The sequence below is a fragment of the Patiria miniata genome, unplaced genomic scaffold, assembly GCF_015706575.1.
Source record: "Patiria miniata isolate m_02_andy unplaced genomic scaffold, ASM1570657v1 HiC_scaffold_30, whole genome shotgun sequence".
Classification (NCBI taxonomy): Eukaryota; Metazoa; Echinodermata; class Asteroidea; order Valvatida; family Asterinidae; genus Patiria; species Patiria miniata.
Genome location: NW_024037070.1, coordinates 9108169 through 9361452, shown reverse-complemented (window position 1 = coordinate 9361452; position 253284 = coordinate 9108169). Strand labels below are relative to the sequence as shown.

Sequence of the window (253284 nt, the reverse complement as noted above, 5' to 3'; positions counted from 1 at the left end):
AAAAAAAAAATCAATATTTAAATAACATTAAATTCGCTAAACTAACGACCAAAGGCAAGTCAAGATGCATGGCGGCGTTAGACAACAAAACAGAATTATGAGATTATAAGGACTCAGATTTCGTTGGGATAAACTACAAGACGAGTACAGTTGGATTTTGATAAGGAACTCCACAGTGAGATAGTGTGAGAGAGAAAATTTGACGAATACTTCACCGTACCAGTATTTGATCACAAGCCGTGTGTAGGTGAGAGGAGGCAACGAAAATTGAATGAGCACGTTGCAAAGTGCATGAGCTCGTTGCAAAGTGGACGAGCTCCTGCAAAGTAGTGCATGACAACGTTGCAGAGTGCATTAGCATGTTGCAAAATGCATGAACACTTCATCAATGTTAATAATATAGGTAATTGGCGTTTATGTGGTCCCAAAAAGTGCTTCTCACTTTTCGTCAAGTCATGAGATGAGTCTTCCTTGGCCTATGTCTTACCCAAGAACATAAACCCCGTCACATCTGAGGGTGGAGAAAACCATGTCCCTCAGTGAGGGCGCAGCGAGGAATGAGTCTATAACAGTAACCGTAAGACCACGCTTCTGAGAAACCTTAAAAGGTTCACGAGACACATCCGTTCCTTGTCAAACTCTTATGTTAATTATGCTTGGGATATTTTTTTAGGTAAGGACCAGGCCGGACGCCCAACTGTAAGCTCGGCGAGTTCGGATTGTTCCTTCAATGCGGGCAGCGTTCACGTCAAGTTGCATGGGGTGCTAGGTAAATAAAGGCAGATGTTGTTCTTGATAAAACAAAAATGCGGTGGTTTTAAAGGACACAAAGGGCCCTTGTAAGGTTTGGTTGATGGAGAGGCTGAAATAATATTAAAATAAATTTAATTGCAATTTTCAATAATGGAATTCTAAACCAGAAAACAACGCTTTCTAAAGTTTATAAGAAACCAATTGATAACTCATACATCGAGAAATGACTGGGTTGAGTAGAGATTGAACCCTGACGAGACATACAACGATTTGCGTTTGGCTGCTGCTATATTCTGCAACAGAAAAGGTAACTGATCATTTAAAGCTCACTTTTATTATTGCCCACGATTTCAGCTGGTTGTACAATCTGTTTTCCGGAAGCATCAGCAACTCCATCAAAAGTTCGCTCAACAAACAGGTATGATGATGACAGGTTACAATTTACACTGTTTCCAAACGAAAGACTAAATCCCACTATAGCTCCAGCATCTAGAGGGGAATGGTGAGCAATGAAAATAGAATTACAGCTGAATGGTCAGATAGCGATGGCAGACTGCAGTGAGGCAGCAGCAGCAACAACACTTTGGCGTAACGTATATTCTTCTACGCAGGAAGTCTGACTAATTTACGAAGCATTTGTGGCGCAATTGTTTGGAATTGAAATGAATTCAACTTTTCAATTCATGTAGGCAGGGAGAAAACTTGCCGTGACGTCACGAAATCGCGTTCGCTTTCTCCTTTGCGCAGAATATGAACCCGCCTTTAATAAGCACACGTGCACTGACAAGAAGATCAACATTATTAACCTATATAGCTCAAAAAAATGATTGATTTTGACAGACATGTGCCATGATAATCAAGGAGGTCAATACGGATCTACAGAAGCAGTTTTCCAAACTGAAAAGTAAGTTCAACTCTCAAGATGATCGAGGATTTTCGTTCTCTTCTATATTTTCTTTTTTACAAATCCAAACGTTCCTTTAAAGTGAGCAAAAATCCATTCAGGCCAGGTTCCGGGAAAAGCCAAACAACTTTGTCTGGTTCAATCCATCCAGTTCATAGACTGAACAGGTAATTGCAGCCAGCATATCGCGAGTGTCTAATCTTTGGCGAGACGAGGTGCCCGAGTTATCCTTATGGTGGAACCAGAAGTTCCTTAAAACAACACCTCCTTAATTATACGTCCCTCATCGCAGTTATTGCTATCTTTACTGGACTCATGCTCAAAACAACTTTTTGGTGTCTTCACGTGCAACTTTGTTCTGTCCATTTGTGCACCTAGTTTATGGTAATGAAATTATAAGACAGAGTATAGTTGGACCAAATGAGCAAGTGACCTCAAATAAGCTTCCCTCTGAACAGGAGAGAATCAATTGTTCCTAAAGTAGTAACAAAACAGAGATTATAAACACTTCAAGCTGTGTTCTAGATGTGAATGATTCTCATCTGTTCTACCCCTTCTTCCAGCCCAAGCCCCCATCGACCAGTATGCCGTGATTGACTACTCCTTGGTGACAGCTCCCCAATTCTCTGGCCACGTCGACACAGCCCACAAGGTGAAGATAGAAGCTGCAGTTATCCGTTCCAACAAAACAATTGATCAAAATTAAGATGTCTACAAAGGTCTCGGTAAAGTCTGTTAAAAGCTGCGCCAAGTTTTGAATCATTTTCCCCGTAGACTATCTTCTTTTGCCTATTATTTCGGAACGTCACAGTGGCATTCAGCCATTTTTTACCCACTGCTTTGCCACTTGATTTGACTAATTATTATGACGCAATGATAATGATGTCATGAACATTTCTGCCAATAGGGAGAGGTGTTCCCGAGGGACACGCCCCATAAGGAGGCGCCGTACACAGTGCCCGTCATACGGCCGGATCCTGACGTTTCCCGGCACGTTTTTCTCTGGGTCACCGATTACCTGTTTCAGACGGCTGCCTACGTGTACTACGAGGCTGGCAAGTTCGAGTTCAACGTTACTCAGGATAAGGTACGCAGACTGTGAAGATGTTTTGTTGTTGTCATTTTGGTCGCCAAAATAGAATATATATTAAAGCCAGTTTACCTAGCATTTGAAACCAATTTCTTTTTATCAAAGGACGTTTATTCCTTTTTCATTTATAGTAAAATCACTTAATTAATTAGTCAAAATGTAACTTAATTGATTCATTTTTTCAATTAAAACAGAACCTTTTTTTAGAAGGGCATGTATCGCCTTTTGATTTAGAATCGAAATGATTGTGTTTTTAATTCTCGAATTGTTTGTATAGGCCTATGCGATGGACATTTTGTTTAAGCACTAGAACCATTTACAGAAACCATGCTCAATGAAAACGTCAACAAAACTCCAATCAATTCCATTCAATTCAAATTATTAGCACCGTTTCGCAGCTGAAGCTGAATTACAGGTGTTTACAATCAGAACATTGTAATGCCTAACTTTTGTTAATAAAAACAGTTATTCGTTTTGTTGCAAATTTTCATTCAACTGGATGAACCACATAGGCTAGTGTGCTATTTGTAAGTTCCCAAAGAGTGAAATTATGAAGAGACGACTTTCAGTGAAAATCACCCTAACTGTATACTTTGAAAAGTAGTTACTTGTCTTAGTGAGTGAAAACTCGATCCATTCAATAAACTTTTTGAATGAATTTCACTTAAATCATCTTTTCCTTATCGTTTCAATTATCTTACTCGGATGGAGTGAATTTGCATTTTTTTGGTTAAAAAGAGACTTTGGTTCAACTTCAGGATAAAAAAATACTGCGATCTATATATACCGTTTCTGACGTCTCGTCATCAAGTTTTAGACCGTATAATGTATGAAAAGATCCACATTGGATTTGTGTTTTATTTACAGATGCCTCCTGGTAAATACAGCCTGAATACTTCCTCGTTCCTTGTCGAGTCTCTTTTGCCTAATGTGAGTAAAATGTGTAAAAACCTGTCCAAATCTACCGCTTGGTTTTGCTGATCTAATCGATTCGGCACGGTAGAGGAATGTACACAATGCTGAATTTTCGCTGGACAAAAATGCTCTGGGTTGGGTACCGGACATCACCTTTCTTAACTTAAGTCAAAATGTACGCGTTATCATTTCTCCCCTTGTATCTTTAGGCATCAATTAAAATTGCATGTCGTGCTTATTGAGGTAGCTTTTAAAAGGACGGAGGGCACCAAAGTGGGTTTGTATGTCGATGTGGTTAAGTTTCGAGGAGGTGGTGAGATTCCGAGGAGGAAGGCCCACCCCCTTAGGCCCCGCCCCTTCGGCCCTACCCTAATAGGCTTGTAGCTAAAATGATCTCTATTAACAATGCTTCGGCCTATTCTAAACCTCATCGACAGTCAAATTTTCAGTTAAATAGTATATCCAGCTTTTGCCATCTCACGATTATCTCTGGCCATCAATCACACATGTGTTCTTCGATCCCTCGCAACTGCAGGTGTCCAAGAAGTATCCGAACCTGCTGATGCAAGTAAACGCCAATGCCACAGCGCCGCCAGTGATTAACATCGGCGAGGACAATGTCAACGTCTCCCTCAAGGCCGACTTGGATTTTTTCGTCACCCTGCCCAACAAAACTCTGGTGTATCTCTTCACCTTGAACTCGGTAGGTGATTGAAAATGGGCACCTATGAAAAGTAGCACCTTCGAGCAAAGAATATCTCCCCCTTCCCCCCCCCCCCCAGAAAAATACTACAATCAGGAACCGACTATAACCTAAGAGTAAGCCTTGCTGTGCCATTCCACGCAAAGAAACTGATAACCTTACGGTATTTATTGCTCACAGACCATCAGTTGTTCGACATTGCTGTCGAGTGATGGCATGAGTCTCAAATGGATGACCGACTCCTTGAGGTAAGTCTCGATATGTTGGTCTTAAAAAGCGGTCTATGCACCGTGATTGCTTTTGGCCTAGGACTTCAAGACTTAACCCCACCTGTAAGTTGCATGCCGGGATGTAGATAAGACACCATTTAGTTTGGTGAGATTTGTCACAATTATTCAAATAATATCGTGTGTGTTATTTTTTTTATGTTTAGTATCGTGGTTGCTTTGAAACGGTCCGCCATCGGAAAAATCCAGGTAGGAATTTTACGAAAATTAGAGAAACAACCGTTCATAAGATTATTAACCAACGACTCAGCTGAATGCATTTCAAGATCTTCTTCCACTTTTGAATATCGGTATGTTTTTCTTTGAAAATTTCTAGATGAAACCGATCAGTGAGGCTGTTCACGCCCTGACAAGTTTCTTCCTCATTCCATGGATCAACGGTAAGTGACTTCGATTCACGATTTGTATTTTCTGCTTTGTTATAAAAATGGAATTTTAATAGACTGTTAACATTTTAGTCATAACTCATTAAACCTACCAATGTGCTATTGAATATATCACGAAGTATATACCTCATGCAATGCAGGTGTATTAGAGAATGTTCTTTGGTTATTATATTTTAGTTACAATGAGTAAGGCACATAATGTTAACCAATGTCTATCGAAGCGATACAAAACCATTTCCTTCTGTGGAAATGTGTGAAGGCACTCCCATATCCTTTGGGGGGGGGGGGGGTAACATTTGCTGTTTTTCAATTTACGTTAGGGGCGCAGAAAACATGTCTCCTCTCCGGAGTTGAGGAGACACGCAAGATTCAGAAGCCATTCTTTTCTTTGTCCTTTCATTTGATCATGCCAAGGCCCTTTCGAATGCTACTTTAGAAAGTCAGAGTGATGTTTTCAGAAATTATCATGATTAGGTTTTTTGTTGCTCTTAAACAGAGGAAGGAAGGAAGGGTTTCCCATTGCCTACCAGCCCTAACATCAAGTTGGAAAAAACAGTCATCAAGCAAGGAAAGGTATGACCGCATTTTTTGTTTGTTTTGTTTGTTGGTATTTTGTTGGGGTATTATGGCCATTCCAAACGGTGTCATGTAAACACAGTCTTCAGACGATTATTTGGAGTCGGGTATATACAGTAAAGTTATTTTTTAATTGAGAAATTGTGGGGCATACATTTGCTTTTATTTTCACATTTTCTTTTCTCTTCCTCCTATTCCAGGGCTTCATCAAACTTGCTGCTGACATCAAATTCACCCCTTCAGCTTTGCTCTAAAGCTCGGAGACAGCAGAAAGGCACAAAGAAAATCCAATTGTTGCACATGAACGTACACTCGTCAGAGTCTAATAAAAATGCGGACCGTGTCATCCAAACTACAACCACTCAAAATTAATGGTTCATTTGGAATAGGAATATGGTGTGATAAGAAATTATGAAACAGTGTTTTTTTTTCTTGAACGTGTTTTTTTTTGTATACCAAAGCCTGTAAATAATTGCAGTATAACGTTTGAGAAACGTGCATGTAGATGAGAATTGTCGTTCTTGTATTGTGTTATCAAATTTAATGACTATTTTGTCGTAAAGTAACAACATTGGAGAAACAATGTATAGATGATTTGAACAACTGCACAATAATCGTTTTTGTAAGAAGAGTGGCTCAACTAAGTTGTGTACCAGTGCGCCTTTATAACGAAGAAAGCATAATACCACTAGAATTGAAAACTAAATTTGACAAGTGGATTTTTGTTTCAGTGGGGCATTTCGGTTTGGGAGCGGGGGGGGGGGGGAGGAGGGCAAATTTGTCGTAACTTTTTAAAAGACCTTGTTACATGAATTCACATTTTGTAATCATATTTTTTTTAAACTTGGAAATCGATTATTATTATTATTATTCAAGTATATATTTCGTAGTGTTTAATATGCTGTATTTTGCTGTCTGAGTTCTTCAGCATTTAGGCCTACGCTAAAAGTTGCAATTATACGCGCTTCAAAGTCTGAAATTCTGTTCATTTTGCGCGGCCTCTGTTGGCCAAACTATTTTGCAACGGCAATAAAAAATGCTGAAGAGAGTGTATGGGGAATTCAGCGATTAAAACGTAGAATTAAAAACATACCGAAACTCCATTTTTTACAATAAGAATTTAAACATAATTGGTGCAAAAGGGACATTAAAGATAAGCGTGCAAAACGGCAACTTAAGGTTACTGTTCAATCTGTTATTATTATGCCCCCTAATGGGAAGCTTCCCCTTTCGGTTTTTTTTTTAATGTCGTTTGTATAATTTCTTTATTTATTTGTTTACATATTTCGCCGAGGCGGAATTATAATTGGTTTTAGTATCATCCTTCGCAGCGGAGTTCGGTACCATATCAAACGTCCAATAATACGCATGCGTGTCACATCGTAATTCGTGAAACGACACGGATGCTGCTGATTGGTTGTTATCCGTCAGCTGATCTTAAGTATGATGAAGAACATGGCGGCACTCGGTATGAAATACACGAATCTTCCACGTGGGATGAACACAAAAACGGATGTGGTGAAAATAATGTCCAGACCGGTGTTCTGAAAGGTTAGTGAATGAATTTGAAACATGATTGTTCTTGGAATTGGCTTGCGGACCTCGCCCTTCCACGAGTCTTTTAAAAGACAGGAGCAGCAGTATGTCTATAGTGGAGTCCGGTCCCTATAACGATATACGCGGCGCACCTCGAAGTTTCCCCCAATTTTACCCATCCAGCATTGTCAAACCTCTTTGTCGAACAAATTTCAAATTCATTCAGTTAAATACTGGTACTATTACCTTAATAATGCCTGCTGTTGAACCCTTGTGAACAACATAGTTTCATGAAATTCGAAATTTAAAAACGTTGGCGTCCGGATATTACGCACAAAATCGGCCGAGTGTTCCTATAACGTGGCGCACTTGAACAAATCTCAGAAATTTCCAAGTGAACACGAAAAAAAAAATGTTTAAAGTTGACAAATTTTGATAAATCATTATTATATCCACTCGCATGCCCAACAATGTGTTTGTTATAAATATAGTATTTGTTTTTTAATATATTTTCTTATATAAGGGTTCAACTTCACTGAGCACTTCAAATAAAAATTCGAAAATCTCGCGAAAGTTAACTTCTGTCTTAACTTTGTAACATATAATTGTAGCCTACATGTAGTTAAACTCGAGCTTTATAAACGGTAATGTTGAAAACTAAATTTTTTCACTTACTGCGAAATATGAGGTAAATGTTTTGCTCAAGGCACTGAAGGCGAAAAATCAAAGTGCAATTAAAAGATCTAATCATTTGCAATCGTTTTAATCGGTTGGGATGAGCTACCATTCGGCACTCCAGACTCAAGAACCATTGAGTTTTAAGTAAATAGGTCTTGGAACTAGACAAGGCAATGTAAGAAGCTCCCGTATACAAGGAAAACTATTAGCGGCATATTAATTCAAAGAAAACCACCAAATGCTATGTTTGCAGAGGAGCGCTATAGATAGAGGCTGGCTGACGAGTTCACCTATAAACACCCACACTGACAAATATTTTTTTTAATGCATTTAATAATTTTCCAGCGTCATGCCTTTTTTCATAGCTTTTTGTAAATTTGTAAATTGTTTGGAAGTTAGGAACGTTATTCATATTCATGTTATATTCTGTCTTTATAGTCCGAGTACATTCACCGCAAATTAAATGAATCACGATTTATAAGATACATTTTGGAAGCACCATTAATATGGAATCAATACAAAAAGGCGCTAACTGATGGCAAATATTTCAAACGTTTTGTTTCACAATGATTGTTATACCTGAACATATATGTTTATAAAGTAGACTCAATTAAACATCTCTTACTAAATTTAGTATTTATGGATATAAATTATCTTAACAAAATTACAATATTTACTTTGGAGAAAATATTACAAGGAAATTCTTCATGTTAACACCAAAATCTCTCAAATTGCCAAAAATATACATACATTAAATCACTTAACTTAAAACACACGAAATCAAGCAAACTTTTAAGGAGAGTATACTTTTGAACCATGTCCCAGAATGAACCATGTCCCAAAATGGAATTTGTAAAAAGAAATTGGGGGGGGGGAGACTGTTTGAAATTATTCTTTGGGTTTATTTTAATTGTCATAAATAATACACAGATGACTATTGAATAGTTAGAGCTAATCGGTAAATTCTACCAAATGATGACACCAAAAAAAGACAAGATTAACTTCTTAATGATAAAACTTTCCAGACGTGTATTAAATGTGATCAGAATGAGCACTGTAAACTAAAAACTGCCACATTTCTAACAAACACGATTGTCTACTGACTAATGTCCTGCAAAATTGCAAAAATCCACTTGCCCCACCCTCCAACATACAAGCTGAGGTGTCATTAGTTGACCAAAACACCTCCTTATGTTTAAACATATCTCTGCACAATATGGGCGTGCCCTACTCACACAATCTGTTCTGTGACTGGTTTCAACAATAATATCATCACAAGGATGAATTTTACGAAGAATAAAAACAAGCTTCATGACATCATTGTAACTTTCGGAAGACGACATTTTACCTTTTCAGAAGACATATTTTCTACTACTGTTATTCTGAATGATTGGACGGCACTATAACTACTTTTATATTTAGCCATGCGATATACAGATTAAATGCGTAAATGTTGCGTGCTGCATGCACATATTGCAATTTCAGTATTTGATTCAGATTTTCAAATATCCAGAAATACACTTATTGACGTTTCAATTAAATTCACATCAAGCTGGATAGGTTTTGAAACTATTGTTTCAAATAATTTTCCAGTGCTGGTTGACTAGATTTAAATTAATGATTATATAATACAACCAAGAAATTGACTGGAGCGAGGTTTGAACCTGTGACCTCCCAAATGCCGTACCGGTACTCTACCAACTGAGCTATCAAGCCCGATGTTGGCGGTTGCCCAGTCTGTCAATGTCTTTGATTTGATTTAAATAGAAATTTCAGCATATGCTCATGAGCCAATGTTAGGCCATCACAGTTAACTCCCCAGCTAAAGCAGGTACCCATTTATACTCCTGGGTGGAGAGAGACAAGTGGGGTGAAGCGGCTTGCCCAAGGACACAACATATGACCAGCAGCTGGATTCGAACCCCTGACCCCTGAACCAACCACTAGGCCGCACTCCCACTTGAACTCAAACCTGACTTAATCCAGTATATCAAAGTGGACCTTGGGTTGGTGGACCTGCTGTAGAAACTCCTCCACGATTCGGCCGACCCTCAGCACCGTGCTTTCCTGCCACCAGGCGCCCATGACCTGCAGGGAGATGGGTAGGCCTAGGGCGCTGTAGCCTACTGGGACGGTCAGGGCCGGGGTACCAGCAAAGTTGGCTAGGAATGCGTGCCTGGAGTAGAAGAAGATTAGATTGAAATTTTGGGGGTAGGAGAAATGAATGATTGCACCTGCAGGGATACTGGCAAAGTTGACGAGGAATGAAGTTACTACTGTGAAGAGCCGTGGTTTGAGACTTAAAATCTCGATGAAGAGGATGACCTCAACGTGTGTGATTCGTAGACTTCAGGTCACTCCAGTAATTGAACTCTTCACATCATTTTTCATTTCTGTTGAGCAGCATATGAACCGCCCTCCCCCCCCAATTGTTCGTGTTGGCAAATTGTTGTCTGTGAGCTAAATTATGTGTCCATCTGCAGACATTCCATGAATTGGCATCATCCATGGACTGATAGTGTCAACTATCTTTTGCATTAAACGTTGCTTCCCCATGATTCAGACGGTGTCCAGCCCCACCCCCCTCCCCTTATTGATTTTGCAGCGGCTGGGAAAACCAGCAAAATCTTCCCTAACTTCCATCACGAAATGATCTGTCAGCAAATTTGTTGTCATCTTGTTCCCCCTATTAAAAACTGTGGCAAAACCCTACACACTTGAGCTCTCTCTTAAGTACCTCATGGTGTCGCTGGTCATCTTGGTGTCCGTGAAGCCTTGCTCGAGATATGCAGGGTTGATCTTGGGAGCCAAGATGGCACAACCTGAGAATACATGTAAGATCAGTCGAACAGTACATCATCAAATAGGAGATGACGTAACTTGTCCAAGATGAACATGAGCTCTTCATAATTTGTGCACCAACCAATTGAAAGCTTGAAAATCAAGGCATTTTTTAGTATTCACTGTCCAACAATTTTCCAAAAATAATGTGTTTTTCATACCTTACTACCCCAAAGCTAAGTCCAATCCCTTTTGTTTATTTTTTTTTTTTTATTAATTATTATTTTACTCATGTTCATTAACTGCCACAAAATAATGTTCATAACCCCCCGAAAAACGAACAAACACCCCAACACCCCAAAAACACCCGACAAAACAAAAACTTATGCCGATTTTGTTCTATATTTTACATTTTTCTTTACCTGGGTTCAAGATGACATCCACTTTTTGGAAGATATCCTTGAGGAATGAGATAGTCCTAGTCTTCTGCTGTTGGGCCTGGATGAAATCTGTAATCGTCATGCTTTCTATCATGGACAGAGAGTTGCATTCTCAAAGTACTGTCACAAGCAAGAAAGGGGAAAAACATTTGAAAGTTTAAGTGTCTATTTACAAATGAATTGTAATGATCTTACAAAGTCTCAGCAATTCACAGGTGGGGGGGGGGGGGCTTGTCTATCCGACTATATGACTGGTTTGCTGTTGTCATCAAACATTGTCTTTCTGTGATTTCAAACATGGCATCAGCAAAGAATTTCAAATAAAACGTGTTAAAATGTGCAGCCTTACCTTATGATGAGCTTTCCATGCCGACATCAATCGAAAACTGACAGCCACTCAAGGGAATTTATTCAGTTTGAAGTATCAAATAAAGAGTGCCCACTTCTTATTTGAAAGGTTTCAGGCCACTGACTTGTTGATTAAGCCAGTCTTTCTGGCTTTGCTTGACAAGGAATGCTGAGTGAAGTTTAGCAAGTCATCATACCCTAGTGGATGAACGATGATGGGGATGATAAAGTCAACGTCGTTTATGTTGAAGTTTTTCACTGAAATGTTGATAGTTGCTAGTGAAATATCAAGAAAAGTCTAAATGAAGAGTATTACAACCAATGTTTGGAAGAGTAAGCAGCAATATGTTTGGAAAAGTAAACAAATCCAATTGTTTTGCAACATCCTAGTCGTTACATCTAAATTACACTTCAATCCCACATCATGTCAGCTTTGATTGTCTTAAGAACGCCTTAAATATCCACAGGTTCAACAGAATGTCCGCGACACAGCAAATGCTTTGAGACAATCTCCATAGCCCTGCGACGGTACGACTGTTTGAAGAGACAGTAAATGAAGACATTGAGGGCACTGTTGCAGTAGATCAACCACACCATCAAGAATTCCAGCCAGCCGGGAGGAGCAACCCCTGCCAAGGATTCCACAGATCTACACAGCATCAATGGCGTAAAACATCCGGCTAGTGTAAGGGTGACAACCAGGAATGCCTTCAGGGCTCGATTGTCGTAAAAACTCTGGTTCGTGTTCTGACTGTTGCGGTCGATTCGCCGGGCGTGCTCTCGGCTGATTTTAATCAAGCGGTAATAAACACAGATCATAATGGACACAGGTAATATATCCAGGACTATAAGAAATATGAGACCTCCATATTTACTTGTCATTCTGAGAAAACAGACAGCTGAGGAATCCAAATACTCCGCAGGTATCTCAAATATGAACTGGATACTTATGGAGTTAAACAAAGACAACGCCAAGAACACGAGTACTAGTGCAATAATGCGGTGTCGGCTGCACCAGATTGGGTACTTGAATGGCCGGGTGACAGCGATATATCTCTCAATGTTTAAAAGGACCACCGAAACACTGACATGAAGAAAACTGCCATTATTCCGACTGGCACTAGTTGGCAGCAGAATCGGCCGAAGGGCCATCTATCCATAGCCGAAGCCACGACGCCGAAAGCTGTCGAGAAGCCAATGAAGAGGTCTGAAACTGCTAGAGTTATCATCAAGACCTTGGTACTCTCGGCCAAGTCGGTGACGTGGCGAGTAACAGCAATGGAAAGGAGATTGCCAGCTATGATCAGAACTCCAAGACAGATGATAAAAGTGGTGCGGAAAGCAATGAGAACAGGCGACAGTTCGGAGGGCTCTGTGGACGAACTGTTCATTCTGATGCCTCCAAACAGCACAAATAGAAATGAAAATCTTGTAGGTTCAATATCCGTGTGAAGACGAGGGACAAGTTGTAAACCTGCTTGACCCCTGATAATTTGTTCTTCCAATCAGTTGTAAGTTTCCGATAACTGTAGATTGGAAAAATGACTTCAACTTATTACACACTATAATCACTCGTACTCTCCAATGCAAGTTTAAAAATTAACAAACTTGTAGATGTAAAACCTAGTGTAACAAAAAGGTTGGGTGAGAACAATTTCGCCTATTTGTCTGCAACTGTTTATCTCATGGACTGCTTCCAATTGGAGTGAAAGTGTCCCACTTGGTGTCTACGCTCATCATATGATGCCAGGCAAGTTGCCCAATTCACACAGTTACAATATCACATCTATCTGAGTGATGCTGCATCAGCCACTGTCGCCGTCAGAAAATCAGTGTTCCCAAGTTGACTGATGATGGAGTCACTGAAAGAAGTTGAGTCTGGCTAATGGATTTAAAAGCCTCTAGTCTCAGCTCCAACATGACATGATATCAATCAAGCACTTCCTCCATTAAGTGACACAGCTTTATCCCTATTGTCGTCCTCTGCTTATCCTCTCAAGTACAATAGACTGACGGATGGCCATTTTTCCATTAGCGAAATGGCTTTGTATTCGTAAGTACCAGCAGTACCAGCTTATTTGTGAGGTCATTTCTCTGAAATTCTGTCGTACAAGGTTGACCCAATTAATAATAATAATAATAACTGTATTTATATAGCGCTTTTTGCCAGAGGATACAAAGCGCTGGGGGAGAATGCAACCAAAGCCAGGTAAATGAAGTATATGAACATTATGAGACCCATCAATTTCAGGCAGAGGTTTAAGCCACGTTCACTCCGTTTGTAACTATGTCCCTATCAAATGATAAAACGAGAGGAAATGATGACTTCTTCATGAGTAACTGATGATCAGAACGTTAATTTTTGTGACATTTGAATCATTTCACAGTGGTGTACAGAATTCCTTCTTTTAGCCAGAAACAATCCTGGGGTTTTATTTCTAACACACAATTTTAATTATCAGCGATCAGATATCTCCTTTCTTATAACAAAACCATGATCACATGACAAAAATATCCAATGATTGCCCGACCCCCCCCCCCCAAAAAAAACCCCATTAGACCGACCCTAAATATTTAGGTGCATAGGGTTGGCATTTCAATGTTTTTATTTATTTTATTTATTTTACTCACATTTCATGTATACGTTTTTGAAGTGGGCAATTCCACGGTTACTCACGTTACATTTTTGATGTACTTTCGAGTTTCCTTGGGCTGTAATTACCTTACTGAAAAGGTTTTACTAAAAACCATTATGTGGAGACACACCCCTCCTTATTCCATTTCTTTTCAATTCAAACATTACTGAACCTGTTTGATACACACTTAAGATAATTGGGGGATGAGAAACTGCGCTACAAATGCAAGGAAACGCTGTTATTGTCACAAGCAATGGTTACTTCAAACAAAAAGACTCTGTTATGTATATCAGGTCTTGCACTACAGCTTCACTTTACATAATACAGTGTCTTTTGTTTGAATGCCTAATAATTGACTTACGTGTTCTTCAAACTGGTTCCAGAAGGATTCCTGCAGGTTGCTTCTCATCTCAGATAAGATGGTCAGGATGTGGGCCACTCTGGCTTCCTCCAACTCCGGGATCTGTATGCTGACCACCTCAGCTCCCCGGGATTTCAAGAAATCGACAGCTGAGGGAGAAACATGCATACTGGGCTACTGAGACTTCAACAATTAGGAGGTCCCTGGGACTTGGACATATTTGGTCATTATGAAGGACCCTGGGATTTTGATTTTTGAACATGGTCATGCAACCCTGGGACATAAACAAGGCCCATTATGAGGACCTGCAACACTGGCAATTACTTTGTTATTTTGAGAATTCTGAGAATTTGACAAATATTACGAACCCTGGGACTTTGGTAGGTATCTTTGTTATTTTGAGAACCCTGGGAATGGACTGTTGTGGATTTAGCCATTATGCCCAGCCCACCTTTGCTATTTCTTGCATTCTTTGACCAAGCTACCATGGTCACCTGACTAAAAGTCCCAATCTGATTGGTCAATGCGAACTGTTTGTTTGAAAGGCAGGAGGAGTCAATATAGAGATATTGGGATTTGCAATGACATGGTGACGAGCACCCTCCTGATTTTGAGGAACTGGATTTGTTATTTTGAGAACCCTAGGAATTTGAGAAAAAGATTTTTATTTGTAATTATCAGGATCCTGGGACTTTAATAAATATGTTTGAGACCCTAGGAATTTGATAAACGTTTTTTTAATTAATTATTTAATTTATTTAATTATGACCCTGGGACTTTGATTAATATCTTTGTTTTGGGAATTTGACAAATAGTTATTTTTCAATTATGAGGACCCTGGGACTTTAATACCTCTGTTATTTTGAGAACCCTGGGAATTTTACTACTAATTAATTATGAAAAACATGGTACTTTGATAAATATCTCTTTTTTTATTTTGAGAACGTTGGAATTTGAAAATAGCACAGACGGTACTTCTTTAAAAAATGAATTGTTATTTCAAGAATCTTTGACAAATACTTAGTTAGTGTAAGCACCCAAGGGATGTTACAAACATCTTGCAAGCTTGGAAGTGTTGCAGCTTACATATGCTTTGGAATTTCATTATTAAATTTTCATTCTGTTAAAAATCCCTGAAACACTGACATCAGAAACAAAATCACACGCATACCTTTTTTACAGCATTTGACAATTTCTAGATCAGCGTGCTAAAAGGAAGAAAGAAACACAGAAGGCACAAGTCAAAAAATAAGATGAGAAATCTAAGGAATTATTCCAAGCAAAGATCAGCCTATAGGGATATCTTATCAGAAGACAAGACAATACATGGACCAAGACACTCAGAGAATGACTCCCAAGAAATGCCAGCAATAAGAATAGGAAATTCACAAAGACACACCTGGAAGAAATCCCAATAGATCCCCAAACGGAAGCCCTTGAGATCTGGCTCATCAAATCCTGTCAGTTCCACAGCCGGGGGGTCCATGGGGAAGTCGTCATGGGGTGACAGCCCGGACATTAGGGCTAGACAAAAAACAAACAACACATACATATTCCAAATTATATTGTGCCAAATACTGCATTACTTGAAAGACTCAAATGATAAAAAGTAGGAAAACACAACTTGAAATGATGAGCAAAGATTTCATTAGACACTGATTCAAAAGTACCTTTCGTTTGATTTTGAGAAACAATTTCCAAAATTTGATTAGTATTACACATTTTAATTTTTGATTAGTATTGGCAGGACAAAATTTTGACCCTAAAAAAAGCTATCATACCGAAGTGTGTGGTCCTCACAACTCCAGAACAGTAATGTGTGTTAGCCGTGATCGCGTTTCGGGGAATTGTTTTTTAATTGTTAATAGGGAAATGAGGATAGAATTGTGGGGACTTTCTGCTGTCCCCACATCATCTTTGGTCCCCATAATAAGTATCGCTCATAAGGTGTGTGGTTCCCAGAACTACGGAACAAGTATGTCTGCTCTAGTATTACATACATCCCGAAGACAGACACACAAAGAGAGAACGACAGCTTCTTTGTTGTCCTCGAATGTACATCTTTTGTTGAAAATGGTCCTCGTGAGTTATGTGTTTTTCTGTGTAAAGTCTTATATAAATCTACTCCAGCATGTTTTTCACATGGCAATACTGACCATACGTGATAGCGGCATCCCTGACACTGGTGCAGAGTGGTCCTTTGGCACCGACAGAACTGAAGGGAACCGGTGATCCGGACCACGAAACCCGGCCGAAAGTTGGCTTCAAGCCAACCACGCCGCACAGTGTAGCTGGTATGCGTACGGATCCACCACCGTCTGTACCAAGGGCCACTGGACACAGCCCTGTGTTAGCGTGTAGAAAGGGGAAGTAGGAGACAAAATAAAATAATTGTACTACAAAAATCATGAACCTCTTTAACAAAAGACTGCAAGTCATCAAAAGTCATCGCAAGTCAAGCACAAGTCATTGGCAAAGGAATGCCTTTGCCACAGCTTACTTGATTTTAACACAATTCATTTTACTTGAAGGGACACTGGATTGACGTGGGATTTGAAATAACTCAATTGTGATGATGAATCATAACGACTTGTGATGACTTGTGACGTCTTGTGATTATTTGAGATTGACTTGTGAAGAGAACAAACAAACAATTTTTTTTTTTATTTAAGAATGTATGTTTTTATTTACAACAGATTTGTAGTCATGTCACAAGCCAAACTTACCTGCAGCTACAGCAGCAGCAGAACCGCTTGAACTGCCGCCGGTGAAGTGGTTCACGTTGTATGGGTTACGCGGAGTGCCATGGTACCTGAAATGTCATGAATAATGTCCACCGAATTTATTCCAAATTAGCTTTGAAGATATTTACCTGTTAAGTTTTGCACTTTGCAGAATTGATAAAAATGATCTGCATTTCGCAATATGTTTTTAAGTATACTTCAGGAAAGAGAACAGGCCTTTTATAGAAAAACAAACACATCATGGAGGCAGTGACGTATACTTTGTTAAAATATTTCACAAGTTTCCAGATGTGTTTCTACGTGGGCCACTCTGTTTGCAGATTTACAAATTTGCTTTTAATTTTAATAGAAGATACCTTTATTTTATTTAAACATCATATTCATAGGGTTGGAATATTTGATTGTGTATTTTCTAAAGAAATTCTGGCCTTTGTTTTCTGTTCAAATTTCTCAAGATTCAAAAAGTTCAAAAAGTTGTTCCAAAACATGTGCATCAAATTGATCATGTTGCAACCATGTTGATTTTTTCCCATTCAAATCAATGTAACCAAAGCGAGGCTGAAAGGAAAAACAGTCTGGTTCCTTTTTGTACAAAAAAAAATTATCATTTGACTGTTTTTGGATACAGGGAACATGACTGTAATGGTGGCATGATATAGGTGTATCTCCTTACTTGCTGATGTTGATTCCAGTGGTTCCCATGCCATTCTCCTGCATGTTAGTAACACCCAAGATAATGGCTCCCTTAGCCCTGAGCCGACGGATAGGCTCCGAGTCCTTCTCACTGAGTGAGTGGCCAAGAAAAGTCGATCCAAATCGCAGATGGTGAGATGCCTAGGAACAGTGTGCACAACAAGTGATAAATTCTTCGTCAAAAAAGAGATTCATTACAAGACTCAAATGCTACTACTTCCCTGCACTTACCCACTTGGTGATTTTTATTTGGCCATTTTTGAATCTAACTCACTAAATATCTCCTTTTTTTGTAATAAAAAGTTTCCATCAAATAGATTTTGTGGAAAACTTGTCGCACTCTGGTCCCATAAATGCAGTTTGATGAGGTATATTTAAAAGACAATTATATAAACTTGACAATTCAAATAATCCTAAAAAGGATAAATACATTATTGTGTTTAAGTTTTGTAGATACAAAAACAGTGAGCATTATACCTGGCTGCGGACGACAAGTGACATCATGTGGATTGCCCTTGACATCACAGACACAAAGCAATCTTTTTTTTTTTTCGGAAGAAGCACAAAGAAACATTTTTCAGTGGAAAATCAACAATTTCTTAGTCTGTAAAACGTTAAGAACTTACCACCCTGATTTCATCTTTGACTCCTATAGGTATGCCATCAAAGACTGACAGTGGCCGCCCGTTGGCAAACCGCTGAGTAGATGCTGTAGCTGCCTATCAGAGAGGAACAAACAAACAAACAAACAAACAAACACAGTAAAAGCAAATCTGATTGGTTGACTGGTATTGGTCAGTTCACAAATCAGCCAATGGCCACATGCGTTGGTAACACCGTCATGTGGTGAATTTCCTCCAGCATACAAATAAAACCAGCTTATCATCACAAATTGGAGATTGATATTACAGTATCCTGTTGCAAGGGGAGAAATTAATAAAAAAAAAATCGAGCCAAAATATACAATTATGGGTTGACCTCCCCCCCATGGGCATTACTGAAATTTTTACTAACTTTCCTACCCTGATACATAGATAAATCAAAATTATAGAAAAAGTGAAGTAAAAAAAATACTTGTATGCATAAGCTGAAATTATAATCAGTCTTCAACCATTTACCAAAAAGTGTCCACATTTTCCCATAGTTTGTACTTTTTTGGGCTGAGAAGTTTTTGTGTCTACATGTAATTTCAGCCTCTGTGCCAAATCTCCGCCCCCAAAAAATACAAAAATCAAATCTTAGAAACCCTACACCCCCCCTCGAATGCCGAGATGAGAGGCTGGCTGAAGGAATGGTGTACTTATGACACAGAGATCCCATTTTCTACCTTTCGAATTTCTTCCGGGTTGCATTCCACAAACGCCCTTAGTTTCGGCTCCACTCTATCAGAACGTTCAATGGCAGCTATGGCCTTTTCTGCAACATCACTTGGAGTGAACTTACCTGACCTACAGAATAAAAAAAATGTAATTTATGCTACAAAAAATACAACTTTTGTTTGATTTGAAAATTAATCAAAATAATTTTAAATGATTCAAAACTTTATAACAGTTATATTTTTGTGTAACTGAACTGGGTACAAAAACACATTTTTGCCAAAGAAAATTTGTATTTTGGGCAATGATTTTGAAGGGTGGTAGCTGAAAATGTTTTAATCAGGAGGCAAATAGAAAAAAGGATTTTGCTTTCATTATATGCGTAACTTCGATCAAAATGTGCAATGAATAATAGATCAAAAGGAACGTTTAAGGAAAGATTACCACCACCTGAATATTTTTACTAAATTAATTTTTCACTACATTTTGTGAAAATACCAATATTTTTATTCAAGTCCCATAAATCCATATCCTCAAATATTAATGCTTTCAACTCTTTCCAGCTAAATAATCAAGTCTAAAAATTGGATAAATCACATCTTTTCTGACCTATTTTCACACAGAAGAGATTAAGAATGACGGATTTTCATACCTGTATCCTTCATAAAAATCCGAAATCCCTTTGAAGCGGAAGTCTGATTTCGGCCTCTTATCCCCTCTCTTCAGTAGGGCATCCAGGTCCAGAGGGCCAGACTCTTTGCCAGCTGTACGCCCTTGCCATCGAATGAGAGGGTAAAATGTAGGCGGATCCTCCATTAGAATATCACGGAAGATAAACACATTTGCCATCCTAAAATTAACCAAAAAATTATGGTGCTGCATAAATTTCATTTTTGTACATTTCATTTGAACACTGTAAACAGAAAATGCAAACCAACCATGATATTATATGATTTTACTTCCATTTTGGGCAGAATATGGTACTTATTGTTTGATTTTCTACCCGAGGTTCTATATTTACGGTCCACAGAGAGAAATTCTTGGCAACGGGAAGGGGGGGGGGGGGGGGGGGTGTTTGCTACGCCCTATTCTATAATAAAAAAAAAACAAAGACTAAATGAAACATACTGCGTACAATGTCAAAAACTTGTTTAAGACTCAACAGATGATATCTCTATCTCGCAAGATTGTAAATGTGCTTAAAAGACCCACCCTTTTCAAGTAGCATTTAAAGGGAATATACATCATTTGCTTTTGCTGTAATTTTCAGAAATGGATGGAATTGGGGGGTTGGAAATATAACGCAAATATAGTTACACTGACTTTTTGGAGGTTTTGGGTTCGAAAATGCTATAAAAACCAAGAAAAACGATCATTTTCCTGTAGTCTGGTTCCCTGACTCCATATAAGAAGAAACAGAGCAGTTTACATACATTGGGGAATTGTAAGGTCAGGGAACCAGTCTAGCTGGCTCGTACCCGTTCATAGGTTCGTAATCGATTGCAGACAAGTGCAATGGTCAATTGGGGCCAGTATTTGAAAAAAAGCCAGTTGTTTCCAACGCTGATCGGCCGATCAGCGTTGGAAATTGATACAAAAATACCACTTTTCTTGAAAATGACAGTATACCAGGTGCCATAATTTTACAGGATGCTTTAGACTGTCATTTACCAACATCCTATTAAGGTATTTCGCAAAAACTTGGTAGTTTTATTTTCCGATGTTAGCAAATGTTGTATATTCCCTTTAAATACATTTATTTCTCATGTTGTATTACTGTTTCTTCTTCATGTAATTTTAATTTTTTGTTCTAGTTAACTTTTTTTTCCTCCTTTAGCATCTCATTTAGGTGGATCTGACTGGCACATTATACATTTTCTATATTATTATTATATGAATATAAAATATGACACCATAAGGCAGGCCTTATGTATACTTAACCAGCTGCCAATTTATTTCATTTTTTTTGTGAATGCAATTTTCCAACTCACCGATTTATTTGATCTTTCAGGCCTGTAGCTCTTCCAACAGTCTAGACATAAACCAAACATATTCTGTTACCACACGTTAAATTGTGGAATTGTGAATTTAGTTTGATGAAGTACATGCATGAAGCTTTTTTGGCATTTGATTTTGAAATTCAATATAAAAATTCAATTTCTAGAATTCTATTGTATTATTTCAATGAAAAAAAGGAATTTATGAGCTTTTATGTTCCTTGTTTTATTTCTGTTATTGAACACTGTTGGCTGCAGTCAAATTTGGGAATTCCCTTCCATGCAACATACAAGACCACAAATACAGACCTCGAATAGAAACCATGAATACAAAAACAGTACCTGCATCATGCCATATCTTGCATTCAAAACTAAAACTCCATGACCTCAATGTTTATTTTCCTAGTATAGGCCCTACCTGTTTATATCCAGGAAGAAATGAAGTGCATCACACTGTGAACTTTAAGCTATTTGAATACAATGCACATGTATTTATACTTTTGTTTGCTGTTGGATGAACCATGATACTATAGACTCTTTGGAATGTATGCGGACTGCAGTGTAATGTCTGGTAAACTGTAACTGATTAGAACTCGCACTATATGTACTATAGAAAAAAAAACTTGAAATCATGACCTTCACAACAACATTTTTGTATTTTTGTCTGTGTAAAAATTATCTATTATATTTATATGTTTCTATGTAGTCAACTTTTTTACAGAGCTTGAGGAATCAGTAAATTACCGATGTTAATTGTTTTTGACCTTTAATTTGGCTGAATAAAAGTTTTATATCTTATCTAATCTAACAGATGTTAGATTTTGTTTGAGTAGTAAATGTCACATATTTGGTTGAATAAAAACAATACAGAGTCTATATTTCCATTCTCTGTGGCTGTTTCAAAATTTAGAAAAACATTCCAGGCAATAATTTAAGGCTCACACCCCCCCCCCCCCCCCCCCCCCCCGATGCCCCCAACCCCGAGACCAATTGCCATCATGACAACAAACCTTTCTAAACTTGAATATTTACCGAATCAACAAGGTTGAAGACAACTTTAGCAACATTTCCTGGTAAAGTTGGTGCTCCCTGTGAAGGAAACGAAAATTCACTTATTCAGGCTGAGCAGAACCAAACCATTGGAAAAAACTTTCTCTGAGTCTGGGAGGACTTTTTAAATAAAATGTCAATGCACACTACACAACAAATAGAGGTATATTTCCTCTTCTCTCACAAAATGACAGCACTACTACGCACAATGATTTGGAGGATGCTTGATCCTATTATTTACTTGCAATCAAGCAGTCTTTTGGCAGTTTTTTTTAATGTTTGCAAAATGGTGTCCATACTTTTGAACTGTGTATAGAGGAAACTAATTGGTCACCTTGCTCTGAATGTTATAAACCACAGGCTGGTCAGGCACGCCTGGTTCTCTCTTCCTGAAATTCCGCTTGCCTCCACTTCTCCTCCAACAAAACAGCCAGAATGCAATCCCTGCAAACCCTCCAGCAGCTAGCGTCAGCGCCCATGGTAAATGATCCATCTTGCGTTCCATATTGCCCCAAGCTGTGAGAAGGGCCTGCCTGTTGGGGGGGTGGGGGGGGGTGGAGGGGAAGTACAGAGTAAGAATGATGATGAGGTCCATAAAGGGAGAGCTTAAAAGTTGGAGCATTTGAAGCATTCAACTGGGAATGTTAATTCTTATGAATAATATGATTTTCAGTGAAATGTCATTTTTCAAAACTAAGCCTACAACCTTTTTGAATAACACACAAATCTGGAAGGATGACCCAATGTCCAAAAACTAACAATGTCCAAAAACTATAAATTATAATAAAATTAAAAACTGAGCAGAGATGACCAGATTTTCAGATGGGTCAGTCAGTCAGATGAGGGCAACCCAACAATTTTTTATTTTTGCTTTATACAGCTGTTCCTTCTGTGCATCAATTTATGGGCAACCGTGTGTTCCATATAAATCCACTTTGAATTTATTTAACTTTTAGTTACCAAATTGACGACTTTAAGAACTTCGGTACATCATAAAAAGACGCCGGCAGGGTTTCCAATTATTGAGGAAAATTTGGGGGTAAAATGACGATGACAACGGCAAAACACAACACAAAAATGAAGATGGTGATCACTGTGATGTACTGCAAGGTGCGCTGAATCGCGCGGCACCAACCGTAAACCATGTTTGAAAATCACAACTTCTACCATGTCTGTTAACCCCCACTGACAAACTGTTTAAAATTTAAAAAAAAAAGGGTCATATTCTTATGACTCATAAGAATTGATGAGAGAAGTCGACTTTATAGTTGGAAGGGTATTTTTGAATTTAAAAAAACCACCCGTGACTCTAATTTGATCGAAACTATAGCAATTTAGCATGCATGTATAGATCTGAGGTGAGGGGCCCGTAAAATTAATTCGTCTATGCAGGCGGCCTGTTTGGGCGTTGGCGTTGCTAATGGGGGGGGGGGGGGCTGGCAAGCTCGTTTTTATGGCCACGCGGTAGACTGTAGAGTAAACTCCGTGCTAATTACTCCAGAGCGTGGCCATAGAATAGGGCTAGCCCCGCCCCCCCCCGCCCCCCCCCCCCCGCCCCCATCGGATATTGAAAAAATACATGCATCAAATCAAAATTATATTTTTGGATTTTCCGCACAAAACGGGTCTTAGTCATGTTGGGTCGTCAACAAATTATACTCACGTCACAACTTTTGTCCGCGTGTTCTTGCAAAATGAGCGGGAGAAATTTCCCTTTTTTGTTTACGTTCCGCCCTCTATCCAGCGCGGGCGCTGCCGCTTGAGGGCGCAAGTGCAACGCAACATGCTTCATTCATTCATATCGGCGTATTTACAACTAGGCTAGATTTGTTAATGTTTGTTCATTTTGAAAAGAAAAAACTCGGTAAATTCGCTCACCAAAAATGATATGCGAACCTGAAGACGACGACTACAGTTCTGATGAGGACGAAGATTATTTACCATCAGGTAAAATTCAGGTGCAATAAATTAAAAGCAAACAACAAAGAAAGAACGCAGTGGCTATTGTTACGGCAGCCGTAACGCATTTCCCATTTTCTATCGTTACGGTAGACTGCAACCTGGCAACTTTTATAAAAAAAAACATGACAAGAAAATATAAAATTAGAAGGAAAAAAGTGAATTTGAACTTTATGAAATTCGGACTTTATTTCCCTTTTAAAAAAAATCCTCCAAAGCCTCAGGTTAGAAAAGGAAAAAAATTCGAGTGCAAAACTGAAATTCGAACCCGCAACCTCGCGGTGCAAAATCCTACCCTCTATCGGCTGAGCTGGCGCACTGCTCGACAAAACGTGGGGAAACAAATAATTATATACCTGCGTGCGTATCAAAAAAAATCGTAGAGGGCGCTAAACAACGAGTGCCGTAACGATAGCCACTTCGAAGAAAGAAAGAGTGAGCCTGTTTCATCTTTTTTTAAATGTAATGTTTTGATTGATGTCTTGATTCTTATGCAAATTTGATTATTATTAAATTTTTTACTGTAACACTTACAGTGTCAGTGTAAATTAATCACTTTATCAATCCGTCTTTGGCGCATGCATTGTTAGATGATGTACGAACATGACGAAATATATATAAATAAATAATAAAACTGCCCGATTAGGCAATTAGGCCCAAAAAAAATATATAGGATTAGGCCTATTCGGTCTCTGGTCAGACCAAAGTTCCGGAATTGACGCGGCCACGCAGCTTTTTTTTTTTTTTTTGCTTTTTTTTTTTTTCTTCAAGACAGACAAGGTGGGGTACTACTATTTTGTTTTTCGCAGTGGCTATTGATTGTTACGGCAGCCGTAACGTATTTCCCATTTTCTATCGTTACGGTAGACTGCAACTTTTATAAAAACATGACAAGAAAATATAAAATTAGAAGGAAAAGAGTGAATTTGAACGTTATGAAATTCGGACTTTATTTCCCTTTTAAAAAAAAATCCTCCAAAGCCTCGGGTTAGAAAAGGACAAAAATTCGAGTGCAAAACTGAGATTCGAACTCGCAACCTCGCGGTGCAAAATCCTACCCTCTATCGACTGAGCTGTCGCACTGCTCGCTAAAATGTGTGGAAACAAATAATTATATACCTGCGTGCGTATCAAAAAAGTATCGTAGAGGGCGCTAAACAACGACTGCCGTAACGATAGCCACTTCGTTTGTTTTTTTGGTGTCCTCGTGTACATTGGTGTCCTCCCTAATTTGCCTTGGGGCTTTCGATCATTTGCCTTGGTGCAATTTCCCATTGCTTGGTGCTCTTTGGTAAAAAAAAATGAGGAGGTGCGGAAATAGAGGGCGCTGTTGGAGCTACCGCGGAACATTTTGGAAAAAAAAAGATCGACGCGCATGATTAAAATCGACGCGCGCGCTGACCAGAGACCGACTTATTTTTTGTTTCGCCTTATGGTCGTGGTGGCAGGTAGACCCGTGAATGTGGCTATACATAGCTACGCTTCAATCAAAACACTCTATTGGGATCCACAGTTACTGTGATTGAGTCACCGTTCTAGCGGAATTTCGGCTACATTTGACAGAATATTTGCATACAAAAATGAGTTGTACAGAAAATCCAGCAGAGTATTTTTTTTGGGCAGAATTATGTAGATGATGGACAATGAAAAAGATTAGAGAAATATGGGCACATTTGGTTTGAGAAGCCTTCGTTTTTTGAAAGATCCCTGAAACAAACCCTTACACAATGGATCAGCAATATATACTGGGTGATTGGCAGACTTTCGAAGTGGATTTAGCAGAATTTTATATGGTATTACGGTCATCCTGCCATGTAAGACTGTTAGTCGGTTAGTCGGGTACCCACTGGTGGGTTTTCTACCGTTTTGCGCATGCGGAACTCGGGGTACCAGATTGTCATGCCTGTCTTTGATTTTCTGATCATTTTGAAAACATTCGTTGTGACAAAGTTGTGCCATATTTTACTTCGAATTTCTTGACAATGACAGATCCAACACTTGCATAAATTCACAGGAAGCCTAACAAGTAAGTGATTTACCTATTGGCAAAATTATATGTGGTTATATGTAGCGGATAAAAAGATATCATGATTTCGCTTGTATTTATGCGAGGAAGCGCGTGGCGTTGTATACAACGCCACGTTCATGGGTCTAGGTGGTGGGTTAGCTTTGTTAGGTTGGATCGACTCCGTTGTGTTCATATTTTTAACGCATGGAATTGGAAGAAGCTGAAATTTTGTTTACAAATTCCTTTTGTCCAGAATTATGCATACGCCTGGGTTAGAGAAGATAAAATGTTCTTGGGCGACGTGTTTACCAAAAATTATCGCAGACCCAGGCTTTTGTTGAAAACATCCTGCACAAACTTCTCGTGCATGTCGTGTGAAGACTTACATACTGTACATGCTGAAGCCCTGCATGTAATGGCAGAGAAAGTGTGTGTTGCAGTAGTAGAGGACTTATGCGCAAGTGCGTATCATACGCATAAGTTGTGCTGAGAATGTTTTTGACAAAAGCGTAAGGTAAATATATGAGGAAAAAAAGGGGTTATAAATGTTTTCGGTATGGTAGTTGAATTAATAACCTGGACGTCAGTCAAAATACGATGAAGACATCGTCTATGCAAGGAAGACATCGTCTAACCTGGGCTATGCACTAGACCTGCTCACGAGGTGCCTTCTAATTCTAGACTGAGTAATTTGGGCCGGCCTTCTGTACTTATCATCTTTTTAACATTTGGACATAGTCCCAATGTACAGGACAAACATGGTAAGTGTGTAGTTTACGACACCTCTTTTTTTACGCAGTGGCTATCGTTACGACAGCTGTAGTGCAATTTTCAAATACTATCGTTACGGCATTGTCATGATTGTAAAAATACATTGCAAAAGTATCAGATTTATAACTAACTGCCCATCCAACCAGAGCGCATCAGTAGCTTGATTGGTACAGACCTTAGCTCAATGAGCTGATCTATATCTCATGAAAAAATGGTTTTAGGAAATCGGCCCAACAATTTTTTGAGAAATCAGAGTATTTATCAATACCAGCATTGGATTTTCAGCTTGACAAAATGTACTTTTTAACAGTTTACATTTGCACACTAGATATGTGCCCATAAGTAACTGCATGCATGCATTAACGCTACGGAAAAATATTTCTCTTTGTCAGGAGAGGCAAGTGAAGGAGAATCTGAAGATGATGATGTAGAAGAGGAGGAAGGGTGTGAAGGTGGTGAGGTCAAGGTTCAACAGAAGTCAAAGGTCAAGAAGGGCAGAAGTAAGAGGAAACGAAGACAAACCCCAGAAATAAAGAGGTACAGAATTGTAGCTTCGAAATCGCTTATTTTCTTTGTTGACTTATCTCATCCCTTCCTATCTCTGCTAATCAATTATTTTCTCCACTTAGTGAATTTCTGTACTTAAAAGCCCCAGTCTTAAGATTAGTACATGTCTGCCCTCACAGGAGCAGAACAGGAGGCATCCAACTTCCGGAGAAGGAGGGCACAGAGGGACCCGCCCATGAGAAAGATGCGGAGGAGGCAGTTGGGACCTTGTTCAAGGAGGAGGAGTTGAGAGCGGCCGAGATGAGGAAAGAAGAGAAGCAGAAGCAGAAAGCTGATGATCTTTGGAGTAGCTTCATGAAGGATGTTGGCCAGAAACCCAAGGCCAAGATGCAGTCATCTGGCCGAGACAGCTCCAGCTCATCGGGGGCAGCATCAAAGCAGGTACTGAACCAGACTAAATTGAATATTCATGAAGATTTTATTTCAAAAGAGCGATACATGTATATCCATTAAAAAAATATGAGAACGTTGCACAGTAATGAAAAGTTATAGAATATACAACAGTATATTACCGGAGCTGTGTCTAAACTACATTTTTCACTTTATTGTTCTCTTAAATTGTGTGTAAAGGCACATACATGCAGGATCATTTGAATTTATCCCAAAAGTACTGGTTTGCTGGTTTGGCACGTTAGTTCGCACAACAAATTTTAATTTTGAATGTGCACAAAGCCATAGCAATGTCTCTCCTAGTGGTCCCCCAACTCTCCCTTCATTACCGTTGAGGGGGTACTTGTGGTCGGATTCCATACTGTGTTTAAATTTTACTGCCCTATTTTGCTCCATCCCCAATCGAGGTAGTTTCCCTATTGGGGTACAAGTCTGGATAGGTTTCAACCCCAAATGGGATACTTTTTAACTTTTTATTTGGAACTTTTTTTTCTTCCCCATAAAAAAAGATGACTTCAGGGACGAATGGCCGGGAAACAAAACCGGAGAAAAATGAGACGACCAGCTCAGCGGTCAAAAAGACGGTGACGGTCACCAAAGTCTTTGACTTTGCAGGCGAGGAGGTCAAGTGAGTGAAATTTGATTTCTTGATATTGCATTGGGGGGGGGGGGGGGGGGGGGGGGGGGGAAGTATAGGAAGTGCAGTCATGTGACTGTTTAAAGTTTCGAACTCATTTTGGATGACACAAATGTGCATTGCACATGCGCTAAGCTTTCCAAAACATTTTTTTTTGCCAATGAGTTTGAATCGGAAATTATTGCTTGGAAAATATACATGTATGCTCAGCAAATATCAGCAGACAACCAGTCACATGCAGTCATAATAATAGTAATAATAATCATATACAGTGTGTATCATAAAAATGCAAACAACATATAACTGAATGCCAGACGTACAGTGTGTAACCAACATAGATAATGTAGGTATGGTTTGAAAGATACGCCTTTCCACTGTAAAATGAGACATCAAACGTCCAAATCTGATAATTTTTAACAGAGTGATGAGTAATTTTCCAAGAGAGGTCAAATTGACCTCAATATAAACATTGTGTTTAGCGAGTAAACACAATTCTGAACACTTTCTTGCTGTATACCTTTAACAATCCTTACAAGTAATTAAAACCTGAAAAAAACTTTTAAAAAAGAGAAATTGCTACAAAATAATAATATTAATACAAACATAATTACATTAAAACCTGGGAACGAAACAAATTAAATAGCAAGATAAGCTCAATTTACACAAAACCATTACAGCAGTAAACTTAAGCCCATTTATAAATTATAAAAAAATAATTTTGGGCTGGCAAAAGGTCACATTTCTTTAATCTTTGATTAAGGAAGGTTTGTCGGGATGTTTCTGAAGGTTCGTTTTGACAAATCCAATAAGACATTTTTGAAGATGTTACTCACAAATTAGTGACATCTCAGTGATCTCACTGCTAAGCTAGCAGCTTCTTCAGGCCTACAAACTGACATCTTTGATCAACTCATCCCCACCATTCCCTCTATGACATGTCATCTTGGTTAGTTTTGTCACACACAAAAATGGACAAGGATGAAAAATACATGTCTTTGCATGAAAAGATTCCTCAATTTATAGTGTTTCTAGAATTGCTTACTTACTGACAAATGTTGTGATCTACCGGTAACATGTCCCAATTTCCGTCATCAGTTTGAAGCATTGCCATAAAATCTTGTGATTTTTTTTATCACTGATTCCATAAATTTTTTCCAAAAAAATTTATCAATTTATTGAGTTTTGTGGGTGATGGGTATTATAGGAACCTGTAAACTCCTTAGTGATGGGTGTGAGGGTGCATTGGGAGATTTAGACACATTTTTAGACATATCAATGTTTTGAAAGTTAAATAATCAAATAAATCTGATTTAAATAAAAAAAATCTGATTTAAATCAAATAAATCTGATTAATTTTTTTTTTTTTAAATCAAACAAATCGCCAACCCTGATCCACACACAGACAATTAGGCAATTAGGCTACCTTTGTCCCAATTCCGAAAATTTAAAACTTAGTCCCATGATCAGTTTGACCTCTCTTGAAAAATTACTCATAACTCTGTCAACAAGATTTGGACACTTGATGTCTCATTTTAAAGTGGAAAGTCGTATCTCTCAAACCATACCTACATTATCTACAGTATGTTGGTTACACATTCTACATCTGGCATTCCATTATATTTTGTTTGCATTTGTTTTTTATGCACACTGTAATTTGTTGCGCAAGTTGCACTGTTATATTACGCACAGTGAAACTTTCTTGAAATGTTGCGCAGCGTGAAATGTTGCGCAAGTTCAGAGTTATTCAATAAACTGTAGTGCAAACGGTTGTACCATTGAGTAAAGTTTCGTGAAATCAGCTGAAGACTTTTTGGCAATTTCAGTGTTGATCTGAATGCTTAAAAAGCCCAATTCAACATCTCAGAGAGTTCCAGATTGCTTTAGTCACTACTCCTAATTGGAAAAGCATTCCCAATCGGGCTTAGTAAGGGTCCAGTGACCAGTTACCGGGAGCTTCTGCGAAAAGAATTTGCTAAACCAAGGAAATGTCTGCTGTCCAAAAACTGGGCTTTTGTCTACCTCCCTAATTGGCTAAACAACATATTCATCTTAGAATGACTCTGAAATTTGGCTCTTGATGCACATCCTGCGTCACCGACGATCGCACGCTGATGAGCATCTGCACTTTTAGATCCATTATAAAATTTATTAAAATGATGCTAAGAAACTCTTCCTTGAAATACTTCATTCTTTGACAGAGTAACCACGGAAGTCTCTGCAGATTCCAAGGAGGCCAAGGAGCTCTTGCAGCCGAGTCCGCCCACTAAAGACGCAGCAGCAGTCGCTGGAGTGGCTCCCCAGTCCACCTCATCAACTGGGTAAGCCGAAGCCATGGGGTCAGGGGAAAGAGGCATTGCTAGCCCACACTCGATCAATAGACCATCATCATGTTGCGGCCATCTTGATTTTTTTCCAATGTAACCAAAGCGAGGCTTGAAGGAAAAACAGTCTGGTTCCTTATTGCACAAAAAACATTAACATTCAGTAATGTTATTGGATACAGGGAATGTGACTGAAATGGTGGCAGCATGATAAAGGTCTATACATTCTACCCTACTCAGTTGTTATGGTTTTTCCTTCCACCCATGAAGTCCTGTGTGTCCCTTGTCCAGTAACCTGGGGGGGGGGGGGGGGGGGGGGGGGTACGCACCCCTCTAAATTAGAAAAGGCCCACATTGTTAAACTATAATTTTTTATTTGTGGGCGTAAATTGACCAACCTTTTAGTTTCACAACTGTCTCCTAACAGTTTTTTTTTTCTGGCTGAAAAAGCCACTGCATGTACATTGTATCCAAAATTAATTAAATAATGAAAATATTGTTATCACCTTACAATTCAAACGTGACTGTGAGTATCTGTAGATGTTGACCAAAAATTAAATGTACTGGACACTGCTTTCTTAACTTCTGTTTATATAATCTAAAACGATATGTAAATGTTTTTTTAATGTAGTTTTGATGGGTTTTATTATTAATTTATACTTGATGAAAACAACTGAATGAAAAGAGTTTTACTACAAACAAATCGTACCAAACAAATCAAAACAAAAATTGTTTAATATTTTTCAGTTCCAAAAGGCCCGGTGGTGGGTTGAGCAGCGTGCTGGGTTTGATCAACAAGAAACCCAAGATTAGTGTTCTTGAGAAATCTCGCCTGGACTGGAACAACTTCACGACAAAACAGGGCATTACTGATGAATTGAAGCTACACAACAAAGGCAAAGAGGGGTGAGCATCAAGGGGTATAGGGAGGGGGTGAAGGGGTGAGGGTGGGTTTGCAAGGGGTGTAAGGTACACGTGTGTAAGGGTGAAGGGAGGGTGAGGATTGGGAGGGGGTTATGGGTGAAGGGGGTAACAGGTTTAGGGCAGTTGAGGGTAGCAAGGTGAATGAGGGGTGTAGTTTGGGAAGGGTGTGTTGGGAGGGCACGGGATGGAGTGTAAGGTATGAAGGGTTGGTAAGGGGTGTGATGTGGGCAAGGGGTGAAGGATATGTTTAGGGATTATATGGGTAGGCTAGGGTGTATGATGGGTAAGTGGCATGGGCCTGATAAAGGGTCTGTGGTGGTAAGAGTCGGAGGCTTGGTTACCTTTTATGGGGATGGTAAGGGTGTCAGGTTGGTAAGGATGCAAAAGGAGTATGGGATGTAGGGTGCATAAGGTGGGTAAAGGGTGTAAAGGAGAGTAAGACCTGTGTTTTGAGGTGGGTTAGTACTGCAGGATTGGTAACGTGTTGGTGAGTAATCGGTGATTTGTTAACATCTTGTGGTTTTCCCCCGGCAGTTATATTGAAAAACAGAAGTTTCTAGCGCAGGCAGACCAGCGACAGTACGAGAAAGAAAGAGATGTACGGATGGGTTTGGACAAAAGGTGACACCATACTACAGCACTGCAAGGCATCATGATTCCTATGGGGCAAGGATTCCAGTTGATCAGAGAGGACATATTTCCCCGAAATGCTCCTTTTTGGGGGTAGTGGGCACCACTACACCAACATTTCCTAGATTTGTGTATTACCTGCAGCCATTAACCGTTATCAAGGATAAAAAGGAAAATTGTGATGATAATTTGCTCTTTTTAAATATTTTTCCTTCCACGTAAAATCCTGTAACTTAAAATCCTGTAAACTGAAATTCACTCTGTATATCATTGAACTCTGTGATTATTTTAACAGTTAAAATGCATCATGAATGAAATATTTCTTCATAGGTGTCTTCATAGGTGTCGTGACAAGTGGGGATCCTGCCCCCCTCTGGAAAAGCAACCACAAAGGGGGGGGGGGGAGGAAGGGAAAAAAGAGGCGCAAAGTCATTGCTTTAAATTTAATGGGTTGGGCGGGGGTGGCAAATGTCCCTGCCCTCCCTCGAAAAATGATAAATCGAGAATGTACTTGATAAAGTACAGGGATTTGGGGGGGGGGGGGGGGGATGTGCTTTTCCCCCCTCTAGGAAAATCCTGGCGATGCCCATGTACTGTTTTCATAAAAACGATGAATATGCATGCTCCTATACAGGTCTAATTAACATGGCAGTAGTTTCAAAGGTAATGTACTTAATAAAATGATCTGTCAAGATATTGTAAAGGATGTAAACTAAACAGCTAGGTGCTGTGAGAACTTCATAGTGAATTGATGCAAGAAGAGTTTTTTTGGGGGACAGGGCTTTATATTCCTTCAAAAGTCGTTCAGAAAAGAAAATTGATTTTTTTTTTAAAGCACTTGTGTACCAACTTTGAACTTAGAATATTCATAGTGAATTTGTTATAAAGGGGTAGGATGTAAGAATCAAAATTGGGTTTTTGTCCTTCACTGACATATGAACACTGTATATTCAGTGTGTTACCTCCCGAGTGAAACTGGAAAAAAAGTCACTCGGGTATACTCGTATAACCTTCACAAAAAAAACGTTTGGTGTCATTATTTATGGTCTGAAATTTGAAAAGATCAGTGTAAGGAAGTTGGGCACAAACGTGAGTTATTGAACAAATTCCAGAATGTCCCAGTTGAACCAGTAAGGATTTCATTTCACAGCTATTTCAGTGTCGAGCAAGAACTTCACAACTATTAGTAATTAGATATACAATTATTGAATTCAACTACATGTATCAATGAACGTTATTGTCCAAACTAAAATGTTTTAGTTTCTGGATATGGGGGCGTCCTTCAAAGGGACGATGTTGCATTTGTTCCCGAGCTTATATTGGTTAATAGGGGGAGGATATAATACTACTTTTAACGGTTGTGAGGTGGTGATTAAATGAACACTATACATAGTATGTAATTCGTGCCGCTTTGTCTTTTTTCATGTTCATTTTCGGTCTTTATCTTCGAAAATATCTGCTGTGGCGCGCGCCTGCATGCTACGATTTTACTTTTCAAATACTGCTGCCAACTGCTTGCTGACTGAATTGACCTACAAATCAACGAAATGAGACGACCTAATGTTGCGATTCGAGCAGAATTTTTGTCAAAAGCAAACATATGAGTATTGTACTTGTACCCCTAACACATCGCATCCCCTTTTTGCAACGATTTGAAAGAAACGTATCCCCCCAACAAAAAAGGAAAAAAACTTCACGGCATAATATCCTCTCAAATTGGCCGAAAACACTTTACAGAATTGGTGTGTAGGGTTCAAATTTAAGAACCTTTTAATAATGTAATGACATAATTACTCGAGTTATGTAAGTTAATTAAGGTTTCACTTCGGTAAACTTTTCACCACGGTAAACTTTACAAAGTTGAAATTAAAGATGACAGACTCAGATGACAGAAGGGGTGAAGCTCGCCATAATGCGCAACAAAGGACAAACGTGCGATGTATACTTTTCAGCATCTAGAAGATGGAGAATATTAAAACCATCTTACGCCGTCAGCCAGTTAGCCTTGGATTCGAGAAAGTTATAGAGACGTTCGAAGGTAAGAAATAACCCAAAGCCTATAGATTTACTTTGTTGTGAATACGAAGTTGTGAAGCGAAGATGTCAAGTGTAGTGGTAGTCTACGCGAGCAGATTCGGCGATGATGCAAAACAAGACTGCGTCTTGACCTCTATATTCTGAGCTGACCGATCAGCGGGCGTCTTCTATCGGGTCTTCTGTCTGTAACGCGGCGTTGTATTACAAAAATAGTCAGCCAAAATTGACCAATAAACAGCTTAGTCCTCATTTCTGATCGAAATGACGTCACAATTTCCAAAGTCGACTCTGATTGGCTGGCACCCGGGGAGTCGCATTAAAAGTGCGTTGGCGGACAGATGTTGGTTTCGGAGAGGGTTATACGCAGACTAGTCCAAGCATGGTCCAAGGGATCCAGAACCAACTTTTCGGGGGGCCAAGAGGGCTTGAGTATATTTAAAGTAAGAGCATTTTATAATTAACACCATAGGACAAAGGGCGGTGGTAATTTTCATGGCAATGACAGTTGCCGACCCGTTACAAAGTTAATAGAGAAATCTGTTTTCGAAGTGCGCATCAATGATCTCTAGTTTTAAAATGCGCCCCAAAATAAGGGAAAGATTTTCTGACCAGTCTTGAAGTTAGGTATGTGAGTACGATAATAACGGTCACGAGAATTTGTCAACTTTAAATAAATTCTTAAATAGACATTCAGAGATATATATTTTGAAGTGCACAATGAATTATTTGCAAATGCACCCAAAAGTGAGAAAAAAAGATCTGACAAACTTGTATGGTTGGAAATAAGAATGGTTTATCAGAACATTTCAACTTTAAAAAGATCTTAAATGTTAACTTGGGATTTTCCGAGATTATTTTGTTGCTCCTGGCGCGTTAGGGAACAGTCGGCCGATTTTGTACCAAATTTTCGACGCTGCCGTTTTTTTTTTTACTTGTTCACAAGGTCCAACAGCAAGCATTATTAAGGTAAAAGTATCAGTATTTTACTGAATGAATTTGAAGTTTGTCAAGAAAGAAGTTTGGCAACACTACATGAGGAACGGTCGAGGGAAACTAACGTCAAAGCATTTGAGGCGCACTAGTGCAGTCTGCATCTGCTGCCTGACGATCGTCTCTGATCGATCTTGAGGGCGCTATAGCATGTCCCGAGGCCTGTCATCAACATGGCGAGCGTACTGCTGCAGTTTTCTTCCGGAAACAGCGTTTCTGACCCGAATGCTCGGTCAGTTTTAATTCTTGGTCAGTTACCACACCTCAAGTCAATTGATTTTGAACCTGTAAGGACCAAGTTGGAGCCCAGGGTGAATGCAGAGGTGGGTTTAAATAAGCGAGATTTTTCTGTGATGAAGTTTTCGGCAACCGGCCGGTAAACGCGTTGTATGTTGGTTGGGAGCGTAGGTGGGGTAGGCGGGGTTGGAAATGGGGCGGGGTGGAGGGGGGGGGGCAGAAAAATTGCAGCTTGGGAAGGGAGAACTCTTCCTGTACCTCTTTACCAGGGTAAAAGTGTAGAATGCTATCAAGTGTTCCTACGTTTCCTGCTTTTTCCTCGTTTTGGAAAGATTCCCATCTGCCCATATCTGGCCATAACCTGTGCACAAAGTGACGAACCCTATGGTCTGAAAATGTCCAAATATTAGGGGTATAGTAGTATTTTTTGATTGGTTTCTAGCTGCATTTTACAGCCATCATTTCTTATTTCAATTTAGTGACGATGAAGGCACAAAGGTCTGCTCATTGGTATCGCAAGAGCCCTGAACTCAAAGATGGCATTGGTGCAGATGATCTATTATAAAACAGGTGCCTAATGTTAAGCCAATCTTATTATCTATCTTTTTTCCCCCCTGACAGACATTCAAAGCTGCTGTTGAGAGCCTGCGTCCGTCACCGACTGATTCTGTACCTCTCTGGGTGAACAATGCCACGGTGGCTGCCCTGCCGCTCAAGGCTAGCCGACACAATGCCCCATCACGAGCCCATGCCGTCACCAAACTTGTCAAGAGCTACCTGCCTGGTCTGAGCAAGGAGTGCATAGTGGTGGGTCAACAGAAACGATTTAATAACCCCCCCCACCCCCCCCCCACCCCCCTGTTCCTGGACACTGACAACTCTATTTAATTGATTTAGAATGGCTATCCACTGGCAGTCTTTTAATGCATCTGGTCTACATAATGGGCGGGATTCAGCTCATATGCTGGCGTTATGGGGTGATCCTATACAATAGCACTGCCCGGCGCACAAGAGATAGTCCGTCAGCGAGTCAGTTAGTGAAATAGGCACAAACAGGACACTAGGCTGACCTCAAGCTGTGGGACTCATGTCCTCATTCTAACTAGTGTAGACTTTATACAAATCAATCAACACGTTTGCAAGTGATCAATTATTTATAGAAAAAATCTCGGAAAGCATCAGTGCATCAAACCGGTGAAGGGAAGTACATAATATTAAAACTTAGCATCACCTTGATGCAAATTCCATTGAAAATTTTGAAAGTTTACTAAAAAAAGAAAGAAATATACCTCAAGAACTGAAAACTATGTCTCATTGTAGAGAATTCATCATTGAGTTTTATTTTATGGTAGGCACTTAATAATCTAACATTAAACAAAAATATTAATAAATCCTTACTTACGTGTACGCTAGCTTATAAGTGTTGTACATTTTACATTGAACGTTCGCAGAAATTAACACATTTATTTCATTATTTTCCAATCCACATTCTGCAGGTTGTATGTGAGCGTAGCACTGTGTTTGCATCTGGGTGCGCCATTGCCAGGGCCTTCCCCATTTTCTCGCGCAAGGCCGGCTACAAGTCGGCCGGCCCTCGCGTGGTGACCGTCGAGTTCATCCTTGTCGGGGAGAACAGGGACAAGGGATTGACTGAGGAGGACATCAAGACCCTGGCAGTGACTGCCGATGCTGTCAGGCATGCAGCGCGCATCGTAGACACGCCATGCAATGAAATGAATACTGATCACTTCCTACGGGTGAGATACGGGAACAGCGTCAGTTGTTGTACATTCTGCTTACCCTGTAGACAAATCAAGGCACGTAATCACTGTACTACATGGAGGCCCCCTTCAATGGAGAAACTATTGTGCATGCTATTGTACAAAGCCCCATGATTATCTGGACAATAGCTAGCACAATGCTTTTGCCATTGAAGGGGGCCTCCATGATAGACTTGATAGCGTGTCAGGATTGGTCTATAGACAAGTGATTGCGCCAAAACATGATGAAAAACTCCTTTCACATTCTCATAAAATTTAGAAACAATTTGCGTGGAATAGTTCTTATATTCATTGGAAAATACTTTCCCATTATTCTTACAAATTACTTTTAAACATGTTCCTTGTAAATTAAAATACACAATTTTTTTAGGGCGATTCTCCCCTACCAATAAAATGTCCCTAACCCCACCCCTTTGCCTTTTGTTATCATGATGTCAAATAGTATTAAAAAGTTGTAACACAATAAATATTCCTCTTGAAGGGAAAACAAAAATTGGGGAGGAGAGGAGGTGTTGTGTTGATTGGGGTATCTTAAATGTTACATATAGGTTTATTAAACATTCCCTATTTGATAGATGCTTTCCCCCTCAAGGAGCAATGTCCAACTAGTTTTGAAATTGATGCATATCTTTTGTTTTTCCTTGAAGGAGGTGCAGAGGGTCGGGGGAGAGCTGGGGATCGAACCACTCATCATACGGGGCGAGGAGTTACAGAAACGAGGCTTTGGAGGTAAGATTCTGCATAAATGCGTGAAAGTTGCACTTGAATAAATTTGGGTCCTAAAATTTGCAGGGCTTTATTGTCAGATGCCACTTTTTTTGTTGACGGTAACGTTTTTGTCAATGACGGTTCATTGTTCCCATCCTTTTAGCAGGTTAAAGCCTTTGACAGGTAACATACTAAGGCCTACTGCAAAATACTATAGCTGCCCATAATGTTGACATAGCGCACAAACTGGAACTGCAAACAACTTTGAATGGCGCGGCACGCTGTTAAATGTAAAACTTGATCAGAAAGTTTTGAATATACAAATATTCAGTCAAAAGCAGTTTCGAAAAATCAAATACTAATTTATTCGGAAATGGATATCCCTAGAAATTTCATTTGTTTCTTACGCAGTAGTGGATTTTTAAGGATTCAGAAAGTAAACAGAGTGTTAAGATTGATAAATGTATAATGAAACTGTCATGATCCGTCTGTTCCTGCATCGCTGTGTGTATTTCATCTTTGGCCAGGTATCTATGGTGTGGGTAAGGCTGCAGCCAATCCACCAGCCATGGCTGTGCTGAGTCACAAACCAGACTCAGCAACGCAGACTATCGCTTGGGTCGGGAAAGGCATCGTCTACGACACTGGAGGCCTGTCAATCAAAGGCAAGGTGAGAGCATGGGTGTGGTATTGGCAGGGTATAAAGTGTGGTGTATGGTATCGGATGTGGTATCAATCGTGCTATTGTGTGTGGCTAAGACATAGTATTGGGCTTGGTATTGGGTGTGGTATTTGTCATGGTATCAGGTGTGGCCACAGGTATGGTGTATGGCATGGTATTGTGCTTGGTGTTGGGTATGGTACTTGTCATGGTATCAGGAAAATGAATAATAAAGATGCTCTGATAGAGAAATAATGTATATAAAGGTGCACTGAAAAATTAAAAAATGTATTAAAATGTACTTAACAAAACTATGATTCACTGCTGATAAGCAGGTCTCGCACCTTTAATAGAATCTTTTTGTTTTTGTTTTTGTGAATATATTGAGTTGATTGATTGATTGACCGACTAATTGATTGAGTCTGTTATTTCATAGACGGCAATGCCAGGGATGAAGAGAGATTGTGGAGGTGCAGCTGGGGTGCTGGGAGCATTTGCATCTGCCGTCAAAATGGTAAGTCTCCATTTCAAGGTTTCAAGGTTTCTTTTAACATCTTGACTTGTGATGACTTTTGATGACATATGTTTGACCTGTGATGCCTTGAGATGACTAGTGATGACTTGTGATGACTTGTGATGACTTGTGATTGACTTGTGATTGACTTGTGATGACTTACTGACTTGTGGCAGACGTGATAACAACCCTGGATGTGGTTGGTCTTCAGAAATATTTTTAGTCCTTCTTTTCAATTTTCCGTCAGGGTTTTAAGGAGAATCTCCATGCCATATTCTGTCTGGCTGAGAATTCCGTGGGCCCCCTTTCAGCACGGCCTGATGACATCCATATTCTGTACTCGGGCAGGTAACTGCATTATTAGTTTTTTTATGAATTCCATTATTATTCATTATTTATGAATTCCATGTTTGTGAAGCTTATATCTAAACGTAGAAAAAAAAAAACAAGAGTTGTGTCTCAAAAACTAGTGAAAAAAACCTATTCATCTGCACCTCGGTGTTAATCAGTTTAAAAAGAATTATAAGATTGCTTCCAACAGTACTCCCTAACTCCCTCCAGGCAGATTGATCAAAATCACGCCTTATAAACGACCTCATCTAAAGCACGGAACATTCAGTTGAAATGAAAGATATCCATTCAGTGCCTCTGACTGAATCAGTTAAATTGAAGAGACACAAACTAGAAACTAGATGGTGACACTCAGTCAACGCATCTTCTGTTTAAAAAGTATCTTATCTTGTGTTTTAAAAATTTGTTAACAGCCTTTTTCTTAATTTGTTGCTCTTTTTTTCTAGGTCAGTTGAAATCAATAACACGGATGCAGAAGGACGCTTAGTTCTTGGTGATGGGGTGAGTCCAGTATTCTGTCTGTGAGCCGAACTGCTCAAACAGTTGTTAAAAATAAACAAAATGGCATGAGCAAAAAGCTTTGGAGTAAAGTTTTGCCCTCACAATTGGTTATGAAGCATCGTCTACTGGTCAGGCAGAGTCCATATTTCAAGTTGGATAAATTTTCAGAGGGGATGAAATATGATAAAAATAATTCTTATAATTTTGTTTGTGGTTTAGGTAGCGTATGCAGCGAAAGATCTCAAGGCAGATATCATACTGGATATGGCCACACTGACCGGTGCCCAAGGCATATCAACGGGGAAATACCACGCTGGACTGCTGACCAATAGCGAAGAGTGGGAGGAGGCTGCTGCCAAAGCTGGTCAGTCATTGGTCCATTTCAAACAGACACAACATTTAAAAACAGCTTGTTGCTTAAAAGGAAAAAAAACCACTTGTAACTTGTGTATTTTTGTGAGTCCAAGCCACACCGTGCACATTTTCCTCAGGTAAGCTGAATGAAATATTAAGATTTCTTTTCTCAAAATTTCCTGTCAATGTCTTTGAACACTTATAAGTGTAATAATTTGTAGGAAATTAAGAATTTCTTCTCTTGTCAAATGAACCACAAAATGCAACTTTAATTGTGAACTTTTGCTCAGTATCGGAAACCAGACTTCCATCTATATCCTCTTGAACAGCAACATTTGGGAGTAAAGCAACATAGGGCTAGATAGCTGAAGTAGTATGGCATCCTGGAGTTCTTGAGTCGCTTTTCCAAATTTCACTTCAGTCAATTCTTTCTTCAACAAAATATAAAACCCTGTTCTTAATTTCAACCCTTTTTTTGTTCCTGGTTTGTTCTGGATACAGGGAGGAGCAGTGGGGATCTGGTGTTTCCTCTTGTGTACTGCCCAGAGCTTCACTTCTGTGAGTTTGGCAGTGTTGTCGCCGACATGAAAAACTCGGTCATGGTAAAGCAAATCTATCATTTAAAAAATAAGAGCAACTTTAGACTTCAGTAGGACATCTCAATTTCATTTTTTATGCAAACAGTCAACCTAATCAAAACATCAACATTGTCAAACAATTTTTCATTGCATTTCCACATTTGCAGATTTGATTTGTTGGAAGTCTGCTGTAATTTTTAAAACCGCAATTAATACTAAAGATTGTATTTTTGACCAATTTTGTTTTTGAAATCCTGCAAAAATGGGTGGCAGGTTAGCGTAGCGGTACTTTCCTTGCCTTGCAGTGCTGTGGCCGGGGTTCGATTCCTGCCTGGGCCAATATCTGGATTGGGTTATTACTTGATTCCAAGGGTTTTCTTCTTGATTCCGTGGGTTTTCCTCAGAATATTCTTCTGGCGTTTCCTCCCACATCAAAAAACTGTATTTCCATCACATTGTCTTCAATTTACTGGGCCCCATCAGAGACCAGTAGATTCCACTGAATGGGCTAACCAGTTGAAATAGGAAATAAATAAAAACTAGCAGCATTTGAAATGCAAGGTTTTCTTGTCTAGCAGGATCGTGGCAATGCACAGAGTTCTTGTGCGGGATTGTTCATCGGATCTCACATTGGATTTGATTATCCAGGCACTTGGATCCACGTTGACATGGCTGCCCCCTCGCACAGTGTAAGTAACATGATATGGGCCCAATTTCCTAGAGCTGCTTAAGCAGAAAATTTGCTTAAGCACGAACAAACATTGCTTAGTAAAATTAGGTTACCGGCCAAAACTCCACGTGATGTACATTGCTTGTGACTGGTATTTAGCTGTTGTTTACTTAGCATAACAATCGCATGGAGTTTTGGCCGGTAACTGATTTTATTAAGCAAGACGTTTTTGTGCTTAAGCAAATTTTGTGCTTAAGCAGCTCTATGAAATTGGCCCAGCCTACTGTTTCTAAACAAAATAACCTAGAAGTGTGCATTTGATTGTGAAATTGTTTTTTTAGGCGGGAACTGTTCATTTGTCAAATTTCAGAGGTTTATGCGCGACCATTGGATAGGTAACACTATAACAATAGCATAATCATGAAATACACGTTCCGGTACTTTTTTGCCTTCCTTGTTATTCAGGGAGAGAGAGCGACAGGCTTCGGAGTGGCCCTCTTGGTTGCACTCTTCGGCCGTGCTTCCCACTCCGCCCTTCTCCAGTCGGTCTCGCCGCTGGGCCAGAAGCTGTCCAACGAAGATGAGCTGGTGGAGAACGCAAGCAAGAAGATACGACTCGTGTAGACAACAAAATGTCACAAAAAACAAACAGCCTGAGAAGTAAATGCATCCTACTCATTAAAGAGAAATTAGTTTACACCCAAATCGTTGAAGAAAAAATACCTTTTTTTACTGTTTCTTTCAATCTAGAGCCAACGTGTTTGCAACAACAATTGGAAATGTTTATTTAAGGTTAACATTTCCCAATATGCTCGAAAAATCAATGGAAGGTACTTTAGAAATTTCAGAAAACAAAAGTACAAAATCTTTTTAACATTTGGGATGTGCCATGTGTTTGATATTTTGTTGACTTTGCCTTTTAAATAAGTCGTATCCTTATCTTATTTTGGATTGATTGGATTATTGTGGATTGCATATATTGGATCATCATTGGCTATAGAGTACATGAAATGTACTTTTTATCTGCTTTGTTTAGTCGGGAGTCAATATCATCATGTGCAGTATGAATACCGAAATTGTTAAATTACCATTGTTACATTGGTACATCCTTCCAGAAATCGAGTTGGAATGTCTTCTAGGGTCCCATGGGCATCTTTCCTGGAAGTTGGGTGCAGTTTAATTTTTTTGGCCAAAATTGCAAAAAAATGCAAGGGGTTAGCCTTACATTTTTCATCAAATTTGGCAAAAAAATGACTTTTCTCCAAACGACGCAGAAATGACTATTGATGCAAGGAGAGTAGCATACAATATTCAGACTGTTATGATTTTGAAGGTTTGGGCACAAATAATAGATTTATTGAGAAAAGAAATTTAATTTTGCACTGATTTCAACCCAAATTTTTGACCATTGTTCCTGTCTAATGGTACATTTGTCCAGAAATCAAGTTGGAATGTCGTCTAGGGTCCCATAGGCATCTTTCCTGGAAGTTTGGCGCAATTTAATTTTTTGGCCAAAATGGAAAAATTACAAGGGGTTAGCCTTACATTTTTCATCAAATTTGGCCAAAAAATGACTTTTCGCCAAACAACACAAAAATGACTATTGATGCAAGGAGAGTAGCATACAATATTCAGACTGCCATTATTTCGAAGATTTGGGCACAAATAATCGATTTATTGAGAAAAGAAATATTATTTTTCTCTGATTTTGACCCTAATTTTCGATGCATTGGGCTTTACAAGTAGGCACTGAATTAGCAAGGTGCATAAAACTGCTTTTTAAAAGCAATTAAAATACAATGTGAATGTTTGTTACCACCAATGCACATGAATAGAGTAGTGGTTGTGAAGTGTAATTCTGCAATGAAAGCGACTTTGATCAAACAAACAAAAAACAAAACAATACACTGTTTTTATTCAACAAGTTAATTTTATTAATATTTGACATGTATTTTATTTTACACAAGATATGAAGCACTTAATTTAAATTGTATGGTACAAATTACGTTGAAGAAAATATCTCAGTAAATTAACAAATCTACGACTTTTGTTTGGTTATAATAATATACTAAATATGGCTCTTTATGTTATCATTATATGATGGTTGCTTAAGTCTTATCTTGCTTCATGGCTCTCTGGGAAAAAGCCTAGATATTTAATCCTAACTCCCCAAGGGGTGTGCAAAATCGTATTGAATTTGGAGGATTCAGGACTGTTAGTTAATGAAAGTTTTCTGGGCCAGAATTCTTTAAAAAAAAAATTGCTGGCTAGCATTAGATATTTTTTTTTAGTTTCAGTTTTATTGAACACGGCCGATTACTAGAATTCTGAAGTACTGTTTAGTGTAGCTAAGATTTTCAATTAGGATTGTGAATGCAAGTCTGTAAACTTCAGTTATGAATCAAGTAATTCAATAAAGAATATAACGCATTCCTAAAAAAAAGTCTCCGAGTTAATTTGTTCAGAACATGAAATTGTCTCAACAATTTCAACCCATATCAACACTGGAAGTTTGGTGCAATTTATTTTTTTGGCCAAAATTGAAAAAATTGCAGGGGGTTAGCCTTACATTTTTAATGAAATTTGGCCAAAATATGAATTTCTTTTAATTGATATATCTGTCCCCAAATCGAGTGGGAATTAGGTCGAGGGGCCTTTAGGAGTCTTTCCAGGAAGTTTTGAGCAATTTCATTTTTTGGCCAAAATTGACAAAAATTGCAAGGGGTTAGCCTTACATTTTTAATGAAATTTGGCCAAAATATGAATTTCTTTGTATTAATATATCTGTTCCTAAATCGAGTTGGAATGTGTCCGAGGGTCGCCTTGGAGTCTTTCCAGGAAGTTTGAAGCAATTTCATTTTTTGGCTAAAATTGACAAAAATTACAAGGGGTTAGCCTTACATTTTTAATGAAATGTGGCCAAAATATGAATTTCTTTTAATTGATATATCTGTTCCTAAATCGAGTTGGAATGTGTCCGAGGGTCGCTTAGGAGTCTTTCCAGGAAGTTTGGAGAAATTTCATTTTTTGGCCAAAATTGACAAAAATTGCAAGGGGTTAGCCTTACATTTTTAATGAAATTTGGTCAAAATATGAATTTCTTTTAATTAATATATCTGTCCCCAAATCGAGTGGGAATGTGGTCGAGGGGCCTTTAGGAGTCTTTCCAGGAAGTTTTGAGCAATTTCATTTTTTGGCCAAAATTGACAAAAATTGCAAGGGGTTAGCCTTACATTTTTGATGAAATTTGGCCAAAATATGAATTTCTTTTAATTGATATATATGTTCCTAAATCGAGTTGGAATGTGTCCGAGGGTCGCACAGGAGTCTTTCCAGGAAGTTTGAAGCAATTTCATTTTTTGGCCAAAATTGACAAAAATTGCAAGGGGTTAGCCTTACATTTTTAATGAAATTTGGTCAAAATATGAATTTCTTTTAATTGATATATCTGTCCCCAAATCGAGTTGGAATGTGGTCGAGGGGCCTTTAGGAGTCTTTCCAGGAAGTTTTGAGCAATTTCATTTTTTGGCCAAAATTGACAAAAATTGCAAGGGGTTAGCCTTACATTTTTGATGAAATTTGGTCAAAATATGAATTTCTTTTAATTGATATATCTGTTCCTAAATCGAATTGGAATGTGTCCGAGGGTCGCCCAGGAGTCTTTCCAGGAAGTTTGGAACAATTTCATTTTTTGGCCAAAATTGATAAAAATTGCAAGGGGTTAGCCTTACATTTTTAATGAAATTTGGTCAAAATATGAATTTCTTTTAATTGATATATCTGTCCCCAAATCGAGTGGGAATGTGGTCGAGGGGCCTTTAGGAGTCTTTCCAGGAAGTTTTGAGCAATTTCATTTTTTGGCCAAAATTGACAAAAATTGCAAGGGGTTAGCCTTACATTTTTAATGAAATTTGGTCAAAATATGAATTTCTTTTAATTGATATATCTGTCCCCAAATCGAGTTGGAATGTGGTCGAGGGGCCTTTAGGAGTCTTTCCAGGAAGGTTTGAGCAATTTCATTTTTTGGCCAAAATTGACAAAAATTGCAAGGGGTTAGCCTTACATTTTTGATGAAATTTGGTCAAAATATGAATTTCTTTTAATTGATATATTTGTTCCTAAATCGAATTGGAATGTGTCCGAGGGTCGCACAGGAGTCTTTCCAGGAAGTTTGAAGCAACTTCATTTTTTGGCCAAAATTGACAAAAATTGCAAGGGGTTAGCCTTACATTTTTGATGAAATTTGGTCAAAATATGAATTTCTTTTAAATGATATATCTGTTCCTAAATCGAGTTGGAATGTGTCCGAGGGTCGCACAGGAGTCTTTCCAGGAAGTTTGGAACAATTTCATTTTTTGGCCAAAATTGACAAAAATTGCAAGGGGTTAGCTTTACATTTTTGATGAAATTTGGTCAAAATATGAATTTCTTTTAATTGATATATCTGTTCCTAAATCGAGTTGGAATGTGTCCGAGGGTCGCCCAGGAGTCTTTCTAGGAAGTTAGAATCAATTTCACTTTTTGGCCAAAATTGACAAAAATTGCAAGGGGTTAGCCTTACATTTTTAATGAAATTTTGCCAAAATATGAATTTCTTTTAATTGATATATCTGTTCCTAAATCGAGCTGGAATGTGTCCGAGGGTCGCTTAGGAGTCTTTCCAGGAAGTTTGGAGAAATTTCATTTTTTGGCCAAAATTGACAAAAATTGCAAGGGTTAGCCTTACATTTTTGATGAAATGTGGTCAAAATATGAATTTCTTTTAATTGATATATCTCTCTCCAAATCGAGTTGGAATGTGGTCGAGGGGCCTTTAGGAGTCTTTCCAGGAAGTTTTGAGCAATTTCATTTTTTGGCCAAAATTGACAAAAATTGCAAGGGGTTAGCCTTACATTTTTAATGAAATTTGGTCAAAATATGAATTTCTTTTAATTGATATATCTGTCCTCAAATCGAGTTGGAATGTGGTCGAGGGGCCTTTAGGAGTCTTTCCAGGAAGTTTTGAGCAATTTCATTTTTTGGCCAAAATTGATAAAAATTGCAAGGGGTTAGCCTTACATTTTTAATGAAATTTAGTCAAAATATGAATTTCTTTTAATTGATATATCTGTCCCCAAATCGAGTGGGAATGAGGTCGAGGGGCCTTTAGGAGTCTTTCTAGGAAGTTTGGAAAAATTTCATTTTTTGACCAAAATTGACAAAAATTGCAAGGGGTTAGCCTTACATTTGTAATGAAATTTGGTCAAAATATGAATTTTTTGTATTGATATATCTGTTCCTAAATTGAGTTGGAATATGTCCGAGGGTCGCCTAGGAGTCTTTCCAGGAAGTTTGGAGAAATTTCATTTTTTGGCCAAAATTGACAAAAATTGCAAGGGGTTAGCCTTACATTTTTGATGAAATTTGGCCAAATATGATTTTTTTTTTTGCATTGATATATCTGTTCCTAAATCGAGTTGGAATGTGTTCGAGGGTAGCCTAGGAGTCTTTCCAGGAAGTTTGAAGCAATTTCATTTTTTGGGCCAAAATTGACAAAAATTGCAAGGGGTTAGCCTTACCATATGGCCTTACATTTGTAATGAAATTTGGCCAAAATATGAATTTCTTTGAATTTCTTTTAATTGATATATCTGTCCCCAAATCAAATTGGAATGTGGTCGAGGGGCCTTCAGGAGTCTTTCCATGGAGTTTGGGGAAATTTCATTTTTTGACCAAAATTGACAAAAATTGCAAGGGGTAAGCCTTACATTTTTCATCGAATTTGGCCAAAAAATGACTTTTCTACAAACGACGCAGAAATGACTTTTGATGCAAGGAAAGTATAATACAATATTTAGACTGCCATTATTTGGGCACAAATAATCGATTAAGTGAGAATTTGTTTTTACTTTTCACTGATGTTAACCCAAGTTTTCGACTCATTGTTCCTGTCTTACAGCACATCCATCCAGAAATAGAGTTGGAATGTCTTCTAAGGGCCCTTAAGCATCTTTTCTGGAAGTTTAGTGCATTGAATTTTTGGTCAAAATTTGAAAAAATTGCAAGGGGTTAGCCTTACAAAAAATGACTTTTCTCAAAACGGCGCAGAATGACTATTGATGCAAGGAGAGTAGCATACAATATTCAGACTGCCATTATTTCGAATATTTGGGCACAAATAATCGATTTATTGAGAAAAGAAATATTTTCACTGATTTTGACCCTAATTTTCGATGCATTGGGTTTTACAAGTAGGCACTGAATTAGGAAGGTGCATAAAACTGCTTTTTAAAAGCAATGAAAATACAAAAGCTCTTTAATTATTGAATGTGAATGTTTATTACCACCAATGCACATGATTATAAAAATGGTTAGAGTAGTGGTTGTGGATTGTAATATCTGAAATGAAAGTGACTTTGATAAAACAAACAAAAAACCAAAACAATACACTGTTTTTATTGAACAAGTTATTTTTATTAATATTTGACATGTATTTTTTTACACAAGATATGAAGCACTTAATTTAAATTGTATGGTACAAATTACGTTGAAGAAAATATCTCAGTAAATGAACAAATCTACGAATTTTATTTGGTTATAATAATATACTAAATATGGTTTGCCTCATTTTTTATCATTATATGATAGTTGCTTAAGTATTATCTTGCTTCATGGCTCTCTGGGAAAAAGCCTAGATATTAAATGAACAGTTTTCTGGGCCAGAATTCTTTAAAAAAAAAATTGCTGGCTAGCATTAGATATATTTTTTTTAGTTTCAGTTTCGTAGAACACGGCCGATAACTAGAATTCTGAAGTACTGTTTTAGTGTAGCTAAGATTTTCAATTAGGATTGTGAATGCAAGTCTGTAAACTTCAGTTATGGATCAAGTAATTCAATAAAGAATAAAACGCATTCCTACAAAAGTCTACGAGTTAGTTGTTTAGAACATGAAATTGTCTCAACAATTTCAACCCACAACATCAGGTAACTGCCTTAAGACCAGCCGGAATGGATAAATAACTGCCAAAGTACCTCAATCTATGTGAAGGTATATTTTGTCAAACAAAAATCTGTGTAAACAAAACAAAAAGTATTAAAAAAAACCCATTTTGTGCGACCATTATTTTGTTATAAATAAAAATTAAAGCACAACTACTTGATCACATTTCATGATTTTGGGAAAATCACAAATTAAAGGTCTGCTGCAGAATCACGTGAAACGCAGCTTTAATACCCAGCAAATTTTACCATGATATTAAGGTAAAAGCAATATTTCATAAACTGTACACTTAGAAATGTAGCTTCGAAGTAAGTGAGGGTGAGTTTGCGGAAAGAATAGTGTACAAGAAGTAAGCCCCCTGCCCCCCCCCCTCCTATTTATACACAAACTGTATAGCCCTTGCAGAAACCCAGAGGCACATCAACACAATTGAAATCCTGTTCTGAAAACACTTCCTCATTTTGTTCTCGATAAATTCCCATTTTTTTTTTTTAACTGCTTTTAGAGCTAATCTAAGTATTATTTACTACTGTTCCATTCTACAAATATAACAAAAAAGGCTTTGTCAGGAAGTGTGTTGTTAGAAATAAATAACTGCGTCTAATTTCTTTTCATCTGATACTTAAATATAAGGGTTCCGCGAAAAAGAGCACATTTGTGGTAAAAAAGATTTTTTGAAAACGGCACCACCTTGGTCCAAAAAAGTTGATTCATTTTGTGTTATTGGCAAACCTGCTGCAAAAAAAAATCACAATTTGAGCAAGAAAAGCTTCACAATTTAAGGGAATTGCTGCATGGTGAATGCATAGTAAGCAACGTGTCATTTGAGGTTTGTAATTGAAGAAAGTTCTGAGGCGCCATGAAGTTTTTTGAAAGGTGGTCGAATTTTGCAAATTTAGAAAAAATATTTCATAATATAACCAGGCACGACATTTTGCTTGCCATAAAACATCTGCCGTGCATCTATAATTGTACCACTGATGTACCAAAATGACATATTATTTGACACAATCATTAAGGACATGGTGGGTCTTTCAAGATAATAAAAGTTACCAACAAAGAGAAAAGTTTTGGAACATCGAATCTTCCAATACTTCTCTTCGTTCAGTTCACTTTTTTCTTGTTTTCTTTATGTCTGTACTGTCCAACATGTACATATTTACACAAACCTCTCGTTGCTCCCGTTACTGTGACATCCAACAGTTTTGATCAATGCTGTTAACTTCTGGAAGAATAAAAAATAAAGTCTATTAATTTCTGGGAAAAAAAGTAAAAATTTAACAATTATGTTGACTTGCATAATTCAAAATGTTAACTCCATTACTGGGTACAGAATTCATTACTATGACAATTAGGATATATCTTACTCAGTAAATTTAGGCTTTGCAAAGAAATTCATTGACGCCCAGTTTCACTAAGCTACCGAGATGAAAATACTGCTTATCGAATTGCATGCTAAGCATGAATCAGCAGAGTTCCACTTGCAATGTACATTGCATGACAGTATGGCTAGTGACCTTTACTTGCTAAGTGTATAATATCCGTGCTTAGCACATTTCTGTGCTTGGGTCTGTGCTTTGTGACCTCATTTGGAAGCCCCATTTGAAGGGACACACCGCATGTGCATACTGGTTTGTGTACGTACAGCACAAAGTACACATGACTTATTTTATTCTGAAAGCCCACAAATCCTTAGCGTCTTTGCGTTATGGTCTGGCGCCATCGGCAATACATTTGAATGTCCCTCCCCATGGTCTCCCCCAACTCTACCCTTTAACCGTTGAGGGGTACTTGTGCAAGGAGTCTATAGGGGATTATTTTAAAACAAGTCCTACACGATCCCTACCTTGGGTCAACCTTCCTGGCCGAAATCCTCAGTGAATTTGACGTATTTGCCCAGGTCATCTACGTTGACGGATGGCTTGATGTGATCTAGCGACTTCTGCAGGTCTTTCTGTGGATATTATAACAGACGGGATTGTCATCCAACAATTACTGTAGAAAAGGGCAAGCTGTGATACCATGACTTTGAAGTCTTGGTACCAGACTGTACACAGGGAATCAGAAAAGTTGTAACTGAAGGAATTTTTATCCATAAAACATTTTTGAATTTGTCTGATAAACTGTGTAAATATATACATACGACACAAAACCACAAATAGGATTCAACCTTGGTTACAGTTAATTATCAGTGATACACACGACAGACCTACTGATTAAGGACAGCCTACGAATCCAATAGCTCATATCGGGAGCTCAGTCAGATAAAGAGTCAGAAAACTGCAAGCGTGTTTTGTCTTTACGACCTCTGATGTAGGGTCAACTTTATTTCACTGTTTACAAGCACACAAAAAGAGAAGGCTGCACCAAAACAATGAACCATTCCTGATTTGGCCACTAGCCCCGCCCACTTTGAACGTTGGTCAACCCATCATGGGGCGGGGCTCAACGGATCGTTCCATTTCATCCCGAGGGCGTTTGCCTGTCCTTATATACATGCATAAGGACCGGTCTGCAGTCTAACTTACCACTGTGATCTTTGGCTCGGCTAGCTTTTCGCCAGGGACATTCAGCCAGGTCATCTCGAAGGCCTGGGGGTGACCCGGGGAGCATGGGGTCAACAGGTCATGAACTATGACACTGGGGTCCACAGGGGAAGGACCAGATATCTGTATGGAGGTAAGGACAGAGCTCATTCAAAAATCATGCGGCACACTTCTATTTTCAATTCAGGTACAGTCCATTAAAAATTGCATACTATACAAATAACGAATGTTTGTGAGTGCGATGGTAAGAATAATTTCATAAGGTGACAGATTGAATGTTCTATTCCACGAGGCGAAGCCGAGTGGAATAGAACATTCAATCTGTCACCGAATGAAATTATTCTTTCCATCGCACGAACGTAAAACATTCGTTATTTGTTTTATACAACACCTGAATAAATTCTCGTCATTTGATTGGTAAATTATAAACTACAATTTATTTTGATTTTAAAAATGTTGAACTACCCCTTCACGAAAATGTTTGAACCCAACGCTGTAGCGCTGGCTCTTTGGAACAATACGCGCTACGCTGAACGTGCACACCAGCATGCATTTTGCACGCAAATACCGCGTCATGGAACAAGCGCAAAGTGAAACGGTATAACGCATGGGTATAACGCATGGACGCACCGTGCATTATACCGAATACTAATATGTCACGTGTTCTACAATTCACCAATCAGATGACGGGGATTTATTCAGGTGTTGTATAAAATCTAATATTCCTACTGATGGTACATCATATTCTATAATACAAATCAAAAGGTTTGGTGTCTTTTAATCTGTTTCCAACACCAAAGGCTAATAATGGTTATGAGCCAGAGACACAGCCAAAGCTGGACCAAAGCCGTGGTTTGACAAAGTCCAAGGCGTTTGTAGCAGGAACTCCTTAAGCCTACCTTCATGAAATGAGTAGCGGTCTGGACTTTACGCACAGGTTCCATGAGTGCATTCCTGACGACAATGCTGATGTCAGCCCCTGAGTATCCCGAACTCAGCTCCCCTAGGTACTTGTAGTCAGCTTCGGTTAGATCACAAGGCGTCTTACCCATGTGCAGCTTGAACATGGTGGTACGTGCCTGCTCCTCGGGCAGCGGAATGTAGATCCTCCTCTCAAATCTGATTTAAAAAAAACAGGGGTTAATTCCGTGACAGTGGAATAAACAGCTTTGATTAGACAGGCTTAATACGATTTTAAGAAACTGACTGGATTGGGGTTTGAACCTACAACCTCCTGAACGGTGTACTGGTGCTCTACTAACTGAGCTATCCAGCCCTATTTTGCCAGTCTTAAAATTTGTTGGTATCTTAGAAAGGGTTGGATAGCTCAGTTGTCTATGCTTTGTTGCCTTTAGCATGGTAACTGTTTATAGTGCCCAGGCTGGTACAACAGAATCCACTGTTGCATTTTTTAACAGACTAAGTGAAGAAAAAGAGAATTCAGATTGGGTTCAGGGATAATTGAAGGCCGGTAAAGATGAGGGGAGATTGAACCCTGAAGCTGTCCTACCTTCTTCTGATAGCAGCATCTAAGGTCCATGGGATGTTGGTTGCTCCTAGCACTAAGACCTGGTCGTTATCAACACCCACACCTACAAAGAGAAAAAACTAAACAAGTAACCACTGTGACCACAATAGACTCTATGAGTGAAGACTCAGTGTAATATATGGACAGTAGAGGGCGCTTCTGACCACCTTTGAGAGCCCGAGTAGGAGGGACACACACACCAAGCTTTTGTTTATGGTGTGAATCGAGGACACACACGTGCAACATCATCAGTGAATCAAGGTCAGAAACCGAATCGAGGACTCCTCGGTTGGAAAACATGTACACAACCAATGAGAGCTGTTGCAAAAAAGTTAGAGTACAAACAAAGGAAAAGGGAAGAGGAACAAAAGAAAAACCTTGATTAACACCATAAACAAACGTGCTAGTGTACCTACTGGTTCATGCACCAATGGCGTGAAGTACGCAAGACTAATTTCATTATAAATGTGCACAAACCCATAGCGTCTTCAAGTGAGTGCAAATCGATACTGGCAATGTGTTCAAATCTCCCTCCCAGTGGTCTCCCCAACTCTCCCTTTGTGGCCGTTGAGGGGGTACTTGTGTCGAGTCCATACACTTGAGGGGAAAGACAGATTGCAAGTTTGATTTGTTTTTGCTGGGAGACAAACGCGACTGACCTTGCATGTTGACCAGGAACTCGGTCTTGATTCGTCTGGCTGACTCGCTCTCGTTCTCACTTCTTGAGCCGCAGAGTGAGTCCACCTCATCAATGAAGATGATGGAGGGCCTGTTTTCTCTCGCTAGGGAGAAAAGGGTCTTCACTAACCTAAGAACAAACATCAAGAGAACAATTTTTTAAATGTAGAGAGCCTGATATCCAAGCAGGATTTGTCTCCAAAGCAAAATGGCACTAACCCATTAGTCTCTGTACTGCCCAAAACCACCCAAGCACTGTATGTTGTGAGGGATTCATCAAGGAGTAGAGGAATGTAATACAATGTAATACAATGTAATACAATGTAATACAATGTAACACAATGTAACACAAGTGCTAACAGGTTAATTTAATGTGTTCATTCTTCTTTGACTTACTTTTCACTCTCGCCGAGCCACTTAGAGACAAGATCCGAGGAAGAGACAGACAAGAAGGTTGAGTTGTTGGCCTCTGTTGCTACTGCTTTGGCTAGGTAGGATTTGCCTGTACCTGGGGGCTAACAAGGTCAGAAAACTGATTGAAAAAAGGCCTGCAGGCATTTGAGCGCAGATAGTCAAGCCATGGTTAACTGTAATTCGTGACTGAACTTCCTAAAGCTTGCTGGGGTCATCTGCAAATTCAAACTCATAAATAGAAATTATCGAGTAGTACTACTTAAACTGAACCTACCCCGTAGAGTAGAATTCCCCTCCACGCCTGTCGTTTGCCGGTGAAGAGATGAGGAAACTTGATGGGTAGAATGACGGCTTCCTTCAGGGCGTCTTTTGCTCCTTCAAGACCTGCAACATCATTCCACATAATGTTGGGTTTCTCCATTACAATTGCACCTGTCGGAAGCAGAAAGACATATTAATCACAATCAAAAGCCTTGCTACACAACCCTCATTGACAGTAAAAAGAAATTCAACTTCAATCATGTGCGTCAAAAAAGGGTAAGACTGCCAAGTCCTTATTTCCCAGTACAAAATGGCACTGTGCAAGTAAAGGAGGATTCGAACCTCCAACAAACAGAAGTTGATGTACTTTCTGTTTGGAGGCTGTTTTGTAGCATGTGAAGGCTGCTTCATACTGCACACGGATGTGAACACAAAGCCAAGGCAACGTCAGAGAACATTTGATGCAATTTGTTCCCATTAGCTTTCTCATGAGTATGAACTAGGATTTGCCTGTACCTGGGGGCTAATGGGGTCAGAAAACTGATTGAAAAAAAAAGGTTAACTTAATGCCACAGTATTCAGATTAGGATGAGATTTGAGCGCAGGACTAACTTACTTTGCAGTTGGGCATGCATCTTCTTGGTTTCAGGATTATCATCGCTGTCACTGTCGCTGTTATTGCCTTTTCTAGAAACAAAATGAGGAAAAATTTCAATATTTCAATTATTTTAAAATATTTTTTGGGAGTTTATTTCTGTGACATATACAATGGATTTCACAAAAGACTGGGGGAAAAAAGCCATTTGTCACAGCGATTTTTACACCCAATTTGTACTGACGTGCTTAACATTTGGTAGCCAAAGGGGACGATGGTTACAGTTGCATGTTGGGTACAGTAGTGTCTGTGATAGCAGTGTCTACTGTACGATAGACAGATAAGAACCAACACACTGGCTGCCATATTCTGCTTGAGGTCATGGGTCATGATACTCAGGCTTCATGTTTATACCCACTGAGCATGCGTCAACTTTGCCAAAGTGTATCGACGGCTGTTGCCAGTCAGTCAGTAATCATCAGTCTGAAGTGCGCTCGCCCTCATCGCATTGAAGGTACAAGTGTCATTTTAGGGTTTGCTATAAGGAATGGACACTTGTAGCACTCAACACCAGAGCATTACATTCATGGTGTTTTACTAGAGCAGGCTAAACACCCAACTAATAAAGGATAGGACGCCCAGCCCCGAGGCGACCTCTTTCTTATCATCCCATCTCATGACATCTCACCCTTTCTTGGACGAGCTGCCTCCTTCCTTGGACTTGACGGGCTTCTTCCTGTCCTTCTTCTTCTCGATGTAATTCTTGAGTTGCTCGGCTCGTTCTAGATATTGGGTACACTTGTCTCGGATGCTCTGTTTGGCTTTATCTCCATGAGCCTCATCTGAGGGAAAAGAACCCATGTCGGACAAATTCACTTACCAGATATGCAACTGTGACTAGTCAAATTCAGTCAACAGACAAAAACAGGCAAGTTGTAGGTACAGCTGGCTTATCAATCTCCCACAGTCAAAGCATTGCTGTATCAAGTTACATAAACAGTCACAGCCAGTCAGTACTGCTTAACTGTTGAAAAACATTCACTTGATTGATTTTTGACTACTGGGATGACTTAGTAGCGTTTGCCAGCCAGGGAGCGACATATCTATCAAAAAAACGCACAGTAAGGAAAAAATTGTCCCAAAATCACTCACACTTATTGGCATGAATGAAGTACTCTACTCCATGTGTGTACAGCTTCAGAGCTTCCTCGTAGTTGCCGTTTTTGTCTTCCTCTGTTGCCTTGGTTACGATGTCAATGGCTTTCTGTGAGATTTAAAGGGAAGGAAAAAAGCAATAATGTTAAATATCTAGCGCTTGGTAACAGTTGACCCAAAAAATGATAAAAAAAAATATCAAATGTGTCAAGAAGTAGGCTACATGTATTCCAGTGTTATGATTTTTTTTTATTCCCCAAATTTGCATGTTCACTTTTTCTTCCTTTAATTAGTTGCCAAGCACTGAGGAGAAAAGTGCATGAGTACCAGTAGAACCTATCAGTCAAAGGTTAAGCTGTAAATCATTAACTTATTCTAACTTTATTTATTGATTTATTGATCAATTTGACAGGCAATGCCATGTGTTTACTTAATTTGGAACAAGAATGAAGGGGAACTTTTCTCTGATTACTAGTTCCCAACTTTTGTGATCTGGCCATCACTAATTTTTCCCTTCAGTGACTGATCAAACATCAGAAAGTGATAATATGTCCTAAAAAGTCAAATTTAGCAGGGAAAATATTGAAGTAGTTACTGAGAAAAAACAGTTAGAAATTTTCAGACCAGCGCCATAGAGTTTGCGCACAGGGTAACAAGTGATGGCCAGATATGGGCATTCCCAAAATCCTCCAGAGCCACAAATCAGAAAAAAGATGGAATATTCTGCAAATAAATGTAGGAGCCAAGCCGTAGATACACGATCGCCGAAATAGGATCACGTAGCTTTAAGGGGTCTGACGACATAGCCACGTTCACTACGTTCACAGGTTTAGGGCCTAGGCTACTTATTTAATGCGGATTATGGTAAACGCTTCGTAAAGAAAATTGCCTTTTGGTTTTGCCGACAGCTCATATTTATAATATTTTAAAATATTTAACATTTAAAAAAACACAATTTTTTTTCAATAGGCCATGGAGCTAGGAACACATGCCTACACTGCACAACCAGTTTGGAAAAATGTGGACGGTGGGAAAAAAAGGAAATCGTCATCGTGATTCATTTGTTGTGTGCATAAAACTAAAACTAAGTAAAACATGATAAAAAAAAAACATAAACATGATTAAAAGGCCCGATTATACCTGTAATGTTCCACCTGAGGACATGTTTCTGGACTCTTGCTTCTACAATTGGAAAGAAACTTGTCAACTACCACAATCGAAAGGAACGTGGTCTTTCACATCCGCTTAAATAGATAAATATAGCCCAAAAATATCGCTCAGCGTTGAAAGAACTGCAATGCAAGATGAGTAAAATGGCGATGATGGCAGGTAATCGGCAACCAAGTCTCGTTCGGAAGCACAGTGATGGGCTGTGCCGGGTACCGGCGATTAGTACAGCTGCATGATGATAAGTCACCGATAGAAAATAACGCATGACTAACAGTAGGCGTGTCAATTGCTTTAAAAAATGGGGGAGGGTTATTTTTTTTTAAGAACGCAGCCATTCCAAGCGATCTGATTTCAAAACAGGTGATTTCGTTTTTCTGTCGATCATTTGCAAGTAGGAATACTTTGAAGTAATTTTACATCATGCATCATGATCCACATCAACAGGCAACTTACGCCCAGCAGGCGCCACAGCCTAGCCGGGCTGGACTAGTCTAGCTCCCTGATTTGAGAATCAGAATTAGGGGAAGAAAAAACTTTCTTTGCATCGATTTTTAAGAAAAACATATTTTACGCCATTTGCTCACTTGATTTTTACAAGGAAACTAATGAGAAGATATGTTCTGGCGCTTGCGCTGTTGAATGTTGTCGAAATAAAATACATAGGCCCACCTAAATAAATCTTGATGAGGCCATCAGGCCATCAGACTCAGTCATGGGCGACGCCAGGTTTTTTTTTTGGGGGGGGGAGGTACAAACTACTCATCGATCGGCAGAAGGGGGTGCTGAGTCTCCCATCGTCACATCCAGGGGATATTATGGTGGTGGGGACGAGCAAAGAAGGGCGTGGGGAAGGAGAGGGTGGGGCTTGACTTCATGGGGGGGGGGCGCTGTAAAGTTACGTTTAACGGCGCGTTAAGGCACATTTCCTCTCTTTTTTTAAATTACGAAACATGAACAGTATTTTGATTACAAAACGATATTGACTTAAACCATCTTCTTTTCTTCCCATTTTTCCGGTGGTGGTGTTCGGGGTGGGGTGGCAACGTACCCTTTGCCTGCACATGCACGCCCATTATGGTCAGACAAGACTGCACCGTTTCACTGATCCAAACAGCCAAGCAGGCTCTTATTTTAATTTGGCTATATACATTGTAAACGTGCACATGTACTTTAATGTGGTGGCCGCAGATCTGACAGACATCACAATTTCTGACCAATGAAAAAAACTCGGAAGTCGCTACTGTGTCGGGGACATCATAGTTTTCGCATAAGTTGATTCCCCCTACGTGACACACATCGATTTTTCCCCTGCCATGTAGCACACAAAGGAGATGATTTTCTGTCAAGTCAACCACTGCTCCTAATTCTTGAGTTTAACTACTTTTTTTAATACATACAAACAAAGTTACGAGAAAAAAAGTCGACGCGAGTTTCCGATTTTCTGTAAAAGGGCATATTAAATAAGAAAATTCACCGACAAACACACAGTTACATACGCGACGGTATAATTGGCTGATCATACCAACCGCCAAGAAATTCTTACAGCGTGACTTTATCTGTTAGGGATTAGGCCAACAACAAAAAAGTCTCCGGTTTCTGGTATGGAGCTTGTCCAAAAAGTGGTGCGGCTACGCGGCTTTTTTTTTTTTTTTACCCGACTTTTTTGCTTCAAATTTGCTTCAAATGTCGGCTGATGACTGCAAATGATGCCCGACTAAACTTAGTGCAAATATATGGGAGTCCAGAGAGGCCACATAAAGCTTATTCTCGATCATAACCCCATCTAAAAACACGTTGAAATTGCGCAGCAGCAGAATTCCAGTCAAACCAGTGAGTTTGGCGGTTTTGAGACATCATCTTTCATTGAAAAAAAACCTTTTTCATTTTGCCGACGCGCATGGCTACGGCGACGCGCGCGCATACCAGAAACCGGAATTTTTTTTTTTTTGGCCTTAGGGAACCCTCTATCCAAATTTTTCCCGCCGTTTTTGGACACAACCTGACTTTGAGAATACATTTCATGACACAAAACTGTTTTCATCTAAGTGAATTGAAACCTCACCAACGGAGAGATTTAATTGGCAAGCGTCTACTTGAGGCGAATCAGGGAAAAGTCGATTATAAACTCCCCCAATGACTTTACATTGAGCGAGCAAATTAACTTTTAGCCAATAAGATATAAGGAAGTTTCCGCGCGCACGCACTTAAGTTTTGAATACTATGCCCCTGCATGCTGACTGCAGAGGTCGGTCATAGCATGGAGGATTCCTCCATGGTCATAGTACGGATCCCCGGCTCCCCTCCAGTGTGGTGGGTGTGCAGCAGGTGGGGGGGGGGGGGGGGGCACAGTATCAGTTTGGGGGACTTATTCTTTTATTAGAGAGGATTGGAGCTAAAGTTGACATAGGGCCTATGGCTATACTAGGCTACATACGTACAAAATAACCAGCAAAGACATCCATGTAGAAAATGCAGTTTTTTATATTTCACATCCAAAATACAAGAGAAAACATACCGCTGCAAACCATTTACAGTACTTTTTTTAAATATATATTTTTGGCATTTTTTTCCATGCTTTCAAACATCAAAAGTGCAACATAAGTGGAAAATAGAGATATATAAACTATGGCTATTGCTGTCCGCTTACTACAAAATTTTGATCGCAATACAAAAGTAACAAAGAAACATGTAATATAGAACTGCTTCTCAATAAATACATCTTAATATAAATATTTCTTTTTGAATAAATAGATTTTTCAAATCATATTGCTGTGGCAATCTATTGTGTAGCTCGCCAAATTTCCATTCCTCAAAAGTGCCCAAAATAATTTAGCAATATTTGAGAAACGCTTCCTATGAAGTAAACAAATGAAAACGTTCACAAGTTTGAGCCAAAAGAAGGAAGAAATTCAGTGAAAATGAGACCAGTATTTAAATTACCTTGATCGCCTAATACCAACTTAAAACATTTTGTGGTCGATGGTGTTACAAATGCATTAGTATACCTAATTACTAAACTCTTTTTGTTTTAAGTGTATACAGAATTTAGCATAACATGCAAAATGTAGGTGAACTATAAGCAGGGTGAAATGACCATCTCGCTAAGTTATTTTGGGCACAATTCCTTTTTTGGAGTTTCTGGTCGTTGAAAACACTTAGATCAAAACGGATCTCAGTATGAAGATGCAGATTAGGGTTTGTAGCATGAATGTAGGCAAATGGAGGGACATGGACCCGTTGCCATCATGGCCGCTGTCTGACTTGCCGCCTGGATCACTGCTTTCTCCTGGACTCCCTGCATTGTCCACTGGTCTTGTTTCCTGTAAGCAAAAACAGGAAAAAAACAGCAGCAGTTGTAAGTGGTAGAGACAAACTGAGAAAAGAGAAAAGTGATCCAAGAGAAAAGAAAATATCAGTTTTAAAACTTGGCCAGGCAGGGTCTTGATTTCTCTGAAGTTGGCAATTGCAGTATATTACTATTAGTAGTCATTTGGGAAATTACGACAGGCTACAACTTCAGGACTAAGAAAATTATTTCAAATCAAACTCAATGCACTTAGGATTTAAAAAGTGGTGTTATAAAATACGTTTATTTTAATGCTTTTTAGCTAGAATGGAATAGATTATTGTTTTGGTATTGAGACCAGGTATTTTAAAACAAACTACACAGAACATTTTGTACAACTGGACTAAAAACCAATATCATATATCAATTTTGATATCAAAATTTTTAATATCAATCAAAATCAATAATAAAAATATATTGTACCTCATTTAAGATGCGGGGGCTTGACTGCACACACTTGAAGGTTTCACTCGAATACTCCTCCCCTTCGTCGTTGCAAATGCATGCACGGTTCTTCGGGTCGTGGACGGAGTTTAACGGACAGCCTTTGAAGAGAACTGTCTGGTGTACGATAATGGGCTCATCGATCTTGTCTTCCACGTCTCGCCGGAGGATGTCTCTTTTCCGTCGGGCAGTCCGCTCCACCAGCCTGAAGACGCAAGAGATGGTATACTCCCTGGATGTGGCAGACAGAGCCTTGTTGGTGAAGATCGTGCGGTGGATTTCACTGGCATGGATGTAAGTGTGCGAATCTAGAGTCTAAGGGGAAGTAGGGAGCAATGCCATGAATAAAACAATTACCAGTGGTAAAGTATATGTTGGAGCCTTTGGTTTGATTTCAAAATTTTGTAGTTAACAGAACATGCATCTTAAAAAAAAATGACTTCAGAAAATTTGATCAGCCGTTAGATAGTAAACTGCACCTGTACATACAGATTTGACATCACTATTTGGCAATTGTAGAATGAAGTAAAAACCCTCAAATATGGCTGTGTGCATATACGCAGGTGAAATCCAAAATTGCTTTTAAAGAAATTGACTGAAGATTTGTTCTCTTACATGCCATTGACTTGCCATTGCCATTGCCATTGTTAAGCTCAAACAATTAATCATAAGGCTACCCTCTTGGTTATCAATACTTAATACATTGATTACAAATCAGAGACAAACTTCCAACTCTTCTGATTTGACCACATTCTCACTTGAGAAGAAGTGGCGATGTCATCAGCATAGAGGTCTGTGTACTGGGATGGGGTGGTGTACAAACGGTAGTAGAAATTTGGTGAGACATACGCTGTGTAGGAACTCTCTGGTGGTGCAGTCAGGCAACCCTGAAGCATGACACATAAAACGGAATTCAAATGGGGAGTCAGGTTGGCGCAGTGGTGCTTTCCTCGCCTTCCACCTCTATGGCCTGGGTTCGATTCCCGCCAAGGGACATACCTGATTCTGTGGGTTTCCCCAACGTTTTTTCGGGTTTCCCTCCCACCTCTTAAACTTTCTTCATTGTCTTCTCTCTACAGATTTCTGAGCTACAGTGCCCCGGGTCTTTTTAAGGAATTCTTGGTTTCATTGTCGGGAATAACAAAATGCAATTTGCTCTCTGCCCAAATTGTCAAAAAAGCAAGTTGCTCAGGCAAAATTGACTTTTGCAGCAAGGGTTACATTGCTAGTATCTACAAAACCCTCTCCCATGAACCACAAGTGTCAAGCATTCGTTTTGTGCAATTAGTCTGAATAGAATTTCCATTTTCAAATCACTCATGAAGTTTGTCATTAATGAAATATATTACAAGTACCCTTCTGAGTTAATTTATGCAAGTAAATTCATAAGCCAAAAGCCCTTTTCCTCACCACTGACTTTATAAGTTGGTGTTATGATAGTTTTAGTTTTGAGTTGTTTTTCTTTTTATGCAAATTACATATCAAAACCACAAAGCTTAATTGAACACAAACTTACGTCGCCCGAGTTGTATTCATTGCCGACGCACACCACGAACAGCGTCAATTCCATCTCCAGCTTGTCTCGCAGAAAAAGTGGGAAAAAATGCGTATCCACGGTAACCGGCTCAAGATGAGAAACACCAGGTTGGACGCCATCCCTGATGTCAATGGATGGGTCCGATGCATGCACTTTCTTCAAGTAAATCCTAAGAAAGTGAATTACAAAATAAACAAAAAAAATAAGAAAGTGTGCATAGTTTACACTGTGCTTCAAGGCAGGGCCAACACAAATTCTGAGCTAACCTTGTCAAAACAAAAAGTTAGGGACATGATGTATATGTCACATACACAAGCCCAAACTCCTCACTCAACTGTAAAATACACCAAAGAACTAATTTTCTGTGGAGATTATAGTTTCAGGTTCATGTCACACTTGTTTACTGAATGGCATATTTTCGCGTGATGCCAACTTTCCATTGCATCGAATAAAAATAGGAAAATTCTTATCAAACGAGCAATGCATGGAGAAGCTCCGATTTTTCTCCAAGGCCATATCCGAATCAGGTACTTCGTGGCTACGTCTTCAAGTTATTACCAATGGCATGCTATAGTGAATAGCCACAGCCACAGCTAAAAGCTGTTATTACCTGGGACTATCCTTTGTGTCATCCACAACTTCCACCGTAGTCTGCAAGGTGATCTCATGGGACACGATGGCCTCCGGAATTTCCAATCGTCGACAATTGGAGCGGTCGTTGTTGGGACAGTCATACGTGTCGAACTCGAATGTAAACTCGCCTGCAAGTGTACACCAAGATTAGCTGGACATGTATGCTTTTGTTGCATAGGATGTCCTTACTCCCAGGGAGAGAAGGTGGTATAAAGTCGGCCTCAGGTTGACCTATGATTTGCTTGCGCCGCGACAGAACCAGCCTTGGTCAAGGCGTTCGTCGATAGTGTCCGTGATGGTATCTGGCCGCTAAAAACATAAAGGCTCATTCTTTGCCGACTGATTGCATATTGTAGCCGCGTGACATTGCTGTTCGCACTTTGAACGTGTCTTGACCTATACCAGTTCCGTCGCTGCGCAAGCAAATCGCAGGTCGACCCGAGGCTTGACTTAACGGAAATAAGCAGGGGTATTAATTATTGTAAAGCACTTTACCTAAAAGCACTATATAAATATCTATTCCAATTATGATGACCCTCCTGACCTGTAGCATCAATAGGCATCCTGTTGGTTGCTCCTGTAATGTCAACCTCCAGAACCAATGTGAACACCCAACGCTGCGTACAGTAGTTCTCCCACTCTGTCAAGTTGCAGTAGGGCGCATAATTGGCGTAGAATTGACTGGGCTCATTTGCTGCCACTGTTATAAATTGAAATGAATGTTAAAATTCAGAAAAATCAATATTTCTACCAATGATATTTCAATAACATATTTCAATGACATATTTAATTAGCAGTTTTAATCAAAGGGTTACCTGTAACATTAGAAATACTAATTTTGGGCAGTTTTAGGACAATTCAACAGTGTGTGTAATTATGATGGAACAAATCCTTTAGTTACTACAATGATGTAAAACGAAATTATTCATCCAAGTTTTTGTTGTAATAGAAATTGGCTGGAAACGCCATGATGTACGTCGGACGTACGTACTCTGACAAGTTGATTTTTGGTGTAATTTTTCAGTTAAAGTAACATCTGAACTGTTGAATAGTGTTAGAAATAAACTATATTTCAATAAATACCGATAAGCTTCAAAATGATTGACATATTTTCACTTGTGGCATTTGGATTTATTAAACTTTTTTTCACTGAGGTTTATAATTCTGTGGAATTGCCTTTTTATTAAAAAAAAACCAAACCCATTGTATACAATGCAATAACACAAAAGCACAATGATACTGCAATTATATACCGTTAGGGGTGCAGGACGCTTGCGCTGCGCCAACATCGCACAATCCAGTGGGCACGTTGGGATCGAGTGTGTAGCACCACGGTTGCGTGGAGTTGTTTGGATTCCGGCAAAAGTTGTGGTCGCCAATGCCGTAATCGGCGTAGTCCTCTGGGGTAAAGGAATGGGTGTGGTGTTCTTGAGCTGACCAGCGCTGGCAGGTCTCACCAGACTCGGTGACAGAAACTGTTCCTCGGTAGTCTGTTCCATTGACGTCCGTGTGGCATTCAGTATGAGCTATTCAAATGAGATTAAAAAAGGATAACTTGATCAACCTTGGGTTTGAAACACAGAAGAATGATTTTTTTTCCTCCAGGGTTCAAGAATTTGATGAGTGCCTTGTTTTAGGAAAATCTGACCAAAGTATTGGTGATTGGAGCATCATGTATGTTTGTCCTCCATGTGTGCAAGGAAGATTTTTTTGTGGTTGCCCGAGTGGGATCAAGAATCCTCCATTGTGTAGGAAGTTACCGACCTTCTTTGATCCGGCAACATCCTGGGACAAAAACCAAGGTGAAGTTTGAAGAAAGTGGGATGGTTTAGGGGTCATTCTTAACCTACCGTCACATCCAAGCAGCTCAATTCGCATGGCTATGCCGTCAGCCCATTCCTGTGGCAAGATGCGGATCCTTCGGGCCAAAACGGGCTCGTCAAAGTAATTGGACACGATGGTCTGACTGTCAAAGTTGCCTTCAAATATCTGTGTGGTGACAATGACAGACGATTCTTCATCAAATGTGAATAGTTGAGGTACAAAAAAAGTCCATGAAAACAAACCTGCACGTTCATTGAGCACCCTTGTTTTGGGGTTTAAGATTTGTTTGTGAACTCACTTGTAAAAGTAGAGAATAAACATGGTATGTTACAACCATTAAAACTTTGAGGTGGTTGCCCAATTATTTAATTCTCCACAGACCAAAACATGACAACTTTAAAACACATGCATATCCGTTTTGAACGGAAGCACTCGCTTAAAGATGGGTGCAGTGCAAACGATATATTGATAAACAGTCTTGATCACATTCATTAGTTATTGAGTGTCATGGCCTAGCGGTTAAGAGCACTGGACGCATGCACTGGTGTATCACAGGCAACAGTGGCATGGGTTCGAGCCCGGGTCTGGACATTTTGTGTCCTTAAGCAAGGCACTTAACCATTACTGCTTCATCCTTTGGATGGGACGTAAAGCCGTAGGTCCCGCGTGTTGTGTAATGCAATGCACATAAAAGAAATAACCCATAAGAGAAGGGCTTTGCCCCAGTGTTTCTGGCCTCTTGTTAAAACTCCCCCGCTGAGTATTTAGGTTTACCAACCAAGAACCCGAGAGTCGACCATAGTTTCTGAATCTAATGTCTGATCCCTTGTCCCAAGAAGAATCTTGTACTCACGACTGGCACACCAGATCCGTTAACGAGAGTAGTCAAGCCACCAGCAGCCTCGGTGCTGTAGGACACGCTGTACCTTGTTACCCACATAACAATTGCCTCCAGAATGTAACCTTGAGTCAGTACCCCAGACACCCACTTGAGGGTAAGCAAATCCACCTGTAGCAATCAAAAAACAAGCCAAACATTTCAGGACCAGTAGACAAATAGTTTGCCATTACAAAGATGCTTTTCGGCAATTACGAATTTTCAATTTGTATTTTTTTAGTCAAACAGAAAAACTCTATTTTTGAACATTTTTAACACTCTGAAAATATTCTTTTAATTTTGGTTGCTTTTGCAACACGCCGAGACACAAAAGATGCACTAGAATTATTATCACAGGCCGCAAATAATTGTAGAACTTAAGTATAAGTAATTTTCGCAGATTTTTTGCTTGATAGCCTACCCGATTTAAAAAGTGAATAACTTTTGTGTTGCCAGAAAAATATCACTTTAAAAAACAAAATCAATTTGGGTTGAAACTCAAAAATAGGATGGGGAGAGAAGCCTTAAGGAAAAAGAGATGTCCATCCAACTAAATTTGCCACTACTATCAAAGGAAAGTGTTGACCGCATGTTTTTTCATTAGTCTAGTACCTGTATCCACTGATTGAGATTGGCATCGGCAGCCAACCAGGCACCAGCCGAGAAAGCGTCAATGGGTTGAGCATTTAGTCGCCCCTTGGAGGCGCTGTACTCCGCACTACTCAACCAGACAGATGAGGAGGTCATCTGATTGTCCGCGATGGTACCATCCTCCACACCGAGGGGCAAGTCACAACCTAGCAATTCAGAGAATTTTGTGCAACTGTCAAATTTTAAGTTTGAAGTTTACTTTGCAAGAAACTTGTGCCGGGGCAACATTCCGCGGCTCTGCTACATGTATAAAACAATCATTCACTCATGTTCATTCATGTAACTAAGACTGTTATGATGCAAAAATCTGCATAGAGAAACTAGGATATTAATAAAAAAAAAAAAAAGGAAAAGCGATAAATGGTACCTCGGGGCCAATTTCGTGGAAAACACTTGGAATAGTGAAAAAAAAAATACCAAACTAATAAAAAATGTCAGATGAAAACAAAGAAAGTGCATTTTGTAGAGTGTAATAGTTTGATAGAGTTGCAAACATCGGAAGAAAAAAATGAAAGTTAATGCATATGCAAATCACCAGCACACATACAACTTATACAGGAACCAATTTGGTAGCTCTGCGCACTAGGAAAGTTGCTTTTGTTAATCACTCTTTAGGCTTACAGTGCTAGAAAAACATCTTAGCTAATCCCGTGATAAAAATATTGATAGGTTTTAGGAATGTAACGTATATGCACAAGTTACGAATGAATCACGTCAACTACTATCATTAAATTCTTATATGGTAAGCAAATTGTCTTAAGTTATGCTGTGCAGAACCATATACATATATGCTCATAACAAAACTTTAATCACTTAATCAGAATTCAGAAAATTACCTCTGGTGGGTATCATTCTGATATGACCAATCTTGTTGTTGCCGAGGAGATCTGCAGGGTCGTAGGTCAGACTATTCACCCTGTAGACGGATATCAGGCTGCCGTTTGGGTGATTGGTCAGGGTACGAAATGCAATCTCAACCTCTGCACGCTCCCTGTGAATATGAGATTAAAATTCTTCCAATTATACAACTGCTCCAAAAATTTGATGTAGAAAACTAGTTTTCTAAGAAGCAGAAACAATTTCTCAACTTCTGACTATAAAAGGGCAGTCCATCGAGTTGGAAAGTTAGCCGAGCTGGGGGAGGGGGAAGACAACAGACAGATTTTAAAAACTACAAAAACAAATCAAACTACTTGTAGAAAATTCAAGTATTTTTGTTGGGGTGGGGGTGGTGAGGAGAATAGCAGGCTAGAGGTGTCAAACGAGGGAAAAATATACAAAATTGGCCTTGTTTTGCAAGCACCACACAACTACCGGAAAGATTTCCATATACAAAGTTCACTAATTTTCCTCTGTATTGACTAACAAGCCCCCTGATTGCAATTTCATGTCATCAAAGTCAATTTGAGCAGTGAGAAAATACAAGCATTTTCTTAGAAAACACTTAGAATTTTCAGTCCAATCTCATAGGGTTTGTACACAGGGTGTTGAGTGAACTTCGTATATGGAAATCTTTCCCAACTACCTTACCTGTCAAATCCATATTGCTCATCATCATTCAGATAGACAGGCCTCACGATGGCATACTCAAAGATAGGCCTGAGTCTCTCCGTTGAGCTAATCAAGAACCTACAAAACAATATCAATAAGAAAGGTCTGTCAATTCTAAAAACGAAACGACTGATATAGAAATGGTAAATATAGAGTTTCCTTTTGCTTTATTATGCTTTCCTGAAAAATTCATACCAAATTTTACCCAAACACCCAAAATCTGACAAAGTACAATATGTTTTTATGATCAGTAGATTAACAACAGATGAGCATAAGCTTGGGCAACTTCCATGTTGATGGTTATTTGAAAGGTTGTAAATTTAGTAAATATGTTTCTTATGAAAGCAATCTAGAGATAAGTTTTGACGACTCATTTTGACGGCAATTCATGAAAGGTAACCCACAGATTTCGCAGAAGGTCCCAAATATTCTACTCACCTTGACAGTGCAACACGCAACAGACGCCAGTATAAGATTGCATAACTCTGAACATAGGCCGGCTCCGGGTTGGAACTGGTGCCTTGGGGTCGCACGTTGGTCATGTAGAGTGTTGTGTTGAACTCAATGGTTTCAGGCGTGACCTGTTTCTGCCAGATGGTCATATCATCACTAGTCTTGCAATCAAACATGGTGTCTATCGAGCCTGCGTAGTAGGACAAAGTTGGAGGAACACAAACCAGTAATGATCAAGCATTTTACATCAGTTGAGGCAAAACCTAATTAACAATTTCCATCTCTCAATGAGAAATCCCATCATATAAGTTAATGATTGTGGTGCCCACTGCAGTATCAGAATCAAACAATCCAGCCTATGCCTGGCAAGCTCGGTGGTCGAGTGATTAAGACGTCTGCACTCAAAAGTAGGTCGTGGGCTTGAAAGGATTCATTTTCTCAACAAGATGTTTAAAAAACAAGGCTATTTGGAATTCAATTGTTTTGCAGAATTGGCTATGGTTTTAAAAAACACATCAAAATGTATCCTAACCCTAAAAATCCACAGGTATTGAAGTTGTTGGGATTGAGGAAGATTGAAGACTAGCTTCTTGATTAACAACTTCATTGATGTCCTTTCGAGTTTATGCACAGTGGCGGACCTCACATTAGTGTCACAACAATTTGAATAATCAAATTTCCTTTTCAGCAATACAATCATATGGAAGATTTTTGCCTTCATGTCGTTCAGCAAAGCCAGCTATTCCTACCATCAAACTGAAGACGGTCCTCCCTGACCTGCATGTCTCCCTTCTGGATAAGTGTCGCATTCGACTGAAAGGTGTTGAACAGCGATTTGTTCCCAGGTGGGACAGGAATAAAGCCGTCATTGTAGAAACCATTTGCAGACTGGTGTGGACAAAAAAAACAATTTAAATTTTTAATTTTTAAATTGTTTTTTAATGTCGTTTCAAAACACACCGAGTTTATATAGACACATTCAACTCGCTCTGATCATACCCATCACATAAGCTGCATTTTGAACTGGTAAAAATTTGAATATACTCACGTGATACGGTACTGTGGTAAAGACACTGGAGCAGGTCCCTGTGTGCTCTGCGACCAGTTTACCCCCATCCGTCCTCACCACAGGCTGAAGAGACTTGTTATTGCTGTGGTGAAAATCTTGGAAGTCAAGGACCCAGACCTCATCCTGGCCCTGCGTGTTCTCCAATAGAACGTCCAGGGAAACTTGACCTGTGCACACAATGCAGATCAGAAATCTAAAGTTTACTGTTTTTTTAAAACAAATTTTACCATGATTTCCTGAGGAGATGCACCCTGAATGAAAAAAGGCCAAGTTGGTGACCACCAAAATAATGAAATAATGTATTCAGGCACAAATTTCTGGTCGTGCACAAAAAATAATTATCATAAATGGTATCAGAAAGGGTTATACTCGAAAGAAAACAAGATCTCCATACATGGACATCACTAAGTTTTCCTTGCAGTGACCTATCACTAGTATCAGCCATCAGAAAGCGATAACATGTCCTAAAAGTCAAATTTAGCAGGGAACATATTGAAGCATTTATTGAGAAAACACAGAATTTTTCACACCAGTCTCATTGGTTTTGTGCACAGGGTGTCACGTGATGTCCAGGTATGGAATTCTTTCCCAGAAAACAATCATTGAAGCAGTTTTTTTTACCAGGCCCATCTTCTAACAAAATTGGAAAATGATTCCCAGACTGTCCAAATTAATCATTAATAACTCCAAATAATATAATAGTACGTACCGTTTTCAATTTCGAACTTTTCAACCCTTGCCTGCCCCATCTTTTCGAACAAGTCATCTTTTCCGTGGAGGTTCACATCACCGAATGCTGCCCTGGCGCTAGGCGTCGCCAGACCCAGCACCAACAGGCAACACAACCCGGTCACGGACATGTTCTCGGAGTCACGAAAACCCGGCCTCGAAGCGGTCCGGTCCGAGTCAATTTAGTTACCCCTAACAGACAGACTGTCCACGACTTTCATACAGATCGGAGACAGGAAGATTTGAGAATACGAGGGTAACAATCACTGAAAATCTAGTCCCGATAACATGAGGTACGGCAGACCATTGCGAGCAGCGGACTTTGGAAGAGAGCAGAAACGCACCACGCCCCACCACACCAAGTTGGAATTCGCGCACAATCTGATTCTGCCAAGCACGTGCTTTCCTATTTATTTGCCAGGGTACGACTACTTTTTGAAGGAGGGGTGTTTCCAATCACTTTAGAAGATCCATAAATTAATATGATTAAAAACCAACGTGAAATGCTGATTGGGAAAGCAAATTCGGCTCATGGTAGTTTTTTTAATTAGGATCTCAAAACTGCATGTATCGAATGAGCAAATAAATTAAAATCAAGTCAACATTATATTATACATCGTGTCGTGCCCTCTCACATGCAGTGGTAACGGCCGCATACCTTCAATAATTCTGGACCCTTTTTCTGGAATTTACGGCCGGCTCAGCCGGCTACTTATTGAAACTGTTGTTCGAATTTCCTGATATGTATACAAAAAAAGACATTCATCTAATTGAAATGCAAGAATTTCCCAGGGAGTGAAGTCATGAATTTAATCGCTAGGTATAGGGACCTCGGCTGTAATGTAACCCCTTTACAAAGGGAGAATATGTCACCACGTGCAGCATTTCGGGATTATAAGTATTTTTTTCACTTCACTCGGCCCAGTTTAATGTTATTTATCATGTTAAACAGTGTTCTTGAATTGTTCCAAATAAAAATCGATAGTTCACCGGCCTACAATGTACATTAGTTAAAACCCGGCCCCACAATATTGGCCGGCCCCGCCCCTTAGCACAAAAGCCGGCACCCCATATTGTGTTCGTTTGTCCTTAGCATGTGTTATGTACAGAGCTAGGCGAGGCTCGGCGTCTGGGAACCGCCCTGCTCTCAAATTACAATGGCGGAGACCGGGGCAGCTGTGGAGACCGAAAACACAGAGAAGAATGCCGAAGAAAACGTCGATGTACCGGCAGAAAAACCGGTCGAAGAACCGGACGCAGACACGGAAGAGAAAGTAGAGAAGGAACCCGACGCTGCAGAGTCAAAAGTGAAGGAATTGACGGATAAGGAGGGCATGAACATTAAGAATTTAGCGTGTGAGCGATGTAAGAGTATTGTTCTACGTCCCGGATTGGCAAATGCCACACAGAAAGAGGTAGGCACAGCCACTGGAGCTACATCAGCTTCATCATGGTTGACCCCTTAACCAGTTATGATATGGAAACAGATGGTTACTTTCCAATGATGCACCACAACATGGGCCCCGAAAATGTGTCTCCCATGAAATGTTTTGAAAAGTCGGGCCGGGGGGGGGGGGTGTTTGAGCCTGGGGATTAAACGGGGGATAGTAAAGTGAGGCTTATTACATTTGTGAAAACTAGGGGTTTTTTTTTTTAGGGGGAGAAAAGGGTTTTAAATTTTGGACACAACTAATGGAATTGTTCTGCTTAATATTTGTAAAACGATCTGTCATAAGTCTGTATTTTTTTTAAGTTCATAGATCTCTTTCAATCCTAATTTTATTTTTTACAGAAGTTTTTCTGCCATATTTTCTCAAAATAGGGCAGTGGCAATAGTGAGTATCCGAATGTTATAAAGGTAATAAATTGGGTCCAGTTACTCTGACTAGGCCTACCTTAGACCTGTGAATGTGGTCTAGGCCTACATGCACTTCAAGTATTTTGTTCACTGTCATATTTGTTTATTAATGTTTAATCCTTCTTTCCACAGTTTTTTCTTCCACACATGAAGGTCAAGTCGGCAAATCAAGAGCCCAATGATGGAGAAACGCTCCAAGATTTCTGGCTGGTCAAGGGCATGTACACATTTGAGAATGTCGGCTTTACAAACACCGTGCAAAACATCAAGTACCTGATATGTGCTGACTGCGAAGTGGGACCCATCGGCTGTCAAGAACTTCAGAACAAAGACAATTTTTACGTCGCGGTAGATCGTGTTATATACACATGAGAATGCTGCATGTTTTCAAAAGGTTTTTACGTCTACCAAGACTGTTTCTTTGCTTTGGCTGATGACTCTTTTTTATGTTATTCAATTTACATGTTTTTGGATGAGGCCAGACATATTTACTAGAATCAGAAATTGTTTACGCTATTCCCCTTGAAAATAAATGTATTTTTGTCTTTCATTCCAAAATATCTCGCAAAACAGAACCACAAAAGTTTAGTTTTAACTGTACATTCTACATTTCTGGAGCAAACAATTTGTAATAAGTAACTCCATGGTTGCACGCATTCAGTATTTTTTTTTTTTCTAAAATGTATCAGAGCCTGCCCTTAATAGCACATACTTGGCTTGTATGACCTTCATGGAAAAAAGTGCTTCCTGCTTACAAATTATTCATCCAACACTTTGGACAGTTTATGCAGGAACCTTCCCTATTCCTCCAAAAATATATCATTGTACAGTAAGCTTATTGTGCCCTCATTGTGTTCAACTTTGAAAGGGCATCAACCCATGCCGTGTGAAATAGTTCTGTACCTTTTCAGCCCGATAGTTTTTTTATATTAATGGTAGACTTTTTGGTAGTCAACTACATGTAAACGTATATCCATGCATGCATTTGTTTTCAGTATTGTAGTAAAGCATTCCATTTTCTACACATTAGTGTGTTTACAATCAACAAAACTATATATGGGAGTATTATATTTATGTCAATAATGAGCACTTGAGGTTGAGCAAAAGTAAAAGCAGTGCTGGATTTACCTAATAATTAATTGTGACAAAAACTGGTACATCTACTTCATGTGCCAAAAGTAGATATGTAAATGACCTCAGAAAGGCTCTGGCCTTGACCCAATTTCAAGGCTAACCAATTTCATCAGCGTAACTACGGATTATGTGCTTACAGGATTAGATGAAAATGAATTAAACTGCTGCAAACTGCTTACTGGATTGACCTGAAATATACAAATCAGCAAAATGAGAGAGCCAAACGTTTCGGTCTTAAGCAAGACCTTGCTCAAAGTCGGGTTTAGCACAGAATTGTTTTGCTAGCCTTTTTGGCACAAAATGGTGATCTGTGATTAGGCCACAAAAAAAAATAGTTCTGCTTCCGACTACATGGATTTGCAAAAAGGGTAGGTAGGTAGGGATTTTTTTTTTTTTTGCAAATTTTTTTTGTGTACGATCACAGGAGGCTTCTGCGTGTAGACAAGGGTAAAAGGTAGAAATTGATGGTTTTGGGTGTTGTTTTCTCATTTTTCCAATAAAAAAATTAGGGTAGGGGCTGTCAGAATAGGACCACCGGAAGCAGAACTACATTTGTATTTTTGTTTGGCCTTAGCAGAGCCATGAAATTAGGCCCTGTTGCTGGTAAATACATGTAATGTGGTTTTTACTCTTTTTTTACTCCATTGAGGTAAACCGTCTCTGCAGATGTGTGGAAGACACTTTGAAGTCGGCACAACTATTATCATGTCATGAATATTTAGTCGGTCCTGTTATAGCTGAATAGCAAGTAAATCATTCATTGTAATTAAAATCTCCATTCAGGCTCGTACAGTGTACATTTGTATACGGTTTGTTTTATTCAGTATTTCTTGAATCTTTGAATGGTCAGTGAGTACTGAAATGAATAATCCTTGATATTTAAAAACATTTACTGTACTGGTCATGATCAATGCTTACGATTATGAAACTTCTGATTTCTGATAAATTAAAAATAAACATTAAAAACAAAATTCAATTCAGTTAAAATAATGTGAATTAAATACAGGAATGCATATGCAACCACTAGCCCATCTTTGGTGGGTGATGGGCACATAACTGCAAAATTTAATATGAGCTAGATAACAGATTCATGTATAAATGAAAAATATACTTTTGTTTTGTTTTAAGTTGTTCAAAACAGGGAAATAACAAGGTGTACTTATAACTGTTCGCTTTTACAATGTTACCAATATTTCTTTTAATACATGTATCATGTGCACAACCATGCCATATTTGCAAAGACTGAACTTTTACTAAAAAACGGATAGAAACAAAACAGCAACAGTTTTAATGAATATCATACTCTCTACAAGCAATGATTACATGCAGTGAACAACACAGTTGCAGCGCACTTTATGTGTGCATATAATATAAAATATAAATATAAATAAATAATTGAATACGAAATTTGTGAAGCACAAAGCAACAAGTATATGTGATGTATTCATTTGAAGTAAAAAAAAAAGTGGGCACAAACCGTAATATGGTAAAAATGTCTAATATGACTACTAAAAAATGAAAATAAATTGTACTGAAAATTGCGAAACTTAAGGGGCCCTTTTCTCTAGTTTTCATGAATACCGGTACATTATGAAACAATCCCAACTTGGAAATTGATATTATTGATGATATAATATCCAATTGCAATAACAGAAATGGCATTGTAAAGAAACTAGACGTTTTTTTCAGAATTTAACTCACCCCTGCCCAGTACTGTCTCACTTGCAAGAATACTACATTTTATCATGTACCTTTGGAAGTAAATTTATACAAGTTTTCTAAATCGTTCAAAACAACACTGATAGAAACTTGCATATTTGAAAATGTTGGGAGACCAAAAACAGTGTCACTTTGACTACTGCTTAGTCATCATACAAATGATGTAACAGTTATAAAAGAGTACATCTCTACATGCTCTTTAATGTCAACAAGCTCTTTAATGTCAACTCTGTAAAAATGGTGTTTTTCCGTGAAAATCATTATTTCTTAATCGTTAGGAACTATGGAAGTCCACTCTTTGAACATAATTAATAATCCATTAGTTATCAAGGTGGGTTTAGCGCTGCATAGACATGTACACACATTTGTGGAATACATCTGTTGAATGGGTAAGTTGATCATCAACAGGCACAATATTTGTCACATGGAATAGAAATGTACATGACGCGAGGTGATTATCAACGTTATAAGTGGCATGGATGCAGTTCATCAAAAAATCAAATGAATACAAACAATCACCACTAAGATGAAATAATGGCAGGCACTTCATCCATAAATGTACCGGTATACGATGCATGCTAAGTTTTTTAAAATTGAAGTATAGACTTTTTTTCACTTGATATTCAATATGGAAGCTATTGACCTGGTAAATAACCAGAGAATTTCAAAAGGTCAAAGAGGCATGACCCATGACCTCGAGAGAAAACCTGCAGTCACTTCGGACAAACTCCAAATTTCCCCTGAAAATTACAGGATGTCTAGACATCTAGATGTACGGAATTCAATTATTTTTTAATATGCTGTATACCGAGGTGGTAACATGCTTGAATTCAATGCAACTTCAACCAATAGGTTTCCAAAAATGCACGCTTGTTTCACATTTAATTAAATTTAATTAGGTCATACACATTCTTCTTGAGGCGACTCAATCTCCTCATAAGATTGTTTGCGACCTGCATGTAACAGTGCGAACTCAGTAATGACGTTGCTCACCAGGTTAGTTTCCACACAAACTGAGAAAAGCCTGTTTGTCTGCATATAGCAATTTTCACAAAACTCTTCTTCTAGCCTACAGTACAGTTACATTGTACATGCATAATGTAAAATACTACCACTGACGATAAACATCTACCATAAAGCTAAAATATAGACGAGACAAGTAGGTGTACACGCTGAAACCTAACACATGGTACAATTTATACTGGAAAAAACAACAACATGTGCACTACAATGGCAGTTGGCTGATCTGAACAATGACACTTTTGAGTCAAACTGTAGAATACAGAAGGCAACATTTCCCTTTTCCCGTATAGCCACTGTTCCTATAATGTTACACTTTTTAGGCAGGATTGTATGAGATGTTTACTTTTGCAGACAAAATCCCTGTTCTTGTCACCAAATTTACAAATTTACCAAACTTTAATTTACCAAACTTTCAGGTGTTTGAATATTTGTAATTTCTCATGGCTCCAAATTCAATGAGGTAGTTTTTGCCACGGAGAATTGGTCTTCCCTACCCAACCTGCAATCAGATTTGAAGACCATCTTTTAATTTTTCCCTTTTCTGAAGCTAAATTATACTGCAGAAATACATGTAGTTGACAATTATATTGTTAGTTCTGCAAAATATATCTTGGTCAACAAGATGATCATGGAAAGAGATTAACATCCACTGTAACAAAGTATTTCACACGTCACTCGATTTGTGACCATAAATTGACTGTTTACTGTACTACACTGTTACTATGACGCTCTTTCTGTTTCAATAATGTTTAAATGACATGGCCTTACCAATACAATACTGAATTCACTAAGGCCTTAAATTTACAGACATATGACCTCATACAAAAGAGAGGAGCAATTTCAGGCAAAGACCATTAGTCGACTGATGGTCGATTTGTGAGGTAACTCATGCCTGTGCATTGATAGCAATGTGTGAACGTCTCTAGTCAAACGCTGGTCAACATGTCATCATGACACTTCTTGATCCTGGCTCCCTGCTGTGCATTATGATGCACGCAGCTAATGGTAACCAGTGATGCAACCGTGCCCTGGCACTCTGGTTCCAAATAGTCGACAACAGTAGTCCAACCATTCGAGTGAAGTTAGTCCAACTATGGTTTAATTCAAATAGTCCTTGCTCGAATTTGATTGAGAGTGACTTTCACTGGTGTCCTGATCATGGAATGTTGTTAGATGTCAATATCTGATGTGACTTCATCCCTGGTATCCTGCAGAGCCAGGTTACCAGAGCTAAAGCTGAAGCTGGCAGCACGCTTCTTGGCTAGCGTGGACGTCGTAGTGGGCATACTCCTCAGTCTACATTCAAATAAATAAATTTAAAATAAAATCGGTAAAATGGAAGACGCATTCAAAGATTATGATTGGCAGCTTATTGCCCTTATATAAGGCTTGCAGACCATTGTTTGGCACACAACTGGGTTTTTCAACGTTTGTCTAAACCCAAACTTTGTTGGTTTTAGCTAAATTCTGTCCCCATAGATCTGATCACAATTCAAAGTGAATGATCTTAAACACAATCACACATTAGGTGGTGCTATCTGTTGTGGTATATTTGCCGAGAGACACATGATTTGGCCAACAGGTGGATAATTTTGCTGATAAAAAAATTAATGGACGCCCCCCCCCCCCCCCCCCCCCCCCTTCTAGCAATGCCCGTGAATAAATCGAAACAAATTCTGACCAACAAGAAAGATGTCGAGTGAAACTGATGACTTACCTTGCTTGTAAGTGTTCTACCTGGACGGCCATATTCTCATTGGATTGTTGGTTCTCTTCAAGGTTTCGCTGGAGCTTCCTGACCAAGTTTGTCTGCTGATCAACCTGAACACAACAATTAATAATAAAATAAATCTAATAATGTCTGAAGCTTCATTTGAGGTTGCATTTGGCAAAGTTAATTGTTCATATTTATGAAATTCTCCTTGATATTTGTAACAATATAGTTTCCATATATTTGAAAACATAGTTGTAATACTGAAATGTACTAGACACCAACCTTTTCAAATAATACCTTTTTTAATTCAAATAATTTTTGGAGCAGTTTTGCACAGGTATAGTATAAAAAAATGTCTGGTCAAGTAATGTCTTTGAGCTTCTTGCCCCTAGTCTAGCATTTTACATGTACGAGCCCTGACAATCAGCCCAAATTTAAAGATTTTTAACAAAATACAAATCTGTAAAAATTTTCCCAAAGAAACATTTTTAATGATCCCAAATATAAATAAAAAAGGGACCTTGTATTCCCCTTCAAACACAAAAACTGTCAGTAATTTCAAATTTGAAATTTACAAAACACAAGAATATAATCCCATCCAAGGACATTTAATGTAAAAAACCTTATTTTTTTGCCAAGGTGCTGGCTAAGTGTTTAATTGTCTAAACACAATGTGGAAGTTTTGCTGATAACTTTAATTCAATAAAACATGGATTGCCATCCATGAATCTTCACCTCATCCTCTGCCTTGGCCAGCTCCCTCTTGAGTTCATCCACTCGTCCCCTCAGTTTCTTCACCTCCACTTCGTGTTGCTCCGCCCGTCTGAGGGTGTGGTCCAGTTCCGCCACCTTCTCCTGGAGGAGTTTCTTGAGTTTCCCCTGGTTGTGTTTCAGCTCTCCCAACTCCTGTAGAAAACGAAGGGAAAATTGGGAAAATGCAACTAAGGAGTTCTCAAATCCAGAGGCAAGGTGGGATTTCCAAATCTTAGAATTTTCTCCGGTGTTTGCTTCAAGAGATTTTATAAGCCCCTAGTCATGGGTCAAGACGTTGTTGTATATTGGATATGTTGTGCCCATTCTTGAAAATCACGCATTCTCGAGAATGGGCATGCACATTCTCGAGAATGGGCGCGCATTCTTAAGAATGAGCGCCCATTCTTAAGAACGAGCACGCGTTCTTAAGAATGAGCGCTCATTCTTAAGATTGGGTGGGAATATCATGTGCACAATTTATGAATTTTGCCCAATCTTAACAAACATTGCATGACATAATTATGTTAAATGAATTGTATAGCGGTTAAAAGGGAAACAATTCACATAAAGAGGAAAGAAAATGTGCTATGCTTCTGTACTCGTATAACTACGATAATTTGAATCAAATTAAACCTGTTATTATTGCTTTTTTTCTGCCCACTATGGGAAGTTTTGTAATAACGGAGGACTGGGAACTAGTCTGGGAAGTGCTTTGTTTAGGCTAGACAAGTTACAAGTCCCTGCATGTATCATATGCGTGCCACGAAAAAAAACGATGTCCAGAAGCTGCAAAAATTGCTCTTTTGACTAGATAGAATCCAGCTCTGCGACGTTATGGTGGGATGTGAACAATAAATTGGTGGCAATTTAAATGGGAAATAGCATTAGCACTATGGGATGTCGCAGTATTCATTCTCATTCTTCACATTCTTCATTCTTACGTCCCCCCCTCCCCCCCGCTTTTATTATCCCCAAAATCAGAATTCTTTGCACTAGTATTATTATGTCTCTTAATTTTCCCGGTCCCCCCCCCATATTAATACGCCTTTACTTATCATATCCACTCTACTTTTCAGCGCCTTGCGTTGCAACAGTATAATTATTGAGAATCAGTGAACGAGGATTCAGCTAGACTTGCCAAGCGCAGCCGGTGCTCGGCATCGACAAGACCGTTATCTTGTCGCGCATTCTCGAGAATGTGCGCTCAATCTGGAAGAGTTATTTTTTGCCAAGATTGAGCAAGGATCCAGTTGCACATTCTCAAGAATGTGCATGCCCATTCTCGAGAATGCGTGATTTTCAAGAATGGGCACAACAGATACATGATCATCTGCCGCAAGAGGGCGTAATCACAGCGAATCACTGTCACTGCAAATCACATGAACCGCTATTGCAACAACGTCTGAGAATCTTATAACATTTCCCCATGAAAAATGGGCAACCTAGTGTGCTTGTGTTACATCTGCAGGCAAATACGGTCCACTTTCGGTCGCAAGCGTACTACATACAACAAAAGAGCTGCCATAAAGTTGCACAAAAGTCTTGTAGCATCTTGTATGCTACTGGCTCAAAGTTTGAAGTTTTGTTCGGGGCTATTATGCAAGGTGTTGAATGTGCACTGCACACATTAGGTAGAACAGGTGCGCATGCATAACATGACTGCTACAAGATTCCCAAGACGTTGTGATGGTAGTTCGTTTGTGGGTGACAGCGGTTTATTTTAATAACGCCCTCTTTCAGCGAGTGATCGAGTATCCAATGTACAACGTCTCGACTGAAGACTAATAGGCCCTTGGCATGGGGACCCAGGCATGCAAGCTATTTGGCTATTAGGAAAAGGTAAAAAAGTACCCCTCCCATCTTCACCAAACACACCTTATGTTTCTCCAGCATGTTTTCCTCCAACGTTTTCAGGTTCATCTGCAGATCGGCCGCCACCTGCTTGTTCTTCTTGGCCAGATGTTCCTTCAAGTCAATGATCTCTGCCTTCAACTTCTTATTGTCTCTCTCCAAGGAGAGCTTCTCTGTCTCTAGGCGTTCTCTCTTGCCCCACTCCATGGCATTCTCTGCCTGAAGACGCTCCAGCTGCGAGAGTATTTAACAGCCAAAGTAGCCGCAGCATTAACAACAATGCGCTCAACAGTGTTACTGTCTACTTTTTTCTCCCAAGTCCCAAACACCCATTCAGGAATTGCCACTATGACTGTCCACAAGTTATATGTTGGCTTTAAATATCGCCAACTAGTTGGGTGCATTTAATAACCTAGAAGGTCATTTTCATTTTCTTATCGGAACGGGGCCCGTAACTACACTACGGCCAGAATTTTAGAAGGTTTGCGGGTGTTGCCTGTCCTAATATAAATATGTGAGGTCCCGTCTGTAGTCTGGTGGCAACTCACCTCTTTGCGCATGTCCGAGATGCGCATATCCATGGTGGATCTGCAGTTCAACTCGTCATCAAGGTCAGAGGTCACACGGACCAACTCCCGCTGGTGCTCTGCCCTCATTTGATTCAACTGGAAAACAGGAGATTTTAAGATGAAGAAATAAAAATGAATGGAAGGTGTCATCTCAGAAAGAAATGTACTTTTAGGAAAGATTTAGCTCTGCTTTTCAAAACACAAGCTTCAGGAAAACAGGCAAAAACAATTATCAAAAGAAGGCTTAATCTAAAAAAGAAGAATTTTTTCCCCCCTTTATTTTGGCAATTATGGTGAAATAAGTAGTTGGTCAAAATAACTTCACTAAGTTTTGAAACCAAAATAATAAACATTTTCCAAACAATTTCACACTAAGATCAAAATGTTGATTTGATGAATTTAAAATTTCCAGAAATAAGTGAGTATCAAAATGTGCATTTTACTTTAACACCTTTTCTACTATGTTCAAATTAATTACTGTGTATTAGAAGTTACATGTAGCATTGATTGTAATAATATCCGTGATATTACATAAATCTTGTACATGTAACGGCAAAAGACATGCCAAATACTTATTTCTCTGTACATTTGAGCAATTAAACTCTAATTCCCTACCGAATGAACATTAGGTTTACACAATCGTAAAGGTCACTGTAACTCCACCCACCTCTTTGACCACCTGCTGCTTAGCGTCGCGGACCTCATCATGCTGATTTCTGATCACGCTCAGTTCCTTCTGCAACCTTTCGATCTGCTGGCTCAACAACTCTTTCTCACTGTGAAGAGAACCAAAAAAAAAGGTAATTTCATTTCTGTGCAGTACCATGTTGAATCAGTTTGAAATTGTTGGAAATTTCAATAAACATAGCAACACTTTGCCCAGGGACAAAAATGCATAATGACTTGGAAGCAAACTTGGAGATGGATATCTTGGAAGAATATTTCATCAAGACTGTTGATTATATAGCAACACAGGGGAGTGAGTTTGGCGTAGCTGTACTTTCCTTGCCTTCCTCTGCTTTGGCCCGGGTTCGATTCCTGCCTGTCCCAATATGTGGATTGGGTTTTCAGCCCCTTCTTGATGCCGTGGGTTTTCCACACAATATTCTGCTGGGGTTTTCCTCCCACACCTAAAACTGTAATTTCTTCACACTGTCTTCAATTTACTGGGGCCCATGGGAGACCAGTGGATTCCACTGAATGGGCTTCCCAGTTAAAGAAGAAATAAATGAATAAATAAACACATTTTCTTTTCCCTATTCATTCATAGAATTTGAGGAAAACCTCCTTGTGGATTGAGAGGGATCTGGAGAAGTTACGGTTATCCAACCAATATTTGAATAGGCTCCTTTAATAGTTATACAGGTGTGATTTATTTTCTACTTACTCTCTCTCAACTTGGATGGTCTTGGTAGCTTCCTCCATTCTCAGCTCCAGCATGATCATCCTCTGGTTGACCATTTCATCTGAAGGGGTTTGCATCTCCCTGACCTTGCGACTAGGGCTGCCATTGGCTAAATGCTTCCCACTGGAAGACATCGGTCCATTTTCTGCACCGTTGGTAGGTTTGTGGGTTGGGCTTCCATGGGGCGTACCCCGATGATGGCTCGGACTCTGTCTGGTGGGATGACGCGCACTATCCTGAGCACTTAGAGGTGGTTCTGAGTCTGCCAAAGACAGGTGGTTGTTCATTTGTCCCTTCAGCATGACGCTTTTGATGAAGTCTATGTCTTGGCCGTCACCTTCAGGTAATGTTTGTCTCAGACTGCTTGTATCCTTCTCTGGGAGGTAATCAGGGTTGTCCTCAGTCACGGGGCTTTGGATCTGCAAAGAGGTCTTAGCCTGTTCGTGCTCCAAGGCCTTCCTTAGTCTCTCGTTCTCAACTAGAACTTCTTGTTTGTCACGCTTTAGAGCTGTTGATTCTTTGGCTATGACCTCCAGCTTCATCCTGAGTTGCCGCACTTCTTCCCGCGCCTTGTTCCGCTCTGCCCGTACCTTTCCCCACTTCTCACGCCAGTTGGCAGTGCAGTCCGACCACCATCGCATGGTCTTCTCCATCTGGGCGGCCCGGGCTCGGGCTTCCTCTAACTCCCGTAATCTCAGCTCCTCCTTGTCCTCCAGCTGATTCGGATGGATGCTTGGGGGAGGGGTGGAGCTATTACTAGATCGCCCCTTGGAACCGTCTCTTGACGATCCCAGACTGCCCATGCTGTGAGCATCAGTCTTGGCACTGCGGGAACGACGGGAGGAATCTCCGGCATGTTTCGGCGATCCGTTGACTGGCGTGTGACTCATGATGGCACTTGTCACTCCTATGTCAAATGGTTTATTAACAACCCGTAAAGCTCTAGCGAAACACTGAGAATATCATTCCTGTTTGTAGAGAGGAAAGGGGCCAGAGAGTAGCACTAGGGTGCAAACATGGAGATCTTAGAATCGCTTCATATCTTGAAGGGTTGAAAGTTCAAGACATACTGTGCCTGCTTTGGAGACATCCATCACTTCTGAGCATCTTGATATTGCCACTGTGCCACATCACACTTTTTTCTGGACAGGAGAAAAATGTAACAAAATGGAAAGAATGAGTACTTTTAATAAATGTTTTGATTGACAAAGAAAACCGAATGAAGCAGAATTGGAGCCTACGGCTTCCAACCTATCATTTTCTTGTCCTCAGATTTTTAAACATTTTTTTCCCCAACAAGCCAACCAGACCTTTCCACCTACCGAATGAAGATTATCAAATTATACCATCAGACATGTCATACATGCCAGGAAAAAAATTAATAAAAATATGGAAATTCAACACACACACGTACATGTACATTCACATGTAAAATTGCAAGCCAATACCAGTAGCACAATTCCCTTTAAGAGTCCAACAAATATACTAAAGTATCAATGTTATACAGTTGGAACTACGATCCAGAAAATAGACAATGAGGTCTAAGTTCTCTCTTGATTATGGGTAGAATTTGAAGAAAAGAAATGTGCGGAGTAAGTCTAAACACATTTAAAAAGGACTTGAGATGAAGTCCGAGACAATTTACAAATATTTGTACATTTCCTACATATCTGTAATAAGCGGTATCAAAACACTTATTCTTCCTTATTCAAAGTACTCAACACAAGTTAGCGTTGATGTTCAGACTTAAATGTACAATGTTATTGCATTTTTTTTCAGCGAACAAGGGACTCAGGAAAGTAGTTGACTAGAACACTGCAATTACAGCATGATTGATGATTGTTTATGACACGTGCCATGCATCCAAAGAGAATAATTTATGGATGTTAGGTGAATCACTAGCCTACTGTATATCATGGTACATGCATCATAATACATGCCTAGGCTGACATGAATGGTGGTCATGTACGTACATACATGATTCCCTATGCCTACTGAAACAATTATCTTGGTGTGTGACGGTTATTAAATTGTAGGTTGAAATTTGGGCTTCATGAAAACAAGGACCTTGACCATAATTGTGCTGTGCTTGTTACTGCCTAACCATGGTCCATGGCCTAACATACAACATGAGAACACATGAGAATCTAAGAAGGTTTGAGAGTAATGATTTCATTAAGTACATGTATCTGTAGACAAATTTCAAATTTGCATTGAAACCGAGGGCCCTGTGCTCGCTTTTGCTGAGGATTAAAATTGAAAAAAGCCCTCAATTCATACAATGGCTTGGCACTGAGAGCCTTGGTTTCAATGATAAATTGAAATCCATCAATTAATTGCCACAAAAACATTTGCAGTAAAGCATGAAAAACAAACAAAGCAGAGTATGTAAGCATGTGTACTGTTCAATCAAAATCAACCTGCCGAATTAGGGTTAATATAACTTCGGATTCATGAACAAAAATGTCCCAAGCTACATGTATACTTTCTTGCCTTATTTTAACGGGAAAACGTACGTGACTAAATAGGGCCACAGTTCCAACAAGTGGTCACATACATCACTTCACCTTCGCAATACCTCTGACTAGCCCTGAGCCAGATTTAACCCTTTCTAGTGGTAAATAATGTAGGTCACAATTGAGCTCTGAATGCTACAAAATTCACATCCACAAATGGCCCAGAATATTTCTGGTGTGGGAAAAACGTATCATGGACATTCAAGAAACAGGACTGAAATGGTAACTTGTTATATTTTCCCCCCTTATTTTTTTATTGAAATCAAAATTTTTGCTTTTAACTTTCCCATATTAAAAAAAGGACATTTGTTCACATGCCATTAAAATTAATCTTTTATTAGTTTTAAATGGTCAATGTTGTTTACATGCACATGTACATGTACGGTACAAACGTTTATGCACCATGTTGATATTTTTATACACTCATGCACGACAGAGCCTGTTTATCAGAGCAAATGATGCAGGTATGGATCACGGACGACTGGCTTACATAATCACCTTTTTACAGCACAGATTTTCAATGATGCATTTCACATTTTACAATTAGGTGTGTGCATCGGAACCGGGTACCCGAGTACTGACCGCTGATGTCAGGAACCGGTTCCAGATTATGACATCATGTATCCATAACCAATTTTACGTATTACTTAGTAACTTCTCAAGACAATGCCCTCACTTTTCACATGTAATGGCTGCTTATTTAATAATAAAAAGCTGTCAAGAAATTAATTTATGTATCTTCCATACAAAAAATGTCCATACCTTGCACACCACTGTTGCACACACTTTGGTTTCCACGGACATGAAATTTTTCTTGTAAAGAAAACAATGTATGTCAGTCTCCTAATCTGACCGAACAGAGACTGTACCCAAGTCCACAGTGTTGTGTGATTAAGAAAGTGCAGCACTGCCGTGCATGCTAATATCTATTCCTTCCCCCCTTCTTCCGTGACTGTATACAATGTCGGCTTATGCAAGCAGTCATGCAGACAATGATGAAATGCCTCACCGCGAGGCTAGCCACACTCTCGCCTTCAATTTGATGAGTCAGCCCTCTGGTCACTCCGCGAAGAAAAAGAAGAAAAAAAGAGCGCGAGTGCCACGGGAACAGGCGCGTGTGTGCAAAAACCATTTTTCAACCAGCCTAATTAAATTTGTAAAACTACGTAATGCAATCTGCGATGACAGAAGGGCGAATAAGAATTTTTTTGCAACATTACATGGTGGTTGAGTTTAACACTGATGGTCCTTCCTCCTGTCAAGAAACCGACTTCCTTAATTTTAATTTTCTCTTTCTTAATATTTTCAATTTTAAAGGTTACAACTGAGATGGAAGAAAGCATTTTTTTCCTTTTAAAAATCACATCATCTGAAAATCCAATATATGGTCTTTGCTGATGGCTTGTGAATCTTGACATATTTAATTTTTCAACTTCTTTCTTGAAATTCTAATTGAAATTAAATTACATTTGCAAATTCCTGTAAGTAATGTATTCTAATTCCTAATCCTCCTTGATCACGCATTGAAAATAAAGCTTTCAATTCTAACAACTAGGGCCGACTACAAGCAATGTGCAAAGTATCGCGGCACAATTGTGGCGGCAGTAATTGGCCATCTGTCGCCAAAAAAAAATTAAATGGAAAATGGCGTGTTTGGAAACCATCTTGTATTGTGCTTTCTGAAATTCTATCATTCCTGTATGATTATGTTTCAAGATAATTTTTACAAAAATATCTGGTTTCATGAATGAAATACAAGCATGTAATTTCAGCTCTTGCTCACTCCATTCTCACTTTAAAAAAAATTACAAAAAATATCTACTGCACACTGAAATGGAAGAAGATACATGTAATTACTTTACAAGATAATACAATTACATTGTACAGAATACAAAATGTATCATTGTATTGAATGATTTGTTTGTTGACCAACAGTTGTAAGCATTTACTACCAAATTAAGGACTAAGAAAAAAAAGTACTATAACATAGTGATTATCATGATCCTCCCCAACAGGGAGATTTTCATCCTAATCCTATCCAGGAAGGAAAGCCCTTTTAATCTGATTGAAATTTGCAAACAGGGGGAACCTTTCCACTGTGATGAATTCCTGTGGTAAGTAGATTTGTTCAAATACCAAGTGTCCTATAGCCAAGGCTTCAAAATATATGACACTGGCGACAATAAAAAGAGATTATGGATTTCCTTCTTAGTTCACACAGCAGTAGCACACTACAAAGGGTAATGGTTGACAATTAAGCCTTTGAGTCTGGATGTAGGTGTAGGTGAAAGCTTTCCAGAGGGACTGGTTGGGCAAATAGCCGAGGCAACATTTTTCCACAAATTTACAGAATGTGCAAAAGACGCAATTGATTGATACGACCTTTCCAATGTCCATCTTTCTTTTGAAATTAAGCGTTATATCACAGAATCTGTCTGTACATGGACTGTTATTCGGACAATGTGTTTAACAAAATTGCAAATTTGAAGTACAGAGAACAATGATAGCAAATGACGTTTTAGATTTATAAGCCAGATCAAACATCCAACAAAAAAAACTTATATCGACCCTATCTCCCAACTGAGTTTTACTAAGAACAGTACCAAGTCCGCCGAAATCTATCACTGACTCAGCTTCATATAATGCTTCAGGACCAAATCCACTGAAATCCACCACAAATCCACCACAGCTATAGGTAGATTTTGATAGACTTGGTACTCATGGCTTGCCTACCAAGGGGGGGGGGGGGGGGGTTGATAATGTTGGGAAGGTTAGGGTTAATATAAGTAGAACCAAAATTATCCTATTATTTGTGCACATGTACACATTTGTCCCAAGGGTATTGCAGTAATCCATTAAAATGACCGTTTTTCAAAACTTATTATTACATGGCCCATGTATGGGGCTAAAATTAAAAAATACACCTTTAATTATCAAGGATCAACCAGAGGAATTTTGTGAAACATCTTGAAAAATACAGAACAGATCCTGTAAAGGATGCAGCATTGTTTATGCTAAGTTGCAGACTATGCTGGAATACTGGGAATAAATGCACTATCATGTACTACTCACTTTTGATAATCGAAAAATATTTATTAAAACAATTTTCAACTAAGGTTACAGAAAATTATGCCAAGTCCCATTCATTCAAAGGTTCAACCTTATAAATTCTTTATTTCTGGTACTGTACATGTACAGGTAGAGCCTAAATGAAGCAGTTGGTTATATAAGTATCAGATCACACTATGACCATATTTGATGATGGTCAATAAAAAAGGCAATTTGAGTCAATTTAATCTACCCAGGCACTTCACAGAATGCCAACTTGGCATACTTAATCAGCTGTGGGAACCACTAGGCAGGCATTAAACTTAACTGTAGTCTGTACTTGGCTAGTAATATAAAAAAAAATCCATTGTTTCCAAAATCCTCTAGTATTTTCACACTGACCAAAACCCCACCCCCGGGCACCACTGACTGTTAAAGAGTGGTTTTTATTTAACTGACAAAAGGACCAAAATCTCCACCCCAGGGGTCATACAAACGTGACCAAAACTGACGTACGGGTACACATGCACATACTTTACTCCCAGCCTGAGTGGGTAACGTTTGGTCAAGAATTAAGCAATTTCTGCCCAAAGGCATCCACATTCATTCAAATTGTAAAAATACACAGTTGTAGGATTTTAAAAGAACTTGATTTTGAGACTGAGGAACAATTTTGTGTAGAATGCTGTACCCTGATGCCACTTTTTTCACCATAACACTACCTTATTCTGAACATTTAGAACTCTCAAAACTGTGTACTAGTCCCAAAACTTAAGATTGAAAAACATGCAATACAAGGAAAAAAGACTTCAAATGGAACTCACTTGGCTTCACTCTCAGGTGCAAAATGTTGAAGAAAAGTCTCCTTTAAAAATTGAATTGAGATCTGAAACTTGACTGGTAAACACTGACATGACTGAGAACCTTATCTTTGCCTGTTGGGAATTTGAGAGAATTTGGAAAAAATGTTGCAACCTGATGCTTACTGACGCCACTTCAGTGACTGTGTACAAAGTCTGTGGAGAGTCAAAACAATTTCTAAGTATTTCCTAACAAAATTGGAAATATTTCTCAGTCCCAGATTCATGTCTTATCATCATTTTTGCATTGAATGACTTTCATTGAGATGACATATGAAGAAAAAAGTGGCATCAGGTTGCAACATTCTTTCCGAGAATTTTGTCAGCTAAAGAGTAATAAAGTTGGTCTGATTTTTTTTTCATGTTTTTCTGCACTCAGGGTTCCACAGATTTCACCGCATGATCAGTTATAGACCAAGTAACTTGGGCCCAACTTATCACCTTCATAACAGCGGAAAATGGTCTGCCGGTTGTAGGGCCCAACTTGAATGGCAGACATGGTGTTTTGTTACAGATAATTAACGACTTAACCATATACAAACAAAAACATAAGTTTTCACCCTGAAAACAGCCACAGCATTACTAAATACATCACCTGAGATACAAGTTGTTATTGTCACCAACTAACTAGTAGTAGTTTGGTAAGTCTACCTCTGTGCCCCCCCCCCCCCCCGAAAAAAAATGTTGCAACCTGACACCACTTCTGCGTTTGTGTAGAAAGTCTATCATTGTCTATGGAGCTAGAGTCAAGAAATAATTAAGTATTTCCTAACAAAATTGGAAATATTTTATATTTTTCAGTCCCAGATTCATGTCTTATCATCATTTTTGCAATGAATGAGCTTCATTGAGATGATATATGACGAAAAAAGTGGTGTCAAGTTGCAACATCCCCCCCCCCTTCCCCAGCCCCCACCCCCTTTCAAAGTGGATTTTGACTTTTGTGCTCTTGCTTAAATTTAGGGAATCAGGCCCAACTACTACTCCTAGAAATATGAGGCTCCACGTAGTGGAGCCTCATAGGTTCAGAACCCCGCAAAATTGTTGTCAGCACAAAACACCAATTAAGTACAAAAACGTCCATCCCAACGAAGCCGTTTCCCACAGAACCGCTGCACAGTTTGCCCCTAAACTCCGTACAATACCTCATGACATACTCACGCAATGTGCACCCAACAAACATCGGTGGATTCTGTCGGTTTTTGCAAAAATGATGGAAAATATGCCCTTTCCGCACTGAGCCAACCTAACACTTGAAATTTGCACGCGCGCAGAATGATCGCAGTCATTTTCGGTCCGATCGCTCGGAGCGCGCCGCGGGGGGTATAGGAGCGGAACGATAGTATGTGCATGCGTACAAGTGCGAATACGTACCCCCCGCGGCGCGCTCCGAGCTATCGGACCGAAAATGACTGCGATCATTCTGCGCGCGTGCAAATTTCAAGTGTCAGGTTGGCTCAGTGCGGAAAGGGCATATTTTCCATCATTTTTGCAAAAAACCGACAGAATCCACCGATGTTTGTTGGGTGCACATAGCGTGAGTATGTCATGAGGTATTGTACGGAGTTTAGGGGCAAACTGTGCAGCGGTTCTGTGGGAAACGGCTTCGTTGGGATGGACGTTTTTGTACTTAATTAGTGTTTTGTGCTGACAACAATTTTGCGGGGTTCTGAACCTATGAGGCTCCACTACGTGGAGCCTCATAGTTCTAGGAGTAGCCCAACTACACTGTACCAAGTACACGATCGCCAAAATTTTATTGGGAATTGAAATGACGGTCATTTGCAAAAGTAATTTTTGAGCGGAACTAAAAGTAAAACATTGGGGGGTCCTAAACCAAACTACACTGACAGGCATGACCAGATGACAGGCTCACTCAATTATAACAACATGAAAAATTCACACTCGAGACTCGAGTAAAAACAAAAAACCCCATGAAGGTATTGGTAGGAAATCAAATGGGCCTACCTCCTACTCCTAGAGAAGTGAAAGCAGAACTAAATTACCCATTGACATCAGTACGTACAAGCACGCAACACCCTTCAGATAACAGACTGATCACCAAGAAAATGGTGACATTTTAAGGAGTTCTTCGCACCACCTCCGACGTCTTCCGCGCGAGAGAATCGGGTATCGTGCCGAGCTTTTTGTATGGAATTGAAAAGTTGCAATTTTGCATGCATTTTGGCTGGTTGCATACGCACATTACCTTCATACGTATTTGTGCTAAGCCAGGTACCAACGTTATCGAAACGGGGACGTGATTACCAAAATAGAGGGCGCTCTCACTGTCTGTATTTTCGTGCAGCTCCGATTGTTTGCCGGTTGCTGCTTGTCCGGTGCTTCAAAGTTCAGAAATATTACGATAATTTCATTCTTAAATATGACGAGCTCACTCACGCATGCACAGCGAGTTCTTCGATTGTATAAGAAGTCAGCAAGGCATTTAGAATCATGGATTACTGACAGGTAGGGCCTAATTAATTGAAATAACAATGTGCCCATTTTCCGGACTATTGATTTTGGAGGCCAATGCCGTGGCCGTGACAAGTGTATGGAGAAAAAAAACCTGTCTACATTTCAGATTTTTTGCCCATGAAACCCCCACCCCCCTGTAAAAATTCCTGGATCCGCCCTGGTAATACTTTGCACAGTTGAGTTGTCTCGATGTCAAAGTCGACTTGTCTCAACGGACGACTTGGTGAGTTGTCGCACCAGTCGAGTTGTCTCAGCGTCGTGCTTGTTCAGTTGGCAAATTGTTCACTCTTCCTTCTGTTTGACTGTTTTGCCCCTCTGATGCAGCAGCTAATGATTGACTTTTTAAAAATAAGTAAGTTATATGAATTGAGGCCTGAGGTGATAGTTCTGCCTGCAGTGATGCATATGTGTACGGTTTGTCCTTTTAATCCAGGCCAACGTTCCGCTACGAAGTCACGCTATTGAGAGCCCGATTTGATGAACACAAGCATGAAACAAACATGAAGAAAGCAGGGCAACTTCTCAAAGATGGAGAGGAAGAGTTTTGGGAGAAGCAACATCCTCAGCCATACATATGTAAGTGCAAAGAGGCAGTAGCGTGACTGGCGTCACCAGGGGTATGACAGAGGAGAGAGGGTGCAAATGTCCCCATCAACACCAAACTAAAGCTTTGAAAAGTAGCTATGATAGTCCACAAGTCTCCTGTGTTTCTGATGGCCTGAATTTCATAAAAGACCTTATCAAGAAAACTGGACTAGTAGTTAAAGAGCAACATTAGTTGTGTCTATGGAAATTTACTCCCACTAAAAGGAATGCCCAATAGCTTGTTGTTTGACTTGAGAGTGGATGACATGTGATTGACATGTGATAGTCATGTGATAGTCTGGCTGTGACTTATGATGGCTTGATTTCATATCTGGACCAATCTTACCTTTGATATTTTATCACCTTTTTTCCCAATTCTCCCATTTCTTCTGTAGCACTTGAATCATAGAACATCTTCATTATTTAGTTCTAACCTCATGTGGTATTAAGGCTCTTATTTATTTTCATGTTATTAATTTTTTTGACAATCTTGTATCTTTTTTTCAGTTATTGATTCTCCTGGAGGCACACGCTATGAGCGTAACATCCCTTCCCCGGAATGGGTGAGTTATAAAGTCTCTTTAAGCTGTAGTTTTGTACAAAGGAAAGTAAGAAGGGCCTATCAATACAAACCCTCCTATCTTTCACACACTTAATGTTTAGATTCTTGTAGAAAGGATTGAAATGGCAAGCCCTAAAAATGTTGGTGCATTTCATGTCAAAGATTGTAGTGGCGGTTTATATGTTAAAGGTAATATCGACATTTGCTAACATAAAAAAAGTACAAAAATATTACAAAATAACTTACTTGATTGTAAGTGAATGATAGTCTCAAGCATCCTGTGAAATCATGGCACCTGGTGTGCTGTCATTTTCAAGAAAAGTGGAATTTTTTGTATCAATTTCCGACGATGGTCGGCCAACCATCGTTGGAAAAAAATGACTTTTATTCAAATACTTCCCTCAATTTAGTCTGATTCCCTGACCTGACAATTCCCCGATATCTATAAATTGCTCAGTTTCGTCTGAAGTAGGGTCAGGGGACCAGACAACAAGAACAGCATTACCTTTAAGTCTTAGAATTTGTACCCATTTGAAATACATGCTTCTGTTGAGTTTCCATTTTACTCAAAATTCTGTGTCAGGTTCTGAATTACTGGCATCCATCTGAGAAGGCACGCTACCCAGCTTACTTTGCCCGGAGAGAGAAACGCATCATTCAGGAGGAAGCCAGATGGCAACAACTGGTAGAGGAGGAAAAACAACTACTAGGACAAGGAGCTGATCAGGGGAAACCCCAGTCAACGTGACCTATGACCTATGACCTCTATCATCATCCTCCGCTCAGAGGATTGTTACATCACCCTCCTGTACATATCACTGGCTCGAGTCATCGTAAATCCTGAATTTCTGTTTACTGTTTATCATTTTAAACTATTGTCATGGTAGAATCGATCTTTAGTCTAAATTAAACTTTCTAAATTTAATGTTTGAAGTTGGGGGGGGGGGTCATTGAAGTCTGTTTTCATAGATTGGATAGAGTGAAGTCTGTTGTTGACATAAGGAGCATACTATTCCACCTGTCGTCCCATTATCTCTGAGTGTTTGCCAGCAGCCAGGACAGTGATACCAGTAGAATTATTGCTGATATTTTTGCTGTGCATAATTAATTTTTTGCTATTAAGTTGGCTTTACCTCATAGGATCACAGTGTTATGCATTTTCCTAGTGGTGTGTGTTTTAGCATAGTGAATTGAAATGAACTCCTTTTTTCAGGAAATCCGGCAACATACTGTAAACCACATCCTGTGACATTTCTGGTACACATAAGGATGAGAACACCCACAACAAAACCTTGTCAAGTTTGAACCTGTGAATGATATAACTTTATATTTGAGAGTTGGACCTTATTCTAGTTATGTTTTTGCAGTGGTTTCATCGTAAGCCCATAATAATTTTGAACAGTTTCCTCCAATCTTTGGTTAAATTTAAAAGGATTGGTGCGAACAACGCAAGGAATTGGGATATAAAAAAAAATACAAATTTCTGGATTTTACAGAATATTGTTTCATTTAATTTAAAAAATCAATCTGAGTAAAGATTGGGAAAGGTTGCTCTGGTATACCATTTATATAAACAGAAAAAATGTTGGCCTGATTGAGAAAGTCTATAAATAAAATGTTCTATGAAAACAGATTGCTCATAATTATGACAGTTGTGTGTTTGTGTTATGTTTGCTGGTTCCAGTCACTTGTGTTTTATATTACCTTACCTCACCTTGGCACAAAATTTACCTCAGATGACTATACAGGGTGAGTTAAAAAGAAAGTGACCGAACAAGAAAAAAATATAAAAGAATATGTGGCTCGCTCCATTTTGTAAAAAAAACCCACACAGGCATGAAGTACATGTTATTGACTAGTAACTGTGAAAGTTTCACATCATTTACATACTCCATTTCCAAGTTACGTCTCTTTTAATAGGAAGATCACAAAATTCAGCTGTCCACCAATGATCATTTACCGTTCTACGATCTGATGAATACTTATTAAATACAATGAAACATGGACGTTTTCCAACCTCGATGAATTGCGAACAAAATCACCATTAATATTTCAGAAAAAAAAGATGACTTGTTCCTCATATTCGAAAACACAAAATCTGACAGTAAAAATAATGTTTCAGTTGTAAATCATATTTGTATTTGAATGCTTGTGTGTAATCTGTAATTCTCAGTCGGCTCAATAACTTCCAATGGCATTCAATGGACAGCTATAAATAATATGGATTCTTTGAGTAAAACGTGCATTACTTCTGACAGCATTGATTAATTTCAGTAATTCTTTTTTGGGGGGATGAGTGGAAGAATATGCTGTTTTAAGATATACTTCATTGGTGTTTCAAATTTGATTGCTTTTTAACCCTAAAGAGGCCGGGGGCGGAATCCGCCCCCCCCCCCTCAACATTTTCCGTGATAGCCTCTTAAACAATTTTTTTCGCGACCCGAGCTGCTATGACTTTTTAGCCTCGAGCTTTGCGCATCTTTTGATACCAAAAACATAAAAATCGGACCACGGGTTGCCGCGTAGCGAAAAATTTTCCCGCACTACGCGCCGTGAAAACTGCATTTTCGCATATACGTTGTGTACACAGAGCAGAATTGCAATTCGTACATATGAATCATTAATTGAATGTCAGACAAGTCGACCGTTGAGACAACTCGACTCGGGACAAGTCGACCGTTGAGACAACTCGACCGTTGAGACAGGTCGACCGTTGAGACAACTCGACTCGGGACAACTCGACCGTTGAGACTGCTCGACTTAATGGAGCAGAAAAAGTTGCACAAATCTGTGGCAAGACCGATCACGGGTGCGGCGCGGGCATACTCGATGTACAGAGGGCGTCGCGTCGGGCCGGTGCGCCCCGCCCGCCCGCGAGGACCGGGCCGGGCCCGGCACGCGGGCACGTCGACCAGCGCGGCAAATGGGTGCACAGGCCCGGCACAAACGATGTCACCGTGCACGGTACGGCCACGTTGACCGGCAAATGGGCGCACAGGCCCGGCAAAAACGATGCCACCGTACACGGTACGGCCACGTCGACCGGGGATGCGCGCACGTGGCCTTGAAAAAAACGAACGATGTGCACGGACAATCACGCTGCGCTATATCGGCTCTGTTATATGCAACAAAAAAACTCATGTGTCATCACTCCCAAACGGCGATCGGCCGCCGTCAAAATCCCCGGTACTATCCCCGAAACTAGGCCCAAAACATGCGAGGCGACTTGTCTCAACGGTCGACTTGTCTTTCCATTTATCGCACATACGGTCGAGTTGTCTCAACGGTCGAGTTGTCTCAACGGTCGACTTGTCCCGAGTCGTGTCTCAACGGTCGACTTGTCTGACCCCCCATTAATTAGCCATTTGACTCACCCTGTACTACCAAGACCCCTTTTTCTAGACCAAATTGGCCTGGGACGGCCGGACCAGCTTTAGTAGGGTTGCCCCTGGTCTTGTTTTATTGTGAAAACATGATTACATGAACATAATGATTTGCCACAAAGATAAAATGAAGTGGTGAGCTGTGTCAACCAAATTAAGCATCAGATTTCAAGTTTTATAGGGGATAGTTTTCTTAAGGTGAAGATCCACAGAAATGCCTGTTAATTCTCGTAGAAATGAAAATGGTTGTCTGATGTATTCATAATCATATTGAACAAATTATAATCCCGAAAAAAAAAAACTGGGGTGTGACTTTTGGAAAATTATGTAAAAAATATAATCTTCACATTTATTCAAAAATAATTCTCAATTTTCCCGTTTTGTAGCCGAGGAAGTTGATTGAGCAACGATCGTACGACGAAAGTTGTGGTTATTTCCTTTGGGGGCGTGTACTACGTGTATGCATGATTCATCTACCCTTTTATACCTGCAACCGTGTAGATGATGTCAGCATTGAATTCAGGGAACTTTCCTTTTCCTTAATTTCAAGACGTATAAATGATCACAAGCGCATGTAAATAATCGTCAGAGGTCCAAAACAATATGAAATAGAGAAAAATAAACTGATAGAATTGGACATAAATTCTGACATGAAATGTATGTTAGTTTTGCCAATGCTCAATCTGAAATCAGGATGAGTCTGATACCATCCAATTATTCGTGGTAATTGATCACACCGTGCTTGGAGACCAGACCCCAGTGTAATAAAACTTTAACCGGAAACTTTCGTCAACCTTTGGTCACTGTTCGCGTTTTCCGTGCTATCTGCTGAGTACGTGTTGGTTTTGTCCCACTGAAATCATAGTGATTGTGCATTTAAACTTGATGTGTCCTCTCGTTCCGATCGAATAGGCAAACGAATCAAGTCGATAATGGGCGCGAGGTAACCACAAATCAAAACGGTAAACTATGGCTATGCGAGAAGTTAAACTCTGCCTGCTTGGGGTAAGTACGCATGTTATGGAGGTAGGCATGGTAGGGGAGGGGCTTGGGGTGGGTGGTTGGGGGGTGTTCCATGCGAGGAAGGGGGGGGGGGGGTGGCGGAACCAGTCTACCCTGCAAACAATTGGCCGATTCTTTAATGCGCCTATCAAATGCCCCCCCCCCCCTCGGAAAAAAAGGGCAGTTAAATTTTAAAACAAATTTTATTTTTTGGAGGGTGAAACCAGTCAAAACAAAAGTTTCGGCGATCGTGAAGTGTAGGGCCCCTGTTTTGTTTTGATCAAATTAGAGTCAAAAATGTTTTTTATTGCTCAAAAATCACCTTTACAATCAAAAGCAGACTTTTCTTAATGACACCTGTTTTGCAATTTTGAACAGATTCTTGGCCTTGGGGTAGAAATCACGATTTTCCCGCACGGTTTGTGCCTTGCGATTCAGCGCGCCGTGCGTGCTCACGGTACATCGCGCAGTGATCGCCATCTTTATTTACGGGTCGCGTGTTGTCGCCGCGCTGTCATCGTCATTTTAACCCCAAATTTCCCTAAAAAAATCAAAACCCTGCCCTCTATCTATGATATACCTGTTTATTGAGAATGTCGCCAACTAGTTTGGTAGGTCCATTAATTTTAAAGTGGATTTTGTTCCCATAGGAACCGGGCCCTACACTTCACGATCGCCAAAGTTTCATTAATATTTTTTTGGATATGCAAAGTCATGAAAGTGTTTTTGTTTAGTTATCCCAAATTATAAATATAACATAATTCATTATTCATATCAATTGACAATGAAAAATATCGTTACTGAGTAAAAAATTCCCTTTATGTTTTCAGGATTCTGGAGTTGGGAAATCCAGCATTGTGCAGAGGTTTGTTTGTGATTCCTACCAAGATTCCATTCCACCAACGATAGGGTAGGTCAAAAACAGCTGGCCATTGTAGTGGTCAGTTGTTTGCTTTCTCAGCCCTTGAGAATCACATACATAAGTCAAGTGGAAATCAACCCACCCACTTTCTGCTCAAATCTATTCTTGTTTAGATGTCTTACCACTTGACAATTGAGTTTTGCTTGAATATTTAAATAATTATATTTATAAGGCGTATGATTTTTCAGACTTTGGACCGAATCGAACCTTTGAATCTGAGAAAATTGTATGATTTTGCATAGAAAGTAACACGAAAACATAATCTGTCAGACCTTGCATCCGATTTTCAGACATTCTTGTTTAAATAATTCACAATATCATCAGTGAATTATTCATTGAAATCGTTTGCAGTTATATGAGTAACTGCTCTAAACGCTTGAACATGTCCAGAATTCCTATTTCGTTTACTCTCAGAAATGCGAATGATAAATTGGTTGAAATGTCTCTTCATTTCATTACAGTGCCTCGTTTATGTCCAAAACAATCACATCAGGTGAAAAGTCATTCAAATTCCAGATATGGGACACCGCAGGCCAGGAAAAGGTATGGAAAGCCTAATCTCTAATGTAATTTTTATCAGTAAAAGAAAATATGACTTGAGAAATCTTAGATAAATTGCCCATATCAAATAAATGGGTTGAAGATGAATGTTAATTTTGGAAAAAGCGTTATTATGTTGTTAATTCTAAATATATATATCACAAGTTGTTTAACGTAACTCTAAATCTCGAAAGGACGTTGAGATGAAACAATTTGATGGCGATCGATTCTTCTTTTCAGTATCGTGGTCTGGCACCCATGTACTACAGAGGAGCTGCAGCAGCAATCGTTGTGTATGACATCACCAGCCAGGTACCTGCATGTTCAGTGTTACAACTTCAATACATTGTCCAGTTCAGAGGGAATTAAACAAGTGGTTGCTTTAATAATTTACAATAAATGTTTCACTTTTAATTATCAAATATACTATCTTCTGGTCATTATTTGACATGAACTGATAGAGGAACTGCTACAGATCATACGTATATTTCCAAGTCCGCAAAGATCTCCAGTATGGAGGATTTTGTTACACCAACGAAGATAGACTCCAGTCATTAATACTGTTACTCTTTCGAAATGAAAATTACTAATGGTTTCTTGCACACTGGAGGAATTTACAAACCTAGTTAAAAGTTCTTAAAAGATTTGAAAGATACTAACTTTCTACTGGTCTTGGTGACAGCTGACACAATTTTGACAAAGTCGATGCTTAGTTCTGATTCATTATTTCAGTGCTTTAGCTTTCCTTGTTTTCACTTTCCAGGTGACGTACACCAAAGTCCGAGACTGGATACACGAGCTACAGCAGCATGGCCCCGATAACATCGCCATAGCGATAGCGGGGAACAAAAATGACATGGCTGACTTGCGAGAGGTTGATATGAGGACGGCCATGGACTATGCCCAGGATATAGGAGCAGTGTTCATCGAGACCAGCGCCAAAACAGCTGCCAATGTCAAAGAATTATTTGTAAACATCAGTAAGTTCTTTACTTGTTTAGCGGAACTTCTCAAAACTTGGAGCATTCCATTGGGAATACTGTCAGTTTAGGGGCACATCATCCTGAAATCGCCGAAATTCTTATGTTAAAGATTATTTACGTATCCTATTTCAAAGGTCTGGTTGAAAGGAAACCAACCTAATGGTGCACTGATCCTGAGAAAAGATAAATAAAAAACCTGTTGTTTACTTCTGACGTGGCGGACATTTTATGGCATACACGTATGTATTTCCAGCTGTAAATATGTCTCCTTATGGACATTGCCCCAGTTTCTGTGTCGGATGATTCAATGTACGGTACACGTCGTGTGTGTACACACATAATGTACAAGTACCACAACACCAATACACATACGTTGTTTCCCACACGTCCGCAGAATGCGATGCACTGGTGGAACATGTGCAACTGGAATCATGACTGACACCCTAATAACTCGATTTTTGGCAGTGAAAATTTTGATCCCCGAAATTCATTCTTGCAAGAAAAACACAAAAAATGGCCAAATTTTAAAGAATGGTTGTGTGGACGTTTATATTCTACTTTTAAATGCCCTTTCCAATTAATATCGTTTTGTAATCCATTTGGGCGCTTTCCGGGACGAAGTGTCCCTTTAAATAGGCCACTTTTTCTGGGTACAAACAGTAGAAATATCCCGTTTATTGTAGCAGTTTTAATAGTTATTCCACTTCAATCTAAAATTTAAAAAATGTTCAAGTGTATTTTCATACTGACATGGGAACAGTGGATTGCAGCCAGTGGTGTTACAGTAACAGGGATGTTGCGAGATTTTAGATGGTACCTTCGACACCTTTCCTCATCTTCAGCTTTGTAAAGGTTTCTTCAGACTTACTAGATACGATGCTTTGTATGAAGAGTCTTTGCCTCGATCATGAAAATCATTTTGCACGTCAGATTTCATTACAAAGTTTCCTAGATTAGCTCTTGACTTAGAAGATTGTAAAATTTAACCCATGTCAATTAAAAAAGTGAACTTTTATTTGTTTTTGTGTAAGAGTAGTCCACTCTGAGTGAAATTACATGTACTAGCTGGGAAGATAGGTAGATTCACTTGAAGAATAACTTTATTATTTCCTGTGTCTCTCTTTCTACTTCCCGACATTCTTTACCTTCCTCTCAGGTGAGCAACTACCGCCAGAGGTGATGCCTTACAACTCAAACGACATTGTGAAACCGGGGAGGAATCAAGGCAAGAAGAGAGGTCGCTGCTGCTAGCAGTTGCTCCCACACTGAAGGTTCGTCTGCCGTTGCCACCTATTTCTGTCACTGCTTTTTTGAATTTTGAAATATTCACCGTTTTGGTGTTAAAAACTAAAGTTGTCTTTAAGGTAAGTTTTTTTTAACAAAACCAGGTAAAAGTTAAGCTTTAACAACTTCAAGCAGGATGCACTATTGCAGCGACCGGATTACTTTGCATGGAAGCAAACATTTTTGTTTTAATAAATGTACAAATTTACAAATCTTTGTCATTGTTTAACAGAGAAACACAGTATTTGGTGATTTTTTACCAGTTCTTTCTGTTATTTAGGGAGCGGGATTCATGACTAGCACCCAACAGCTCGATTTTTGAGAGTCAAAATTTTGACCTACGAAATTCGTTCTCGCAAGAATAACACAAAAACGCCCAGTTTTTAAAGGATGGTTGTGTGGATGCTTATATCCTACTTTTAACTGCTCTTTCCATACAATTAACATCATTTTTTGTTTAAAACGTATTTTGCAGCCCAGTTGACTGCATTCAATGTTGTCCATTTTAGAGGCTGTTAATGTGCATTTTTGAATGCAAAGGTAAGAACAGTTTTACAGGTTTGTAGGGAGAAAAGAAATTGAGCATGTGGTTTGTATAACAGCAGACAATTGGAGTCTGAAATTCTAGGGGGGGAAAAATGCTAGCAAAACACATCAAACACATCCAACCTAATCATGGGTACTGCATCATGCTTATTTATTATGTCAAAGCTGTGTTAATGCAAATCAAATTATGGACATTACCTGAGAGCCATTATCATGGAGTTTAAGTTTTTTTTAAAGACTGTAAATTGATATTTAGAAAGAATGAATTTAAATGAGTCATTCTGTTACTGCCTTCTATGCACAAGGGTTTAGCGTGCATGCCAAATCGAAACCGTGACCAAATCACTCTTTTTTTTGTAATTTAAGAAATAAGTGTTAAATATGTGTTATTTTGGTGTTTTTTATACTTATTTCTGAAAGGTTTATATTGAGGTTGCGTTGGCACATAGTAGTTACATGTGAAGATTGAAGATTAATTTGAAGATTGTTTTGCAGAAAACGATTTTAAATTATTTGCACCTTGTACGTTTATTGTTTGAGGTTGCAGGAGGGGCCAGAAATTCTTCCTGCATTTGTATATTTTTATGAGTATGCCATACATGGCAACAAACTTATAATTTGTTGGTCATGACGGAATGAAAAGCCAGAACAATTAAATTCAGCTTATTTTATAGCTAATCTAACTGTCTTTACTGTAGTGAGCATTTAAAAAAGCATGCCTTTTGAAGTTTTGACATTATAACTTGCAGAAAACGTGACTTAAAATTCTACTTTATAAATCTATATCCTATATAACTATTTGCAGAACAACAATAATATAAAATACAATTTGGTATATTTAAAATTGAATGCATGTGTAATTTTGTAAATAGAGATATTTTATCTAGCGAAAAGTAGATTAATCCAATAAAATGAAAGATTCTGAGAAACTTTAGGACAAAATTTCCCAATTTGAAATATTTGCAATGATTCCATACATTAAGTTCATCAAATTAATCCATGCAGCAAAGACGTAAGGAATTGTCTTGACTTGAACATTGACTGCCTACATTCCAAAATGAAATTTTAATGAAATCAAATTGTAATTGCTGCCTAAAAAGGTTATATTATATCTTTGTATGGATTCTTTATCATTCGTAGTCTCCGAATTCAGAAGTTAAATATATTTTACATGTTGCGCATTCTTATGAAAGTTACCGAGAAGCAGTTTCTTGGCAAAGATATGTGTAATTTATTCTTGAACCTAGTGTTTGGGGCCAGGAATAAGGATTTTGATAATAGAGACAAAACCTTCACCAAAGAAATGTTGCATTTGTAAGATTTATTGAGAAATTTATGGAATTTTTGAATGGAACTAAAATGTTGCTTGAAAAATGATTTAGAGACTTATCCCTCGTATTCAATTTAAGGCGTATTTCAAAAGTAAAACGGAAATGATATAAACATGATAAGTCATTGACCTCTATAATAGATTGTAAGAGATTATTTTTTTTGATAAGTACAAAGTACATTTTGTAAATGTGTTTATTACAAATATATCCCTAAGTCCTTTTCATACTTTTCCCCTGCACTTATGTGTCCTTTGCTGTGTATGTTCTTCATTTCCTTGGGGGATAACACTATTTCCAACCAGGAATTACTTTGGTTTTATTAAACAATCCATTTATTGTAAAAAAAAAAATCATCCGATTCATGGTTTTGAAAATTTTACCATGAAGTTTAATTGCTAGGTATCAAAGAAATGTCTATACATTTGTAAGAAAGCATGTTCAAGTGAATAAAATCAAAACACTGTCATTCCATTTCAATAGGCATTTCATTGTCTTTCTCATTTGTTTTTCATGCATGCCTTCTTGTCTGTAAAAATATTTTAATAAGTAACACTGTTAATACTTATTTTGCGATTTGTTTCTCTCTGCAACCATGCGACGGCAATAAAATCACACAAAAAAAAAGGCAGTATTGATCAAGTATGGATTATTATTGCGTGACCTGACATGTTTTTCCTCATCCCCTCCATTTTTTTGTAAACTAAAGCAACAAATTGCAAAAAATACAGAAATTGAAAAAAAAAAATTGGGCCCTTATAGGCCCCCCAACTCCAAGCCGTATAAAAAAGGTTAAATAATTATAAAAACTATAATTATCTTTTTGGCCAACAAACATGAAACTGGGCCTATCCGTGGCTTTGTTCCCTGGGCTCCTGTTAGGTGTACTTTTAACTTAAGCAAATACCATGAGGTACACGTTGGCTGCTGCGGCCCGCAAACTCGCATCCGAATTTTTCTCGGATTTTTCATTTTCCTCAAATCTCAAACCTGATTATCAATTTATTGATTGAAGATTCACAACTGGTCAATTTAGTTAAAAAGACGGCTCTCACAAATGTAATCCCTTTTTTTCTGTGAAGTATCCTTTTTTATTCAGAAATATAGAGTACAGGTAAGTAATACCATTATTATTATTAAAGCTGCATCCAAAATGATGTGGCTACGGCTACCAATACATGTAGCACTGTCTGGGGCAAGTGGATTAAGCCGCTTGCATAGGCGCATGCACTGCAATACCCAGCCACAGCCAAGTAATTCAGACACTGCCTCAGTTTAAACAAGTTTAAGCAGTTATTAGCATGGCTAGGCAATAGACTCCTTGCATCAGAGGTCATATCCGAGGGCAGGTCTTTGTTCCTCTTTGATACGCACGTCACGAGTAAACAGTTCGAACCGTCATTGTCACTGAATTTGACTAATGGAACCCGTCATCAATGAGGGCGCACTATGCAAAGAGTCTATCAAGTTCTAGATATTAAAACTGCCACTCAATCTGAAATGACAAGAGTACTGGTTGAATGCAAGAAGGTTCAAAATCTAATCACAATTTATTGGTACACAGTTGAAATAAAGTCCAAAGTGTTCGGAGACGAAATTTTTGTTTTTTATGGTGTTGAATGCCTAAGAAAAGACACTTTCAAGCGTATATTCTGACTATTACTTGAAGGTTGTAACTCATTCTGGCCAAACTAGCGGAGTTGGGTACATCCTAATCTCATGTATTCAACTTATCTGAGAACACCTTCATCTTTGGTTCTAGAAACGCTCATGCCTTTCATGTCCAAACCAAGTGGGGATACACATACTCAAGTTGGGCAGACCACTAGGAGACACTCAAACACAATGCCAGCAATGTCTGATGCTCACGTGAAGACGCTGTGGGTTTGTCCACATTTATAATAAAATTAGCCATGCGTATTTCGCATTGTATGCGCATGAATCAGTAACCGTACATGGTGTATCCCTCCCACCAGGGCTCTAGAATGTGGTCACAAGCGCCCTCTACTGTCCATGCACAGAGTCCATTGCCCATGATTCTGTTGTCCACTTTAATGGCAAGAAGCCTTGCCCTTCTTTTTGGTCGGCCTGCGGATGACCGAGTTGAGCAAGTCCACCTCCGAGTCACTGCTCGAGGTGTCCGAATCGCTGCTGTTGCTATAGAAACCGAGTCCAGGGAGGATACGGACCACTTGTGCTCTGTCGCCATCGTCCACCAATGTCCGCTCGGCGGTTTCGTTGACTGTTGTGTGGTTAATACCGGTTGACTGTGATTCATTGGAAATGCCGTGTAAGGAGTCCGCTCCGTTCCGTGATGTTGAGCTCTCCGAGGTGGAGGCGGCACTTTTGCCTTTCTTTTCTCCACTTTTGTCGTCGGACTCACTTCTGCAGAATATGAGGACAAAACCAAAACTGACAATGAAGATGACAAACAAAATTATCAACCAGGTTTTTTTTATTAAAATGTAGAAATGTCAAACTGTTACAATCAAAGACTTAATACATGTAATACCTCAATCAGTAGAAGACCCAATACTTTTTCAAAGGGAAATGGCTAAGATGTTGTAGTCTAAAATTTGTCAAGGTGGGTGGGGCAGAGGGGTAGTCAACACGGAGACCTAAGGCCTAAATATTTCATACTACTAAGATTGTGAAAACATTATACTGATCAGATTGAAGACGGTTAGCGACCCAGACCACCCCCTAAATCTCCCCTTGCAATTACTGACAAAATCTTCATGCTGTGGTAGGTAAATGTTCTTTTGAACTCGAACCTCTTCCTCTTGACTGCACCAGCTAGGAGTGATGCTTGTGTTCTCCTGGTTGATGAGGCACCCATTGTCTTAGCAGGTGTCGTCTTTTCTGTCGGCTGTGTTTTGTTCGTCAGTTTCACGTTGGGTTCAGCTGCCGGTACTACCCTCTCGTGGCATCATGACATTAAGAAAAACACATCTATATTTGGTATGCAGTGATAAGAAATTTATATAAATCTAATATCATTCTAGTTAAGATATGTTTTGCAGTTAAACCCTAACCGCTTGGGTATCTTTACTAGAAAGTATCCTGAATCCGCCAAAATCCACATATTGTGTCATGCACACACATTTTGGTGTTGTTGACTTCTTAGTATGGAGGTATCCTGAATCCATCAAAATCCTGCATTACCGCCAGGCTTACAAATCCTCAATCCATCAAAATCCCCATTTTCAATATGGAGGTATCCTGAATCAGCCGAAATACTTCAAAACAGGTGTATAGATTTTGATGGATTCAGGATGGTTAGGGTGAATGTGAATAAAGAATTGAAATGCAGACTTGAAATACACCAGGAATAAGCACAATTTAGCATTAATTTCAACTTGGCTTGTGCAAAACCTCCTTCCAGGACTTGATCTTGACATTTCATCGAACAAAATTGCTCTGTAATTGCTCTTAAAAAAATGCAATTATACCCCGCCTCTGCAAACATAGATCCAGCTGTATTAATGTATTTCATATGGCAAGAAGTCACGATTAGTCGGGTAGTTGCGACTTTTTGTCACACGAATACCCGACTAGCGATTTTACTAGTTGCACAACACTAGTGTTAAAATGTATCAGGTTTAAGAAGCCATTTTGGCCATGGTTCTGGGATGTGCATGTTCAATATTCAAAATCTTACTCTAATCAGATTTTGTATGGTTGTAATAACTTGCATATGCAAAAACAACATAAATCCCAACTTCCCCGGCATTTATGCAAGGAACCTCCCTCAATCCTCCAAAAATGAACATTTGATGTTCTCAAATCAATTAAGGGGCACTAGACCCCCATTAAAAGTAATAGTGACTGAGTTCTTTCATCCTTGATTCTGCCAATTCAGCCAAAATCTCCAGTTGGATTTTAAAGGTACTTGGGTTAGGGATAATGACGCTGATTCTCAAGGATATTGTGTACTCCTTCATCTCCTCCAACATGTCTTTCTCCTCTCTCCATCGCTTTGTCTCAATCTCCATCTGACGATCGGCAACCTCATCTAGGAATTTACTCTCGTCTTCATCAATACCTCGGACCATGTTCTCTGTTGAACAAAATTAATAAACAAATGACAAAATAATGTTGTTTTATCCGGACGTCTGCTGACATTTTTTTTACTAATTTGTAGACGTGGGAGGAAAGTACAACTTGGCAGATAAAAAGCAATTCCTTGTACATGTAAATGACGGGGTAAACTTACTGAACTTGAACTGCTCTTCAAAGTCGGACTGTTTCTTGTCTTTTTGTTCCTGTAGTTTCTCATAAAGACTACGAGGGTCAACTTCTTCCTCTGGGCATTCTACAGCACCAAAAAAAAAAAAATTAAGGACTCATGACAGAAGAATCACAAATTAAGACATCATTAGAAGTAGAATTGGAGGTGATTGTGTAGCGTAGCTGTAGGGCCCTGATCCCTGTAAGTGAACAAAAATCCACTTTTAGGTTATGGACTTACCAAACTAGTTAGTGATATCGAGCACAATTTGAGTCCCCCGCGCAAGTTTAAACCTGCGCGGGAGACTCCCGAAGCACGCAAATTACACTGCGCCATTTTAATTTGCGCGCGCACGTTACAACTTAAGCAAAGGCAACTGCAATTTGAGAACCTTGCACAAGGTAAGGTGTAGCATAAGGCAATCGTAGGCTTGCCACATTTTCACGGTGTTCTTATCTTTGGCATTTGGTTATTTTCCAACACAAGCTTTCCATGATATGAGGAAGTATAACTATGGACTAGGGTTTAACTAGCACAGGTTGGACGAAGTCTTCATTGCAATAACGTAGGGAGGAAAGGGAGTCCACCAGGGCTAGGGTTTAAGTAACTAGTATCTTGCACTACATTTCGAGTGCTGTGTACACTTTAACAAAAATGCATAATTTGAAGAAAAAAATAATGAATGCATTACAAATTTAATTAATTGATTTAAATTAGTACTTCAAAATTAATTTATTGGTAGGCTTAATAATTCATTCACATTATTATGTTTACCTGCTTTAACTTAAAAACCATGAAACTCTATGGCATAAGCACATATAAAAAGGTAATATTTATTCTACAAAGTACATTTATTAATAATTTAATTAATTTATTTAATTTATTAATTTAATTAATTAATTTCATTAATTACGACAATTATTAAATAATTGGTTTACGACCGCCAAAACGCATCCGCCTCTGACACATCGAATGAGTGTCGAGAATACGTGCATTTTCCCTTCAACATAATGAAATTTACCGAGCGGCTGATCAGCGGTGCGAACTTTTTCCCATTCCTCTTGCCTTTGCTTTCGCTTTTCATCCAACTCTGTCTCGGAGACAAACGACCGGAAAGATACCCCTTCACCAGCCATATTACTAAAATGTTGGAATAAAACTATGAAACTCTGACTTAATGCCGAACATGAGTCGCGAGAAACCGGGAATCCTCAACTTTACGGCAAACAGAATAGCGCCCTCTAGAAAAAATCTTGCAGCAGTAGCCGTTTTTCAAACTTTGGTTTCATTTCGGTATTGCTTCATCGCTGAGAATAATATTTATGGCGATGTTGGTGTCCAAAACAAATACATTTACTCCAATATGTGGTCTTGCTAAATACATGTATGTGTTTCTTTTGCAAAAGAAGTATTATAGATTCAGATTGCCCATGCCTGATGCCTTAAAAGTTCTCTCAAATCCATATCCGGAGCGAAACCGAGGTTTCAAATATTCCACGCATCGATAATTTTGACATTTTCGGCTGCAGCATCAAGGATTTTGGATGTAGTTCAGATGTCAAATCCTGACGTCGATGCCAGAAATGTCATGATGGCTACCACCCTGGAGCCACCAGAACGTTAGCAAACAGGTTTAATTGTTAAATGCATTCCGGGGAAATTGCTGTTCTCAAAGCAATGGCAGAGTGTTTGTTTTTGGTATTCCACTTCTTGGTATTTAAATTTCATCCTCCACGTCAAATCTAATGCCGCAGTCCGATCGTACTCCTCATGTGAACTTGGCGAATATATGAATAAACAATACTGGTTTTTTGTTTTTGTTAAATTTTACAGCTTATAGTGGTTCTCCAGCCAGCCTTGCCATCATAGTCTTGTCAGTCATCATACCAGGCCTGGTTCTCCTTGCAGCTTTCATCGCTGCATTTTTTCTCTGCTGGCACCGGGATCGCATCCCAATCTTCCGCAGCAAGGCCCATCGCTACAGCAAACCCGCTGCCAAGACTGAGATCAGTGGGGGCATCGGGTATCCAAAGCAGAAGGCGTCGCTTCAGATGACAACGTTGGGCGAGGAAGGAGGACCATCATCTTTGGAGGAAGGTCGTGGGACTCCTCCTCCAGAGATGAAATTGAAGCCAGACGTTGATGTATGAGAGTCTAGCAAGCTGCAGCCACAATTGTGAAGAGCGGAAAGGCCACCTATGAATGCTGCAGGATTCTAGTGAATATAGGAAAAGTTGTAAGAAAATTCCAGTACATGTACTAACTCCTTGTGCCTACCTTGATTCTTCCTCCATCCCCATCCCTGCCCCACCCCCACCCCTGTCCCATCCCAACTCCACCCAATCCCCACCCCTGCCCCACCCCCACCCCTGTCCCATCCCAACTCCACCGAATCCCCACCCCTGTCCCATCCCCACCCCTGTCCCATCCCAACTCCACCCAATCCCCATCCCTGCCCCACCCCCACACCTGTCCCATCCCCACCCCTGTCCCATCCCCACCCTATCCACCCCTTGTCTCTCACCCTGTTCCTTTTGAAATGGGAAAGAAAACAAATATCAAGACTTGCAGTGTTTTTGCACTCGTGCAGGAAGAATCAAAATTGATTTCATCATTCTGTAACGCTTGTAAAGAAATAGTTTTATAGATCTGGTCATAGCATTAGACTGTTTTGCTATTTGGGTGGTGTAACTCAATGTACTACATTAATTTTAAGGCTTTATATTTTGTACTATTTACAGTTAAAAGAAAAGATATTAAGTATTCATTTATTTATGCACTAACGTTTGTATAATGTGTTTTGTTGAACTGTACAATGTACATGTATTTTAAAATGGCATTTGGGTCAATGCAGTTATTTCTCATGCTCGAGTTTAAAGTGTAACCGAGTGGACTAGATGCTGTAGATTAAGGGGCTTTGTGTATTCTTTTCTACTGATGGTGTACAGTACTACAAGTGCGGAGGGTGTGTGTGTGTGTGTGTGGGGGGGGGGGGGGGGGGGTTCACAGAGAAGTTGTTAAAGATAGACAAGCTCATGAGTAATTCCCCCCCCCCCACCAGACACACACAAACATTAAGAAATCAAACTTGTTATTTTCAATAACTTTATCATAGTATAGCTGAAAAATCCTGTCGAATATACATTTTCTTTCCATTACTGTTAATTTACAAATTCTTGTTAATAACTTTGGTAGGAAAAAATATAGAAACTAGGTTAAAACCCAACATTTTGATCAAAACAGGAGAAATATAGTAATATTTTCAAGGATTGCAAAAAAACTCCAATTGTGATGTCCAATGGTCAAGAAGCCTCACATCAATGATCAACTAACTGTAAATGTGATTCATATGTAAAACATACAAGCAAGAACAAGAAAAATTGTTAAATTAGTTGCTGCTTGAACAAATACTTGTTACAAATTTATATCAAATAATCTAATCTAATGTGGTCATTAGATATTCTCTTATATCTATGTGTGATTTGATAGTGTAGCTATATTGTCAAAGGATAAGTTTTGTCGCTTTGGTGGTTTGATATGGAAAAAAAAAGTTCAGTATTTAAACTTTTAACAAGTGTTGATTTTAAAGTGACTTTTCTACAAACTTAAAAAAATACCTTCCTGAGCGTTGCTGACACACTCGGCAAAACAAATAGTTGCTTTTAGAAATGGGTAGTCCATAAATAACTCCAAAGTTCACAATAATTATCACTTTGCGGTGAATATTTTGTTGGATAATGTACGTTGGGGTTCAAGAATTCTATTTTGAGGGGGTTTCAGGTAAAATGTCTGCTCCTGAGTTTTATAGGATGCTTAGCCAGAATAATCACTAGATTTTCATATATGGGTAACACAAAAGTAACGCCAGGCAACCATATGAACCTGGAAGTGGTTTAGAACAGCATGTGTACAGAATATTAAGGGCCTTGAAACTCACTGAAATAAAACCATTACTGCTTTTTTTCATATCTTACTCTGAACCCCTTTCAAATCTGCGTTTGAATATTAATTATAACTTTTGATACAGTACACAGTACTAATCATTTTTACCAAAAAACAAAGTTGTGACAAAAGGGGGAACTTCTCCCTCAATTATATCTGCAATTACCAAGAAAGTAACCTGTGCCAAGTTGTTTGTAAACAAAGTTTTAAATGTATTTAAGTTAAAATAAAGTTTTGTTTAATATACAGAGGCAACTTTTTGTACAAACAAATTCTTCAGCATTTGAACATGTTCAATTTTGATGTACCATTGTATTTCTAGATTTAATGTTTAATTTGATTACAGTTAGGTAATTTAAAAAAAATTTGCACAGAAATTGTCAGATGTCAATGTTTTCTTCTTTTGTAGTTAATAATAATATTTCGAAATTCAGGTCTTCCCTACTGCCGTATTAGCTTCAAGATAGCTTTTGAGTCACAAAACTCAAACATGGAAAGTGAGAAATATGCAAGTGGCTGTCGGGTTGGTGTAGTGATTCTTTTGTATGACCCTGGTTCGATTCCTACCAGAGCCACTTTGCTTACAGGGTTTTACAGTCCCAATATAATTGCAATTTTTCAACTGAAATTTTCATCCGAAGTTTTGCTCCGATTTCTTAAACTGAATTTCCATCCTAGCCTCCTCATTATGCAATTAAAAAGGGGGGGGGGGGGGAATCAGGAAAGCAGCTGGACAAACAAAAAATATGTTTCATTTTTGAGTTGAACTTCAAAAGAGAAAAACTGACCAAAGTGGGAATTGAACCAGCGACCCCAAAGTTACTTTGCAGTCATTTGAGTGAACTGTGTCCCGGGTTCGATTCCTACCCGGCCACATGTCGATTGGGTTTTCAGTTTTCAGTCCCTACCTGATAACTCCCACTTCAAAAACTGTAATTTCGTCTCGTTATCCTCTCTATAGTTTTCTTCAGGCTTCTGAGCCACAGAGCCCGGTGCACTTTTGAGGAATCCTTGGTTTCATTACCAGAAATAAATAACAATAATACAAAAGTGCAGGGACTAGTAGGTAAAAGGAGCACATACTCTTGTTCCCATTTTTTGTACTTTGACATGCAATAACTGGATAATGTGTGCAAACAACTGCTCAAGATCGACCCAATTCCCATCTCTCAAATAAGCATTGCACATTGTTATATAAACAGGCGCTTCTCAACTGCATATATTACCATTTACAAAGTTTTACAAAACTGACGGAATAACCATGCACGTCATGATACAACGTCCACGTCAGATTTTCTTAAGACAATCTGGGCAAATTGGCCTTTCTCTAGTTTTGTCTCGTTTCATTGCCACTAAGTAAAAAATCTGAACCACACCATTATAAGGCACTATTATCTAACCACATAATTATGGCTGAACGCAACTTTTCATGTGCGGACCCTGACATATCTGTCCGCAAAAGGTTCATCCAACTGTAAGAAAATTGGGGGAGGTTTATTGTTTATCCTACTTTAAATAAGAAACAAGAACATTAACTTGGTTATATTCAAAATTTGAATACTAAATAAAATTGATTTTTTTTTCCCTTCTTGATGCATACATTCCTTACTCAGGCAATATACTAATTATATACAAGATTTATTATTTACATCATTCTGTTGGTTCAGCACTTAATATTCCAGAAAAACATTAAAACTGGCTTATTCATCCTCCCATTTGAAATGGGTAATACTGAATAATGAGCAAAGTGTTTCTGTGCCTGTGGAAAACCTTCAAAAGGGTAGGATTTAAGATAATCATGTTATTTTTGTGCCTTAATTTGGTACATCATCCTGCTAAAGTGTTGAGTGTTCCAGAACTCAACCAACACTACCACCAAATTGTGTCATTTGGTAGAAAGAAAGGGACGACAGCAAAGCCTTGGAGGTTAACATTTGAGACTTTGTCACGAGTGGTGCTGACCAGCCTGGTGAAAGGCACGGACACTGATGGTACTCCTGCACAGGTGACACTGTTCTAGTTGCATTGCACAATCCATACACACACCGCTGGAGAATGGGAGGGAATTCATTCAGAGAGAAAATAGGAGAAGGATGTGAATTGATGCCTTGAATGGACCGTTGAAAATATAAACACTTTATTATCAAAACGTGATACATCCATTTGAAAAAGTGAGAAAAAATTCACGTTTGTGAAACTTTAAGGAATAAAAACAGTATATAACAGCCGTTTCTAAACTTCGTTTTTCCCTTTATTGTATTCTTAAAATGTGTTTAATTATATAATACCTGTCAAGACTAACTTTGGCCAGCCAGGGGAGGGTGGGATTTTAAAAAAACAAAATGACGTTTATCGCGTCTTGGAAATAATCTCTTCATATGGCTATAAACCCCGCCCATTTTTGGTCTACGTACATTTCTCATAGTGCTTATTACCGAGTTGGGCTAGTTGAGTTGGACCGAGTGCGGTCACCTGACCAAACGTCATGATCTTATTGGTTAATGTGCACTGTTTGATTGACGGGTAGGGAAGGTCATTGGGAGAGTACTGCATTTCATATGGTTACCATGGTTTTCACTTATGATTTTTCACCAATGTAGCCAGGACTTTGTCTAATTCAAAAATTAAACAATGAAACAAATTAACAAATTTCCAAATGACATTAAGAAGGATTTAGCTATCAGCATTACCTGTGGTTACATGGCTTCAAGATGACGTCTGCTTCTCTATCAAAGCAAAGATTGCAGGCGTTTTCACTGACGCTCATATGCCGCAGTAAGGCCATCTTCTTATGTCTGCAGAAAAAAAAGCAAAATATTGATGCGCTAACTGGATGTAAACATTCATAAAAGTCCAAGAATCTGACATGATTTGCCCACATATATTCACCAAACTTGTCCTGTGTGATAATTTTTTAAAATTTTTAAAATTGAAAAATCAAAACAGTCTCATCAACAGTTTTCCTGCGAGTATCTTTTTCCAACCTCACAAATACTTGTGCAAATGTTGTGAAATATCAGATGCTTTTGGTTTTGTATAGTCAGAATTATATAACAATGTGTTTTATTAATCACAGTCACAGTGGCTTGCGACATTGAGGGGGGGGGGTTGGGAGTGCCAAAAATAGCTTATATTTAATGTGAAGTTAACATAAAAGTTACAATAGAAACTGCTAAAATGGATCTACATTGTGGATAGTGAAATGTCCATGTATTTAGAATTTTTGTCAGACTTAAATTACCGAACCCCTGCCCAATTTTGTTCTACTGACGGAAAAGTTAAAGACTTTTTCCAGTCCAGCTAGTAATGTTCTTGCCAAGCTACTGTGTTCTCTCAATTGTTGCTGCAGGCTCTCACCTTGGGAGAATGACCTTGTCATCTGGGGCCAGCGTTGCGTAGTCGTTAAACGTTTTGAACGCCACTTGGGGAGGATAAACGAAGGGCTTCATGCCGAAGTTGAACTCGCACTGCTGGAAAGACATGAAGCTAGCTGCGGCAAAAAAACCAGACCTACCAACAACAAAAAAAGAAGAAAAAACCACAGACATACAGATAAAACAACTGTAGACTCTGTGCAGAAACAGTACAGGGCGCCTACTAATAGGAACGATGCATATATGCATCTGGTTAATGAGTAAAAACTAGGCTCCTCGGTGATCCATGGAGCATTCTATTTCCTTTGGCTGCACCTTGTAAACCCAGAACGCTCCGTGGATCACCTCGGCAGGCTAGTTTTACTACACCACTTGAAGCAGTCAATATTTGTGTACTGGGGTTATGGCCAATAACAAGCACTTCAACTTGATTAAAGTGGTGCCTGGTCCCTGCAGTATTTTCAAGACTTAGTAGTAAATGATTCTGCCCAAAAGTATAACAATAAGCCCGAGGAAATCTCTTGTGTTGGGATATAAAAACACTTACTGAGCTGACGTGAAGAGATCGGTTTCTGGAGGTAGGAAGTTACCATTCAGTGCGATCAGCATTTCTTGATGCTTCAGGTCTAATAAAAATCCAACAATGTCCCCTATAACACAAAAAATGACAAAAAGATTAAAATTACTAATTGGAACATTAGATTTGGTACGTCAGGCTGGCCATAGCTTAGTGCGTCCCTGGCCGAGGGACTAGCCAGCACATGCAGCACAGGCACAGTAGGGCCTGCAGCCACTTCCCATAGGCCCATGTGTTATTTTAAGCCATAGCCAGATGATTTGGACGTGGCCTAGGTACCGGCGATGGTGTAATGTCTGTGTACAACCCTAGAAACCTATGGCAAGCCTAACACCCACCCTCCAAAAAAATACTATTCAGCTACAACAATACTATACAAAGTAATATGACCAACATAAATTGAGAAATTCTGATCAAATTTTAAAGATTATTTTCTTTAAGCTTGCATTTTAAAACATAATCAAACTCATGAAGAGGTGCAAAGGGTCTACTCTATTTACCTGCTTTCCACATGGGGTGATCATGGGGTCTACTCTTTGCCTTGTACCACAAAAGCTGTCGGCAGCCGTCGTAGGAAAATGAGAACTCATCATCCCCAATGCCATACCCCTCCTAGACAATTTAAATAACAGACAAAGTAGGATTCAATTTTCATTTGAAATCCGAGGCATTTTTCTTGGAAAATATCCAAGTCCTTTAAAATCCACCACAATGTACGCACTCAACTGCACACTCCTTATGCTGAAAACTTTCAAAGACCTTCAAGCTGTGTGCGAAGTGGGGCATTTTATTAAGTAAGGGTCCAAACTGTGACATTTTTCCTGTCTCTGTTACCTTGGTACTTGGTAATTTGCCTTCAAGTATCATTAAGATTTTTTATTTGTTGGGTATGTGTTTTTTATTTCCAATCACTCTTGGGGAACGAATGCATTAAGAAATACATCCAGAATTATAAAAATCAAAGAGGTCAGATGTCACAGGGACAGCAAAAGGTGGACGGCAAAGTTATAGAATGAACCAGATCTCACATTTTATCAGTTTGGGTCAGAAAATGCAAATAGTACAAGAGTATGAAAAAAAATTCAAACTTGCAAGGGTTTCCTGTTGTCGTTTCCTTATCATGTTACTATGATTAGAATATTGACAAGACATGGGTTTTGACACGTTGTTTTGGTCACAACAATCATTACCTGATTCAGGAATTTACTATTCTTGGTGGCCCAGCCGATCTGCATTACGCCATCGGTGATGACGCGGACCTCGTAATACCAGATCCCCGCATCCACGCAGAACGTACACCGCACGCTCTCGAAGGATGAAGCGTCACTACGAGCCTGAAGGGGTTCCGTAAAAGGATTATTAGATTAACACAAACGGATACTTTATGGCCAGAAATCTGACATTTTCTGAATGTTAACCAAAAAGGGTGCGCAATGTGCAAATTTTGTACTCTATGCATATTCTTAATCAGTAAAAGAATTTAAAGGAGGGATTTCGACCGGAATGCACCTTTTTTCAAAATTGATATTAGAAAAAACACATGGTCAATTTTGTAAACTTTCACATTGTAAGCGCATTCTAAGTGAGGCTGTGTCCGAATTACTTTCTGCGGCTGGAAATAACACACGAGTCTATGGTAGCACCGTTCTACGTTTCATTTCATCAATTTGTTGAAGCAGTTGCGTCTTCTAATGTCAACCTCATCCAAGAAGGTTCTTGGAGTAAAGAGAATTCTTACCTCAAGTCCCGTGGGTGTAATCTTGAGATATTCACTGACATCTTTGTCATTCAGCATGGCGTGGCAATCCTTTAGTGACACTAACTCATGTGTGTAGGGCCGGCCTTCCACCAAGACTGTTAGAAATTACAACAACAACAAAAAAAGCAAGTTTACTTATGTCAATTTTACAAGAAGCCTTTCCTCAAATTTGTTTTGAGTAAAAAAACCCTTATGAGTAACAATTTGGTTGTTTTGGGGAATACAGAATCCAGCGGCTGTAACTTCACATCGGGTTAGTAGGGCTGTGCCAAATGTATTGAATATTTGAATATCGATCATCCACCGACTATCCGGAATATACATGTACGAACATTTACAATGTATCCAATTTGAATATTCGCAAATGTGAGCAGCATCAAGATGACTAAAATGTCTGTGATGTTATCTTAATTGTATAAGTTGCATGGTTTTATTGTCTGTCAAATGCCACATTTTGTCGATGCTTCCGTGAGGAATATCAGCTCTTATTTACATCTTTAAAATCTATCGAATATCAGCTTCTCAGCTACCTTGAGAAAAATGTACCGATGTTCTTAATATTTTATTAAGCTAAAGTCCTGTCAATTTTCGACTGTCACAGGCGCAGGTGCATGGAAAGCCTGATTGCCTGTCGTTTCCCCACTAGCGCACAACTCTATAGACGTTCTAAACCTATAGACGTTCTAACTGTATGGATGTAAAAGTGAAAAGAGCAAACGTCTAAGGGTTTTGCATGGTTGACGAGTAGAAAGTTTAATGTGAAAAGACAAACATGTGGTTATCACTTACAGAGGTTGTCCAGACACCACTGAGCACAGAAGCCAACCTGTCTTAGCATCAGATCCTCGCTGCTTGCGTATTTCTCCAAGGGTAGCAGCAGTTCTCGTATACCGCTGTTCGAAATCGTGATCTTGTTCTCCGCTTTGATGGAAAATGAAAAAAATCTGAGATCTAATTTCAAAGGCTTTCAGGGCATTGACTGTCATCAAGTCAGATATTTTGACCATGTTTTTCATGCTCATTCAGGCGTACTTAAACTAACTGACTGAAGGGAGACTTCAAACCAGGACACTTTTACTTTGAAGTTGGGCTCGGTAAGCTTTGCCATGTCTGATAGATATTTTTGATCACACCTATCGTAAGGCCATACTCACATGTTTGTGAAAACTTCTCCAGAGCTATGAGAGAGAAGAGAACAACCTGGGGACTGAACTTCAAATTCTGCAAGAGAACAATCAGGAGATGACTACATTATGCTTCAATTTGATCCTGAAATTTAACATTTTAGTGTGCCTTTTTCAGTTACAGTCAAACTCAACAACTATCGCTAGCAGGCAGGTACATCTCACTATTAACCCTAACTCCCTGGGCCTTTTTGCTCGGATGTAGCTCCAATCCTGCAAAATCCTCCAATTGGCTTCATGGAAAAATAGCATATAGCCTCAATCCTGCAAATTCCTCCATTCTTTCTTGAATATGGTCCGTGGAGGGGTGACCACTGCCTGAATCTTACAAAATCCTGCAGCAGTGACTTTCAATATGTTGAGGCTTGGCCAGTGATATCCTGGAGCAGTACGGAGGATTTCAAGCATAATCCAGGCCTATATCTATGCATGGTTGAGCAAAAACGACACAAGGTCCAAGACCTTGACAAAGTGCATCCTATGAAATCAGTAACGCACTTTTGCCATGTAACCTCAATCCTCCAAATTCCTCCACTTTGGCAAAGAGGATTTTGAAGGATTCAGGGCGGTTAGGGTTAATGGTAAGAAACTGCACAGCAGCATAGATAAACCCTTTCATGCATGTTTAGACCATGCATCTATAAATGCATGTACACAACCACAGGCTTCATGAAGAACTGAACCCCTTCTCCAAAAGCTGCTCATTGGAATCATGATGCCACATATGATAATGATGTCACCTGTTCCAGATTTGTACACTAACCATTCATCTACAGCAACATGTCTTAGTCAACCTAACAGCAGAATTTGATTTCTCACCAGGTTAGCCAGTAGGTACTGCAACACATCATCAATGAGCATAGTGATACTTTTGGGCCCAGCTAACTTCTCAGCCAGACATCCTAAGACGGTTGCGATATTCCGATGCCTTGCTGCATGAGCCTGTGCCTCTTGCGACAGATTTTGAGAGATTCCCAGGGCTCCATATAACCTGTGTATAGTCTCCTGAGTAACAAAAGAAAACAAAAATGGAAAAATAAATGATATGAACATGTTTGTAATTGAGTAGGATCACGGTATACAGGTATTCTTCACCTCTTTCAAAGTCAAAAGATTCTATTAACATAAGAGACGTGTTGATAAGATGGAATTTGCGTCAGGGTGATGTCAATTCAATACTGTGTTTTGTCCTTCACCGACGATTTTTTTACGTTGGTTAAGGGCAAAAACCCAATATTTGGATGAGATTACTGTACTCTAAAAATAGCACATGGATGTAAATTGTAACAATGCTGCAAAAAGCGCCAGATCTATGGTGAAAAAAAAGTGAGCATTATCTTACATGTACTATTTGTTCACAGGGCCCATAGGCAAAGAATAAACTTTTGCATACGGTGAGTCGATATAATCGACTTGATATGGTGTCCAATGTAGACAAAGGACCATAGTATTTAAGGAAAATATCATATTCTGTGCAATTCAGTTCCATTAAGAAAATCCATTTTTATTGATTTTTACTGAAATATTTGTGGAAAAAAACACACTTTTTATTCTAATGAGTCACATGTACCAGTCTTATGACTATAGACTCGTTGCATAAGTACCCCCTCTACTGTTACAGATTGGCGAGGGGGTGGGGGAGACAACTGAGAGGGACATTTAAATGCATTGCTGAAATGACTGATGCTCACGTGAAGATGCTACAGGCTTGTGCACATTCACAATAAAATTAGTTATGAACACTTTGCGCCACATGCGCGCAAACCAGTACATACACGCGGCTCCCACTGGGGCTTCAGAAAGTGATCCCAAAACGCCCTCTACTGTTCCTGCACTGAGGCGATACAAGACGTAACTCACCACTGTTGGTAGAGGGCACTCGTCTATGAGTAGTGTTATGACAGCCGGTCCCAAACCATCTTCCATCGGGATGACACGAATCATGGACAATACAACCCTTAACCAGCCACTTTCTACCATTAACACAAGGAAAAGGACAGAAATAAATAATAATATTGTGGTGCTTATCTAGCGCTTTGTAGCAAAGGTCTCATAGCCCTACACAATTATTACCCCGGTTCATCAGGCCATGAGACCAGTTTCTGCAGCAGCTCAAGATCAGCGCATTCTGGTCTCTACCTTCACAGGTACTCATTTGTACTCCTGGGTGGAGAGGGGCAATTGGAGTAAAGTGTCTTGCCCAAGAACATAATCAGCATGTTCACTGTCAGGGTTCGAACCTACATACCATGGCATGTGAGTCGAACACTGTAACCATTGCACCACAGCGCTGGACAATGAACCCCATTGGTTTTTGTTTGTTTTTACTAGGAACTAGCATTTAGCACAAAGTACAAGTTGTAAAGTATTAATCCTGCAAAATCCCCTAAAACCTCATTTTTGAAAGACTTCTGGAGGTCTATTTTTTAAAATGAATTTCCTGTTTGAAACAGAATTAAAGTTTTAAAGCAAACCAAATTTAGATTGTTGACAACTTTCAACTGTGTCAACTCCAAGCCTACTCTATAACTTGAGATTTGTTGAATGACATTCCTATAGGTTTTTGCAGACAGAAAAGTTGCACTGTTAAACCACTTCAATAAACACATGTAGAAGTATATAATGGAAAGTCTGTGTCACTGGTCCTGAGAAATCTCTTACCAGGAAACCAATGATTAACACTTGCAACTGGATGATTTGTTTCACTTTCACACAAGCAGAATGTATATTTAATATAAAGGCAATTTTATCCGAGATGAATAAGTGGAACATTGATTACGTTATGGAAAACAAAGTGAATAAAAAGTTACGTTAAAACAAAACTCAGATTTTTGGTTAACTAGGTCAGCGCTGAAAACAAACAACATAACTTACCACTCTCAGCTATATCATGAAGTCTTAACATCGAAGACGGTGGCTCAGGATCACTGCAACAGCAAAATATGCAAGTGCATTTTCAAAAGTTAGCAATCGAAATGCCTCATTCATTTTGACATTCTTCATTTTCTTATTGTCGACTTCAAATTTAAAGTAGGCAATGACTTTTATGGTACACCAAAACCTGCAAGACAGTTTCGTTCTTGGCCTCTTGCAAGTGGGTTTGAACCTTGACCCGCTTTCAAGTATTTTGTAAGAACCCTGCTGATTTTAACAATATCAAACATGTAATAAAGAAAATCCAAAAGGATCTGATGGCTAGAATAAAACATTTTTGGTGAGAGCTCAGATCAAGGGAATCCAGAAATAAGAATATTTCGTTGCGTCAGTGCAACAAGGTCTTAACTCCATTCTGCAACAAAGTCGTATCTCACAGGAATACGCTCCGTGCAACTAGGTCGTATCTCAACGTCCACTGACTGTGTGTACATCCGTGTTATTTTAAGTGAGATACGACCTTTTGACATTCTGAAACTCACGTTTCATGTAAGGCCCATTTTAGGAGATACCACCTTGTTGCATGGACAAGACGATTTGGTGTTTTTAACAGCTGAACAAAGAAAAATTAGAGCGGGGTTTGAACCTGTGACCTCCGGATTGCCTTTCCAATGCTCTACCAACTGAGCTATCCAGCCCTATGTTAGTGGTTCTCCATTTGGTCAATGTCTTTGTTGGATTTAGCAGGCTTCGGGTAAAGCCCCCCCCCCCCCCCAAAAGTGATATCTTAAACCTACTTGTCAACCAGTCGTCTGATGATTGACAGTGTATCCAAGACAAGAATGTCAGTGTTGGTGTCATCATCATCATCATCATTGTCACTAGAGGAGAGTCCCGCTAGGAACAGATTCGGGTGTCGGACATTACGTAGTTGTCTCTCAAGGTTCTGCTGCGCTGATTGGTGCATGGTGGTCACGTGATAACCCCGAGGTGGTGGGTGCAACTGCCCATGATGGTTGCGACGGTTGTGGCGGTTGTGATGGTGGTTCTGGCTTTGTCGACACGGCTGCTGTCGACTGCGATCCTTGCTCAGACAGGAACTCCCCATGTGAAGGATCCCTTGCGCAAGGCACACAAGTCTGGAGTTGAAGGCACGAGTGGCATCCACAAAAAATTGCGGTGGGTCTTGAAACAGGAGATAGCCGGTCCAGACTGTAACTATCATCAGTCTCGGCAAAATGAACTGTTGTCTCCGTCAATACATGCTGCGTGATATCTACCAAATTTGTTGTGAAGACACAAATGGGAAAATCTCTTACATTCCAAGTGTCACTTCATGTAGTTCATCCCGTTCTATCTTCAGGAAAAAAAAAAGTGAAATTGAGCAAACAAGTTAAATAATTCGTGTGTATATACTGTGTAATGTCGATTTTTAGAAACGTATGGTAGTTAGGTTTGATTGTATTGTTGTTTATGAATTAGTGTGTGTTTTAAGTTATTATAAGATTTGTCAGTTGGCACCACATTTCTCTGTTTTTAACATAGGCCTACATTTGGACAATAAAACAACATTGAATTGAATGTTAACTTTTTGCAAAATCATTGGGTGGGCCCCTCAGCAATACTATACAAAAATTATGTGGTGAAAAATCCTCTGCTTTGTTTTATACCTTTCCACACTTTTTTATCCAGTTCAATTCAAGTATGGCATGTATGGCATTCGTACATACGTACTTTACTGAACACCAAGTTACACCATTTTGTCTAAATGTAGACCCAGTAACTGGGGTGCTACAATTCGGGAAAAAAAAGTATTTCTAGCGCCCCAGTTACTGGATCTAGTCTGATCTAGTCTAGTCGGTAATTTTTTAAATATAAAAAAAAGAGCAGTGCGGCAGCATGCAGTTTCGGACCTAGCCCGACTGTGTCTGGCCGTACAATACTATCGCAAGCTCTGTAGATTTGGGTAATTATGTGAGATCCGCAATGGTGATTTTGCAATACCGTAACGATATACATTTGTACTTATTGTAGCAGTTGAAAATCGCATTACGACTGCCTAGTAGAGTGAGATAGTCACTGACTAAAGCATTACACGGCACGAGGCCCACGGACTCAAGCTCAACTCTCAGACTCTCCTCAATTTTCGTACCGGGTGTGGGGGATTTTTAAAAGAAACACAATATATTATTATAAATGGGTAAACATTCAAGGGACCATACTAGTAAATTACAGTTAATCAATGTCAAGACCATGAATTTACCTGCAACGAAACATTCAAGAACAAAATAATGAGTTTCGTGTGCTTATACCTTCGTCCCTTCCGATCATAATGCAATAGCAAAATGCAATGCAAATGACTCATGACGTTTGGTCTAGTTTCTGATACTCCGCGCGTACTAACGTGTGCATGTTCAGTTGAAAAAAAAAATAGTCAGGTGGCCGAATCAGCCGCATATTTGCAGCCTACCGAGAGGCAACTTTGTCCCCAGGGTGTCGAGCAGTATGCGCCCATCACTACCTGCTCTCTCACTATTGAAAACGAGGTTGGAAATGAAGTAAGCACTGGGGACGAGGTTGTGGCAAACAAGTTGGGTGTCCTTTTAATGGCGATCAATGGGTTTGACGCAGCTGTAATTACGCCCCAACTATAATGCGGATAGTACGTGGTACGCGTATCCAGCGTATCCGGTGAGGTACACAATAACAACACCACTAAAGATGGGTACAACCATGGCGGAGCTGAGAACGGACACACCGAGTATGGTCACGCCCACTGAGTAGGCGAATTAGCATGACCAAAGTTTTTTTTTTTATTCCTCCATGGTCGACTTTATATTAGGACATGTGTCACGCCCCAACTATCGCAATGGTCCCAACTATAGTTGGGACTGTCCCAACTATAGTGCGGCAGTTGGGTCGGCCCAACTATAGTTAGGACTGGAGTTGCGCCGGATGCTTCATGCTTGATAGATCTTGTTGGATTAAATGTTCCGCGGCGCTGGCACCGTGTATTCGTCGTGCATGCATGCCGCAAGGCTGGCCGGTCACGTGGTACTGCCTAGTTGGATGAGTTGTCCAGCTGCTGGGTTGATTGTCCAGCAACATTTTGCAAAATTCAAAGATTGCCATGGCCGGCCAACTATAGATGGGCCCCACCCATAGCTAATGTCAAAGGTCCCAAGTAAAGTCGGACAGTATGTAACAGAGCTGTAGGGAATGTTTTATAGTCGTCGTACATCAATGTAAACTATAGTTGGGACCGCCAAATAAAAATATTGCGGTGGCCCAACTACAGATGGTCCCCACCCATAGATAATTTCATTGGTCCCAAGTAAAGTCAGATGTGTATTAGAGTTGTAGGGAATGTTTTATAATCGTACAACAATGTACACTATAGTTGGGACCGCAAAATAAAAAGATTGGAGTGGCCCAACTATAGATTCGCCCCATCAATAACTAATTTCAGTGGTCCCCAGTAAAGTCAGACGTGTATCAGAGCTGTAGGGAACGTTTTACAGTTGTACATCAATGTAAACTATAGTTGGGACACCGCAAAATAAAAAGATCGGAGTGGCCCAACTATAGATGGGCCAGCCCAACAGTGGAACTTACAGTTGGGACCGTCCCAACTATAGTTGGGACAGGCCCAACTATAGTTGGGCCAGCCCAACTGTGGAACTACAGTTGGGACAGGCCCAACTATAGTTGGGACAGGCCCAACTATAGTTGGGACAGGCCCAACTATAGTTGGGACCGATGCGATAGTTGGGGCGTGACACATGTCCAGTCATGGTATGCGTGTAGACTTTATGATACTGTCAACTTTATACTAGGCCTATACGTTAACACGGACGACTCTACTCAATTAACTTTCAATTAAATGGTCGGTTACATTATAGCCTCATCATGTTTCCTCAAATTCAAGTTTTTCTCAATCTTTTGCTGTTCTGTCTCCATATAAACGCACTGGTCAACCATGCCGACACTCGAGCCAAAATCTTGATTTTAGGGGCGGGGGCTTCTGGCTTACAAGCGGCCAGGACTCTCCACGATAATGGAATGGATGACTTTATCATCGTTGAGGCTGCTGATCGGACCGGTGGGCGCGTCCAGAGCACACAATTCGCTGGCTACACAGTGGGGCTTGGGGCACTGTGGGCAGCCCCAGAAAATTCTAAAACCCATCAAATTGTCCGCGATCTTGACTTAGGTCGTCACACGAGTGATTATGAGAGTTTGACGATCCGCAACGCGACTGGGCACGATGTGACTGACGAGGCCGATGCGAACTACGAGCGTTTGGAGAAAGGCATCGAAAAACTTCACGAACTGAGCGCAAGACTGAAACAGAATGACGATTTACCAGACATATCCATGCGTTCTGCCCTTCGAATCGGTGAGTGGATACCACAAAGTGCGATCGACAAGGCGATCGAATGGTTTGAATATGATTTCGAATACGCCGAGGCACCTGAGGTTTCTTCTACCAAAGCAGCTTTTGAACGCCTGAGTGAAGAGACCATAGACTACATCACTGACGAAGGAGGATTCGAACGAATCTTTGACGAGGTTGCTGGTTTCCTGAAGACGCCAGAATACATCAACCACACCCGTCTGAGCCAGAAGGTAGTATCCATAGATTACAGGAATGACGTATCAGTAGTCGTGACGTGTGAGGATGGCACGCGATACATCGGCGAGTACGTTCTTATCACCTTCAGCATCGGCGTCTTGCAGAACAATTTGGTCCAGTTCATCCCGCCTCTCCCAGAATGGAAAGATGTTGAGATCAAGAAGTTTCAGATGGCCGCGTACACCATTATCTATGTTAGCTTTCCCAGCAAGTTTTGGGATGATGCCGAATGGATTCTCTACGCCAGCGAGAAAAGAGGTTACTTTCCACTGTTTCTCAACTACCAGGCAGAGGGGCTGTTTCCAAGCGGGACACCAATGATGATGGTCACTGTTGCTGGTAATGTAGTTTGCAACTTGAATTTTTTTCAGAAGTTGTATTAATACACCACCCATAAGTGGTCATGTTAAACATTATACCAGGTGGATATCTAGGAAATATCCTTCCAGTGTGATAACCTCCAACAGTGTATGTGTACGCGCCAAATTTCCGAGTTATTCTTCACACAAACGTCGTTACGAAGAGGCTCTGCAACGTGGTTGCAACCCAAGCCCGCGGGAACGGGGGGTGCTGTGGGTGCTGCAGCACCCCCAACTTTTTGGATTGGGGTGTTGGAATATGCTTCAGCACCCCTACTCCTGGGCAAAAATGTGTTCCAGCCAGCATGTTCTACGACGATGAAATTAATGCGCCTATACACTATTGCTCTACAAATATCTCCTTCGTTTTGTTCGTTTCTAATTTTGCCGCGGCTAAGCGCAGCGCTTCGAAACGTCTTGCACAAACATTGTAAAATATCAAGAGGAGGTATTTTCTAAATCTTCAGGCAGTGCAGAATCAATATTTCTCTCAAGGTATCTAAAATCATGACATATGTCTATGATATTTCCGCCACTGGAAGCTTTGACCCGAAAGCAATAACCTCGGCCATGACAATGGTGGCAAAGTTGGTTGTGCTTGCCAGGACTTTTTTCATTCGATCATTCAATAGATCATTCAATCATTCATACCTTTCCCCTGATGGTTTTTCTTTTCATTTAAAAGTTTCATTGACGTTGCTAGCATTAGGCCAAAAAAAAAGTATCCGGTTTCTGGTATGCGCGCGCGTCGCCGTAGCCATACAAGATGATGTCTCAAAACCGCCAAACTCACTGGTTCGACTGGAATTCTGCTGCTGCACAATTTTAACGTGTTTTTAGATGGGGTTATGATCGAGAATAAGCTTTATGTGGCCTCTTTGGACTCCCATATATTTGCACTAAGTTTAGTCGGGCACCATTTGCAGTCACTCAGCCGACATTTGAAGCCAAAAAAAAAAAAAAAACAGGTAAAAAAAAAAAAAAGCCGCGTCGCCGCACCACTTTTGGGGCAAGCTCCATACCAGAAACCGGAGACTTTTTTTTTGCCTTATGTACTCAACATAAACAAGTAGCAAGGTGAACACACATCCACAACATAATAGGAGTGGGACGGGCTTTCATTGAAACTAGTCATGCATGCTTTACGCCAATTCCAGTGTAGTTTCGTTTTAATAAAACATAAAATATCATGTGTTACCCTATGCAAGTTTGTCCTCATAAAAATTCAGTCGACCGACAAATCCTTGCCTATAGCCCCAAACTTGCCATCTACCGATCATAAACATAAAGATGCAATGGGTCGTTTAGGCTTTTATATTTGCCATTCCCTGTAATAAACAAATAACACTGCAAATATATCGAGAGCTACATCGTTTGGTGAGTTAGAACTATGTGAATATTTTTAAGACTACAGAAATTCATCCGCTTCTAATGGAACCATTTGTTTTAACTTGAAGAAAAAAAAACGTCCTTTCGTGTTTTATAAGTTTTAGTATGCTTCAGTATATTTCATCACAGTGCATCCAGAATCTAACATTTTCTGGGGCCTTAAAGCGGGCCCCTGGCCCTGTTGCCCCACGCCGTAAGGGCTTGGAAAATAACACAAAACAAAACAGACACGAAGGAATTTACTAAATGTAAGAAAGCAACCTAATATTTATATGCGATGTCATGCATAATGATGATACAATTCTTTTCAGTGGGACCAAAAATGGAGATAAAAATGTAGGTTCTCCGCTTTTCAGTACAGTTAAACGTTTTAAGAGTAATCTCAAAAAACGTTTGCTAAAAAAGTCAATTGAAAGTGGCCAGGAATCGCCTCAGATTGCACCGTAAAGCATCCATATTCCAAAATTATTAAGCCACGACGTAAGGCCAAAAAAGTCTCCGGTTTCTGGTATGCGCGCGCGTCGCCGTAGCCATGCGCGTCGGCAAAATGAAAACTGTTTTTTTCAATGAAAGATGATGTCTCAAAACCGCCAAACTCACCCACTGGTTTGACTGGAATCCTGCTGCTGCACAATTTTAACGTGTTTTTAGATGGGGTTATGGTCGAGAATAAGCTTTATGTGGCCTCTCTGGACTCCCATATATTTGCACTAAGTTTAGTCGGGCACCATTTGCAGTCATCAGCCGACATTTGGAGCAAAAAAATCAGGTAAAAAAAAAAAAAAAAGCCGCGTCGCCGCACCACTTTTTGGGCAAGCTCCATACCAGAAACCGGAGAATTTTTTTTGGCTTAAGGGCTTTGCGCTCCGCTTTCGTAATTTTGTCCGTCCTTTAGAAATTCCAGCGCCCCCTGGCAAAAGTTTGTTCCAGCGGCAGTGCTGTAACCGAGGAAAATTTGTAGGTTGTTTTTCAGGGAAAGACTGTTTGCAACCGGCATTATTGCGCCACCTTTGACTGCAATGTCATAGTGACCTGATGGTTTGGATTCACAACTGTTTGCTCATACAATAATTATTGTGCATTTTATTCAACTATAGGTGATGAATCTCGGCGCGTGGAGGCACAACCTTCAAACACGACCAAAGCCGAGATACAACAAGTCCTTCGTGACATGTACGGTGACAGCATCCCTGAAGCCACCAACATCCTGGTGACTGACTGGTCTCAGAATCCCCTCACCAAAGGCTCCTATAGCAACGTCCCTGTGGAGGTTCCTACTAAATGCCGCCAGAAACTCCAGAGCCGAGTGGGACGTCTCTTCTTCGGCGGCGAGGCAACTTCCGAAGACTTAAATGGCTACATCGCCGGGGGTTTAGACTCAGGGGACCGCGAGGCCCGCAAGATGCTGCAGTGTCTTGAAGACTTCGCGGAATGCCCGGCCTTCGAAGGGTTTGGCCTCGAATGCGAAAAGGCTAATATGGCGTGCTCCATTCGCAGTAGTAGTGCATCGCTCTTAGGTCTTTGCAGTCTATTTTTGATACTGTATTATATCTTAAACTAAGTTAGGCGGCGTCAAGAATTTGGTTACCACTTGTTTAAGTTTTATCAACCGCGGAAATTGGGTTTAATGCAGTGCCTCTCCGGCGAGATTATTATGGTATTGTTTTAGGTTAATCTCATCGGTGTGTCATTTCTAACGTTCAATAAGCAGGTGTACTCTCGGATTTTTTTTTAATCCATGTACAAATTAATATACAAAACGTATACGTATAGGCCTTATACTCAGGCGCGGTTCTACGGGGGGGGGGGGGGGGGGGGGGCTAGGGGGGCTTTAGCCCCCCCAAAAGTTAGTCTAGCCCCCCCAAAATAAATTCCGTTAAAAAAAAAAAATGCATTAGCAAAAAGAAGGATTGTGATGTACATGCGAACGGTCTCCCTAAAAAAAATAGTCGTGACAAGGGTGCATTAGTTAATATAGTGTCAATGATTTTAGGATTTTATTGGCGCTCCCCATTGAAAATATGGCATGAGGCCCCCCCCCCCCCCCCCCCCCCCCCCCACACCTATTGATTTTCGGAGGCCTAAGTGTCTGGAAAAAATAACCGGTCTACATTTCAGCACGCCTCCCTGAAAAAAAATTCTGGATCCACCCTGCTAGCCCCCCCAAAATATTGGTTCTAGAACCGCGCCTGCTTATACTATGTTTAAAATGCACTACTGTATTTGTAACTTTTTCGTGTAAATATTTCCTAAGCACTACTGAGTAATAATCTTGCTAGTCTGGTCCACCAATGCACTTTTTCCTTTTGAATTTTACTTTGCTTAACTTTATTTAAAAACGTGAACTGTTTGCAGGGCCCCAATGGAAAACATTTAAAAAAAACTGTTTGGGCAAGTACCGGTAAAGAACTGTCATGTGATAAATAAATGAATAAATACTCATAATGTACGTCTTTTGAAAACTTGAAAAAGAGACATCCAAAGGTGCTTTTGTGACGATAAAAAAAATACATGTAGATCACAGAATCCATCCGTTATACCAGTGCTTATTCAGCGCTAGGGCGACGGGTTCACAGTATATAAGGTCGTGTTCAGTATCATACAACTGACTTGCTTATTAGAATGACAATAAGTCATTCTTAACTTCTATAGAGCTAGAGTTGAACTTGGGCTTGTATGGCAAGCCATGTAGCATATAGCATATATCAACGTCTCTAAAAACAATTTAAAGATATCTCTAAATGATTGGGAGATATCTCTAAATATTTAGATATATCTCTAAATACTTCAAGATTTCTCCCAATCGTTTAAAAGACGAATTATTTTGATAAATAAGTGACACACGAAAGAGCTTTTTTGTCAGTTATTTAAAGATATCTTTAATTATTTAGAGATATATGTAATTCATTTAGAAATATCTCTAAATGTTTTATAGATATAAGATATCTCTAAGTCATTAAAATATCTCTAAATGAGGGATATGATTAATTTTGAGATATATCTATAAGTCATTTACAGATATCTCTAAAGTGTGAGTTAAATAATAAGCCACCTACTTAATTCTTGCATTCGCAGATTTAAAGATATCTTTAAATATTTAGAGATATCTCTAAATCGATTACGGCTCCGTTGAACCACTAAATGCATTGCGTTGCACGAATCATGTTGCCATCGAATGCATGATAAAATCGCCGGTGTTGCCTGTCAAGTATTGCATTATGAAGTGAATGGTGTTACCATTTTGTTTTTTACATCATAAGTCATCATCGAGGTCGTCAGCTTGAATGTCGGACACTTCGCCCCATTTCCACGTCGCCCCATGTCACTTCGCCCCTAACTACTTCGCCCCATCCCCACATCGCCCCATCCCCACAACGCCCCATCCCCACATCGCCCCATCCCCACTTCGCCCCATTCCCACTTCGCCCCATTCCCACTTCGCCCCATTCCCACTTCGCCCCATTCCCACTTCGCCCCATCCCCAATTCGCCCCATCCCCACTTCGCCCCAGCCGTTACATGTAAAAAAAATCTCATCTATTTTATTGGCTTAAAAAGAATTCCAACAGATTCACTAATTGCTAACCGCGTCAGATTAAAACACAATTTAGATATATCTCTTAACGATTTAGAGATATCTCTAAAAGAATTTGAGATTTAAGATATCTTTTAATACATTACAGACATCGTCGATAGCACTAAATTGTTTTAAAGACTTTACTAATGCTATGTTAATGTTACTTTGGCTCGCCGTACTTATTGATTCGTGTAATCATGCAACGAAAACTAAAATTTACATATTGTCACGACGTACATGACATTCCAGTGGCCCATCATCAGTGGTAGGGCCTATACTAGTCTGTTTCTCAGACCAAACGATTCTGACTATTTCTGACGATTCTTTGGTTGGGTAACCGCCACGACACGTGACCAAAAACGGGAGGAATGCCTCCCGTTTCCGAAAATGTCCGAAGTTTGCCGAATGCATTTCGTCGACATGTTTTTGTTTTACCTGCCATATAATAAGGGAATAAATGTGTGCTTCGGAGGTTTTTATCACTCTGTTTAAGACCACTTAGAGTCTGGGTGCTGATAATTACCCGAGCCGGAGGCGAGGGTAATTATCAGCACCCAGACTCTAAGTGGTCTTAAACAGAGTGATACTAAATACCGACGGAGCACATATTTATTCCCATTCATAAATACCTTTTCGGTAAAAAAAAAATCATATAATTCGTTCAAAACATCCCGATTTTGTTCAACAAATTCACTTTATGCTTTTTGAAACATCCCTCTTGCAAAATAATGGAGTGTTCAGCTGGCGAGTAAGATGTAAACAACCCTTTTATGGAGATTGACGCGCGCTTATCATGTTCTGCGCGATGTCGCGCAGAACGCACCTGGCGCGTTGCGTTTTGAATTTAGAACTATAAAATTCTGACTCCCTGGTAGTGTTGCGCATGCCTACGTGAGGATTGTGAACGTTCAACCAATGAAACGTTAAGAGGCACTGGATATTTAGGAGTCCACATTTTATCGTGACACTGGAAAAGTGTTTAAGACCAGCTAGCCATGGGTGCGTTTTGGTGGTCATAACCAAAAACTGGTTCTGTTGTTTCTCTTTGGTTAATTGCTTTGGGGGTTTTAGTATTGCATTGTCGTGAGTAATTCTCATCCATTTAAAATTCCCGAAGAAATTCGCCGACAAGAAACAACCAACCAATTCTTGATTATGACCGCCAAAACGCACCCATGCATGTCTTTATCATCCGTTTAAGACCGGCCACGTGACGGGCTCTCGACCAATAGGAATGCGTAAACTGTCTTAGGTATTTATGAATGCTTATTCATAAATACCTCAGACAGTTTAGCTATTAATGGTTTTCGCCCACCCCCTTTATTGTCTCAGAAATTGCCACTGGGTGTTAACGTCTTTTGAAGACCAGACACAAATTCCATAGATCCAAAAACTCATACCTTCCCCTTGACCTCCATGATCCAACCATAAGCCCATAATGATCCATGCACGGTTCAACCCCCCCCCCCCCCGTCATCTTGAAAACGCAATGATGGGTGCGAGAGTCATTCAAAGCTAAAGTTGTGCATCAAAATGTACGGTTTTTTTGCATTATTTTGGCAATACAAAAATGTTTCACTCGTTAAACCTGACACATGCAACTGGCCTTCCGTAATGTTTTGGACTTCGAGATATTGCCAAATAATCCCAACACTCAAGAGTCAAAGGCCATAGAGATTGCAATACGCTACTTACGTACATGTACACATTGTACCAGTCTAAAAATGACGTAAAGTTTCGCTGGTTCCCTCCTTTCCGTCGATCATTGACATAACCATTGTCTCTAGTGACATGGTTACCAGTACGATTTAATGCACAGATTTAGCAGCAGTAACAGTCGCTCCTAACTACACAAATTTACACTAAATTCAAGCTTTTTTCCACGGCAAAATGGACGTTTCATTTGGTAAGTAAACACTGGTATCTCCCGGCTGTATATTTTACTTTAGAGATTTCAGACAACATTTTGGAAGGAGGAAGTTGAATATGTTTTTTCCGGTTGTCCTAAAAATAAATTAAAAACAGTGTCTGATTTGTGAATCAATGTAATTTGCACGGGGGACGTATTTCCTCCTTTTCAGACATGGTTGGTATTTGTAATGATGTACGTTTACATTGTACATGAGGACCCCATTACATTTTAATTGTAAGGGAACGAAAAGACACTATTATGTTTTTGGACTTCAAGGGGCACTGCGTCCTAAAATCCCCGAAAATTTGGATTGTTTACTTTTCTGCTTATCCTATTTCAAACTGTAGTGAGTAAGAATATGCTTATTTATTTAACGCGTGCTGCTTTTTTTACGCAGTACAAACTTTTGCACCATATGCCTTAAGTTTTGGGACTCTCAATACACAGTATTGAGAGTCCCAAAGTTTTGGACTACTCTTTGTCGTTCATCATGTGATGTGAAAATCAATGCCAAATGAGCAAAAAGAAGAAAACAATGCCTGTTAAAAATGTAAAATAGTGTTATCAGGTCGCATTGCCTTTGGTAATTTTTTTCAGCCATTTTACTACAGGACCAAATTGCACTTCATACCACAAATTGTGCATGAATGCTTGCAAAGCAGGTGGCCAACCTCAAATTTTAATAAATGTCAAAATTTTAAATTACGCTGAATAAATCTTTTTTTTTTTCTTCAAGCAGCATTTCATCAAGATTGAATTGGGAATAAAGACGCAAGCCAAGACTCAGTCACTGTTGGATTTTGGGAGAGCTGATGTAATTTCACACAACGAGAGCTGAAAACAATATTCTGCTTTTATTGATAGTCCCACAGACAAAATGGAGTATTACTTCTATGTGTAAGTTTCTAAGTTGTTACTGTAGGAAGAATTCCATACATGGACAATACAAATTTTTGCCTGTAGTGACTTAGTCCGAAAATTTGGGACTCTCAATACTGTATATTAGTGAGAGTCACCAGAAAAAAACCAGTCCAACATCACTTCAGTACTGTATCAATCAACCATGCCAAAAGAATTTAAGAAGCATGTGGCATGAACTGGGAACTAGTTTCCAACTACTACACATTTGTCCATTGTCAGCCACCAGACTAATGATACTGAATGAAGAGGTCAGTCTTCTCCAACAGTTGAAACATGATTGGACATGTACCAGTCTAGTCTTAGGCCTCATTTTGAAATCACTTGACTTCCCACCCATGTGCAAAATATTGAAGAAAAGTCTCCTTTAAAAATTGATTTGAGTCTGCAAACTTGGTTGGTGAAATACTCGCACCCCCTTTCTTTTGTCTAGTGGAATTTTTGGAGAAATTTGCTAGCTAAAGATTGAGTAAAGTTGGCCTAATTTAGTTTTGCATGTTTCAGAGCACTCCAGAGCCCTGTCTTGCAGTGACCTATCAGCCATCAGAAAGTGATAACATCAAAAAAAGTCAAATTTAGCAAGGAAAATATTGAAACATCTGCTGAGAAAACACTTGGAAGTTTTCGACCAGTCTCATAGGGTTTGTGCACAGGGTGCCAAGTGATGTCCATGTATATTATTTATAATGTACCATTTTATTCCCTTGCAGAATTTTAATCTTTGCCATTGTGCTGAAGCTGACGGTCTACCTGTGTTGGTACCAGGTCAGGCGCAATTCAGCAGCCCGTGAGGTGCGCATCATCATGCCGGACGGTTCCACTAGGTGTGCTGTCATATCAGCTCATGGAAGGGTGCACCAGTTGCAACGGTCTCAGAGAACGTCCGAAGAAAGACAGGTAGGTAGTGAGATCTAGGCTCCATTTTAAAAAGAATGACATGACCATGCCTTTAGCTTTTTAAAAAACAGTGATGAATTTTTGTGGAGTTTCTGTTACATATCCAACAAGAATGCTATAAGTTACTTTGACTTGCCAAACTTGGTGTTTCTTTTTCTGATTTATTCCTTTTCTGTACAGAATTTGCCACAAGCTGAGTTGCTGTCCCCATACGACAATCAAGGAATGGTGGAGTGTCCTGTCCAGCCGCGGTATGGGGACAGTTTGAACCCACAAGGTCAATTCACCGGACCGCCAGAGTACAGCAGTCAGGAGTGGAAGCTACCTAAGTATGAAGAGGTGACAGGGATGCCGCCTCCCTACACATCGGAAGAGCCAGGTTAGTTGGTGACTTGCGGAAGAAGTTTTTCATCATCAGGGATCTTTCAGATTTAACTCTTTAGCACTTGTGTTATATTTATGAATCCATAAACCATAGCATTCTGGGTGGTTTGGGGCGGTATAAGAAGTAGGGGGCAGGGCGCTTTGGGGCTGTACAGGGACTAACGGTACAGTGTTGTGTCTATTACAAATGTGATTTTATAAGTACATCTGTACTGTGTACTTCAGTGTGGTGTTGACTCTAACAAGCTGGGTTGTCCAATGTTTAGATGTCCACTGTAGTAAGTAACTGGTCGTGGGTTCGAATCCCACTGTGGAAGTTCGAATATTTTCATTCTTTGCTCTTCGCTTTTCAAGGTCATAAAGCCCTGTGAAAAGTAATAGTGAGTAAACTGAGTACATAGATTAGTAAACCAATGGGTGCATTTAATTGTAGGATCTTGGAGAGTTAGGATCTGAGATGAAGTTTAATACCACCACAAGAAAGATTACACACAGGACATACTTTGAAATTGTCCTTCGTTTTTCAGAAATGGCCAGTGCAGTTCAACCTGTTGAGCCGGTGCTTTCCGAGCCAGTGCAGATATTGGGCCCTCCTCCAGCCTATCCTGGTACAGCTTCCTTCCCTGTCTCCGCCCACACTGAGCAAACGACCAATGAACTGCCTTCCTTTTCACCCCCTGTGGTGCCCATGACATCAGGAGTCTTTGCCAGTGACCTCACAACATCCTCCAGTGGTAGTAACGCTACAATAGTCCCAACGACCATTCCTAGTACTGCAGGTCAGAGTTAGGTGTGTCCTGTGAAAAAAAACCTTTTTTGTCTTTCGGTATTTTTTGGATCATATTTTTTTTTTTTTAATATTGACGGGGTGCATGATATTATTTTTAACAAGGAATGCAGTTTTCTTTTTTATTCTCAATTAAGAGTACATATTGACTCTTTGAGTACAAATAAATGGCTTTAATTGGACGAAATTAAAATAGTTTGCTATGATGGTGAGCCGATTTGGTATATAACAAAAAGTTTTAGCTATTTTGGTTAATTTTGTGGTGGGCTTGTTGAACAAATTATGCAACTTGCGATGGTCACAAAGCATTGTCTTGCATTTTAGCTCATATTTTTTTTTTACCTTAGAACAATGAGCATTATGCTTTCCTAAGATCTCATGTGGGAGCTGCAGCATTGACAATAAGAATGGCACAACTTCTTATTATTGGCTCCGTGCATGAACAGTAGAGGGCGCTTTGTGGCCAGTTTCGAGTGATCTCTAGTGGGTAGGACACTGCATAGGCTTACTGGTTCTCGTGCGTAAGCGGCAAAGTAAGCACAAGTTATTTTACTCTGCATCTGTGGCCTCTGCGTGTTAAAGCTTAAGGCGCAAGGTGCCATGCACCGTGGACAGTGCATTTGAATGTCCCCCCTCATCAACTCTCCCTTTGTAACCGTTAAGGGGTACTTGTACGCGGAGTCCATATGGCCTCATTCTATACGTTCTGCTATGTAGAGGCTACCTGCAAGAGAGCATGCTTTCACAACTAGCTTTTGAAGAGAGAATCAAGGGGGCTTGCAATACAGACCATATGTGTCTCTTGACATCATTCACAAGCTCTTTCTTAGCAAGGTGATTTTATATAAAAGAAAGGGAGAAATCATAACCAAAAAAAAGGAAATGGCATTGAGCCTGTTGGATGTGACCAAACATTAATGTGAAGGCAGCCATGGAAGAGATTTCCACATTTCATTATCCCTAACTCCCTTGAGTGATTTACTAAGAGCCTTGCTCTCTCCTGCAGAATCCAACACCATATAGTAGCTCAACACCCAAATTGTTGGACTCTGATTATGGTGGTATGCCTAACCCCATGTAAAGCATAATCAGTTTACTAGTGCAGAACTCACTCCAACTCCAACAGAATCAAACAAAACATGCAGGTGGATTTTGATGGGATTGGGTATGGTAAGGGTTAAAGAAAGTCTGCTTGTTGTGTCCATAGGATTACAATGTATGTTGAAAATTTACAGATTTGGAGAAAATTGTTGGTTATTTTCAATAATAACTGTTGAATAATCTTGCTGATTCCAATTTCTGTAACGGTTGTGCAATTTTTGCATTGATGATTTGACTATTGAGAGGCTTACAGAAAAAGAAGGGAAAAACCCACAAATTTTCAAAAATAAAAATGCCCTAGTCTTTTATTTTTGATTAAATTTTTTTGATGTTTTCCTCAAAAATAATGTACATTTTTGGGGTCAAAAAAAGTCAATCAATGTGATTTTTTTCTCACATTGTTCGACTTTTATTTTAGCAACATTACCGTATCTCTGTGCTGTAGTGCTAATAGTCTTACATTATTTTTTTAAGTTCACAAATTACATACATGTACACAGAATGATTTTCATAAGACATATTTTTATTACACTTAACAATCAGCATTGTAAAAAGCTCAAGGAATTGCTGTTCCACTAATTAATGTTGTGTCCCCAGTAGAAGTACACGAATGTTACAGTTATGGCTGAAAGTCTTTGTAAAGTTATATGAAGCATCCATTGTGTTTTGGTTTGCAAGGATAAGCTTGTGCAAAATTGAGTTGCATGTCAAATTTTGAAACTTTTGATAGTGGATGTTAGTATCATGTTACAGTGGATGTTTCTGTAGCCATAAACAAGTTTCGGACACTGCTGAAGGCACATATGATCATTTTTTTCATGCATTTTGTTAATTTCCAATAATAACACCTAAAGTCTAAAGAAGAATGTTCAAATCCTAACCTGTTGGAATTTCAGCTCAGTGAAAATTACACTTCTTTGAGAAAGTAGTGAAAAACCATGCACCGCATTTTTGATCATGAAACCCGATTTTGTCAATAGAAGTTTTTATTTTCAACGATCCGTCAAGGAATTCACCTACATTCCTTGATTTCTTCTAAATGACAGCAAGCCAGGCGAAACAATTTCATGGGTCGTTTAGTACCAGTACAATCTCTAATCCAAGTAAGCTTTTTGATAATAATTCGCTAGGTTACTATTGGGATAAATGCAAATGATCCTATATGCCTGTAAAGGCACTCCACTCGCCTCATTTTTTTTCTACAAAACTCTTCAAATTCTGCTTGCATTTCATGAGGAGCTTGAAAGGTAGTCATGAAGTTTAGTTCAAAGTATTACATGTACTTTTTTTCCACAATTTTATGTAAAAATGTATGTAAAACTTGCTGACAAGTATAAGTTGCAGCAATTTAAAGACTTGGTGCCTACATGGGATATATACTCGGACATACTGAGAAGTGAATGACACTAAAGGCTGACTGTTCCTCAGTAAGCAATTATTGTACATACGGTAAACGTTGCATTTTATGACCTCACAATATTACCATTAGTGACAGAGTTTTGAGGTGCATTTTAAGGACCCAGCTAACCATATTTTCATGTACATAATGAGCCATTTGTATTATTGTGAGTTGCCCATGTCATATCTCTAACACATAATAACTGAATCATGATCAACAGGAAGGCACATGTACATGTAGCTCATAATATGAATTGTATACCTATTACCTAACTCAACTTACTGAGGTACCGGTAGTTCTTAAGCCAAGCCAATCAGGTTTTCACACTTTGGTTTGCCCAAGCACTGAAAATAATGAACATTGATAACTTCTCAAACATTTCCAGAAAGGTTCTCTAGCAGCAAATGGATTCAAAAGATTTATAACAGATTTCCATGATCATGTTATAAACTACGACAAAAAAGGCGAGGAAAAAAGCAGAGGTCATTGAACTTGGGGAAATGTGGTCATGTGATCTTATGTGACTGTAAACTGCTGAAAAGATAAGGACTGAATTTAGTCATACATGTACAGTACAGTTCATGTATTCCTTTCACTTTGTAACACACATGTACACACACAGTCGTGTTTTACATTACTCTCGAGGACAAGGATATATGTTTCCCTTTGTCCCTATAATATAACACTCTCCCATGGACTATAGCACCTAACCCCATGATAGAGGACCGTTTTCAACAAAAGATGAACTCTCCAGACAACAAAGAATCTGTTGTTCTGGTTTTGTCTGTCTGTCTGTCCTCGGGATGTATGTAATTCATGCCCACCCATGCAGATGTGTATGTGTCTTCCTGCTTCCTGGAGTATTTAACTAGTCAAGTTCACATAGGCTTATCAAAATATAAAACCACCAAAGTATGGTGTACATGATGTAACTGATGTTTAAGCATTCCAAAGTCAAGGGACAAGAAACTGGAAAGCCTACATGAATTATACAACTGTGTCGCTCTTTTACATGCATCCATACATGTATGATAAGTATATTCTTTTACTTACATATATTTGTAATGTTTTTTTTTAACATTATATACCTGGATCTATTTTTGCAAAAGAGCCTTGGTGTCCAAGGGCTTGTCTTGTTCTCTTGTCATAGGTATGAGAACACTTTGTACTTTCTTGGTATTGAAAACACATGTAAAATAGAAAAACAAACAAAAAACTTGCCCTTAACTGGTGCAAACTGATGTTGAATCCAGTGTAAGACTTAACTGTTTTCCTGTTAGAATTGTTTGACTTTTTTGTGTACTCGGAACTTATTAAAGCATCACTCTTTATCTTAGATCTGTTAGGTACCTGTAATATTGATAAACTCAGTTCCTTTTCTTAAATTTCATGAAAAACTAAACAATATTTTAAGACGTTTTGACTAAAAACATTTTCAATGATACTTAAGTGTCTTGTGTATGCATGTCCAACATGTAGGTCTGTAAGTCAAGGCTTTTTTTGTTCGTTTTGAAAAATTATTTTAATTTGTAACTGCAACTCATTTATCATTTCCATGTTTTTTTATGTATAGTTTTCTTGCTAAAGACTTTCAATGCTTGCGATAGTTATGTGATCTTTATAAATGGATGTTAATTTGAAGATACTTTATTCAGATATTTCTTTGTTTCCTGAATTGTAAATATTAAATAAAAGCGCAAAGGATCGACATAAACCCAAAGACCCATGTGTTTGTTTAATAATTGATAATTTCTTGCCCATGCTTCAGCAATTTATGAATCATTATCATTCAAGTTATTGTACATAAATCAAGGATGTTGTTTGACTTTCTCCGAAAATAAAGTTAAAACACTGAAATATTTGTGAAAAAAAAACCAACCACTTGAAACCAGTCTATCCCACTCACTTCTACTTTCGCCATTAAATTAAGTTTTGAGACAAGTAAACAGTGAGTCCGCATAATGTGGTCACTTAATTCTTAGTTCCAGAATGGTCAAATTCTTGGTATTTGTCTTCATTTTATGTATGGTATGTTGTAGCTTTTTTGTGTTGTATGCTTCTAAAATGTATTATGAAAACATTGTTTGACCTTTAGGCCGCCTCGGCTCTGTGACTACGCTTTAGCGCCCTCAATTGTCCGAAATTGTTTAATGTGCCCGGTAGATCAGAACTAACTTCACACAAGCAGTTACTTGACGCGTTTGTTGGATTATTCAATCCAGCAACATCATAAAAAGCAAACGTAAGTATGCCAATTTGGTAACACTTTCTGCAAGAAACATTATTTGAGACCATTTTCCACCCAAGTTGATTAACATTGAAACTGTATTTTGGGGGGAAAAATGAAGTATTCCAAATCCTGATTCATTTTAAGATGGCAGATTATCTTGACGACCAAACCGAAGATGCGCTACTTGCTGGACCTGATGAAGAAACTTCTCCAGGCATGCCAGGGTTTCAGTCACCGGGCGGAGATGAAACGGGTGTTGAAGATGCTGTAAGTGAAACATTTAATGTGCTCGGTTTGTCATTGATCATGTTGATATGTTCGTTGTTTCATGCTGTAGGGCTAGTCATGTTTGTGCATTGTGTGACGTGATTGAAGATGCAATGGGCATGATCAAAGATCTTATAAGTTATAGCGCCGAAGGCGCAAGATGGGGAACTCCATAGAAATTGCGAAATCGCCATGGGCGCCATTCGAGCAAGCAAACCATTGTGCAAGCCATTGTTTGCACAATGGTTTGCTTACTCTAAGCAAACCATTGTGCAAACAATGGTTTTCACAATGGTTTGCTCACTGGAATGGCGTCCATGACGATTTCGCAATTTCTATGGAGTTCCCCATCTTGCGCCTTCGGCGCTTGAAGATCTTTGGGCATGATGGAGTCCTGGTCCTACTAAAAATATGTCAAGGGTCGTCAACCCAGCGTTAACAACTTTTGTATAAGAACAATAAAAAATACTTTATAGGCCTACATGTTATATGGTAGAAACAGCGACAAAGAATACCTTCAGTATATATTAGAATAGAAAGTTAAAATTATTTCAATTTTTTTTTTAAACGCGAAACGTACGACGAGTTTGTCGAGCTAGTGTAGGTCGCCATCTTGTTTGAATTGGCGCTGTACACTTCACGCATGCCATGCATGCGAAGTAGGGCTAGCTTCACGTAAACAAGATTGCGGCCAACACTAATCACATTCTCATTGTTTGACACTCGTGCATTTGTTTCATTGCAACCATATTGCAACACCAATGTAGACATATTGAAAAGCTCAGAGAATTAACCTACCGCGGTAGTTTTGTCCAATTACTTGATAAACAAACTTTCTGGTGTTCTCCTGCAGGAACTTGAAGCCATCAAAGCCCGCGTCCGGGAGATGGAAGAAGAAGCTGAGAAACTCAAGGAGATGCAGAGCGAAGTGGAGAAGCAGATGAACATGAGCTCACCGCCTCCTGCCGGACCGGCCGCGCCTCTGTCTCTAGAAGACAAACAGGAGGTGGATAACAGATCAGTTTATGTGGGAAATGTAAGAAATTGGAAAGCTTAGACTCATTTTATGAACACGGATTTACTGTAAAAAGAATATATGTCTTCACAGTGGTAACTGCTTAATGGCAACCTGTATTTGTTGATCACACTCATTGTACAAACTTTACCACCCTTCATGAAACTCCATGGTTGTCAGGTAGTGAAGGGATGAAAACATTACACTGATTCCTACCCATTTCTTAAACGTTATCAATGTTTACTGTTGTAATTTAAGAAGTGGAATGTATTGATGCAGTGTACCAACTTGACAAGGGTTGGCCGGAACTGTGAATATTATTTTTATTTTTAAGGGGTTGTGGAATAACAAGGAAATTGGAAAAAAAAGGACCAATACATATACTTTTGAAAATTTAGATTGTAGTCAAAAAGTCCTCCCCAAAAATAAACATTTTTAGAAATCACCTGGAAATCACTGTACTTGTTTTCCAAAATGGCATATATATTTGTTCCCAAGTCAGCGAGACTAGAATTGGCGGACATTTTACTCTAATCTTTTGTTTTTTTACAGGTCGATTATTCAACAACTGCAGAAGAATTAGAGGAACATTTCCATGGCTGTGGGTCTATCAACAGAGTAACAATCCTGTGTGATAAATTCACTGGTCATCCAAAGGGGTAAGTTAGATTAGACCCGAACCCATCTCCAAGTTATTCCAGGTCCAAGACTGAATTTGGATTTTATTCCGCCGTGGACTAATCGTCACCATCAACAAGATGAATCAAATCAAGTCTTGGGAACTTTGGCAGTGCTACCCAGGGGATTAAACTTGCAACATGATTTAGTCATAAGGACACAAGATGATTTGTTTGTTGTACAGACTACAGATTAAGAAAATCAAAGGAAAAACGGTTGCCATTTGATGATGCCAAATTCAGCATGATTGCGTTGAAGAATTATCTATAGGTTTTGCATGCACATACCTTGCTTAACTTATGAGTTTTAGCTTTGTGTAGACTTGAGATCAGGCTGATATTGGCAAGGTTTATCTTCAAGGGTTGGACTTCAGTCATAGATAAAAAGGAGGCCAAGTCTAGATTTGAATATTGGCTTTTCACCTCACCGAGATCTTTTGCGGAAAATAAAATCAGGTGGAACTGGAATTAATGACCTCATGCCCTGCATTTAATAAGATAAAAATGTTGGTAAAAATGCTATATACAATTGTTTATCGCCCTGATTCAAAATTTCATCTTAAAGTTGAGTCTTTTACCGGAAAAATCTATCCATTCAAATGTTTGAAGTAAGTACGTACATGTATACTTGCTTGAATCTTAAGTGTTATATGTGAAACAATGTTGTTTTGCAGGTTTGCCTATGTTGAATTTTCCGACAAGGATATGGTGGAGCCTGCTCTAGCACTCAATGAATCCCTATTCAAAGGAAGGCAGATCAAGGTATGCAACCCATCTTCACAACAATTCAACACGTTAAGCATTGCTTAAAGAATTCCTGATTGGGCTCATTTGTTCAAGACAAAACCATCTAATCATTATCAGGGGTGTGAAATCTCAGCTTTAAAGCTGATTTCATTTTTTTTTTTTTTTTGGATTTCAGCTTTTTTCAGTTTTTTCCCTCACTTGCTGTGTACAAAGGTATAGGAGATTTCCAAAGTTCAGCTTTTTTAAGCTATTTTCAGCTATTTTTGTAAGTGGTCACTCACACACCTGCATTATATGTATGTAAACAGAAGTTAGAAAAGAGCTTGTATTATTTTGTTCATTACGGAGGCATTTAATCTTTAATTTGTACACAGAGTCCATATCAATTTGTGAAATGACTTAAGGCTTATTCAAAAGGCACCTGCTTCAGCAAAAACAATAGGGAACAAAAGAGGTCGGTGTAAATAATTGGAAAAAAAAATCCTTGCGTGTGTCTAAACATTCCTCCTTTGCACACCAGGTGAGCGCTAAACGCACCAATCGTCCTGGTATCTCTACGACAGACCGCCCAGGCCGGGCGCGATTCCGCGCTACCGGAAGGTCAGCTTACCGTGGTTACAGTCCCTATGCCAACGTCTACGGTGGCTACAGGCCAAGAAGATACAGGTAATCACACAATTATAACAATTAGATTTATTATTATTATTATTATAAGTTATCAATCCATAAAAGCTACATGTAGCACAAAACAGTTACTACAATGCATAAGTACATCAGAAGTCAGAAAAAAAAAATTCTGGGAAAAAATGACTTTGTGTTCCTCATGAGATGTTACTTTTCCATACTCTTGTGTTTCTCCTCAAACGATTCCATTTTTTCTTTGTGTTTCATCAAGCTTATTTTATGGGCTGTTCGATTGAAAAAACATACCAATAACTTTTTAATGCTTCTTAATTTACTTTTGCAAAATTATATTTAGAAATGGTGCATTTTTGGGTCAATAAACATGAATGTGAATTTCATTTAAGAACAAAATCTTTGTTATCAAGCTGAAGTGTTGCTACCCTTTTTAGTCCATTAACTGGAGATTTTTTAGCGATAAACTGTACCTGAAATAAGTTGAATTCTTGTCCAAAGAAATTTTGGTGTAAACATGGTAAAGGTTAATTGCCAGTATTTACCATGAAATGTATGCAGCAACTTTTGTGAAAGGACCCAATGTAAGCTCGAAAAGAAAGTCTCAAAAACACGATCCAATCATTTCATCGTCAGGTCTGGATCGTCACTTGAACATGTTGAATAGGATAGTTGGATCAGGACACAGGTCACTTCAGTAGCCCATTTTAGTGGAATTTATTTCTGACTATACAGAAATCCATCACAGGGCTGTATTAAAAACACTGGCAATTTTCTGGCGCTTGACAAAATCGGAAAATCAAAGGCTGTGTTGTGTCAAGTTGTGTCTGGTTGTATCAAGTTTTTGAATACATCAGAAAACTGCCCAAGAGTTAGTGAATTTTGGTGGATTTCTTTTTTTGGGGGGGGGGGTTTGAGAAACCAACGAGAAAAGGGTAGCTCCAGGGCTGCAGATTTTAATAGACATATTTTCTGTTTATTGGTTTGTATTAAGTAGCTTATCTGTCAAGAGTGTTTGTGTGTGCTTTATTTGTGTTTTAATCAAAATTTCTTATTCTTTTGCACCAAGGTATTTTTTTAAAAAAATAAAAAATAAAAAAAACATAAAAAATAAAAAATAAAAAAAAAAATAGAAATAAAAAATAAAAAAATAAAAAAGAAGTAAAAAAAAGATAAAGAAAAAAAGAGAAAAAGAAAAGAGAAAAAAAAGAGAAAAGACTAAAAGAAAAGCCAAATGTAGGTCCAGCTGTTCTCGTCATGAAATCCTGTGAGTGGTGGCAGATAAGATTCACAAGTGGTAAGTGACTGACACTCCTCTCCTGGATGCAAGACGGTGATTTAGCAATTTGATTTTAGACTGTACGAGGTGGAGTATCTATATTAGAATGAGTTTGCAGTTGCACCGTGCAATAATAGTATTTGTCAAGAGACACAGCACTGTAAATGGGTAACCAACAGCTCTTCGTGTTTTGACAGTGACATCACAGGAGCAAAAGTAATCTCTCAACGCTCAATACAAAGTGTGGCTTTACCTTTTAAAACACCATCAGTCAGCTGACATGTGTATACAATTGTCTAGCCTACGAATATAATTCACAAATAATCGCTTGAAGATTTGTGCTGAACAAGATGTCAGTGGTGAAAATGTACGATTATGGTATTAAATCCAGGTTAACTTGAATTTCTTTCAAATTTGCCGATGTCTGAGCTAAAGAGCAGGTACCATTGCAGGTGAAATGTAGTTAAACCTTCTAAAATAATGAGACTGTTGCTGATTGTCACACAAGCTGTATGCAGTGTGATTCTGGCCATATGCAGTGTGATTCTGGCCATATGGAGTGTGCACACATATTCCTATAAAAAGTGTCGTGTGACTCGACCTAACACTAAATCTTTCTCTCTTTTCTCAACAGACCAAGACGCTACACCAGGTATTCCCCTTACTGAGAAAATTGAATGTATGAATTGCATAATGTTACTGCAGTGGTAGAGCACTTTCCGATATAAAAAAAATGTGGGGTTTTTTTTAGGCGGTGGGGGGGGGGGGGGGGGCTGTGCGGGTTTGGCTGTTTGGGGAAAAAAACATTACAAAATATGGAGGTTGGTTTTGGCAAAAAGCTGTGAGGTTGTTGGACTCTTCAGTATCGTAGAAGTCTGGGGTAAATGGAATAATGCCAAGCATGGAGAGCCACTGTGTCGTGCCTCGGTCCCTTTTTGCAATGCCATTTTCTCATTTAGTAAAAATACATAGTAAAAAGTAGTAGGCTAAAAGTGTGTCCAAGTTTAGTTGGCCTGCAATGGAGGTAACTAGGACACTGGGAAGTCTGTGAATTTGGGCATACGGGGATGAAGAAAACATCTCAATGTCCACATATATACACTACTGATTTTACGGGAAATGGGAATCACACAAAACTTGATTTCAGAATTTTTCTCTTGCTTTTCATTTGCACCAGAACGCAAATTTGTATCATTTTAAGAATTTTTTTGGGGTTACATCTTGCTTCATATAATTATGAGGACATTGAAGAAAGCTGACAAATCCTAGATACAGATTGCTATTTCTTAACCCCCCCCCCCAAAAAAAAAGTTACCAAAAATAAAAATCAACCTTATTTTCATCAATCTGGTTATTTTCTATGGACAATGCATTGCTATGATGTAAACAATTTCCTTGTGATTGTACTAAAAGATAGTATTCGTATTCTGATGACTAAATTCATTTCACAGCTTTGGAAATTTAGATTTGTGCCTTTAAATAACAGGCTCCAAAAGCCACAGTTTCTTTAAATTATTTGAGAACTAAACTCATGCAAGGCATTGCGGATCACAAGGATCCCTTTGAGAATTTGTGGTGTTGATGTGCCTTTCTTTAAAATGTTGAGATCAGAGTGTCCCAGAATTTTATCACCACTCTGTAAAACACAATTATAGCGTCTATCCACAGGTTTATGGCCCTACAGAAACCATTGTTGGCAAAACTACATGTATATCCTCCAACAAACTTCTTAAAAATTGGTAGAATTTTCCACCTATTGGCCAGGATGCTAGAGCAGGCTTTTTGGGGTTTTTTTGGAGGCAACTATAATAGCTACTAATACTTAGACTATGAAGTACAAATCACACAAAATAATCGTTTAAGGCCTTCTTATACTGTTTTCTTTTTATTTATTTTTTTGTTACATATGTACAATGTTAAGCTGAACATTTTAAAATTTCTCTTTTAAATATCAATATCAGTCTGACCTCCGGTTTTAAAAACAAAATTTCAAGTTTAAAGTAAATTTATGCATATTTGTCTAATGGGGGTGGGGGTTAAGATAATACATGTATATGGAATAGGGGAATTCCCAGAGTTAGGCTTTAGATTGCAATTTTTACTTTTTACTCTGAAATACACTAGGCTAGAAACTGATTCTGATCTACTGGGTTTTTTTTTTTGGCGAAAAGATGACTAATAAATTCCTGTTAAATAACTTGGTCTGCATTTGTGTCCCTTTTGTGTGATGTGTTTTATATGACTGTAGTCTGGGGAGACACGATGTTGTAACCGTCCAGCTGGGACCAGATTTGCTGGTGCCACAGTAATCGCGTGTTTAGTGATTGCTTCAGTATCATCACTCATCCTGTGTTTTTTTTTGATAAAATATAGTTTCCCGATAAAATTGTCCATCGTATCTCCCTTTGACGCAAGTTTGGTGTAAAACTGATTTTAGTACATGGCAGTTCAGTCTGTTTTTGTTTCATTGGTACGTTTTGCTCCTGGTGGAAACAAGCATTTTCTTGTTTGTCCTCTGCTTGATAGAGCTGTACCTTCTTTGGGTGTTCCCAGTTAGACCAAATTCCCATATGCTTTCATCTGCCCATAGACAAATCAAATCTCCCCCCCCCCCAAAAAAAAAACAGGCAGGGTTTAATTTCCAGCTGTATCTTCACCATTCATTTTTTTTGGTATAAGTAACTATTGAATAATCTGGAATTGAGAAACTTCAGTCTTGCACCATCATCTGCATCACTGTGTTGTCAAAAGTCCTGCACAGAAAAATAATCAGAGGAGATTCAGCAATAAGGTCAGTATTTGTATTGGAAAAGAAACATTTGATGACAACTAGGGCCTAGCCTTTTCTCTTCACTGTGTGATACAGACATTTCCACAGTGACCTGTAAACCTTTTGCAGCTAATAAAAAAAAAAGGCCATATTTAAAAAAAAAAAAGTTCAAAATTATCATGCAGTGGCCTTCACTGTCATGCTTCAAGAAAACAGTTTGGTGCCAAACGCCACAAGTAAACTTTTTACAACTTAGAGATGAGACAAAAGATAAACCAAATCGTCTTAGAATGAGCAATGGACCACTTGCAACTTGCACAACCTCCAAAAAAGGGTGGAGAGATCAGTTTGAAGAGCCCGTATGGCATTCTAGAGACACAAATCAAATCTTGTTTCAATCTCAAATATTGAAAAAGACTTAATTAAATGACATTGTTTGTACTCACTTTGATTTTATATTTTCTCCTGGTGTGTAGAAAGGATTGCACAACATGTCCACATAAGCATTGTGTAGCGTCTTAAACATCTTCAAGAAAAGTCAAAGAAAGCAAAATAAGTCAAAATGTGAAAACCCCAGTAAAGACGACTCAAAAGTTGGCCCAGCTTAGTTAACTTCTAAACATAACAGAATTGGTAAATGATAGGAAATTCCAAATTGACAAAAAGTCTCATTGGATAGGTATCTTTCTGAATCTCCCAACTCGGAAAGATACCTTGGCTTGGAAATTCTAGAGCCAGAGATGAATCCAATGCACGAGACAAAGTAGAGGTTAACAAAAAATCCCTGAGACTCACATTTCGTATTTCGTTGTCTCTGAGTTGCATATTGGACGACTCCACAACGATGACAAACTTGACCTTGGTGTTTGTGACGTATCCATAGACTTTGTAGTCTTCCGTTGGGTACAACAGCCCCAGGTACAGCTCTCTAGGGTCGTTCACACTCTTGCCAACGGCTGACACCTTTTCCTCAATGACGTCCAGACATGTGTGGACGGTGTAGTGGAACTTGAGTTCATTTTCTGTCGGGATTGTGGTGATGTACAATGGGTAGTTCTGTGAAAGCAAAAGTTTGGTGTGAAATAAGAATTGCACTACTGCACAGAAATAATAATAATAACAACTACAACGTTTTACTTCAAGACATTTTACTTCAAGATTTATGTTAGGAAAATGTAGTTTGGTGATAAAGGAGTCCAAAAATGGCTAGTACTAGTGCAACTAGGGGTACGTTCCACTAGTACTAGCAAACCTTGCCAAAATTAGCAATCGTTTTGAGCATACACTTGGCAAATGGGAAATTATTGGCAGCGCCAATGTTACGTTTGAGTCCAAGGTAGCACGGTCAGTAATCTTTACTTCAAAAATTCTGATATTTTAATTTATATAGAACACTAAAATGAGCCGAAAACAGCAAATTTTGATCAGAAGTTCCTCAAATGAACAGCGCCCTCTTCTTTTAATGTAGCCTTTGCCTTTGAATGAATGTAACATATTTACATAAACACCGTTTTGACACGGCTGCAAAGGAATCCTGCAATATTTTAAGCAGATTACGGCATACCCACAACACTAAAGTACCCCTTTCAACAAGAGAAATAAATATTTTAATACGACATTAGAGTAAAATGAAAGATTTCATACCTCTTTAGCTATCACCGCAACACAGACAGCCATCTCTGAGCCTTGTGTGTGTGTGTATTATAGCGCCCTCTCGTGACTACATTGAAGACGAAAAAAAATCAAGAAAAGGTGAGACAAGACCGGAGGGAGAAACGAGACCGCGTCTTGACGTAAGTGAAATGTTTTCCATTTCAACGCTGAATTTTGCTCATATTTTTATGCTTAATGGTTACACAATATTATTTTCTGATATAGGAACAGGTGATTAAATGATCTGCCATTTCTAGAGTCAAAGCACGATTGAATTCATCAAGTTGAATGGTGTACAATTTGACAGGTTGAAAATAAAAATGCACGTGTGTGTACGGAATGTTGGACAACTCGTACCCGACACAACTCGTACCCGAGACAACTCGTACCCGGGAAAATTCGTACCCGGGACAACTCGTACCCGGGACAACTCGTACCCGGGACAACTCGTACCCGGGACAACTCGTACCCAAGACAACTCGTACCCGTCTGAAAATAAAACACTGTGCAGCGTACTCGTATCTGTGCCTTACTTGTGCCGACTGTTATCATACTTATTTTCAACCAATTATTATTCAATTATTTTATTTCCGTTTTTCATTTTTAAATAGAGAAGAAGTTTTTCATTTAAATAGGTCTCTCTGTTGTTGGCCTGAAGATTTTTTTTTTTTAATACTGTTTTATTTTCATTCCGTTTCATTCAGAAACTCTGATGCAATCTCTTTTTGGGAATTATGTGGATAGAGACTGGAATAAACCGATGAAGACTTTGCAGGCTTCTGCAGCGATGGAGAAGAATAGCATACCTGAAAATTAATGTCATAAAAAGTGTAGAAGGTGACATATGTAACATTTTTATAATTTTAATGAATCGGTCCACTTATTTTAGAAATAAGTTTTCGCAATAAATGAAGATCAAATAAGTTACGAAGCTCATGATTGCTATAGCTCCTTCCGCGAATTCCGCGAACTCCGCGATCATCGGCCAGCTGCCAGAATCTCTCCAGAACAATCTCTTGCTTGTCACCACTGGCAATTCCCCAAAAACGCTACGGCTTTTGGTTTTCCACATCTTTGGATTTGTCAATTACATCTAACTAAAAAGGAACAGAAAAGTAAATGGTAAGAAAAGTACAAGGTACGAGTCGTCCCGGGTACGAGTTGTCCCGGGTACGAGTTGTCCCGGGTACGAGTCGTCCCGGGTACGAGTCGTCCCGGGTACGAGTCGTCTCGGGTACGAGTTGTCCCGGGTCACTAATTTGGGGTACGAGTCGTCCCGGGTACGAGTTGTCCCGGGTACGAGTTGTCCCGATACCAACAGTATGACCGACGACCATGGAGAGGTGGGAATAGCTATTAGTATTAGGCCCTAAGCTCGATCCCATATCCAAGGAAGCTGCCGGCCATTGAATAAGCCAGTTCGGTATTTTAACTGCGAATGTGCACAATGGTATGGGTCACGAGTCATTCGGGATAATCAAACGTTTTGAAGGCGCATGAATGTGGACGCACACATGACAACGGCAACGCTTGAGTGTAAATTACCAGCATGATGCAGCAGAGGGCGTGTGCATAAGATCGCGTAACGTCACGCCAGTGATGTTATCCTGAGTGACCTCGGGTCATTGAAATACCGAACTGGCTTAGGCGAAGTAAAAAAAACAACAAGTTTCTCATCCCCGCCCGCTTCCTTTTTGGAGGCCGCCTGGATTTTTTTATTATTTTTTATTTTTGAAAAATGTAGTAGAAAAACACCGAAAAAGTCTACAAATTCATCAGAAAATAAATACCAATACCAATACAACTCTAAATGACACTGCAAATATGTTCAGTTCTCTTGTCCAACTTGTCTTTCATCTTTAAAAGTGTCTTTGAACAGTGGAACACCAACGGTTTGCAGGAAATTTTGAAAAGGCGGTCATCTTGAAAAAAATAAAAAATAAAAAATAAAAAGCCCCGCTTCCTCCCTTTTTAAAAAAAACCCGGACGAGAAACTATTTTTGTTTTACTCGGCCTTATATGTGTTCACCTTAATTCTTATTTGGACCTTTGATCCCCATAGCTGTAGGTCAGATGAAGAGATTACCATGGTCACATGGTCATTTTTTAATGTTTGACCAAGGCCAACATGTTGACACATCGGTCAAAATATGTAGGAGCAATAGATAATGTCAATGCTTGTTACTATATTACTAGCTACATGTGTAACTAAATTAACAAACTCCAAATGTACAAATGTTAATAGCGTACATATGGACTAACAGAGAGATATGATGAATTGTTGAGTTGCTACCCGCTGCTAAAAAGACTACATGTATGACTGAGTCAGACTCAGAGTTAGACTGCGTTCATAATCTCTGGATTTTCGACAAGTTCAAAATCCCGGTTGGAGACCTTCCACTTACAGCTCTGAAATTTAGCACTACATGTATATGTTCAGTACTTGACTTTCAAAACAAAATACATGTTCGTCAGGCAAATCAAAACTCTTGAAAAAAAAAAAACAAGAACAAAATAAACACAAAAACAAAAATTATAAACAAACTAGTAAACAAAAATATTGAGAATTTAACTTGGTTGAATCCTCGATTCAAATTTGTTATTAAATTAGTATCATCTTTAACGTAAACCAAAGGTTGCCTCACTCTGGCTGTAGGTGCTCTATCTCAATCTGCGTTGGCTTTTATACAGAAAAGTTACAAGTCAGATCAGTATGAGTTTCGACTTTAGATGGAATGTTGCATACAGGGTGGTGTATGCGATATCTTACATTACATTGTATACGATACACATATCTCAACTGGGTATTGTCCCAAGTATAGTTGCTGTAGTCGGTAACAGAGCTACATTCATGTACATTAATGTTTTGAGAAACTTGTTTTTGTTCCATAAGGGATGCAATGAAGAGACGTTTTGTACATCCATTGTTACTGAATAATTAAAATGACTAAAAACACTTCAAAGCTAGTAGGGTGAAAGATGTGTGTATACAAATTACAATTTATAAACTTACAAATGCTATGCATAATGCACAAAAAGGCATACTGTACATGTACATAATTTGCTGCTTCATTTTGCATGTATTTTTATCTAAGCAGTTTGCCATCTGCTGTTGTTGAAATGCTTGATAACATCTATTAATCCTTCGATAAAACCCAAAACATCTGTCAGAAGGCAAGAACATTGTCAGTTTGTTATACATGTGCAATAAAATTCACTATATTTCCTTTTTTTCTAAAAAGTCCGAGGAAAACATAGCTGAAATGTACCATAGGCCTAAGGCTTTAAGAACCAATAAAAAAAAATACGTTATATTATGTAAAACCTCATTCTAAAATGAGGCTTTCAAAATACGGTACAGTCCTGAAACAAAAGTTGAGTAATTGCCAAAATTGCACAGACTGAAGTGTGAATTGTCTTTATCTGCACAGCGCATCAATACTTGGTGATAAAAAGTGAAAGTATTAAATTGATCTATAGTTTGGAAGATGCATAAATTTACATAGCCTATGCTGTCATTGAAATTGCAATTTTTCACTTTAGCAAGGCTAATTAGCTTGGGATCAGATCAAATAGTCTTTATGGTACTTCATTTAAATAAGTTGGAACAGGATAGCCAAAATATTAATGGATACAATAGAATAATTTAACAAACAGGTATATTGTAGAGTTAAAGGATATACAATATTTGCAAACATCAAAAAATAAAACTACCAAATTTTTATGGAATACCTTACTAATACTAGACTGTTAGTGAATGACAGTCTAAAGCATCCTGTAAAATCACAGCACCTGGTGTGCTGACATTTTCAAGAAAAGTGGTATTTTTGTATCAATTTCCAACGATGGTCGGCTGACCAGCCTTGGAAAAAAGTAGGTTTTTTTTCAACTACTGCCCCTAATTTTCCATATTTAGTTTGCAACTGTATACAATTGATTATACCTGTATGAATGGGTACAAGCCAGCTAGACTGGTTCCCTGACCTTACAATTCCCCGACGTCTATAAATTGCTCTGTTTCATCTTAAGTTGAATCAGGGAACCAGAATACAAGAACATGATTGTTTTTCTTGGTTTTTCCAGCATCTACATGTATGGACTCAAAACTTTAAACAAGTCAGTGTAACAGTATTTGCTATAAAATACTAACCCCCAAAAACATCAATTTCTGAAAATTACAGCAAAAGCAAATGTTGTATATTCCCTTTTAAAATGGGAAAATATTTGCTTTTTTCTGCAGGTCGTAATTACGCACATAATTACACAACACAAAACAAGGGAGATAAAAATATTTTATTATCCTTGTAAAATGCAAACAGCTTTTCCAAATTAGCTACCAACTGAAGTCATTCAGACTGTTTTTTGCTTTACTTTAGACAAACAAAAGAGTTGATGTCTGTTGTATTGGCCAACGGATCAATATACAGCACTCATTTGTTACACGTGCATCTGCAGTTTGGCTTTGTATTTCATGTTTAGTATTCATGGTCCAGTTGTCAATTGGATATCTAATGAGCCGGAAACTCAAGGTATGGATTGAAACAGGTGACAGACACGTCAGCTTTGTTGTCACCATTGGGATGTGTGAATGGTAGGTATAAGAACTCACAGATTTTTTTGATTTTTCTTTCCAGATTTGCACCAATAGACTTGTGATTTGTTCATGTTACATCACTTACATGTATACCTCATAATTGCCAAGAAATCCCATAAAAAATGTTTTAGTTTTGAAATAATTTTGTTACAATTTTATACTAATTTTATCATAGTTTTGTAATACTGTTGTTACCTGTACAGTATGGAGTGGAGTATAATCGAGTAGACTTAAAGGAATCGTTGAAGCATGGAGGTGTGAAAGCTGGGGTCCTATAGAGACCAAGTTATATGTTTGTAAATCAGTGACTTGAGATGAGTGGAGTGTTTCTAAAAAAAAGCTTCCTTCAAATTTCGGTGATTGACATTGGGGTTTTAAAATAAATGGATGTAATAAGAAGATCAGTCTTGAGTCAGTACATGTACATTATAACTGCCATTCACAAGCACTGTACTCTATGTATGTTTTACTAGACACTTTCCCTGTTTCTTTCTTTGTACACGTGCATTAGTGAAAAAAACAAACCTGCTCAACATACTGAACTACATGTGTAGTACAATCAGCTACGTCATGTATGAGCTGTGGCATGCAGAATATGAACTGCCTCCACCAACTTAGATTACGATGTATAAAATGTGACTGAGCTCGTCCATTTTTGTTCAGATAAATAAACAGTTGGAAGACGTTCAACGTCTGACCGTTACTTCACCCTCAGCTTGTGCATTAGTATTGGAAGCTGACAGTATTTTGAGGGTTGGTTTCTTTGTTTATGTAGGAGATCACAGGTAAGCAGGGTCGCTTGTCGTTTTGTACTGGTTGAGTTGCCAAACATTGAAATCTCCACATTGTAAAGCAAAAGTGAAAGTTGTGGTTAGAGTCTAGTAGGACGTAGGACTGTGCAGAATGCACCGATTATTCAATCATCAGTCGGATAGGCGATAAGCAGTTTTACCATTTTAAATTTTTTCTAAAAAAAATGAACAGTCTTGAGGAGATGATGATGAAAACATCCACGATCGTGTAGAAGCTGCCTGGTGTTATTGTTTGTCAAATGCTACGCTTTTGTTGAAAGTCACTTTCCCGTGATTTGAGAGCTTCCATGAGGACTATTACATGTACATGTAGCTCCAAATTCTTTGTTAAGATTGGTCAAATTATCAGTCGTATCCGCATCCTGATTATGCACACAATATCTGAACAATTTATTTCATGTATTCAGACTGAGATTGCCCAAGTACGACAGATGCTTGCCAGAGTATTATGCTATTACAGCAGTTGGGCTGGCAATTACAAGTGTCGTCTGATTGGTGATGACAGACAATCTCGTATGGTACGTTGGGGGGGGGGGGGAGGGGAGGTGTACACAGGCAAAGCCTCACACCATATGTACGTATGTGTGTCATCCCAATATCAGTAAATGTATTGAGCTTCATTCTGCTCATACCAAGACACTCATCATTTTTGGGTACATTGTAGATGGTAAGAATTGTCGGCAATTGGATGGCTTAGCCCACGAAAGTCTTTCGACTTATTTCCAGTGGCGGCCCTTGGTAGAAGAATTGTGAAAGAAATTACAGTTTTAGTGGTGGCAGGAAGAGCCCAGAATGATATTCTAGGGGAAAACCCATGGAGACAGACAGGGACTGAAAACCCAATCCATATATTGGCTGCGGGCAGGATTTAAACCCGGGTCACAGCGGTGGAAGGCGAGACAAATACCGCTACGCCAACCTGATCCCCTATCTGCCATGACGTATTTATGTAATTTTTCAGTGTAAATTTTATACAGGTTGCACCCCTTCTGATTTGAAAATCACAGGCTGGTGGAAAAAGGCACACCTGGATTTTTCTAGGCATGTGATTTTTCTAGGCGTGTGATTTTCTAGGCATGCGATTCTGTGGTCCTGAAACTGGAACTGAACAATCCGGTATTTTTTTTATAATATTCATCTTGGTTTACAGTGAAGCCATATTCTCTTCATCGACATACTTTTTTCCCACAAATTATGTATAATTAAGTATAACTATGCCATGAATGTATGCTGAGGTTTGTGGAACAGAGGGATTCAGGCGTGCGATTATTCGCACTTCTCAGGAAGCTTTTAGGTGTGTGATGGCGTGGGGGTGCTATCGCACGCCTCAAATCAGAAGGACTGGGTTGTAAGCACATTTCCTGTTACTGTACACAATTTTGTTGTTTAGAAAAGATGCAAGACTGCTTATAGTGAATTTAGTCTTGAAAGCCCGACTTAGACATCTCAACTGAGGAATCCAACAAAAGATATACTGTAACCAGACTATAATCTGTTGACAAAAGCTGCGGGATCAGCTGGGTGTTTTTCTGTGGATTATTTCCTTGTGCTGTCCCTTCTTCCTCCTCTTGTCTTCATTAGCAATGGGGGAGGCAGCACATGGGATGTAGCCGAAATGATCGCCAAAAAAAGCCGTCTTTGTTATTGTGAGGTGAAATTCCACATGAGTTATCTGACCTATTGTAGGTGTAAGAACTCCCCTGGTATGTAACGGGGAATAAATCTGGCCGACAGTCACCCCCATTGTGAGTCCTCTCTCCGACCCTTAAGGCTAAGGATTTCATTCTTGAAAAGTTCCTGTAAACGGAGTGAGAATATCGTGTCATGGGTTCCTGCCACCCTGTTTGGATTTATAATGTGGCGGGTCTTTTTCTTTTGTTGGCGTCTAGGATTTGCCACTGTAATGATAATCCGTTGCTTTATGTGCTGAGAGTACTGCTCAGGTACCACCCTTAACAGAGTGGGAATAAAGCCCAATTTTGCCCTCCATTATGTCCTTTCCTTGTACAATTCCTCAGTTAACTTTGTCAGAAAACAGCCATATGAACACCTGTGTGAGATGCCTCTGTGTACACCTTATGTTTTGAGAGTGTCTAATTCCTTGCTACATGTATTCTTTTTCCTCCTGTTAGATTTTTGGAACAATGGACGTTTTCCTTGCTCCGTGATCTTTACAGCCTGCAGCCATGTAGCATTCCATCGGAGTAACTGCAGTAGGTGAGTAAGTTATGTGTCAAAGATTAAAGGTACTGGCACATGTACATGTAGGATCGTTTGATCGTGTATACTTCTCTCCTGCCCCCTTTTCCACTTTTAATTCAGTTATTTCCATGTGTTTTTAATATATCTTTTACTTAATGTTTTTATTTTTAATGAAATATTGTAAACCACATCCAATTTGGGCCACGATTTGTGGTCTTATAAACCAATTTCTTCAATTCAATTAAACAGTGTGCAATGACAGTGAAAACTTCATTGCGAAGTTCTCAATGTCACAAATTGTAGCAATTATGCATGAGAATAACAGATGTTAGCAAGGCCAGTGCCATCCTGTTACACTTCCTGTTCCTGGTTGGCTTGAAGAAACTGGTTATTTCCTTCCTAGAATCAGAAGAGAAAGTAGAAAGTTGCCGAAAGCCAGAGAAAAAATCCATCACACTATCCAGTCTCAAGTCAGGTGACGAGTCATTCAAATGAACTGTGAGTGTGACAACAGTATTCCTTTGTCCTTGTTACGGTACAATGTGACTGGATGTGTGATTGATTTGTGATCGATACATGTAAAGGCCTCTTTACAAAGTTGTGTGGAGCAAGTTTCTCATGTTTGAGAGATAGTTATGAAATGAACTAAAAAGCTGCTTTGTGACTAGTACTGATATAAAAAAAAAACCCAGATTTTTTTAATTCGGTTTGAATTCCACTACTCGGTTTTTGGATTGTGGAAATCAGATATTCAAAACCAACATTAAAAGTTTTTTGGAACATCCCCCAATTTGCTCCATAGTCTCTGGTTATGACCACATTTATTGCTAGCGATCTTCTTGGTTCATGACTAGCCTGCTCATTGGACTGATCAGAGAGTTCCCTCCCACTTTAAGTCACCATTACAACTCTGGACTCTGGAGTGTTTTTGTCAAGGCCCAGTGGTCATTGAATCCTGGAAACTATAGAAAAAATCTCCCTGGAGGGCATTGCATGCGGCACCTCACTTGTCACTTTAAGTTGGCAGGACTGTGAGCTGATTGTGAACTTCCAGTGAAATCATATTTCACCGTTATTTGGTTTGAAAAAAACAAAACACATACAGATCAAAATGTTAATGGGCTTGGCGTTTCAATCCGAGCAGGTTTCTGGGTTTTTCCATTACAATCTGTCAAATTTTACCCTGCTTCCAAAGTAAAAAGTACATCAGCAAAGGAGTCTTACTGTATTGATTTGGAATTCCAATCGACAAAACATATGCACACAGTATGTATCAAAAATGTTTCCTTTTGTGGACAAGTAGAGATTACAAACTTCGTTCATTTTTTGTCATATTGGTAAAGTTTTAAATGTCCCTGAAGCAAATTTTAACTGGATCTATTTACGTCATGTAACCATTGATTTGTGTTCAATGTTAACAAAACAATAGCGCATTTGTATGTCATTGCGTGCACATTACTTATATCGTTCAGAAATGTTTAACACTTTCACGTATCTCATGTTGCTCTTTCAGTAGATAATATTTGTTGTTGGACTATTGAATGACATTTAAATTCAATACCGTTTCCCCCACAGGAAATCACCGGTTAACATGTGAATTGCATTCACATCACATTTTCAACGGGAGCCAGTTATATTTTGGCACGCATTGACATTTGGAGTTGACGTCACAATCCTGTGTGAATTCCGAACCAATGAACACTGTCTGGAATTCAGAGGTAATCACAACTCGCTCATGGGACGATGAGAGCTCGTATCCGGCCGACAATCTTTGCTGCCGCCCTCCTCCTGTGCCTATCCCTGTACCTCTTCCTCTATGAGGGCGGGGTCAGTCACGCCCACCCCAAGGGCCAAGTACCAGGTTTCTTTTCCCTGGCATCCATCACGCATCTCTTTGCCACGGAGCTGACGGTACCGGCCAACGTTCAGATCCGAGGTCTACTGAACACGACGGACGGCTGCCATCGACTGTGGCTGAAGGGAGAGTCGCTGTGGTTTGATTTAAAGTTTAACGGGAGTCTGAGTCCGCTGTGGACACGACATAACAAGAAGCTGTCAACGGAGGTTGCATTATGGTGGAAAGTAAGTTGAACATTAAATGTATCATTGTTGGAAGGTTTTTTATCTTTAAAAAAGTACTGAGTTTTATTCCAGAAATGCAAGTATCTGTCAAGATAGCCAATATGGCTCATCAGGCTGGCCTTTATCTCTGGCTTCATTGGCATGAAATGTCTGAGAATAATTCGATTTCCCCTGGATGGGATGCTTGGGCCACAAAAAAAATGTTCTGCTTCTGGTTTCCCTACGTAGTCTATTCTGACAGCCCCTACCCTAATTTTTTATGGGAAAATTGAGAAAAAAAAACACCCAAAACCATCAATTGCTACCTTTTACCCTTGACTACACGCAGACACCTCCACATGATCATACACAAACAAATCCCCCCAAACAAATCCCTACCTACCTGACCTATTTTCAAATACCATGTAATTGGATGCAGAACTTTTTTGGGGACCTAGTCCATTGCAGGTTACTCCCAAACTAATGCCAGTACCCATTCATAGCAAGTGGGGGTGAAGTGGCTTGCCCAAGGACACAACATTTGAACCCCTTACCCTCTGATCACGAGTCACAAACCCTAACCACTAGGCCACACTCTAGCTATTCCACAAAAGGTATTGGCACAAAAGGTATGACTGGAATCTGGTTTTGTTCTTCAAGTCCACGTCACAAGTCATGCAAGACTGCCAATTGAGTACATGCATGTGAAAATGTTGGATACAAATTTCTGAAAAAGTTAACAGTGAATCTTAAGAAATATGTACAAATATGAACATGCACTTCTCAAAAAGCTTAATTGACACATGAAATTCTCAGAAACTTAATTATTTATCCATACATATATTCTTCAAAAAATGTTTAAAAAAGTAATCAAGTTGTACAATATTTATGAATGTAGTTCTTAAAAGACACAGCCTTTTCTGCAATTTTTTTCAGTTTTGAATGAGTGCCTTTACTTCTCAAAATTAGGATGTCACTTAGATGTAGATCTTCCCCGAGGTTGCCCCCTTCTTGTGTACCAAACATCTTCTATTTGTCCTCATCCTCTGTGATCTTGCCTCCCGGCAGACGTTACAGAACAGCAAGTTCACTAATATCTCCGAGGTAATGAGGGAGGCACTGCGTGTCATCCCGGGGGAGGATCCTTATCGCATACGGGACGTCGGGCGCTGTCTGCGCTGCGCCGTGGTCGGCAACTCAGGGAACCTCCGCGGCAGTAACTACGGCCATCTGATCAACTCTCACGACTTTGTCTTCAGGTGGGTTGGGGGCTATCTTTGACGACCTGTCTATCTTTTCTTGGCGAGGATTAAGGGTCTCCAGAGACACAAACAAAGCCTTGAGCTACAGTGTGTGATTGTTTATCAAGTTTAGAATGAGTAGAACAAGTAGCAGTGTTATAGTCCACTTTTTTTCAAAGTCTCCAAGTATACTAATACAAAAGGTCATGTTTTACGTGTACTGTAGGAATAAAGCCGAATTATTACTACAGCTATTGACTGCAATCTGTGAATAAGGAAGAATGTGGGTGTTTTTTGAAAACACAACTTTCCATAGTTATTCAAGAAATGTATCAATATTTTTTCTCCAAATATTTGGACACTTTTTAGCATACAGGACACATTAGTCTCAAAATACCACACGGATTAGTTTCTTAGGCTTAATTCCAAATGTACCACACAATCCGCCGACCGATTATTTCAACATATTGAATCTATTTGATATTACATGATTTTGCTAACATAATTGCTGTAGAGGAATCCTCCCCCATTGGAATTTCCACTTGCAAACGTTGCCCAACACTTTGCCAAACTCAAATGGCATGTTTGAGCGCCATGGTGCAATGGTTATGGTGTTTGACCCCTGTGCCATGGTACGTACATGTAGGTTCAAACCCTGACGAGAAACATGGCGTTTGTGTCCTTGGGCAAGACACTTTACTCCACCTTTGGTCAAAAAGCGGTATAAATAAGTACCACACAGTATATTCTTTATAGATAAATGGGACATCACCAAGCCCATGTACAATAAAAATGCACTCAGCAGTTTATGTGGCTCGACCATCATCTTTGTAAAAAGCATCTTTACTTTGCTCTTTTCCAAAACAAACCCACAGAATTAACAAGGCCCCTACTGTGGGCTTCATGACTGATGTCGGCAGCAAAGAAACGCACCATTTCATGTACCCAGAGAGTTTCCTGAATCCTGGCCACGATGTGAACTTTGTCCTGATGGACTTTAAGCTGCTGGACATTGCCTGGCTGACCAGTGCACTGACCAATGGCAGCATTAAGAGGTACATGGAGACTGGGGAGAGGGGAGGGGGGTGGCTGTAAAGATCGTGTTTAGATTTCTTGTAGTCAAAACCGTGACTGTGTATGATACCATATGTTGCAGACTGTAAGCAGTAAGCAGTTCTAAGCACACCAAAGGCAAGCATACCTCAGAGCAAAAAGCTGCTTAAATTGGTGACGTAACAATTGAAATCTCTGTGCGCATACAACCGTTGGCACATCTACGCCATATACATGTAGTGCTTCAGGTTAGCACCATTTTCTGCTTGTGAAATTGAGGTAATGCTCAGTTTCAGAGGCGGCGGAAAAAACCCTAGATATGTATCATAGAGATTAGAGAGAAACCCATGGAATCATGTAGGGACTAAAAACCCAATCTACGGTTGGCCTGGGAGGGGAATCGAACCCTGGCCTCAAAGATGGAAGGAAGAATGAACCATTGCGGCTACCTGACTTCCCAATCAGACGGTCTTTTAAGGACACTGCTTAAATGAAAAAAAGGGAGAACATTGGTTTTTTTTTTTTTTAATTAATTAGATATTTCTCATCAAAAGACATGAAGTGGTGATGTTCAGGGTTGAGTCTTAAATGTACTTCAAACTAGGAAAAAACATCCATAACAAATTAGCTCTTTTTTTTCCTTTGTAGAACATACACGGCAGTCATGAAAAAGATAAATGTAACTAGAAGCAAGGTATGTTATCAGTTATTTGACATTTGTTAAATCTTTTGATGTGATGTCTGAATTTTTGGCTGGAATTCATGTTATTATTATTCGGAAATTGTCTTGTTCCAATATTTTTCTAAATTATGCATCCTGTTCACACTATTTTATGACAGTCAAATATTTTAGTGCCCTATTTTTCCTCAACTTTACTTCTTTAAGAACCAGTGACTCTTCAAAGCTGTAAAATAATTTCTGAGTCTTGAGACTTCTGTTACATTACATTTGAATGACCCTTTGATAAAGTCCTTACTCTTCAAATTTCATGTAAAAGCATTCAATCAAAAATTCACTGACATAATAAGGTAACATAGGTTTTTCTCATCACTGTTGCTGATACATGTGCAACAGAATATTTTAGTTGGAAGAAAAGGTTATGTACGCTGTTCACACCAAATACATCCAACAAATAAATAGATATGGTAATGCTTTGAAAGGTTAGGCCAAATATAAAAAAAAAGGCTTCCTTTTTGGAGGCCGCCTCCGTTTTTTTTTTTAAACACACAAAAAAGATAGATTTTAAACAGTGACATTCTGGCGTCTTTGTCTGTTGCATCTAGCCCATATTAAGCTGGTATGTCATTCCTGAGTCCAAGTGGCGGCCATTAAAAAAAAAAAGCTGGCAGCCATCTTGAAAAATAGCCCGGTCGGGCGGCCATTTTGGAAGGGAAAAAAAAAGGGTCTCCTTCTTTTTTTTCAAAAAGCAGGACGCTAAAAATGTTTTTTTTTTACTTGGCCTTAAGGATGTAGATGAAGTGAAAGTAAATGTTCTCTTTCATTTGGTTGTTTTATTGTCTTCAGGTGATGATCTACAATCCAGCCCTTATGCATCACGTTCATACTGAATGGACACAGAAACATGGCCGGTACCCGTCAACTGGTCACCTAGCGATGTTCTTTGCCTTGCAGATATGTGACGAGGTATGCCAGAGAAAGTCATCGTGGAATAAAGGCTTTGAAACCTAAACAAAATGTTAAGAGTTGACGTCAAATACTCTTAAAAGGGGCTTGGTTTGTTGTTAAATGGTATGAATTTCTTAAAAGAAATCAAAATTTACAAAATTCAGATTTCTGCAAGCTTGTGTAATAATATAGATGCATTTATCCTCTTGGATGCTGAGAACAGATATGAACATTTTATTTGAAAATGCTGCATTTTGCAAATTAGTATATTTTGTCAGTCTTCATTTTGTTGTAAGAGTTTTCTTTGCAGATGAGACGTAAAAAATCAGTGGACTAAAGGTTTTCTTCAAATTATTTCTGATATTTCTCTTTGTTGAAAGGTTCCCCCATTTTATTGGTAATTTTAGGTAAATTATGCGAGGTAAATTATTTAGGTAAATAATTAATTTTTTACACTGTTGTCGTCACTGTTAATGAGTTTTCTTGTTTTAAATCCTTCTTCCCTTGCAGGTTAATCTGTTTGGCTACGGAGCCAACAAGCTGGGAAACTGGGATCACTACTGGAAGAAAGACGACGGAACTCACAACTCCTTCTTCAAGAAGACGGGCGTACACGACAGTAACTATGAACAGTCTATCATGGACAGCCTCCAAAAAGCCGGCAAGATCAAGATATATCCGGGGGTCAGATGATCGGAAAAACAAAAAATTGGCAAGTGTATCCAGCTTGTAGTCAGGAGACTTGACACAAAAACCTTCTTTAGGGGAGGATAGAGCTAGGGTGGGGTAAGAGGAGACAGGACTCCAGACAACATAAGTGTTCATGCAGGGAGGTTACACTGTAACTAAGGTGACATCTGATTTAGTTGGCTACGGCAGTCTTCTCAAATATCCAAGACAAGTTGCAAACAAGTTTGTCCGCAATTGGCCCAATCGTATCAGGTACTAGTTGCTGGATTCTGAACAACTTCCCTGGAATCCTCCTGTGTTGACGTTATCGGCATTGTTTACAGACACTTAACTTCATTCCAGGAAGATTTCAGGAAATTTGTGTGGAATCCTGCCGTAATACCCAATAGGCCTATTGAGAATATACATGTGGATGAAAACGAAAGCCAGGGTCCAAATTAGTCTGGCGCTTCTACTTGATCAACCCATTATAGTACTTGACGTTCCAAGGAACCTCACAGGTGCGGTTCGAATGGGAGCTTTTCACAGGATTTTGGTTTTTTTAATGAACAATATGTTCACATCAATTTTGTCGGGTGCACCACGAAGTGACGCATTGTCTATGGACTTTGTGCACACGATACGTCACTTCGTGGTGCGACCGACGATTTGTTGATATTGAGTGAAATTTTGTCCTTTTTGGTGGTGAGCCTGGTAGGTTTCCCATGCTCAGTTAGTTGATGCAGTTTTCTTTCACTGAAGTAATTTTAGAGACGAAGAAATTTACCAAAATCAAATCCTTATAAATAAGTAACTGTTTCCTTACCCCCAAAAATGCTCCCTCCTAAAAAAAATAGAACCTCACCTGTACCCCAACAAAATAGTGGCAGCATGATTCAAAGATACACATCTGAATCGAATTCAACAACGACATCTGAGAGAAAATTGTTTTCCCTGTTATTGAACAGCTAACAGTTTCGCCTGCCCATGCCAAACATTAATCCTAGATGCATTCCATTGTTAAAAGTACTGAATTTATACCAAAAAGAAGCAACCCATAGGTTTGAAATATCGGTCACAAATGAAGCCAAAGCTTTCAGAAAAATATGAACTTGTACTTTATTCGGAATTTCACATTGCAGACTGTAAATTATTTGCAAAAGTTTTTTTGAAACCTAAAAGTTCTGGGGTTAATATTCATAGTGAACACCGACACACTGCTGCAGTTGGCACTTTTTCTGAGGTTCATTCTTCTTTTGAAAATTGCCGTTTGTTGTTCGTTTGCAAATCTTCCAGTCCATTGGTAGATTTGAAGTCAGAGAACAGCCAGGCCAGTATGTCAAGGCAGATTCTTGCCGTATTGAACTCTGACACAGGGTCAGCTTAATTTAAATATTCATGTCCATGCACTTGGGTACTGCATGCCACGTCAATGCTTACTTTGGATCCTGACCAATCAGAAGTATTGTCAACCATAGCAACCAATGACATCTCAGAAGCTGTGAGAATGTGAAAACACCGAGAATGTGAACATTCTGTTGCAATATTTGTGTAATGTTTTTGCAACTTACAAATGTTATATGCTCTTTTGAAACCAGTCAAATGGAGATGCAACCAAACAAAAAACAAAAAAAATGTGGAGACAATTTTTTTTCTTCAGTTTATTACAATGTGTGATCCATATACCATGTATACATGTACATATATGTCTAAACAGTACTGTAGAAGTAAATTGCCACTAAAGGCAACATTTTGAAGATGCTCAAAAAATGTGTTAACACAGAGCTTTATTTTTCACCATGGTGACATCATAATTTTCAAGTGGGCATACATTTTCCAAAGAAGTTCATAACCAAAAGAAAACAGTCCTTGTCAATAAGAAGATCTGTCTTTAAAGTATCCCTAAAAAAAGTTAAACTCCACACGTGCTATTGTATGAAGCAAAACTCAAAATCTTGTGCTAAACTCATTTTTCAAAATTTTAAGATTCAGTTTCTACAGTATTGCTCAATTCTTGCCATAAGCTGAATCCAAAATTTAAAGGTTTTAGGATTGTTTTGTGCTGCAAGAACTAAAAGTTCTTGTTGAAAGTACAGATTGTATGAATATTTCGATTCCAGTATTTAATTTGTTCACTTCATTTCAATTTGTACAATTGTTAATCCTCTCCTGTGAGGCCAAGTGCTTTTCCCAGTTGACAATTTCAGGGTAATTATGATTTTAATTGGTCATCCGTTTGTTGGACTTCAGATGAGTTGTGAAACTGTTCAGTATTAAAGTTCATGTTTTAAAGTCATGCAGTTTATGAACGAAAAAAAACATTTGAACAAATTGCGGCTGACATGTTTTCTAGTGCTCCAGGGTCTTTTGTTTGTACAGGGTGAAAAACAGTTATCCGTTGTTGTATTTTGTTTACGTTCCACCGTTAAGCATTTAAGCCACCTCATGTGAGATAATTTTGCATTTTCCAGCTTCAATATAAATTTGGACTCTATGTACTTTAGCTCTGCTAATTATTTATAATAGGCTGTTTCTAAGATGTGTTAGTCAGTTGACTTCGTTGTTCTCATGAAAACATTTGGTCATTGTGATGTTGGTGCTTTTAGGCATGCCTGCTATGCTAGAAGCATGAAAGTTTAATATGCTTTTCTTTCTCTTTACAAAATGTCAATTATTTCATAATAATTTTCCATGTTTTATCATTTTCACCGAGTTGTAATCTCGGCAGCCAAGTTGTGGTTAATATTCCCTCTGCACCCAAACAGTTTGTGTCATATTCAGGAACTTGTTTTTAATGCCATAAACGCTGACATTTTGGAAAGCAGTTATATCAGCCATAACAGAACTTTGAATGTAAAACTCGATAATTTTGAAACTGTTCAGGTAAATCAGTACTGTACAGAACCAAGGGACTTGTCTTGTATTTTTTGTCACTTACCAGATTTATATGCTAAGCAGAAATAAGCCAAGCTACCAGTCACTAAGTTGGAACATATTCATGTAATGTTTTTGCTGTTAATCAGTTTAGAAGTTCATGTATAAAAAACTCTTTTGTGCTCAAACAATCTGTGTGCTGAACCAATTTCATGATCTTACCAGCTTTTCCCATACTGGTGAGAAAGTGCTTTTTTTTCCTTCTGTTTTTCACCGAATCATATTTGCACTATAATATTATTGTATAATGTTTTCAATGTTTAGTATGTACATCCCATCCAATTTAGGCGTTATACAGAAGTTTAATGTGCAATGGATTTAAGTTTTGATACTGAGAGGTTTTTTTTACAGTTGAAATTTATTTAATACAATTGTATGTACTGTATGTATTGTTATGCAAATGTAATATTTAAGTTTATAGTTTGATTTTGTTTTGATTTTCATTGTTAACCAACATACTGTTTACGATAACAGCAATTTTGCCCCTGTAATTGACATACACAATTACCATGCCTGAAGGCATTTTTGATATTGTATGTATGCAGACTCGGCATTGTACAGGCATGAGATTTTTCAGACTTTCGACGGAAATCAGACTTTTTGAATCCGAGGAAAGACATTATCAGTATGGAAAGAGCAGGCCCTTTCATTCCACTTTCAGACTTTATATTAAATTGACGATCTCATCCTTCATTGTATGGTGACCCATACATGCCATCACACATAGACTCAATCAGGCATGAGAATGAATTTCAATGGAAAAAACCCCCAGGAAACTTGTGCAAACACAGGAAAAAAGATGTGAAATCAGGCAATAAAGCCCCCAAACAGGCTCAAAACAAATAATAACGTGAAAATTTGGGCAACTGCTTGGTGCCAAGGCTGATATGCACTGGGTTCACTGCACAATGCAACAGAATCCACTGTTGCAATTTGTTGCATTTTTTATAGCAGGGTTCTTATTTCAGCCAAGTTGCATTTTGTTGCATTTGCCAGGGTGCCCGGAGAAAACCTGTCGGGGGGGGGGGGGGGGGAGGGGGTTAAGGGAAGCAGTACCTTCTAGGGGATTAAGTTTAAAACATTTCCTCTCATTTCTTCGAACTTTTTTTTTTTTTCCCTCTGAAGAAGTCCTTGCTGAGGATGAAATATCAGGCCATTTCCTTGAAGTGATTATGTGTTTTATGTTGAACCAACTTCATGAAATTAAAAGTGTGCTGAATTAATGTGCTACTATAAGTTGCACCAAAGTATTTGTATAAATAGTACTTGGAATTATTTAACAGTTTGTTCCATGTGAATTGAAAGATTATTTAGATTTACATATGTTATGAATATTAATTTGTTGCACTATGTAATTAGTATTTGATACTGTGACTGTAAGTTTAAAGAGGATGTTAACAGTATGAAGCAAACTCTTAACTTTTCAAAATGCACCTACATTTGTGTGTTGAATTTGGCTATACATAAATGAATCTTCACGTCCAACAACAATCCACCAAGTTCAACTACATGTATGTGTTGAGCTCACAACATGTCCATGGAATTTCTATGAAACAGTTTGCATTTGTCTAACAAACCAGTTAAACTATCCAATACTGAATATGAAATCTTTTTACAGAAATAATATTGCAAGATCTGTATATTTTCCCTTAGAAATCATCTTCCTCCAATTATTTGGATTCCCAAGTTTCAAAAGGATAATGGACACAATGCAGAGAAGACTTCATCAGGATTAATCTTTTACATGCCTTGTGTTTTACAAAATGGTCAACAAAAAATAAGATTCACATTTACTGAGGACTGTATATGACCGTGTGCTGAATTGTTCTGCGTCTTTGTAGAACAAAACAAACAATTGGACATCTTTTTACAATATCTATATGTGTATACTTACAAATATGAAGGTTTTGGGGTTGTTTGACTTGTTAGAGGGGCTGCATTTGTGGACATCCTAGTATGAGAACACAAATACTCAACACTATTAAAAATAGGTCTATATTTCATTGAGTAGTGTTCTACGTACTTCTCAAAGAGGCAAGATATATGGCCTTCTTTTGTCCACCCATTGAAAGCCCAAAACCCTCCTTTTAGCAGTACTTTCTGCAAAACCAAAGTATAAGAGTCTTTGAAAAACAGTAACTTTTAATGTTGATATCTGTTATATCTCAGCACACGTGCACCTAGCACAAGCACCTCATCTATTTTTGTTGAAATAAAAGAGTTACTATGTTGAAATAAATGCTTTGGTCTGCATTTTTTCCCCAAGTATATACACTGTAGTTACATTTGGTTAATTCATCTTAAGAATACTTACAACTGCCAATTTCGTGTTGTTTTCAAATGCACAATTTTTAGCTGTCGGACTAAGTCATTGTTATGGGCGTTAGGCTTACACCTTAATAAGCAAAGTTGGCAGCAGCATTTGCCTTAAAATCACAACAGAAATTCCATAATTTTTTTTGTCAAAGATGGCTCGGATTTCTTTTAAGTGTGAAGCAATTCCACAAAATTGGGCCGTGTTCAATCCGAGTCTTCATCGTCTGTGTTAGAATGATCTTCTTGTACTTCTTTAATGCCTACAATCATGTCAATCCTTAGGAGGTCTTGAACTGTTTTGATAGCATCCCTCCACAACATGTACCTAGCGGACATGGCTTCCCAAACACCAGCGTCACTGTTATCGCACAGAGCTCCCGTCCTGCCATTGACACTGATAAGAGCATTGCAGTGTCGCACTTTGGAAACAATCTCTAAAAAGGATGACTTCCTACTCTTTGGAGAGAATGAATTCCTGTGTAGGGTTCTGGGTATGCAGAGTGCTGCATCCCGGAGAATACCGATAGCTGTGCTGAGGGCAGGATCCTTCAGATTCAGGTTCCAATCTCTATCATGACCACGAGACAATATTCTGTGTAACAGGAACTCAGTACACCCTCCTCCAGGGATACAAATTCCTTGTGGCTTACACATTTCAGTTTTTTGCTGGCTGTTATTTGTTGGACTGAGATCTGATTCCAAAATAAGTGCATCAGGAGCCCCAGTCGTATCTTGCATAGCGGAACCGCAACGTCTGGCACTGGATTGGTCCAAGCTTTCTACACATTCACATTCCACGGTCATGGGATTAGATTTCCTACTTGAGGTCTTATTGATGTTGTCTCCATCTCTCATAGGTACGGCAGAAACAAAGCTGGTATCCAACCACATACGCAGAGTCTTGAGTGCATTGAGTACTGCCATGAACCACTGCCTGCATATGCCTTGAGTTGGTGCACAGAGTACCAGTTGCTTTGTGCGTACTCTCTCATCACTGAACCCTAGATGAACACCAATGTTTTGTCCAACCATTACAGATCCACAAAACTTAGCACTGCCTATTTTTAAAGTGGATCTCAAGATGTCAGTAGAATCGTAAACTATGTCGGTTTTTGTCAGCCGTGCAAGCCGGCTCAATTCTTCTTCTGGGATCATGTGAACAGCGGAAATTCTGGCAGCTCTGCAGAAGGACAGCGTTGCATCTGAGAGAAGTTCAGATGAAAGAACAAGCATCACCCCGCACTCCTTGAGATGTTCAATTAGGGACTGAGTCCGAGATGTTCCCAACTCAAGAAACATTGTCAAGTCTCTGGTACTTTTTGCTGCCAAGGTTGAACGGACATCAGGGGTCCACTTGTCAAGGGAGCAACTGAGAATGACAAATGGCACAGTGGTCAGTGTATCAAGATCGTCTGACTGGAAGGCGAAGTTTCGTGTGCACACTACGCCATCCAGAAGTTTGGATTTACTGACGGGTTGGTTAGGAACCTCCAGGCATCCCACGTCATAGTCGTTGATCAGCCCCTGCATGGTTTCGGCGAGATTGCCAACATCTTGACAACTGCCGCAGACCAATTCAACAATTAGCTCAGCCACATGATTAGTTGCGTGCATAGTAAACTTCCCACCGAGAGAAGTTCTCACAATCTTCCTGCTCATGCTTCTCAAATCTCCTCTCTTTTCTTCAACCAGATCCAAGCACACACAATGTCTCCGTAGCTCTGGTAGAACCACCTCAGGAAAGATCTCGGAATGGATGGTCTCCAGAGCTTGACTGACTGCAATCAGGTCTTGCTTACTGGAAGAATCCGAGCTTGTGCTTTTCAGTGAAACTGCATCCTGCAACTGCCTCAGTAGTTCCGTAACGATCAGCACAAACGATTTGGAATTGTCTCCCGTGACATCGTGATGACTCTTGACATGCTGCAGGATCCATCTTGCTATTGGATGAGACAAATGCAAGGAAGTCAAGATGGTGAGGCCGTCTCCAGTTATCACCACTCTGCCTGACGGTGAGGTCAGCATGGTGTGAAGTGCATTGGGACCGATGGAATCCCTCAAGAGGCCCTCTATAGTCTCGCATATCGTCACGGCAGTCAAAAGGTTAACTGGTAGCTCCTGACACATTCTGCAGCTGATAAACATTGTAATATATCTAATTGAAACAGGAATTGGAAGTTTTGCTTTAAAATGTGTGCACTGGATGTAGCTTGAGTATTAACTCCAGCTCTAATGCCTAATGGGCATTAGCATGATTAGAGCCAGACAGGGCTCTGGAGTGCTCTGAAACGTGCAAAACTAAATCTGGCCCACTTTACTCACAGTTTAGTCAGCAAATTTCTCCAAAAATTGCACTGGGGCAAAGAACATGTTCTCAGTATTTCACCAACCAAGTTTGCAGACTGAATTCAATTTTTAAAGGAGATTTTTCTTCAATATTTTGCACATGAGAGGGAAGTCAAGTGACTTCAAAATGGGGCTAAAGACTAGACTGGTGCATGTCCAACCATGGTCCAACTATTTGAAAAGAATGACCTCTTCATTCAGTGTCAATAGTCTGGTGGCTTGACTATGGAGAAATGTGTAGTAAATTGAGTCTAGTTCCCGCTTCAAGCCACATTTTTCTTAAATTCTTTTTGGATGGTTGATTGATGCAGTACTGAAGCTGTGTTGGACTGGTTGTTTTAGGTGCCAGTCTATTTTCTTGTTTTGCATGTTTTCAATACCTTAAGTTTTGGGACTCTCATACACAGTATTGAGAGTCCCAAATTTTCGGACTAGATTAGAGCTGGAGTTACTCAAGCTACACTGGATGTATTTAATTACAAACTTGAAGTTGCACACTAATAATTTCTGAGAATTATTAATCTGAGATTTTAATTATTTCCAATTTTGTTAAACACGTCTAACATAAATGTTATTTTTTGTTTAAATCATGGAGCTAAATGAAAATGAAACTGCACTCCCCTAACTTTCTAATTGTACACAGACTCACAGTCCAACAAGTGGCGTCTGGATGTATGTTACATTCTTTCCAGTTAATTATGGCCATGTTGTCGGCATTAGATCACCACAATTTCGTGAACGTGTATTTGGGATACTTACAGCAAAAAATGGGTGGTGCATCTGATACTTTCGTCACTCTTTGCTGTAGGCCTACTAACTACAACAACAACCAACAACACACCGGCCGGTGTTAAACTACCGTTGACTCTTGAGGGCGCTGTGGTGACTATATGCAGAAACTTGTCTTGTACAAATTGTATATAGTCGTATCGTATGATAGACCGTACCAAAGATCCTAGTAGCGCGCGCTCTAGGATCTTTGGACCGTACCCATTGACCTCTAAATATACATTAGCAGAGGTCAGTGATTAGACTTTGTCCTTTAATTGAAGGACATCCAGCCAGCCAGAGCTTTTAGTACTTCGAAGCATTGCCATTGCATTGGAAATGAGTGCGCTTTATGAGGCATTGGCCATTGCCATTGGGGCCTACATCTGAGACTGAGACGAACTGCGAACAGGTAGGTAATGAGGTAGGCCTAAGGTGATTTGTTTTAGTGTTAGTGAATTGAACAGGGAGACTAGTTCTCAGTAGTAGTAGTATCAAATTTGTCGAATATTATTTTCTACATTTGTTTTTGATGTGGTTTTGTAAAAAAAAAAATTAAAAAAAAATAAAGTAAGAAAATGGGGAAAAAATTCCATTACTGGATCACAACTTTACTTTTGTTGGTTCGTGTGGTACCAACTGGAAAGCTGGGCAACAATTGTTTTTTTACCAAAAATAGGCCTACTTTTCAAATTTGCAGCAACTATCACTATGGTCCTTAGAATTAAAAGAAGATTATTCAAGTTTAAAAAAAGTATTTTCAGAGTGACAAAAAGTGTAAGCATGCGGTAAGAACTAACAACAAGTAGAGGGGTCCTGAAGTACACTTCAATTACTAATACTATGATACTGTCGAGCGCAATTTGAGTCCCCCACGCAAGTTTAAACTTGCGCGTGCAAGTTTAAACTTGCGCGAGGGACTCCTGAAGCACGCAAATTACACCGCGCCATTTTCATTTGCGTGCGCAAGTTTAAACTTGTGCAAAGGCGATTGCAACCTTCTTTTGCGGGCGGGATTTTCATTGATGAAGATTTTTTTTTTTTCAAAACACGAGTACATGGAGAAATAATGGAATATATGAATGAATAAAGATATAAATAAAAAGGGGAATTCAATTAGCGTCAATGAAAAGAAACATTGAGATTTAGCAGTGCTTATCAGAGAAGTTGTTTCAGGGTACGTGGGGGCGGGGCCGGGGAGGGGACCGGGCAAGCAATCAAGTTAAGCACACTAGCGGCGATTGCTTGGAAAGTGTACTGAAGTTGTTCAATAGAGACCAGCTCCAAGTTTTTTGCTTTGTAAACCTAATTGGCATTTTATTTATATTCTTGAATGTAAATAAATCATAATTTCCTAGGGCTGGTGTAACCCGCTGTTAACGTAAAAAGAATGATTATGATCCCTTCAATTGTTCAAGTTTTGACATAATAGTAATCATTTACATTATTTTTAAAACGCTTATGTATTCTACAATTAAAACAGTACTTATTCTTAAAAAAATACTAATTGATTCAACAATTAATAAATTGGATGGTACAATAATTCATATTGTTTTTTGAATACTTGCATAACATTTCAAGCGCTGTGTACACTTCAAAAATGCATAATTTGAATTTTTTTTAATGAATTCATTACTAATTTAATTAATTAATTAAATTTATTACTTTAACAAATATTTTTTTATTGCAGGCTCAATAATTCATATTAAAAATTCTTTACAACTTAAAAACGCTATGCATATAAAATGGTAATTATTTTAAAAAGTAAAAAAAAAAAAAAAAAAATTATGAATTTAATAAAATGTTTCAAAAAAAGGCATTAAGGCATTGTCTCCCGAAGCTCAGTCATGCTATTAAATCGGAGAAAAAAATCTGTTTAAAAATAATGTTACATATCTGCATGAGTTTACCAGGGAAAAATAATTTAGCGGCTCTGTATGCGTGGCCGGGAAAATCTATGCAGTGCGCAAGTTTAAACTTGCGTGCCCAATTTGTAGCAAGGAAATGAATGCGCGCGCAAGTTTAAACTTGCGCGGGGGACTCACTTTGCGCTCGACAATACTAAATTAAAGCCCGACACATTCTGCTCATAATTTTATATTTGATTGTAGATCACGAAGCTCCACTCAAATCGAGCAGGATTCAAGTTGTCCACAATGCTACGCATCCAATCAAGCCATCTGCCTCGATGCTTGAGGGCCACCGGCAAGTATTGGGCCCCTCCTGTCCAGGCCTCTGTGACCTATCGTCAGGCTAGTGCAGCGTCAACCTCACAAGACCAAACAGTCAATGCCCTACCCCAGCAGGCTAGAGTTGTTATCTGTGGAGGGGGCATAGCGGGTCTGTCAGCGGCCTATAACCTGGCCAAACTGGGAGAGACAGACGTCGTGCTGCTGGAACAAGGAAGGTTAGACCATTGTATAATTTTGGTATTATTGAGAAATAGACTACTTGGAAAATATGGCAGAATTTTCTCCGCTTCAGCCTATAGACCATTTGCACTGCGGCCATGTTTGAACACACCTCAAAAATGGCGGCTGAATGCAATCCATCTATACATTTTTACATAGAATCACTGTCACCGACTGGTTTATTGTGCTGAACCTTTTTGCTTACCGGTTTTCCAGCCAATGTTTTGTGTAAGTTTCATCAACAATAATGTGAAATGTGGACCTACATGTATTTTACTCAGGAAATATCAAATTTTGAATGCAGTGTGGTATAACATTTTTTCCTTTCCATTGACAGTGCATAGAAAACAATTCTTATCGTAGCCTTAATAAATGAGATTTTAACAAAATGCTTATAATATGCCATTGATATATTTACAAGCATAGCAAATTTGAGCAAATTCTCTCTATGCACATCTGAGATCTTGGCCCAACTTCACAGCTCTGCTTATTACTATAAGCGAAAAAATTGTCAGCAGAGTATAAAATTACACAAGTTTGAAAGGTTTATTTAATTTATTGAAATATTTCTTATTTTAACTGGGTAGCCAACCCAAGGCAATCCCCTGGTCTCCCTCAGGGCCCTGTGACGAGAAGACAATTACAATAAAGAGAAGAAATGACAGTTTTAGACTTTGGAGGATAACCCCAGAAGAATATTCTGGGGAAACCCACAGAATCAGGCAGGGACTGAAAACCCAATCCACATGTTGGCCCAGGCAGGAATCGAACCCGGGTCACAGCGGTGGAAGGCGAGTTAAGTGCCGCTACGCCAACCGCACTCCCCCTAAGAGGTTAAAATGGCAGCTTTATTATTTGTTCACAGCTTCACATGTGGAACAACATGGCATGCTGCGGGGCTGGTAGGCGTTCTCAGACCACACCCATTGATTTTTGCTCTGTCCAAAATGAGTGCCAACTTGTATGCCAATCTGGAAGAAGACACTGGCCTGAGTTCAGGTCAGTCCCAGATTTAGGACTTTGCAAACATTAATTTCATGGATAACATATCAGTTAGGTTTTGGCGATACTCCATCCTGTCTTTGACCTTGTGAGACAAAAAAATCACATCTTGTAATGTTTGAATGGGACTTAATGTAACCGCCGCTTGGCCAGTAAGCTCGCCACGTTTGGCAGGACAGTTTGAATCGATGTAGCAGTCAGTGACTTTACTTGCATTTTCTTTGGAGATCGAACGATTTAATTTTCAGAATTGGGGTTTTCCCTTTTCACTTATGTACCAGTACCCCCCCCCCCCAAAAAGAATCTCCGTCAAAAATTGATAATAGAATTATATGGTATATACATGCAGGGTATAGGAAAATCGGATCAGTCATTTTGGCACAGACTAAGGATCGAATGACTTACCTGAAGAGAGCTGCTGCCCTCGCTAGGTGAGTATTGAAGAGCTTTTCTTTGCTATACTGGCATTAAGTATAATATTGGCGTGAAACTCAATTTCTGCGTGTTTTCTTTCATGGGTATTTCTCGTGATCTCTAGTATTGTCCTTGTTGGTAATTTCTTTTGGCTTTAAAGACTTGTTTTCTGTTCAACTTTTAGGAACTTTTCAAATGATATATTCCTGAGGTGGATTAAAGACAGATATCAGATTACAACTATTTACCATTCCCCCCCCCCCCCTGATCAATTCTGTTGTATAAGTACATGTGACAGTTCAAAGAAATATACAATATTTGTAATTTTCAGAAATGGATGGATTTGGGGGTTAGTATCTTATAGCAAACAATGTTACAATGACCTGTATAGATGCCGGAAAAACCAAGGAAAAAAATGCTATTCTTGTAGTCTAGTTCCCTGATTCTATTTCAGACGAAACAGAGCAATTTCAGGGAATTGTCAGGTCAGGGAACCAGACTAGCTGGCTTGCATCCATTCACGGCTGTGCAACCGACTGGAAAAAAATATGGACTTAATTTGGTAAAGTTGGGGCAGTATTTGAAAAAAGGTTTTGTTTTTTTCAATGATGGTGGGCTGACCATTGTTGGAAATTGATACAAACATTCCACTTTCCTTAAAAATGACAGCAGACCAGGTGCCATGATTTCCCAGGATGCCATGATTTCACAGGACTAATATTCACTTACAGCCAAGGAAGATATTTCATCATGATTTGGTGGTTGTGTTTTTGATGTTAGCAATTATTGTAAATTACCTTTACATGTAAATAGATTGTGCCAGGTCGTTTTGTGCAAGTTCTCTTTTATGTCTAATTTTACGTTTTGAATTCCATTCGATTTCCAACTAGAGCAAGGAATATAGACCACACTCTGCTGGCACCCTCTGAGGTCAATTCCATTGTCCCCTGGGTCAGAACCGATGACCTTGAAGGAGCGATACATATCCTTGACGACGGCGTCACAGACCCAACAGACACTGCTTTGTCTCTAGCAAGGGGTGCCAAAAACAGAGGTAGATAATCTTACAAGGGCTGAGCTACTATGCCAGAAATCCCAAGATAGCAGTAGTTATTACAGCTCATACATATTTATGAATCCAATACGCTTCTTTCATTGGTTGATTCCCCAATGGTCAGGGAAGTAAAAGTAGTTAACACGAAGGCGCGCATGACGTACATCCTATCAACCAAGAAAATAGTGCATCAAGATTAGCTTCTGTGCTGCTAACTACTTACAACGGCATTCTTACCCATCTTACCATCTTTCTTCCACAGGTGTCAAGCTTGTGGAAGGTGTCCAAGTCAAAGCTGTGCTGTCGGAAGACGGAAAGGTTTCTCAAGTTCAGACGTCCCTCGGTGACATCCAATGTGACTACTTTGTCAATGCAGCAGGACAGGTAAGAAACTGTCAATGTGGAACTGACTCCATGCAGGGACTGTAGAGGGCAGTGCACATGAGCCATATGGGACACACTGCTTCATGCACCAGTTCTTGCGAGTGTGTATTACCGTCTTAATGGTTATCTGATTCTTTTGTGTTTCAGTGGGGTCGAGATGTTGGGTTGATGAGTCGTCCCATAGTCAATGTACCAATGCACTCCACGGCCCATGGATACCTGGTCACTAAGCCTCTACCAGGACTGGATGTTAAGACTCCATGTAGGTAAACCTTGTTCTTGGCACACATCTATTGTTTTTCTTTTTGTCATTTGCTATTTCTTGTTAAGATTTTTTTATTGTAAAAGGTATACTTTCCGTTGTCCGATTTTATTTTTCCTTTTTAATTTTCATTTTGCTAGTTTTAGTAAGTTGTTTGGTCAAGAAAAAACAGTGAAAACACTTTTCATTTTGCTAGTTTTAGTAAGTTGTTTGGTCAAGAAAAAACAGTGAAAACACTTTTCATTTTGCTAGTTTTAGTAAGTTGTTTGGTCAAGAAAAAACAGTGAAAACACTTTTCATTTTGCTAGTTTTAGTAAGTTGTTTGGTCAAGAAAAAACAGTGAAAACACTTTTCATTTTGCTAGTTTTAGTAAGTTGTTTGGTCAAGAAAAACCAGTGAAAACATTTTTCATTTTGCTAGATCTAGTAAGTTGTTTGGTCAAGAAAAAATAGTGAATTTATAGTGGAAAAACAATGTTATCTCGGTTTTTCAGATGTACGTGACTATGACAGTTTAAATTACATTCGTGAGTGGAGCGGAGGTCTGATGTGTGGTTATTTTGCCCCCAAAGCTAAGCCAATCTTCCACGACGGAATTCCTGAAAAGTCTGCATTTTTGTCCCTCCCAGAAGACTGGGACCACTTCCGTAAGTCTAATGCATCCTAAACGAAGATCGATGCGCTGAGTGCAAGTATACGACTTGCTCACAGTCGTACCTATGATGGGTGTTACCAATGCAGTGAGGGGGGGGGGGACGGGTTTTGCACAGCCTTTACAATTTTGTTTTCATGAAAAAAATGTTAGAAATTTATTCATCGTATTTTGCCTGTATTTTTATAAACACTGTATACTCAGTGTTGTCCGAGGGCTTGTCGGTAAAAATTCACAAACAAATCAGTGAAGGATAGAACCCAACAATGGGAAAACCATTCAAACATTTTTCCCGTTTTGCATTGGGTTTTTTGTGAATAGAATGCGCCCTGGATTTCTGAACAATACAGACTTCCAAAAACTTCCTTTTTTGCAGAGTACCACTTGGACGGTTTTCTCCATCGGGTGCCAGCCGCTGACAAGATGGAAGTCAGGCAGCTGTTTACTGGGGCAGAGTGCTTCACTCCGGATCTCATGTTTCTATTTGGGGAGGTTCATGAGGTGGGCAGCTCAACTTCAGTTTTACTTTTAGAGGCCCTCACCCAATTTTAACACATTTGTAATAATCGTTTTAATGAGCTTTTTGAGGTGCTTATTACATTCTACACAACATGTCTCATAGAATTTCACAAATATTACCCCTGTTCTTCAGGCTGTGAGACCATTTTTCTGCAGTAGCTCGAGATCAGCCCATGGTCTCTACCTTCACAGGTACCCATTTATACATACCACTCTATGGCACTCCACATGCATTCATTAGAACTCTGAAATAAACACATCTACTGAACCCCCCCCCCCCCCCCCCCCAAAGGAAGATTCACAGCCCAAGCCAATCAGTACTAGTAATGAGTGCAAAACATATTTTCTCATTATGTTTTTGCCTGCCAAGATGAGGAACTATTACCTGATGACAGGTTTCAGCTCCTTGGGTATCACCATGTCTGGCGGCTTGGGACAACTCTTAGCTGAGCTGATCGTTCACGGAGAGACTTCCCTCGGATACTGGTCAGTCAACCCTCAACGTTTCTCACCTCAACAGAACAACAAGGCGTACCTTAGAGAGAGGGTTACAGAAATCGAAGGTATGGAACCATTGGGGAAGATATCGTCCAGGGTAAAACCAAATTGTAAAATTTGCATAAACTGCTAAATAAAGGGCTCTCTGTTCGAGAATCAAATGTACTTTCCTTTCATAAAGATTCTGCTTGGATCAAAAACATCCTACCCTCTAACATCTACGATTTGCTGCAGGGACCAACTATAAACTCAGCTACCCATTTGGCCAGTACAAGACAGGGAGGAAGCTACGATGTACTGCGCTGTATGCCAGACTGGCCCAAGCGGGGGCAGTGTTTGGGGAGATGATGGGGGTGGAACGACCCAAGTGGTACGTGGAAGAAGGCGACACAGGTCAGTGTATACATGTATCTATCGGGATCAAAAATCTCTGGAAAATATTTACTTTCTGGATTTGTTTTGTGTCCAGACTTTAGGATCAGCCTTTTGGCGAATGAAAGTGTCCAGCATCTTTTTGATTGCATGAGAAATTGCAGAATGCAGATTCGGTTACCTCATCCCCCATAGTGTGTGCTTACCTTCGGCATATATCACAAAGTAAAAATCGACCAATAATGTTATCGATTTGGATCTGTGTGGGTTGGTCTTACAGAAGAGTTTGTGGAGGACATCCAGCGCGGGACGTTCTCCAAGCCTGGATGGTTTGACATGGTGAAGGCCGAGTACTGGGCTTGTCGTGAATCTGTCTGCGTGATGGATATGTCCTCATTCACCAAGTTTCAGTTAGAGGTATGTAGAGTGTGTCAAATCATTGCATTGGTGGAGTGCTATGGCCTTGTGGTCTGATGCATCAAATTCAAGATCTGTTGATCCTGCCTGTCAGGCAAACAGTGCGCACTGACCAATCAGATCAGGACTTTTGGTCACCTAGTGCGCATCACTGACCAATCAGATCAGGACCTTTGGATCAGGTGACAAGGGTAGCTCGGTCAAGCTTGGTCATAAGAACTGTGGGAAATTTACATACACCATAGGTGGGCGGCGTTTATTGCTGAATCTGGAACGGTCTATATCGTCAATTTGGGGTTCAAGTCCAGCCGTTGGGCTTGTGGTGTGTCAGTGTCCTTGGGCAAGACACTTTACCACTAGTTGCTTCTCCCCTCCCAGGAGTAAGTGGTTACTGAGGCCACAGGTAGTTATTGTGTTTGAGATGACAGCATCAAGCTGTATACTCCCGAGGGAGCTGAGATAGTCTAAGGAATGTTTGAATGATGCGAGCAGCTGAGAATACTGGACAAGATCTTATAAGTGGATTCGCACATTGCCTTAAAATCTTAAATGGGTGTTGTGCACAAAAATCGTTCGTAAACCATGAGTGTTAACTCGGGTAACAAGGGCAGAGGAATGTCTAAGTTGTAGCTAATTTGAATAGCTTGTGACTATAAATCAGAGAAAAGCAATTCAAAATAAATTTTGTTTCTGGCTTTTGCTATTTATAATGTATCTTGTCAGGGCAAATCAGCTACGTCGTTACTCCAGCGTCTGTGTCCTAATGACATGGATGTTCCCGTCGGCACTGTGGTGCATTCTGGGATGCTTAACGAGAAAGGTTGCTATGAAAACGATTGCAGTATAGCCCGCTTGGGCGATGAAAGGTGAGTTATGTTTACTCAACGAAAAACAGACCAGATATGATTTGTGCATATCTTTGATTGAATTTGTCCTTTCTGTAAATCCTGTGGCCTTCCATTTGAACCTGAAGAGGACCACAAAATGCTGTAATGAGCAAATCCTTTTTCCTGATGTGTAATACAAATGTTAGAAATCAAATCTTGACTGAGTTTGTTTTCGTCCTGATTTGTAGATATTTCATCGTCTGTCCCACTATTCAGCAAGTCAAGGGATTTCACTGGATCGCGAGGCATCTGCCTAAAGATGGCTCGGTCAAGCTACGAGATGTGTCCGGTCAGTACACCGGTCTGAATGTCCTGGGACCAAAAGCCAGAGATGTCCTGCAGAAATTGACCAACACGTCACTCAACACAGCAAGCTTCAAACCATTCTGTTACAAGGTCAGCTGCCCAAATAAAAAGGGGTTGCTGTATTTATTAACACAGGGGCATACCGAAACAAAAAGTGTTGTATCACGCGGTAGTTAACATTTGTACATGGACAGAATACTGCATAGATTTATGCAAATTTATGCAAATTAATGAAAGCTGCAGATCCAAAAGGGCAAAAGGATTTAACTTTGAGTTGTTTGCATAGTTTATTCATACTTTGTTGGTTGATGATTGTTTGTTTCTGCAGGAAATCAACCTTGGATTTTGTACCGGGATCCATGCTATGACCATAACCCATGCCGGAGAGGACGGCATGTTGCTCTACGTTCCCAATGAGGTATTAAACCTTCACCTTCATCTCACAAGGAGTCCAAAGACTGCTGGGCTCTTGCTTATGTAGTAGTTGAAGTAGTGGATGCTAAAGTTCAGTGGACCATTAAGGTGGGAGATTCTGGAACAAGATGCTAAGATGCCGGGTAAGATGCTAACATGCCGGGTGGGATGCTGAAGTGGACTGTGAGTGCATCTTAGCATCCTGTTCGAGAACCTCCCGCCTTAACGGTTCAAAAATTCCCACTTTGATACGGAATGCGTATTGGCCTGCCATTCCATTACCAACTCTTCCCATTGTTTTCTATTGCAGGGTGCCGTCCATGTTTTTGACATGCTGATGAAAGCCGGTCGCGACTACGGCATACGCCCAGCGGGATATCACGCGCTCCGATGGCTGAGGGTAGAGAAATTCTACTCCTATTGGGGGATCGACTTCAACAATGAGCACACACCATTTGAAATTGGCCGAGAAATGAGAGTGAAATTTGATAAGGTAAGATTTAGTGCCCCTCTCAAAAATGTTGAAGGGGGGAGAAGCCTGCCCATTTTGCCTGTTAGTCCATGTACCGCCCTAAACCGCCCTGCTACAACACATAGTGTGGCATTGAAGAGGCCCAGGTGCACAATGACCGGGGCGTAATGGTTTGGTTTATTGGCCTATTGTTCACATCTTATCCCAGATATGGAATGCTGTGACTCCTAAGCATTGCAGTCTTTTTACCGTGCCGCTCCTATAAACTCAAGTGCAAAGTTCTTTTGACATGCAACGTGTTTTTTTCTCCGAGTCTTTTACCTCTTCTGATTTGACTTTTGAATGACAGGGAGTAGAGTTCATAGGTCAGTCAGCGTTGCTAAGGCAACAGCGTGAGGGCATCCATCGTCGGTTAGTTGCATTCGTCATGGAGGATCACAAAGTGGACAAAGATCTCTGGTGTTGGGGCAGTGAACCCATCTATCGTAACGGTCAGCTGGCCGGAATGACCACGTCCAGTAGCTTCAGCCCCACCTTAGGCTCCATGCTGTGTCTAGGCTGGCTGAACAATACTGACCCTCAGACCGGTCAGACGCAAGTGGTCACTCATGACTATGTGACCAAGGCTAAGTATGAGATTGATATCGCTGGACAGATGTTCCCAGCTAAGGCCAACCTCTACCCGCCTAAACTGGTCACTAAACAGCCCCTACATGGCTAAAAATAAGATACATGTACCTACAGTATTAGGTCAAGCTCAGGTGTGGAAGGGGAGGGGCAATATACATTCTTGAAAGCGGATGAAGCGAGTGTCAAAAAACACTTATTCTTGTGTGCTTTTGGCCTTCTTCCCTGTATACTCCCCAATGGCGTCAGTTTAACAGCAACTCAGATTTGGTGGTTTGCTTTTTTTTTTTCGGAATTTTTGGCAGTTTTAGATTTTTTTTGTTTTTTTGTTTGGTCAATTCAGTCCTACCTTCGTAATAAGTACAATATTTTGTTTATCAAGAGCTTCATATTTCTGTCTCATAATAAAAGCCAAATCACAAATCAAGATTAGTTAATTCCAAATATACTGGCATTTTATATCCAGAAAGTGATTAGAAAAATATTTTGAAATGTACAATTCTCTGTAAATTTTTATATAAAAGCTTTTGCACTTGTGGCTAATGAGAAGTTATGGTTGGTTTATACCATAGGACTAGTTCCACGGAATTAAAAAATGTAAAGGAAAAATCCTTTAAAAAAAAAAAAAAAAACAAAGAAAGATAAATCTTTGCATATGTCAAGTGCTTTGTCTTTCCTTCTGGATAATAAAAGTGGAATTGTGGTGAGCTAATGAGACCGACAAGCTAAAACATAAGGCCAAAAAAAAAAGTCTCCGGTTTCTGGTATGCTCGCGCGTCGCCGTAGCCATGCGCGTCGGCAAAATGAAAAAGTTTTTTTTTCAATGAAAGATGATATCTCAAAACCGCCAAACTCACTGGTTTGACTGGAATCCTGCTGCTGCACAATTTTAACGTGTTTTTAGATTGGGTTATGGTCGAGAATAAGCTTTATGTGACCTCTCTGGACTCCCATATATTTGCACTAAGTTTAGTCGGGCACCATTTGCAGTCATCAGCACACATTTGAAGCAAAAAAATCAGGTAAAAAAAAAAAAAAGCCGCGTCGCCGCACCACTTTTTGGGCAAGCTCCATACCAGAAACCGGAGACTTTTTTTTTTTAGCCTAAATCAAGATTTTTAATCCCCAATCATTTGTCATATGTGCGGGTTGACATGCCTCCGAGCAACAGTGATTAGATTTGCTTTTGCGGTCCCTGACCCACATAATCGTTTTCTTTGTGATTTTTATTGTCTCATTGGTTATTGTTCAACTCCCAATTGGAAAGCCCACTCCAGCTGTCTTTAAAGTGCATGCCCTCTACTTCATGATTTTTTAATAATTTCAATTTCAATTTCAATTTAAATTACATGTTTATACGTTTCTTTTGTTGTGCGTTTTCAACCACTTTTGTGTAATTTTTGTTTGGTTTTGTATCACTGTTTGTAATTCTTTGTTGAGGTCGAATAAATAATAATAATAATAATAAAAAGATACTTGCATTTTATATTCAGATACTGGATGCTTAGAAAAAGATGCTGAAATATTAAATTCTCTGTATTTTTTTTAACTCAATCTTCATAAATTTTTTAAAGTAGATAGTAGCGTTTGCACTAAATTGGGGCTAATGAGATGTTATGGTGCATGGTTTATATCATAGGAATAGTTTCACAGATATTAAACGTCTATTCTTAACTCGAAATATACAGGACAAATCCTTTATAAAAAAAAACACCCGAAAAAAGGTTTTTGAGTCGGGTCACAACGAGATGCTCTGTCAATCAATGTAGCGATGCCCTTATGGACCCCTCAGCCCTCATTAGCATGTCCACCCCTTCCAAGCTGAGTGATGTTCCTATAGGAGCTTATCAGCAACCCATCAAGATCAAGAACAACTACTTTCGTTATTAGACTTGTTAATTAGACTTGTTTAAGTCTCTCACTGACTGACTGTCGCGTGTGAGTCCAATATAGTTGACCTAATGTTATAAATTGCTGGATTAGATGTTAAAATTCCAAGGACAGAAATATGCAGAAATAAACTTTAATGGAAATTCAAGATTGCTTGCCCATATAAGCAACATGTATTCGGTGATATTTTATAAAAAGAACAATTCAATTAACAATGTGCTAAAAATGGACATCTATTATATTTTTTATTAAAAAAAAGGGTGTAAATTTTTTCCAAGAATGTTTGTATACTTTGCTAACAATAATCACCATAAAGATAATTATTATATTTCTAATCATCAGTTCTGATGATTAATCATAAAAATGGATGTTTATTTCAGTCTATTAGCGCGAAGAAAACAACAGTAGACTAGATACGTATCACAATCAAAATATAGCTATAGAAAAAACACGGGGTGTATTTAAAGAAAGGTAAAACAACAAAAATGGATGATGTTAAAATTACAACTGTCTATCTTGAAAAATAAAAATATCTGCTGTTTTAATGTAAATGGTGTCCAGTCATTCTTGTGATTTGCAGTGGGCATAAGGTGGGATATAAGTCAATGGAAGGCTATTATTAGTAAACAGTCCTTTCAGAGGCATTCACTCTGAACATGCTCCGACAGTGTTCAAAACTAGTCTATTGTTTTCAAGGGCGGATGGGGGGAGGGGGCATGCTCTTTAGTGGGCCCCGAACCCCACGCCGTCATGTTTTGGACCCACTTTTGGGGGACCAAATATCTTCTGGCCCCTCCCCCCAAAAAATTGTTCTGGATCCACCCTTGATAATGTTTGGATTTGGCCTACCTATTTTGATGAACACCATTATTGATTAATGTCCAAACCGAGCTTTAGAGTAAAGATTAACATCACCGGCCGAGGCAAAACGAATAAAAACATCAAGCTGATTATATACTTAAACCAGATCATCAGCAAATCGTCTGGAGTAGGCCCAAGACGACGGTGTACGGTGCGCCCCTAATGGCACAACAATAATTAGACCAGCGCGCCTGTATACTTGCACTAGCGTCTTGGCCATTTCGTGTCAGCGGCTTAACCTTTCTTTATTTTCTCTTTAGGCTTTCATAGGAAACCAATCACCGATCGATTCTAATACTCTTATTTAAGGAGGTATAGAGTATTGTTTTGGGACCGCAATAAAAATAAGTTTTGATAACTTTTTTTGCGTTATCCCTGCTTTTTCCACTGAATGGGGACTCTCTATGTTTAATTTCTTACTTACAGTTCAAAATATGTTTTCGTGTTATTTCTTAACTAATCTGTATCTTTATTGTGGGAATTGCGAATAAATCAAATCAAATCAAATCAAAATCCAGATCACCTTCAAGACGACGACCGAGTTATCTCAAGTCCTCTGGGTAGCCTATTTCTAAACCAACATTGGTGCATCCATGGCTTCCAACATTAATCCTTCCAATACGCACTTTTCTGATTATCTTTACAACCTCAACCCCAACAGGTCTTCATCTTTCTCACACCAACCGATCCCTTTGAAGCTAAAAAACCAATGAAATGAATGGAAAACAAATCGCATGCATGGTGTCACATTAAACTTCGTATCTTTAGTCCATGTTTGTCTATCTGCAGATAAACTTTTATAATTTCGAGCATTAGGCTATGTTTGTAATTATGTGGATTTTCGCAATATTGTCGCAATGCTTGACTTAAATTCGAATTTTCGAATTAAACAGTGATTAAAAGTCACGTGACCATTCAAGCCTCTCCCTCTGATGAGGGATAATTTTAATGATAATATGACTTTTGCAATGGACAAATCTCTTCGTTAGAAGAAATGTATTTCCTTGTTTTGTGTTGTGTTATTACTTCTCCACAGATGACTCTAAACTAGCCACCACCCAAGTTCCCTTAACTTCTTCAATTTAGCGTCATACCCATGAAGATATGAGAAATGCATTACAATTGTTTGGTTCATGTTTTGCTGTCTCCAGCCAGGGACCCGGAAGTACCACCTACCGTCGGGGTAGTTGACGTGACTGAGGGTCTTCATTGTCAACCCCCCTGTAACATTCCTAACAAGCTCTCTATTTATCAGACGGTTAAAAACCTTTTGATCTAAAGTGTTCCTATCTGTTGTATTCAACAACTGTATCCATTCCCTTACCAGACGAAATGTGTTTTCTGTTGGACGATAGTAAGTAAAACCGTCGCAAAATACGGGTTTCCTTGGAGGATCGACCTCGTTATGTGCGGCAATATCAAAGTCACCCTCGAAATCTTTGAAGGGATCTCTAACCCAAAAGGTATCGGCATCGGCAAAGAGCACCTCAAAGCCCGACTCGAGAAACTGTAAAATATAACGCGGACGTCTTCGGACGAATTGATTGTAATTGCTCCTGCCCACCAAAAGTCTTTGGGAGGTAGTCAGTTCCCCATTAGTCTTCTGGACAATCAGGAATGGGTAGATTTCCGTCTTCTTGGCCAAGTAGTCATAAGATTGCTGATCTTCGGTGATAACGGTCACGTTGGGAAAAGATGCAGTTTTGAATCTCCTGATGCTTTCCAGCATGTTTAAGGTCATGCTTAAGAAGCCCGCGTTGGTAGTGGTAAGCACCATGCTGCGTGCCTTCTCGACAGCTGCTCGGTTATTGCTTGTTGACGACTTTGCTGACGTGAAAACTGCCATCCTATGCACGAACTGGTTGGCTGCGAACGGGACACACAAAACAAATATAACCAGATGTTGTTTCCACATCGATATGATGCACCTGCTGCCCCGAATGTTCATGTTTGTTCTTTTCATATTCCGTACTGCATGCACAAATACACTTTTACACTCTTGAATTTAAAAATGTGGGCGGGGGGATCCCCCAAAAGCAGGGTTTGTCGAGTAGGGATCCCCTTTAATTGAGTGAAGGTCCCCTATGTAGGTCCAAAAACTTCATCCGTCACACGGACGGGGAACTCATAGGCCTATCTGCGAACTTTCTTTGAACCGCGTTCCGCTATAGGGCTTGCATTTAATTCGCCTAATAATACTCACCAATAAAGAGAAAACTGACGCAACAAGTGAAGCACCAAGCAATCATTAGTTTTCTTTGACGACATGCCATCGCGACTTGTAAACTGTAAACATTTGAGAGGAAAAACAAAACATTTTCGGTGTTATACTTGGTATAAGCAGGCGAGTGAACTGTTCATATCGCAAAAGTGAAAGTGAAGCGAATTTCACGACGTTAAGATATAGAAACCAAACCGTCCCATGGTAATTATCGAGCAAAGGAATTTCAGCGTACATCATTTTGGTCCTCAGAAGGCGAGCCATTCCTGGTCTACTCATGATTCTTTTAAAAAAATGTTGCTTCAAACACACGTGACCTTATTATTGTGTGACCTCATTTCCAACAGCGAATTACCAAATAAAGTTCCTGAGCTGTTTTCGAGTTTCATCCTGAAATGTATTTTCTAAATTGAAAGTTTTCTAGCAATACAAATGTTCTTCACTTTTGAATGAGACATCGACCAAAAAATGGGCCTATGTTACTTATTGAATTACTGATTCCATCCACTACACTACACCAGCAAGAGTCCGACAGTCTCCTGATGACGAACAGAACATACTGTTCGAAACGTCGAGTTAAACCACTGGTTCTTCTCAGAACCACACAACTCGCTAAGAGGTATACCATTAGCATGGTGTTACCACAAGCCTCCCATTCATTGACCGTGCTCACCATGCAAACTTGCCTTGGATTATTACTTTACAAATTTGGAATTATTGGCTGCCAGACGATAAAGTGCGGGCCGGGAGCCAGTCTGCTCGCAAAGCGGATCTGTTTGAGCCCAAAGCAAAAAAGCCTTTTTATTTTTAGAGGGCTACAGACGTCCAAACAACCCCCAAAAATTTAAAAGGTTGTTTTTGGGGGTTGGAATAAAAGATACAAGTTGATTTTTGTTTTTAAATCGAAGTTGTTGAAGAGCACCAAGAACGCATGCATTTTATGCAACGCCGCCACTCTGACGTTGCCGGCTTTACCAATATCATTATTCGTTGCTGAAAGTAAATTATCAGCATGGCAACAAACTAGTTGCTGAGTTAATGTAAACAAACGTGGTTTTCGACATTTTCCTCGAAAATATAATTATGTTTTGTATATTTCCTGTTACCTATAGACCTTCGAAATTAAAGCAACCACAAACACTATACACTTCGGCGATCTTTGACGTGTCGCTTCTGAATCTACATTTGCAGTAAAATGGTAATTTAATCGGAGAAGTACCAATCGGAAACGGTACAGTTCTTCCTGTCACCCCTTGCACTCTTGCGTTGTTGCACTATCGTATTTCTAGAGCACTTTGGCGCCTTATCCTGTGGACGCACCGGTACTACAGGTCATTAATGAGGTGTATAATTTCATGGGCCTACACAAATATCTACAAATACGTTATACAAAGAGTGAAAAGTAAACGTATGTGAACATTAATTTGGATATATATACGGAAAGTAATATAGTTTAAATGGTACGGAGCCCCCTAAGGGACGTTCAATATTTTGTTTTTATTTCGTACGCACAAGATATATCTCAGCCATGTTATGTCTTTTCGCCGACAATTTCAGATGTTATTAATTTTTTCCGTGTATTTCTTTTTATTTTTTATTCCGTGTATGCCATTTGATTGTTTTCTTTGTCTATTTTGCGTAAGATAATAATTAATTTGTTGTCAATCATTCATTTTGTTTATTAACTTGTGTTTGTTATTTATTTGATCAGCTGCTTATCGGTTTATTATTTCATTTTCGATTATTTCCACCACATTTTTTATTGAAATAGAAGTTCATGTTAACTCTATTTAGATTCAAATATTTTTAAAATATTAAAACCAAGCAGAATCTGCCGTTGAGATGTTATAGAAAACAAATTGAATGCTTTATCTCGTGGTGTAGTAAATGATTTTAAATCGTTTAAAACATTTTTTAAAATAAATTAAATGACAAGGATCTATATGATAGTTATATAAAACAAAATATTGAGTGGCTTTAAATTGTAACATGGTTGGAATATTATCGCTCGGTAAAATCTGGACTTTTCCAGTTCACTCGGCTTCGCCTCGTGAAATGGAAAAGTCCAGATTTTACCTTGCGATAATGTTCCTCCCATTCCACTCAGAGACACTCAATATCTGTACACTATCCCTCATTATTTTCATTTATCCAATGTGTGTTGTATTTATGTTTGTCCGATTGTTTTGTTTGCCTCTGTATTTGTTGAATTGGCGTTTCGGTTTTGTTTTGTCAATGCATCTCTATAAGCCCCGGCTTCGGAAGATGCTTCCACAATTGCACATTGATTTATTGTTCTTTTTTATTCTCAGTCTATCTACATGTATAATATTAATAACATTATTTATTACTTCACTTTGTTACATTGTTTTATAAAAGTTGTGGCATTATGGAAATAAATGTTGACTGAATTGAAACAAAACCCCCCAAAATATTCAAACCGAACATCAACGCTCCTGACCACATCAATTTCTCGTTTTCTGGAGTGAACTATCGTGTCTTCGGCCTTTCCATTGAGTCGAGCCGCTGCTTTTACTGCGGAAAATATGGTCACATCAGCCGCTCTTGTAAAAAGCCCCCCTCCACCAATGACAATCAGGGCAAACACACCAGCCTTCTATACCCCCTCCCATAGGTCAATTCAGGCCACGGATCGGGGAGGGGGCGCTCTGACACACATAGGCCTAGAAACCAATAACAATTATATGTTCACCTGTCCACAACAATCATACATAAAATAAGTCTGACGGGCCTGACCCCTCCCCAGGCCCCTGCAAAAATTCCAGGATCCGCAGTTGGTCATATATTACCATTTCATGAGCATACACAATAGCTACGACGATACGCTACAAAGAGGAGAGTAAAAAGTAAACGTATGTGACAATTTGTGGTTTACATGGATACGGAAAGTAAAATGTCAACCTAATTTAAATGTATATTCCTCATGGGCAAAAGTTAGTTTTATATCAACTCAAAAAATATGGGCTTAAATATACCCTTCTTATTTTTTCTTACCGGTTGAGCAGGATGAAGCAAGTACCTGAACGCCTTGCAGGTTGGAAGAAAACGACGGTGGTCCAAGGAACGATTTCGATCTGCTCGCTAAGGTTTTAGAGAAAGTATGAATCGCACCATCCGTTTGTGTAAAGTGGAGATCTCTGATACGGCACGTCTGTTCACGTACCATTCAAACTCAACTGGAATTTAGGGTGTTTTTTTTTTTCTCAATGCGCATGCGTCCCGGAGATGTTGACGAAAAAAATGTAAAGTAAAATTGATCGTTATGCATTGGTTTCTTTTGTAAAAAAAAATTGGTTATGTCAATCAGCATGGTGTCTAACATCAAGAAATCTTTAAAAAGATTTCATCACCATCAACTGTCACAATCTTGGTTTTAAGGTATTTTTCTGGTATTAAAAGGTATTTTTTAAAATGAATCTTTTAAAGGGAAGATAGAACATTTGCAAACATAAAAAAACCGAAATGATCAAATTATCACGAAATATCTTACTGGATTGTTAGGGAATGACAGTCCAAAGCATTCTTTAAAATCGTGGCTCCTGGTGTGCCGACATCGTTTTCAAGAAAACTTGTATTTTTCCCCGACCAGCGTTGGAGAAAACTGGTTTTTTTTACACTGCTCCTAATTGTTCATATTTAGTTATTCCGCATTTTCTTTGCAATTGATTACACACCTGTGAAGGGGTACAAGCCTGCTAGACTGGTGCTCTGACCTTACAATCCCCCCAAAGTCTATAAATTGCTCCGTTTCATCTTAAGTGGGGTCAGGGAACCAAACTATACAAGAACATGCATTCCTTGGATTTCCCAGCATCTCTGAGCCCAAAACATGAAACAAGTCAGTTTAACAATATTTGCAGTAACCTAATCCTGCAAATACATTTATTTCAAAAAATTGCAGGAAAAGCAAATGTTGTACATTCCCTCAGTTAGTGCCAATATCTACCAAAAGAGCCCCTGGCCTTGCTATATCAGTTGATGCTAAGCAAAGATTGGCGGAAGGTAAGCTGTACTAAGCAAGTCAGGACAGACCCGTAGCTAGTCTCTGTTGCACCGTGTGCTTCAGAACGACACACTTTTCACGTAAATTACATCGGCGTCAGTTGTTGATTTGAATAAGCAAATTTCTGATACAGTTTGCAAAAAAAAAACGCCGGAGGAATTGTACACAAGCAACGATTTTCCCCGGGCAAATACACGAACGAAGTGTAAACACGTTTTGGGGTTTTTTTTTTGGTAGTGGCGGTTCACATGGTAAGACGTCACGTGTGAAAGAGTCAAGGGGCGGGACACGGATATGACGCAGGACAGTAAATTTGCCAACGCCGGCGCAGCCAAATCACGATTTGCATGCACTCAAAATTTCTGCTATTAGAGCATTTTGTGGGCCATGAACTTGAGGGTTTGTAAAAGAGAAGGGTGGAGCCGTGAACAGGACTGCGAGCTCGTACTTATGCGTAATTTAGATGAAATTGGGCCCTAAAACTGCTTTATTGTGCAATGGAGTGCACGGGCGTCAGTTTTCAAAATGGCGATGGGCTACCGGATAGGGGTGATTTTCTTTGGATTGAATTTTCTCCCAAAAGTCATAAATTAACCCCTCAAAATTCGCACAAAAAATGAAAGATGATGAAATAAGCTTTAATATGATGTGGGTCTCAAACACATTGGAGAGTTGTGAGTATTTTTCCTGAATTTCGGAATTTGGCCGGCGTAGTTATCTATGGGGTCTATGGCAGTTTATTTACTGGTCTGCAACCTTGGAGCGTCATTTTCCACACCAGCAATATGGAGGACGCCCTCTATTGGCGTGGTCATTGAATCCAATCCATTTTGGTCCATCAGCCCTGAAAACTTAAAGTGCTTTTTTTGTGCGTGAGCAAGGATTCGGTCGTCTACAAGCGCGAACCATCTTTCGTTTTAGACATTCCATAGATTACTGTCCGATATACCCTTAAAACGGTCATATTTCATAATTCTTGTGTTTGTTCCTGACACCAACGAATGATGACTGTTATCTTTCATGTGTCTTTTTTCTTGTCTTTGAAATCAGGGCAATGAACCTCTTTGGTGCACTTGTTTACGATGAACATGAAGCCCTTGGCGTAATCTCCAGATAAGACGTGACGCCTGCCGGATTGCCTGCCGTCTTCGGTGCTTAGAACACCCCATTGATGCTGGCCAGGCGCACGGTGGGCCCGACGCCTCTCGGCATTTCAACTTTTCCTGATGATTTTCAACATCTTTTGTTTTGACTGAAACTTTAAAGAGTACCAGTCACCAGGTCCAGTGTCATGGGAATGTCATGATTCCTTACTAAAAATTGTTACAATCAGTCAAACGGTGCGATGTAGGCCCATACAGTGGTTCTTAGGTAAATTACTTAAAACATAAAATTGCTTAGTGGTTCTTAGGTAAATTACTTAAAACATAAAATTGCTTAGCATAATTTTTTCGAGATTAAGTGAGACAAAAATGGAGAAAGAAGGAAAAAACGCGAAAGCGCTCTATCTTGCCACTCTTTTCAACCGAAAACTAATAAAAACAACAGCAGAAACTGAATGAAAGTGACGTCCAAAGTTGACGTGTACAAAATCTTATAATAACACGATCAAAGAATATTTTGCGGGCATTGAGAACTAATATTTCAATAAGTTAAGTCCACAAAAGATTTGGGCCGAAAAATCCTTCGGACGCCTCCGCGATCAAAGGCGGGAGAAGGCAAAGTGCATCGACGCGTCACGGGTTTTAGGCCACTTTGCCCCGGGTATAGGGCCGGTTGCAAGCGGTGTGACCGACCCAGCACCCAAGTTCACAATCGCTTGCTCGGGGCGGTACCTCCGTACAGACACCGACCTATTGGTGGTTTATTAAGGTCCAAAAGTCACACGTTAACTTCACAAGAAAAATCCCTCAACCACTATTGTGAGCTTTTGGGTCTCCCTATATACCCTTCGGGAATGCATCTCAAATTGTGCATGTCTGCTTTTTAACACTACCACGCCCAACCACCAGCATTGAAAACCACGCCACATTTTATAGTGTATCTTTTTCAACTTGGCTTCCGGGAAGGTCTTAACCCCAAGCGGCGAGACAGTGTTCACCTCGCCCGTAGCAAAGCGCTTTTTAACGGGGAGAGCCTCTGTCGTCGACACGGTGGCCACAGGGTCTTCGGAATTGTTACTTTTACGAAGAGGGGAGATTTAAGACTCGAGTATAGCAGCTGACGGTGTTTTGGTGAGCGGATGAAAGACAGGGCCCGAGCAATTTTCCTCCCATCAATAGTTGGTGCCACCATGAGCTAGGACTGTGGTCTTAGCTTAGTCGTGATTTATGACCAGAAAAGGCGATATCTTTGGTCGTTTTGCTATCTGCCCGCTGGTTTTATTTCGTAATATAGGCCTTTATAAACTGACTGCCAATTTCAGGATGGCGAAATCGGGGTATGAAAACCCTGGGTAAAAGCTCAACCGCGATCTATACAACTGTGGGTATCTCAGGAAAGTCAATCTTAGCGTAAACTTGGCTAATACCTTTCAACATTGTAACGGCGGATCCGGGGGGGGGGGGGGGGGGGGCGGGGGGAGCTATGCCTCCTCCCATACCCCGCCCCCCCCCAAAAAAAAACCCCGACTCTTTTTAAGTGACGTCGCAAAAAAAGGCAGCCATTGCGTACAGCATTAAAATTGCGCCACCAGGCACCATGCCAGGAAGAGTCCTAATGCCCCCTTGCTTTTCATATCAAATTTGGGGCGAAAATGGTTGCCCCCCCCCCCCCCCCCAAAAAAACATGTGTTCTGGATCCGGCTCAGTGCAACCTTGCCACACAACCGTCCGACTTTCTAATTGAAAATGGTATATAGCAATGGCAGAAAAGCTGCTCCTTAAACATTGTAAATTTAAAAATAAACTTCTTAAGAAGAGAATGTCAGTTCTCATTCAAAAACCTGTGGCAAATCCATGCCTCAAGTCAGGTAGGACCGAAGTAATTGTAGAGTTTGTAAAAACATGTCATGAACACCTTTGTCGGAAAGTTTTAGGAGCTAAAACTTATAGAAGTTGACAAAAACTTGACGTTTGGTGGCGCTACATGCTAGAGACTTTCGGTACGCTACAGTTTGATTTGTTTGTTCCCAATCCGCGAGGAGTTGCATATTGAACTGAAGTTGAAAATTGCTTGGAAATCCAAGGCTTGTTTTTCGATTCTTCGTTGTAAAAAATATAGTTGCGTTTATTCGTAAATATTTTCGCGAAACTCCCTTCAGAAAACTAAACGACAGCAAAAAAGTCTATGTCTATAAGCAAAGATGGGTACTTTTTAAGGGCAACGATTGTCATGGATAACTTATTGTGCAGAAATATAGCCTGATTTCAGTGGAAATTCTTGTTTCTTTACATTGTCAAAATAATCGAATCAGGTTTTTTTCAAGTAGGCCTATGCTGCGGTGAATCACTCTCAGTATATGAATCTGAAAAAGGGACCACCTAAGTATAACTCGATACGTTTTCATAAATAAATCTGCAAATACCACGCATACCCCCTCAAAAAGCTACATTTTTTCCTAGTTTGGGATCTTAAACCCAAATGTGTCACGATCCTACAGCATGAGATGATAAAACTGCAACATTCCCTTACCATCAACATGTTTATGTTAGGGCAGCGCGTCTGCAGTATGTCGAACGGGACAAGCTGGTCGTACCACCCGGGTGAGATTAGTCTAATGCTAGTCCAACGTCTGTCTTCTACTGAGTTTTTAAATAAATCTGAGTTTAGCAACTTTGCTCTCCAACCTTTGCCGAGTGTTACGCATTTCAGAGTAACTTCAAATTCTTCCATTTTATTTATGTTTTAAATCTCGCGTAATATCTTGCTTTCCTTGTTTTTACTGATCGATTGCAAAATCCTATGTGGAGCGCAAGGGCGGATCCAGGGGGGGCCAAAGGGGGCCATGGCCCCCCCCAAAACGAAATCAATTTTTTTTTTATGTGACATCGCAATAACGGCAGGCAATGAGTACACCACCATCTTTTCCTCAAACAAAAAACATTGGTTAAAGTGGTCAGAAATTGCCTCAGATCGCACCACAGAGCATCTAGAATCCAAAATTTTTCGGGGCCCTTAAGTGGGCCCCGAACCCCACGCCGTAATTTTTTTGACCCACTTTTTGACATCGCAATAAAGGCAGGCAATGAGTACACCACCATCTTTTCCTTAAAAAAAACATTGGTTAAAGTGGTCAGAAATTGCCTCAGATCGCACCACAGAGCATCTAGAATCCAAAAAATTTCGGGGCCCTTAAGCGGGCCCTGAACCCCACGCCGTAATTTTTTTGACCCACTTTTTGGGGGGACCAAAATTTTTTTGGCCCCCCCCAAAATTGTGTTCTGGATCCGCCCTTGGTGGAGCGTCTTGTCTTTTCAAGCCATGCTCTTTTATTTTTTTGGTGGATTAGGAATCTAGATATTATTATGCATGTACTTGAGCTTTTGTTAGTTTGTGCTTTTAACAATAAAGTACTTTTTTTAGTTTTATGGTATACAACATGAGCTGTACATTCGCAAATAATTTTAAGTTGAGTTCAGTGAATCATATAGGAAACGGTACCTGTACAAGGTTCCACATGGCTGTAGGTCCTACGTGGAGAGAGTGTAATCCCACGGGGATCTGTATAAACATGCTCCGTGTTGTGTAGACCTTTAAAAAAAAGCAATTCGTTTTTTCATTCCTCCAATATGGTGTTAGTTTTTACACTGATTTTTTTTTAAGTGTACGGTGAAAAATATTATTTTAATGTTTTATCGTTAATATGTTTTATCGTTAATCAAGACCATAATTAGCGGACCTACAGCATTGCAAGACTGGTGTCATATGAAATTGGGTCTCCCAGGAAATCTTGTCTCTTTTGTCTTATATGGACTCTAACCCTCACACGTGACCTAATGTTTATTAAGGCATGCGCAATACAACCATTGAGTCAGAATTTCACAGGGTTCAAATTTGCTTCTGAAGAAAAATGTTTCCGAGATTCTAGCTAATGGTGTTCCACAGAGTTTTGTCCCTGACATTCTCGGTGCCCTGGTTAGTAGCGCGCGGATGATGTGTGTGAAAGACACGATGCTTTAGGCCCACACAGCAAGCCGACAGCACGGACGGAGGCCAAAAGAACTCGGGGTCATTCAAGGTCAAATGGTATATTTACGTCCAGCGAGCAGCATGTCATCACCTTGCTAACACGGTAAAGGCAATAGTGCACAGCCACCCCTTGTTGTTATGCGGGGTGGTTATTATGAATGGAAAGTGAGACTTCTGGAAGAGACGAAGTTCAAATTGAAACCGAGGCTCTTAGCGCTAAGTCATTGTAGGAATTGAGGACCTTTTCTTGTTTTAATACTCACCACAAAAGAGAGCACTGGGGCCCTCGGCTTCAGTGTCAATTTGAAATTCGTCAATATTCAGAACAATTAACACTCGGTTTCTTATTTTATGGACTGTAATTTAAGACGGTCTGCTTGGACGAAGGCAGGGAAGGGGAGACACAACTGACTTTGGCTAGAAGTATGTACTGAAGATTTAAAGAAATACCAACGGCAATATTCGGCCGATTTTTTGGTTAACCCGTTTCGACGCAATTCAAAATTTGTATTTTTTCCGGGGCCAATACTTTTGAATCTCTTAAACATAATTATGTACATTTAATCATAATTATTCTGTAATATCCGATTACTGAAGAAAATGACGCGAAACATCAGTGTCATTCACAATCTTTGAAAGCTTTTTTTTCTTTTTTCTTTTTTTAATTTTAATGTTTTTTTGTTTGAGGGGGGGGGGGGGGGAACTGCTCCAGATAATTGCCATAATTATCACTCAGGGTTTGTCCTCATATTTTTTAAAGGAAAACCCTTATCCACGGCATAAAATACTTTAAACATAGAATCCGCGAGGGAAAATCTCTGGGTCTCAACTGATCTCTCGACCAGTTGTTTTCATAGTAATGGAAACAGAGGTGACACTAATCCGATCTCGAAGAAAACACACCCTCGGCGTTTTACTTATTGGAAAATGCCGAAAAAAGGCACAGCCACTGTACCGTGACGAGAGGGGCGATATTAAACGTCTAATGTGACGCCCGCCATCTACGGTTACGATTCCCACACGTCTACGGTTGTTTGGCGACCTCAGTTTTATGTTACGCTCTACTTCACCGAGTTGCTGTTAAAACGTGATGGAATGTCACCTCTAAAAACCGTTTCCCTTTGCATGATGGGAAGCCAATTGGTTTCAATACACAGTGGTACCGTTGGTTGGACAACTATCTAATGACGTCACTGGGAGAAAGGAGTATACGGGTGTGTCTGCAGTTGCATGATGGGAAATCAATATTTTTTCATACAGTAGTCTTGGTTGGTCTAAATTCAGTGACGTCACAGAGGGGGGGGGGGTGCGTGTGCTGATTGGGGAGCAATTTGTGCGGAGCGTGAAGTGTGTTAAAAGCAACTTATCCAAGGCCGACATGCCGAAGCTTTGAGGATTCTGTAACAAAGTGTTGATAGCGATCACTGTTCAGCGTCAAACACTGAATTCCCAGCACCCGTGACTGGCCACTTAGAGGCCCCCTTCAGTCTCCGAGACTCGAGACAACCTCACCGAGTCACACGGAGTCCTGCACCGGGGATCACTCCCGCATTATCCTCGGACCAATCACGCTGACAACTTGCAGAACTTGTCATCTTCATCGGTGTTGTAAATGCGTTACTAAAAGCCAGACAGATTATCACTACGTGAGGTCCAATCCATTTAGCCAGCATTTTATTTACATTAACCCAACTACACGTTATAAGCATCTCGATAAGATACCGTCTGATGTAGCTGGCATCCTCACTCTATAAGTCTTAAAGAAATTTCAGCGCGGAGTAGGCGTCCACGGATGATCCTCCCTCCTCTTTTTGTTTTAAGATTGGAGACAGGCATTCGTAGTGAACATTTCTGAGCTGTCATCAAGCTTGTTGGGTAATGTTAGCGCGTCGGTTGAGACGCGCCAACATCAGTCTCCCTCCGTACTTCGTCGAGTGTGGATGAAGCGTGACTGGCGTTTTATAGCTGCCGAGGCTGAGTGAGTGGTGTGGGTGTCTCGCGGTCGGAATGGTTGACTGCTGAACGACTGTCGAATTTATCTCTGCCTTGGACCGGTTTTACTTGATCGATTTTCTTATTTCACCAATCGTCTTAAATCACTCTGATGCAACGCAGCAAGAGTGCGGGATAAAACACAAACAAACAAACAAACAATGTTATATTGTAGCTGGGCTCTCATAGAGTGCTAAATGCGAAATGTTCTGCGGAGTTGTAAAAACTTCGTAAATACTTGAAGCCGACCACAGAAATGGAATGAACTCCCAAGGCAATCTCTAGCTGAACATCGGAACTTTCTTCAAGCATTAAACGATACCAGATCGACTGCAGATACCATCTGCAAGTCACCGGTTGCTTCATCAGTCGCGTCTCCTCCAAACTTTTCTCCGAAGTGCACGGCAAGCGCACTTTGAATTAAACAAACCTTGGTGTGATTCACTGACGGAGACCAAGTGAATGCTGATTCTGTGTAGTTATATTGTCGTTGGTAACTGTATGGCTTGGATGACGACTTTTATTCCAGATTCATACCGCAGTATTTTATTGAGCTGATCGTTTGAACTGAACTGTCGATGCAAAAGAGATAAAGCCTTTATTACAGAAGGTGAGAAAACCCCTCAAAATCCAGGACATACATGACATAACAAGAGACAAGTAACAAAAGCTAAGACGTTTGATTGTGATCCAACCGAGGACAATCATGGAGGACCCCGGTAGCCAACCCAAGCCTGCCAAGTCACAGCTCTCCAGTCGGGCCAACGCTTTCTCTATCGATGCTCTGATGGCAAGCAGCAAAACGAGGACATCAGAGGTGGCAAGTGAGGACCTGCACCCAACGCAGAACCACTCCGGTAAAGTTTTCTGCAGTTCTTTTTCTTTTTCCCCGTCTGCATTATTGCCCTAAGAAATCTCAAACCTTTTTTCCTGATCTTCATGCAATGTTTCGGACCAATTTGGTTTTCGTCAAACGTCGTTCACTGCTAAATCATCCGGTTTGCTGCAATTTACAAAGATATGTTTTCGCAGCTTATTATTGAAATTTAATTCGGTATTACGCATAAACTGGTTTTTCATTTTACTGTTCTGTCATCAATAATTGGTCTGCCCCAAATGACCGTGCCTTGACGAAGACGTTCTATAGCTGGTGGTTGTGTAGATGCATTCCATAATACTTTACCATAATTAACCTAAGGATTGGATTAACTTTTCTCTATCGAAGACTTTTTGGAATTCGAGGTTTCAGTTCAGATTAAAATAATGGTGAAACCTCTCCATAAATTGTCGTGACTACTAATAATTATGTGTTTTTGAAAGTTTAATAAGAGTGGTATTGACATTATGGCAAGCTTGCTCGCAAAAGAATTAAGAAAGTTACTTGAAAACAATTGCCAATAGTGTTTGGTACGAAATACACTTGAACTAAAGCCAGAATGTTTAGTATATAATTTTATCCGGCACGCAAAATTAGATTGCCAGCAAGAAAAAAATGCCTTTGCAAGAAAAGGACAAATTAACCCAGACAGCTCTTCGAAGTCACTAAAAACTGCATAATTTTCTTGAGAGATAAAAGTGTGAGTTATTGAAAACAAAATTCAAGGCTCTATCTACAAGACGTAACTCGGGAAAATATCTCCAATATTTTTTCTACAACACATTATCAAAATAACTTGATTTTCTAAAACACTGCTCCTGATGGCTCAAAGGCAGATTGTCAGAGACCAAGTGAAAACAGTTGTCAGGACGGAAGATATTAGGTCTAAACAATAAAAAAAAAAACACACACAATACATTCTTCAAAAATAATTTGTTCCTCTTACTGATGAAAAAGTTTTTATGTCACGTGCAATCTTCCTGGTTCTCAAATTGCCGTTTTGCCATCTCGCTGTTTTGTCACCGTTAAAATTTAGTTTCAGTTGAGTATACACAACTGTTGCTCTCGGACCATTAATTATCTTCATCCATACCCACCCTATAAAAATAAATTAAAATAGAAAGGCCACGAGTGTATTTTTTTTCCAATTTCAAAATCCACTTTCAATACATGATTATAAAGTTATACGTCGATGAAGAACAAATCTGGGTATCCACAATTTCATTTCCCCGACGTTCTTGCGCTAGGTTTTAGTACGGGTGGATCGCGGGTTTGAATCTCGGCCTCAAGGGCAAAAAAGTTACAAAGTTTTAATCGCTTGTCTTTAACAAAATTGCGTCATAATTCATCAAAATTATCACAGATATCGCATCAAACTGAATCAAATTTTACCACAAAACCTCAAAGTACTTGGTTCAAAGTTTGTTGTTATTCTGATCAATAGTCCATCAACATCAGTACACTAAAAGATCATCCATTCATTTTTATTTAAAGAATGTAGAATTGAACCAATTTCGGTATTTTCTCATTACCTTGTAAATTGTGGGTAATCCTAATACTTTTTCCAATGGGACTGGTATAAGTTTTTGAACTCGTTCTTTCGATATGAAATATAAAACTTCGTGCCATTTTTCTAAAGCTTTGCTTTTGTCATAATTTGCTGCACAAATGCCAACCTGTCAAAGTTTTGAAACAATAAGAAAAAAGTATACATTCAGTTACTGGATTGTCCATTTCAAATTTACTTTAACGTACACGTTTATTTTTGTGTGTGAGTCAATGGCCTTACGTTTATTGTTTTTTTCCGTGCTTTAAATTTCAACAAAATCACTCCCACCAATAATTAAGAGTTGATTTTTGTCTGCTGGCGAATTTTCTGTTTACCCTTTTCCACGCCCCTTCAAAATAGTGGTTCTACTCCCCACCCTAGGAGTGGGGGTTCATTGATACTTTATCCCACCCGTCGAGTTTGGCACACTGGCTACCCGGTCAAAGTTGTAATCGAAAAACAACTTAATAAACATCACCAATCAATCATGCACGAACCAACGGAACTAATTATGCTGTAATCCCTGAATAATACCCGGTACTGTTACACCGACGATACAGCCAATTTGACTCCTTTACGCTCAAGGCAAGTCATCAAATGAGTAGGCCTACTTTAATAAAAATCGACGTTTAGAGAACAGTTTATCATTCCTAATTTGTTTTATAGATGTATTTCTTTTTTGGACCGCTAACTTGGCTTCTAATTGCCGTGTGGGGAGACGGGCTACAGGGCATGTGCACCCGGTAGCCAAACCCCGTTACGCAGTCTTGGCAAGTCTCGATGCGGAACTGAAGTAACCGTTCTTGGTTTATAACTATCACGGGTGATGACAAGTTAAGTGAACCAATGTCAACCGCGGTGCCAGTTTTCCCAACGGGCACTGTACTTTGTGGAGTGGGCCAGGGGGTGCTGTGGTTTCACCCACCGCATCAGGTCGGGGTTGCTTCTGGTAGAAGCACTCATCGTCTGTGAACAAAAATTTGAACCACTTGCCAGCTTCCACTCAAATTAAGTGAAATGAATCTATAACAAAAATAATAATGCTTTATAAATAATGATAATAATTTATTTGATTTGTTGAGTATTTCGTGTTGTGTTCTTCACTGTTGGTGTTTATCAAATTACCGCCTGTATTTGTACGATTTGTCATTGCAAACATCCACCCTACGTTTCCTGGGCTCTTCTGTTGCGTATATATTTCTTCTTAGCTGATGATGCTTTGTTCAGCGTGAAAAGAGATTTCAAATTAGAGGCAGTGAAACCCAGGGTGGTCTTATAAGATTGACCATTCTTCGTCCTTAGAGACCAGATGGGCTGTTCGAATTTGAATTGGGCTCACCATGTTTTTCATCTGTTCCATTTAATAGAATTAATTAATTAAGTATCGAGAACTAAGTAGTAGGATAATAAAGTAGTACCTTTTTTCTTTAAAAAGGAAGCAAGCCATATTCATAAGAATGATGCCATTTCTTCTCCAAAAAAGGTTACCTGCAACCAGCGCCAACGATCATTACACCCCTCACCTGCAGCACCCAAGTCTCCGCCCATCACGCCCCACTCAGCCCAGCAACACACAGCACCGTGTCGCCATCTCGTCAGCTCCACCGTCCAGCGTTCACTTTGGACCCATCCAACTCCCCGCCTGAGTCCGGTCAGGACTCATCCCCGAGCGTTGGCCCGGCGGTAGGCGAGGGGGACAAGGGGCAGGTTTCCTCCGATGAGATGTCGGCTGTTCGCTGCCGGTTGGAAACCAGAGAGCTCTGGGAGAAATTTCACGATCTTGGCACTGAGATGATTATTACCAAAACCGGCAGGTATACAAAATAAGTGTAGAAACGAAATGTGAATGTTCACCTCTACCAAAATAAACACTTTGGTTACTTGCACTGTCTTGGAATATTTTGACATAATCTTTTATAACTTTTCCTGAGGTCATTATATTTTTAGCTCGATTTCCTTTTTACTTGAAACATTATAGTTTGACTGTTCCTCGTTTTTGTAACTTCCCAGCTGCACGTCTGGAAAACTGAAATTGAAATCGAAATTTCAACCCAGAAAACCTTTCATCGTTTTTAAATTGAAACCAATTTGTAAAATAAAAAATAAGCATTAACAGAGACATTGGGAGTCATAGAATTTGAACCCTCGACCACCTGAACACTTCATGCACTAAGCCCTGGTCAGAGCTTCTCTCCCCTTCGTACGGTATTCGGAATCTCAAATTAAGTACATACAAGTCACTTCATTTTTGTATTTTAGCAATAATTTTTGTGAAATTTATAAAATGAAATGTAAAAACACAGATTTGTTTTGTTCTGTATGGTTATAGACGGATGTTTCCCACCGTACGCGTGTCCTTCAGTGGAGTATCAGCAGAAGCTCGCTACGTTGTTATGTTGGACATCGTTCCCCTGGATAATAAACGCTACAGGTAGGCATCCACGACTGATTGTGTATCAACCAATATCATGAAGCTGTATACAAGTTCAGAAAGTTGTTAAGCAATGAAAATATCTACTTGGCAAATCCTAACAAATTAACTGTTACCCAACAAATAGTCATACAGTGCACAGCGTGTGAGTATTTCTCAACTGAACTGATGAACACATACATATTGCTTAATAATAATAATTTTCCTGCTATGCTCTCCAATAAATAGGCTCTTGTTCTAACTAAAAAGGATTGTATTAAAAATGGCAAATCTCTTCCATGTCAATGACTTCAGCATCAGCAAGGCAGACAGTCCGGAACCACACTAATTTCGGCGAAGAGCTCGCGTCAACGAGTGGGCTATTTTGAGTTCTTTGACACGTTGAAATATTGAACAATGCAAAAGGTGTATTTACTTATAAATATCCATGACGTACTGACATTACAACTGAAGTTTCCTTGTATCATTACAGGTATGCGTATCACAGGTCCTCTTGGCTGGTAGCCGGCAAGGCTGACCCTCCATTACCCGCACTGCTTTACGTTCATCCTGACTCGCCCTTCACTGGTGACCAACTGCAGAGACAAATGGTGTCCTTTGAGAAGGTTAAATTGACCAACAACGAGCAGGATCAGCATGGACACGTAGGTTTATACAATTCCAGTTTTGTTAACCGTTTGAAAATAATGAAGCAACACTTAAGTTAGTCTATGTCTAGTTCCCAGACCAAAGTTTCTGCCTATTCTGACAAATCTAAGGTCGCAGGTTGGCGCCACGGCACGTGACCAAAACGGGTATAGGATCTTACCCTTTTCCGAAAATGCTCGTAGTTTTTTTTCCGTTGACACTAGGATATGTTCGTAATGGTTCGGCTGCTCGGGTATTTTCGGGCTCAAAGGTTTAATTTCTCACAAAAAATACCTGTAGGTTTCGTCATCGGTCCTGAAATCATTTAGATATCAAATCCAATGTATTTAGTGTCCGGTTATGCCTCGAGTATGCAATTGGACGAGGACAAGACTTAGTGCGTCGTGATTTATTTTGAAATATGACGGTTACCTGACCTATAATTTATAGAAAGACCTAATCGCCAGGTGAGGGAACCAGACTACAAGCTTTCTAAAGTTTGGAAGTTTGTTACGACAAAGATTGTTGCCGTAACGTGCAATGAAAGAGCTTCTTGAAACTGTCTTTAACTTTCTGAAAAACAAAAGTGGTGTCAGCAAACATAGTGTCATATCTTAGTGAGAAGACAATTCCACGACTTTAAACATCTTTTCCGTTATGGAAATTGCATTAAAAAGCTTTATTTCAAACCTAAAAGCGAAAAAAAAAATCATCTGATTTTGTGTAACGCCAACGGTACAGCATCCGAAAATTAGGCCTATTTTGAAATTGGGAAGAAGTGTTGTCCGGAAGTTCAGCGGAAGTTTAGGGCCCATTAATTCTTTTTCTTTTCCTCCCGAAAAATGCTTCTTTCCACAAGGATTATGTTGACAACTATCCACTGTAAAACAAGTAGGGTAATTCTTGAACACAGTGATAAATTTCCAGCGGACCGTCGTCGTCAGCGGTTCATAGATCACATAGAGGAGCGGGCGGTCGGCGCGTCCTGTCCGGTGTTATATACGATATTGCCCCGAGTCACTTCAATCATACTAGTGATGACAGCTGGCCAGCGGGAAGAGAATGTGTCTGTAATGTTCGTTGGGTTTCACTGTTGGCTGCGTGATATCTTGGGGATATATAGAGGGTTTGCGTGTGTGTTTGTACTGGACGGGTCTACCCGGTGATAATACATTATAGCGAGATATTTCTCATTGACAACCACGGCGCCTGTAGTCCTGGAACCCCGTCATTTACTGCAGACAAAAATGTCATCCCTCATCCGGGCCCTACGCCACGCTAACGACATCCCGGCGTATAATTCCCGCCTTTGCTTGTTTTAACTTTCGCTTGGGTGTCAGGGGTCAGTCGCTATTGAGAGCTAGTCGTAAATATCGCTCCGATGAGTGACAATCTTGCGGTCCCTCCAATCACAATCTTGCTTCTCTTCTTTCTACTTTCTCTGAAGTCTGTGCGTGCGTCCACGGGTCCGTCACGCGGGGACGAGGGGGGGGGGGCAGGGGAGGGGAGAATCCGCAAGTTTCATGTAGTCATAAATTTCCCCGGGAAAACTTTTCAGTCTTGCCATTTGTTATCCCAGAAAACTAATGCTGTAAACAACTGTTCAAGGAGTCGTCTTTGGAGACTGGTCGTTGGCTGTCAATGATGATCCTTTATGGTATCATTATCGCGTACTTCAACACTTTCTGGTCTAATTCTTACCCAGATGCTGTCGTTTGAACTTCTACGACGGTCAGTCTGCTTATAACTTTTAAATGTTGATTAATTAGACCCAAAATAGTCTAGACGCCAAACTGTGAAAAGAACTTCATGGTTCAAGGTGTTACCACATTATTGTTGGCACTTCCTACTTTACTGTAATCGATGTTGAGAAAGGTGACTGAACTTTAATAACTGGGTTGTTGAAGTTCAAGTATAGGCCTACCTGGGGTGTGCTTGAATGTTTTAGAATTAGAGAATTTAACGAGCGTATTATGCGCACTGATTGAATGCTGATTATCAGACTGAATAATTAAATCCCTGTTTAATTCTAGTGAGCCTTGCTTCAAGCCATTTCTCTGAATAACATCATCATCATTAATTTTGAACGCCCTCTCTCCGTAGATCATTCTCAACTCGATGCACAGATACCAGCCGCGCGTGCACATCGCCAGGAGAACGGACGCGCATGCGGGGGCAACAGCGCCCTCATTGACCTCACTGAACAGCAGTGAGCTGAGAAGTTTTGAGTTTCCTGAGACGGCCTTCACTGCAGTCACCGCCTACCAGAACCAGTTGGTAAGTCAAAATGTAGTTAGACTTGATTTCAAGTCGGAAACGGTCGTGTTTTGTCCACCGACAACCCAGCGCCATGTTGTCATCTCGTTTACGTTCTTGCATTGGGATCGAGGAGGCGCAGTCGTCCCTACGCAGTTATTTCATGAATGCCCCAGTGGCGAGCGAATCGGTGCCGGGCCCGCCTAATAGTCGACTTGGAATCAAGTCTAGGGAAACAAATTTAGGGTACGTACCCAGGGCTGGATAAGACAAAAGGAGCTGCACAGGCGGCTAGGTGCATCCTTGATCTCATTTTAATAGTGTAAAGAATCAAAGGGGATTGTGATGGCAATATTATTGTGTGGAAAATCACTGACAATTATTCTGATTCATATATTACATGAATACGAATGCGGAACAATTTGATGTTTCAAAACGATCATGTGTTCAACTTATCGTGCGAATTCAAAAAAGTATACGTGACGTCACAAATTTGCGTTTATTCGCCCTTGAGTATCAACTTGCCTTAAAAAATAAAACATGTGTGCATCAGCTACGTCAGGTGAAGGTCTTGTTTTCAGTCGTTTTATTCCCCCTCCCCCTGTTACACAGATAACCCGGCTCAAGATTGACAGCAACCCGTTCGCCAAGGGCTTTCGTGATTCCTCAAGACTGTCCGATTTTGAAAGGTAGTTTCATGTTTCAAAATGATACCAACCTAATGGTTTCCATGCAGTAAACACCCCTCTGTGGTAAGAATATAAAACATCACCGTCAGCTAGAGTACACCAGATACGATAGACCATATGCGTTAAGGCGGAGCCGGAGGGCAATGGTTTTATATCGCTTGGATAGAACCCTTTGTGAGTTTATTGTAACAAAATTAAAATAACAAAGAATACTCCGGGTTACCTTCAACGCATCGTTGTTTCTGGCATGCAAACATTAGATTCTTGATAATGAAAATTAAAAGTCGATAATAGAGAACCGAAGTCTGACGTCAGCTGTTGCTCTGGTTCATGCGCTGGTTCGCGTACTGATATCTTCACACACTTAAGCTATGCGCGTGAACCAGAATGCGCGACACACTTCGGTATTTATATCGGCAAATGGGAAAGCATTGAGGTAAATGACTTCAACTGGTTCCCGCCTTCTTCCTTTGGAGTCTACAATGCAGCGAAGGGACTGGGACCGACTATCAATCGCTTTTGGGTGACATAACGCCCTTTTTATTTCACTATTTTAAAGGCAAAAACGCCCCCATTCCTCCTTTACCGCCAGGTTATAATATTCTTAAATTGGATTGAGCGAAAAGTATTGGCTAATCAGCCACCGAAAGCATATAACAGCAGTTAAAACACGTGCAAGCCACTGCGCGAGCGACGCCAATAAACGTGTACCAAAATGTGAACTTCATGATAGATACCATACGTACGCTTCTAGAAAACGTGTTTATAATGTCATAAACATGTCGTGCAAATGTGTTTTCTTTGAGATATTCGTTAGGAAACGATGAAAACTCTAATGGGTAACGTTTTGAGTGTCTGAGACGTGCCGCTTGACATGCGCTAAATACTTTTGTGATTAAGAAAACACTCTGGTTTAAGTTTTGAGTCTTGTATGGAACGTTTATCGTGAAGATTGTGACGTCATCAACGCATTAACTCGCTGAAATTCGAGACAAATAATACTGGTACCGGTACACGAGCGTTCTTCTTATCTAACTGGACTCGAGTCGCCCTCTTGAAGACTCTGCGTCTACATCTTATCAAGGCTGTCACTTACACGATCCACAAGCATCATTTCTTTATCTTTCCGTTGCTCCTATTGCCCTTCATTGAAGCATCTTCAATTTAACCGTCTTGGCGTTGCTGACATCGTCACTGTGGATTCTTAAGAATCTTAAAAAGCCTCTAATGGTACAAATGCAGACAGTTTTGCTGTCACCCGCTATCTTATCTTATGGACAAGACCTCAATGGGGGAAAAAAGGGAGATAAAAAGTGTGTACAAAACACAGAAAGCTTGTGATAAAGTTTAAGTAAATAAAGCCAAGACACCTCTCATTATCGCGCGCCTTGAAGTCGTTATGCCAAATACACCATGCAACGATTGGTGGCGATGTGGATTCGATCCGTGCAGTATTAACTCAAGAGGGCGCTGCGAGGCATAATCACGTGGTTCGCAAGTTCACCAATACAAATACATGTCATATAAAGCAGAGGCAAGTTTTCATGGCAATTTGCATAAACCCGTAGCGGAAATTGTGCCAAGTGTCCATGATAATAGTTTGTCAGTGTTTAGCAAATTAGCAATTTTACCGCTGAGGGCGTACTATTTTTTGCACGTAGTCTGCAAATAGGCAGGCCAAGTCGAGAGCAAGTCTCTCAAATAGTTTACTTTGTTTTCAGGAAATTACAACTTAACTGACTATTACAGCAGACATCAGGTCACACCCTTTTTATTCGATTCCGTATTCGATAATCCAAAGCAGCAACTTAACTGTGGAAAGAAAAATTAACAAGAAACTATTTTTGTTTCTTTCAAATCTTCAAGCAGAGAGCGAGTAGAAACTCTGATACAGGAACACACCTACGCACGTTCACCAATCAGGCCACACGAGGGCGGTATACTCAATGGAATGGGTAATGGCTGGAGATTTGACTCGTCGTGTGGTGGCGCTGTGATGCCTCCCACTTTTCAGGAATTCCCTGGCGCAAGAAAAGGCTTTTCATTTGGAGAACAGTTCCCCTTAGCAGAGGAGTTTTCAAGGAGTAGGTTCATATTATAGTAGGAGACTTTTGAGACGTTGGTGGCAGCAAACACACCGGTCGTTTTTCCATTGTTAGCGTCACATTGAGCATGCGCGCTTTAGCTTAAACATGACGTAAATAATTGAAAAGGACCGATGCGTTGGCTGCATAGATTATAGCTCTATGGTTGGCTGCCATCAACGTCTGAAAAGTCTCCCAATCTATCGATTGAGCGGGCAACTCTCCACAACCTACAAAATCAGACACTTTCGCGCAGACCGTCTGCGGCGACAAAATGCACAATTGGAATTTTCTTGAGCAGTTTTCCTACCCAGTTTTTCCTACTTCGTTTTGTGCCAATGATGAGTAGTTTCAAATATTTTAAGATGAAATTCAGTTCTGTGTCCTATTTGTCTTTAAACCAGCCATTTTGTTTTAGTCTATGTAGTTTAGTTGTATACAATCATAAATTAAAACACAAAGAAAGACTTTATGGTCATTTCATACAGCTATCAAGAACTTGTAAACTGAAAACTATTATGGATTACACATCAATTTTGTCATTTTCTTAGGAGCCAACACATGGAGTGGAGTCCTTCTACCTCCCATCACACCCACGGCCCTCTCTTTGGACCCCATGTATCCAATGGTATCGTCTTCGATGCAGGATAAATCCAGCATAGATTTACGGTCCATGAGAGGTTCCATTCAAGACGAGGGGTGGTTCCCAGTGTCCCACGCTTTTCGAGAGTCTCATCGGTACCACAAACATCTGGCGCAAGGCCCCTATGCCTCCATTAAAACGACTAGAAGTGCGTCTACGTTACTTGCTCCGCCCTCTCTTGTCCGATGATTGCCATGTATGAGGCTGTGGGCGAACTGAAGAGGGCGCTACTCAGACTGCAAAATACTACTACAACTGCTCTAGGCACTCTCAACTAGCTTGCATCGCCCGTTAAACTAATAAAATTCATTGCAGTGCAAACCACGAGCGATGCACTACACCACAACGGTGTTTAGCATTTTCACCGCTGAGGGCGTACTTGCGCACCGTTACCCGGTGAATTTTCATGTTCACCAATTCTGACCATTTATAATCGTTCAGTATTAGAACTGTTGTGTAGGCGAAAAATGTAATGTGTGGTTTATGGCACAGCTTGCCTAACAAGTGAAATAACTTGTTCTGTTTCAATCTCAGTTATGAGCAGAAAAAAAGGCACAGTTTTAGTTGAGTTTTTTCTTCTTGCAAAAGGAATGTTAGTTTCGCTTCCATTTGTATTGTTCCGTCACACCGGGGACGTTGAAGACATGAAAGGAGAGTAAGCGGTATATTCCACGCTCTCACTTTTTTCCAACCAATGATGACACGATGCAGACTAAGCTATGACAACATGCAGAAACACCCGCAGAGCAAATATTTTATTGACTCACGCGCAAGATACAAACATTCGAACAAATATCTTGACATGCTGTGAGAAAGCCAGCCAAGAGAAGAAAGAAAGTAATGGTTTGTCAACGGAAGTCTGTAGCTGCATGTCGATCATCGTGTAGGTGGTTTGGTGAGAGCTGAGACTTGGACAAGATGCATTGAGATTCAATGAAGGAGGCAGTCATAGCAACTGGAGACAATGTGTTTGATGAGAATCATTTTACATTTGATGCATGATGAGATGCAGGGATGCAAACAGAGGTTACTTTTATCCCCCCCCCCAAAAAAAAAGTATCTACAATTTCCAAGAATATTTCTGCAAAAAAAGGTTCTCAAATCGCGCCTTGATACACAAATAACACTGTTCCGAGAATAGGGATTCTGGTCAATCTAGTAGGCAGTATTGAATTAAGAACGGAAGGAATTAATAGTGGGGACATTTTTAAAGGCCAAAAATCTAACTCCTGTGCCTTTTCCCCTGTCCCTGCCTAAACATGTATTAAAAAGCGAACCATGTAGTTGAGTCGGGAGTTTTCGTGCAAAATGTGATTCTTTGGAACGTCGAAGACATGTAAGCTAATTTTCAGTAGGCCCCCAAAGGAATTATGTTTCCATAAAACAAACCCTTGAACAATGGTAACTTATAATGTTGAGTGTTAAAAACAAAAATAAATTTGCATTTATGTTATCGAATGTGAAGGTTTGTGCGTTTCATTGTAGTGCAGGCACCGTGTACCGCTGATATCACGCAAACCCCTCTGTACCCCCCAAGAAATGTCACTTGCAATCAGGAAAGTCCTCTTTTTAAAGAGGTATTCCACGTTTTCTGACCCCTGACGACCTAATTCAGTTCGTTCAAGGCAAGATTAGCATCACAATGGCATTCGCTATTGATTAGTTGTTCTCGATTACGTAATGAAATCCGCAGAGGTACAGTTAAAGATGTCGGGCCTTTTGTGCCACACCAACAATCCCCCATTGCCGTGGTCTGTCCAGACCCTTGCCGGCTCAGTAAGCAGAGCCAAGGACGGCGTCTCCAGATGACTTGGATATTCTCTTTTTTTTAATGGAACTCCCGTGTTTGCTGGAAAATATGTAGGAGAAATCCTTGCCAAATCTCCCCGATCTTCTTCCTTTGATCTCCGGACAGATGTATTGATGAGCCATGTTCGACCTAGGGTAAGTCTTATAGTTGGAAACTTCGCAAATCGAACTGGTTGGATATTAATGGAGTAATTTGAAGAGTTGTAGTGCCAAATGGGACCCTTTGAACAATCTTTGCGCATGTGTCAGAACAACGCCACACCTATGTTACAGTTGTACCACAAAAAGTTGTTCCAAAAAAAGCATTATTGCAGCATGATCCACACACGCCAGTTTTCTTCAGAAATCGGAGTCTAACTAAAGGAACAAATTTGACTACCATTAAAAAGTCAAGAATTGGACAATCTTGGGAAGCCATCCCTTGATCATAATCGTGTATTTAACATGTAGCACAACCAAGTTGTATTAAAAATTGTGAGAAATAAATCACATGAAATAGCATACGTTCTGACCATTATGACGGTATACACTGTGAGAAACGAAAAGCATGGTGAGACCACGCATGCATGGACGACATCAAAATAATAACAATTTTTCTGACCTATATAATTTACACAAACAACACCGACACGAGAGATGGTGTCATGTGTTGATACAATTCTGAACAGGAATGGAGTTTTTTTTCAGTTTTCAAAGATCTTTCGGTTTGTGAACTTTTACAATGGGGGTATCTTACATTATCAAAATAACTCTTTTTTTTTTAAACCTGGACCGGGCAGTAGATCGGAATGACCAGTAGCCATAGATGGATCGTACACAAGTAGAAACTTTGTACATGTATATGCCTTTCAGATACTATATTGTCAAAAATTTTCGGAGATAGTGAAATTGTGTTGGACTTTTTACTAGTACATGTATTGCGTATTTATCTTAGTTTTTTGACACAAGGAATTGCGTTAGCACTGCGTTCTATTAAGAATTTACGAATGCTAAAATTTCAAGTTAAATTTAATCATGGTGTTAAACTATGGGTCAAATTCAGTATGGATCTGTTAGGCCATGTAAAACAATAAAGTGGATTCTCGTTCGGGTTTTTTTTTAAAGGGTGGAAGCCCCCTTTTTTCAAGATGGCTCTTCTAAGATGGATTCTTTCATTTTCTCGACTCTTTTGCAGATACTTTTGTGCCAAATGAGACGTTACCATTTCTAATTTATTCTAAACTTGCATAGCCTACATGAGCTACAATTTTGCTGGAAGCGCATAAAATACAAAACATAATGAATATACGATTTTAAAAAGGAGGCGGCTGAGGAAAAAAGGAAGCTGGCGGGGATGAGAAAGTGGTTAATTTTTTTCACTTGGCCTTAAGCAAGAAAAACTTGGAAGAGAACAAGGGATGTGAAACAAGTTTAATCTGCACTAAGGGTGCTAAACTTTAAAACTTTTAAGTGCAGAGAAATTCGCTAAGCGAAAAATATTATCACAGTAGCCAAAATTGACATCTCCTGCATGGTTTGTGAATGTTTTTCACTTGATTTCTCCATTTGTCAAGCAATATTTTCAGCCCAACAGCAATCGGCAAATTAAAGCTATGCAATTCTAAAGCCTTCCTATAAAACAAGTAATTGATATTCAACTTTTTTATACAAAAAAATGAGGCCTAATAATACGAGTTCGTCTACCTAGTCTGCGTTCACATTACGTGATTTGTTAAAGGCCTATACGTAATCCCAAAAGAAGCAACATGTGGTTACTTGTATTTCCTTCTGACAGCAGGTCTTCGGATTTATTCGGCCACAATGCCCAAGGCACGAGAAGGCAAACCTCTCCAGTTCGACCGCGGGCTTCTGGGCGGACCGTTACGGGCAAGTGTTGGCGGGTCTTGGCCGCTTTATCCTCGCCTCGTGCTAGGCCACACAGACGGTGTGTGCTGCTGGGCGTGCTCTATACCTTGGTCGGTATCTCGGTGATATCGACTTTCTCCGTCTGGTCCGCTGTCAGCCGGAACGGGGAGCAAGGATCTAGGAGTAAGTTTTAAAGAAAATTAAGACCAGCGTCCTCTCGTAACTGCCCATCTCTCCTGAAAATTCAAAAGTCGCTTCAAATTATCTGTCAAACCACCATTAATATTATCAACCTTCGAGTAAAGAAACAGTGTCTCCTTTGATAGTACAACTGACAGAAAATCCTGAGTATCAATTGTAAGTGCACTATTGCATATGAAGAAATGAAGCAAGATTTGCAATATGCATCAGTGGTGTATCGGGGTGGGGGGGGGGGGGGGGGGGGGGGGGGGTTAACATAGCACCCCCTCCCTGCTCAGTGGCTGTCTAATTTTATGATACTAGTAAAATGTGGCCAAAAATAATAGGTGGATTGCTATATTAACTGAATTCATTCTCAAATTGCCTTTTAATTAGAATGCAGGCGAAAGCATCGTAGATTTCAAAATTATAAAATTTTGGTTGTTTATAACGGTGGCGCTATTTTTTTTCCCTAGCAGCAGTTGATAGGCGGGCAATGGCGGAACAAATGAGGAGTGATTTCACTAATGTTACGGTCAACCGCACAGCTGCTGAACAGCGCCCTCTGGTGTTCAAAGGCGTCGCGAATAGTCTGGGAGATTTGGCTGATCTTTTCGCCATTCGACCGGCCAATGAAAAGACGCTGGGCAAAAAGGAAGTGATGGAAGATGCGCCAAAGAAAGGTGACTGTAAAACGTGCTTTTCAATGTTGAGGCCCTTAATTTCTATAACAAGAAATTATTCATCCAATCTTTTTGTGTAATAATAGTGTCCTGCACACTCAAAGATTTTGGAGGATTCGGGAATCGGGATGGTTTCTCAAAAGGTAGTAGGAGAAATCTTCACTTTAAGATTGATTTTTTTCTTGTGAGTCACTTTCATTCGCTCTTTTGAATTATTTCTTCACAGTTGAGGAGAAACCTCACGAGTGTTCCGTGAAGACCGTCTGTCCAGAGCTGGAAATTCCTAATTTAAGTGAGTTAAAAATCATATTTTAATTTTCCGTTTTAAACTTTATCTTAATCAGTAATGATTAAAGGCTTTTTAAAGCAAAATCTCGCACTCGTTTATCTCCATTTAAATACTTGATGAATTCAAGGGATAAGAAATAATTATTTTCTTCAACTGTGAGAAAATAGCATGCTGTCTTTCCCACTTTATTTGGTAGAATTTTTTTGAACCCATTATATTTTGCAAATCACACAAAGTATCAAGTCTGTTCAGAAGACCTTGCTGAATAAAGTCGTCTTGGAGTGAGTAGATCTGTTTGAGATACCAAGAGAGTCAGACTTCACTTCTTTTTACATCCAACACATTTTGTTTTTCTTGACAAGTTGAAAAGCGGTCCCTGAAATTGCAAGACATGCCGATGAACGGATCGGTGTGGCAAGTCCTTGGCAAGGATCGCCAACGGGTCCAGCGCGTCGTGGACACGGGCAACCGTGAGCTGCAAGACCTGCTTGAGAAAGCCGCTCGGTACAATTCATCTGTACGCATACCCATCGCGGAGAGTCTGGCGCCGCTGGGTCTGAGGATCAGTAACTATACCTATCTGCCTGGTGGGCACTGGAAACCAGACAACTGCTTGCCCAGATGGAAGGTAAAGGAAAAGCACATTTGAAAAACAAAAGCACTCCGGTGTTAAATTTAGGCAGCTTGTAAGTACCTAAATTGAACAGATTACCCAATATAGACACTTAGAGTACCGGCCGGGTTATTTAAATTCAGTGACAATGAAAATGAAGAGACATGCCAGAGATCTGTCTCCATTGAGGGCGCTCTTTGCAAGGGGTCAACATGTATCCATTATAGAGGGTTTTTTTGTTTAAGTTTGTTTGTTGCTGGGAAAAAAATTGCAAAATGTAAACCTTTCAATTACATTGGTCTATGGTGCTCACTTTAACACACAATTCGTTAATATACTGACTTAACATTTACGAGATGTCAAAATAACCCTTTCTTTTATGGCAGCACGATTGAACCTGGTTCGAGGTTAAAGCTCATGACGTCACGACGGCAGGTGCATGATTTCAAATCCATAACTGAAATGATTTTGTTGTAATATTATGTTGACAGGTTGCGATTATCTTTCCCTTCCGTAACCGCTCGTATCATCTGCCTATTGTGCTCCGGTATCTGACACCAATGCTGCAGAGGCAACTGCTAGAATTCGCCTTTTATACAGTGAACCAGGTACGAAAATCATTCCTTGAATCAGTGCTGTAATCCAATTAGTCACAAGAATCAGTCATAAGTCAATCGTTAGCTAATCGCACGCGAGGTCGTAAACGGACTTAGAACAATAACATTCATTTAGAATTGTTTTACCGAACTTACTTCAAACCTGGATGACTTTGATTGACCTTTGATAATTAGAGATCGACTTGTGATGCCACATCCTTCTATGTGTGATTAACATAAAGGCATTGACACCTCTATTACCACCTGTTGTGAGGTTGGTTTTATGTTGCATGTTGAAAAACATATGAACTGAATTGAACTGTTGTAGCCAGGCATATATAGTGTTCAAATGTTTTATATTATTTTGATTGTGGAAGAACATTTCAACACCAAACTTTACCAAAGCTGTGGCATCTTGTGGTGGTTGACGGTGTCAAAATAAGTAATATTGATAGAAAAAGATTCAGTTTGTTGTCAGTTGTTGAGTGGAATCATATTGGTACACAAAGGCATCACTATATACCGAAACAAATGATGTATACTCATCATCCTCTCAGTTAGTTATTGCAAACCAACAACCAAAAGACAGTGACCATGACCAACAAACAAGCCATACAATACATGTACATGTATAACTATTTCTTTTGACAGGAGAACAGCCTCGCTTTCAACCGTGCCATGCTCATGAATGTCGGTTTTCTGGAGACGCTCAATTTCACTCACTGGGATTGTTTCATTTTCCACGATGTGGACCACGTACCCCTGAGTGATTTCAATTACTACGGGTGTAGTGGCATGCCCAGGCATTTTCTTAGCGGTGCGGACCGGTGGAAGTACAAGTGAGTAAAGCCCCCCCCCCCCGTCCGTTTTTCATGACAAGAAATAAAGCTCCCCCCAAGGGAAGTGCAAAAGAGCATCAGTAACTGCGATGGGTTGCCCATAGCATCAGAATATGGTGCCAGCGCTTCACTCAACACTTGTTTTTAGAATGAATTAGAGGGTTCCTTGTGAAAGCCATTTTCAAACTGAAAAGAACTGCATGTATACATTCTTTAATGATCACAATAAATAAATTTTAAAAATAGAATAGTATCCATGAACGGACTCATTCATTGCTTCGAAACACCCATGCTTGTCAATTCTAGGCCTATAGGTGGCAGAGTCCCGTCATTCTGAAAGGCGGCCATTGCATGTATTAGTATTCTTTAGTCAATTCATGAGGCAAAATACTCCTCACTAGTAACCTCAGTAGTATGCATTTCGTTCCATACAAGTGTGCCCAACATAAACACCAGTAGTATATGTAGTTGGTCCTTGACCCCGAAAGAGCCCTTAGGACGTGAGGGTTAATTTTAAAATTCCATATCGCCATATCATATTCACCACCTCTGTATGACTACTTCAGTAATTTTAGAAAATAATGTGTTAGTATCAACGTGGCACAGGTTTTTTTTTATACTGAGGGATGATCGCACAAAGTAAAAATCCTTCGGGAGAAACACAAACAAAAGGATTCTCTCTAATTATAGGTCATACCTATTCCGTTTTGGCTTACTACACCCACACTTGGTATTCTCACTGATTTCAGGTTACCTTACAACAACTTCTTCGGTGCAGTGACTGGTTTCACTGTCGGCAACATCCGCAAGATCAACGGCTTTCCCAACGTGTACTGGGGCTGGGGAGGCGAGGACGACGAGATCTGGGAACGAGTCAAAGAGGTGGGCCTACCCGTGTCTCGTGTCCAGGGACCGCATGGTTACTATGATGTCATCAAACACCATCATGTCAGCGCGCCACAGTTGAAAGACAGGTGGGTAGAACGCCCTCTCTTGGGCGATTCTTGGTGCAGATCGTGCTGGTTTTTAGTGCCAATTTGTATTGTAACTTCAACCAACTTTGGTGATCCAAATTGCCTGAGCCAGTTTGCTTATGAACCAGTAATAAGACAAAACCCAATTCATTTCCAGAATTTTCTTTTAAAATTCTACTGTCAAAAAGTGGATTTTTTAATCATCGCAGTGATAAAACTTCAAAACAACCAAGTGTCATACTTAACATGTTAACAATGCAAGGAACCAGGTGCGACCCCGTGACGTAATGAATCAAGTACTAGTAATGTCTTGATCGAATTTGCCACGCGTTAGAGAGCCGCACTGCGTCATCTGCGGGGCCCAAAAATCTCCCGAACATTCACTTAAATTTTGCTTTAAAGTTATTTTTCTTTCTTCTAACACAGAATGCAATTATTGAAAAGCTTCAAGCCTCGCTTCAGGCTCGATGGGCTGAACAACCTCAAGTACAAGAAACCTCACATTGAATTGCACGCCCTCTATACAAATATCTCAGTGGATATACAAAAACTCAAAGCTGTCATACCTAACCAGCAGCCAAAGAGTACCAACGCAAGGGACAAACGATCCAAGACAACCATTAACGAGCAGCGGGTAGCAGCCGCCAAAACGGCCCTTGCCAAGGGTCACGTGAACGCCAAGACCGTGTCAGAGGTCAAGAACAAGGCCGCGTCAGCGGTCAAGAGTAACAAAGGCTTGAAACCAGCGGTAAAAATTAAACCAGGAGATCCACAAAAGGCTGACGGGAACCAGCCAAACTTGAATGGACTAGCGGTGGCAGGAGACACAAAACAGTCGTTAAACACAACAGCAATAAAGAAACATGAGCGGGCACCGGCCAAACCGGAGAGTTAATGGCGGGTAATTACTGGCGCAGTCAGGGAACTAGACATCGATCGGTAATACTTTCTTGCTAGTCTTCGTTTCTATTCTCGAGTCAAACTGCTGAGCACAATGTGCAGGGAGCCATGCAAAAACAATCAATAATTGAACACAAGAGCAATTTTTTTTCGACCTTTCGCCGCTACTGTGCAAACTCTCATTGAAAACAAAATAATATTGGCAGTACACTGAGGCTGAGTCGCAAACTAAAACGAAACCCAAATGTCAGTACCATTTTTTGTGAAGTTCCGCATGTAGCACTTTCAAAATGTATATGAAAGCCCAATTCATAAGCATTCTTTTAGTACAAGAATCATTCAAATCACTCGTGTACTTTTCAAGTTACGGAATTTAAACACAACCACCGTTTTAAAGTTCTGTCCACAGATCACAAAACAGGGGTGCGTTCTTTCAGCAAAACGAAAACAATTCACACACATCCCAATGTGATTCGTTTTCGTTTTGCGGAAAGAACACTCACCTTCTTGTGATTCGTGGATAGAACTTTAAAACGGTGGTTGTGTTTAAAACCCCGCAACTTGAAAGTACATGAGTGATTTGAATGATTCTTGTACTAAAAGAATATATGTACTAAAAGAACAATATTCCCGACATTTGGGTTTCGCTTTTTTGACTCACCCTGTAGTTGCAATTTTGACAAAAGTGGACACAAGTGGCAGACAGATGATGCAAATCCTTCTGGAATTTTGAGCGCTATAACCATGATCAATATCTAAATATTGTCATTGATAATATTTCAATATTGAGGCAGATTGGATTGGGGATATAGCTTACTGTCCGTTCTACCAAATGGTTACATTCCTGATTTAAATAATCCTCTCCAGATATAATTAAGTTATGTTATTAAATCTCCTTCGGATTGTTTGAGAATGTTTTTGAAGAGAATTGTATATGCAGTATACGAATTGTTTTGAATATTAAAATTCCTTTTTTTGCATATTTAATTCATGTCTTCTAGACACAAGACATTTAATCATTCGTTCTTTATTTTTCTATTTTATGTTTCTCGTTTTGAGGGCTTTTTGTGGCGATTTAATATATTTATTTAATGTGCTTTCTTGGGACTTAATTTCATGGAGAGTCAAGTGTAGTATTATTCACCGGGGGGCGGACGTACGCCGCTGGGGGAGTCATTGAACAGATTAAGTATTATTTTTTCTTCAAAGTGGCAAAATTAAGGGCGCCCGAATGGTAGCTGGGGGGGGGGGGGGGGTCAGCCCTCTTCATACCCCGTTGACTTCGAGAGTTTTCCTCTTAGTAATATTTGCATGCATAAGAGTTGGGGTTTGATTGTATAAATGAAAGGGGATACCTCGGCAGAATTCCCTTCACTCCAAATAGAAAAACGTTGACTATTTTTTTTCTAAAAATGGAAATTTAGATAACTCTACCTGATTACTACAACTAATGTACATACCGGCCTGAAAAGTGCCACCTATTGTGAATCGTGCGGTCTGAACAGCGCCCCCTTAGGAAGATGATATCGCCCCCCCCCCCCCCCCCCCCCAACCGTTTACGGAGGCCAAGTGACCTGTGGGGGAAAAAAACCTGTCTAGCTTCCACGTACGGCAGCACTGATGGGTGAGTGCTCTTTTTCACGTCCCCCCCCCCCCCCCCAACAAATCTGACCTAGCTATCTGCGCCCCTGCAAACCCAGTGGGAATTCCTAATTGAGCATGACACACGTCGTTAATGCACGGACCGTGTTTAAAGACAGCCATCTTTTCCGTCTACCCTCGCAACCATGGCTATCCTTTGCACTATGTATGGGAAAAATGTAGTGTTATAGTATCACACGCACATACGGTGATAATATGCGAAATCCTGTACATTTAGCCTGATGCACGGTAGGGATGTATATTGTTGTACATGTATATCACAATGCTTCGCATCATGAAAACAATGTCGACATATCGATTGCCGTTATTTGAATCATGGAGGTAGGAAATTATGCCAATCGATTACATATTGTGCTAAAATTAATGCAAAAAAAACCCAGTTATGACTGGTAACCTTGGGGCAAAATTGAATTTTTTTGGCAAACAATGCACGATGAACATGTGTTGCAATGAATTGCTGTTTATAAATGTATGTGTCGGCTGCAGCATTGAGCCTTGAGGAGTATTATGTGTTGAATTTGATAATGATTGCGATTTCTGGAAGTACAGGAGTCACAAATTATGCAAACATGACAAAAATAAAAACAATGGTGGCATATTGAACATGCTTTCATATTAATAGGTACTTAGGCCGGTCGCAAGCGAGGTTAATATTGGATTGCAATGTGTTTCAGATTCCCTTCAGCATCTTTTCAGCAAATTTGAAACAAATAATTTTTTTGGCCAAAAATTTGAAAAACGGAGAGGGGTTAGCCTTACATTTTTAATGAAATTTGGTAAAAAAAAATGAATTTTCTACAGGCTTTGTAGAAATTCGTTGGAAGGTAAGAGGAGCATCAATAAACATGCAAACACCCAATATTTTGAAGATTTGAGCAAAATTCATTGATTAAAAAAACCCCACTTTTCAGTGATTTTACCCCAAATATTCGTCGAAATTTTGTCTTTAAAAGCTTATCAGTCCATATATCGCATTGAAATGTGTTTCAGGGTCCCTTAAGCATCTTTCAAGCAAATTTGAAACAACTTCATTTTTTGGTCAAAAATTGAAAAACAGCAAGGGGTTAGCCTTACATTTTTGATGAAATTTGGCCAAAAACGACTTTTCTCCCAACATTGCAGAACTTTTGTCTTAAAACGCTTATCTGTCAATATTTCGGATTGGAATGTGTTTCAGGGTCCCTTCAGCATCTTTTCAAGCAAATTGAAACAATTTCATTTTTTGGCCAAAAATTGAAAAAGGCAAGGGGTTAGCCTTACTTTTTTATGAAATTTGGCCAAAAAATGAATTTTCTCCAGACTTTGTAGAAATTCGTTGGAAGGTAAGAGGAGCATCAATAAGCATGCAAACACCCAATATTTTGAAGATTTGAGCAAAATTCATTGATTAAAAAAACCCCCACTTTTCAGTGATTTTACCCCAAATATTCGTCGAAATTTTGTCTTTAAAAGAGTATCAGTCCATATATCGCATTGAAATGTGTTTCAGGGTCCCTTAAGCATCTTTTCAAGCAGATTTGAAACAACTTCATTTTTGGTCAAAAATTGAAAAACAGCAAGGGGTTAGCCTTACATTTTTGATGAAATTTGGCCAAACACGACTTTTCTCCCAACATTGCAGAATCTTTGTCTAAAAACTCTTATCCGTCAATATTTCGGATTGGAATGTATTTCAGGGTCCCTTCAGTATCTTTTCAAGCAAATTGAAACAATTTCATTTTTCGGCCAAAAATTGAAAATGGCAAGGGGTTAGCCTTACTTTTTTATGAAATTTGGCCAAAAAATGAATTTTCTCCAGACTTTGTAGAAATTTGTTGGAAGGTAAGAGGAGCATCAATTAACATGCAAACACCCAATATTTTGAAGATTTGAGCAAAATTCATTGATTAAAAAAACCCCACTTTTCAGTGATTTTCCCCCAAATATTCGTCGAAATTTTGTCTTTAAAAGAGTATCAGTCCATATATCGCATTGAAATGTGTTTCAGGGTCCCTTCAGCATCTTTTCGAGCAAATTTGAAACAACTTCATTTTTTGGTCAAAAATTGAAAAACAGCAAGGGGTTAGCCTGACATTTTTGATGAAATTTGGCCAAAAACGACTTTTCTCCCAAAATTGCAGAACTTTTGTCTTAAAACGCTTATCTGTCAATATTTCGGATTGGAATGTGTTTTAGGGTCCCTTCAGCATCTTTCCAAGCAAATTGAAACAATTTCATTTTTGGACAAAAATTGAAAAAAGGCAAGGGGTTAGCCTTACTTTTTTATGAAATTTTGCCAAAAAATGAATTTTCTCCAGACTTTGTAGAAATTCGTTGGAAGGTAAGGGGAGCATCAATAAACATCCAAACACCCAATATTTTGAAGGTTTGAGCAAAATTCATTGATTAAAAAAACCCCACTTTTCAGTGATTTTACCCCAAATATTCGTCGAAATTTTGTCTTTAAAGCTTATCAGTCCATATATCGCATTGAAATGTGTTTCAGGGTCCCTTAAGCATCTTTTCAAGCAGATTTGAAACAACTTCATTTTTGGTCAAAAATTGAAAAACAGCAAGGGGTTAGCCTTACATTTTTGATGAAATTTGGCCAAACACGACTTTTCTCCCAACATTGCAGAATCTTTGTCTAAAAACTCTTATCCGTCAATATTTCGGATTGGAATGTATTTCAGGGTCCCTTCAGTATCTTTTCAAGCAAATTGAAACAATTTCATTTTTCGGCCAAAAATTGAAAATGGCAAGGGGTTAGCCTTACTTTTTTATGAAATTTGGCCAAAAAATGAATTTTCTCCAGACTTTGTAGAAATTTGTTGGAAGGTAAGAGGAGCATCAATTAACATGCAAACACCCAATATTTTGAAGATTTGAGCAAAATTCATTGATTAAAAAACCCCCACTTTTCAGTGATTTTCCCCCAAATATTCGTCGAAATTTTGTCTTTAAAAGAGTATCAGTCCATATATCGCATTGAAATGTGTTTCAGGGTCCCTTCAGCATCTTTTCAAGCAAATTTGAAACAACTTCATTTTTTGGTCAAAAATTGAAAAACAGCAAGGGGTTAGCCTTACATTTTTGATGAAATTTGGCCAAAAACGACTTTTCTCCCAACGTTGCAGAATCTTTGTCTAAAAACGCTTATCTGTCAATATTTCGGATTGGAATGTGTTTCAGGGTCCCTTCAGCATCTTTCCAAGCAAATTGAAATAGTTTCATTTTTTGGCCAAAAATTGAAAAAAGGCAAGGGGTTAGCCTTACTTTTTTATGAAATTTGGCCAAAAAATGAATTTTCTCCAGACTTCGTTGGAAGGTAAGAGGAGCATCAATTAACATGCAAACACCCAATATTTTGAAGATTTGAGCAAAATTCATTGATAAAAAAACCCCACTTTTCAGTGATTTTACCCCAAATATTCGTCGAAATTTTGTCTTTAAAAGAGTATCAGTCCATATATCGCATTGAAAAAGAGTATCAGTCCATATATCGCATTGAAATGTGACAAAAATTGCAAGGGGTTAGCCTTAAATTTTTAACAGATTTGGCCAAAATATGAATTTCTTTGTATTTATATATCTGTCCCTAAATCGAGATGAAATGTGTTCGAGGGGCCTTAAGGAGTCTTTCCATGGAGTTTGGAGCAATTTCATTTTTTGACAAAAATTGACAAAAATTGCAAGGGGTTAGCCTTACATTTTTTATGAAATTTGGCCAAAATATGAATTTCTTTGTATTGATGTATCTGTCCCTAAATCGAGTTGGAATGTGTTCGAGGGGCCCTTAGGAGGCTTTCCATGGAGTTTGGAGCAATTTCATTTTTTGACCAAAATTGACAAAAATTGCAAGGGGTTAGCCTTACATTTTTAATAGATTTGGCCAAAATATGAATTTCTTTGTATTGATATATCTGTCCCTAAATCGAGATGAAATGTGTTCGAGGGGCCTTAAGGAGTCTTTCCATGGAGTTTGGAGCAATTTCATTTTTTGACAAAAATTGACAAAAATTGCAAGGGGTTAGCCTTACATTTTTTATGAAATTTGGCCAAAATATGAATTTCTTTGTATTGATGTATCAGTCCCTAAATCGAGTTGGAATGTGTTCGAGGGGCCCTTAGGAGTCTTTCCATGGAGTTTGGAGCAATTTCATTTTTTGACAAAAATTGACAAAAATTGCAAGGGGTTAGCCTTACATTATTTTTGTAATTTGGCCAAAATATGAATTTCTTTGTATTGATGTATCTGTCCCTAAATCGAGATGAAATGTGTTCGAGGGGCCTTTAGGAGTCTTTCCATGGAGTTTGGAGCAATTTCATTTTTTGACCAAAATTGACAAAAATTGCAAGGGGTTAGCCTTACATTTTTTTATGAAATTTGGCCAAAATATGAATTTCTTTGTATTGATATATCTGTCCCTAAATCGAGTTGGAATGTGTTCAAGGGGCCCTTAGGAGGCTTTCTATGAAGTTTGGAGCAATTTCTTTTTTTGCCAAAATTGACAAAAATTGCAAGGGGTTAGCCTTACATTTTTAATAGATTTGGCCAAAATATGAATTTCTTTGTATTGATATATCTGTCCCTAAATCGAGATGAAATGTGTTCGAGGGGCCTTAAGGAGTCTTTCCATGGAGTTTGGAGCAATTTCATTTTTTGACAAAAATTGACAAAAATTGCAAGGGGTTAGCCTTACATTTTTTATGAAATTTGGCCAAAATATGAATTGCTTTGTATTGATATATCTGTCCCTAAATCGAGTTGGAATGTGTTCGAGGGGCCCTTAGGAGGCTTTCCATGGAGTTTGGAGCAATTTCATTTTTTGACCAAAATTGACAAAAATTGCAAGGGGTTAGCTTTACATTTGTTATGAAATTTGGCCAAAATATGAATTTCTTTGTATTGATATATCTGTCCCTAAATCGAGATGAAATGTGTTCGAGGGGCCTTTAGGAGTCTTTCCATGGAGTTTGGAGCAATTTCATTTTTTGACCAAAATTGACAAAAATTGCAAGGGGTTAGCCTTACATTTTTTATGAAATTTGGCCAAAATATGAATTTCTTTGTATTTATATATCTGTCCCTAAATCGAGATGAAATGTGTTCGAGGGGCCTTAAGGAGTCTTTCCATGGAGTTTGGAGCAATTTCATTTTTGACAAAAATTGACAAAAATTGCAAGGGGTTAGCCTTACATTTTTTATGAAATTTGGCCAAAATATGAATTTCTTTGTATTGATGTATCTGTCCCTAAATCGAGATGAAATGTGTTCGAGGGGCCTTTAGGAGTCTTTCCATGGAGTTTGGAGCAATTTCATTTTCTGACCAAAATTGACAAAAATTGCAAGGGGTTAGCCTTACATTTTTTATGAAATTTGGCCAAAATATGAATTTCTTTGTATTGATATGTCTGTCCCTAAATCGAGTTGGAATGTGTTCGAGGGGCCCTTAGGAGGCTTTCCATGGAGTTTGGAGCAATTTCATTTTTTGACCAAAATTGACAAAAATTGCAAGGGGTTAGCTTTACATTTTTTATGAAATTTGGCCAAAATATGAATTTCTTTGTATTGATATATCTGTCCCTAAATGGAGATGAAATGTGTTCGAGGGGCCTTTAGGAGTCTTTCCCTGGAGTTTGGAGCAATTTCATTTTTTGACCAAAATTGACAAAAATTGCAAGGGGTTAGCCTTACATTTTTTATGAAATTTGGCCAAAATATGAATTTCTTTGTATTTATATATCTGTCCCTAAATCGAGATGAAATGTGTTCGAGGGGCCTTAAGGAGTCTTTCCATGGTGTTTGGAGCTATTTCATTTTTTGACAAAAATTGACAAAAATTGCAAGGGGTTAGCCTTACATTTTTTATGAAATTTGGCCAAAATATGAATTTCTTTGTATTGATGTATCTGTCCCTAAATCGAGATGAAATGTGTTCGAGGGGCCTTTAGGAGTCTTTCCATGGAGTTTGGAGCAATTTCATTTTTTGACAAAAATTGACAAAAATTGCAAGGGGTTAGCCTTACATTTTTAATAGATTTGGCCAAAATATGAATTTCTTTGTATTGATATATCTGTCCCTAAATCGAGATGAAATGTGTTCGAGGGGCCTTAAGGAGTCTTTCCATGGAGTTTGGAGCAATTTCATTTTTTGACAAAAATTGACAAAAATTGCAAGGGGTTAGCCTTACATTTTTTTATGAAATTTGGCCAAAATATGAATTGCTTTGTATTGATATATCTGTCCCTAAATCGAGTTGGAATGTGTTCGAGGGGCCCTTAGGAGGCTTTCCATGGAGTTTGGAGCAATTTCATTTTTTGACCAAAATTGTCAAAAATTGCAAGGGGTTAGCCTTACATTTTTTATGAAATTTGGCCAAAATATGAATTTCTTTGTATTGATGTATCTTTCCCTAAATCGAGTTGGAATGTGTTCGAGGGGCCCTTAGGAGGCTTTCCATGGAGTTTGGAGCAATTTCATTTTTTGACAAAAATTGGCAAAAATTGCAAGGGGTTAGCCTTACATTTTTTTTGAAATTTGGCCAAAATATGAATTTCTTTGTATTGATGTATCTGTCCCTAAATCGAGATGAAATGTGTTCGAGGGGCCTTTAGGAGTCTTTCCATGGAGTTGGAGCAATTTCATTTTTTGACCAAAATTGACAAAAATTGCAAGGGGTTAGCCTTACATTTTTTATGAAATTTGGCCAAAATATGAATTTCTTTGTATTGATATATCTGTCCCTAAATCGAGTTGGAATGTGTTCAAGGGGCCCTTAGGAGGCTTTCTATGAAGATTGGAGCAATTTCATTTTTTTGCCAAAATTGACAAAAATTGCAAGGGGTTAGCCTTACATTTTTAATAGATTTGGCCAAAATATGAATTTCTTTGTATTGATATATCTGTCCCTAAATCGAGATGAAATGTGTTCGAGGGGCCTTAAGGAGTCTTTCCATGGAGTTTGGAGCAATTTCATTTTTTGACAAAAATTGACAAAAATTGCAAGGGGTTAGCCTTACATTTTTTATGAAATTTGGCCAAGATATGAATTTCTTTGTATTGATATATCTGTCCCTAAATCGAGTTGGAATGTGTTCAAGGGGCCCTTAGGAGGCTTTCCATGAAGTTTGGAGCAATTTAATTTTTTGACCAAAACTGACAAAACTTGCAAGGGGTTAGCCTTACATTTTTTATGAAATTTGGCCAAAATACGAATTTCTTTGTATTGATATATCTTTTCCCTAAATGAGTTGGAATGTGTTCGAGGGGCCTTTAGGAGTCTTTCCATGGAGTTTGGAGCAATTTCATTTTTTTGACCAAAATTGACAAAAATTGCAAGGGGTTAGCCTTACATTTTTATGAAATTTGGCCAAAATATGAATTTCTTTGTATTGATATATCTGTCCCTAAATCGAGTTGGAATGTGTTCGAGGGGCCCTTAGGAGGCTTTCCATGGAGTTTGGAGCAATTTCATTTTTTGACCAAAATTTACAAAAATTGCAAGGGGTTAGCCTTACATTTTTTATGAAATTTGGCCAAAATATGAATTTCTTTGTATTGATATATCTGTCCCTAAATCGAGTTGGAATGTGTTCGAGGGGCCCTTAGGAGGCTTTCCATGGAGTTTGGAGCAATTTTATTTTTTGACCAAAATTGACAAAAATTGCAAGGGGTTAGCCTTACATTTTTTATGAAATTTGGCCAAAATATGAATTTCTTTTAATTGACATATTTGTCCCTAAATCGAGATAAAATGTGTTCGAGGGGCCTTAAGGAGTCTTTCCATGGAGTTTGGAGCAATTTCATTTTTTGACCAAAATTGACAAAAATTGCAAGGGGTTAGCCTTACATTTTTTATGAAATTTGGCCAAAATATGAATTTCTTTGTATTGATATATCTGTCCCTAAATGAGTTGGAATGTGTTCAAGGGGCCCTTAGGAGTTTTTCTAGGAATTTTGGAGCAATTTCATTTTTTGACCAAAATTGACAAAAATTGCAAGGGGTTAGCCTTACATTTTTAATGAAATTTGGCCAAAATATGAATTTCTTTTAATTGACATATTTGTCCCTAAATCGAGATGAAATGTGTTCGAGGGGCCTTTAGGAGTCTTTCCATGGAGATTGGAGCAATTTCATTTTTTCAGGGTCCCTTAAGCATCTTTTCAAGCAAATTTGAAACAACTTCATTTTTTGGTCAAAATTGAAAAACAGCAAGGGGTTAGCCTTACATTTTTGATGAAATTTGGCCAAAAACGACTTTTCTCCCAACATTGCAGAATCTTTGTCTAAAAACGCTTATCTGTCAATATTTCGGATTGGAATGTGTTTCAGGGTCCCTTCAGCATCTTTCCAAGCAAATTGAAATAATTTCATTTTTTGGCCAAAAATTGAAAAAAGGCAAGGGGTTAGCCTTACTTTTTTATGAAATTTTGCCAAAAAATGAATTTTCTCCAGACTTTGTAGAAATTCGTTGGAAGGTAAGAGGAGCATCAATAAACATGCAAACACCCAATATTTTGAAGATTTGAGCAAAATTCACTGATTAAAAAAACCCCACTTTTCAGTGATTTTACCCCAAATATTCGTCGAAATTTTGTCTTTAAAAGCTTATCAGTCCATATATCGCATTGAAATGTGTTTCAGGGTCCCTTAAGCATCTTTTTAAGCCGTGGTTGGTAACAGATTATACCAGAATTTTATTTTAACACCCTCATTTATGTAAGAAAAAGTTGGGGTTTTTGTTAGCATTTGTCGGTTATTAATTTTCAATAATCCGATACTTTTTTTGGAATCCGATGACTATCATTCATTTTTGCGAAATTGGGCCTTCCATAGTTTGCCCATGTTTGCTGATCCGTAGTTGTCAAGACCATAGTACGGAGCTATAAAAAGGACCGACTGTACTTTGTGCCTGTGTGAACTATTCACGTTGATCGTATTCAGCTTTGTGGATCACAACAAAAGATCAGCTTGCCGTTAAACCAGTGCAATAAACGTTTTCGGTTGGGTACCGTACATATGTTCCCCTATACCGATGTGCCCCGCATACCGTTGTTCCCCAAGCCTAAACCTGACCCTAACCCGTAAGGATTTCGGGGAACATCGGTATTGGGGAACATCGGGTAGACCCCTTTTTTCTGTGTATATTGCAGTTCATTGTGAGTTGCTCTGTGCCCTTTGACCTTATGGCGTCACCAAAAGTTTCTATAGCTGTTGACAACATTTCTGAGAAAAGTTTGCTCACTTGTCTACTGCCATCTACAGACACAACAACGAAGCACCAAAGAGAAGAAATTTACGACAGTAAAATACTCAACATTCTCGTAACTTTTCGTGCTCATAACATTGAGGTTTCTGCCCGGAATGACATCACAGTTTTGCTCATGTATATAGAAATTTGCATTGTAATAAAAACAAAAAGGCACCAAACTACCCTTGAAAATGGCAATACGAAAATTAAAAATAAGGTTAAATGGGACACAAAGGTGCATTTTCAAGGACTGCATAAACAAATTACATTGCACAGTACGTGCCGTGGGCCATGGCATATCTCTGTCAGCTATAGATGGGACAGTGCAAAATAACAAATTCCGATTATATTAGGAAAACTTCGTTGTCAGACGTATTTTTAACCAAAAGAGCTGCGTTGAATTAATTTAAAAATAAGCACTTCCATCGAAACTTTAGAATAATAAACGATACGTATGGAATGTATACTACAGCAAAAAAAAAAATGAAAAAAACAACCCCCCCCCCAAAAAAAAAACCCGGCACTGCTTTTCGCATGTAAAACATCTATCCTTGCGTGTATCATAAACTAGAAAAATCCGTGTGCATATGCCCCTCGCACCATAGTGCATAGAAAAGGCAATATAATCGGGCTCACTGATGCATAACCAATTTCATTCAGTGGGAATTCAATGGAAAAGAATTAACCTGAACAAAAGGGTGAGGTCGGCGGTATATGACTGCTGAGAGTATGCCCTTGTACATGTACATGTATTTATACATTTACAGTTTCACCACAAGCAGGACGTTCAGGAGTATCCGCGGAGAACTGAGACAGGTTTCATGGATATGAAATCGTCATCATCGATCGATCTACCAGATATATTCAGTCCGGATGATTCAGTCTCATCTCATGGGAGACCAGGCGGGCGAGTGTTCGGCGGCGCAGGCCGGTCGCATCCGTCCTCCGTGAAATCCGCGGGGCCGCTCAGAAACCTGTCTCTACAAACCTTCTTTAGACTGATGGCCTTAACTGTCGTTTGTACGACCACGTTTGCACTCTATTATATCAACAGTGGCGTCATCAGGAATACAACACCTACAGGTGAGATACATTTTCATTTTTTTTTTGAATTCCGTATAAATTCTATATCGTATACATCTTGTCGAATGTTTATCAGCATTTTACAAAAGGCCTCCGGATTTTCAAAGAGGACGATTTTTACCGAGGGTTGTGTTGGAAACGGTTTATTAAACCCAACATGTGTTAAAGGCTCAAAAACTTCAACCCAGAATCACAGTTAAAAGTAAATCTTACTTCTTTTAATGAAAAAAAAATAGGCCTATTCAGGGTTTACACACTGTAAATTAATTTGCAGTTCCTCATTGAATAACAGAACAAGTACACACGCTAAAATTACTTTTAAGGGCCATGAAATATTATATGGTTTTGCGAGTGATTAATTTTAAATTTCGAACAAGATAACTATTAGTTTGTGATTTTGATTCCAGCGACCACGGACCGTGGTGATATAGCTAGACAGGTGTTGAAGAACCCAGCAGCAACCAACAAACCAACAGACAGAATAGCACCACCGCTTAACCATCCGAGTGGAGTGCAAAATACATCAACAGCCAAATTGACAAGTGGAGTCCAAAATATATCACCGGTCAACATTCCTAGTGGAGTCCAAAATATATCACCGGCCAAATTGCCAAGTGGGGTCCAAAATATATCACCGGTCAACATTCCTAGTGGAGTCCAAAATATATCACCGGCCAAATTGCCAAGTGGGGTCCAAAATATATCACCGGTCAACATTCCTAGTGGAGTCCAAAATATATCACCAGCCAAACTTCCAAGTGGAGTCCAAAATATATCACCGGTCAACATTCCTAGTGGAGTCCAAAATATATCACCGGCCAAATTGCCAAGTGGGGTCCAAAATATATCACCGGTCAACATTCCTAGTGGAGTCCAAAATATATCACCGGCCAAATTGCCAAGTGGGGTCCAAAATATATCACCGGTCAACATTCCTAGTGGAGTCCAAAATATATCACCAGCCAAACTTCCAAGTGGAGTCCAAAATATATCACCGGTCAACATTCCTAGTGGAGTCCAAAATATATCACCGGCCAAATTGCCAAGTGGTGCACCGTATATATCACCGGCCAAAATTCCAAGTGGAGTCCAAAATATATCACCAGCCAAATTGCCAAGTGGAGTCCAAAATACATATCCGGGTGGAGTCCAAAATGCGTCACCGGCCAAAATTCCAACTGGAGTTCAAAATACATCACCAGCCAAATTGCCAAGTGGAGTCCAAAATACATATCCGGGTGGAGTCCAAAATGCGTCACCGGCCAAAATTCCAACTGGAGTTCAAAATACTTCACCAGCCAAATATCCAAGTGGAGTCCAAAATATATCACCGGCCAAATTGCCAAGTGGAGGCCAAAATACTTCGCCAGCTAACCCTTCAGGAAGCGCTAAAGCAACACAACTTCTAGGAGATTCAAGAAAAACTTGTCCAGAGCTGAAGAAGATACCGAACCTCTGTAAGTAACTTGACAAGGATCACAAATTAAGATGTACTCAACTTCTCAACTTAATTACAAAACAAAAGTTTTGAAATTGTGACATAGGCCTAATGCTTCATGATTTCCCACAGAAAAATCAGCAACCAATACTTTTCAAAATCACATAAATAATTTTATAAAAATGCAGTAATCAGAAGGGTGTAAATCGGCATCACGTGACCATAACATGCCAAGTTGTAAACAAGTATGACATGATGGTCTGTAAAACACTTATAAATGAACTGTGTCGATTTTGTTGTGTCGTTTTCACAATTCTGCAGCCGGTGCAGCCAAAGAACTGCATCTAGAGGAAACTCCGATGACCACAGTAGAATCTCAAGTCTTCGGGAATATGAGAGACAAGATTCTACACCTCGTGGAAGAGGGCAACCGACAAATGAGGGCGCCCTCGCTGCAGACGCCCTCTACGGGAGGAACGGGTAGCTACGATCGCCTGTTGGGAAGTCTCATCCCGCTTGAGGCGATGCTAGACAATTACTCCTACTTACCCGGAGGACACTGGAGGCCAATGCACTGCACACCGAGATGGAAGGTAACTAAATGGAGCAGCTTAGAGATGCTAAGTGACTTTTATGCCTGCCTCTTTTGACTGTATGTAGCACATTGAACACCAGCTAACTTTCTCTACGAATAGTGCCGCCCTTTTTATTTTTTTACATTCGTTCAAAAAATCCTGTCAAACTGTTTCATTTGATTTTTCTTTTAAAGATTCCGGGAGCAACAGCACTTGAGATTTAACGCAGAATCAAAACATACAAAACTTTAAAGTTTAGGTGCAATGGATATTTCTCGAGAAGTGATACGGTGAAAATACATGCCATCTCTTTGAGTGAAATCTTGTATTTAGCTTACTGACTCCAAGCTTACCAAGAACAACATACAGTCCTCTAATTTGGGTTGCTAGGTTAGTATTTTATACTTCTTTAAAACTATACAAACAAGATACGCAAGATAAGGTGGAAGATGGAAAAATGGTTTGCAGGCTAAACTTTAAAAATGTTGGCGTGGTATAGAAGATGCATTCCTGGCAGGCATCTTGGAGTTGTGGACTTTTATTCCACAGACCAACACATGGGTAGACCTCTTGCTCTTTCATTGTTATTAAATTAAAATGACATAAGAACCTTAAATATGGCTTCCGAACGCAAAAACTCTGTATGAAACCCTCCTTCTCTACCCAGGTTGCCATCATCATTCCTTACAGACATCGGGAGTATCACTTGCCGATATTAATAAGACGTCTCGTTCCTATGCTCCAGAAACAACTCCTGCAGTTTGCTATCTACTCCGTGAACCAGGTAGGTTGGTGGTGATCAGTGTGGTGAGATGGTTAGCTCTACATCACCACTTCCACCATCAGCACCATTTGTAATGTATCACTAACAATTAAAACAATGAGATGTATATAGGACAGCTGAAGTTGTTTTACTGCTCAACCAGCATAACCGCCTTGAAAAATCAAGAAAATTAGCACAGGAAAAACATTTATTAAAAGAGACAACAGCCAGGGTATTCTAAATTGGGTTATGACAAAAGCTGGGAATTGGACCGTTTCCGAATCGGAAAATTTACTCTTCGGCTACGGACATTTGGTGCAGTGTGTCTGGAAAAAGTAAGCAGTATCCTAAGATTCAGACATGGCTGACCGACAACCTCTTGTTCCCAAACAGGAAAACAACATGCCTTTCAACCGCGCCATGTTGATGAACGTAGGCTTCCTAGAATCTCTGAAGTTCTCTAACTGGGACTGTTTTGTCCTGCACGATGTGGACCACGTGCCTCTGAGTGATCTGAATGACTACGGGTGTACAAACATGCCAAAACGAATGTTATCTGGATCGGATAGATGGAACTACAGGTACGTTGACACCCGTTTTACAATGAAAGTGTACAACCAATTTCGGACGCAGCTTCCGACTGTTAACGAGAAATAGTTCGACAAATTTCGGTCACCAAGAAGAGTACTTCTTGGTGACGTAATCAAGTGGCCACGTGATAGCGGTGGTATATAAGCCTACCCGATCCAAGAATCGTCGGGTCGTGGAACCAGACTAATGGCCGGTGTACATAAACAACTACACTGCAAAAAAAGTGTAGTGTTAATTTAACACCATTCGATATCTATATAGGACAACACCAGTAAAATTTAACACCAGATGGTCCTATATAGATACCAACAGTGTAAATTTAACACTGCAGTTTTTGCAGTGTACGGTAACTTAAGCCGATGGTAATACACTTTAATACATGTAGTAAAGGATAGGAACATTCTTTCCTGATCATACATTATTTTGTCCATTGTCAGAATACCTTATCACAATTTCTTCGGAGCCGTCACTGGTATGACGAGGGAGAATATACGGACCATCAACGGCTTCCCCAACGTATACTGGGGCTGGGGAGGCGAGGACGATGAGATCTTTGAACGAGTGAGGGCGCGCAACCTTAATGTTTATAGGACCACAGGACCTGAGAATTACTACAAGGTCATCACACATCACCACATGAGCTCTCCAGCGATGAAAGAAAGGTACGTTTCTCAGAGTTTGTGCAGAATTGTGAAGAAATGGAACAAACTTGTGATACATTTGCATTAATAAATCGTATGAAATGTAAAAACCATCTGCTGGCAGAACTCACGAGAACACATAATAAAGTAAGCACATTTCATAACCCAAATTTACATGAACTTGCTACTCACGCCTTCACCGTTCAACCTTCGTTGCTTGATTTACTAATGATATCAGTCACATGACAGTCACGTAAGAGATTAAAGTCACATTGGCGTCTGATGATTTTTTTTTCAGGTTCGATCTTCTCCGTTCGTTCAGATCTCGCTACCAACAAGATGGACTGAACAACATCAGATACACCAGACCACTCATAGAACTCCATACTCTGTACACTAACATATCTGTAAACATCCAAAAGGTATAAATTGCAGATATTTCCAGAGGTGTAGTAATCTGAAAATGTTGTGTCAACGAGGCAGAACTTTACATGCCATATATGTTGGATCTACGGACAAATAGGTATTAAACTGGCAATATTTTTACGACAGAAAACATTCATATCCCGTATTGCAGCATAGCATTGATATATTCAATTGATAATGCTCAACAGAACTTCCGTTATCAGCTGATGAGTGATTGATGCTCATAACAATTCATTTAATGAATTGTTATGAACATTAATTACTCATGAATGTTTTAATCAATTGAACTAATGTTTGAGGCAACTCACCTGAAGTAACGGCATTTATTCCATTGACATGGGCTGATTTTTATCCGATATTTAAGTCAATTTGACAATTTTAAGCAACTTAGAAATGAGGGATGTTCATCGTGTCGGTAGTTTCAGTATGAAACACAGGCCTGGATTATTCAACAAGCACATCGGTAGGCACTGTCTAGGGCCTACGAAAAATTCGGGGACCTATGAAAAATTTGAGGGCCAACGAAAATATCACAGTGTGGCCTGGTTTGCTTAGTATCGCTTAGCATCAACATGACATTGGTGTACATGAATATCCTATAGGGTGCAGTAGGGCCTACGGAACACTTAATCCGGTCCTGATGACACAGGGGATTATTTTTTATACTAAATTAATTATATTAATATAATGTTTTTTAGAATAAGACTGCTGAATGTTAATATCCAGTTTTTATATTCCATTTTATTTTTAAATGTCGGTTTGTACAGAGGACTCATTACTTTCCACTTAAAGTGGATAAACTATTATTTTCCTATTTATTTCGGGATGATAACTGCTTTACTAAAATCTTTCTAGGGATTTGGGAAATTGTCGAAGCGGAACTTCCACAATATCGATCAGTTAATTGATACTGTCCCTCTACTCAGCTTAATGGGAGACTTTTGAGACGCTTGGTGGCACCAAATCATACCGATTCATTAGGCCACGCCCACAGCGCACGTGGGGCAACAACACGTGCGTCCCTTCAATCAACGCCACAAATGAATATAGAAATTCGCATTAGCATAAAAACCCAAAAGGTACCAAAGCGCCCCTAAAAAAGGCAAAAATGAAAATTGAAAATTAGGTTAATGGGACACAAATGGAAAGATTATTGGTAAGCTAAGAAACCACAACAAACAACAAATGCATCACATAACATATTGTTTGTAACCTTTTAAATTTTGTATTTTTGCGTAACATACTTTTCTTAGCTCGGCTGATGTATTTACCTATAGGGCTCTATGAAATCGGTTTTATTTTGAACTCGAAATATTCATATTTCTATTTTTGTACATTTTCCTAAGTTATTTATATACTAAATATGATAAACAGACTCCGTGAGTCGTATGAAGATGGACATTTTGTAAAAAAAAAAGAGGTGAAAACCTATAAAGTTATGTTCTTCTAAAACAATTACAAAATGTATCTCATTATGCCTTGACACTGAAAGAGTCATTTTGGGTATTTTTAGTAAATATTTCGCTGTAGATCTCAGCTGTGCAATGTGAGTGCCTCTAAAATTGGGAAAATATGAAAAGCCGTCAATGTTAGATAAAGGTTTAGCCTCGATACACGTAAGCGTGTGTAGTTATTGCTATTCATAAGCAACTCTGTGTCATTTGGTACTTCTGCAAGAACTTGAAGTTTTCAATTGAATATTTTTGTTTAAGTAATGATTAAAATCATAGTTGATTTCATGTTTTGAATTTGGTTTGAGGATTGAACATTTATGGTAATGGTGATTCTGGCTCTATGATAATACTGATTACAAAATTAAAAACTTTTAATTCCAGCCTCGCAAGAATGCACACAAAAACAATCTCAAAATGTTTATACATTATTTTGCATTCCATTTACTTGAAAAAATACTTAAAGATTAAACTGCGTAATGGCCCGTATGCTATTGTTTTTTTGTTGTTGATATGTTAATATACATTTTAGTTAAGGAGCAAAGGTTCAAATGATGAAAACAAAATAAACCTCAAACTTTGCTCAGAACTTGCTGGACAGTACTTTCGCCAATCTACAACATCGCATGCTGCATCTCCTCTCTAAATTCCAAAGAGTGAAATTAGGGACTACGTTTTAGAGTGAAAATCACTCTCATTTTACATTGAAAAAGTCTGAAAAAAGAACCACCTCAGTCGAAGCCCGAGTGAAAACTCGATCTTTACGATTGAAGAAATTTCACTCTAAAACGTCTAGTCCCTAGTTTCCGACTGTGGGAGTGAATCTTCACTCGAATGGAGTGAATTTTCACTCTTCGGAATTTAGAGAGTACATGTACATATGCTCAGTCAACCGTGAATGTAATGACATGACCAGTGTGTCATTTTAAAGAGGAGATTCAACCCTAACAGAGGATATCTCCCTTTGATTCACATGTGCCCTACTTCTGTTTACATTAGCAATAATATCACAGTTTCGGTTTTTGTATTCACCCTGTATAGGTCTACGCTGTTTGTACGTATTTGTGGTTGTTCATTGTTTCACAATTTGCCTTGCTCGCCTGTTTATTTTATGAAATGTCAAAACGAATGCAAACGGGTTATACAATGCAGTACCCTTTTTTATAAAGAACTTTCAAAGAAGAAACTCTGAAAACAACCGATGAATACACTATACAATTTCTATAAATGTAATGTTGTAATCTCAAACAACTCTGACAGCCAGGTTGGAACGAGAGCCGCCAACAAGCTCCCACAAGAGGGGCACAAGTGCAATGTACTTAAGCACTTGTTGCGAATACTTGCTTTTATATATATTGATCTGGACAACTGGAAAAAATATACTTCATATTTAAAAAATAAAATACTTCAGACTTCAAATCAAATCCATTTATTTTTTACTTTTTTTTTATTCTTTGAACGTTGTCAACATAAATAAACTAAAAAGGAATGATAGAATTATTCAAACCTCTAAACCAAAATAAAAGATCGAAATAAAATCCTAGTTAGCAAAAATAATGAAGTGGAAAGTCAGTTTATTTCAGTTAATTTTCCCATCTATAGTGTAACACCCAGAACAATAAAAACCCAAAAGAGTTAGACATGAAAAAAATAGGAAATTTTCAATTCATGACAAAAAGACGTTTTCCTATGGATCATAAACGTTTTTTTGATCCTATGCTCGTTTCAGGAATCCATATCCGTGAATCTTAACTACTGAATAATTAAAATCATCCTCAATCCTCCAAAATCCGCCAAAATTGTGCACTTATGTCCAAATGAAGGATACCCAGCACCTCAATCCTACAAAATCGTAAGACAGTCCTGCCCCTCAAGTGCATTCATCCTCAATCCTCCAAAATCCTCCTCTTCTTCAAACATGCACCATTCATCCTCAATCCTCCAAAATCCTCATGTGCTTCAACTCCATTCATCCTCAATCCTCTAAAATCCTTCAAAACCACCAGGAGGATTTTGGAGGACTGAGGTGGGCTAGGGCTTATTCCCAAAATGGATCAATTACTCTGGCTATACATTGAACAGTGCCTTAAACTTTTAAGTCTCGCCCCGACTGCATGTGCAATAATGATCTTTGCTGTAGAGATCATTACAAATGGGCTAACTTTTTTTTAGAATCAAAATCAACAATGAATATTTGCACAGATTTGCAGAGTAAGGAAAATCTAAATACACACAAATACACATAAAATTCAATTTAATGATGAAAATCAAAGTTTTTAAGATTGCATCATTAACCTCTTGGAGGCCATCTTTAAAAATAAAATGAAAAACTGCATGAAGCTTGTTGACCAAAGGTACGATTTCAAGAAGCGGTTTCGTTTTCACTGTTTTCCTACCAAATCTCGCAGTTCTCGAGGGTTCACGTGCAGCATTTGCAAAAAAAAGAGGCTGGCAAGCTTTGGCCACCATTTACAGAGAGAGATGTTCTTTGCTTGGCTAGTGGCCTCGGTTTCATTTCAACATGGCGATTCCGTGATAAGAACGAAGTAGTCGAGAACGCCCAATTTAGGCACACACCTGCTAGGTATTTTTTTTTCATGGTACCCGGTACCAAAAGACTTGGGTATAAAAAGAACTTGTATAATTTACTCTTTTAAACAATGTTCACCAACAAACGCCGCCAACAGATATACAGATGTAATGTTAACTTCATAGTATATACAAGAGAATTAATTCAGCAGTTAGATTTGATCTGACAAGGCACAAATAGTATACAATACAAAAATATACATTAGAATTACGTCTGGTTTTATCATTAGGAACTTGCAAAATAAAGTTGCAAAATACCTATTGCATCCTTGATTTACTATTGCTTATCAGTAACATTTAAGGCTCAGTATATTTGCACGAGTGATCTAGCTTCAAGACGTTCATCTATAACCATTGCAGGTCAAGTGAATCCGAACTGTTTCATTCTTTGACACGAAAACCACATGGGAGATATCATTTTACACAAGCACCCCAGAATCGAAGTGCAGGCCTTCTTAAGAGGCCATGCAATGGCCGCTTGTTTGATTGGAATATTTGATACTGAACCAAACATTCTTCATTCTTGATCGTGGTCTCAATCGCCCCACCCCCTACAACGACATTGACACACCTACAGTGTCTTCAAATACAAACAGAATGGTAAGTTAGTTACAAAATAATACCCTTAGAAAATTAATTTCTAAATTTAAAATGAATAAAAAGGTTAAGTGTACGCAGGCTTTGCGTGCATCAGGTTGTAAACGCGCCCTTCTTCAACCAATTGGGTTCCCCCAAAAAATAACCACGTGCGGCAGCGTAAGTATCAACTCATTTAAATATCGTCAAGTGAGGTCACATGATAAGTAAGCTGATTAGTGGGCCCCGTATGCAATGACCATAATACGCATGCGACAGTTGGTAACGGAATGGTTTCCGGACTTCACTTCCCTTAAAAAAATCCTCCAGCGCCATGAATTCATGCATGACTCTTTTGAGTACTAACCCCGCCTACGATTGACACAGCAACACATTGATTGTTGCAACTGTAAACAGAAAACAGTTCTAAAGAGTCTTGCCGAACTAAGAATGCTTGATGTTCACTGAGATGTTTGTGTATAATGCATGCAGCTCCAGATGGGGCGTGTCATACTTCAGATTGTTCAACCCGTCTGTTTTTAAGCGACTTCGCAAAGTCTTGAGAAACACTCGACTGTAAAGGGAAAAAAAGTGGAAAATATAAAATTGCATAACACTAAAGAATGCAAATTTAGAACAACACATAACTTAAATTAAAGACAGGATAACAACAAACGTAACGGCAAATTCTAAACGTACAATGATTTCCGGAATGCAACAGTATTCATGCCTTGATACATGCCTTATTACGCTTTAAAAATGTCTGACGTGTTGGGAGCAATAAGTTCGCGGCTTTTTAAAATCCATGAGCGAGTGTTTTAGTACTACTTTTTAATATTATTCATCATGAATATTTAAAAAAAAAAGTCTTTTCGATTACTCACTTTGTTTTTTCTAGTTCTCCTAGTCCCTTCTTGATCTTGTCATGATGTATCCTGATGGCTTTGTAATACCCCACTGTTCCCGCGTATCGTGTCTTCTTGAGGCGAGCTGTGCGTACGCGCACTTCTAGATCATCATCCTCACAACACCAACCCCAGTAGACGTTGGGGAAACCATTGATCTGCCAGAACTGTGGGGTGGTGAAGCCGTTGACCCCGCCAAAAGAAGTCGAGTAGGGTACCCTGTGACGAGACACCGAAAGAGAAATAACCAGGTGAAAACGTTAACGTCACCCAATTCAAAAACACCTGTTTAGACTTGTGCTTCTAAGTCGCACCTTTACCCAAAAGGTGAACTTTATGATTGAACTTCCCACTGTCATTGATCCTAACTTGTTCCAAACGTGGAACTTGAAATAATAACTTCTTTAATAATTTTCGGAATAATTGGTTCGCAACTTAACTCTGGAACGCCGGGTCAGTCAACGGCAAAAATGCAGATTTTTTTTTGAAAAGCAGGGCAAAATGTATTAAACATGTTTTAAAGTTCAAATGCCAGTTCTAGAAAAAAAACCCTGTTTTGATACTTTTTATGGGTAAAGGCTTAAAGTGCCAAAACTATATAGAGGGCCTCATTGTTCACTTCACCTAATCCTTTGAGTTGGTCTTAAAAATTGTTTAAGATTGTGATGTAGAAATGCGCTTTAAAAATCTAACGCCACATAGTGCACGAAAATTTTCAAAGAATTTTTAGGTAATGCACTCGGCCAAACGGGACTGAAATTAAATTCAATTGGTCATTTAATCTTTTCCAAAGGAATTGCTGATCCGGGTAGAAAATGGCGGCTTACTTGTAGTTCCGGTTGTCGGCCCCGCCAATGAAATGCCTCGGTAGATCCACACACCCGTAAGGGTTAAACTCGCTTTGTGGTAGGTGGTCCACATCATGAAAGACGAAACAGTCCCAGTGAGAGAAATTCAACGCTTCTAGGAAACCCACATTGAGCAGCATTCCGCGGTTGAAGGAAATATCACTCTCCTGCAATTAGGTAGAATCAGATTCGTCAGTTCACATGACGCTTTTGAAACCAATGCTTTTCCTGCAAGTGTGTCTGCAGCAGGCTTCTTTACTTTTTCTAAGGTAAGGTAAACAAACAGCGCCCCCTATCATTACCTGGTTCACTATGTAGATGGCGAACTCCAGTTGCTGTTTTTGTAGAAACGGAATCATATACCGCAAAAATATCGACAACTGAACGGTTCGGTTTCTGTACGGAACAACAATGGCGACCTGTGAAATAGAATGAAAATGAAGGGGGAAAAACTTGGAAGTGGTGTTAAACTTCAATGCAAATTTACCCGAGTGATAAAAACAGTAGCATTATACAAACTGCGCAGGCGCAGGCCTTCCTGATAGATCTATTTTACTAATGAAATGCTCTTTTTAAACCGTAATAACCCAAGTTCGAAGTCGTACCTTTGAGAGTGTTATACCTAATTGATATTAGACTTGAATTTGACGTTCCCTTAAACACTGTAGATACTTGAATTTCAGTGGCGAATATAAGAAATCGTGCGAATGGTGAAGCAAACATCAAATTTGGCTTGGTAATTTGTATTTATCATATCTTTTAATTGGCTAGTTTATAGAAAGTAACTAGTGGACGTTTTCAAGATGGCTGCAAAATCGACATTCCGCAGTCGATACATGTAAATGGATTGAATACTTGTTCAGTTGGAGAGATCCTGATGAGCCATCCTTAATATTAAAGGGGCATGATAGTTACCTTCCATGTTGGTACACAGGAAGCTGGTCGCCAGTGTCCACCAGGTAGGTAATGATAGTCCCCGCTACGGACTTGTAGCGAAGCCAAGCCCTCCATAATGAGTGAGCCGTTGATCTGGGGTGAGTTGGCGGCGGTATACAGTAGACTCAGTAACTCCCGGTTGCCTCGGGACACTACATCTCGGATTCGCTCTGGGTGATCAGGGAAGATCGTTCTTTCCAACTCGTGCATCGGTATGCCAGCAGTCAGATTCATCGGCCGATCGTTCACTGAAAAGGTTTAAGTCGCAAGACAAGTACGGGAGATTCTGGGGTAAACTTGTAAATACTTCTGTTGGATTACAAGTCCATCACAATTCACAAGTCCATCACAATTCACAAGTCCATCACGAGTCAATTCTCAAGTCTAGTCACAAGTAGATGAACAATACAGGAATGCATTTGCCACTGTTCATTTGAATAGCTTGTGAGTTGACTTTGAGCTGGATAACTTGTTTATTGATTTGTAATGACCTGTGATCCATACTACCTCGACTAATAATAACGGGTTCTTATATAGCGATTTTAACTAAGATCAGAGCGCTTTACAATATTATTACCCCTGATTATTTGGGCCAATTAAACATTCCAAATTCCATCTCAACTCCCTAGGGAGTATACAGCTCGATGCTGCCTGTTACATGTCGGTGCAAGGACGCTAGAATCAGTCACAATAACCATCTCTACCCTCTCAGGTACCCAATTGCTCCTGGGTGGGGGAGAAGCAATGAGTGACAAAGTGCCTTGCCCGGGACACACGCACCATAGTCGCAGCCTGGACTCGAACCCACAACCTGCAGAATTACCTGCAGACTACGAATTCAATGCCCCAGACCATGAGGCCACGACACTCCATACCACGACACTCCACACGACACTCCACACGACTACAATACTGCCATACTTTCGCAGATTACGAGCAGCGTCAGAATCCAAGTTTTGAGAAAGCTAGCAGTGTGTTTCTAGAATTAAGTTTGCAACATTGATGAAATTTCTTCAGGAGCGCTTTAGGCTAACCATGCAACCCTTCAAATAAATATGATTAGCTCAAAAACGAATGTTTGTGTGGGTTTTTCGTTTGTAAAATACAAAGTCATCATTAAACTCAACTTACCTAGATGAGGTATGTCCTTCAATGCGAGACACTTCGTCAATGGTTGATTTAGCCCCAATTCATGCACATCTACCGCTATCTGAGTTCCTTTGATAAAATAATACGATGGGTTTTATTCTATAGATAACTAAATGACCTTGATGCACTTGTACTCATTTTTTGAAATTAATAAAAACAAGAATTAAATCCGAGCTAAGTGTCATTTAAATATAAAACAACCAATTTGAAAAAGAAATATTACACATGTCTAAATGCTGGCAATTTAAATGACTGAAAACCTAAAACCTAACGCGTGCACATTAATGTTAATGCTCTGCACATTAATCGCAGTTGCCTTGGTAACCGAATCGATAATGATTCCAAGTCTTTGTGCTCCCAGCTGTTTTGGTATCAAAAAGCCAGCCGTTGTGTGGACATTTACATATTTGCCAACCCAGCGCGGACCAGCAACAAAATGACTCTCAAACATTGTTCATATCACTTACTCATTCTGGATGGTTGCCTGCTGTCGCTGTTATTGTTCCCATGATGCTTTGCGCCAATCGATGGTTCCCCTTCAACAAAAAAAGAGGAGCTTCATATCAACCGAGCTGGTATCCATGAACGGTAGACTTGGTTCAAGCCTGGCTTTGTCTTTTCTGCCCTTAATTCATCCCGTCCCAACCCTGGCAATTGTGGCCCAGGAAACGCTTTACTTTGATGCAACGTGCCTATACCACGTTCCCACCGTTAAGGGTGCCAGAGGCGCAAGTTGAAAGTCAAAGATTTGTGCCGGTGTAGTGTGAATATCCGACTCAATGAAATATGGACTCACTGGTAGTATTGCGCATGCGTAAGTACGATAATATGCTATTTTTAGGATAATTATAGGAGAGAGACCTGTCACGAGCGAGGGATTCACATAGGGAAAAGGGGTCCGATTTTCATAGGAGTCGGATTTTCATATGACACCGGTATCACACAGGGCCAGCCCAGTATCCAAGAACACTGACTTTTTGTGATCTGTGGACAGAACTTTAAAACGGAGGTTGTGATTAAAATTCAATAACTTGAACAGTACATAAGTGATTTGAATGATATTTGTACTAAAAGAAAGCTTATGAATTGGGCTTTCATATCCTAGATTTTGAAAGTGCTACATGCAGAACTTCACTTTAAAAAAATGAACTATGATTTGAACTTTTTTCGGGTCAGGAAATCTGAAAATGTTTGATTGAAAAATGGCATTGATGAGATCGAACGTGGGTGGTAATAGCCGCCCAAACCCCACCCCCTACACCTGTCATTGTGCACTGGACTTTACTCTGTAGTATATGCCTCAACATCGACCCCAGCAGACCAGCCAGTGCGTGCTTGCCAATGCCCAATATTGCTCATGGTGTTTTCTGGTTACGCATTCCCATCATGACAAACGTGACTGGTTATTCAGATTTTCGATTGATACAACAGGTGATGTATACACGTCACTATAATCCACGACAGTAACACTTGACGAATTATCGACGGGTTCATTCCGGTAATCAATTATTAATTGGTCAGCTATTTGGACTGGAGTTCAACTCGTTTATCTCCCCTCTCCATGTCACCAACTGACCTGTTTGTAATATGGCAGTATTGGTAATGCATTATCGACCATATTGCATTTGATACATGGACTTGAACATTAGGCTTAGCAATATGGATCTGTACAACCATGGAGCTGTGTTTATAGTTCCATGGTACAACACAGTTGGTTATAGTTAATCAAATTCAAAATGGGGAGGCAACATATAGTAAGCTATATACATTGGTGATTCGTGGAACTGTCTTTTTCTGGAAACCAACGTTTCAGATGGAATATTTTGTTCCGGATTTGGCAGATTCCGTTTGCTTTGCCTTGCCTTGCAGTTGTCTATACTCGTGGGCCTTGTAACAATGAATGGGGCAGTTTGAGGTCACGGCTGTGGTCTGGGTTCGATTCCTGCCCTGGTCCACATGTGGATTGGGTTTTCAGTCCCTACCTGATTCCGTGGGTTTCCCCAAATATTCTTCAGGGGTTTTATTCCCACATCTAAAACTGTAATTTCTTCTCATTGTCTCCTCTGTACATGTTTCCATTACAATATGTTACTATTAATAATAATAATACAGTCGAGTCTCGTTAAAACAAACTCGTTCGGACCTAGCCAAAGTGTTTGTTGTTTCAGAATTCTGTACTAAGACTAAGTAAGAGGAACATCAGTCCCATTCATTGTGCACATAAATGCACAGTCTGTTGGGACCAAGGCTTTTAATATGTTTGTTATAACCAGAATTTTGTATTAACAGAGTTTGCACTAACGCTTATCTGCACGTTTAAATCATACGTTTAATGTTCTATAAATTATCTACAATGTATCTTGAACAAATCGGGAAACATGCACGGTTAATAATCTTTCCAGGATTTTGTAAACCTGCGCAATGGAAATCGCTGGTATATACCACGCCATCTTTCCCTCATGTATAAAATTCTCCAGGGAATATTATAATATATCTGGACGTGCAAGAAATGCATCAGCCTGATCATTATTTATAAATTATACACATAATTTATCAAATATACACATAAGGATCAATAACACCTGGTTATGACCAGATGTTATTGATGAGGTGTAAGCATTCACACATCTAGTGCATGGGTACTATGCTTGCGTACGTACGTAAGCAACTACTGGTCCATTTCAATTATCGTAACGTATTATTTAACTGAGAACATACTTCGCAATTCTATATGGCCAGAGACAAAACAACGAAATATGTATAACAAGAGATAACTTGTTAGCAAACATTCATAGGCTTATCGAGATCCGTTTCGTAGTGCGCATCCGCCTAGTTCAATAAATAACGTCCGGGTTGGCCAAGGGCCTTGCCAACACTGAGCATCCGATAAACGCTTTCCAATTAGGTTAAAGATCATATTTTCTGTGGTGTTTTTTTGTCGCCGAGTCTACGTTAACATTTTGAAAGATATTGTTCTTGCAACGTTATCCTCAAAGTGAACCCTGGCATACCATTTTAACACTTTTGTTTAATTTTTGTATGGCCAGTTTTCAGGGTATTGCGGAGCCTTTTACGTTTTTATGCTCACCAGAATGTCCATATTCATGAGCCAAACCGTGATGTTAAATCTGTTTTGGTATCAAAAGTTGCCAGACTTTTGGGGGGTTTTGCCGCTGTCAACTTTCTGTTATTGGTGTTCCATTGTTAATTCATGACATGACAGTCAATTATTTAGCAATATTAGATACAAATGTTTCCAATAAGGCACATTGTTTTGGGTTCATAAAATGTTTTCTAAATCCCTGAACTATTGTGTGTGTGCCCAAAGTGACGTCATAATAAAAGCGCCCTTAGTTGAAAGGAACAGTAATAAGACAGTTTAAAAAAAAGAAAAAAGGTGCGCTTTAACAAGATTTAAATCGAAAACGAGTGTATCGTTATTTTAGTATACAGTTCATAAGAATTTATATTTCTAAAAAATAAATGTTTTTCAGGGTTAAACTTGGACCTTTTAACAAATAAACTGAAAGTTTTGTAACGATGGCCGTCCATACAGACCGATTTCAACAAACAACGGTTGACAAAAGATTATTGTTTGACGAAGCAAAGGTCTATACGTTTGACCTTCACCCTAAAATGACAATTTCTACAGTGCTGGTGTACCGTTGTAGGCACTTGTGCTCGTCGTGTAATATATTTCTACTCCACAATCGATATTGCTCATTTTGAAGGAAAAGCACGACATTCCAGGTGCAGTTTCACTACGGTTGTTTTCTCGGGGCATTTCATAACAGTCTTCGAAAAAAAGTGTTTTATTTCACACGTATCTGTGGATTGTTTGACCAAAAAAAATGATAATTGATAATTGTAAACAGCACAGCGGCACTTCCAAACGATTCCGCCCGTCTTGTTTTTCAGCATAAAATTAACGGAAGTTCACACAATTTACGATAACTTGGAACCCAGGATGTGAAATATCCGCCGTGTACTGATGGAGAAACACACACACTGCCGCACATAATTGCACGTCAAACAATCAGGAAACAGGTCGTAAAATATTATTTTGGTGAATTCATACCAATTTCAATAGGGAATAGGCTTGCGCTCGCATGCACACGTAGCCTATAGAAAAGCAAATCAATATTTCCTTCTTTTGAAACGTCTGTCAGAGACGGAATCCGTGTGACCCGACGCCTGACCCGACCGCCCCACTTCATGCAATTGTGTTAGGCTTTGTGGCTTCGCTGCGCACTAGTACATATAGTGTGTGGATTTGTGTAGATGCCGTACGTGCTTACATATATGCAGACATGTTGTACATTGTTGCATGGATATTGAAAGAAAATTTTTTTTCTAGTATCCGACATTTCATGATATCAAGATCATAAGAAAAAAAATATAATAACTGTGTTGCTTTTCCGGACGGTATTCGGGTTCTCCTAGAGCATCCGAGGAGTTCTCCTGAAGCATCCGAGGAATTCTCATAGAGCATCCGAAAAAGTTCTCCTAGAGCATCTGAGGAGTTCTCCAAGAGCATCCCAGAAGTTCTCCTGGAGCATCCCAGAAGTTCTCCTAGAGCATCCGAGGAGTTCTCCTAGAGCATCCCAGGAGTTCTCCTAGAGCATCCCAGGAGTTCTCCTAGAGCATCCCAGGAGTTCTCTTAGAGCATCCCAGGAGTTCTCCTAGAGCATCCGAGGAGTTCTCCTAGAGCATCCGAGGAGTTCTCCTAGAGCATCCGAGGAGTTCTCCAAGAGCATCCCAGAAGTTCTCCTGGAGCATCCCAGAAGTTCTCCTAGAGCATCAAACAACTCTTTCTGAGCATCCCAGCCCACAGTGCACTAATTTTAAAGGGTTCTTTTAGAACATCCCGCCACACGTACAATGCTCTAAAATGCATAGAGGTTCTCTTAGAGCATCCCACTGGGTTCTCTTAGAGCCTCCAGTGGTTTCTCTAAGAGCATCCCAACAATTCACTGATTACGTAGGGGTTTTCCTCGAGCATCCCAGGTGATTCTTTTAGAACATTCAAGCATGTATACACTGCACTGATTGCATATGGGTTCTCTTAGAGCCTCCCAGTGGGTTCTTTTAGAGCCTCCCAGTGGGTTCTCTTTGAGCATCCCAATCACTTCACTGATTGCATAGGGTTTCTCTTAAGGCATCCCAAGAGCATCCAAGCATCCATTTAGAGCATCCAAGCATGTACGCACTGCACTGATTGCATAGTGGTTCTCTTAGCATCCCAAGGATTCCCTCTGAGCATCCCAGCAACATCTCAATGATACATAGGGGCTCTCTTAGAGCAGGCGAGGCCGAGGGGGTTCTCTTAGAGCATCCCATCATATACTTAGTGCTCTGATTGCATAGGGTTGCTTTACGAGAACCTCTATGGAATCAGTGCAGTAGGGTTTGGATGATCTAAGAGGGCCCCTGGATGATCTGAGAGACCTCCTATGCAATCAGTGCAGTGTTGGTGGGTTGCTCTAAGAAAACTCAGGGGATGCTCTAAGAGAACCCAATGAACTAAAAGAACCCATTGGATGCTCTAAGAGAACCCATATACTGTTTGGAAAACCAAGGCAGTTGTTATTTTTTTTTTCGATATTGGTTTCAGATTTGTTTTTGTTAAAAATCCGTGCACATGTTGCACACCGTCTGGGCTGGAAGCACAGTACGACACCCATTCACGCCAACACAAAATAGCTGCGCCGAAGCCACGAATTCTCACACTATTTCGTGAATTGCGACCGTCAAGGTTACGCGTCGGGTCACGGTTTTCAAAGAAGGAAATAATGTCGATCTGATATAATACAATTTACCACGCAGCATGTTAGTTTTGTAGCTCAGCCCAGTTCCACTGCTTAATTGTTCAAGTCACGATTCATTGTTCAATTATTTGTGGGTCAAAGCGTCGACTTTGTTTGCATTTTAGCCGCACTTCGTACTGTTAATGGTCTCGATCCGTTCACCTGCACTCTGCCTGTTTGTGTCCTTCGTTCAGCGGGTCATGAAATATAGATAATGACTAGGGCCTACATCCATTAAATTATTATGGAGTAATATGGGAAACTGAGGCGCTGGTTTCACATTAATGACAGTTATAATCGTTGATTAAATATTTCACTGACCCTTGCAATGAACGGCTTGCAATAAGGCTTTAGAAAATAAATTATTTCTTTAGCAAGTTGACCTTCGAGAAGCAAAATGGAAATTTATAATCAGATGTTTGACATGAACTTTAACTATGCATTAGTACTGATGCATAGTTGATGTATACTGCAGTACATGCATTAGTCTCGCGCCACTGGTTTCCATGATGTATCCATGTGCTTTCATGATCATGTGGCAGCAAATAAGTCAACTGAAGTCTCCGTGCGAATTCGAATAGTAGGAGTTTTCATCTCAATGCCGTTATACACACAGCTTATTCTTGAACCTTTGAGCTATTCTGAATCAATTGAATATAATTTTGCGCGTTCGGTGACCATGCTTTATACGTTATCCTAGGCTTTCGTGTTCTTGTTTTGCCGTTACGACTGTCTATCTCACAATACAGGAAACCTGAACGTGCGCGAGGTCATGAATGCGTGAACCACATGCACCCAGATTAGATTTCATACCTTATGTTGTTTTTTAACAAACGGAAATATGTCTGGTGCAGGGTTCAAGCAGAGAGAATGGAGAATACATTAATCTACACATTCAAAGTCACTTTCGGGTGGTAAAGACATTTTGCCAACACATGATATCACAACAGCACTCGCCACTGTTGAAACAGTCATTGTACTTTTGTATAGCACACATAAAACCTGGCCAACGTTTCTCAACCTGTGGCTAACAGAATCCTCCGAGGTTTACGTCGAGATCCTGAGAATGTCAGTAGCAGAGTCTAAATTCGTTGATCAACATTGTTTTCTCTCAATATTTTGTAAATAGGGAACAATAACTTGCAATATGAAGCACGGGGTAGGCCTACTTTATTGTAGTTTTAGTATAGAGGGTCCCAGATACACAGGAATAGCATCGTTTGCTTTTGTGCATTTTGTTTTCGTTTGAAGCAACAACATTGCTCAAATCTTAAGAACGGTGCATAACAATTATTTCTTCCGAATAATACAATTTTAGGCGGATTTGGTACCAGTCCTACCTTTTCATTGAGCATGGATTTTCTCGTTAAATCGGTAGATAGGCACGTTTCAGGTAATTGAAAATATTTTCAGTTACTTATTCTGGCGACTGGACTTCAAGGAAATAAAGACTAATTTTTTAAGTACCAGATTTCCGTTTCTATTCACAAACTCTACTCGTGACGCATATATATCGACGTAGTACTACACCGTTAGTTTCACGTGGCCGTCTATGTTTTGTTAATGCACTATTAATCCCACGTGTCGCTACATTTTGATGCATTAAACGAAGGACGTCGAAGAACATTCTGAGTTCCCTCTATGGCCAAACTGCAAAACAATTATGCGAGTCAATCAGTTTTTATTTTTTGCAAAGCAGTTTTGTTTGATAACATCAAAGTATAGGCTTGCCAAATATTTTTGATACCTCTTTTACACAATGTATACAATGATTGTCAGTCGTCTGAAATATTTCTAAATAAAATTCAGGATGAGAATCAATTGCAATTTCGTTGGAAAATAAATACATGTACAAACATTTTGAAAACCGTAACGTACGATTATAATAACACATTGAACCGTTTCATTACTACGTTCTTTCCTTTAAGTAATTCCGGGGGGAAATGAAAGCCTACATGTAGGTTTTCATTTTGTTTATCAGTTGGCAGTGAGATAAGATAATTAAGACTTGATACGTCAAGTTAATGAAACCATCTGGTTTTTCTCAGAATATATCCTTCACATGGTGTTACACTACAGCAAACCTCCCATTCATTGAGTTAAGATCTTGGCAAGATATAGGCCTACGGGGCGTACAGTATTCCAGCCTTTGACGGATAGTTGGAGTGTTTTGTTTTTATCTTACCATTAATGTGGAAGCCCAGTGACCGATAATCAGATTTTCTGCCAAAGACATTCCGTATGTCACCCACGGTGAACAACAGTGCAGTCACGGAAAGTGCGGCAACGAAGATGAGGAGGTACCGTAAATTCCTGAATATCCCCCGCCTGGAAAACATCATCACACACCGCCGAACAGACAGCCCTGGCTGCGCTGATTTCAAAACTAAAAAGCCTTGATGTGTCTACAGGCTTGCCTGATACCTTCAGGATATCATAATGGCTGCTTATTCATGCTGGAAGATGGAATGAAAAGCGTAGTAGTTTGCGACTATATCAGGAATGTGCAACGAGGCATTACAGGGCCGGTGCTACGACTACAATCATGTCAGCATGCAGCGCGCGCTATCGCTGCTGCGTTGTGTAGTGTTACGCCCCAATGATCAATTAACAATCCCATTGTCAACGTACACAACAGCCGAAACTACGGTGGCTCTTGGGTGCCCCATTTTTTCTCTCTCACCTGTTTGTTCCCGTTAGCGGTGGGATCGATCCCACAATAAGACATATATATAGCAGCGTGGCGTAGCCAGGAATTTTTCAAGGGGGGGGGGGGGGGGGGGGGGGTGGGGGGGCTGGAACATTTCATGGGGGGCGTCATGTAGATCATGTGATAATTTTTTTAGAAACTCAAAATCTCAGTTGGGGGGGGGGCGCTACTGGGGGGGGCGACAAGGTTTCATGGGGGGGGGGGGGCTGTCGTCACCCCTCCACGCCCCCCCCCCCCCCCCCCCCCCGTGGCAGCGTATCACAACATTCCTTCTCAAACTTCTACAAAAATATTTGGCGTTCTGTTACAGCGATTTTTACAGACATGGGTTGGAGATGGTTTTTTTTTTAAATAAAAGAATTATATTTTTGGTTTTTAACATAACAAATCTTTATAATCAAGAAAAATGGGGGGGGGGGATGTTGAAGGGGCTTCAGGCCCAGCCCCCCCCCCCGGACTCCCCGCCAGTACACATAGGAACAAAAGCTATATAATGTAAGTGTATTAAAGTAAGTTTCTTATTTCTGGATTTTTTTTTACGTGTGTCCTCAATTTTCCCGGAGATAATTATTCCATTTAAAATCGGACCAGTAGAATTTATTCTGCTTTGCCAAATACTTTAACTTACCACTATGTCTAGTTTTCTTTAGTTGATAAATACCCTTAATATGAGCTTGTTAAAAGTTGATCGTACAGCCACATTACAATTGTACATGCATTTTGATTTGGCGCACTAATCGTGGCAATGAGCACTGACAAGTTTCCTCGAGCAACAAATTGAGGGCGCTATTGTCACGACCAGGTTAGGATTTAGTTTGGAGGTTTTCGTGATGTCTTTTGTTGTAGCAAGCTTGGACGGAATAATTGCACAGGGTGTTCACTACCAGTATATAAGTACAAGTATGAACTTTAATCCAAGAAAGCTTCCAAACTCGGTAGGTTTATTGTTTTGGATAAATGCAAATGATCCTATGTGTAAATGCAGTACAACGTAAAAGTCATCATATCACATCAGACACTGAAGTTTGAGGTCGTAAACAGATCGTCTTTTTATTCATCTTAGATACAACATTTGTGTTGATGTTTGTTAATTGTTTAACAACTGCCTTTCTCGAACCTGTATATTTTATGAAATGTCAAAACGAATGCAATACGAAAAATCCGAGTACCTTTTTTTATAAAGAACTGGAAACGGAAAAAAACACCGTGACTAAAAACGAACAAAAAACAACGCGATTTCTGTAGATTGTGTAATCTCACGCAGATTAAACATTGAACATGACATCAAGAAAGGCCTATGGAAAATCACATCACATCGGCAAACAACATCATAACAATAACCCAAAATATCCTAAGAAATGGAAATTATGACTGGAAATACCCCGTATTGGTTTCATTCAATGGTCCTAGACTTCCAGTAACAATTTTAAAACATCCTTAATTTGTGTTCAAGAACAACGATTATTAGTGTCACTAGAATATACATTATTGTCTGTGCACAATTTGAATCACAATTTGAATCACAAATTTACGACATGATCAACCAGATCACCTGGTTGACAAGCTCTACATCAAACACATTATTGTTCACTATTAATAACCATTACAATTCTTTTTTTTTTTAGAAACAAAAACAAATTCCAACGACCATAGGTTCCGTAGTTAGATGATTTCTGGGAAACCTTTTCGGGTTTGTGTTCATTTTAAAGCACCACATTGCTCAG

General features: G+C 39.4%; 26 protein-coding genes across 38 annotated transcripts in view; 16 read left to right on the top strand and 10 right to left on the bottom strand.

Moving 5' to 3' along the window:
* LOC119739122 (bactericidal permeability-increasing protein-like) overlaps positions 1-1177 on the top strand; it is a 10698-nt gene extending 9521 nt beyond the window's left edge. Inside the window, exon 16 of the mRNA XM_038213951.1 lies at positions 1108-1177. Coding sequence (XP_038069879.1) covers positions 1108-1177 — 70 coding nt within the window. The remainder of the gene's footprint in view (positions 1-1107) is intronic.
* Positions 1178-1602: 425 nt separating this feature from the next.
* Positions 1603-6787, top strand: LOC119739351 (bactericidal permeability-increasing protein-like). The gene is made up of 10 exons (XM_038214248.1): positions 1603-1657; positions 2221-2309; positions 2565-2744; positions 3615-3677; positions 4198-4365; positions 4546-4613; positions 4799-4841; positions 4969-5032; positions 5535-5611; positions 5815-6787. The coding sequence occupies exons 1-10, from the start codon at positions 1603-1605 to the stop codon at positions 5866-5868; spliced, it is 861 nt and encodes a 286-aa protein (XP_038070176.1). The 3' UTR covers positions 5869-6787.
* Positions 6788-8709: 1922 nt separating this feature from the next.
* Positions 8710-23172, bottom strand: LOC119739342 (fatty acid amide hydrolase-like). Its single transcript, XM_038214236.1, is given in 17 exon segments — positions 8710-10004; positions 10566-10650; positions 11032-11148; positions 11151-11169; positions 14395-14543; positions 15566-15602; positions 15794-15918; positions 16551-16739; positions 17121-17206; positions 17812-17972; positions 18458-18550; positions 19159-19279; positions 19800-19997; positions 21139-21179; positions 22177-22233; positions 22529-22727; positions 23155-23172. Coding segments are annotated over 16 exon segments (1848 nt in total). The 5' UTR covers positions 22700-22727; positions 23155-23172; the 3' UTR covers positions 8710-9805.
* Positions 23173-23971: 799 nt separating this feature from the next.
* Positions 23972-32657, top strand: LOC119739344 (craniofacial development protein 1-like). The gene is made up of 7 exons (XM_038214240.1): positions 23972-24141; positions 27325-27469; positions 27619-27880; positions 28399-28517; positions 30725-30844; positions 31595-31753; positions 32306-32657. Exons 1-7 carry the CDS (start codon positions 24078-24080, stop codon positions 32394-32396), a joined length of 960 nt encoding a protein of 319 aa, XP_038070168.1. The 5' UTR covers positions 23972-24077; the 3' UTR covers positions 32397-32657.
* A 2908-nt stretch (positions 32658-35565) lies between these two features.
* On the top strand, positions 35566-42428 carry LOC119739425 (probable aminopeptidase NPEPL1). Of its 2 annotated transcripts, none has more exons than XM_038214373.1 (12): positions 35566-35751; positions 36287-36472; positions 37162-37422; positions 38094-38175; positions 38682-38824; positions 39252-39329; positions 39577-39677; positions 40127-40181; positions 40401-40545; positions 41037-41137; positions 41692-41802; positions 42249-42428. In XM_038214373.1, exons 1-12 carry the CDS (start codon positions 35602-35604, stop codon positions 42405-42407), a joined length of 1572 nt encoding a protein of 523 aa, XP_038070301.1. In that variant the 5' UTR covers positions 35566-35601; the 3' UTR covers positions 42408-42428. The 2 variants fall into 2 exon arrangements, with proteins under 2 accessions (XP_038070301.1, XP_038070300.1); XM_038214372.1 differs by having other exon boundaries at positions 41689-41802.
* A 5784-nt stretch (positions 42429-48212) lies between these two features.
* Positions 48213-57257, bottom strand: LOC119739294 (vacuolar protein sorting-associated protein 4B-like). The gene is made up of 12 exons (XM_038214173.1): positions 57081-57257; positions 55938-56049; positions 55474-55627; positions 54807-54877; positions 54204-54361; positions 53912-54030; positions 53497-53645; positions 52820-52901; positions 52209-52428; positions 51292-51432; positions 50610-50717; positions 48213-49988 (listed from the first exon to the last, which is right to left on the bottom strand). The coding sequence occupies exons 1-11, from the start codon at positions 57102-57104 to the stop codon at positions 50616-50618; spliced, it is 1332 nt and encodes a 443-aa protein (XP_038070101.1). The 5' UTR covers positions 57105-57257; the 3' UTR covers positions 48213-49988; positions 50610-50615.
* A 2316-nt stretch (positions 57258-59573) lies between these two features.
* LOC119739291 lies at positions 59574-70620 on the bottom strand. The gene is made up of 16 exons (XM_038214169.1): positions 70205-70620; positions 69475-69662; positions 69176-69314; positions 68412-68616; positions 67953-68051; positions 67259-67413; positions 66384-66568; positions 65748-65903; positions 64921-65059; positions 64324-64596; positions 63615-63770; positions 63048-63198; positions 62417-62606; positions 61659-61787; positions 60880-61215; positions 59574-60430 (listed from the first exon to the last, which is right to left on the bottom strand). The coding sequence occupies exons 1-16, from the start codon at positions 70353-70355 to the stop codon at positions 60266-60268; spliced, it is 2817 nt and encodes a 938-aa protein (XP_038070097.1). The 5' UTR covers positions 70356-70620; the 3' UTR covers positions 59574-60265.
* Positions 70621-71145: 525 nt separating this feature from the next.
* Positions 71146-74163, top strand: LOC119739295 (guanine nucleotide exchange factor MSS4-like). The gene is made up of 2 exons (XM_038214174.1): positions 71146-71639; positions 72215-74163. Exons 1-2 carry the CDS (start codon positions 71382-71384, stop codon positions 72452-72454), a joined length of 498 nt encoding a protein of 165 aa, XP_038070102.1. The 5' UTR covers positions 71146-71381; the 3' UTR covers positions 72455-74163.
* A 1545-nt stretch (positions 74164-75708) lies between these two features.
* LOC119739292 (coiled-coil domain-containing protein 102A-like) lies at positions 75709-90818 on the bottom strand. 3 transcript variants are annotated; one of them, XM_038214170.1, is made up of 8 exons: positions 90643-90818; positions 82233-83392; positions 81513-81621; positions 80825-80941; positions 80301-80510; positions 78408-78578; positions 77676-77779; positions 75709-77254 (listed from the first exon to the last, which is right to left on the bottom strand). In XM_038214170.1, the coding sequence occupies exons 2-8, from the start codon at positions 83138-83140 to the stop codon at positions 77128-77130; spliced, it is 1746 nt and encodes a 581-aa protein (XP_038070098.1). In that variant the 5' UTR covers positions 83141-83392; positions 90643-90818; the 3' UTR covers positions 75709-77127. The 3 variants fall into 3 exon arrangements, with proteins under 3 accessions (XP_038070098.1, XP_038070099.1, XP_038070100.1); XM_038214171.1 differs by having other exon boundaries at positions 90681-90818; XM_038214172.1 differs by having other exon boundaries at positions 90701-90804.
* An 86-nt stretch (positions 90819-90904) lies between these two features.
* On the top strand, positions 90905-93945 carry LOC119739296 (NADH dehydrogenase [ubiquinone] 1 beta subcomplex subunit 9-like; the record flags this gene model as incomplete). Its single annotated transcript, XM_038214176.1, has 4 exons — positions 90905-91143; positions 91586-91728; positions 92245-92300; positions 92883-93945. Coding segments are annotated over 4 exons (603 nt in total), but the record flags the coding sequence as incomplete, so codon positions are not given.
* Positions 93946-96429: 2484 nt separating this feature from the next.
* LOC119739510 (ras-related protein Rab-31-like) lies at positions 96430-102773 on the top strand. Its single transcript, XM_038214485.1, has 6 exons — positions 96430-96687; positions 97515-97594; positions 98068-98149; positions 98387-98458; positions 98910-99126; positions 100286-102773. Exons 1-6 carry the CDS (start codon positions 96652-96654, stop codon positions 100378-100380), a joined length of 582 nt encoding a protein of 193 aa, XP_038070413.1. The 5' UTR covers positions 96430-96651; the 3' UTR covers positions 100381-102773.
* Positions 102774-103352: 579 nt separating this feature from the next.
* LOC119739509 (PSME3-interacting protein-like) lies at positions 103353-107776 on the bottom strand. Its single transcript, XM_038214484.1, has 5 exons — positions 107540-107776; positions 106504-106602; positions 106217-106347; positions 105062-105210; positions 103353-104672 (listed from the first exon to the last, which is right to left on the bottom strand). The coding sequence occupies exons 1-5, from the start codon at positions 107652-107654 to the stop codon at positions 104339-104341; spliced, it is 828 nt and encodes a 275-aa protein (XP_038070412.1). The 5' UTR covers positions 107655-107776; the 3' UTR covers positions 103353-104338.
* A 184-nt stretch (positions 107777-107960) lies between these two features.
* Positions 107961-108884, top strand: LOC119739511. The gene is made up of 2 exons (XM_038214486.1): positions 107961-108137; positions 108352-108884. Exons 1-2 carry the CDS (start codon positions 108074-108076, stop codon positions 108666-108668), a joined length of 381 nt encoding a protein of 126 aa, XP_038070414.1. The 5' UTR covers positions 107961-108073; the 3' UTR covers positions 108669-108884.
* A 3076-nt stretch (positions 108885-111960) lies between these two features.
* Positions 111961-122587, bottom strand: LOC119739508 (RING finger and SPRY domain-containing protein 1-like). Of its 3 annotated transcripts, none has more exons than XM_038214481.1 (14): positions 122492-122587; positions 121026-121585; positions 120229-120281; positions 119215-119327; positions 118174-118359; positions 117325-117391; positions 116960-117091; positions 116150-116265; positions 115602-115745; positions 114912-115023; positions 114382-114484; positions 113818-113970; positions 113151-113255; positions 111961-112508 (listed from the first exon to the last, which is right to left on the bottom strand). In XM_038214481.1, the coding sequence occupies exons 2-14, from the start codon at positions 121451-121453 to the stop codon at positions 112406-112408; spliced, it is 1815 nt and encodes a 604-aa protein (XP_038070409.1). In that variant the 5' UTR covers positions 121454-121585; positions 122492-122587; the 3' UTR covers positions 111961-112405. The 3 variants fall into 3 exon arrangements, with proteins under 3 accessions (XP_038070409.1, XP_038070410.1, XP_038070411.1); XM_038214482.1 differs by having other exon boundaries at positions 121026-121581; positions 122492-122574; XM_038214483.1 differs by having other exon boundaries at positions 121026-121504; positions 122492-122574.
* A 1434-nt stretch (positions 122588-124021) lies between these two features.
* LOC119739507 (polyamine oxidase 7-like) lies at positions 124022-128409 on the top strand. Its single transcript, XM_038214480.1, has 2 exons — positions 124022-125203; positions 127710-128409. Exons 1-2 carry the CDS (start codon positions 124138-124140, stop codon positions 128171-128173), a joined length of 1530 nt encoding a protein of 509 aa, XP_038070408.1. The 5' UTR covers positions 124022-124137; the 3' UTR covers positions 128174-128409.
* Positions 128410-131963: 3554 nt separating this feature from the next.
* Positions 131964-139306, top strand: LOC119739279. The gene is made up of 5 exons (XM_038214154.1): positions 131964-132094; positions 132840-132997; positions 133729-133915; positions 134096-134294; positions 134827-139306. The coding sequence occupies exons 2-5, from the start codon at positions 132978-132980 to the stop codon at positions 135087-135089; spliced, it is 669 nt and encodes a 222-aa protein (XP_038070082.1). The 5' UTR covers positions 131964-132094; positions 132840-132977; the 3' UTR covers positions 135090-139306.
* Positions 139307-139719: 413 nt separating this feature from the next.
* Positions 139720-145171, top strand: LOC119739278 (polyadenylate-binding protein 2-B-like). Its single transcript, XM_038214153.1, has 7 exons — positions 139720-139828; positions 139961-140083; positions 140937-141119; positions 141651-141757; positions 142450-142537; positions 143043-143188; positions 145072-145171. The coding sequence occupies exons 2-7, from the start codon at positions 139961-139963 to the stop codon at positions 145103-145105; spliced, it is 681 nt and encodes a 226-aa protein (XP_038070081.1). The 5' UTR covers positions 139720-139828; the 3' UTR covers positions 145106-145171.
* A 1221-nt stretch (positions 145172-146392) lies between these two features.
* On the bottom strand, positions 146393-148976 carry LOC119739280 (trafficking protein particle complex subunit 2-like protein). The gene is made up of 4 exons (XM_038214155.1): positions 148852-148976; positions 148003-148263; positions 147654-147733; positions 146393-147190 (listed from the first exon to the last, which is right to left on the bottom strand). The coding sequence occupies exons 1-4, from the start codon at positions 148882-148884 to the stop codon at positions 147148-147150; spliced, it is 417 nt and encodes a 138-aa protein (XP_038070083.1). The 5' UTR covers positions 148885-148976; the 3' UTR covers positions 146393-147147.
* On the top strand, positions 148931-164952 carry LOC119739277 (CMP-N-acetylneuraminate-beta-galactosamide-alpha-2,3-sialyltransferase 2-like). 3 transcript variants are annotated; one of them, XM_038214150.1, is made up of 9 exons: positions 148931-149000; positions 156399-156483; positions 156872-156966; positions 158044-158550; positions 159598-159788; positions 160646-160825; positions 161472-161517; positions 162349-162468; positions 162961-163280. In XM_038214150.1, exons 4-9 carry the CDS (start codon positions 158212-158214, stop codon positions 163141-163143), a joined length of 1059 nt encoding a protein of 352 aa, XP_038070078.1. In that variant the 5' UTR covers positions 148931-149000; positions 156399-156483; positions 156872-156966; positions 158044-158211; the 3' UTR covers positions 163144-163280. The 3 variants fall into 3 exon arrangements, with proteins under 3 accessions (XP_038070078.1, XP_038070079.1, XP_038070080.1); XM_038214151.1 differs by lacking the exon at positions 156872-156966 and having other exon boundaries at positions 162961-164952; XM_038214152.1 differs by lacking the exons at positions 148931-149000; positions 156872-156966 and adding an exon at positions 156191-156209.
* Positions 164953-166736: 1784 nt separating this feature from the next.
* On the bottom strand, positions 166737-171572 carry LOC119739276 (Bardet-Biedl syndrome 10 protein homolog). Of its 2 annotated transcripts, none has more exons than XM_038214148.1 (2): positions 171475-171572; positions 166737-170503 (listed from the first exon to the last, which is right to left on the bottom strand). In XM_038214148.1, exon 2 carries the CDS (start codon positions 170494-170496, stop codon positions 168574-168576), a length of 1923 nt encoding a protein of 640 aa, XP_038070076.1. In that variant the 5' UTR covers positions 170497-170503; positions 171475-171572; the 3' UTR covers positions 166737-168573. The 2 variants fall into 2 exon arrangements, with proteins under 2 accessions (XP_038070076.1, XP_038070077.1); XM_038214149.1 differs by having other exon boundaries at positions 166737-170497; positions 171475-171538.
* An 84-nt stretch (positions 171573-171656) lies between these two features.
* On the top strand, positions 171657-182813 carry LOC119739275 (pyruvate dehydrogenase phosphatase regulatory subunit, mitochondrial-like). Of its 2 annotated transcripts, none has more exons than XM_038214147.1 (17): positions 171657-171895; positions 173595-173890; positions 174760-174893; positions 175246-175327; positions 176201-176364; positions 176627-176748; positions 176896-177010; positions 177504-177656; positions 178038-178162; positions 178551-178743; positions 178913-179071; positions 179331-179467; positions 180191-180333; positions 180543-180750; positions 180989-181078; positions 181385-181567; positions 181896-182813. In XM_038214147.1, exons 1-17 carry the CDS (start codon positions 171836-171838, stop codon positions 182265-182267), a joined length of 2736 nt encoding a protein of 911 aa, XP_038070075.1. In that variant the 5' UTR covers positions 171657-171835; the 3' UTR covers positions 182268-182813. The 2 variants fall into 2 exon arrangements, with proteins under 2 accessions (XP_038070075.1, XP_038070074.1); XM_038214146.1 differs by having other exon boundaries at positions 171657-171907.
* Positions 182814-185376: 2563 nt separating this feature from the next.
* LOC119739121 (UDP-D-xylose:L-fucose alpha-1,3-D-xylosyltransferase 1-like) lies at positions 185377-186770 on the bottom strand. The gene is made up of 2 exons (XM_038213950.1): positions 186249-186770; positions 185377-185391 (listed from the first exon to the last, which is right to left on the bottom strand). The coding sequence occupies exons 1-2, from the start codon at positions 186768-186770 to the stop codon at positions 185377-185379; spliced, it is 537 nt and encodes a 178-aa protein (XP_038069878.1).
* Positions 186771-202338: 15568 nt separating this feature from the next.
* LOC119739179 (T-box transcription factor TBX20-like) lies at positions 202339-210248 on the top strand. The gene is made up of 7 exons (XM_038214009.1): positions 202339-202531; positions 203047-203148; positions 203621-203792; positions 205879-206052; positions 206644-206720; positions 208587-208804; positions 209356-210248. Exons 1-7 carry the CDS (start codon positions 202440-202442, stop codon positions 209634-209636), a joined length of 1116 nt encoding a protein of 371 aa, XP_038069937.1. The 5' UTR covers positions 202339-202439; the 3' UTR covers positions 209637-210248.
* A 918-nt stretch (positions 210249-211166) lies between these two features.
* LOC119739393 lies at positions 211167-218262 on the top strand. Of its 3 annotated transcripts, none has more exons than XM_038214331.1 (9): positions 211167-211391; positions 213034-213284; positions 213758-213964; positions 214191-214256; positions 214616-214881; positions 215358-215474; positions 216114-216301; positions 217051-217275; positions 217702-218262. In XM_038214331.1, exons 1-9 carry the CDS (start codon positions 211378-211380, stop codon positions 218168-218170), a joined length of 1803 nt encoding a protein of 600 aa, XP_038070259.1. In that variant the 5' UTR covers positions 211167-211377; the 3' UTR covers positions 218171-218262. The 3 variants fall into 3 exon arrangements, with proteins under 3 accessions (XP_038070259.1, XP_038070257.1, XP_038070258.1); XM_038214329.1 differs by having other exon boundaries at positions 213031-213284; XM_038214330.1 differs by having other exon boundaries at positions 213031-213284; positions 213761-213964; positions 217702-218261.
* Positions 218263-219746: 1484 nt separating this feature from the next.
* On the top strand, positions 219747-236532 carry LOC119739380. 2 transcript variants are annotated; one of them, XM_038214308.1, is made up of 8 exons: positions 219747-219799; positions 229840-230155; positions 230563-231612; positions 231915-232186; positions 232836-232952; positions 233325-233512; positions 233960-234184; positions 234462-236532. In XM_038214308.1, the coding sequence occupies exons 2-8, from the start codon at positions 229894-229896 to the stop codon at positions 234589-234591; spliced, it is 2244 nt and encodes a 747-aa protein (XP_038070236.1). In that variant the 5' UTR covers positions 219747-219799; positions 229840-229893; the 3' UTR covers positions 234592-236532. The 2 variants fall into 2 exon arrangements, with proteins under 2 accessions (XP_038070236.1, XP_038070235.1); XM_038214307.1 differs by lacking the exon at positions 219747-219799 and having other exon boundaries at positions 229751-230155.
* Positions 236533-237464: 932 nt separating this feature from the next.
* Positions 237465-251422, bottom strand: LOC119739300 (beta-1,4-galactosyltransferase 6-like). The gene is made up of 8 exons (XM_038214180.1): positions 251036-251422; positions 243511-243579; positions 243026-243112; positions 241874-242142; positions 241261-241377; positions 240938-241125; positions 240090-240329; positions 237465-239779 (listed from the first exon to the last, which is right to left on the bottom strand). The coding sequence occupies exons 1-8, from the start codon at positions 251190-251192 to the stop codon at positions 239650-239652; spliced, it is 1257 nt and encodes a 418-aa protein (XP_038070108.1). The 5' UTR covers positions 251193-251422; the 3' UTR covers positions 237465-239649.
* Positions 251423-253284: the final 1862 nt, after the last annotated feature.

What these genes read in the sequence shown, in the direction of transcription:
- LOC119739351 (XM_038214248.1), top strand. Translation starts at nt 1,603, where the DNA reads ATGATAATCAAGGAGGTCAATACGGATCTACAGAAGCAGTTTTCCAAA. An exon ending in CCGCCATCGGAAAAATCCAG is followed by an intron (nt 4,842 to 4,968) that starts GTAGGAATTTTA and finishes GAAAATTTCTAG; the next exon opens with ATGAAACCGATCAGTGAGGC. An exon ending in CCTCATTCCATGGATCAACG is followed by an intron (nt 5,033 to 5,534) that starts GTAAGTGACTTC and finishes GCTCTTAAACAG; the next exon opens with AGGAAGGAAGGAAGGGTTTC.
- LOC119739344 (XM_038214240.1), top strand. Translation starts at nt 24,078, where the DNA reads ATGATATGCGAACCTGAAGACGACGACTACAGTTCTGATGAGGACGAA. An exon ending in CGGGGGCAGCATCAAAGCAG is followed by an intron (nt 27,881 to 28,398) that starts GTACTGAACCAG and finishes CCATAAAAAAAG; the next exon opens with ATGACTTCAGGGACGAATGG. An exon ending in CAGTCCACCTCATCAACTGG is followed by an intron (nt 30,845 to 31,594) that starts GTAAGCCGAAGC and finishes AATATTTTTCAG; the next exon opens with TTCCAAAAGGCCCGGTGGTG.
- LOC119739425 (XM_038214372.1), top strand. Translation starts at nt 35,602, where the DNA reads ATGGCGAGCGTACTGCTGCAGTTTTCTTCCGGAAACAGCGTTTCTGAC. An exon ending in ACAGAAACGAGGCTTTGGAG is followed by an intron (nt 38,176 to 38,681) that starts GTAAGATTCTGC and finishes ATCTTTGGCCAG; the next exon opens with GTATCTATGGTGTGGGTAAG. An exon ending in TTGCATCTGCCGTCAAAATG is followed by an intron (nt 39,330 to 39,576) that starts GTAAGTCTCCAT and finishes ATTTTCCGTCAG; the next exon opens with GGTTTTAAGGAGAATCTCCA.
- LOC119739294 (XM_038214173.1), bottom strand. Translation starts at nt 57,104, where the DNA reads ATGTCCTCAGGTGGAACATTACAG. An exon ending in GATGCTGCTATCAGAAGAAG is followed by an intron (nt 52,429 to 52,819) that starts GTAGGACAGCTT and finishes TTTTTAAATCAG; the next exon opens with ATTTGAGAGGAGGATCTACA. An exon ending in CCGCTACTCATTTCATGAAG is followed by an intron (nt 51,433 to 52,208) that starts GTAGGCTTAAGG and finishes ACCTCCATACAG; the next exon opens with ATATCTGGTCCTTCCCCTGT.
- LOC119739291 (XM_038214169.1), bottom strand. Translation starts at nt 70,355, where the DNA reads ATGTCCGTGACCGGGTTGTGTTGCCTGTTGGTGCTGGGTCTGGCGACG. An exon ending in CAGAATGATACCCACCAGAG is followed by an intron (nt 66,569 to 67,258) that starts GTAATTTTCTGA and finishes CTGAATTGCTAG; the next exon opens with GTTGTGACTTGCCCCTCGGT. An exon ending in ATCTCAATCAGTGGATACAG is followed by an intron (nt 65,904 to 66,383) that starts GTACTAGACTAA and finishes TGATTGCTACAG; the next exon opens with GTGGATTTGCTTACCCTCAA.
- LOC119739295 (XM_038214174.1), top strand. Translation starts at nt 71,382, where the DNA reads ATGGCGGAGACCGGGGCAGCTGTGGAGACCGAAAACACAGAGAAGAAT. An exon ending in CAAATGCCACACAGAAAGAG is followed by an intron (nt 71,640 to 72,214) that starts GTAGGCACAGCC and finishes TTCTTTCCACAG; the next exon opens with TTTTTTCTTCCACACATGAA.
- LOC119739292 (XM_038214170.1), bottom strand. Translation starts at nt 83,140, where the DNA reads ATGAGTCACACGCCAGTCAACGGATCGCCGAAACATGCCGGAGATTCC. An exon ending in ACCATCCAAGTTGAGAGAGA is followed by an intron (nt 81,622 to 82,232) that starts GTAAGTAGAAAA and finishes TTCTCTTCACAG; the next exon opens with TGAGAAAGAGTTGTTGAGCC. An exon ending in AGCAGCAGGTGGTCAAAGAG is followed by an intron (nt 80,942 to 81,512) that starts GTGGGTGGAGTT and finishes CCTGTTTTCCAG; the next exon opens with TTGAATCAAATGAGGGCAGA.
- LOC119739510 (XM_038214485.1), top strand. Translation starts at nt 96,652, where the DNA reads ATGGCTATGCGAGAAGTTAAACTCTGCCTGCTTGGG. An exon ending in TTAAACTCTGCCTGCTTGGG is followed by an intron (nt 96,688 to 97,514) that starts GTAAGTACGCAT and finishes TTATGTTTTCAG; the next exon opens with GATTCTGGAGTTGGGAAATC. An exon ending in TCCATTCCACCAACGATAGG is followed by an intron (nt 97,595 to 98,067) that starts GTAGGTCAAAAA and finishes ATTTCATTACAG; the next exon opens with TGCCTCGTTTATGTCCAAAA.
- LOC119739509 (XM_038214484.1), bottom strand. Translation starts at nt 107,654, where the DNA reads ATGGCTGGTGAAGGGGTATCTTTCCGGTCGTTTGTCTCCGAGACAGAG. An exon ending in CACCGCTGATCAGCCGCTCG is followed by an intron (nt 106,603 to 107,539) that starts GTAAATTTCATT and finishes TTGGTGCTGTAG; the next exon opens with AATGCCCAGAGGAAGAAGTT. An exon ending in TGAAGAGCAGTTCAAGTTCA is followed by an intron (nt 106,348 to 106,503) that starts GTAAGTTTACCC and finishes TTTGTTCAACAG; the next exon opens with AGAACATGGTCCGAGGTATT.
- LOC119739511 (XM_038214486.1), top strand. Translation starts at nt 108,074, where the DNA reads ATGTCAAATCCTGACGTCGATGCCAGAAATGTCATGATGGCTACCACC. An exon ending in CACCCTGGAGCCACCAGAAC is followed by an intron (nt 108,138 to 108,351) that starts GTTAGCAAACAG and finishes TAAATTTTACAG; the next exon opens with CTTATAGTGGTTCTCCAGCC.
- LOC119739508 (XM_038214481.1), bottom strand. Translation starts at nt 121,453, where the DNA reads ATGATAGTTACAGTCTGGACCGGCTATCTCCTGTTTCAAGACCCACCG. An exon ending in ATCAGACGACTGGTTGACAA is followed by an intron (nt 120,282 to 121,025) that starts GTAGGTTTAAGA and finishes TTGCTGTTGCAG; the next exon opens with TGATCCTGAGCCACCGTCTT. An exon ending in AGTACCTACTGGCTAACCTG is followed by an intron (nt 117,392 to 118,173) that starts GTGAGAAATCAA and finishes GTTCTCTTGCAG; the next exon opens with AATTTGAAGTTCAGTCCCCA.
- LOC119739507 (XM_038214480.1), top strand. Translation starts at nt 124,138, where the DNA reads ATGTTTCCTCAAATTCAAGTTTTTCTCAATCTTTTGCTGTTCTGTCTC. An exon ending in GATGATGGTCACTGTTGCTG is followed by an intron (nt 125,204 to 127,709) that starts GTAATGTAGTTT and finishes ATTCAACTATAG; the next exon opens with GTGATGAATCTCGGCGCGTG.
- LOC119739279 (XM_038214154.1), top strand. Translation starts at nt 132,978, where the DNA reads ATGGAGTATTACTTCTATGT. An exon ending in GAACGTCCGAAGAAAGACAG is followed by an intron (nt 133,916 to 134,095) that starts GTAGGTAGTGAG and finishes TTTTCTGTACAG; the next exon opens with AATTTGCCACAAGCTGAGTT. An exon ending in CTACACATCGGAAGAGCCAG is followed by an intron (nt 134,295 to 134,826) that starts GTTAGTTGGTGA and finishes TTCGTTTTTCAG; the next exon opens with AAATGGCCAGTGCAGTTCAA.
- LOC119739278 (XM_038214153.1), top strand. Translation starts at nt 139,961, where the DNA reads ATGGCAGATTATCTTGACGACCAAACCGAAGATGCGCTACTTGCTGGA. An exon ending in TTCACTGGTCATCCAAAGGG is followed by an intron (nt 141,758 to 142,449) that starts GTAAGTTAGATT and finishes GTTGTTTTGCAG; the next exon opens with GTTTGCCTATGTTGAATTTT. An exon ending in TACAGGCCAAGAAGATACAG is followed by an intron (nt 143,189 to 145,071) that starts GTAATCACACAA and finishes TTTTCTCAACAG; the next exon opens with ACCAAGACGCTACACCAGGT.
- LOC119739280 (XM_038214155.1), bottom strand. Translation starts at nt 148,884, where the DNA reads ATGGCTGTCTGTGTTGCGGTGATAGCTAAAGAG. An exon ending in TTGCGGTGATAGCTAAAGAG is followed by an intron (nt 148,264 to 148,851) that starts GTATGAAATCTT and finishes TTGCTTTCACAG; the next exon opens with AACTACCCATTGTACATCAC. An exon ending in GGAGAAAATATAAAATCAAA is followed by an intron (nt 147,191 to 147,653) that starts GTGAGTACAAAC and finishes TTTTCTGTGCAG; the next exon opens with GACTTTTGACAACACAGTGA.
- LOC119739277 (XM_038214151.1), top strand. Translation starts at nt 158,212, where the DNA reads ATGAGAGCTCGTATCCGGCCGACAATCTTTGCTGCCGCCCTCCTCCTG. An exon ending in TCTCACGACTTTGTCTTCAG is followed by an intron (nt 159,789 to 160,645) that starts GTGGGTTGGGGG and finishes ACAAACCCACAG; the next exon opens with AATTAACAAGGCCCCTACTG. An exon ending in CCTTGCAGATATGTGACGAG is followed by an intron (nt 162,469 to 162,960) that starts GTATGCCAGAGA and finishes CTTCCCTTGCAG; the next exon opens with GTTAATCTGTTTGGCTACGG.
- LOC119739276 (XM_038214148.1), bottom strand. Translation starts at nt 170,496, where the DNA reads ATGTGTCAGGAGCTACCAGTTAACCTTTTGACTGCCGTGACGATATGC.
- LOC119739275 (XM_038214146.1), top strand. Translation starts at nt 171,836, where the DNA reads ATGAGGCATTGGCCATTGCCATTGGGGCCTACATCTGAGACTGAGACG. An exon ending in AGAAGACTGGGACCACTTCC is followed by an intron (nt 177,657 to 178,037) that starts GTAAGTCTAATG and finishes CCTTTTTTGCAG; the next exon opens with AGTACCACTTGGACGGTTTT. An exon ending in TGAGAGTGAAATTTGATAAG is followed by an intron (nt 181,568 to 181,895) that starts GTAAGATTTAGT and finishes TTTGAATGACAG; the next exon opens with GGAGTAGAGTTCATAGGTCA.
- LOC119739121 (XM_038213950.1), bottom strand. Translation starts at nt 186,770, where the DNA reads ATGGCAGTTTTCACGTCAGCAAAGTCGTCAACAAGCAATAACCGAGCA.
- LOC119739179 (XM_038214009.1), top strand. Translation starts at nt 202,440, where the DNA reads ATGTCGGCTGTTCGCTGCCGGTTGGAAACCAGAGAGCTCTGGGAGAAA. An exon ending in CCGCCTACCAGAACCAGTTG is followed by an intron (nt 206,053 to 206,643) that starts GTAAGTCAAAAT and finishes CCTGTTACACAG; the next exon opens with ATAACCCGGCTCAAGATTGA. An exon ending in AGCAGAGGAGTTTTCAAGGA is followed by an intron (nt 208,805 to 209,355) that starts GTAGGTTCATAT and finishes TCATTTTCTTAG; the next exon opens with GAGCCAACACATGGAGTGGA.
- LOC119739393 (XM_038214329.1), top strand. An exon ending in CGGGGAGCAAGGATCTAGGA is followed by an intron (nt 213,285 to 213,757) that starts GTAAGTTTTAAA and finishes TTTTTTCCCTAG; the next exon opens with CAGCAGTTGATAGGCGGGCA. An exon ending in CCTTTTATACAGTGAACCAG is followed by an intron (nt 215,475 to 216,113) that starts GTACGAAAATCA and finishes TTCTTTTGACAG; the next exon opens with GAGAACAGCCTCGCTTTCAA.
- LOC119739380 (XM_038214308.1), top strand. Translation starts at nt 229,894, where the DNA reads ATGGATATGAAATCGTCATCATCGATCGATCTACCAGATATATTCAGT. An exon ending in CTATCTACTCCGTGAACCAG is followed by an intron (nt 232,953 to 233,324) that starts GTAGGTTGGTGG and finishes GTTCCCAAACAG; the next exon opens with GAAAACAACATGCCTTTCAA. An exon ending in TCGGATAGATGGAACTACAG is followed by an intron (nt 233,513 to 233,959) that starts GTACGTTGACAC and finishes GTCCATTGTCAG; the next exon opens with AATACCTTATCACAATTTCT.
- LOC119739300 (XM_038214180.1), bottom strand. Translation starts at nt 251,192, where the DNA reads ATGATGTTTTCCAGGCGGGGGATATTCAGGAATTTACGGTACCTCCTC. An exon ending in ACTGGGCTTCCACATTAATG is followed by an intron (nt 243,580 to 251,035) that starts GTAAGATAAAAA and finishes TTTTTGTTGAAG; the next exon opens with GGGAACCATCGATTGGCGCA. An exon ending in CCATCTACATAGTGAACCAG is followed by an intron (nt 241,126 to 241,260) that starts GTAATGATAGGG and finishes ACCTAATTGCAG; the next exon opens with GAGAGTGATATTTCCTTCAA.